Source organism: Microtus pennsylvanicus, chromosome 11 (genome assembly GCF_037038515.1).
Source record: "Microtus pennsylvanicus isolate mMicPen1 chromosome 11, mMicPen1.hap1, whole genome shotgun sequence".
Taxonomy (NCBI): Eukaryota; Metazoa; Chordata; class Mammalia; order Rodentia; family Cricetidae; genus Microtus; species Microtus pennsylvanicus.
In genome coordinates this window covers 15278241-15512795 of record NC_134589.1, presented here as the reverse complement: position 1 = coordinate 15512795, position 234555 = coordinate 15278241, and the positions used below count along the sequence as shown (strand labels likewise).

Below are 234555 nucleotides of genomic sequence, written 5' to 3'. Positions count from 1 at the left end.
AAGGCTGCAGACTGTAACTCTGTAATATCATACACACATGTTTATCACTCACCTGCCCACAGCTGGACACTGTGTTCCTTCCATGTTCTTGCAGTTTTAAATAATGTTGTTATGAACGTGTGTGAACATTTCTATTGTGTTTATTTATTTGTTTGTTTTGTTTTGTTTGTTTTGTTTTGTGACAGGATTTCTCTGTGTAGTCCTGGCTGTCCTGGACCAGGCTGGTTTTAAGAGATTTGCTTGCCTCTGCCTCCTGAGTGCTGGGATTAAAGGTGTGTGCCACTACCACCACCTGGCCTCATTGTCTTTTTAAAAAGCATTACTACATTTATTTATTTAGTGTGTGCAAGTTCATGAATGCAGATGTGCGTGCCACACAGTGGAGGTCAGAGAACAATTTGTGGGAATCAGCTCTTTCCTACCACATGGGTCTTGGGGACCGGACTCAGGTATTAGGTAGGGCATACACCTTCACCTGCTGAGCCACCTCGTCGGCTCAAATTCATACTTTTATTTTCTCTTTTTCCCCTGCTCCCTGGCCACCATAAAGTGAGCATATCAAATGAGTTGGCCTGAACTCAGAGATCTACCTGTCTCTGTCTCTTGGGTGCTGGGTTTAGAGGTGTGCACCATAAAACCTGACTTCAAATTATTTTTTTTTCTAAGAGCAAGGACCTTGTGGGACATCCTTAGATCACTTGGAGACCATCCTTGAATGACATTGGGGGACTATGTTCCTTCCTCTAAGCTTCTCAGCCAGAAATGTGGCTGCCCCATAAATATGCCAGCGGTTGCAGAAAGGTGCGGGTATCTAAGACTGCAGAACTATACCCTTGAAAATGGAAGGGGCTGGGCAGTCTCGGCTTTCAGTTCTTTGGGAACATACCCAAAGTGGGACTTGCAGATGGCCACTCTGTGCAAGTTACAGAAGAACTGCAATCTTATTTACTCCCCTTGATGTGCAGGTTCTTGAGGCCTTTGATGGAATGAGTCCCTCACTTGTGCCTGTCCAGTCAGTAGCACAGAACGCCATCTTCTCTGGCATCTCTCTGGCTGCTCTCCATAAAAACCTGCTCATGACTAAGAGCCATCATCCCAGATCGCCTCGTGTCTGTAGCCTCAACCAGCAAGTATTACTCTAGCAGGTGGCTTTGTTTTAACGAGCAGGAAGTTTGAAATTTGGGCATGGGGGTGGGCACCAGACACATCAAGGATCTTCTTCCCATGGGCCAGTTTCACAATCCATAGTGGTTAGAGCTCTAGTTCAGCAATCAGGACTCCACAGAATCTTCCAGACCACGGACGAATGCCGACCGTGAATGCTGATTGATGGTCTGCTGGCTGTACAGTTTTTCTCAGTGCATTTGTGCCTCAGTTTCTTCAAAGCATTCCTCTCCTTACCCGCTGGAGACAGGGTTTCTCTGTGTAGTCCTGGCTGCCCTGGAACTTATTCTGTAGACCAGGTTGGCCTGAACTCAGAGATCTACCTGTCTCTGTCTCTTGGGTACTGGGTTTAGAGGCATGCACCATAAAACCTGGCTTCAAAGTATTTTTTTTTCTAAGACAGCATTTCTCTGTAGCTTTAGAGACTGTCTTGAAACTAGCTCTTATAGACCAGGCTGGCCTTGAACTCACAGAGGTCCGCCTGCCTCTGCCTCCTGAGTGCTGAGAGTAAAGGCATGTGCTACCACTGCCTGGCTCAAAGTAACTTTAAAATGTCCTGCCACACTGCCGGCAAGCCAAGGACTGTTGTGACCAGTATCTGTTGTAGACATAAATTGTGGTAGAAATCTGTACCAGTCAGCATCATATTGTCAACAACAAAACCTCTGAGGTTAACAATTTATTTCTGTATTATTTTATGCGTATAGATCTGTGTAGAGTATGCGTGCCTGGTACCCATGGAGACCAGAAGGCAGCATCAGATCCCCTAGAACCAGAGTTACAGGTTCTACCACGTGGTGAGCCCTGGTCCTCTGGAAGAGCAGGCAAATGCTCTTAACCAGTGAGGTATGTCTTCAGCCCTGGTAATCAAACTTAGGAAAAAAAAATATTCAGCTTTAGAGGTCTAAAGTCCCGGATGGGGGCTACTGGTTTGGTGGTGTATAGCAATGGTGGCATACTGGGGGAGGCAAGGGGACAGAAGGACAGAGGGACACTTTCATATATGCTATACCGTAAAACACACTTGGAGTCCACATTGTAAAGAGCAATTGGGACATGCATGTCACTGTTGGCTTAGCAAAGGCACATTGTTAATGGTCTGGTTATTCTGAGTTGACCCCTTTTCTCCCTTGGGTGTAGAAAGGGTGTACACATTGTTTCAGCAGAATGAGGAAGGGCTGTCAATTTCAGTAACCGCCAACTAACCACCAGCAGAAAGAAGAGCAAAGTGTTGGCCAGGGCAGAGAAGGCCGGAGTCTCATGGTGGGCTGAGAGCTCAAATAAGAGGCTGTGGATCAGTCTGGAATCATGGGTTTGCACAGGTAATTTGTAAACATCGATCAAGGGCCTGTAAACAATAACCACACAAGAAGTTTGTTACAGTTGGTATTGGGATACGTGCTTATCTGTGTCTCTGTAGATTGTTTCCAAGGACACTGTGGTACCTGGACTATTGCAGGGGTCCAGAGAGAATGTTCAGCTCCATGATCACCCTCACTCTACAAGGGACAGGGCAACATATATTCTGGTCCATGTTAACTCACAATGAGAAGAGGGTGTGGCTGTGGGCTACTTACACAACTACCAGCTAATGAAGGGGTTGGCTTTAGAAAGCCAGGTCCTTGGGAGACATGGCTCAGCAGCTAAGATCACTGGCTATTCTTCCAAAGGACCCTGGTTCAATGCAGCACTCACTGGCTTCCAACTGTTAAAGCTAGTCCCAGTGGATGTGATGCCCTCTTCTGGTCTCCATGGCCACTGCATGTGTGTGGTATACAAACATACATGCAGGCAAAACTCCCATGCACATATTATGGTCTTTGGGCTGGACCCTAGCCTCATCTCAGGGGAGTCCCACACACAGAGTGTGGAGTCAGACCAGCACGCAGGCTGGTGATCCTAGTGGTCGTACTGGACAGTCCACCACAGCAGGAATTAGGCTAGACAGTACACGAGCGCCTTCTAGTGGTGGAGAGAGTAAGCTTCCTGCCACCTACTCTTAGAAGGCAAGAGAATTAACATCTCTGGGCAGGGTGGCTGCACCAAATATTTCATGTTTGAAGGTAGATTTGGACGCAAATGGGTCCCTGAGAAACTATGTGTTTTGAAACAGAATTTCACTCTGTAGCCAAGGCTGGCCTGAAATTCACTGAATAGCCTAGGTTGGTCTAGACCTTGTGACAATCCTGCCTCAGCCCCCCAAGGGCTGGGGTTACAGGCGTGGGTCACCAGGCAGTTGGATGAACTATTTTGTTTTTAATTGTACATGTACGTGTTTTGTCTGCATGCAGGCATGTGCATATGAGTCCGGGTGCTCACAGAGGTCAGAAGAGAGCATTAGGTCCTCTGGAGCTGGAGTTATAAGTGATTGTGAGACAGCCCACGAGGATGCTGGGAACCGAACTGAGATCCTCTGCAAGAGCATCGAACACTCTTAACCAGTATGCTATCTCTCCAGCTCCCCGAGGGACTCTTTTTAAGACACCCAGGACTGAAGGGCAGAGGGAAGGACATGCAGGAGGTGCCTAGGAGGATCAAGCTAGATCTGAACTCCTTGTAATCCTTCTGGGTTGTAGACCAGGCTGGCCTTAAACTCACAGAGATCCACCTGCCTCTGCCTCCTGAGTGCTGGGATTAAAGGAGAGTCCGACTACACCCGGTCCCTCTCCCTCTTAACTTCTATTTCATGGGTTAATAAAACCAGTGTGCTCAACTGGGGACCAGAAGGGGGAACGTACTGTTTCTTAGGAAGAGGCCGGGGGTGGCTGTTCAAAAATGGAGAAATCCAACAAGCACTGGGTTTACAGGGTTTGTTTGCTTTTTTTTTTTTTTTAATTAGTGAGTAGAACCTGACGAAATAACTGCAGATAACACAGCCATTAGCATGTGGTTGTGCCTGGCAGTGACCCTCTTCTTGTGGTGGGAGAATCTCCCAACTGTGATCACCGTGGTGGACAGTGCTGGACACTGGCTTTCCCAGCCTCCTTTGCTCTTTCCAGAGAATGCATGCCCGATTCTTAGTCTGGGATGCAGTGGAGACCAGGATGGTGTTTTCTGCAGGTAGGAGCAGAGTTACTATAATGAGATCATAGAGTTGTGGGGGACAGACCTGTGTCTCTCCCATCACACCTGTCAGCTGCCTCTCTACCCACCCTGAGCCAACAGAGAGAATGACTCACTTAGAGCCCAGATCCCTTAAGGGCACACTCCCAATGACCTAATTGTAGCCCCCACGTACTTCCCAAGGCCTCTCAGTAGTGTCACTGTGGGGACTAAACTTCAGTAGGTTTTTTTTTTTAAAATATTTATTTATTATGTATACAATATTCTTTCTGCGTGTATGCCTGAAGACCAGAAGAGGGCACCAGACCTCATTACAGATGGTTGTCAGCCACCATGTGGTTGCTGGGAATTGAACTCAGGACCTTTGGAAGAGCAGGCAATGCTCTTAACCGCTGAGCCATCTCTCCAGCCCCCTTCAGTAGGATTTTATGGACCATGGAAGAAGCTGGTCTCAGTCTCCTAAAGCACAAATAATAAAAACCCAGAGACAGATATTGGGGTTCAAGCTGAAAGATCAGGGAAGCAAAGCAGACAGCCACTAGGGAGCCCTTACCTTTACAAAATCTTCAGACTAAAGAGAAAGCAAGTTCCTGTCTCATCCCGCCTTATATTCCTTCCCAGTGCTAGGGTTAAAGGCGTGCACCACCACCACCACCTGGCCTCTATGGCTAACTAGTGTGGGTGCTGGGGTTAAAGGTGTGCACCACCACTGCCTGGCCTCTATGGCTAACTAGTGTGGGTGCTGGGGTTAAAGGTGTGCACCACCACCACCTGGCCTCTATGGCTAACTAGTGTGGGTGCTGGGGTTAAAGGTGTGCACCACCACTGCCTGGCATGCATGGGTGACTAGTGTGGCTGGCTTTGCACTCTAATTTTCAGGCAAGCTTTATTTATTAAAATGCAAATAAAGTATCACTATAATCTTCTGGAGATATGGCTGGGTCCTTCTGAAGTACTAAATGATCACAAGTCTCAGGACCCTCCTAGGCTCTTAAGGCATGAAGTGGGAGGGGACGGTTGGTTAGCATCCACACAGTACCTGTGGGATCCTGGGGTCAGTACTGTGTGAACAGTCCTGCCTTGGGGAGACTAAACTGACCTTAGGCTGCAGGAGCACATCCCTGGGGCACAGCTGTCTGGTGAGGAGCTGCTAACATGTGCCTGGTCAGACTGTCCCAGTTCCCCAGTGCTTTGTTAGTGGAGTCAATCACAAGCTCTCTCTTCCCAGGTATCTTGGTCCAGAATCCTACTCACCACACACATACCCCAGACTGACTGGGAGTCTAATTCCCAATACGTGGCAGGTCATTTCCAATGGGCCACCCTCCTGAAATTCAGGTAAATGATACTCCAGGAAATCTCCCACAACATTCCGAGACAGTCTTTTCCTCAACAGCCCCCAAGGAGGATGGATGTTCGAGCTCCGGAACCAAGTCGTAGATACCAGGGATCCTTTTTCTCACAGCTTAACTAGCTGCTCAGGCCACTTAGATGCTGCACCCCTGGAAGAAGATGGTGGGCCCGGCTCCCTGCTTCATGCAGGACTCTAGTCTTTAAGAAGCAAAGCAACTCCCAAATCTAAAACTACCTTTATTTGTGGTTGGCTCAGCATAAGTCACCTTCATCAATGAGCAGAATTATAAAACTGTACAGGAGGTACAAAAATAACCGTTCAACTTAGATAACGGCCCTCATAATACAAGCTTTAAAAATACACAATATAGATGTACAATCTGGCAGTTTATAAAATATAAAGCTAAAAAGAATATTTTAGTTTCCATAAAGAGGAGTGAATCACACAATCAGCACACATCAATTAAACAATTAACTGTCTACAGAAGACACATGGCACAAGATTTTTTTAAAAATCATCTAAAAATTAACATTTTACCCAGACCAAATTATTCACCCTTTAAAGACAAGGTTATCAAAAGGTGGCAGGATACAGTGTAACTTTTCTTTTCCAGTTTTAAAATGGTCAGGGGTATTGTCCACACAGATCGTATGTGCTTTAAGCAAGTGCAATTGTAACCGGATATACTTCAGAGTAAAAATTAAATAAATATAAATAGATTCAATAAATAGGTCATCACAAAATGAACTACACAAGGTCTTTGTGTGGGGAAGCCACATAGCTGGCTGGTAATGCTTAGTGAGTGGGGACTCCACCGTCACAGTGTTAGGGACAACTGGGAAGGAATACTATACCCACCAAACACATGGGGAACAGAGAGCTGAGGCGACAGGACTGGCAAACAGTGTGGCTAAGGTTGCTCCAGAGGGAAGCTCAACATAGATGTACCTCTGCGGCTTCCTAATAAGTACAGAAGAGACCTAAGTGCCCAAAGCAACCCAAATTACACGTGGAAAATCACTAGTCCATAACGAAAACCAAGAATAGGGAGAAAGCAGGCACTTTGGCTCAGCTGGAAGTCTGATAGCCTTCAGGAGGAGAAGCCGATGAAAGGCCCCTGGCGGCCAACACCGTGGCTTCTAGATGTGAGTGATGGGCAAGGACAGCACTGTGGGAAAACCAATCACAGAGAAGGGCAAGCGGGGAATTTCAAGAGGCTCTTTCCAGGGCAGCTGCGGCTGCTCTTCCAGCTCTTCCTGCACCTCTGGACTGTGGCAATGAAGACAATGAACCAAGAGCAGACCCAGGGGCAGACGGAGAGTGGGACCTACAGGAAGCCATGCAGGTGGCCAGCACAGGAGAGTCTGCAGCCAGGGGTGGCTCTGTAGGTCACAGCAGCAGCTAATCAATTAGCCTTTCGTTTTGGGAAAAGGAGCTTCGGCAGCTAACTAAATCACATGTACACAAAACCTCCAGAAAGTAAAGGCTCTGAGGAGAGTCTCATGCCTATCTTCAAAGTCGGTGGAAAGCACTTGGCTTTATCTGCTGATCTCAGACCTCCACCTTCTCTGTAGTGCATCATGCGAAGAGCCTACAGCTACTGCTGTATTGAGAGCAGGAGACACCTCTGCCGGGGTTCACCTTCAGTCTCTAGACGGCTTAGTGATTTACCAAGTGACACCTATGTTCCCAAAAGTGCAAGTGCTTTGGTACTAATGACACAGCATACTTTCTGAACTTAAAGTTCAACACAAGACAAAGTTTAAACAAAGGTAACATCCCAGACATAACTCAATTCCATCCTAAAGCTGAAGATGCTGTACCTGGAGACATGCTCCTAGCGCCTCTGAAGATGTGACAATAATACAGAGCTGGCCTGGACTGAAGGCAGGCAGTGTCTCTTGCTGAGCATCCCAGATGCCCACAGTGTTTTCACGACACACCTGGAGAGCTAACAACTGCCTGGTTTCTAGAGGACACACAGAGGTGAGCTGACCACAGCTGATTGATTTTTGAGATGGGACAGTTTTAAGGCACAAGTGGGGCAAACCCCAAATATACACCCTTCCTACCCACTTGAGTTTTCTTTCTGCCCTGACACTGTGTGCTAATGACTCTCACGAGGCTTTAAAAGGCACAAGTCTTTCTGTACTCTCTGTGTCCCAGTGTCTCATATCCTATCTAGCTCTACGGAAAGTTTCTACAAATAAGTACGATGAATAGAGGACTTTTGGAAATTTGATTGGTTAGAAACTGATCCGATAAGTGGCAAGAACATTTGAAAAGCTGACCCAAGGCAGACTGGGAGGTAACACCACGCTGGGCCTTTATAAAAGACTTCAGCACTTCCCAAAGGGAATCTCAGCCAGGAGGAACAAGGTAGGCAGCAGTCTCAGAGGCAAGCCTGTTAGACCACACTGGTTGCACCTCCTGCCATTGGTCTTAGGCTGTCCCCTCTTGGGCCCACTGGCAAAGTGCTATGGTAAGAGATGAGCAGGAAGTCAGCCACGGGGGCTGAAATTCCAAGGTCTAAACAGAGTTACCCATGAGGTTCAAAGATGCAGGAGGTTAAGAAAGAGTTCACTTTGGCCACCATGAAAGTAAGGAAATCAAATTCCACAGCAGCAGAGAAGCTTTGGGTAAGTGGCCCTGTACCAGCACACCAGAAGACCTCTCAGGGGATGCAGCAGCCATGACTACAGTCAGTGCAGTGCATAGAGTTGCCGAGGCTACTCTTAGCACAGAACAGAACAAGCCTCAGCTCACCAGGACTACATGTCAGAGGCCACACTGGCTCAAGGAGTCTACACAGAAGCCAACCCCCTGGACCCTGACTATATACTAACATCAAAGGCTCTTGGGAGGGAGAAGACAGTAAATTCTGACTAGACCTAAAGTTAAAAATTAATTTTAGAGAAAAACGGTACTGATAGAATCACTTTGATATCAATACATTTGCACAGTGTTGCAAGATGTCTTACTCTTCAGCATTAGAGAATGTTATACATTCTTGAGGGAATGGTGATTTTTGGTACTACACAAAACAGAAGATATTATATCTTACATTTCTTCTTCACAAGCATCAAGCTACATTTAACTTACTTATGCAAATGCAGCATTCTGCAATATGACCAAAACACACTCATTAATATCTGCCAGAAATGTAAAAGCTGGCCTAAAAAGCCTATGGTGGCTCTGGCCTTGGCTCTCTATCCCAGGCTTTGGCTTACAATCTGTGTGCTAATCTGCTGGGCTCTGGGGCAGACGGTCCATATCACTCACCTCCTGGTTCTGAGCCTCTCCATGTGCTCAGAGGTTCCCTCTCGTTGCTCCCCTCTGGCCCTGACGACCTGTCTCTGTCCCTGTCTGGTCTTAGCTGCCTTCTTGATGGCCAGGGAATTCTTCATCTCTGGCTCACATGGCCAGGATTCAATCTATCAGGAGCTACTGTTTAGTACACTTGTGCTGGGCCAGCACTGCAATTAGAACTGAATGTCCTCTTCATCTTCCATTCCCAGACACAGCTCAGCTGTCCACACGCACTGCTAACCAGTCTCTAACTCCACGCCCCACACTTACAACTTGGTGCACGAGGCAACACAGGCTACCAGTAACCTGGAGGTGCCTCCTATATCAAGAACACCACCTCTGAACGTTCTCTTCCTTAGCACCCTGAATCTCTCAGACCATTTCCAGCAGAGGGTACAATTGCTGCACCCCAACCAGGCTGCTCCTGGCATGTAGGCAAAACAGGATTCCTCTACTCCCTCACTGAAAGGCCCCAAACTGCCATCCCACAGGAATTCTAGAAAGAAATAAACGTGGAAGAGAGTTCATCCAGTAAAAGGTTGACACTGCTCCTCTTGCAGCCTCTGGGACAGGCCCACCTTTGTAGATAGCCCTGACTACCAGACTTCAGGGCCACGTCGTTTCAGCTTTCTGTAGTCATGAGGGCCCCTCTCCCGTTCCTAGAATCAGCATTATCTTCTTCTGGCTGCAGGGCAGCAGCTCAAGGCACTTGGTTTGAGGAGCTTAGTCTTCCTGCTAATCCCAGAGGCGGCAAGCTATGGACTGCAGAGATCAGACCCACAGTCACTGTGGGAGCCACCACACTAGAGGGGCTGCCCTAGCTCAGAGGGCATCTGGAGTCACTGGAGACTGGGGTTCTGTGGGCTCGTGCAAGTAGTAGGTCTGGAAGAGTCTCTCATGACTGCACAGCTCCATGGCTCGGTAGGTGTGAGAGAGGAGGTAGGGGAAGCGTGATGTGAAATAGCGCACAAAGTCATCAGGGATGGAGCCCAGCGTCTCCTGAACCTCCACAGGGAGCTCTCGGTAGTGGTGTTTCTGTAAATGAGCAGAGAGACACAGCTTTAGCAGCAGGTTGACAGTGCTAAGGGCTTCTCTGTAAGGAAAGATTCATGTACCAACAACACATCTCTGCTGTCTTGTAGGCTTGTAGAGCTCAAAGTGGGTGAGGCTCAGCCTAAGGAGAGCAGCTGTAGCTTCACTATGAGGCTGACCACTTGGAAGGGAACACAGGCCTCCCATGAAGGTCATGGAATTGTAGTGTTTGTCCTAACAGGACTGAAGGCTGCTTCTGCGCCTGGGGTCAGCCCTAAGTGAAGGTTGTTCGGTGGCTCACAGGTCAAGAGCATCCCCAGGACTCCAAGAAGACACAAAGAAATCCTTCCCCCAAATCTCTGAAGACTTGACCTTGTATAGGGAAGTGACCAGAAGGTCCCTGTTAGACAGTGCTTATAAGGTGTCTGTCAAGCAGCGTGAGGGTACAATAAATCAGCAGAGATCATGAAACACCTATGTCCCAAGACACTGGTCCCTAGAACTTAGCCCTGCATCCTAAAGTCTCTGGAAATTCGAGCAGAGACATGGCATTGACTTGTTGTGGTTACTAGAATGAGAACGGTCCCTATAGGCTCATATATTTGAAAGTGTGGCTCCCAATTGGTGGACTTTTTAGGATTAGGAGGTGTGGCTTTGTTGGAGGAGGTGTGTCACTGGGGTCTGAGGTTTCAAAAGCCCATGCCAGGTCCAGTCTTTCTCTACCTCCAACTTGTGGATCAGTATGCAGCTCTCAGCCCCTGCTCCAGCACTCTGCCTGCCTGCCTGCTGCCATGCTCCCTGCCATGACGGTCAGGGATTCACCCTCTCGAGCTGTAAGCAAGGCCCCAGTTAAAGTTTCCTTTTATCAGCTGCCTTGGTCGTGGTGTCTCTTCACAGTGACAGAAAAGTAACTAAGACACTTGTCAAATCCAGCTGAAGCTGCCCAGCCCCTACAAGGTGAAATCCATTATGGAAAAAAAAATACCTAGACATGAACAGAGGAGGAGATATCTGCTGTGGCCACCTCCCCCAAAGCACTCATAAGCCCTTTACCTTATTTCTCATGGCTCGGAGGAGATCTCTGACAGAGCCACCTTTGTAGGTTCTGAATTTTCGCAGATCTAGAAAAAATATTAAGGGATATAGTGTAAATTTTAAAAGAAAATTCCTGTCGTCCTGAAATTGGATTAGAGTGAATCTCAGTCACTGCAAAAGATGCTACCTTAGACCTAAAATAAAGGTGGTGTTCATCTGAAGTTCATCCAGATCAGAAATGGCGCCTTAGAGCATGACACTATCATTAATCTGTCACTCCAAGGGATAAACATAAATGTGTATCCATGTAGACAAGTCCACAAGGACATGCTCAAATAAGTCTCAGACCTGAGAAGTGGGATATGGAACTTCAACAGCTGGACTGCCTTGTCTATATAAAGTTCTCAGAAATGGAACAGAAATAACATGGTCACCTGTCTGCAGGGGGACAGTGATGTTTTCCCGCCAGTCCATCTTCACCACCGCTCTCCCGCCTCTCTCCAACTGCCTTACTATCGGGCCATCCAAGGACTCCTTTTCTATTCGGTCACTCACATCCTGTGAGGGAGAACAGGAACTGGGTCAGAGTCAGGAACACTAGCACTGGGGTTGGTCCACACTAAGTAGAGGTCAGCCACTGGCATGTGGACTGTAAGCAAACTGGCATCCTCTTAGGCTCAGGCCACAGCATCCTCAAAGCGAGGGTGCAGACCCACTGACTTTCCCTGTGAGCAGATACATCTGTCACTCATTGGGACAAACTTGCAGAGATCCCCCCATAACAAAAGAGAGGTGAAAAAAACTCAGAATGTGATGGTTAATTTTAGTTATCAACTTGATCATATTTAGAATCAGCTAAAACATATGCCTGGGGGTGTCTGTGAGGGAAGCTCCAGAAAGGTCTTCTCCCAGCATGGACAGCACCCTAGGACAGGTGGCGAGATATAGAGGTCTGAGGGAAAGCAGTCTGGCCTGCTGGCCTTTGCTTCTTGCTAGAACAACACCTACCCCGTTCTGTTGCTGCTGCCATCCTTCACTGACATCGGCACCCTTTTCTTCAGCTTTCCACTGTGGACTAACACCAGCTCTCTAGGAAATCTTTCAGGTCTTCAGCACAGAATATAACTACTGAGCAGCCACTGACTTCTCCGTCTCTCCAGCACTCAGATGGCCACTGCTGGACTACCCATTCTGTATCGTGTGATTCTCACACATCCCCGTAATGACAGGCACACTGAACTTACTAACACAAATGCCAATCACGTTTGTCTTGGTTGCACTCTATATGTCATTTGTTTTGCTCTTTGTTCTTTCTACCTTTTCAGAATCTGGAAGGAATTAAGAATTTGATGGAAGGCTGGGCAGTGGTAATGTACACCTTTAATCCCAGCACTTGGAGGCAGAGGCAAGTGGATCTTAGTGAATTCGAGGCCAGCCTGACCTACAGAGTAGGTTCCAGGATAGTCATAACTGTTATACAGAGAAACCCTGTCTTGGGAATAAAAAAAAAAAAATTGATGGAGAAACAGACACAGGTACCTGAAAGAACTGGAGCTGCTTTTCCAGGCTCCAGAAGAATGGGTGTTTTAGCACATGCTTTGCAGAAGGTCGCTGCTGGGGATCCATTGCAATCATTTTCTCTATCAATTCACGAGCAATGACATCCTCTGAAGAAGAAGAAGAAAACAAACAACCCATTATTTCCAACCTATAGCTAAATGAAGTATCAGAAACCTTGAAAATCTGCATGTCCCCCACATTTGTATGTATCTGTACATATGTGTATATATGTGTACATGTTTGCATGTGTGTGCATGCTGGAGGTCAGAGGTTTATGTCAAATCTCTTCTTCAGTTGCTCTCCACCTAATGTTTTCTAAGAGTCTCTCACTGAACTTGGGGCTTACCAATTCAGCTAAACTGGCTGCCCAAGAATCCTCCTGTTTCTGCCTCTCCAGTACTGGGGTTATAGATGCATGACATACATGAGGATCCAAATGCAAGTTAAGTCCTCATGTTTTTGTGGTAAGCATTTTACCAACTACCCTTGTATGCCTTTTGATACAAGATTCTGCTACAGGAATGAATTCTAATAAAATAATGAATTCACACCAAACATCAGTTGATAAGAGATTTTTCACTATGTGGTTTGTAAAAAGTAGTGACTAAAAATATCCCAAACCAGAGGTTTACATACTAGATGATGAGCCAGGGCTGAATACAGATGGGTTTAGAATGACATTCAAGGTAAGGCATGATGGGCTTGTAATCCCAGTACTCAGGAAGCTGAGGCAGGAAGATGATGATTTTTAGACCAGTATGAGTTATGTAAGAAGACTGAAGCTAGCCTGGCCTATACAAAGAGACCTGGACTCATTAAACAAACAACGAACGAAAAAGATGAATTTGAAAAATGAGCTGGTTGCAAGTGAATGATTTAACCCCATCCATTCCCTCCAGGAGCCTATCAGCTCAGGCTCACCTGAACTCCCTGTGTATCCTAGGCTGGTCTCAAGTTTAGGGTTGTCCTAACTCAGTGTCCTAAGTGCTAGGACTATAAGTATGTTCCATAACCTCTAGTCTTGAACCCCACATTTTTTACATTTTTTGTGTGTATAGAGGAAGGGCATGTATGTGTGACACACGTATAGAGGTCAGAGGACAACTTGTAAGAAGTTGGTTCTCTCCTTTTACTATGGAGGTGGGTTCCCAGGGTCATCAGGCTTATAGGTGAGGGCCTTTCCCTGCTGAGCCATCTTGCCAACCCATTAGCACCATCTTTAGGTTGTTGTTTTGAGGCAGGGTCTTACTATGTAACCTTGGCTGTCCTGGAACTCACTCTGTAGACCAGGCTGGCCTGAATTTATAGAAATCCTCCTGCCTCTGCCTCCCATGTACTGGGATTAAAGGTGTATGCCACCACTCCTGGACCCATTTTTTTAAAAGTAAGTATACATATCTAGATAATCAGTTATAATAATATATCAACAAAGGCACTGATAGCAGATATCCATCCCTGTATAATGAAAATGTGGGGTTTTTAAGATCTCCTGAGTAAATTGGGAATGTGGAAGTCATGGGAATAGGTAGAAGGGGAGAAGGGAGAGGACAAAATGTATAGTTCAATAAAAACAATAAAAAAGTTAAAAAAATGGATTTTTATGCTAATGTGTTTTTTTCTACACTGAATAAGGGGAAAAAAAGCCTCATAAGTAAAACCAGTATTACTTTTTTGTTTGTTTGTTTGTTTATTTTTTGAGACAGGATTTTTCTGTTTAACAGTCCTGGCTGTCCTAGAACTTACTTTGTAGACAAGGTTGGCCTCAAACTCACAAAGATCTGCCTACCTATGGCTCCTGAGTACTGGGATTAAAGGCATGTGTCACCATCGCCTGGTGCAAAAAATTACTTTGTTTTAATCTTTTCACATAGCAGTGCTGGGGTGCGATGGTCTAATATAATCTAGTAAACTTCCCAGTCAGGAAGAAGCACGTGTTGTGTGTCCAGGTCAGATCAAGAACAGAACCTGTTTATCCTTACAGGACATGGACTGTGTCTTGCAACCGTGGCCCTCACACATCGGAGTCCACTTTACAGAGCACAGACCCTCCCACATGCCAGTAAGGCTCCCTGTCACGAGTTAAGAAAGAGCAGCCTCCAAAGGGCGCCTTTCCCAGGTCAGCGTCTCAGTACTCCAAGGATGATCTTAGCCAGCCTCCAGCAACTCTGTCTGTTTCAGCATTTCCTAAGGCCCAACGGGCAGTACAGCCAGCGGAAGGTGTAACCACCCAGTCCACCTGCTCACCATGCTTGTCTGAGTGGAAGCAGTCAAGGCTACAGGCGCCCAAGAGGATGTTGGCCTGCCGCTGTAAGGACTTGCCGAAAGGATGGTTGCCCTCAGAGATGACATAGTAAAAGACACATCCTGCAGAGAAGATGTCCACTGTGTAGGTCTGAAAGAAAGGCAGAGTGGGAGGCCTCAGACAGCTATCACTTTGCTCACAGCCCTGATTTCATTCCAGCCCCTCCTGAAAGGAATCTGGTAAGCAGATGATGAACATGAACTGCTCAGAACAGCATGGGACACTGTAGTGCTGCCTCAGGGTCCTGACTGATGTCAAGGTCATGGGCTTGGGGCTAATAGCCTGGGACGCTGGCTCTGCCAGGTGCCCGGAGTTAGCATCACCAATCAGAGCACAATCCAACATCACGTTCCTCCTCGACCTGTGATCTATTCACCTGAAACATTTCTCTTGAATCTAATCAAGCCTCTAGACTTAACTTCTAGCTTACAGGAAATATAAAGAACAGAGAGAGTTGTGAAACACAGTCATGATGAAACAAGCAAAGTAGCCTAGAATGGGGCATTCAAGAACTTCTTAAGAATAAGCATCAATGGGCTGGAGAGATGGCTCAGAGGTTAAGAGCACTGGCTACTCTTCCAGAGGACCTTGGTTCAATTCCCAGCACCCACATGGCAGCTCACAACTGTCTGTAGTTCCAGACACCTTCACACCTTCACACCAATGCACATAAGTTAAGAAAATTCTAAAAAATGTTTTGTTTGTTTGTTTGTTTGTTTTTAAAAAGAATAAGCATCAAAGAACAAAACAGGTAGGGAGGCTGCTGGGAATTTATAGATACAGTCAAATTCAACAGAGTCCTAGAATACAAAACGAGCTGTGAAGGACTTGAGTGCTAGCTGGGGGAGTGAGCGTGGACTGTGTGTAAGGAGACAGGATGGGAAGAATGATGACTGTACAGCTGTAACAAGACGGTGGGAGAAGGCACTGCTCTTAGAAACAAGTGCTGCAACATTTAGGGGCGAAGGCTCCCTGTATCTAAATGGCCCAGCCACAGGTAAATACAGGGAGAGAGAGCAAATCCACATTGTGTAGTAACAAGGACTCTGGCTGAAAGCACATAGGTCCTAACATTCCTTCAATTTTCTGCAGGACTACAAATTCTTAAAACAAAACTAACTTAAATGAAGACTGTAGGTCTGCTCATCTGAGGCAAGTTCCAGGTTCCCAACTGAAAAGGGGTTAGAAAGTGATTGAAGATCTGGGTAAGAGACAGCTGCTCACATCTGTCTTCTCATGCCTCTATCAGGACCTGGGACAGTCCTTTGTTAGAGGGATGTCATTCTGTAGCCATGTGTGCCTGGGCCGTCACAGCTTGAGAACTAACAGGACAACACTGTGATTTTCTTAAAAATATTCCCATTTACTTACAGGGTTCTCCTTGCAGTCTTCACTCAACATCTCTGGGGCAATCCAGCCTTCAGTGCCAGGTACCCCTGAACGGCGGCTGAAACTGTGCCTGCCCACTGCCAGCTTCTTGCAGAGGCCAAAGTCAGAGATCATGGCCTTGATCCTGCCATGTGCATTGGGCATGGAGAGGAGAATGTTGTGGGGTTTCAGGTCTCTGTGAACTAGAAGAGAACTTCAGATTCATACAGAGCTTACCACGAGTAACCCCAGCTTCCTACAGGGGGTTGTGGGTCCTTGTCAGACTTCTAAGTATCTGCTGCAATCTTCAAAACATTCGGTTTTCAGTTACCTAAGGTTCTCCCTCAAACTCCTATACAACCTGTCAAGAGACTTACATGCTCCTTTCTCCTATGAAGGCCAGATAGCTGCCCCCACCTGGGACAGCAAAGAGAATTCTCTTACCTATGTTGAGAGAGTGCAGGTGTGCCAGGCCTGAGGCGGTCTGCTGAAGCAAGGTGATGGGCTCTAGGCCAAGGTGGGCAAAGTCCTTCTGCTCCACATACTGCAAGAGGCACAATGGCAAGGTCACAGCACAGCACCTTCAGGACTTCTATGTCTATATCATTTCTTTTGATTTCATTTTACTGACAACATTCTCAATTCAACTCATATTGTTCAACAGACCCCCTAAAGTCATAGGCTGACTTAAACTCATAAACAAAGCTCCAGTTTATTAATTTACAATGAAGATAATAAGGCAGGTTCATTTCCTGGCATTGGCAAGCCTACAGGAGAACCCAAATGATACTGGAATGTTCTGGGTGAGTCTGAATATGGAGCAAAAGGATTTTGTGGGATGCTCTGACAGCTTGAAGTTATCAACCAGCAACCTCTAAGCCTGTACCAGCAAATGACCAGAGATGGGAAGAACCTACTAGGTTCCCTAGAAGAGAGGGAGCAAGAGACTTGCCAGCTGCAACCAAACTGGCCAGGAATGCTGAGTGGGCTACTTCACAAAGACTGTGGTGATAAAAATTTCTCTGTATTTGTGTTGGTGGTTAGTGGACATAGATATACACCAACTATGCATTTAAAATGAGCAGAAGTTGCTGTACAGTAACTTCAATAAAGTTAATAAAGCAAAGTTTAAAAATAGTAAGTAGATACTTCCTGAACACATCCCAGTTGGTGGGAGAGAGGCTGCAGTGGCTGTGGCAAAGCTGTCACTGACCCCAGGCACCAGAAGGCCACCCAGACCCACCTCTTGCAGGGTGGCTGCACACAATTCAATGGCAATGTACTGGAACTGCCGGTCCTTCTCTGTGCAAAAGTAGCGGATCACATTCGGATGCTCATCTGATTCTCGAAGCAGCTGGACCTCACGGTCTGCAAAACTAAAACACTCAGGGAGGATCCTCTTCACAGCCACATCGCGGTTGTCAAACATGCCTCTGTAGGACAAGAAGTAACTGAGTTTGGTTAGTGCACGTTGGGCTGTAGACATGAGATCAGCCCTGTAAGTCACCAATGCTTCTTCTTCTAGTATCAGGCACCCCACCGTCAAAACCCAGAGGCCCTGGCAACCACTAGCAACCTACAGTGACTATGTACATCTCTTTCACCATCCTGAATAGCTTTAAGTCAACTTGACACAAACTAGAGTCATTAGGATGAGGGATTCTCAACTGAGAAAATGATTCCATAAGATCTGCCTATAAGCAATTCTGAAGTACATTTTCGGAGCTGGTGACTGATGTGGGAAGGCCAAGCCCACTGTCAATGGTATCACCCCTGGGCAGGTGGTCCTGGGGTATATAAGAGGCAGGCTAAGCAAGCCGTGAGGAGCAAGCCAGTAAGCAGTACTCCTCATGGCTTCTACTTCAAATCCTGCCTTGAGTTCCTATCCTGACTTTCTTCAATGAACTGTGATATGGAAGTGGAAGTAAAACAAACCCCTTCCTCCCGAGGTGCTTTTGGTCATGGTGTTTACCACAGCAACAGAAACTCTAAGACTATGTAGGAGCTCACTGAAGACAAGGCTCACTTGCCTTGGTCACCACTTTGACCCTGATATGTCCCAGGAGCCTAGCACTTAAAACTTCAATCCTACAAGCACTCACAAAGTTGGGGGACTAGATGACACCACTTACTTGTATACAATTGTGCCCTCAGCTCCATGGCCCAGGACATCCTTGGGGCAGAATGAAATTTTCCCAACAACCACCATTCTAGTTTCCTCATCTGGAACAAAACAGGGAAAAGAAGCAGTCATTTTAAACAGACATCAACTAAAGAATTTTGAAGCTTCCTGATTTCTGAGTAAGACTTGGGATTTAAGAGGGCCTAAATATCCAGATTCCTGGTGGGCAAGAGCTAGTTAGACCCACTGTTCAATTATGCCCAGGGTCACTGCCTCCTCCCCAGCATTTTGCCCCCTATTCCTATATTCTGTTTCTGCCCTTATATTAACTCAGGAGTCTTAAGCTTTCCCAAAGAAAAGGATTCTCTGTAGAGTCTCATATTTAGTTAATGGTGAGCAAAAATGATGAAAGGTCTACCTCAAAGATCCATATCTAAAATGTCTCAGTATGGTGAAACAGGTAAAAGAAAGAGACTGCTTAGAACTAGGGGCTCTGAGGCCCCTTCACAATCTCTGTGGCAATCCTCCCAGAATATGGGCCCTAACCATTGGCTAAGCCCATTCCCCAAGAAGAAAGTAGGTCACTGCTTCACTTCTGAACTTGGCCAGTGGCTGGTCTCAGGAATTCACTTAAGCCAGATGGGAAACTTCCCTCTGGTTAACAGCCCTCTAGAGGAAAGATGGAGGAAGAAGGCCCTCAAACAGAAGATACCATGAATGGGACAGAAGCCCCCTATCACAGAGATCCATAGGTGGGAGGACGCCAGGGAAGAACATGGAGAACCCTCAGGAATGGCCTGGTGTTCTATGTTCCAAGTGATGTTCAAAGATACTATGGGAACTGTCTTTACCCTCTTCATCCTGCTCCAGGGAGGGGTTGGTGCTGGAGTGGAGTGAGTGGTTGGAGGCTCTGGGGGATGGGCTGGAGCTGTTGGTGCCTGAGCTCTCTGAGAAGAGGCCAGATGAGTCCAGGAACTCGGGGTCCTGAATAAGGTCTCCATGTGGGTGGAAGGGCAGCTGCTGCTGCTGAAGGAGCTGGATTTTTTCCAGCTCCTTCTGGATCTGCTGGTGCTGGAGTCGGCGCTGCTGATGCATGCTCTGTGAAGAGAAAAACACAGCCAGGCTAGTGTAGCTGGGAAACAAGTCACGGGGAGAGGTATTCCCTGTTGCCAAGGAGGCAGGCAGACTTTACTTGAACCCTAAGGCACAAGGCCAGATGATGTGGGATTCCCCCCTCTATGCTGTGAATATGTTTTATTACCAATAAAAAATAAGCTGCTTTGGCCTATGGCAGGGCAGAATATAGCAAGGCAGGAAGTCCAAGCAGAGATAGAGGAGAAAAGACGGTGGAATCAGGCAGGCGCTATGTAACTGCCAAAGGAGAAACATGCCAGAACCTTACTGGTAAGTCGCAGTTTCATGGCAATACATAGATTAATAAAAATGGGTTAATTTAAGATGTAAGAGCTAGCTACCAATATGTCTGAACCACTGGCCAAACAGTATTGTAATTAATATAGTTTTTGTGTGATTATTTGGGTTTGGGTGGCCGGAAAATAAAATAACAGTCTCCGCTTACAGTCAGAGAGAAGCCATAGTAAGACAGAATTGCTTCAGTAATTTTACTCTTCTGTAGTGCCCACAGTCTACCTCTGGAGGGTGATGGTGAGATTAAGTGGCCACTAGGAGGAGCACCTGAAGGGATCCTGTGCTAGAAAGAGGACTAGTGGAGAAATTTCTACTTAATCTTAGAATTAGTGACTTTTAAGAAAACCTGGAAGTAGAAGTGAAGCCAAATGGGAAGAATGGCTACAGGTGCACGGAGTATGGTGGGCAGGGGGCAAGTCCTGGTCCACAATCCTGTGCCTAAATAGAGGTTAGAGCAGGATGGCCTCAAGTCTAGAAGGCAGGCTGGAAGTTGGGTCCAGAATGAGGTAGTGTGGGGCTCAATGATGGTGCCTGGCTAAGGTCCTACTCCAAGGACTTGGTTTCGTCATGCTGCCACACAGAACCCTCTTCTCCAATACTCTGGAAGCTTTGCTTCATCATGAGAAGCATCAGTGGCCGGCAATTATTTTTGCTTGTGTATGGGAAGTGGACTAGAGGGGAATTTTGTAGCTCTTTTTGAACCCAGGGTCCAAGTTCTGGGTGTGCTGCCTCCTAGCTTAGTACCCCAGGAAGGCACATAGGCTCCCTGAGCTTAGTTTCTTCTGTGGACAGAGAATAAATAATAATGACCTCATAGAACTGTATGAGGGTTTTTTTTTTTTTAAAAAAAAAATAGGTAACTGTACTTTGCCACAGGAAACAAACCTCACAAAGTCTCTGTCTTCCCTACTCGATAGAGATGTGAGCGGCCTGTGCACTGGTGTTTTCAGGAGACAGTACTGTAGGCTTGAACAACTTGTTGCAGGGACTATGGTCTTAACTACTCAAACACACCCTCATTTTTGCTGACTTATCTGCAGCTAGGGAGGAAAGGACTCAACACACCACCCTTTACACTTTAGCTGATCTCATGGTGTAATCTGCTATCCTTCCTTTTAAAAAACAAGATACAATTAACTGTTTAAAATGATCTTAGGCAGGATTATACATTAGCTTTTATAGACCTTTCTTGAAAAACACTAAGATTTAGTTATAAAACTGTCCTTTTATGAGAAGCTAGTATGGCTAATGTTTTTGAAGATAAGCAAATATTTCTTTTTTTCCCCTTTTCCTTTTTTTTTTTTAAAGCAGGGTTTCACTATATAGCCTTGGTTGGTTTTGAACTTGCTATGTAGTTCCTCAAACTTCCAAGTGCTATAATTAAAGGAGTGCAACATGATTCTTAGCTCAAATATTGACTTTTAGTTATGACTGCTTTTGTGTGGCCCCACTGACACCTAGTGACTAACAGAGAGGTACCAGAACACAGAGGCATCGAGAAGGGTCAAGCCTTACCAGGGGGTAAGTGATGATGAAGGCCACCCATCCAATCAGCAGAAAGGTGCTCAGGATAATAGTAGCCATGTCCTTGAGCATGGAGTCCACAGAGGCCTCAGGCTTGGCGGGTGCATGGGCCAGCTTCTCTTCCACATCCTGAGACACGGTAGTTGGTGTATTTTCTGAAGTCTGGTCAACCAGGTTGATAACCTTGCATGGAAGAGATTTGCTAAATGTCTAGCTTTATAGATGAAGTCAGCACTCAAGAGAAACCATGTCTACTTAAAATGTAGGACTATACTCAATGTTCTTTTCTGGTTCATCAAAAGTCTGATGGCCCAGATAACTGTTGCTTCTTTCTAAGCAGTTGCTCTGAGAAACCATACAATTCTGCAGTGATGCTGTCATTGTTCACACAGAGATTTCATAAAAATATATTTGAAAATACATTTAGACCTTGACATTCTTTTAAAATTTTCAATGACAAATATCTTATTCCTTTGATAGTAGATTTGCTATTTAAGGAAAACTGTAAAATCACTTAAATCAACTATAAAAAAAATCCTAGTGAAAAGCTGGTCATCAATTTGATACTTTTTCACATTGAAAAATGAAGCTAACTGGGGCATCCAGAAAATCTTGGGTTTAATCCCAACACTACAAACAAACAAACCACAAAAATAAAGCAAGACTATACAAGTATGAAGATCTAAGTTCAAATCCCAAGAACACACACCAGAAGTCAAATACAGTGGTATGTGCACCTGTAACCCCATCAGTGGGTGAGGTGGAGACAGGAAGATCACCAGGGCCTGTTGGTCACTGTTTAGCTCCAGATTTAGTAAGAGACTGCCTCAAGGGAACACGGTGCTGAGTGACAGAGCAGGGCACCCGATGTCTTCTGGTCTCCTTATACATAACGTACAACCCTATACTGAAGCGCGCGCGCATGCGCGCGCGCACACACACACACACACACACACACACACACACACACACACACACACGGCATGCAGCTAGTATAGCTAAAAAAGCAATAAAGCCACTTCCTTAGGTTGCTTTTAAATTTTAAGGAACTCCCAAAAAACTAAAATAATTTATTCAAGAATTTATTATTTTTCCAAAGTTAGGGAAAAGAATCAGATGCCTTTATTAAAGAAATGCTAGCTGGGCAGTGGTGGCACATGCCTTTGATCCCAACACTTGGAAGGCAGGAGGATCTCTGTGAGTTCAAGGCCAACCTGGTCTTCAGAGCTAGTTTCAGGATAGCCAGGGCTACACAAAGAAACTCTGTCTCAAAACAACAACAACAAAAATAAATAAATAAATGGCAAAAAAGAGAGAAATGCTTGTTTAGAAGTTCTAACTCAAATCAGATAAGCATGTAGCTTGTAGCTTCCCTCCAAGTTCCTCAGAACCTTAGAGATTTCCTGGAACAGTTAAGAAAAACCATTGATTTGTATTCAAAAAGCTAACACACAGCTTCCTAGCCTTGCACACTGGTTCTCCACACGCTTATGTCACTACACTCTTTCCTGCAAGACATCAGCCTTTGATGCCCGTCTCTTCCCTTCCAGTTGCTCCCTGAGTCCATTCAGATACATACCTCTTTTGTTCATGCCTCCCTTATGGTGTGTCCCACAGTGCATGGGGAGTATGGCTTGTTTAGTATGTAGCAAGTGACTGAGAAATGTGTGCTGAGCATGACAGAGGACATTTATTTTGATAGTAACTGCTCAAGAGTGTTTAAAAAGACAGTTGTGGGGCTGGAGAGATGGTCAATGGTTAAATTCATGTACTGCTGCTGCAGAGGATCTGGGTTTGGTTCCCAGCACCCACATCAGGCAGCTCACAACCACCTGTAACTCCAGGAGTACTATATAATGAGACCTTGTCTTGAAAAACACAAACAAATAAATAATAAATTAAGTCTCTCAAGTGATTTGTTAAGACTACAGACAGCCCATGTCAATAGCTCTTGTTCTTCAAAGCCTCCCCTAATCTGGGTCATTTCTCTATCACCCCTCTCCACTTAGTGGAGCTGCAAGAGGTCCAGGAATGAATAGTTAGCTCACCAAAGCCTTCACAAACTTCCAAATCCCCTTTGCTGGCCATACAAGCCAGAAAAAAAGTCTTCCCAACCCTCTAATATCTGAGCAGGAACAGCCAATAGAGAGTACCAGCAGAGGGATGGAGGAGAATTAACAGAGTTGAGTCCTTAGGGACTTTCAACTGAAGCTCCCAGCTTCTGCTCAGAGGCCTTTTCCACCCTGCCCTCTCAGGCTGCAGGACAAGGTATGCTGTGAGAACATCTGTGTGGATAGTTCTACTATAGCTCCTTCATGCTGGGATTTTTCCAACTGGGATGGACCAGCTGAGGCCCTAAGCTAGGCCCCTTCCACCTGAGAGGAAAGCTAAAGCCATCAGTCCCCTTCCTCACTCACTTCCTCAAAGCTCCTTTTTTCCGAATCAGCAGGAATCACATTTTCCCGATGTTTGGGCAGGTTGTTGGGGAATCTCTCCAGCATCTTGGTAGATGCAGACAGAGGAGTTTCATGGTGTCCTACAAGAGGAAAGAAATCTTTAATGAGAATAGTTCCCAGGCAGTGGTAGTTCTCAACACAAGATTTCTGTAGTTGTCTCTATGTGCTGAGGGGGCATTTCCTACAATGCAATCTCATATCTACACAGTGATGGAGAATTAGCACAGAAACAGAAATTGTACAGGGTGTGGTAGCACACACCTTTAATCCTAGCACTTGGGAGGCAGAGGTGGTGGATCTCTGTGCGTTTAAGATCAGCTTGGATCACACAGTGAATTCCAGGCTAGCCCGAACTTCACAATGAAATCCAAACAAACAAAAACCAAAACCACCCCCCCCCAATAGAAATTTTATGACTGGAAGGTCAGTTTGGTCAGTAAAGTTGCTTACGAAAGCATGAGGACCCAAGTTTGATCTCCAGAACTCATGTAAGTAAAGTTGGTGACATGCTTGTAATTCAGTGGAAATGGAGACAGGTTGATTAGCCTAGCCTAGTCAGTGAATTTCAGGCCATTGGGAGACTCTGTCTCAAAGTTTTATCAGTTGATGGCAGAATATGGAAAACAGTCTTCAGCTTTTTTGTTTGTCTGTTTTGTATTTTCGAGACTAGGTTTCTCTGTAGCCCTGGCTGTCCAGGAACTCACTCTGTAGACCAGGCTGGTCTCAAACAGAGATCGGCCTGCCTCTGCCTCCCAAGTGTTGGGATTAAAGATATGCATCACTACATCTTCCTCAGTTGCTTCTATACCTTGCTATTATTTATTTATTTTTTTAAGACAGGGTATCTCACTGAAATGGAGCTTTATGTTTCAACTAGATTGGCCGGCCAGTGAATCCCAGAATTCACCTGTCTCTATATTTTATGTGTGTTTTTATATATACCTGGACTTTTATATGAGTTCCTATCCTCATATTCACATAGTAAGCACTTTACCCACTGACTCATTTCCTCAGCCCCCACTCTGTGATCTCTCCAACACAGTCTGAAACCTATTAGAGACTGTCTGCCATGTGTACAAGGTAAAACTTGACAGGAACTAGACAGAGCTTGCATTTCTTGATATGGGAAGTCCCTCTTTAATCTCTTATCTGGCCTCAATCTTTTCAGGTCTCTCTAGCTACAGTATGACATGTTTTTTTTAAGGGAAACCTACTTTGGCTCTAAACCACCACAAAGTTTCTCTTGAATATTGTCACATGCTGAGGCACACTCTGCTCTACAGAAGGTCTCCCCACATGTGACTGACTGCCTGTGTCACAACTCTGAGTCAGAGTTAGTGGTGGACACAGGAATCTGAATGTGCGTAATCACAGGTCACCAAGGTCAACCAACAAGAGATCACTGACCAAGAGAAATGAGGTTGTCCTTCCATAGGCCATCCTGTATTTCAATAACCTATCTACGCATCCCCTGTTGGTAGGCCCAATCCTACTGTTCAGAGCCCTGTGTATCTACAAAGCCCCCTACCAATAGACAGCTAGAAAAGTCACTGAAACCCTTATAACAGGCTCCTTCTGAAGAAGGGTGGTTAGTAATAACCTGGTGTGCACTCAGAACCAACCATTTTGCAAACTTATCACAAGGTTCTTAAACATTTTTATATAAATAGTACCCAGTCTTTGTGAACTATCTGTCTTTGAGCAAACAGGTTCAGACTCTGAAGCAAAAGGCACAAGACCAGCTTCTGTCTAGAACTCCTGCATTGGTCTCCAATGGCAGTTCATGCCTATTTCACAAAGCACTAGGTGATGCTGAAAACCAGGTCATAGTCACTGCTGCGGTGGGAAACAAAGCAACAACAGACCACACCTTTCGGTTTAATGAGGTCCATTTTATCTTCAAGATGAATGTGCAGGTGGGCTATCTTAGAACCAAAGGCCATATCTTGACATTAACAGGTACAACTTGCAGCCCTGATCTATGAGAAGATTGATACATATCCCTGTTGTCTTATTTTAAGCTGATCAGCTATAGAGTCTCTCAAAGGGGCCCTCAGAATTGTGAGAGCTTTACTTAGCAAACTCTTGGAATTTTATCAGGCTTCCCAGTCAGCCTATTCTGATAATGTAAAGGGTTTCAAAGGGATCTCACTTTGTAACTCTGCCATGGAGAATTCTCTTGCAGTGTTTAGTGCTTTCATACACATTTCCTTTGTGTCACTTCTTAACCACTGCCAGGTGGTTTATGGACCCTTAATTGGTACATAAAAATCAGTAGCCTTGTAATTTTAATGACCTCAGCTCAATTAGCTTCCCCCTTCCTTCAACATGGGTCCATTCATGCATGCTTTCCCAAACTACTTTTGTAAAGAAAGAAAAGAATTCTTTTGCCATTTTCTTTTCCCTATTTGGTTACTAAAATAAATAAATTAACTAATTAATAATAATAACAATATAAAATCAGCTATAAAGAATCAAAAGGAAAAAGAACAGGTCTTCCAAAAGACCTGCAAGCACAACCAGCTTTTTCTCTGCAGCTCCTGACTCCTCATATTCTGGCCCTGACATCTTCAGTCTTCCAACTTATCCTGTCCAGCCTCTTACCCACAATCATTCATATTCCATATGATCAATCTTGGCCTTCTTACTTATAAAGTGGAAATAATAAGAGCAAATACCTCACATGGTCACTGTGAGGAACAGGCAGCAGACATTCTGAGCCTGAAAATTACACCAAGTATTTGAATCTCGGAACATTAGAGAAACTGCTTTTGGGACATAACAAGGTAACCTGGAACTCTGATTCCTTGGAAGTAAAAATATTCCCAGATCTAAGCCATCTTGAAATGGACAGGGTGTACATAGCATTTAGAATGAAGGGTAGAATGAAGGGTAGCAGTAAGCCAGCAGGGTTGACTTTTGCCCACCAGGAGGCAGCATGTTACTCAGCTAAGAGCAACTCTTACCTATAAGAAGCCAGTAATTCCTCAAGTAGTTTAGCTTGTTCTTCCCTTTGATTCCAGGGTCAAACTTGAGGTCTGTGCTGGGGGTGATCACACACTCTCCTTTGTCTCCAATGGTGACACCATCTGTCTGGGGACCTTCCAGCAAAGGAAGAGTGCTGCCTCGAGGCTGAGGAGATGGGATACGATGAGTTGGAAGGCTTGCAGGAGAGTTTCATTAGGTGCTGCAGCACATCCCCTCAGCCACTGTTCCCCTAAAGGGACTATTGTGGTTCTGGCTCAATAAGCAAAGCATGACTCAAAGGTCCTGGGACAAGGGAAGTTCCTCCCTCAGGTTACAACAGTGCTCCATTGACACCTTTTCAGACTTTGTTTGAGATAGCACTCAAGCAGCCCAGGCTGGACTAGAACTCTAGATCCTCCTTTCTCCATCTCACAAGAGTTGGGATTACAGGCATGTACTCTAATGTTTGGCCCTTTTCAGATTCTTTTTTTTTTAAAGATTTATTTATTATGCATACAATGTTCTGTTAACATATATACACCAGAAGAGGCACCAGATCTCATTATAGATGGTTGTAAGCCACCATGTGGTTGCTGGGAATTGAACTCAGGACCTCTGGAAGAGCAGCTAGTGCTCTTAACCTCTGAGCCATCTCTCCAGCCCCCCCTTTTCAGATTCTTTATTTTGGGGGGAGGGGAGTTTGAGATAGGATTTTACTGTAGTTTTGAAGCCTGTCCTGGAACTCACTCTGTAGACCATGCTGGCCTCAGACTGACAGAGATCTGCCTACATCTGCCTCCCGAGTGTTGGATTAAAGGCATGCACCACCACTTCCTGGCTGTTTTCAAATTCTTATGCTTGAGTACTAAGAACAAGGAAGAATATGCATACAGAATTCCAAGAAGTTATTAATAGAAATTATATAAAACTATATGAGAATCTATATGGAAGAAAATGGGGGATATGTACCAGTCACAAATGATGTAACTGACAATGTGGAATAAACCAGCCACTGATGAGCTTATAGAGGTAGGAGTGACCCCAGCAGCCAACCAACTTCTGGGTAGACAATGTACAAACAACCAGCCCAGACACTTGTCCAGATCAGGACAAGTGGCCAGGAGTGTAATGTCCCAGACACACAGTGAATGCTCAAAGTAGGCAGGTAGCCTGAAGAGGCATGGAGAGGACACAAAGGATGGAAGAAGGAACTGAGTAGGGAAAAGGAAGTGAGAAACCAGCAACACGTTCAGAAGAAAGAACAGGGAAGTTTAGGGATTGTGGAGAAGATGTGTTTGTCTGGACCATGTAACTCCCTAGAACCAACAGAGAGGTAGAAAGATATGGTAGGACTAGCTTGAATAAAGTCTAAGGAGTTTAGATCTGAACACAAAAGCCATGGGGGGTATAACAGCATTTCCTGGCTTTAGGAATCTGTTTCTGTCAACTACTTTGCTTTCAAAGTAGAATGTGGATATACAGTTGTTCATGAGTCTTTCAGCTCTGTGTTTCCTCTTCTCTCTCTCTGGTTTGTGTTTTGAGACAGTGTTTCTTTGTGTAGCTCTGGTTGTCTTGGAACTCGATCTGTAGACCAGGCTGGCCTCAAACTCAGATCTGCCTGCCTCCTGAGTGCTGGCACTAAAGGCATGCGCCCCTACCACCCAGCTCATTTCTTCTTCTTCTTTTTTTTTTTTAAATATTTATTTATTTAGTATACAATGTTCTGTCTGTATGCCTACAGACCAGAAGAGGGCGCCAGATCTCATTACAGATGGTTGTGAGCCACCATGTGGTTGCTGGGAATTGAACTCAGGACCTTTGGAAGAGCAGGCAATGCTCTTAACCACTGAGCCATCTCTCCAGCCCTCATTTCTTCTTCTTAATCAGGTGTTCACAGAAAACTCAAGCCACTTTTTGCTCAAAGGAATAAAAGCAGCTGAGAGACAGCATCTTTGGGTCCCACAGCTGACTCACCACTACAGCAACCCCCTCGTGCACCATTGAGGGAGAGGCATAGAGGCTGGTGGAGTACTTCCCGACATACAGGGTAGGCCTGGGAAAAAAAGAGAGACATACATTTTGAAATCATTTCACATCCAAATCCCACAAAATGTGGCTTCTAAGAGATCAGAATTATAGTCTCAAGTATTACCCCACCTCCCACATAGCCCATGTGACTCCCACAAAAACTAGCAAGGTGGCAGGGGTACTGTAGGGTGACAGGACAGCAGAACTTCAGGTCCCAGCTTCACCAGTCACCTTACAATGGTAAGTCTCACTTTCCTTAGCTGCAAAACGCCAGGGCTGGACTACAATGAGCCCAGTACAGCCTGAAGAAAGGGCAGTATCATGACCAGCAGAAGACTGAAGACTCAGCACCCACTGCCAGATTCTCAGGTGACCCTGAGCCAGCAGCCTTTCAGAACCACCACCTTCAGCATCACCGTGCTGCCGAGGGCTTCCTGAGGATACCCAGGGTGAATAGAGGGACGGGCAACTGCTCCATTCCAGATGCTGAGAGCAAAAGGAATGCAGAGATGCATAAAGTAGGAGGGTGGTGCACACCTGTAATCCTAGTATACATAGTACGTTTGGGGCCAGCTTAGGCTCATGAGACCCTGTCTCAAAGAAAACAAAACAAAACAAAAAGAAAACTCCAATCCAAACTGAGGGATATTTCCTGGTAATCTGCTCAGGTAACCTACCTCAGACATCACATGGGTCTGTCTAGTAGCAGCATGAAAACAGTGGGAGCCGTACCTAAGATCCTTATGATTGCTACTGTCAGGAGCCTTGGTGGATCTGTCATCTAAGAAATTATCCAAACTTCTTTTAACAAATACCTTCCACCTAAATGGTGCTTCACTATAGCCAACACTTTCACATACATGATCCTATTTTAACTTCCCTACAAATCTATAAAGTATGAAGGTGAAGCCTAGTCTGCTAAGTGACTACCAGGCTTTTCCCACGTGGGGACGTAGAATACAAGCCTGCTGAGTCTCGGTCACTTACATCCTAACACTTTTTTCTCCCTGATTTTTAAAATAAGTATGATGTACAATAAAAAATTTAATGTTAAAAAATTCCAGGTAGGTATATGCCTGTAATCCCATCATTTTGGAGGTTAAGGTAGAAAGATGGATAAGTTTGAGGCCAGCCTGGGTTACATAATGGGACTTTCAAAATCCATAAGCATAATGCAGACTCAGAGAAAGAGATAAAGAGACAGTAAGAGACAGACAAAGTTTGAAGCATAAAGGAGTACCCCATGATTCGCATTCTGAGGTTCCCAAATGAGTCAGTGTTTCTTGTTTGTTTGTTTTTCAAGACAGGATTTCTTTTTGTAGCCTTGAATGCCCTGGAACTCCCTTTGTAAACCTGGTTGGCATCAAACTCAGAGATCCACCTGCCTCTGCCTCCCTGCTGGGGTTAAAGGTGTGCACCACTGAGCCAGGATCAAAAGCAAACCAGATCAACTCTTGATCTATGTAACCTCAGAGATGTCTGCCCACCCCTTGACCTCCTCCAGTATAGGGTACACTATACTGCAGCAGTCCCAGAAGGTTATGGCTGTCCTTTGCTGCCTGATCCGTCCCAACTCCTCCAACTCACGTCAGCTTGCTCTTGGCCTCTGTCTCCTTGGGGAACGGATACTTCCATTTAGTGATGCGTCCCACTTCCCCAGACATGAAGGTCAAGTAGCGTAGAGTCTCCACAGCGACGTTGATGTGCATCACCTTTCTCAGCCCCTCCCGCTGCCAGACGTAGAAGGCCACCACAGGAGAGGCATAGTTTTGGATCCACAAGACATCCCCAGATTCACTGTCCACAGTTACCACCAGCCCATCGCCATTGGACACAAAGTGGGACATCTCTGTAAAGATCAAACAAAGCATGTCAACCACATCCTCAACCGTATCTTCTACTCTTTTAGCAAGTTGCAGTCATTTCGTTGAAGAGAAGAGTTCTGGAATATTCCCAGGTCATAAGAGTCCACTGGTTTTCCAATGAGCTCTTCAGTATCAAGACACTGAGAGATGCCTGGCTTTTAAAGTAAAACAGGCTTATTTTCCCACCTCCCTGCTATTTTCTTTTAAACTATTCTATCTAATAAGCAAGGGTAAATCTTGAGGGGAAAGGAGTTGATGCGGGTACCCACAAAGCTGACATTTTATAGCAATCATTTAAAACCTGTGACTCAAACTGAAATTCAGATCTGTGTACATCTGACCCCACAGAGCCACACAGAGACAAAGTGTGTGAGGTCCTGAGCCAGAAAGAATAGTCAAACTTTCAGATACCAATGTTAAGATAAAAACTTAGGTTGCACAGTTATCATCTGAGTTGCAGAATGCTAAAACTAGAGAAGTAATTAAGAGTATGAACCATATTTAAAAATGGTCTTCTTTTTCTTACTGTGGTTACTAGGGATTGAATACAGGTACTTATGATTGCTAGGCAAGACTGTTTTTTTTTTGTTTGTTTGTTTGTTTTGTTTTGGTTTCGTTTTTTTGAGACAAGGTTTCTCTGTATAGCCCTAGCTGTCCTGGAACTAGCTCTGTAGACCAGGCTGGCCTCAAACTCACAGAGATGCGCCTGCCTCTGTCTCTCAAGTGCTGGGATTAAAAGTGTGTGCTACTACTGCCTGGCTTGTTTTGCTCCAAGCTTGTTTTGTTTTTGAGACAATCTCTCTATACACCTTTGGCTTCCCTGGAATTCATTACGCAGACAAGGGTGGCCTTGAACTCAGAGATCTGCCTTCCTCTGCTTCCCTGGTACTGAGACTAAGGGTGTGTACCATCATGCCCAGTCTGGCAAGATTTATAAGATTTATTTGTTTTATGAGTACAAGTGAATACCTGCATGAATGTATCTATGTGTAATACACACACACACACACACACACACACACACACACAAACTTGTATGTCTGGTGTCTGTGGAAGCTAGAAGAAGGCATTTGATCTCTTGGAACTGGAGTTTCAGGCAGTTATGAATCACCATATACTGGGAACTGAATTCAGGTCCTCTGGAAGAGCAACAAGTGCTCTGAGCCATCTCTTCAGTCTCCTAGAGTGGCCTTCTTGATGGGGTTATGGATAACACATGCTAATGTTTAATTCTATTATCCATGGGCTGGTAGTAAATTCCTTCTGTGATACATAGGGACTCAAAATATGTGCCTTCCCTTTTCTTTAGCTAAAGCTATCACCACTTCAAGCCTATAAAAAAATCCAGAACTTGGTGATGAAGAGTTAAAAAAAAATTCTGCTTTCTGGAGACCATTCTATATGTGGAAGGTGCCAGCCCAACCTTGAGAGTGTCCTTTCATTGGGCACACTTACTGTAGTCCACGTCATCCTCAGGCAGTGAGGCTGCATAGTCAAAATAGGTGGCATTCCAACGGAGCTCTCGGGTCTTGGTGTCATACATGGTGATGGTGTATTCTGGAAAATACAGATCAATCGGTACCATGAGGGGGCTGTACAACTTACTAAGATGTTATACAGTTACAACAAGAAAGTTTTCACTAAATTGCATCAAGATTATTCGTGTGGAAGGGTAAGACCATGTGGAGGACTGAAGTACCAAACACAAGAGTGAACCTGGCTATGCTCTGAAACCCACAGTTCACAGACTCCTTAGCCGTGCTATGGCTGTTTTATCCACTAAGTTTCAGGGTTCTTTATTATAGAGTAATACATAGGTGAAATTAGAAATGGGTACCTAGAAGTGGGATGGCACCATAACAGAAACCTAAGACACCTGGCACCGACTTTGGGACCAGGTGATGGGAGGTGGAAGGGTGACAAGAGAAGTGTTACACAACTCCAGAGAACAGTGAGGAAACCACTGCGGGAAGGTAAAAAGCGGTAGCCTAGTCATGAGCTTATAGAGTAGACAAATTATAAGGCTACTGCTTGCAGTAACTTAGAAGATAGAGAAGAACATGGGATGTACTCACTTATATTTGGTTTCTAGCCATAAATAAAGGACATTGAGCTTATAATTCGCTATCCTAGAGAAGCTAAATAAGAAGGTGAATCCAAAGACAAACATATAGGCATCCTCCTGAATATTAACCTTCATCAGGCGATGAAAGGAGACAGAGACAGAGACCCACATTGGAGCACCGGACATAAATCTCAAGGTCCAAATCAGGAGCAGAAGGAGAGAGAGCACGAGCAAGGAACTCAGGACCGCAAGGGGTGCACCCACACACTGAGACAATGGGGATGTTCTATTGGGAACTCACCAAGGCCAGCTGGCCTGGGGCTGAAAAAGCCTGGGATAAAACCGGACTCTCTGAATATAGCGGACAATGAGGACTACTGAGAACTCAAGAACAATGGTAATGGGTTTTTGATCCTACTGCACGTACTGGCTTTGTGGGAGCCTAGGCAGTTTGGATGCTCAACTTACTAGACCTGGATGGAGGTGGGGGTTCCTTGGACTTCCCACAGGGCAGGGAACCCTGATTGCTCTTCGGGCTGATGAGGGGGGGGACCTAATTGGGGGAGGGGGAGGGAAATGGGAGGCGGGGGGGGGGAGACAGAAATCTTTAATAAATAAATAAATTAAAAAAAAAAAGAAGATAGAGAAAGTCACCACCACCCAGAAGGGAAAAGACTCGTATTTAAAAAAAATAAAAGGTGGTGGTGGTGCATGCCTTTAATTCCAGCACTCAGGAGGCAGAGGCAGGTGGATCTCTGTGAGTTTGAGGCCAGCCTGGTCTATAGAGCTAGTTTCAGGACAGGCTCCAAAGCTACAGAGAAACCCTGTCTCAAAAAACCAAAGGCTGAAAAGGAAGTTCAGAGCCCCCAGCACTTAGGAAGCAGAGGCAGGTGAATCTCTGTGAGTTCAAGGCCAGGCTGGTCTACAAAATTAGTTCTAGGACAGCCAGGGTTACACAGAGAAACCCTGTCTTGAAAAAACAAACACCAAAAGAAACAAATAAGTAAAATAAAAAAGAAGTTCAGAGTTACCAGCAAGGAGAAAGGTCCCAGGTCAAGGTTAAAATCAAACTCAGGTGAGCCTATAAAACCCTTCTTAGAGACCTAAGAAAGATTTAAGATGATACCTTGGAAACCCCTCTACTAGCTAGTCATAAGAATGCTGGCCAGGGTACTCCCACAATCTCAAGCAGACAGTTGTGATAGGGCCTTTATCTAAGGGACTAACTACAATTTGACACATGGGAAACCTACCAAGTTTTTAAAGGAGTAATATTAGTACAATAATCAGATAATAGAAGGGGGTGGACTCCAGACTCCCTACTTCCAATAAAAAGCAGAATGAGAAAACTGTAAAAGGCATTTCTTTTAAAATTAAAAATATATATGCTTATTCATTTTTCTTCTAGGTGCATGTGTGCTTGACATCTGTACATTATATGTGTGCAGTTCCGAGGAAGACAAAAAAGACATTTGGTCTGCTAAGATTAATGCTACAGTTGTAAGCCACCATATGGATGCTGGGAATTGAAGCAAGGTCCTCTGGAGGAACATCCAGTGTTCCTGACTGCTGAGCCATCTCTCCAGCCCCTAAACTAGCCACTTCTGATGAAAAAGGAAACACTTCTTTCAAAGGATAGAATCAAGAGCCACTGAGAACAAAACAGTAAGGAACCAATGTCTGGGAGTAAAAGTTGGTTCCACAAGTAGTTTTCTGCACCTCAGGGTAGGAGAACCTGAAAACAAATGCCTGGTTGGATTTCAGAATTACTAAGGACCAGCACCTTTTTTTTTTTTTTGGCTAGTTTTCCTCTCAGAGTTCAGGCTTAAACCCAGAACTCTACACATGCTAGGCAATCTCTCTATCACTGAGTCACATCCTCTACCCTTTGCTCACATCTCTTTGAATGGGAATGTTTATTACAGCCACCTTATCTCATCACTGTGCATCACGCAGATGGGGGGAAAGGCACAAGAGCGAGAACTCTTCCTCCCTATGCCCCTCATTTGTTTGTTAAGATAGGGTTTCATATAGCTCAGGCTGGCCTTACACTCACATGCAGCCAAGGCTAGCACTGCATTCCTGACCCTCCTGCCTTTACCTCCCACATGTTAGGATTACAGGTGTGGGTCACCATGCTCAGTCTCTAGATCAGAGATCCTCATCTGCCATCATGCCTGATGCAGATCCCCAGACACTGGATTTTGAGACCAATGCTATGATAGGATTTGGGGGATCTTGCTAGGGGGTGAATGTATTTTGTATGCGGAAGAGTTCACACTACTGCAGCCAGAGGGAAGGCTATGTAAGAATGCTGAACAGAGGATCATCATCACATCTTTCCTGTAATATGCAAGCCACTTTTTCTATCAAGAGGGTGAGTCTTTGTCTTCACCCTGGGCTCTGGACCTGCCTAATAACCTACTTCGATTGATGACTGAAGTAGAAGTAAGGCTGTGGGAATTCCAAGTTCAGACCTTATGAGGCAATCTAACATTCACATTTGCCCAAGAAGCAACCATGTCAGGAAGTCCAGGCTTTCCATATGGATGTGTGGGGGAAGTTTACATGGAGCTGAACCAAGATTCCAGACATGAGTCATCCCAGTATGAAGAACAGAGATGGATTTCTGTGTGGAGCCCTTCCTAATTCCTTAGTCAAAAAATTAGGAACAATAAAATGGTCATACTTTAAGATACTAGGTTAGGCGGCTTATTACATGGCAATAGATAATGGAAACAGTGGCTTTACGGACTAAGAACACACATTCCATTTAAAGCCAAAGCATGTCCAAACTCCTCCATTACCCCAATTCTACTGGAGACCCATAGTGTTTACACCTGTGTGAAGCTAGGCTTTACTTGATAAAAAGTAGTCCCGACAGCTGGAAATGAGGACACTTGATTTTTACAGGGGAGGATGGCTGCTGTAACAGACCTGTCGGCTGAGAATAGAAGAGTAAAATGGAACATTCCTGAACAAGGTGGGAGTTTGAAGGCTGGGAAAATAGCTTTGCAAAGGAGGGAACTTTTGAGCAGTACTGTGGAAAAAGGGACATTTATGTGCCAGAAGAGCAAAACCAGGCACACCTGGTAGAGAAAGCCATTCCATTGTGAGTCCTTAAAAACAGCACTGCTATTCTGAGAGCAGTAGGTAGGGTACCCAGTTGAAAACATTTCAAGTAGGGAAGTGCAGCAGCTGCATGATGGGGCTCAGGGTAGTCTAGACTACATTCCCTGGGGTCTCAAGAGTCTGAGAAATCTGGCTGCTTGGAGAGGGAAACTCTGGCCACTTTTTGGAGAACAAATCCAGTACCAGAGGTCAGTGTAGTTTTGTCCCACTGACTCTAGAAACAGGCAGGTTGTTTAACAAAGACTCATTTCTTACCTGTCCGTCCAAGATACAGCAGGGAGGTGGACGGGCAGAGACTATCTGCAAAGGCCGATGACAAGGTCTGCTGCTTTTCTCCAGTCAGAAGGTCGATGACATACCAAATATCCTGCTTTTTACCTGGAATGTTAGTGAACACACTGTTAATACCCTTCCTAAGCGGAAATAAACAGCATCAACAAAGTAGCACTTTTAACTATTCAAGATCCTCTCTGTGCTGGGAAATAGGCCTGAAATCCCTAGGAAGTTGGAGATCTTTCTATAGTGCTTTGGAAGTGACAAAATAAATGGCAATGTGAACTTTTTTTTAAAATTTACTTAATTTAAGTACATTGGTGTGAAGGTATTAGATCCTCTGGAACTGGAGTTACAAACAGTTGTTAGCTGTCATGTGGGTGCTAGGAATTGAACCTGGAACCTTCCTCTGGAAGAGCAGTTAGTGCTCTTAACCACTGAGCCATCTCTCCAGCCTGGCAATGTGAACTTAATAACTCTTTGGGCCGCTGAGTTCTATACTAATTTAATAACCTAAACCCAACATAAACATTTCTCTAAGATTTATAATCTAATTATAATATGAAAAAGTTCTCTTAACTTTCAAGTTGGGTTTTATTGCTTTGGATAACTGTCTTAAATATAAAAAATCTTAGTCGGGTGGTGGTGGCGCACGCCTTTAGTCCAAGCACTAGGGAGGCAGAGGCAGGCGGATCTCTATGTGTTTGAGGCCAGCCTGGTTCTACAAGAACTAGTTTCAGGACAGGTCCCAAAGCTACAGAGAAACCCTGTTTTAAAAAACCCAAGATAAATAGATAGATAGATAGATAGATAGATAGATAGATAGATAGATAGATAGATAGATAAGCTTTTAAAAAAATTGATAAATCTTGCTTATCCTTTCCCCACAAATGAAGATCTATATAAATATAAGCACACCTAAGGGTTCTTCTCCTGGTAACTATGATACATATTCCTCAACATCCCTACCAATTACCAATTAGCACACATGTGAAGCAGCACATAACTATAATTAGCTAGTACCTGTGACTAGTCAGCAGAGTTGCTGTAACCTGATGCTAAAGAGGCTAAAGTTATTTCAACCTTTGTTTCTAGCCAGTAAACTATTGCCAGGTCACAAGTTATACCTCTTGCCTTGGTCAGCTGATTATGAACACGCAGACAGCACAGCCACATAAACGCTTTTTAGAAACATTTAGTATATGTATCTAAAGTACAGGTGGTGTGGTGTATCTGAAGGCCAACACCGTTAACTATAATGTGTGCATTTCTATTCTGTAAGCCATGCCTCTGGACATTTACGTTTTCCTATTTTAACAGATGTTTCCTACATTCATGTTCCCATGGAAGCAGAACACAGAGATGCCAGAGAAGGGCACAGGGTACCAGAATTTGATAAGGCTATACTTAGCTGTAACAGATGTAACACACTAGATTCCACACAGGTACAACTTGTTTGTGGATTCTAACCGTTCTCAACTACAAGGTCTTAAAATGAAAAAGATTTGAATATAGAGAATAAATTATATACAGATAACCATGACCATTAATACCTTCCATCTATGTGATGCACATCTGGTTACTTCAAGGGCCACTGCAGTCTGTATAATCTACCTATAGCTATGAGGGAAGGATTGAGTAACTATCATGCTCATAAATATACTCAGTGAACTCACTTAAGACATGGAACAAACATGGTGGAAACACAATACCCTAAGTTTACCACATATGATGAATTGCTGGAAGACAAATAGAGAACAATGACACAATCAAAAGATGGTCATATGGGCCCAGGGCACGGCCCAGCAGAAGGAAGGTTTGTTGGTCATTTCCTATGAATCTATTCCTCATTCTGAAAGGTTCCTACAAGGATGCAGGAGTGTCCCTAGCAAAACTTAAAAAACTGGCCTGCATTTGAGACTTGAAAATGTACATAGATCTCCTGAGGCATGAATAGGCAATAAGCACTTTCAGTTCCTCAAAAAGAAAGCCACTATATAAACACAGGCTATTATTGCTACTAGAATTTCAAGATAAATACAGTTCTCCTTTGTGCTACAAATGCATCTTTATTGACAGTTTGGCAGCAATGTGCTAAAGAAAAGCAAGTGAGCTGATGATTCGGAAGCTGTGACCCCACAGGTATGAAGACAGCTTATCTAGTAAAGCTGCTAAGTGCTGCTTCTACCAAATATTCTGATAGCAGGAAATACTAGGAAAGCCCTATAATTAATAGGCAGGACCTGGCTTCCCTTCCTTAGCTCAGACTATTGTACTCAATTTAATTTTATTCATTTGCAGCTAGGTATGTTGCAATCATGAAATAACAGCAGTAGGCCAACCCGGCAGCTAAAAGCTTGTTAAATGAATAACCATATTAATGACGTCAATTCTTCCTCAGAAGGGGAGAGCTCTTTTTTAAAAAGAAAATAGAAAATGGAAACTCTTACCCATGTAGAGGATTCCATCTGAACTTCGGCATGGGGATGCCTGAACCAATTCTGGGATGGTAAAGGGAAGTTTCTTTAAAAAAAAAAAAAGTAAAAAAATAAGTTAACCAAGTCTTGTGAAATTGCTGTAATTCTACCAAGCATGTTGTTTGTTACCCAGTTCTTCTAAAAACAGAGAAGCACACTGCAGATGGAGGCTTCTAATTGGAACCTAAGGAGGAGGTCCTGGGCTTCTACATCTACTTCCAACAGCCTCTAGGCTCTCTGGTCTCTGAACTCTGTACACCAACTCATTTGACACAGGATGCACAGGTCCCTCAGGTTTCCTGTCCAGGTATTCCCTGAGGGTTCCATAAATCTTTTCTAGAAGATTACAAAAATGTGGAGAGTAGCTGGGCAGTGGTGGCGCACGCCTTTAATCCCAGCACTCGGGAGGCAGAGGCAGGCAGACCTCTGTGAGTTCGAGGCTAGCCTGGTCTACAAGAGCTAGTTCCAGGACAGGCTCCAAAGCTACAGAGAAACCCTGTCTCAAAAAAACCAAAAATAAAAATAAAAAAATCTGTCTTCAAAAACTGACCCAAAGATATCCAAGCTAGGTAGAATGACAATGACTTTTACCATGGGAGGATCATGACATTAATGCTGAAAAGAAGCAACTTAGAAGACAGTCAAGGCTCAAGGAAAGGAGAATGGTTACATGGACAACACAAAGGTCTGGGTTTTAGTGTTTCATTTAGTAAGTAATTCTCTACTGAAAACAGAGCCTTTGGGTTATAAAAAGGAAGTTATGGTAGGTGCCAGGAAAAGAAACTCCAAGAACTCCCAACGTTTCAACACATTTCATCATAAAACTGCCTCTTCTGGGCCCACAGCTGACCTCTGAACAGCCCTTTTGGCCACTGCTTGTTTCGGTGAACTTTATTTTTAGAACAGGCCCTGAAACTGCAGGTACCTGCTGTTAGGCTTCTACTACACTGTCACCTTTTCTCCAAGGAATAAAAGATTTTTTAGTAGTATTGATAAACAGAGCTGGCCCAGCATGGTGGCACAAGCCTTTAATTCCAGCACTCAGGAGGCAGAGGCATGTAGATCTTGAGTTCAAAGCCAGCCTGGTCTACAAAGCAAGCTCTAGGACACACAAGGCTACACAGAGAAACTCATTCTTTTTTTTTTTTTTTTTTTTTTTTTTTAAATATTTATTTATTTATTTATTATGTATACAATATTCTGTCTGTATGCCTGAAGGCCAGAAGAGGGCGCCAGACCTCATTTCAGATGGTTGTGAACCACCATGTGGTTGCTGGGAATTGAACTCAGGACCTTTGGAAGAGCAGGCAATGCTCTTAACCACTGAGCCATCTCTCCAGCCCCCCGAGAAACTCATTCTTGAAAAACAAAAAATAAACAGAGACATAGATACTAATTAACTATTTGGATTTTTTCATCATTCCAAAATTCAAACTAAATCTTAGAAAAAGGAAAATGACGGCAAGATGAAGTAATATCTACTAGAGTTTTGCCAGATGCTTTTGGAATCACTCTGGAATCTTGTGCTCCAAGACAGATACTATCACAGTTGAGAGCGCATCCTTGAAAAAGCACAGCTCTTTAAGTACAAACACCAATCCTGGAGCTTTGGCCTTTGTACATTCTTTGTCTTGTCCAGGTTCAGTTTCTATACCTCTAACGTGGGGACAACAGTCATAGATAGGTTAACAAGATGTTCAAATGAAGTGATTTATCCCGATCACTCCACAATACATCTAGCAAACAAAATGCTTAAAACACAGGTATGTTTTACGTGATGTGGAGAGAAACCAATGCAGAGACATGTGGAGGGTGAAGTGCATGCAGCTCCACTCCTAGTCTTGCCTTTCTCTTTCTGTATCTGCCCCAGGTGCTCGAAATCTAATTTTAAAATATATGTTTGAGAGCCCATGAGAGTCCACTCAAGGGTCAAGACCAGGGGTTTTCATCCTTGGCTGCACCTTAGAATCACATGAAGTCTTTCAAAACTTCCTTGTAAAGTATAACATGCAACCAGAATGGCACACATAAGCATAGCTCAGTAATGTGCATCAAGTCAACATATCTGCTACTAACATCCATATCATTCTAGCTCTCTAGAAGTCCCTCTGGGCCTTCTGTCATTATTAACTCTCTTGGGTAACTATTATGTTTACTCCAAAATCAACAGAATGTAGTTTTTCTTGGTTTTGAGATTTATATAAATGAATCCTTCAGTACATGGCCTGTTTTGTCATATTTTACTTAGTGTTATATTTGAGAGATAGATCCATGTTGAATGCACTTGTAGACTGTTGGCTCTTGCAGCTGAACATTCAACTGAATAACTATCTCATAATTTATCCATTCTACTATTGATGTATTTAGCTAGATTCTATATTTTGCATACAATAAGCAGTATGATTGAACAAATAATTGTCCTGGTTGTTGTATTGTCAACCTGACATGGGCTGGAGTCATTTCAGAAGGGAAACTCAACTGAGAAAACTCCCCCACCAGATTGCTCTATAGGCAAAGTCTGTGGGACATTTTCTTGGTTGATGATTAATATGGAAGGGTCCTGCCCACTGTAGGTGGTGCCATCCCTGAACATGTGGTCCTGAAGTGTACAGGAAAGCAAACAACAAGCCAGGAGGTACAAACCAGTAAGTTGCATTCCTGCATGATTTCTGCTTCAGTTCCCACACCTGGAGTTCCTGCTGTGACTTTCCTTAGTTACAGGGTGTGACCTGAGAGTTGCTGAGATGAAACAAACACTGTCCTTCCCAAGTTGTTTTTGGTCCTGGTCTTTGCACAGAAGTAGAGACATGCATGCTACACAAGGTCTTTTGGCTTTCGGGAGAACATACTCACGCACTTCCCTGGCGCCCATGCCTGGGAGGGGTTACTGGGTTGTAGGTTCTGCTACATATGCTGATGAGCCAGTTGTACTGCCTACATCTCCCAGTGGACAGAGCTCTGGCTACTGGCATCTCCACAAACACAAGGTCTCTCTTTCTTTGGCTAGATATTCCAGTCATTATATGCACACTGGGTAGGAGTGGTATTGTGATTTCAATTGTATTTCCCTAATGACACCTTTCATGCATTTATTCACCATTTGAACACATTCTTCTATCTTTCTATTGGCTCATCATTTCTTCTTTTATTTATTTTTTTAAAACAATATTTTCTCATTTTACATACGAATCCCAGTTCCCTTTCTCTGGTCTTTTTCTTTTCTGGTGTTTTGAGAGTTTGGCTGGTCTGCAACCCACTATGTAGACCATATTGGCATCAAATTTACAGAGACCTGCCTGCCTCTGCCTCTGTGCTGGGATGAAAGGTGTGCACCACTATGCCTGTCTTTTTCTAATTACACACAGGAATTCTTCTGGTTGGTTATTTGAGATTGTCTCATGTAATTCAGACTGTTCTCAAACTCCCTATGTACCTGAGGATGACCTTCAACTTCTGATCCTCCAGTCTTCACCTCTTGAGTGCTGGGATTAGAGACATGTGTCCCCCATACCCAGTTTTTGCAGTGCTGGGGATTGAACTTGGCCCCTATAGGAGTTGTTTTTCTTTTCTAAATATGGATTTTTTTTTCTGTTTTCCAAATGTTGGGTGTGTAGACTACAATATTTTGTGGCCTCCTTTCTTCAGGAAAAAAAAACGCTCTCAATTTTATCCTAACCAATGTATCAACCTTTACCTAAATATATGGCTGGTATATTTAAAAGTATCCTATTTAAGAAATCATTATGGGCTGGTGAAATGGTATCCTCCTCTGATCTTTACTTATACACTCACTGTGGAATGAGTGGGTGTACACACACACACACACACAAATAAGTGTAATAAAAATGTTTTAAAATTATGATATATTCTAAGACCATGAAGTTCTTCTACTACTTACTCCTAAAGCTTTATTGTCTTGCATCTCACATTTATTAATATGTGATTTGTCTGAAACTGATTTTTATGTGGATGGATTTAATCAAGATCTCTTATTTCTACATGGATACCCCACTGATCTATTTGTATTTTCACTACCTTGTGCTGGAGAGCAAACCCAGAGGCCTGTATCAGGCAAGTGTTTTACTACTGAACCACATTCCCACCCCAAGACTTACACTATTTATTAAAAGAGGCTCAGAATGTCTTTTAAAACATTTTAAAAAATATATTTCATTTATTTTTATGTGTATAAGGATTTGCCTAAATTGTGTCTGTGTATCACATGTGTGCAGAACCCAAGGTGGACAGAAAAAGGTGTCAGATGCCCTGGAACCGTTATAACAGATGGTTGTGAGCTGCTGTGTAGGTGCTGGGAACTGAACCTAGATCTCCTGGAAGAGACCTTATAGCTGAGTCATCTCTTTAGCCCCATAGGCTCAATATTTTTTTTCAGCATGCCTCAGGTTATTACAATGTGTAGAAAAAGTTGAGAGTTACTGATCTAGAATCCCAAGTGGAGATGGCAGTAGACTATCACATGCTTCTGCTAAAAAGAAAGCTTATCTCTCTGAAATGAGAGGGGTGGAGAAATCTTTTAATATATTTATGAATTTATTCATCTATGTGTTCTGTAAGGGGGACTGAATGCATGCCACAACACATATGTGGAGGCCAGAGAACAACTTATAGGAGTCAGTTCTCTCCTTCTACCATGTGAGCCCTGGAGATCCACCCTGGAAGTGCCTTTACCCAGAGTCAACTCACTGGCCCAGTAAACAGTATTTCAAAGTACATTCCTTTTGTTGTTGTTGTCTTTGAGACAAGCTTTCTCTGTGCAACAGTCCTGGCTGTCCCGAAACTCAATGAGATCTGCCTGCTTCTGCCTCCCAAGTACTGGAATTAGAGACATGCACCAACACCATCTGGCTCAATTTTGTTTTGTTTTGTTTTTTTGAGACAGGGTTTCTCTGTGTAACAGTCCTAACTGTCCTGGAACTAACTTTGTAGATGAGGTTGACCTCGAACTCACTGAGATCCTCCTGCCTCGGCCTCCCAAAGTGTTGGGATTAAAGGCGTGTGCCACCACTGCCTGGCCTCAAAAAAAAATTTTTTTTTAAAGCTCATTTAGAAAGCTCTAAACAGGCACTGATGCCCATGCCCCATACCAGATGATCTGAATCAGAATCCCCAGCAATTTGTATGAAGCTCCTAGGTGGTCTCACTTGCAGGTGCACATAAGGACTTAGTTAAGAATCCAGAGTATACAAAGAAGCTAAATATTCTCACCGTAAGGCCTTCGTTGTTCTTGCCTCCAAGTGTGTACAGACTGCCATCATTGGGATCTGGGAGGAAAGCAGGCCTAGAAATTAAATAATAACCATCAATGATAAACTATAGCTCAGGACACAGAACAAAAGACCATAATGATCAAATTCATGTAAAATCATGACATGGAGGATGAGAGAGAGAGAGACAGACAGACAGAGAGAGAGAGACAGACAGAGACAGAGAGACAGACAGAGAGGAGAAAAATAACCTGAGAAAGAAAAGTCATATGAAGGGCTGGAGAGATGGCTCAGAGGTTAAGAGCATTGCCTGCTCTTCCAAAGGTCCTGAGTTCAATTCCCAGCAACCACATGGTGGCTCACAACCATCCGTAATGGGGTCTGGTGCCCTCTTCTGGCCTGCAGGCATACACACAGAATATTGTACACATAATAAATAAATAAATAAATAAATAAATATTTAAAAAAAAAGAAAAAGAAAAGTCATATGAAGCCACAGAAGTAAATTGTCTTTTGGTCAGGGCACTGTGGATGACAATGAAATAAAAAGAGCTTAGCAAGTCTGTTTTCAACTTCTATGTCTACTGTATGTGAACATCAACAATTAATATTTAGCAGCAACAGTTTCATGTATAAACAGGCCAAATCTGTAGTTTTATCTATTCTTCAAATTTCATAAATACATATGTAATGTTTTGATCGTATCCATTTTCCACACTCCCTTCTAACTATCCCTACACCTCCCCTGCTATGTATATGTACCACATATATGCCTTTTGGCTCTCCTGGAACCAGGGTTAGGGATGGTTGTGAGCTACCATGTGAGTGCTGAAACTGAACCAAATCCTCTGTAGAAGCAACAAGAGCTCTTAACTGCTGAACTATCTCTCCAGCCCCTCTTTTTAATTTTTAAAAAACAATCTACAAAATCTAATTAGTGTTGCTCATATTCACTTGTCATTTTCAACATACTTTTATTTCTTAAAGTATAGCAATAAAAACAAACTCTGAAAGCCTAACATAAGAGAATCTGTCAGGGATACAGAGCAAGGTCTGTTAGTAACATCCCACAAGAAGACTCAAGTTGATCCTCTGCAGGTGAATGTGCTAAAGATGGAACTATAATTAGTGCCATGAAGAATTCTTTATCAAATCTCTTTTCAATTTGGGTTGTTCCATCATTTCAGGCTCTTACAGGCAACAGTGTTCCCTTGAACACCACACACTCTAAGAGCAGGTTACATTCCCCTTTCCTCTCTGTGATGTGATACAGTGAATAGAAAGAGAGCCAGGGGGAAAATGGTTCAGCAGTTAAGAGCTGTCTACTCTTCTAGAGGACCCAGGCTCAATTCTCAGCACCCACATAGTGTCTCACAACTATCTGTAACTCAAGTCCTAGGAGATCTGAGGCCCTTTTCTGGCCTCCATGGGCATCAGGCAACACACGTGATACCCAGACATGCATGCAAGCAAAACACACACACACACACATTTAAGAGAATGAATAAATAAATAAATTTTAAAAAGAGAAATTCTGACTTTGGAATTTAGTTCAAAACTCAATTTAAGTTCCATCTCAAGTTGCCTGGCATAGTGGTGCATGCTTTTAAACACAGCATTCATGAGGCAGAGGCAGACAGATCTCAGTGAGTTTGAGGACAGCTTGGTCTACACAGCAAGCTCTAGGAAATCAGAACTACATAGTGAGACCTTGTCTCAGAAAAAAATTCCACTTCAAACAACTCGTTTTAATATTACTTGCCCTCCTCACCCAAGGACCAGAGGTTTCTAACAATCACCCACCTAGAAAATTTTTATATCTCAAAAATTCTTGCTACACTTTAAATTTGTGCATGTATTGTGCCTGGCAACTAAATAAGGTGATAAATTAAAAGGAAATACTAAAGAGATGAGGAAACTTACTCTTCCACGTGTGTTGGGACCTGCAGGACTGGATCTGTGCAAAAGAACAAGAAGCATCATCAGCTGGGCTCTGAAATGTCAGGCCCTGGAGGCATCCCAGGACCAACTTTCAAGCTGTACCAACAACAAAGGCTAGCCTGCACTAGCTAAGTATGAGAGGGCACTTCAGGAAACACACAGAGGCACAAAGGTTAAGTGCTTACAATTCTTACTAAGACTAGGTAGAGGGGGTTGGAGAGATGGCACAGAGGTTAAAAGCATTTGTTGTTCTTGTAGAGGAGTCAAGTTGGACTCCTAGCACCCACATGGTGGTTCACAGCCATCCATAATTCCAATTCCAGGGGATCTGATGCTCTCTTCTGGCCTCTGAGGACACCAAGCATGCATGGTACATATACATACACAGGCAAAACATTCACATACAAAATAAAATAATAAATAAGTCTAATAAAATGTTTATTTTTTTATATGTATGAGTGGTTTGCCTTCATGTATGTCTCTGTGCCACATGCATAAAAAGTACCTGCAGAGGCCAGAAGAGGGCATTGGAGCCCTGGCAGTGGAGTTACAGATAGTTGTGGATCGCCATATGTATGTTGGGTATTGAAGCCAGGTCCTCGGGAAGAGTAGTCAATGCTCTTAACTCCTGAGCCATCTCTCCAGTCCACCTACCAGAAGAACTTTTAAAATCTGAAATTAATAGTCTATTGTCAGATACCTAGATATTTCCAATAGGAAATGCCATATTTTGGATTCATAACTGATGCTAACTGGATAGTAAACACCCCATAGCAGCTTGTGGCAATCCTATAGACTTCAAGTGTTGATTCCCTTTGATCCACTAATTGTATCTCCGTAAAATCTAGCTTAAAATAGTATAAAATACAGGAAGAGCTATTTATACAAAGATGTTCACAGTAGCATTATAAATGAAGAAACTATTCTTTGATAAGGTTAAATTATCTGTTTTGCAGAAAATTAAGGCCTCTTAAAAAGTCCTAATAAAAAACTTTGTTGCTAATTTTGTTTTGAGACAGGGTTTGACTGTGCAGCTCTGGCTGGCCTTGAACACACAGAGATGCTGCTCAATGAGGCAGTACTGCCAGCAAATCCCCACAACTACAATCAAGTTGTACACTCTAGGGCAAAAAGGAGGGAAATGGTCAAACAAGATTTTGTATGCAGAGTTCTAGATTCTAGAGGCACACGATGACAGACAGCTGTCTGATCTTTTTGTCTTTTTGTCACCTGGGATTCTCCTGTGAAGTAAAGTCTTTCAAGCCTTATCATATGTTGACTCTGCTTTAAGAGCAGCCGATGCTCACAACAGAGACATACACCAGATGTGGTCTGCAGGCAGCAAACAAACAATTCACTAAACCAAAGACACCGCAGGAAACAGGGTGAACTTTCAGCCCATAAGCACGTGTTTATCTTTCCCATTAATCACCTCTCAGTACACTCTCACAAACAGACTGATGCAAGAGACAGGAAATAAAGGCACACAACACTCACTGAACTGAAACAAACCAGGCAAGGTGCAATTAGGGTCCAGAAACTCCAACTCAGCCCCAAAGCTATGCAGCCAGCAAAAGCAAGAATGCCATATTCCAAAGAGAACACAGCAGTATAAGAATCATTTGTCTTTTTTGCTTACTTCAGTCATTTAATGGTGTCATATATAAAACAGAAGGAGACACTGCTAAAAAATCTAGCAATTATAAAAATAAGACATGGATGTTAAAGCATTTGAATTCCTGTTCACAGCCTGATCTTTGCTGTATAGTTCACTCAGGCTCATGGACTCATCTCCAGAGGAAGATTTCTCTAGCTTATTATGGCTTATCTACTGGCCCTCTGACTTTTTGAGGCCTCAAGTCTGAAGGTACACCCTGCATCATAAGATCCAGGGGGTCAAGGGCTAGAGAGATGGGTCAGCAGGTAAGAACGCTGGCGGCTCTTCCAGAGGACCCGGGTTCGATTCTTAGCACCCACATAGCAACTCAAAACTGTTTGTAACTCCAGTTCCAGGGGATCTGACACCTTCACACCAATGCACATTAAAAAAGTTAAATAAAATAAAATAAAACACAGGATGTCAGCCGGGCGGTGGTGGCGCACGCCTTTAATCCCAGCACTCGGGAGGCAGAGGCAGGCAGATCTCTGTGAGTTCGAGACCAGCCTGGTCTACAAGAGCTAGTTCCAGGACAGGCTCCAAAACCACAGAGAAACCCTGTCTCGAAAAAACCAAGAAAAAAAAAAAAGACACAGGATGTCAGTGGGAAACAAAGTACCTGGGCCAACAATATCAGTATTAAAGAATCATCCTTACTTTCTAGTCTTAGGAAGAGAAACTCTAGGGCTGTGGCCATATGGTTGCCTTAACACTCCTCATCCACTCTATTGTGTGATGTTTTACTCTTTTGTTTTTTGGGAGGCCTGCTCCCAAATAAATCACACACAGAGGCTTATTCTTAGTTGTGAATGCCCGGCCTTACCTTAGCTTATTTCTTGTCTGCTTTTCTTAGCTTAAATTATCCCAACTACCTTTTGCCTCTGGGTTTTTTTTATCTTTCTCTATTTCTGTATACCTTCCTTTCCTTCTTACTCCGTGACTGGCTGGATGGCTGGCCTCTGATGTCCTTCTCTCCTTGTTCTCTTGCTCCTCTTTCTCTTTTTAATATTCTCTGTCTGCTAGACCCACCTATCCTTGCTTTTGCCTCACTATTGGCAGTTCGCCTCTTTATTGGGACCTTCGGGTGTTTTAAACAGGCAAAGAATCAGGGCTTTACAGTTAATCAAAGGCAGCATAAATCAAAGTAACACACCTGAAAATAATATTCCCTAACACCACTCAATATAACAGGGTGCCCGGACAAGCTTCTGCTAAGGTACAGGCCAGGTTAACAACTCAGAATGAGGTTTAACAATGGCCTTTTCCACAATACTTTTCTTCTTGAAGAATCATTGGTGGTCAGGCTTGGCAGTACACTTGTGTTATTCTAACACTTGGGAGCCTAAGGCAGGAGGATTCCAAGTTCAAGGTCAGCCTGGGCTAGTGAGTCTTTGTTTGGTATGGGAAAAATCCAAGATTTGCTTGAAAATAGTACAGAGGGGCTGGAGAGAGGGCTCGGCAATTAAGAACACTGCTCTTCCAGAGGTTCTGAGTTCAATTCCCAGCACCCATGGTATTTCACAACCACCTGTAATAAGATCTGGTGCCAACTTCTGGCCTGCAGGGACGCATTGAAGGCAGAACATTGTATACATAATAAATAAATAAATACATCTTTAAAAAAAGAAAATAGTACAGAAAAGAGTTGAGTAAAGGGCAAATTAAGCAAAAAGTGGCAGACTGCTGACAACTTGCTAGAAATGGAATCAGGAACATGGAGTCTTTTCACTATTTTCTGTAGATATTTTTGGAATTTTCTACACCAATAACGATTAAAGATAAACAACAAAAATAAAATTAAACATCACTTGAAAATGTGTGATGAAAGATCAACAGGGAAAACATTTTTTGACTTACTAATGAGAACTGTATCAGGCAAGACTCTAGCTTACAAGTTTTCAGGCAATGAAAAAAAACCCTGAGCAATCCACAGGGCTCTAAGCAAATACTTCTGCAAAATAGGCCAGCCTATCCATATGGAGCCAGATAAGGGTAAATGTCAACCTCACTGAGCTGTTTTACTTACAGAAAGGAAAAGGGGGGGGTATAAAATGGGTGTAATTCAAGGTAAAAGTGAAGTTAGCAGGTAAAGCCATGGGAAATACCACTGAAAACAATATTTGGTCTCTCCCAGGAGTACCTTGGGAAGAAACCAAACTGCTAACTGTTGCCCTTCCAGGAACAGCCGCTGGACTCAATTCCACCAGCTGGTGTCCAGCATCCCAGGCCAGATCAGGTGACATTTACTACTACCATACTGTGCTAATCTGATCTTTGTTAACCAGAGACAAAACTGGCAAAGCAGATGACCACACTTTCCTTTGTCCAAGCTTGTCAGGGTGGAAGTGCTCCTATCTCCAACAAGAGTGCTGCCTTGCTCCATCTGGAAGGGCATTTCCAGGTTCCTGCTCAAGCCTCCCCTCTCTCAATATAACCAGCCCTAATCACAAGGCAGGGGAGAGTCTAGGTCCCTACCTGGAGCTATTCTCTCAGAATCAACTGGACATTTCCTCTATGTGCTACAAGCACCTCAGCCTCCACTGTCCAAATTATTCCCTCCATCTTTCACCCAAGACTAGCATCTTGAGTATCCTATATGACTTTTTGTTTGTTTTGAAAATAGATTTTTTTCATACAATATATTCTGATTACAGTCCCCCCCCATCTCCTCCCAGATTCTCTCTACCTTCCCACCCATCTAAATCCATGCCTTCTCTCTCTCTCTTTAAAAAACATTAAAAAAAAAAAAAAGAACAGAACAAAGCAAACAGAGAAAAAGCACAAGAAGCACATACACGAAGAGAAACACACACACAAATGAAAATTCCAGTGCTAGGATTGAGTACCCTCTATTGTTAACAAAGTCCAACTTCTTCTTCTTCTTCTTTTTTTTTTTTTGTTTTGTTTTGTTTTTTTGGTTTTTTGAGACAGGGTTTCTCTGTGGTTTTGGAGCCTGTCCTGGAACTAGCTCTTGTAGACCAGGCTGGTCTTGAACTCACAGAGATCCGCCTGCCTCTGCCTCCCGAGTGCTGGGATTAAAGGTATGCACCACCACCCACATGGGACTGCATAATTGAATATGGGGGTCAGAAAGAATTTGGCGAGAGTAGAAGTTTTTTGAACGCCAAGGTATTTCTGGCAGCCCTCATCCATGCTATATTGTGCAACCTCACTGCAGTCTTGGCTCTGAATACAAAGCATCCTTTGCACCTTGAATGCCATCATGACATACTATGTCATTACCACTACCTAAAACATTGTGACTCAAAGTAGAGATGCCTAGGCTTATGTTATGAACGACATTATTTTTATTGTACATACAAAGTTTTCTGCTCTTATAGGAAGACAATAATTTAAAGTCAATTATGGTGGTGCATACCTACAATTTCCAAACTTGGTAGGTGTACAGTGCAGAGAATTAGGATGTCAAAGGTCATCCCCAGCTGCACAGTAAGTTCTAAGGCAGCCTGGGTTAACTTGAGACTGTCTCAAACGAACAAACAAATCAACAAAAACCAAAACAAAACCCCACTAACAACAACAAAAAGAAACATAATTGTTCAATTATTAATTACAGCAACAAAAACTTTTAACAAAACTTTTAATATTTTCCTACTCTTACTCCTCAGCATGTATCAAATTACTATTATCTTTAGATTGTATTGTGTTAAAATGTTTGACTTTAAAAACTGATGTTTGAATTAGGTTTGGTGGCCCATACCTTTATTCCTAGCACTCAGGAGAGGCAGGCAGCTAGCTTTCTTGGGTGTGTTAAAATGTTTGACTTTAAAAACTGATGTTTGAATTAGGTTTGGTGGCCCATACCTTTATTCCTAGCACTCAGGAGAGGCAGGCAGCTAGCTTTCTTGGGTTTGAGGCCAATGTGGTCTACACAGCAAGTTCCAGGCCAGTCAGGGCTACATAGTCTGATCTTATCTCAAAGTAAATATATATATATTTTTAAAGGCCCCGCTGTTTGAGTCACTGACATCAGTTTTATTTTTTAAAAGATCATTAACTTTGCTCTGTAATTAGGAGAAAATTTCCAACAATTTCTGAAATGGTCCTAAATATACTTCTGTCATTTTATACTATAGATCTGTGTGAAGTAGGTTTTCAATGATGATAGTTACCAAAGCAAAATATTGATCAACTCTGAAAAACTGAAGTTGAAGATGCTCTATATCCTCCAGTGTCAAATGTTCAGCCAGGATTTAAGCCTTTTTTTTCCTTTTCTAGAAAGATATTTTCAGTTTTCAATTTTTTGTATTTTCATTGTATATCTTCATTGTATGTGGTACTGTACAACATAAGGACATAATGTTGAGAACACTGTAATCAGTTGGCTGTGGTGCTGTACCCAGCACTCAAGGGCAGAGGCAGAGGCAGAGGCAGAGGCAGAGGCAGAGGCAGAGGCAGAGGCAGAGGCAGAGGCAGAGGCAGAGGCAGAGGCAGAGGCAGAGGCAGAGGCAGAGGCAGAGGCAGAGGCAGAGGCAGAGGCAGAGGCAGAGGCAGAGGCAGAGGCAGAGGCAGAGGCAGAGGCAGGTGGATCTCTGAGTTTGAGGCCAGCCTGATCTACAAAATGAGTTCCAGGACAGTCAGGATTAAACAGAGAAATCATGTCTCAAAAAAACAAAAAGAAAAAAAGAAAACACTGCAATCGTTTGGGAAAACATTATGCACATATATGACCTGCTGGGTCCCATGTCATTAGAATATTTATTTATATACTTCCTGGTTGGCCTCTGTCCCCACTTATCCCTGGTATGTCAAATCTCCACTCCTTGCCTCCAGTATCACAGGTAAAATGCAGGAGACCATAGGAGATCCCTGAGACTTCTTACCTTTCACCCATGACTGAGTTTGTCAGCTCCATCCTTTATATGCTGATATTGCACACTCCTGTTTGGAGCCCTAGGCAGCATTCTACCTATCTCGAAGGATCTCCAGCTCCTTCTCTATCTCTAAAGTCTCTGACTCCTCCCCCTCTCTTCTCATATGATCTCCTTTCTTTCCTAAATGCAGTAAAGTACATAGTTTGAATAATCTTGAAAGCCATATAACCTATGTCACCACCTTCACATATAGACTATTTCTGTTATCCCAAACACTTTCTTACACTCTTCCAGAATTAATATTCCCAAAACATCCCCACTCCCCAGACAACCACTGATAAATTCCTTTGTTTAAGTTTGACAAATGGAGATTATTTGTGAAGGGATTCTTTCTCATTGTACAATGTTTTTGAAATTCATCCCTGTTTTGTATCATCAACTAAAATGAATGAGTAGCATCTGCCTTAAGGATGTGCCTCTGTTTCCCTACCTATCTGTTGGACATTTGGGATGCTTCCTGGTTTTGGTTATTGTGAATAAAACCACTAACACTAGAATCTGGATCTCTATTTGAACTATTTTTTCTTTCCGCTGGGAAGCTGTTTAAGCAGTGGAATGGCTGAGTCATATTATTTACATATGACAAGAAACTTCCAAACAACTTTTCCAAAGTAGATGCATTTTACAACTGCAGACATCCAATAGTATGGTTTTAAAGGCTGATTTCTAGGCCCAAGCCCTAGAAAATAAATATCTGGAGAGGCAGGAATTTGCTCTAGTAACATATGCTAGGTGATTTGATGCTGAGCCCTACAGGAAAGCATTGCTTCAGTTCTCTATCCCCTTCTCGCCTACACTTTCCCAGCCCTTCCCCCTGTCAAGATCACACTGCCACAGAAACATTTCAGTGAGCAAACTTAACAGGCACTCTCAAATCCTTCTTGGTAGGTCCCCACCTGGCACTGACAATGTCCCCATTTCCAGCCTGGCAGGCCCTAGCACCTACTCCCCACTCTATAACCTTAAAGGGACTGGTGCCCTGGCACTACCCAGTCACATAATCTGCAAACATTCTTGTCCTTAGTATTACTTTCTCTTACTATTTCCATTCAATTAGATCCCAAGTTTTATAAATGTTTATTTACTAAATATTGTTTTGGAACTTAGCTCCTCCTCCTTTTCATTTTACCACTTTAAAACTGAGAGAATTGCCAGGCAGTGGTGGCGCACACCTTTACTAAGAGCACGGGGAGGCAGAGGCAGTCAAATTTCTCAGTCCGAGGCCAGCTTGGTCTACAGACTTGAGTTCCAGGAAAAACAGGGCTACACAGAGAAACCCTGTCTGAGAGAGAGAGAGAGAGAGAGAGAGAGAGAGAGAGAGAGAGAGAGAGAGAGAGAGAGAGAGAGAGAATGAATCATCATTTCCCACTGGTCTATACTTCAGCTTCTCATCTCTGCCTCTAAGACCCACATTCCACTTGCTACCTAAGAGGGCTTGAGAAGGCAATCCATGTCTCTTCTTACCTAAAATCCTCCCATGGCTCTTCTCCACATGCTAAATGCCTCCTACTGCCGTGGCTTAAGTTAGTTCCCCATCCTTCAGGTTTATAGCAGTCTTCATGTCAGCAATTTCCCTAAAGAAATTTCTAACAGTTCCACTTTTTGAGCAGATAAGGTCTGAGCAACTTAGTATTTAGGATCTAGTAGCTAAGAGGCCATGGGGTTAAAAAAATACACAAAAGCTGAAAAATGTTTCATTCCTCATCATAATTACTTACTAATAGAATGCGTGTACCTATCAAGTACTACAGAATTCTCAAACCTTATAATGAACTGGAGGTGACCACCCTCGTTACCATTTAACACAGACTTTCACATGGTAAATTTTGTTATAGCAACTACCACAAATTCAGCTTCACAAAAGATATAATACCATCGAAATGAATGTAGTATATTCTGAGATTAAAACTATCAACTCCTTCCTTCATGCATGATGTTTGACACTTGTCAACCACGGGCCTACTTCTCCGTGATTTCTTGCACTGGTAACTCTTCCCAGACTCATCCTGGACTTTGATGCTGGTGTCTGTGCTTGCCCTTATTTGCTCACCTCCACTATCTAAATTCGTTTGCCCTTCAGCCTCCATTCAAACAGCTCTTTCTCCAGGAAATAAACACACTTGGTCCATGCGATATTTCTCCTGTGTTTCTCATGGAACAAGTACTTTGTTTCATACAGCTTCCTTGGTATCAACTACTTAAGGATGGTACTGAATTCCAAGTACTTTGGGCCAGGGTCTACCTATTTGCTTGCTGTGAAATATACACAGTAAATAGAAAAAGTTCACATATATTTAGTGACTAACCAGAGAGCAAACCTCTGAGTGACTGCTGCATGGGCCTTTGCCCTCTTAATGCACAGTGAGCAGTATAGTCTGCAGAACGAACAGCTATCAGTAATTTAGGACAGTCAACACTGCAGGTAGAATGCAGCCAAATTTTCCTAATAAAAAAGACAATCCCACACAAACACCTACATAGTACAAGTTAAAAGCAGCTGTCCAGGCACAGTACTGTTTATTCAACCATGTTAAAAAATTACTTAAATTTATGGATAAGATGATGTGGCTTTTGCTTTGAAATAGAAGTAGAAAAGGGACAGATTATCATGTGTTGATCATTATTGTAGCTGGCACTGGCTACATAAGGCTTCCTTGCTGTTGTTCTCTTTATTTCTGTATATGTATATAACTTCTAAAATGAAGAGTCTAAAAACAAAACAAAATGGGAAAAAAAAGGCTAAATAAGAAGCTACTTCAGAAAACTCTTTCCAACAAGCTGGAAACAAAGGCCTTCTATTCCCACTCTCACCGGTAAGACACCTCTGGAGGTCTGATCCTCTGGCTCACCAGGGCAACTGCATGCCAGAAACACCCCCACCCCAGACTTCCCTAGCACCGGCTGGTCAGACTGGTATGTTATAGGAGAGGATGGGGCAGAGGGGCACACAAGTTCACTAAATAGAGAAGGGCTTTGATGAAGCCAACCAATGTAATTAACTGTTTCAAACTCTAACTGAGGATGGACAACTTTCTCTGGAGGTGAATCTAGGCAGACTTCTTCCATGTAGGAAGAACCCTTTGATTACAGAACCTTTGAGAACACATTGCTCACCTAACTACTGCTCAAAGAGCCTTGAGAGATCATTCTCTTCCTTACCCAAGATGAGCACCAGTATTTCTGGAACACTCCACTCCTCCAGGGTATCTAGATACACACAGGGAAAGCATAGATTGTACTGTCCTCCTACACCTTTTAACCTCTATGAGGCTCCACACAGAACCACTAGAACCAGCTTCCTCTCTTGAGTAGAGACTTCTCCAGGACAATCTAGATGCTATAAAATTTGGTCAGATACTTCCAAGTGCATCTTTCTAAGTGATCTGAAATGTTCTTGACTGATCCTTTCAAAAGGCATTTAAGAAGAACAGTGACCAGATATGAAGTTCCAAATGTGTGTGTACCCACCAAGAACACTTTTCCCTCCCTTCCTCCTTTCTTTTGTCCCTCTTTCTTTTTCTTTCTCTCTGAGAAGAACAGAAATCCAGCTACTAGTAATTATCTGTTGAGATTTATCACATGCATCTCAAAAACAAATATTGGGAATCTACTATCAGCTTAGCTCTGCTAACTGCTTTAGGGAAAGGACAGACACATACAGTGAGTATCTATTTATAGTATATACAAAAATTTCTAGAACATGTATTACTACATGTTATAGGATCTCCTAGGTATGGGTGGAAATATTCAACACACACGCATACACCATACCTTCATAGAGAAAGCAAGCTCAGAGCATGGAGGTGACAAGTAAACATGAGTAAGAAACCACTACTTACACAGGCCTGGTCAGGGTGGTGTGAAATAACACAAGGTGGACCGCTAGCAAGGCCACCATAAACAAAGGACAGAAAACTTCGAAACGGGGTAATGTAAGCACCAGGACCAAAATGGGAAGTTGAGATGAAGAGAAGTGTGATGCAGTCCTATGACAATGAGATGCATGGGCAGGCAGGCATCAGAGAACAAATGAAGGAGAAAGGAGAAGGAATCACAAAAGTAGGGAGAAGGATGCAACAGCTCAATTAAGACAGGCCCAGGCTATTGTGAGATGGATGAGAGACCAGCAAAATAGAGTCCTGACCAAATAAGGTATGAGAAAGAAATGAATGAAAGGTGACATGGAGATCTTAATCCTACAGACAAGACAGCAATGATACAAGGTGTGCTCTGAATGCAATAAACAACAGCCATTTCCTCAAGAATGAACTTAATGTTCTAATACTGTTTTCTGATATAAAATGTTGGAAGAAATAAAGTCATTGATGATTCCAAGTCAAAACTAAATGTCTGACATTCAAGCAACCTCGTTAGGGAAATATTTCTCCCCAGAGGAAAGGTATATGGTTACTCTAAGCTTTATGCTCCTTAAAGTTGTCAGGTTACATTGTAAAATAGAAAGTCTTAGATGCCCCACAAAGTCTAGCTTTCATGGGGAAAGAATTTTAAAATAAACATCTAATCAAAAGGTCCTTGTGTTCTAACTCTTACTACCATAGCTGGGAAAGGACAGGACAAGCTGTCTTCATGGGAAACGAGTGCATATCGCAGTGTCATGTTGGACAGGGACGACAATCATGAGGAAATATCCAAGCAATCAAGAAAATGGCCCAATCCTGTAGCGGTCAAATTCTGTACTCTTATTCAGCTTCTCCTCAGCAGAAGTTATTCAGGATAGGTGTCACCACCAATGATGGAACTGAAAGACCACATACCTAAATGCCTTTTGGGATGCCACAGCTTAACAGATGCAATGGGGGTGGGAGAGAGATGACCTCAAACCACAGACACCCAAAGACAACTAAGGACAAGTTAAACAGTGACAGTCAAAAAGAAGCATTTTATCCATATGCTTTCACAATTGTTAACTATGTTTTCATAGATACCAACCAAATGGCTAAGAATATGCATTAGAGCCCAGATCTCTGTTATTATGGGTAGGGACTTACTGGCAAGTGGTATGTCCAATTATGAGACACTGCATTTTGAAGTGTGTCCCACCAGGGAGGAAAGTCAGTTGCATACAAAATGAAAACAGTTGTACATGAGTTGGCATTTATTGACGCTGAAGGGTGAGTGTTGAGATTTTGTTTGTGATCTAACAAATAAAGCTTGCCTGAGGATCAGAGTGTGGAGCTAGCCACTAGTTAGCCATAGAGGCCAGGCAACGGTGGTACACACCTTTAATCCCAGCACTTGGAAGACAGAGGCAGGAGGATCTCTGTGAATTCACGGCCACCCTGGGCTACACAGATTGATCCAGTCTAAAAGAGAAACAGAGCCAGTTGGTGGTGGCTTGCACCTTTAATCCCAGTACTTGGGAGTCATATGCCTTTAATCCTAGCACTAGGGAAGTGAAGACAAGAAGGGATATGGCTGGGCAGAGAGAGGATTGTGAAGTGGGAGGAGACAGGAACTCACTACATTCATCTGAAGAATTCAGTCTCAGGACTTGTAGAGAGACAGGATACCCTATTTAGTCTGAGGATTTTGTAGATGTAGAGGTAAGAACTAGTAGCTGGCTGCTCTGCTTCTCTGATCTTTCAGTTTTCATCCACTCCCCATATTTGACTTCAGGTTTTTATTATTAATACTGATTAGAAATCACACTACAGGTGTGCACATGGGTTATACTGCAAAGTATCTTTGGGTTGGGAATGTTTAAAAACATTTCACATGGGGTTAGGGATTTAGCACAGTGGCAGGATACTTATCTAATATGCACAAGGTCCAGGATTTTGTACCCAGTATGTCTCTCTTCTCCCCAAATCCTTCATATTAAAAAGTAAAATCCAGGGAGATGATTGACTGGATAAAGCACTTGCCATGTGCCGGGCGGTGGTGGCGCACGCCTTTAATCCCAGCACTCGGGAGGCAGAGACAGGCGGATCTCTGTGAGTTCGAGACCAGCCTGGTCTACAAGAGCTAGTTCCAGGACAGGCTCCAAAACCACAAGAGAAACCCTGTCTCGAAAAACCAAAAAAAAAAAAAAAAAAAAAAAGCACTTGCCATGTAAGTGTGAGGACTAGACTTTAGATCATTAGTACCCATATAAAAATTCTCCTTCGTAGAGTCTCAGTGCTTGTGAGGCAGAAACGAAGTTCACAGAGCAAGCTGGGTAGCTAAACTTGCAAGTACCGGGTTCATCAAGAGTTCTTGCCTGAGTAAATAAGGTGAAGACCCACTGAGGAAGACAACCAGTATCAATCTCTGGCCTCCACACACATCCATACACACATACACATGCACCTTCCCACACCCCAAACATACCACACACACTTAAAAAAATTAAAATACAGGGTTGGGAAATGACTCTGAAGATAAGGTATTTGTTAAGTAAGCATGAGGACCTGAGTTGGATCTCTAGTATCCATGAAAAAACTGGGCCTAGCATTAATTGCCTATAACCTCAGCACTGGAGTAGAGTGGGGAGGGGTGCCTGCAGAAACAGATGGATTTCAGGGGCTTGTGGGCCAGTTACCCAGTCCTGCCTAATCAGTAAAATTTAGGTTCAGACAGTGGAGAAATGACTGAGGAAGATATCTTTTTTAAAAAAAATATTTATTCATTATGTATACAATATTCTGTCTGTGTGTATGCCTGCAGGCCAGAAGAGGGCACCAGACCTCATTACAGATGGTTGTGAGCCACCATGTGGTTGCTGGGAATTGAACTCAGGACCTTTGGAAGAGCAGGCAATGTTCTTAACCTCTGAGCCATCTCTCCAGCCCTTAGGAAGATATCTTGATGTCGATATCTGGTCCACACATATGGGTGAGAGCACATTCACACACACCAACAGACACACACACACACACACACACACACACACACACAGAGAGAGAGAGAGAGAGAGAGAGAGAGAGAGAGAGAGAGAGAGAGAGAGAGAGAGAGAGAGAGAGAGATACACAAAAAGAGCAGCTTAGCCGGGCGGTGGTGGCGCACGCCTTTAATCCCAGCACTGGGGAAGCAGGGACAGGAGGATCTCTGTGAGTTTGAGGCCAGCCTAAATTACAAGAGCTAGTTCTAGGACAGGCTCCAAAGCTACAGAGAAACCCTGTCTCGAAAAAAAAAAAGGGGGAGGCTTGGCCTGATTTTACCTCTGATTCTAACTAATCAGGAGGTTGAGACAACAAAATGAAAAGTTCAAGGCCTGCAGGACTACAGAATAAGATCAAGGCCAGTCTGCACAATTACTGAGATACTATCTCAAAATAAAGCTAGAAAGCTAGAGATACAGCTCAGTAGTAGAGTACTTGCCAAATATGCACAAGGACCTAGAATCAATCCCTGGTACAACCAAAAAGATAGAGACCCAAAGTATGGTCAAAATAAAATCTTTGTCGAAATTCCCCTTGTCAGACTTAATTTCAGTCCTCCACAGACGGAGAAGAAATAAACACCTTTCTCATGCTTGAGCAGTGAGGGGGAAAGGAAGATGATGTGTATCATGCCCAAAGTCTGGGAATTCCTTGAGAAATGGAACTACTAAGAAAGTGTCATCTTTACATTCCACAATTTCCCTATCTCATGTTTCCGTTGTTCTTTTGCAAATAGATCTCGGACTGTTCCTAAGAACACACTCAATTTATCAGGTACTACAAAAGCCACAAAAAGCTGTGAGAAATTTTACATAAGAATCCAGAACTGCCTGCCACCACAGTGACATATTTTATTTATGTTTTAATAAAATTTGCCTGGATATCAGAAGGGCAAAGCTAAGCTACTAGAGAGCAGGCAGTGGTGACACACACCTTCAATCCCAGGATTTGGGAGACAGAGGCAAATGGAATCTCTGTGCATTCAAGACTACCCTGGGCTACACAAGATCAATGCAGAAACAAACCCAGGTGGTGGTGGCTCACCTTTAATCCCAGCACTACAGGAAATATAAAATGGGAAGAGCTCGAGCTGCTCAATCTGTTTAGTCTGCGGTTGCCTAGCCTTGGTAGAGGTAAGACTTCTCTAGTGGCTTGGCTGCATTGTTTTGTTTTTGTTTTTTTTTGATATTGAGGTTGAACCCCAATATCTGACTCGGGTTTTTATTATTCGTGCTACAGTGGTACAAGTGACAGGGAGTAGATGCATCCAAGGAGGCAAAATAAGTTCCACATGCTTCCAAGGACTCTCAAAAGACACTTGGTCAGAAGGAACCTGGGAACTAAACTATTAAGAGCCCCTCGGTGGTCCAGAAGCCCCATCAAGGAAGGAGAAATCTGGCAGGAAGACAAAACCCCAGCACAAGATGGAGGTCCTTCAGAAGTTGCTGTGAAGGATCGCAGAACCCAGATGAAGAAGGAGCTCACTTTGCCTGAGGACTAAGGAGGTGACCTGGACATGGATTCTTTGTCCAACACTACAAGCCAGGGCCAAGACTTTTTTTTTTAAATGTGTCTGGACATTTTTACCTGTATGTATACCTGTACCACTTGCATTCCTGGTACCCTCAGAAGCCAGAAGAAGATGTCAGATCCTCTGAAACTGGAGTTACAGGTGATTGTGAACCACTAAGTGGGTGTTAGGTATTGAAGCTGGGTTCCCTGCAAGAGTAGTCATTGCTCTTAACCATGAAGTCACCTCGCTAGCCCCGAAGGCCAAGGTTTCTGAGACCTGGTAAGGAGCTCTGTGCCAGAAGTGAGGCTAGAGGCACGGGTAAACCAGACTGATGGGTCTCGTAGGCAATACTATGAGTTCAGACCTGACAGCATGAGCCAGTGCTTCTCAGACTGGCTGTGGTAGGGTATCCGTAGCTGAAATGTCCATCAAGGATGCGCATGCTCCCTTCCTTTACTTCTTTCTATGCACACTCCCTACATGGACACAGGTGGTGAGCACTGGGGGCAGCATAACAGGGACAGTGAAGAGTGACTGCCACATAATCTAGGAGATGGACGTCACAAGCCTGGTTATGACCTAGAACTGGGGACTTAGAGGAGTAACAGTCAGACTCAGAAGGTACTTCCTGTACCTGCACAACCGGACTGTGGCCAACTGAACTCTAAGGGGATAGCAGAAGAGCATCACTCTAGCTTCTAGACTCATGGATCATGACTGTCAGCACAGAAAGGACCAAGGTAAGAAAAGGAAATTCATGTAGTTGTTTAAGACTGCCTTCAAATTTCAATTAAGTGATTTTGTTCCAATATTAACCACTCACAGGACACCAGGGGAGTCTAGCTGGGAGAGCAGCCATGTTGCATACTTAGTAAGAATATATGATTAGTAAGAATGATTCTAAACTGGACCCAGTCCTTTGTATCCACCATTATTGAAAAAGAGATGGAAGGAAATATAGCTGGGCTACTAAAGTGAAATGGGTAATCTGATGAAGATCTGAATGTCAAAAAGCAGCAGCAGTGAGTGTTTTACGGAGCGAACAAGGAGCCCTAAGCCAGTCCTGGGAATATTAAAGAGTCTGTTCAACTGCGTAGAACACAAGCTTTGTAAAGCTGATGTAGAGCAGAGCTGCAAACAGTTGGTGTCTGGTTTAAAGCTGCAGAAATGGAACCTACACGAACCTAATCACTGGGGAGATTTCAAAGGCAGACAGGGGTTGCTGCAGCACAAAACCAGGTGTGGGAAGACTACACCTAAAAGCAAAATGTCACAATTCACCTTAGTGCCCCAAACCCATACACTTCATTTTTTTCCCTACTAGGTATAATTCTCCACTTTGGCACAAGACACCTCTATTTCTGGGAACAGCAACATGTGTTTGGTTGAGGAACAACTGTACCTGCCAAAAACCAGTGTGGAAATGGGGGAGGGGGGATATGTGTAAGTTTCAGATCCTGAAAAAAGTAAACAGTTAAGAAACCATGAAATGGAGTCCCAAATACGTATTCTGAAGAACACCAGTTTGATGGGCTGAAGGCCTATGCTTGCACTCAGGTTTCTCCTACCAGCTCCACTGTCTTAGACCTAGGGCAGGTCTAAGACCTCCTCCCTTGTGTGGACACGTGTAATACACTGCTGCCTGATGTCTCAACTTCTTCCTAGCCCCATCAGTTCAGTCTCATTCCATATTGGCACCTGCTGATCCTCAAACTGGAGGCCAGGTGCCCTAGTCTGCTCTATTGTCAAAACATCACAGACTGAGGGACTTAAGCAACTGACATTTATTTTTCTTTGTTCTAGAGGCTAGAATTCTGAGATCAGGGTTCAGCATGGCTCTTGTGGGGGACTCTCTTCATGACTAGAGACATTTTCTCACTATGTTCTCAAATAACAAACAGACTCATACACAGGTCTCTCCTTCTCTTCTCATAAGAACACTAATGCAGGTGTGGAGTCTTATCTTTATGCTATTCATAAAGTCCCCACTGTCACATACCATTACACTGGAGCTTAAGAATCTATGTTGAGTTTCTATTGCTGTGAAAAGACACCATGACAATAGCTACTCTTATGAAGGAAAACACTTAACTGGGCTGGCTTACAGTTTGAAGTTTAATTTATATCATCATGGAAGAACCACGATGGAGTGCAGGCAGACATGGTGCTGGAGAAGGAACTGAAAGTTCTATATCTTGGTCTGCAGGCAGCAGAAGGAGACTGTGTACCACACTGGGGGTAGCTTGAGCAAAGTCCACCCCCACAGTAACATATTTCCTTCAACAAGGCTATACTACCTAATAGTGCCACTCCCACACTATGAGTTCGAGGACAGCCTCCCCCCCCCCTTTGTTTTTTCGAGGCAGTATTTCTCTACATAGCCCTGGCTGTCCTGGAACTCTCTTTGTAGCTCAGGCTGGCCTCGAACCCACAGAGACCCACCTGCCTCTGCCTCCTACTAAGGTGTCTGCCATCTCCCGGCAGAGAGAAATTTTTAAATAACACTTAAGAATGGGTTAGTGTGCTTTGCGGTGGTGGCAGATGCCAGGACAGCCAGAGCTCTGTTACACAGAGAAACCTTGTTTTGGGTGTGGGGTTGGGGTTGAGGGACAGTTAGTAATATTTATTTAAGATCTAATCATTTAAAGTAATATCTACTATGTTGTAACTCTTATTGTTAAAAAATGAACTGTGAGGGGCTGGAGAGATCGCTCAGTGGTTAAGAGCACTGACTATTCTTCCAGAGGACCCAGGTTCAATTCCCATTACCCACATAACAGCTAACAACTGTCTGTAACTCCAAAATCTGACGCCCTCACACAGACAAACATGCAGGCAAAACACCAATGCACATAAAATAAAAATAAAAATAAAAAAATTATATATATAAAAGAATGAGCTGTGGAGGGGTAATATGTGTTTTTTATTGTTGTTGTTTGTTTGTTTGTTTGAAACAGGGCCTTCTGTAGTCTAGAATGGCCTCAAACTCCACTTTTAGCTAGGCATGACCTTGAACTCTTGATTTCCTGCCTAGACCTTTTTTTTTTTTCTTTTTTCAGCCTAGACCTTCTAAGTGACAGGATTATAGATATAGACCACCAAGCCCAGCAGAACTACATTTTAAAATTAAAATAAGTCCTGGATAGCAGTAGCTTCCGTTTATATTTCTGTACAAAGATATTAATATAACACATTGATACTATGAGTTGACAATAAAATTTTAATCTATGGTTATAACTAAATATTTCAAAATTAGCATATCTAAACTATTAATATAAAACTATATCATGAAGTAGCTAGACCCTGTTATAGACCCTAAAGACACAGCAAGGAAATAAAACAGGAGAAAAGGGCAGGGTGGTGGCCAGGCACTTGAGAGGCAGAGGCAGGTGGATTTCTGTGAGTTCAAGACCAGCCTAATTTATAGAGGGAGCTCTAGGACATCCAGGACTACAGAAAAAAACTCTGTCTCAAAAAAAAAAATCAAAAAAAAATTCACACACACATATAAAATTAAAAGCAAAAACAATTCCTCTCTGAGCTTCTTAGCTAATTAGTAGCTGGGTTCTATTGACTCTATCTATCCATGGCTCTTCCCCACTCTGTTTTCAGGTTGCTTTTCTATCTCAAGTCTTCCCACACAGGCTACTGCTGATTAACCTGAAAGCTGAACGTTTGATGAGTCACTCATATTCAAACATGCTAATAGCTCCCGATTTCCTGTTGAATCAGTCAGGCTCAACACACTCTGTGGCTCTGGACCTCTCCACCTCCAGTATCTCCAGACTCTGCTGAATGCGCCAGCCCTTTCCCCCAAATCCTACAACCCTCCTTTGCTCTGTCAGGCCTCCATCCCAAATGAAATCCCACCCTGCTCCCCCAAATCATGCCTACCTCTGAAACCATCAGTGACCAGCCTATCCTGTGCCCAGAACCTCCCTTGAGCAGTCACAGAACCTTGCTCTACACTGAAACTGTCTTTGCTCGCTATCAAACTATGGCACCTTGAGGACAAGGTCTCCCTTTTCCTTTATGTTCCATACAGTATCTTTTCCAGGCTAAGATATTCTCTCTCTCTTTTTTTTTTTAATTTATTTTTATTTCATGTGCACTGGTAGTTTGCCTGCATATATATCTCTGTGAGGGTGTCCCTGGAACTGGAGTTACAGACAGTTGTAAGCTGTCATGTGGGTGCAGGGAATTAAACCGGGATATTCTCTTAACACACATTAAATGGGATGAAAAAAAAAATAGGAAAAAATTCTTTCCTCTCTCAGCTACAGGAGAGACTGTACACATGAGTTCTCAGAGCCTACAAAACCAGACAGCACACAGAATCATCTTTTGGCAACTCTTATTGTGCTGGTGGCTCTTCGGGTGCCTTGAAGTTCTTGCTGCTACATTCAGAGCCCAAACAGGTGGGGCAGGATGACTCGAGCATTCAAGCAGGTTTGCACAGTACTGACAAAATGACGTGGGACTTTCTGACATACGACAATATTTTTCCATCTGGAAGACTGCTTTATCAGAGAAACTGAAGCTGTGCTCATGAAGATAATAAGCCGTGGAGAAGTGATGAAAGGAAACACGCCGGTCAGACCTGAATTAGACCAAATAAGGCTTACTAATGGACAGACTAACAGAACATCCCTGAATCCGAGATGGGCACAGTTTGTCTGGGAAGACTGCTTTAGAAATCAAGTAGGATGAATTCTCCAGCTGTGGAGCTCCCCACCACTGATTACTGACTACCGTCAGAAGGCAATGATAGTAAGATGAGGTTAAATGAGAAACAAGCCTCATTTCAACAACTCAGTAATGTGGTTAAGCTGAGTGAATGTCAAATCTTACAGGCCATGGTTATTTCAGGCTCTATAAGAAACAAGTGAGTAGTTTAAAAGGTTGTGAAGATATCTTATAATTATGATTACAAGATTCCGATCATTAGAACTTAACACATTTAATGCAAAAGGTCTTCAGAAAACAGCCAGAGCTATTAATAGAAAAGCCTAGACTTTTCAGCATCTGGACAAAAGCAATGAAGCATAAAAGAGAAGATATTTCTTCATCTGCTGCATTCAGTAGAGAATCATAAAAGTTTAGGCTGTAAAGTTACTCTCTAAGTAGAAAACCTTTTCCTCTTTTTAGCTCATGCTCCTTTCTTATTAAACAACATGTAACCATTTTCCTTTGGAATATTTACCTGGCAGCAGCTAAGCAAGTTTCTATGTTACTCAAGGATAATCTGAATTACCTTCTTTTAAAGTCCACTTGATCGAGCCTGTCCTTTTGCTGACAGCATGCAAACTTCCATCCAGGGTTGAAACAAACAACAGGGTTTCAGGCAGTGTTACTGTGCTGGCACTTCCAAAACTCTGCAACGAGACAGACAGTAGCTTCATGTCAATCCACTCCTTCACCCTGGGCATGGATAATCACAATAATCACAAACACCCCAAAATCATCCTTCATGCCAGGTGGTGGTGGTGCATGCCTTTAATCCCAGCACTCAGGAGCGGGATTAAACTCTGTGAGTTCAAGGCCACCCTGGTCTACAAGACAGCTAAGACTGTTATACATTGAAACCCTAGCTCGAAAAAAACAAAATTCATCCTTTATATGATCATTTATCTTCCAGATACAGAAACTGAGATTGGAGGGCCTAAAATCTCATCCAAGGGCACATGTCCAGACAAGAGCTGAGTTACTTTATCCAAGTGCTGATCCTTCCCACAAACCAACAGGTCTATAATCTAACATGACAAAAAAGTCTGAAACAACCTATGGACAACGTCCCCTGAAATGGGGGGCAGGGGGAGAGGATAGTTTGACCAGCTTTCTGGCTTCCTCCCCTTGGGTCTATTTCACACTAGAAAACCTTGGCATGTTATAAGAGTCCTTAGTAGAAAAGAATAACTTTCTCATCTGCCAGAAGATTTTTTAAGCAAAAAACTAGAGGAATACATTTAAAGTAAAATAGGAAATCAACCTTTGTTATATAGATATTATATGTGCTAAAATATCAATATTCTTGGGCTGGAGATATGGCTCAGCAGTTAAAAGCACTCCCTGTTCTTCCAGAGGACCCTAGTTCAACTCCCAGCACCTATATTGGGCATTCATAACTGCTTGTGCTCCAGGTCTAGAGGATCTGATGTCTTCTTCTGGAATCCATGGGCATTCACATCCATGTGGCACATACATACATACACACGTATATGTAAATAAAAATATTTTCAGCCGGGCAGTGGTGGCGTACGCCTTTAATCCCAGCAATCGGGAGGCAGAGGCAGGCGGATCTCTGTGAGTTCGAGGCCAGCCTGGTCTACAAGAGCTAGTTCCAGGACCAAAAGCTACGGAGAAACCCTGTCTCGAAAATCAAAATAAACAAACAAACAAATAAATAAAAATATTTTCAAGCCGGGCGATGGTGGTGCACGCCTTTAATCCCAGCACTCGGGAGGCAGAGGCAGGAGGATCTCTGTGAGTTCGAGACCAGCCTGGTCTACAAAGCTAGTTCCAGGACAGGCTCCAAAGCCACAGAAAAACCCTGTCTCGAAAAACCAAAAAAAAAAAATTTTCAAATCTTTAAAAAGCAGTGCACTCTGTCTGGTGGTAGTGGCATGTGCCTGCAATTCCAGAACTGGGGTGGGGGTAGGGGGGCAGAGGCAGGCAGATCTCAGAGTTTGAGGCCAGCCTGATCTACAGAGTGAGTTCCAGGACAGACAACATATATATAGAGAGAAATCCTATCTTGAAAAAAAAAAAAGTATCAAGATTCAGTGTAATTTATAATCATATTAAATTGAAGCTGTTTGGGCTGGAGAGATGGCTCAGAGGGTAAGAGCATTGCCTGCTCTTCCAAAGGTCCTAAGTTCAATTCCCAGCAACCACATGGTGGCTCACAACCATCTGTAATGAGGTCTGGTGCCCTCTTCTGGCCTGCAGGCACACACACAGACAGACTATTGTATACATAATAAATAAATATTTAAAAAAAAAATTGAAGCTGTTTTTGAAGAAATTGACAAAAAGCCTAACTCCAAACTTTTCCTCATAATCAAAATATAATTTAAAATCCATCTTTTTCGTTCAATAAATTGTGACAACAGAGAGCCAGACATGGTGATTCATACCTGTGGTCCCAGCACTTTAGAGGAGAAGGCAACAAGATTATGAGTAAAAGATTAGCTTGGGCAACATAACAAGGCTCTGCCTAAATAAATAAATGGATGAATAAATTAATAAATAAAAATTATTTAATTTTAGATTTTTTAAAATTGTGTTTTTTAATGTAGGAATGTTTTGCCTACATGTGTAGATAAGTGTAACACATGGGTACCTGTTGTCTGTAGAGGCAGGAAAAAGGCAATGAATCCTGAATCCTGGAACTGGAGTTACAGAGGGTTTTGAGTTGTCATTTGGGTGCTAAGATCCCAATTTGGATCTTCTGCAAGGGCAGGCTGATGAGCCATTTCTCTAACCCCCAAGATAAAAATATTAAAACAGACCATTTTAAAGCAAGGAATATAGCTCAATACACAGCAGTTACCTAGCATGTATGAAGCCCTGAGTTCAATTCCCTATAGTGAAAACTGAGATTAAAAAAAAAAAAATCTAAAAAAATCTAAAGAGGGCCTCAGCAGTTAAGACTGCCTACTACTCTCACAAAGGATCCGAGTTTGGTTCTCAGTACCCACATTGGGCAGCTTACAACTGCCATAACTCCAGCTACAAAGGAGTTGTACCTCTGCACTCCACAGGCACCTGTGTTCACATACCCACACACGTACACACAATTTCACATCTAAAGACTGTGAAAATTATCTTTATTATCCATTGCTAGTAGCAAAGAGAAACGTTAATATAACTTTTCTTAAAAATAATTTTTAAAGAGTACAAAATAACAGGGTTCTTCGATATTTTTACATGTGTGTCACTGTACTTATATTCATTAGTCTCATTCCCCCTTGTTCCACATACGCTCACACACACATACACATGTTCCCTTCCTCCCCTCAAATGGTCCTATGGGAAAGCATAGTTCAGATCCTATATTTCAATTCAACTTCTATACCCTAAAGAAAACATTTCTGATATGAAAAAAATCTCTGGGCACAATGACATACTTTTTTTGGGGGGGGGGGTTTCAAGACACAGTTTTTCTGTGTAGCTTTGGGGACTGTCCTGGAACTCTGTAGGCCAGGCTGACCTTGAACTCACAGAGATCTTCCTGCCTCTGCCTCAGAGTGGTGGGATTATTGGCTTGCGCCACTGCCACCTGGCTACTTTCTTAATAGACTCAAATTTCTAATATTTAAAAAAGCCGAGTGTTGGGATTAACACCCAACACTCGAGAGGCAGAGGCAAGTGGATCTCTGTAAATTCAAGGCCAGACTGGTCTAGAGAGCAAGTTCCAGGACAGGCTCTAAAGCTACACCGAGAAACAAAACAAAACAAACAAAAAAAGCTGCAACAAACTGAGACATGGCTCAACAACAAATTTTTCATGTGTATTAACACAGACTTTAACTCTATGATACAGAAAGTTGCTCATATATTATCCAGTGAAAAATACAGAACCCAAAACTTGGTGTGCACTATGGTTCTGATGGTACAGGATAGAGTCCTGTCTGTGTCCTCTGGCTTTGCTAAGCCCTGTACCCTCGCCACGGGATTCATAGGATCTGTCACATGCACCCACATATGTGTACGACAATTGGTAATTTCCTAGATAAATCTTCCCTGTTGAGACGGGGCCCATTTTGTGCCACACTTTTGTAATGAGTTTTTTTGGGGTTTTTTGGTCACTATCCCACACATTACCTAGTTCTACAATGTGTGTTGGAGGGGAGCATGTTGAATTTAAACAGACCAACAATGCTTGCTTAAACTGTAACATATGAATTTGGGCATAAATACTCTTTTAGAATATGAGTATAGTTGTCTTTTCGTATTTTTTTTTTTTTAAAAAAAGGATTGTGCAGCTACTTGTGAACGGGGCCTGATTCAGAATGCCTCCTCACTCTCTTAAGAACCTTAAAAGACAGGGCCTGATGGTTCTCTTTGGGGCAGCCTGAGGTAACAGGACAAGTATTCCAGGCCCTGCATTCCTTTTTCTAGGGGGGACCCACTGGAGGTACCTAGTGGGGGTGATGTTGGAGCAGCTGCCAGAACATGGCTCATCCCCTGGAGTGTTGGCCTGGAGGGCAGAAGGTGCAGCCTTTGCTTGATGTGGAGTGGCCTTCTTTCTGGAAGGGGTGAAAGAGCCAACTTTCCTGCTACCTAAAGGATCTGTTATCTGTGCAGGGCCTGGAGTTTGAGGAAGAATTAAAGCCTGCTTTTAATTCTACCAGAACCCGGAAAATGGACTAAGGAGGAAACAACAGAAGCCTCAAGGGTGGTGGTACCTGTACTATCTGAGGACACAGAAAAACCCTGCCTTGAAAAACCAAAGTAAATAAATTAAATAAACAAAGGGACAAAGAAAAGATAAAGAAAATAGGGCTGGAGAGATAGCTTAGTGATTAAGAGCACTGCCTGCTCTTCCAGAGGTCCTGAGTTCAATTCCCAGCAACCACATGGTGGCTCACAACCATCTGTCTGGCCTTCAGGTATACACTCAAGCCAACAGAACACTGTGCACATAATAAATAAATCTAAAAAAAAAAAGAAGAAAAGAAAAAAAGATAAAGAAAATATTATAAAATTATAGCACTAACATTTTCTCCTCCATTTTCTTAAAACACACAAGTTTGCAGATCAGAGAGAAGCTGACCTTTAACAGCACTTATGTGAGCACCTGAGTTCAGGGAGCACAGTTTCAATTTCAGGATATTAGGCAACTCTGCCACCTTTGATTATTAGTAGTTACCAAAAGGAACAAAGGTTTAGAGAGGCAGAAGTCTCCCAGATTTTGAGCATCTAGAAGAATAAAAGAGTTGGTACTATTACTGAAGCCTTCATTGCAGCATAGAAAATGTCCCAAATATCTCATCACAGTAGTAGAATTGAAAACACTTGAACATTAGTGCTACTTTACTACTAGCAGGGAGACAAAGCCATCTACCTTGTTTGAATAGCTTGGAAACACAGAAAAGGCAATTGTCTGTGGTTGACTGGCACTCATCATACAACTAGCATAGTCTTCTAAAGATCTCAACAACATGAGGTTTGCTTCTTCTTGGGGTAGGGGGTGTGAACCAAATGGTAGATGATGCTGGTGCAGTGGGAGGGTCTGCAGGACCAGGGGCCAGGATTAGAAGGCCCAGGAGGCTTCCCCAGAGGCAGTAGTCTTAGGAGCCAGGGCCAGTCATAGTCGAGGCTGTGGGGCTCATGGAGATAAAGCTCAAGGAGTGAATCCCCATCCCCAAGCTGGGCGCCTGGTTAAGGACATGAAGATCAATCCCTGGAGATCTACCTGGTCCCTTCCCCATTAAGGAACCTGAGATATTGAGATTTCCTGGGCACATCACTAAAGGATGAGGGTCTAAAGATCATGCCAGTGTAGAAGCAGACTCGGGCTGACCAGCGGACCAGGTTCAAGGCTTTTGTCACTACTGGGGACTACAATGGTCATGTTGGTCTTGGTGTTAAGTGCTCCAAGGAGGTAGCCACTGCCTTCAGAGGGGTCCTCATCTTGGTAAAGGTTTGCATTGCAGAGATGCAGAGAGGCTACTGAGGGAACAAGATTGGCAAGTCTCACATTGTTCCACGCAAAGTGACAAAGTATGTTGGTGTGTCTCAACCCTGCCTCCAGAGGCCCTGGCATACTCTGCTCCTATATCGGTAACTTCTACACATCAGTCAGGGGCTGCAATGCCATCCTGGGCAACTTTGCCAAGGCCACCTTTGATGCCACCTCTAAGACCTACAGCTACCTGACCCTGACCTCTGGAAAGAGACTGTGTTCACCAAGTCTCCTTATCAGGAATTCACCGACCATCTTGTGAAAACCTGCACCAGAGTCTCCGTTCAGAGGACCCAGGCTTCAGCTGTGGCCACCACATAATGGTTTTAGACAAGAAAAATAAAGTGAATTAAGTCTGTTAAAACAAACAAGCAAGCAAAAAAACATGAGGTTTGGAGAGAAGCTGGATTAGTCATTGAGCTCTAGCTGTCGGTTACATGTCCACAGTAACCTCATGACCCTCATCCAAGCTTGGCAGGTTTTGCTCTTAAATGATTCAAATTGGGTATCCCTGGGGAGCCATTAAAATCCTCTCTTTCTCTCTCCTCCCCGCTTCCCTCCCCTTGAGATGGGGTTTCACTATGTAGCCTATCATATTCTCATAAGATAAATACGCATTATAAATTTCCTGATGTTTCAAAACCTCAAACATAATTTATCCCTCCCTTTGAAATAGGTCCTTACAAAGCCCAGGCTGGCCTTTGATTCTCTATATAGCCAGTGATAATCTTGCCTGGTTTAGGTAGTGCTGAAGATCATAAGGCTTCATTTGTACTCGGGAAACAATCTACCAATTGAGCTACCTTCCCAGACCTTCAGCATTTTTTTAAACATAAAAATACCTACCTCTAAATATAGTTGCTATAACTAATATGAATAAATATGCTCCTAGATGCCTTCTGTGATATTGATCACAGCCGAGAACTATTTGTACCAGAACACTGAAAAATACTGCTTCATGATAATGAACATGTCCATTACCTTTGCCTAGCCATTCCAGCCTTTAGTACTTAATATTTTTTTCTGCAACAGATGAAAAGCAGAAACAGACCCTACAGCTATACATGAGAGTTTCCAGAGGACTTGAAAATGGTAAAAGGGGCCGGGCGGTGGTGGCGCACGCCTTTAATCCCAGCACTCGGGAGGCAGAGGCAGGCGGATCTCTGTGAGTTCGAGGCCAGCCTGGTCTACAAGAGCTAGTTCCAGGACAAGAACCAAAAACTACAGAGAAACCCTGTCTCGAAAAATCAAAAAAAAAAAAAAAGAAAATGGTAAAAGGTCAAACCTACCTCCGCTTTATGCTATCTGGAAACTAACTGATATTTAAAACTATACATATATACTCTTAGTTTGAAGATGGTTTCTAGAAAGTAAACAATCAGGAAATCCTTAATGGTTGAAAATAACAGGGGCAGGTATTTTAGTCTACCCTCAAACTGAACATCCCAAAGACACTAGGCTCTGTCCTCATAGCCCCTCTCATTCAAGATGACCAGAAACCACTTTGGAAATACGCAGCCTTTGAAGCACCTCAAATCAGATGACCTTTTCCAAAGTGATCTATGCTTGATGCAAATTGTACTACCTTGTTTATAAGACTGGAGCATAAAAGAGGACTGTGATTTCTGTCTGTTTATAAACTACCTCAAAGCCGGGCGATGGTGGCGCACGCCTTTAATCCCAGCACTCGGGAGGCAGAGGCAGGCGGATCTCTGTGAGTTTGAGACCAGCCAGGTCTACAGAGCTAGTTCCAGGACAGGCTCCAAAGCCACAGAGAAACCCTGTCTCGAAAAACCAAAAAAAATAAAAAATAAACTACCTCAAAACACACACACAACACAACACACACACATACACGTGCACTCTCACTCATCAAGACCCACTTTTCTTAGACAGGGGTTGTAGTCCTGGCTGTCCTGGAATTCACTCTATAGACTAAGCTGGCCTTGAACTAAGAGACTTCCCCAGTGCTGAGATTAAAAGCGCGTGTCACCACTGCCTGGGAAAACCCACTATTTTGTAATTACTTAAGTGCATGTAAATTAATTAAATCCAAATTGTACATCTTTGTTTTGTTTTCTGAGGGTTTTTGTTGTTGTTGTTGTTTGGTTTGGTTTGGTTTGGTTTCTCAAGACAAAGTTTCTCTGTGCAGCTTTGGAGCCTATCCTGGAACTCTCTCTGTAGACCAGGCTGGCCTCAAACTCAAGAGATTCATCTGCCTCTGCCTCCCGAGTGCTGTGATTAAAGGTGTGCACCACACTGCCTGGCTCAAACTATACATCTTTTAAACCAGCATATTTTTATCCCTGGCCTTCAACAGCAGAAGGAGCCTCACTGTAACCCTGTTCAGCATGCACTTCAACAAGCCACCTTATGATGTGAGGTGTCCTTCTGTACACTGCAAATACATGTTGCTTTTATTGGTTGATGAATAAAGCTATTTTGGCCTATGGCAGGGCAGAATACAGCTAGTTGGGAAATCTAAGCAGAGAGACAGGGAGAAAGAAGACAGGATCAGGGGAGCTGCCAGCAGGCACCAGAAAATCAAGATGTGAGGTAACAAGCCACCAGCTGAGTGGTAAAATATAAACTAAGAGAAATAGGTTAATTCAAATGTAAGAGCTAGCCAGAAAAAGTCTGAGCCATTGGCCAAACAATTATAATTAATATTAAACCTCCAAATGATTATTTCATAAGCATCTGTGAGAACTGGCGGGCAGGAGAGAAACCTCCAGTTACAACCTTATCCTATGCAGAATTCAATTATTTTGTCATTTGATCACATAGCAAGAGACTGTGCCCAACAAAGACCAAAAAGCCATCAAGAATTCATAACAGCTGGACCAGTCAATGGCTCAGCAGATAAAGGCACCTGACACCTACCCTGACAACCTGAGTTTGATCTCCAGGACCCAAGGGGTAGAAGAGAACCAAATCCTACAAGTTGTCCTCTGACCGCCACACATGTGCCCCCCACACACAAATAATGATAAACAAAATATTTTTTATGCTTTCCTTTTTTTAAAAAAAAATATTTTTTAGAAAAGAATTCAGAGTCAGGCATGGTGGCTCAATGCCTTTAATCCCAGCACTCAGCTGAGTATGAGGCCAGTCTGGTCTACAAAGTAAATTCCAGGACAGCCAGCACTATTACACAGAGAAACTGTCTCAAAAAACAAACAACAACAAAAAATTCATGCCGGGCAGTGGTGGCGCACGCCTTTAATCCTAGCACTTAGGAGGCAGAGGCAGGCGGATCTCTCTGAGTTTGAGGCTAGTCTGGTCTACAAGCGCTAGTTCCAGAGCAAGCTCCAAAGCTACAGAGAAACCCTGTCTCGAAAAAACAAAAACAAACAACAACAACAAAAAAAAGAATTCACAACAGCAGCGTAAAACAGAAATCAGTGTCTGGTAAGAGCACAAATTCATTACATAAATCCCTCTATACCAAAGAAAGCCCACAGGACCCTCAGAGAATCAAGCCTCTTGCACAGCCTAGAGAAATGGCTAACTTCTCTAGTAAAAGATCTGCCTTTATAAAGGCCTGCTGACATCAGAACACTGATATGAGACTTTTCTAGCTTCCTCATGTCTAGTTTTAAGGATTTCAGAATAATCTTAAATCATTCAAAATTCTATCATGCAGAGTTTCCCTGTGGTGTCAGCAATAATCCATCAACCATTCAGTTCCTTCTAGCCAGCCCCTTGACTGTTATATTTCCTGATAGTGTGTCAGTAAAGGTAACAATGACATTTGCTTTGGATGAGAGTCAGGTGTCTTAGCTGGGATGTAGTAAAGAGCAAGGCCTAACTGAACACACCGTGTGGCTTCCAGTGACACATGTAAGAGAGTTAAACTAGCACTTGTGGCAACTTTAGGGTGTGGTGTAATTAACCACCACCCGAGACAGTTACAACTCTTCAGTTCAGGCTACTCCTCTGCTTTACCAGATCTGATAAAAGGTACTTCCTAAGTCCACTTTATTCCTGAGCACAAAGGTGGCTGCTTTCACAATAGGGGACTGTATTTCCATAACTACTTGTAGGGCTTGAGGTTCAGTCCAAGTTCAATCATTTGCAGTTCTACTTGTCTTCAGGGTCGTTCCACCACACTCTGCCAGAAAAATGCTTCAGGAAACCCTTTACCACACTATAGACGAGAAAACAAAGCCTTGTTCTTAGGGTGGTATCAAATCCCAGGAGTAGTATGAAATGTCTGAGGAGTACTGGGTCGCTAGACCAAATCACTCATTTTATAGATACCAAAACCCAAGGTGGCATGATCATTTAGCACCTGAGCCTTAGCACGCAGGTTTTACCACTGTATTTTGTTGTCTTCACTAAAGAGAAGTAACTGCAGTTTAGATCTTGTAAAACCTGCCAGGTTTACTTATCCTGAAAGAGAACCACCTCAAACTAGACTAACAAAGAGCTGGTCAGACTACAGATTTGTAAGATGCACCAGCCTTACTTCTAAAGAGTCAAACTCCTCTTGAATATGGATACTCATGTACAGCTTAACCTATTATTAAGACGTTCTCAGTGGAAACCCCAAAGGGAAAATAAGTCTCAATTACACAGCAAAATTTTCAGTCCTGATAATAATCTGAAACTGTCAATTTCGTTCTTTATACTTCCTTAGAGATTCCTTGGGGCAGAGGGAGTGGAAAGGGAAGAGGTCAAAGAGAAAGTGGGTAAGTGCTCTAGTTAAATTTAAATTATCTACAAACAACTGTATTTATGACATAATTGCCACCTACACTTGCCAGATGTTGCCAAGCATTATGATAAAAGTTAAACAGCATGAAATACTCTGGCTCTGATACCTGGCCAGACCCCAGAAGAATCCCCAGGTCTGAAATACATTGGCAAATTATCTACCTCTACCAACTAGGTCTACAGCACCATTTTCCTTTTTCCAGTTAGCTGGATTAATTTAATCATGTGGCTCCACATAACACAGACCAAACAGCAGAGCTGCTTATGCTACTGAGATATATAATTTTTGAGATGAAAGGACTAACAGATCACCTCCCAACCCTCTCATTGCACAGGAAAAGAAATCAAGGCCCACAGAGGTGAAGTGACTTGCCCAAGGCACCACAGACAGTTAACCATAGACACAGGGCCGGCTCAAGGCTCCACCTCCCAATCTGGTCTTTCACTCACTGCCCCTAAACTATAATTTTACTACTTTAAATCATAGTTCCCTGAGAGCCATAAGCCTAAATTATTTCAGGTCTGAAATTCCCCTTAGAATCCTACAGGGATAGATGGGATCAGCATTCTGCTTTGATATAAGGTTAGATCTTTCTAAGAAGACTAAAATAGAATTTATAGAATCTCTTAAAGATATGTACTATACCAAACAGCATAGCAAATTAGACAGGGTAGTTGTTTTTTTTAATGTGTATGTGAGTTTGCCTGCATGTATGCCTATACTTAGTACTTAAGGAGGCCAGAAGATGGCGCTGAATTTCCTGAAACTGTAGTAACAAGTGATTGTCAGCCATCATGTAGGTGCTGGGAATCGAACCTGGCTGGAAGAGTAGTCAAGTGCTCTTACCCACTAAGCCATCTCTACAGCCCCCAGAGTGAGGTATTTTTTTTTAAATTCTAGATGAAAATTCCTGAGATCCTGCTATCCATGTAAGTGTGAGGGAATAATATTACAAAAAGTCATAGCCTTCCTTAACCGTCATAAAAAAAATTCTTACAGGGGCTGGAAAGATAGCTCAGTGGTTAAGAACACTGCCTGCTGTTTCAGAGGTCCTGAGTTCAATTTCCAGCAACCACATGGTGGCTCACAACCATCTGTAGTAAGATCTGGTGTCCTCTTCTGACCTGCAGAACACTGCATACATAATGAATAAATAAATTAAAAAAAATTCTTACAGTACACACCAATCCAGACCTTTTCATAATTTAAAAAAATTATGTTTTAAATGACATTAAAACTTACAGACTTAAAGGGTACATGTTTTGATAAACACTATAGAATGGATAGTCAAACTAAATGTAATTAACAAATCCATTACTTTACATTTCATCTTGTGTGTATATGGTAAGAATATTTTTTTTTTTTTTTGGTTTTTCGAGACAGGGTTTCTCTGTGGCTTTGGAGCCTATCCTGGAACTAGCTCTGTAGACCAGGCTGGTCTCGAACTCCCAGAGATCCACCTGCCTCTGCCTCCCAAGTGCTGGGATTAAAGGCGTGCGCCACCATCGCCCGGCGGTAAGAATATTTAATATCTAGTCTCTTAACAATTTTCAAGGACAGGCAAGATTGCTCAGCAGGTAAAGGCACTTGCTGCCAAGCCTGAAAACCTGAGATCAATCCTAGGAACCCACATGCCGGTAGGAGAGAATCCACAATTGTCCTCTGGCCTCTACATGCATGCATAAATAGGTATGCACACACACATAACTAATTAATAAATAAATGTAATAAAGAACAGAAGGAGTTAAAAACAATCATAAACACAAAATATTGCTACTAGCTGTAGCCACCACATTGTAGAATAGGCCTCCTGACCAGCCCAGTTTTGGTTGTTTTCTTGTTTGTTTTTTGTTTTGTTTTGTTTTTTGAGACAGGGTTTCCCAGTAGGTATGGAGCAAGTCCTAACTCACAGAGATCCACTTGTCTCTGCCTCTCAAGTACTGGGGTTAAAGGTGTGCATCACCACCACCCAGCTGACCAGCCCAGTTCTAATTATCTAAAAAAAAAAAAAGTCTCATAAAATGATTAGGATACAGCCATGCTCACTGCAGTTACTCTTTCAGCGTACATAAGGAAACACACATTACTGGCTTACTTCAACAGCAGAAATCATTTTAACCAGCCATAAATTGAAGGGCCTCTCAAAGTAAGTTATGACTGTTTCACTAGAAGGAATAAGATGCTCACGCAAACGGAAGATATCAAACACTGATGTTTCTTGTGGTAAAATGTCTTTTACCAGCTGGCTGTGATGGCACATGCCTGTAATCTCAGCACTTGGAAGCTAAAGAAGGGAGGACAAATTCAAATCCAGCTTTTGTAACATAGTGAGTTTGAGCCACCCTGGCTCAAACTTGTCTCTGGGTAGGGAGCACAGTGGAGGTGGTTCAGTGAGTAAAGTGCTTTCTGCACAAGCATTAGAATCTGAGTTCAGATCCCTAGCACCTATGTAAAAATAAAAGCCAGGTATAGCAATCCATGTCTGCAACACCAGTACTAGGGGGCATACAACCAATCTAGCCAAAACAGTGAGTTCCAGGTTTTTGTTTGTTTGTTTGTTTTTTGTTTTTTTCAAGACAGGGTTTCTCTGTGTAACAGACCTAGCTGCCCTGGAACTAGCTCTTGTAGACCAGGCTGGCCTCGAACTCACAAAGATCCGCCTGCCTCTGCCTCCCGGGTGCTGGGATTAAAGATGTGCGCCACCACCGTCCGGCCTAAGAGACCCTGTTTCAAACAATATGCTGGAGAACAATAAAAGACACTCAATGTTGACATCTAGCTTCCACACATACATGCACATGCAAATATGCATACACAAATGAGCACACACACCCCCACACACAATAACATCAGATTCCCTAATTTCAATATAGCTTTCTCACATATTCAGACAAAGACAGATAAGCATAAAAACTGCTTGGAAGACTATGTTGGAACTAACAAAACTATAGACCTGTGACTTTTAAATGAAGAAATGAAAGAACAAAGCCAGAGGAGCCAGTTGGCGTGGAGCACCACTGCCTTCTCTAGCTTATCAAGTGGTGGGCAGGAAACAGAAGCAGGAAGGAGTACCCACAGGGAGACAGCAGTCTCTAGGTTCAAAAAGAAGTCTTTCCAGCAACCAAGTAACAGAATCTGCCCCTGAAAAAAAAATGGCTGTTCAGGGCAGGGATGGAGGAGGTGGAGGAAGAACATACTTTTCACACTCTCTGTGCACAGGCCCAATCCTCACCCCCACCCCCTGGCATTTCTCTTCCTAAGGTCACCATCCCAGCCAGGCTCTGTGTACTCTGGAGGCCATCCAACCTTACTGCTAACTTCTTTGGGTCCTTGGGTATCTGCACAGTGAGGCAAGGACACTAAGTTTCTACATTTTGTTTTGCTTTTCTCCCTCTTGAAAACTGAGAAATATTAATATCTCTCTAAATGCTAAGAAGCAAAACAAATGTTAAGAATTTCAAGGTAGATGAGGATGTGGCTCAGTTGGTACAGTGCTTACCTAGCATGCATGAGGCTCCAGGCTGGAGCTCCAGTACCACTTTTTTATAATCCTAGCACTTGGGAAGTGGAGGTGGAAAGTTCAAGAGTTCAAAGGAGTTTAAAACCAGTCTGGGATACACCTGATTTCTGTCTCAAAATTAATTAATTAAATAGTAAAAAAATAAAGAATTTCAAAACAAGAATTACATAAATATAATGAAGAACACTTAACAAAGAATATTGGTGGTAGCCAAGGATATCAGTAGAAAGTAGATAAAACTCAAAAACCTGATTATCCACTCTGTCTTAAACATGTTTACTCCCATCTCTCATGGACAGACAGCAACAGTACAATAGATGGTGCTGCCAGAGAGAAGCTGGAAAGAGGACGGGAAGAAGAAAATGTGTTTACTTTGTGATGTCTGAGGAAGAGTTTAAGCAGTGAAAAGATTCTCACCAGATGTCACTCCCATTTTACATCCTGGGACTGTACTTCAACCATCTAGATACAGTATATCATTTACTTTTGCTTCTTCTCTCTCTCTTTTCTCCTTGTAGCCCTGGCCCTGGCTGTCCTTAAATTCACAAAGATCTGCCTGTTTCTGCCTCTTCTGCCTGCTTCTGAGTGCTGAAATTAAAGGTGTGCACCACCATGCCCAGTCATACCATTTTCTGACGATGCTGAATAACTCAACAAATATCTATTAGTACAATGTAGTGCCTGGATATGGAATGTCCTTCTGTATATGTATTGCTTTTATTGGTTAATGAATAAAGCTGCTTTTTCCTATAGCAGGGCAGAATATAGCCAGAATATAGACTTAATCTACATGAGACTCTGTCTCAAAAAAAATAAAAAAAGAAGGGTCGGGGCTGGAGAGATGGCTCAGCGGTTAAGAGCATTGCCTGCTCTCCCAAAGGTCCTGAGTTCAATTCCCAGCAACCACATGGTGGCTCACAACCATCTGTAGAGGGGTCTGGTGCCCTCTTCTGGCGTGCAGGCATATACACAGACACAATACTTAATAAATAAATAAATATAAATATAAATATATATATATATATATATATATATATATATATATATATATATATATATATGTAAAAGAAGGGTCTAGCAAAGTGGTTCAGAGGGTAGAGAAGCTTACTACTAAGTCTGGTGACCTGAGTTCCATCCTGGAACCTATATATAGTGTTAGCAGACAAACAACTCACAAGTCATCCTCTGACACACACACAAAATTAAAAAAACACAATAATAATCATTACAAAAGAGATTCTGGGAGCTGAAGAGATAGCTCAGTGGTTAAGAGCATTGGCTGCTCTTCCAAAGGACTTGGGTTCAATTCCCAGCACCCACATGGCAGCTCACAACTGTCTGTAGTCCCCATTTCAGGGGATCTGACATTTCTCATACAGAGTATATATAGGCAAAACGCAAGTGCACATTAAATAAATAAATCTTGAAAAAAAAGGAGATTCTGACTCCTGCCCTCACAGCATCTACTATCCATTAAAGAGTCAGAGCAGTCAATATCACAAACAGAAAGCGACAAGCTGCTATAAGCACTATGAAAGAGACAGAAAGCCGCAGAAGAGTAACAGAAATCTGGTCTTTTGATGGGATGGGTTGCGCTTGAAGGGTAGAGATTTTGGTTCAAAAGTGTTTTGAGTTAATAGCCATAGCAAGAAAGGAAGAACCCAGGCAGTGGACAAAGCCTGTGCAGAGGCTACGAGATTGAAAATAATTTGCCACGTTTAAGGACCTCTAGGATCAGTGTGGCTAGAGAGAGAAACCGGACAGGGAACAGGAATAGATAGGGCTAGAGAAGATAGCAGAAACTGGAACATGCACTTACAGAGTGAGCCACAAAGGCCAGAATCAACTTAACATGTCCCGTTCGCTGTTTAACTATGGACACCCCCACAGAAGCAGCAGGACCATAGGCTGTTTGTTATACAACAAAAGAGACCTAGAAGGAAAACCCCACTCCTGAACAGTGAAGCAGTCTACACATCAAACACAGATAATCTGTGGGCATATAGTGGGGGTCCTTCCTCATGTTTTAACTGATACTATATTACATTACACTACATTAATGTTGCATAGATGGTTTATAGCTGACTATTGGGGTTACACAGCAAAACCTCATGGGAAAGCTTAAAGAGGGCTTCCAGTGAACCCAAACTCAAGGTTTACGTTCTACGACCCCAAGTCTAAGAGTATTCTCTAACCAGCCCCATCACATGTGATCAGAATGACCATTAAGCCTCTCTTTCGAGTCACCCCATCTGTCTCCACAGTACCTGTACCCATTCTAGGGTGACTTTTACTACAATAGAGAGAAATCTAGAACCCTAGAGACCAAGATAAGTCACTGAATCATGACCTTCATTACTCAAGGAGGCTGGCAAGGACTTGCAGGATTTATCAATCTCTTCCAGGCACTCCCTGCCTCACTCAACTTCCTGTTGGCTGACTCTTCGGTTTCTTTTACTTGCTAATTCGTTTATTTCAACTCCACTCTCAGACTGGGCCCTTGTTTTTATCCTCCACAAGTACAGAAAGAGGCTTGTTATGTAGAACCCCCAAAGCTTACTCCTTCAAAAGCTCCTGCCTTCAAGGAGCTGACCACCTAGCAGAGGAATTATGTAAGACAATGCAAAAGCATGTTCCATAATGGTGCCTCCTGACAGTTGACTTGGCAACATCACCAATCCCTGCCCAGAGCAATTCCTATCTTCAAAGTTCCCTACCTTTCTAGGTCAGGCCCTCACATTCCTGTGCCTAGCTTGTGTCCATTTGACTCCAAAACTTGTGAATAACCTTCTCAAAATCAAAATTCAAAAAAAATCCAAAGTTGCTAGGTGTAGTGGTGTACATATTTAATCCCAGCACTCATTAGACCGAGGCAGGAGGATCTCTGTGAGTTTGAGGACAGCTTGGTCTACACAGTAGTTCTAGGCCAGCCGATGGTACAGAGTCAGACCAGCCTTATAAACAAAAAACAAAACAAAACACCAAGGTCTGGAGATAGCCCTACAAGTCTGGCATATGCTTAATGATTTTGGGGGGTAGAGGGGGGTGATGATTCTGGGCAGGGCTCTTCCAATTATCCAGGAATCAGTTTTTGGTTCTTTTTTTGTTTTGTTTTGTTTTGTTTTTGGAGACAGGGTTTCTCTATGTTACAGCTCTGGCTGTCCTGGAACTTGCTCTGGAGATCAAACTGGCCTGGAACTCAGAGATCCATCTGCCTCTGCCTCATGAGTGCTAGGATTAAAGGCCTGTGCCACCACCACTGGCTTCAGCGTTCAGGTCTATTGGAAAAGAGTGGGCTGGATGGAGCCTTTTAGTTCTGCGTGTGAGCACCCACAACTTACTAGGACTTCGCCTCTCCTCAGGCTTTGCTGTCATGCTTCTAACCCCAGCCCATCAAAATCCACATAGAGGCTATAGAAATCTTGATGCCTTCAAACATAGTCATTCCTAATCCTTCCCTGCCACGCCCTGGTGTCTCCACTTACCTCAAAATATTACAACACTGGATATTAGTAATTATCTGATTCACTTTAGGATTTAGGGTAGGGAAAGAAATACCAAAGAATTAAAAAAAAAACTAAAACAAATAATAAAACTAAAATGTTGTAGGGACCAGAGGCTGATTTCTAGCTGTAAGCACAAGGTATATACTCTTAAAGCATCCACATCTAAACCTAAGGGGAGAACCCTCCTTCTCTCCAACCACAGATCAGATAAGGGACTGAGTTTTACCACACACTAAGAACTCTAGAGATTTCCAAGTACTCAGCCCTCAGAGCAGGAATAGGGCTGGTCTTAGAAGAAACCATGGTTTGATTCTCTGTTAGTTAAGCAGCAAAACTATAGATAAATGTCTTAATCAGTCTGTGCAAGGAAACTGTTTTCTTCTTTGTATAACCAGACCAGACCATGACAATTAGAAAATGACCCCAACAGAATTATGGGGAAATACTGCTGGATTAAGCAGAGCAAACAGTACCTTTGAAGTGAGAGACTCTTCAAATCTGGTTTTACAACAAAGAAGTATTTTAACTTCTTTGGTGATGTTACAGATGCTACTACAGTAGGAAAAAATTTTAATTTTAGTTAATGTAAAACACACACGCACACATCATGTACATTTAGAAACAGAGTCATCAGAAAAAAAAATCAAGAAACTGTTGGGGAATTTCTCTAATTTTAATTTTTTCTTGTTACCATTAAAAAATCAACAATGGGAGGGAGCTCTTGGATTTGCTTAGGATTTTCAAATCTGAAAACTGTTGCCACCACTTCTCCAGAAGATGAGACAGACAAGAAACAAACTGGAGTACAGACCTGCATGTTGACTCCTACACTACGTGATGTGATGTTTAACAGAGTGTTGTGCTAGGAGCAGTGCTCAGGAAAAATCCTGTGTTTTCGGGAGTCTTCCAAATAAGCTGAGCCTTATTTGATGGAAACACACCCACTGACTCACCAGGCTCCCTACTCTCCTGCTCTACATGTTCCTCTTATTTAAAAACTAAACAAAACCCATTTTCAACATTTACTTAGTATGTATAAGTGTATGTCTGTGCATGCATACGTAGAAGTCGGTTTTTGAGGAAAGGTCAGCTTTCAGGAGCCAGTTTTCTCCGTCTACCATGTTGGTTCCAGGGAGTCAACTCAGGTAGTCAGGATTGGTAGCAAGCTAATTTATTCACCGAGACATCTCCTATCCCTACACAATGTTTTAAATAAATAGAATAGGTTAGGCAGTGTAGTGCATGCCTTTAGTCCCAACACTCAGGAGGCAGGGTAGATGGATCTCTGTAAGTTCGAGGCCAGCCTGGTCTGGAAAGTGAATTACAGAATAGTCAGGGCTACACTGAGAAACCCTGTCTCCAAAAACGAAAAACAAAACAAATGTATGTACTGATGTATACACAGTATGTTAAGACCTATACAATATGCCACAATCAAGTCAGAGTAATTGGCATATCCATCATCTCATGTATCATTCTGAATGTTAGGAACATTCAAAATCTGGGGCTGGAGAGATGGCTAAGCAGTTAAGAGCACTGGCTGCTCTTGCAGAGGACCCAGGTTGGATTCCCTGTACCATGGCTCACAGCTGCCTGTAACTCCTGTTTCAGGGACCTGATGCTCTCTTCTGACCTCCACAGGGACCAGGTATACACAAGGCAAACATACATACATGCTGGCAAAATATTCATACAATAAAAATAAAGATATTAAATTTTAAAAAGAAACATTCAAAATCCTTTCCAACTATTTCAAAATCTTTAATAGATTATCACTAACTACATTCTATTGTGCTACCAAACACCTTCTAATTCCCTAACTACATATTTTTAAAATATTTGTTTGTTTGGGAGGAGGGGCATGTGCCAGGGCACATGTGTGGAAGTCAGAGGATAATGTGGAGTAGTCAGATCTCTGCTTCCATCATGTGGGTTCTGGGGATAGAATTCGGGTCATTAAGTTTGGTAGTCAGTGCCTTTACCTAATGAATCATCTCACCAGTAACTAACTATATTTTAATTACCTGCCCTCTCCATCTTCTTCACCCTCTCCCCTGTCAGCCTCTGGTACGTTTACTTTTTTCCCCTGAGATGGGGTCTTAACCTATGTAGCTCAGGTTGTCTTGAACAGGCTTCCTGTTTTGGCCTCCCAAGTTCTGGGATTACAGGCATGTGTTTGATAATCACTATTCTACTACCTGTTTCTACGAGATCAATGTCTTCAGCTTGAATATGTGAATAAGAACACATGGCATCTGTCAATGTCTGGCTTATTTCACTTAATATATGTCCTCCATCCACATTATCACAAGTGACAGGATTTCATTTTTTTTCATGACTGGATAATATTCATACTTATATTTTTTATACATACATAAATATATATGTATGAATGTCTTGCCTGCATGCGTATTGGTTTGCCACAAGTGTGTCTGTGGAGGTCAGAAGAGGGCATCAGAGTTCTTAACCACTGAACAATATCTCCAGCCCTGACTGGATAGCATTCTATTGTGTATACATGACACATTTTTTTATCTGTTCATCTACAAATGAACACCTAGGTTGATTGCCTACCATGGCTATTGTGAGTAGTGGCACACTAAACACAGGACATAGCTATGTCCTTGGCACATGGACTTCTAGGAAAGTACATGCTTCACTCTTGTACTTTAAGGACCCAACTTACTCCCTCCATAAATGCCTTTCACCCACTTTCCTTAGCTACTTCATTATTGCTATGAAGTTCCTGCTTGCAAACTTTAATATCACAAGGATGTTTTACTTGTCAGGGTTTGGTGAGAGAACCTGGAAATCTGGGTTGTTTTAATTTTCAAGTCTCTTAATAAACAAAGAAAGCAAAAATAAGTGTTAGGTACCTTCTAATGAACATCTATAGGAGGCTGCAGAAATAGTTCAGTGGTTAGGAGCACTGGCTGTACTTCCAGAGGACCTGGGTTCAATTCCCAGCATCCACATGGCAGTTCACAACTGTCTATAACTCCAGTTCCAGAGGACCTGACACCCTCATACAGACATACATGAAGGCAAAACACCTTCATGTTCAATGCACATGAAATAAAAATAAATTATTAAAAAAAACTATTACTAAAAAATCTGTATAGACTTCTTGCAGTTCAGTTATTTATTAAGTGTATTTGAATAGAAGGTCAGCTATCAGATAATGCTAATAATAGCAATTTTCAACAGTTTGTGCTCAAAAAATAAGCATCTATGGCTCTTAAGTTAACCTGTTTTTGAAAAGTAACAAAAGAAAATGTTGACTAGCTGTGGAGCTAGCTCTGTCAGTAATGTGCTTGCCATGCAAAGGCAAGGACCTGAGTTTGATCCTTAGCACCATGTAAAAGACCCGGTACTGTGGCATGCACTTATAATCCCAATTCTGGGGCATCAGAGCAGGCAGATCCCTGGGACTTACTGGACAGTCAGCCTAGCTTAATTAATAAGCCTCAAGTTTGAGTGAAAGACCATGTCTCAAAAAATTAAATTAGGGGCTGGAGAAATGGCTCAGTGAATAAGATACCTTATTGCTCTTGAAGAAGACCCTAGTTTGGTTCTCAGCACCCATATGATAGCTCACAACCATCTGGAACTCCAGTCCCAAGAGATCAAATGCCTCTTCTGTTCTTTGTTGTTTTTTTTTTTGTTTTTTTTTTTGGGGGACGGGTTTCTCTGTGTAGCTATGGCTGTCCTGGAACTTGCTCTGTAGACCAGGCTGGCCTTGAACTCACTGAGATCCACCTGCCTCTGCCTCCCAAGTGCTGGGATTAAAGGCGTGTGCCACCACTGCCCAGTCTCTAGTCTGTAATCTTTAAGAGGAGTTCAACGATAATGTGTATTTTTATTCGGTTAGAGGGGCTTTCAGAACATTTGCTTGGGTAGATAGACACAACCTATCTATCTATGCAGAGTATGCTGCATCTACATAAGCTCCTCATGTCAGCAGTGAGATCTAGTTTTTCCACTGCCAAACTCCATCATGTTAATAATGGTGGTGATCAGTCCATTTCATCCTTCACTTAGTGTGAGGTTTCACTATTTAAAAAAAAAAAATGACCCTTGACCCAGGATCATCTTCTTGTATTAAACATGATTTCCTTAGTTAGTGGGCTAATTAATAATTATAATTCAAAACCACATTGTTCTTCAGTGGAACATCTCTCCTCCCCCATCTCAGATGAGAGGACAATTGTTTGACTATGTCTCAGGAGTGTTTGTCATGGAAACTGAATTTCATCCTACATTTCTGAACAAACAGTGCTGTCAGATCCCCAGAACTTGATGTTGCCATTGATCTCTGGCTGAGCCAGAGGAGCTTGTTGACTAAGGTAAACCATTTTTCTTAATATTAATGGCCTGTGACTCCTGAGGGGCCTTGCAGGTGTGAGAGGAACATCTGCACAGAAGGCCACAGCTGTACCAAGGATGTGTTACTTGCCGCAGTACTTCCTAGTCTGAACTCAAATTAGTCATCTGGACTCACCTAGGAAACTTTTAAAGCTCCATGCCCAGCTACTATCCCAGATGAAGGAAATCAAAATCTCTGGGCATATTTTAAAAAGATGTCTTAAACCCCAGATAGAGGCCTTTTAGGTAATCCCTGTGCAGAACTGCGAGCTTGATGCCAGTCTGGTCTACAAAGAGAGTTCCAGAACAGCCAGAGCTATTACAGAGAAATCCTGTGTCAAAAAACCAAAAAGCAAAACTAAAAACAAACAAACAAAAAACACACCAAAAAAAAAAGATTATAGAATAGAGACAGCCAAAGTGGCATCTTTCTCTATCATTACCCTTGAAATCCACCAGCCATTTGCTTGAAGTTGAAATTGTCCCTTGTGCTCGGAAATGGGAAATGGTGGCACAGCCTGCAATGAGGGCACACACCTTTAATCCCATCACTCAGGAAGTGGAGGCAGACAGATCTCTGAGTTTGAGGACAGCTTGGTCTACAGAGAGAGTTCTAGGATAGCTAGGACTACACAGAGAACCCTGTCTCAAATAAAAGAAGAGAGGATGGAAGGAAGGGAGGGAGGGAGGGAGGGAGGGAGGGAGGGAGGGAGGGAGGATGAATGAATAAATTTTTTTTAAAAATTAGCCTGTTTTATTGTTCTTAATGAACCTGAAAGGGAAATTCAATGAGTATTTGCTGAGTGCCTACACTACAGTGGGTTTGGCTAACACCACATGCTAAACTCCATAAAGGAGAAAAAAAAAAGAAAAGCAGGGTTGCCTATGGCTCTAGCACAAATCAATCAGCACACACACAACAGGATACCTTCCTGTTCCCCAACCCCCTGTTATACTCTTCACCTACGCTAATTTGAGTCTCTCTATGGTACAAGGGCCCAAGGGTCACTGCCATGGTCAGGTCCTCACTCTTTCCTGTCATTGCAGGCCCACTTCCCGGGTGTTAGAACTGCTTGGGAGGTGGGGCTTCTGCAGAGACAGTTCTGTCTCTTCAAGGTTTCCTGGTGAAGGCTTTGGCAGAGTTGGTAATAAGAAGTTAGTTAAGGACTTCTAAGACAAGTTTTCAGTTTTGCTATTTCAGACATATTACCAGGCGAGAAGTTACTGAAAAACATGCACCTGCTCGGATATTATTAGCCCTCAAAGAAATGAGCTTAAACTGCAAATCTGGTTTAGTTGGCCTCTTGATCTTAACCCTCTGGAGCTGGATCAGGCCACTAAAAACTCTTGACAAGAGTTTCTCAGATGAAGGCAGTATGCCTAGCTTAAGCTGAAGCTCCACACAACACAGGGTAGCAGGTCACAGCTCATGTGGGAAGAATATACACCATTTAAGTAAGCATTTTCCACCTTACCAACAAGCCTACCAGATGGTCCTTCTCCAAACCCTCCTCAGTCCACTCCTCAGGTTAACATGGATAGCTGTACTGATGAGTTCTAACATAAGTCCCAGGACAAAGAACTGCAAAGGGTCAGGAGACAGCTTCCAGTGAAAAGCAAGAGGATCCGGTTCAAAATTTTTTCTGCCACTCACATACAACTTAAGACAGATTCCTAGACCTCTCTGGCCCTGGCTTCCTAATCTGTTTTTCTGGAGGGTAAGGGTTTCAACCTGAGAGGTAAGGGTTGTACCTAGGAGGGAGTTGGGAGGTGGCAGTTGCCTAAACTTCACTCTCCAAACCTTCAATGTTTCCCCGCTGTCACGGAAAGGACCAGCACTGTACTCTTGATGGACTGGATGAGATGGCTGAGACTGATCCTAGTGCCCCCAGGAGCCTACACATTTATTCATATATGCTACTACAGTTCAAAATATTTCTAGAACTTTAAAGAAACTCACTTCAAAAACTATACTCGTGAATCCCCGAAGTGATAGAAAGTGCTAATGATCTGAGGGTGGGTTTCATTTCAATAAACCAGTAAAGATCTAATCCAAGTGTTTGCAATAAACTGCAATCAAACTAAGTAATAGTTGCGGTCAAAGCTGCAGTGTGACTCACATAGACATTATATTCAGTGAAGACTAGAACGAAATGGGAACTGTTTTAAGTTATGTAAGGATAACTGGCTTAAGAATAAATACATGTAATTTTTAAAAGATTCCTTTTTGTTTTAGGGTTATTGAAAAGTTATTTGGGCAGAACATGGTGGCTAGAAAGGCAGAGGCAAAGGATCACACAAATTAGATTAGGCCAGCCTAATCTACACTTTGAGTCCCAGGCCAGCCAGGGCTACATAGGGAAATCAAGGCTCAAAAACAAAACAAAACAAAATTTTTTTTTTTTTTTTTTGGTTTTTCGAGACAGGGTTTCTCTGTGGCTTTGGAGCCTGTCCTGGAACTAGCTCTTGTAGACCAGGCTGGTCTCGAACTCACAGAGATCCGCCTGCCTCTGCCTCCCGAGTGCTGGGATTAAAGGCGTGCGCCACCACCGCCCGGCAAAACAAAATTTTTTTACAAGTTATTTTGGTGCTGGGCATGGTAGCACGTGTATTTAACCCCAGCACCCAGAAGGCAGAGGCAGGGGAATCTCTGTGAGTTTAAGGGCAGCCTGGTCTACTTAGTGAGTTCTAGGGTAGCCAGGGTTATACAAATGCCCTTCCTCAATTAAAAAAAAAGGTGATGGGCGGGAGCAGCACATGCCTTTAATCCCAGAACTCTGGAGGCAGAGGTAGGTAGATCTCTGGGTTTGAGGTCAACCTGATCTACAAGAGCTAGTTCCAGGATAGCTAGGGCTATTTACAGAGAAACCCTGTCCCAGAAAAAAAAAAAATGTTATTTTGTTTAAAGTTACTACATGATTACAAAGTTATAAATAACAAAAATGTTAAAAAAAAAAAAAAGAAAAGCAGGGGTGGGGGGAGCATATTTGTATAACATATAAATTGACCCTGATGAAGTAATTATTCTGAAAGTAATACATTCTTACGGATAAATAGATTCAGGTATTTTTGTAGGGAAAGAAAATAAAGCAAAATAAAAAACAACAACAACAAAAACTCAAAGTAATAACTTTAATATCAATTGGCACTTTAATCTTCCTAAGAAAAATAGCTGCACCAACAAGCCATAAAAAGAACAAAAGTCTTCAAAAGGACAACTAATACATTACCTCTTGATTCATGAACAATCTTCAGGCAACACTGTAAATGGTCTCATAACCAAATAAAAAGAATCTTATCTGCAGGAGACAGGCTACCATCAAAACTAAAGTCACAGGATTACCCTGAGGAGTTGTAGAGTGCTCGTGGGGACTGCATCTGCTAGAAAGCTGATCTGAAACCACTGCAGAGCAAAGAAAGCTGAGATGAGCTATTTAAAAGCCAGCATAAGGCACCACCGTTCTCCGCAATGCTTAATTACATAGGAGTCAGGGAGACCGCCAACGTTATTTTCATCCTGAAAACATAAGCCAAACATTTTTCACTCAACTTAAAGAAATCAGCTTACTCTAAAATGGCTGTCTTATCAATTTAATGTTGATTCTGTGCTTTAAAATACCTCCAACTGTTGGAGAGATTGCTCAGTGGTTAAGACCTGGGTTTGATTCCCAGCACTCAAAGGGCAGCTCACAACTGTCTGTAAAGCTAGTTCCAGGAAGATCTGATATAGCCTCTGCAGGCACAAGGTACATATGTGGTACAAAGACATACAAGCAGGTAAAAATACCTGTACATATAAAAATAATAAAATTAAAACAAATATCCAACAGTACTTGAGGTTCAGAAAAGAACTATAAATCTATACATACAATCACAAATTTCAGTGCTAGAAACTATTTCCAGCAAATAATTGAGCAATTAAGATACATACAAGAGTTTAGCAATGAGGTGTTTCATCATATATTATTATCAATATCAAAATTTAAAACATCCTTATTAGGCCAAGTGGTGGTAGAGCACGCCTTTAATTCCAGCACTCAGGAGGCAGAGGCAGGTGGATCTCTGTGAGTTTGAGGACATAGAGTTCTAGGACTGGTTTCATTGGCTCCATAGGTATTGAGAAACCCTGTCTCAAAAAATAAATAAATAAATAAATCCTCATTATCTAAATGATCAAACTTTGGTACATCTATTCAGAAGTACTATGAAGACAGTAAGATATTACAGAATTAAATTTACTGAGAGAGAGATATCTGGGTTTCAGTCTGGGAAAGAAAAACATTATCTATGTAAATTTGTACACAGAAAAAAAATGTCTGAAAGAATATCAAGATAATGCATATCAGAACCACAATGAATTACCACTCATACCCACTAGAGAACTATAAGAAAAGACGGTGAGTGCCCCCATGTACACTGCAGGTGAGAATGTAAGCTAGTGATGAGGCTGGCCATTCATCAAAAGGTTAAATATGCAGTTATCACATGCTCCAGCAGTTCTACACCAAGAAAAACTAGCACTTAAGTGTTCTTAGCAACCTCCATAGAAGCCCAAATGTAGAAATAAGCCACATGGCCATCAACTGCTAGGTGTGGTGTGTCCACAGACAGAAATATTATTCTGCAACTAAAAGGAAAGAAATACTGTTCTATATAAACGGGGGGAAAAAACAGAATATGGATCAAAAAAGCTAATTTTAAGACACAAGTATTACATGATTCCATTCATATGAAATATGCAAAACGAGCAAACGTACTAAGATAGAAAGCAGGTTAGTACTGTAGAGGCCAGGAGGTTGAGGTGGGAAAAGGGAGTAACAACTAATGAATAAAATTATTTGTGGAAAACATACAATTCTATCAATACACTAAAAACTATAGGATTAAACTTTTAATGAGTGAACTATCATTCCACAAAGCTATTGAAAATGTTAATGGGGTGATGTTTGATTTGTAGTGATTATACAGGGGGTTTAATTTCATCTTGAGTTTTTTAAAATTTGCCATGTTAACATACACGGCTGAATAAAAGGCAATACGCCTGTCCTGTAAATCTGGGAAAATGAAAACAACCCCACAACTCCAGCAAGGCAACTGCTAGGCAAACCATGGCTCAGTGCTCTTCCAACCCAATCAATCAGGACTCCATCCCCCAACCTGTAGGTGGATACAAACGCTCAAATCTTTACATGGATGATGGTTAAAATTTTAAGAAGAAATGTAAGTAACAGCCTTATGATTATTTGCTTTTAATTTCTACTTTTCCCCAGAGGGTAGGGTGTACTCATCCACATATCTCTGCAGTATGTCACTCTAAGGCAGGCGAGCCTGTGGAATATGGTAAAGCTAAAGCCACAACACAATCTTTAGCATCCGGGAGACACAGTCAACCAACACCCTTATTCACAGAGTATGAGTCACCATCCCTATTTTTTAAGTCAGCACCACTCTCTGATCATTTTGGCTAGGTGACAGGCTCAAATTATCTGAAAATAATATGAACTAAATCCATTAAAATGACATTAAATGTTTCTCCTCTATATCATTTCTGTGGGGAAAATATTTGATCATTATAACACACAAAATAGAGCTGGGCGGTGGTGGCGCATGCCTTTAATCCCAGCACTTGGGAGGCAGAGGCAGGCAGATCTCGGTGAGTTGGAGGCCAGCCTGGTCTACAAGAGCTAGTTCCAGTACAGGCTCCAAAGCTGCAGAGAAACCCTGTCTCGAAAAAACTAAATACACACACAAAATACTAAAATTACAGATGACTTTATATCTCAAACGCAAGGAGAATTTCAACGAAAATTAAATAGACATTCAATGATTCTTCACCTGAAAATGGCATGGAAAACCTGAAGCAACCACCTCCCCTAGATCCATGAAGGTGAAAGTGTGCCACCAGACAGTGTGAAGACACCTTTACGTGGCTCACTGGATTCCTATTCAGGATCATACTCTATCTTTAAATTTAAAAATTTTATTTTTATTATTGATATATATACATATACATATATGCCAACATGTATGTATATGTGTACCACATACATGCCTGTTGCCTCAGAGGTTAGAAAAGGATGTTGAATCCCATGAAACTGGAATTACAGCTGTCCTTAGTCTCCATATGGGTGCTGGGGAATCAAACCCAGGTCCTCTATAAGACCAGTAAATACTCTTTTTTTAAAAAAAAAAATTACTTTTATTTTATGTGCATTGGTGTTTTTCCTACATGTATGTCTGTGTGAGGGTGTTGAATCCTCCGGAACTAGAGTTGCAGATGGTTGTAAGCCACCATGTTGGTGCTGGAAATTGAACCTGGGTGCTCTTAACTGCTGAGCCATATCTCCAGACCATAAATGCTCTTTCTTTAGAGAAAGTCTCATATACAGTTTCTTGCTGTTCTGAAACACTATCTTGCTGAAGAAAGCTGTGGGCAGCTAGCTGAATTAATAAAACATGCAGGTGTGCACAACTACAGTTTAAATTCATATCAACAATCCTGATATCATCAGCAATGAAGCAACTACTCCTAGCCACAGAATAAATAACTCCATGTCTCCTACTAGAATAATTCATGCAAGTAATGACTATCAAAAAAAATGATAAACAAGGCCATTTTTGGCTGAGATTTATCTCTCAGAGGCACATCATGTTTCTTACACATATGGCCCTTGGTTCTCAGTGTCTTTTTCTTGACCCCCATCAAGCCAAATACTGACTAAATAAAAAATTAGCTGAGCTAATTTTTTTGTTTTGTTTTTCGAGATAAGGTTACTCTGTAGCTTTGGAGCCTACCCTGGAACTCCCTCTGTAGATCAGGCTAGTCTCAAACTCACAGAGATCCACCTGCCTCTGCCTCCCAAGTGCTGGGATTAAAGGTGTATACTACCACGTCCACACGCTAATTTTTTTAAACAAAAGCATTTGGTCTCACATGCCTTTGAGTATAACTGAGTGAAGTAGCAACCATGTAAAATTAACTAATATCAGATATAAGGTAGGAAAAAAGGGGAAACATTCTGGATTGGCAAAAGCAGCCTTCAGGACTTACTAATAAGGACATTACTGCATTTTGGATCTTGTAGCCTAGTGTCTCAACCAATAATGAGTCAGTGTCTGGCTCAGTGAAAAACACTCTGAAAGAAAATCACAGCATTGCTTCCAATGTACTAGCTACTTCATCAATCAAAACAAAGTACCAAAAAAAAAAAAAGTCCCTGCGAAGGCATAGCACAGCACTTAGATGGTGTAGAGTAAAAGGCACTTTGCAGGGAGATAGAGAACACACATTCATTATCTATTATGAGCAAGGTATCTGCCTTCTCAAGCACTAGCTGTCCCCGTTTCACACATCAGGAAACGGAGTCCCTAAAAAGAAAAATAGCTTGCCGGAGAACACAGTTAGCTAGCAAGTTATCAGTTAAAACTCAGGTCTGTCTAACAGCTGTTGCATTCTGCCCAAAATCATTGCTGCCTACTCTAAGTACGAGTTCTGCTCTAACTTCAAATTTTAAAATACTAATTCTTACCATGTTTGGAGTTGAAATCTTTTATTAGAAGAAAAAGTGAAATTCTGACCTTTCATCTAAAAAAGTTACAGTAAAACCTCCTTTGATAAGGGTCTGGAATCTTTCCCATGAACTCTGACAAGTTTGGGTTCCCGAGCACACTCGAAAATACTGACATAAACTAAAACTAAAATAAAGTTATTTTTTGGCTCCTTACCCTATGTTGCTGAATGACAAAAACACTAGAATCTAGTGAAAGAAGAGTAAACACAAAGTTGTGGGGAAGAAAACCATATATATCCGCTATGAAAATATGAAATGATCAATTTCCACATCGAACATTCAGCCATTCTATTTATATTCTTATTTGTGAGCAAATACCAGGCAGCAATCAAATAGCCCAAGGTGAAGTGTTCAAGTTCAAAACCTGGTGATCCTAGTAATGAAAAGTAGATTTTTTTTTCTTTTTAATTAGGAAAGAAAAAACAAAACAACCCTCCCAAAACACCTACGGTCTGCCATTATGAAAATGCATATATATAAATTTTTCTTTGAGGAAAAAAAAACACCTTGAATTTGAAAAAGCAGACCTTCTTTAATACTTCAATAGTTTCTAAATTCTAATTTCTTGCTACTCCGTGAGCACAATTATTTACCTACAAGGCATAAGAGTTCAAAGAGTTCGCCAGAGTTAACAACGCGGCTGGCCCGCGGGTCACCACACATGCCAACCCTCCACCAGGACACCTGGTACACGATATGCCGTATTAAAGGGAACACGGTACCTTCAAAGAGGTCATTAAATAGAACCAGTACAAATGCGCCATGCCTACATCCTGAACAGTGTGTTTTTCTTAAAAAAAAAAAAAGCCCTTAGTTCTTCCAACTATAAGATGAAAATGGCCATGTCCGCCCACAAAATGTCCTCTTTAGCCAAAGTGTCCAAACCCTAAGTGGATAAAGAATCAAATAAATATAAACCGGGCCCAAAAAGATGAGACGTTTCTGACGGCCCCACACGTGACACTGCTTTAAGTTTTGAAGTGACTTCAACTCTGGCCCACACATCGGGTCTTTAAAAGGGTCCAATGCCCACAGCTTACTAGCAAACCAAAATACTGGCAGGAAGCCCCCTGCCTCCGAATACAAAGAAACCTTCGGGGCAGGTAAGCAGAGCCCAGCAGCTGGGAAAAAAAACAAAACAAACCAACCAACCAAAAACCAGCCGTACCCAATTCCCAGCTGCATTCGCTTCGTAAAGTCGCATTTTTAAAAACTTTCGAGCAAAGATTCAAAACTCCAGCCACCAGCCGCTTCTCCCGGCTTCGGGTGTCCTTCGAGGCCCCGGCGGCAGAGCAGGCGCCCACCTGTGGAGACGGCGGGGCAGGTGGGCAGCGTGCCCGGGGCTCGGGCCTTCGGGAGACAGTCCCGAGCCGTCGCGCGCGCGCGTCCGAGCCCCGGAGCCGCTGGCCGCCTCAGCCGCGCTGGCCCCGGAGGCGCCTGGGGAGGAGGACGCCTGTGTACTGCCGGCCGCCTCACCCCGCCGCCAAGCCTCCCGCTGTCGCCTCAACCGAGGCGCCCGGCCTCCCGGCGCTGCCGCCGCCGCCGCGGCCCGGCTAAGACGCCAGCCACTACGACCGCGCGACTCGCCTCCGGCCACAAGCCCGCCCGTCCCCGAGCCGCACTCCCCCGGTCACTCACCCTGGGGCTGGGCGGCGGTAGCAGCAGCGCCAGCAGGAGTAATAGCCACTGGGCCGGCATGGCGGGGATGCGGCCCTGGCTCCGGGCTCCGCCGGCCGGTTCTGGGGACGTAGTGGACAGAGGGCTGGGCGGGGGTGCCGCGACGACAGCGCAGCACAAGCGGAGGAACGGAGGACACGGAGCTGACTGGGCGACGGCGACACCCCCATTCCCGGCCCTATAAGTGCCTTGTGCTGCGGCTTCTTCCGGTCGGGGCGGGCTAAAGGGCGGTTCGGGGGGCGGAGCCTTTAGAAGGCGGAGTCACTGTCTGGATTGGGAGGAGCCTTCGATGGTTTGGGGGCGTGGTGGTCGTGAGAGGGTGAGGTTAGAACGAAACCGAGGCGGGGCTAGCTTCGGGCTGCCTTGCGTCCTTGGGCATCAGAGGCCAGAGAACCTTGGCTTTCGGTTTTTGTGGTCGCTGTGCTTTCGAATAGATAAACCTGTCCGCAGGAAAACTGACATCTGTCACCCCACCGGAGGCCCCACTCTCCCGACGAAGGACCCGCGTGGCACCAGGCTTGGTCTGGGAGAAGGGGCTGCCCAACAGCTCTCCATTTCCCTGCTACCAGCAACCACTTGCTAGGGTTGCCTAGGCGACCTTTGAAGCAAGGGTTTCAGCCGCTGCCCCGAGCCGAGCCGTTGCCTCACTGCAGAGGGTCCTCCAGCTGTGGCTAATCCAGCCCGAAGGTCTCATCCTTCTCTTGCCTTGCCCTCAGGAATTCCCCCCCAATTCATGTCCCGCAGCCATCCGTTCCCCTCGGTATGAACTACAGCCAAGTCATTCACCAAAAATTGTAAGAAGGAAATCATGTGGCTCCTTGTGCATATGTGTTTACGTGACCTTTGTAGATGTGGCCTGGTGAAGCTTGAGATGACATGTGTCACAATTCTTTAGAGAGGGTGTGGGTGGGCTGAGGACTCCAAGGTCTATTTAAGGGTTGTGGGTTATTAATCAGAATTAACGAGTCCTACAAGTTGTTTGGTCACTGGGTCCCAAGCTGCCCTCCACTGAGCTGGAAGAGGGAGGGCAGAACTTGTTTATAATAGGAAACACTAACATTCAGAGCACAAGGAAAAAGTAGCTTCGGTTTTATTCCAGTAGAAAAAGGGAGTCGCTGAGAGTGTACCTCAGTTGATAATGCTGGGCTACCTCTCCAGCACTGGAAAAACTGGGTGTGCTGGCCACGCCTGTGATCCCAGCACTCTGGAGGTGAACTGGAAAGTCAAAGTAATCCCTTGGCTAGATAGTGAGTTTGAGACTAGCCTGGGCTACATGGGACCACTGAGGGAGGGAAGCAGGGACAAATTCTCTAATTTTTCCCCATCTTGGTCCTTTGACAGCCTGTGGTAATTTTCAAGTTTTTGAGGAAAAATGTAATCCTAGAAAAAAACGGCAAAGAATTAGTGTATATGATTGTGTAGAAGGGGACACACTAAGTGTCCAGTCTGTGTGTACTTTGGGTCAACTCTGTCCAACTATAATACACATAACTGTCCCTAGGAAAACCAAATCCTGGAGTGAAAGTTACTATTCCCAACACACACACACACACACACCCGGGGCAATTCCCATCACACTGCAGAATAAAGCTTGGAGGGGGGAATCTTGGCAGTTTTGAAAGCAGCAGACACAATTTGAAGTGTTATCCACATGTCTCAATGCAAATAAGTCTGGGATTGGCGGGGGAGCACACTAGAGGCTCCAACCCTTCTGGGCATGGTGGTCCAGGCAGCGTGGAACACTGGAGCCCTGAACTGGGGAGGAACTCTTCAATGACTGATTACATGTCCAGACTGCAAGCTGACAGCAGGACATTTAAGACCCATATGCTCGGGTTTCCAAATAAAAAAGCTTGGAGCCAGTGAGATGGCTCGCACTCAGCAGATAAAAATGCTTGATGTACAAGTCTGATGACCTGACTTTGATCCCCACAACTGCTGGTGAAATGAGAGATGAACCTCTCGGAAGTTGCCGCCTGACCCCTACCTGTGCATTGTAGCACATTCGAACCCACACTCATACTCACATCACACAGTACACACTCATACTCACATCACACAGTACACACTCATACTCACATTACACAGTACACACTCATACTCACATCACACAGTACACACTCACACATCACAGTACACACACATCACAGTACACACTCATACTCACACAGTACACACTCATACTCACATCACACAGTACACACTCATACATCACACAGTACACACTCATACTCACATCACACAGTACACACTCATACTCACATCACACAGTACACACTCATACTCACATCACACAGTACACACTCACACATCACAGTACACACTCACACATCACAGTACACACTCACACATCACAGTACACACTCATACATCACACAGTACACACTCATACATCACACAGTACACACTCATACTCACATCACACAGTACACACTCACACATCACAGTACACACTCACACATCACAGTACACACTCACACATCACAGTACACACTCATACATCACACAGTACACACTCATACATCACACAGTACACACTCACACATCACACAGTACACACTCATACTCACATCACACAGTACACACTCATACATCACACAGTACACACTCACACATCACACAGTACACACTCATACTCACATCACACAGTACACACTCACACATCACACAGTACACACTCATACATCACACAGTACACACTCACACATCACACAGTACACACTCATACATCACACAGTACACACTCACACATCACACAGTACACACTCATACATCACACAGTACACACTCATACTCACATCACACAGTACACACTCATACTCACATCACACAGTACACACTCATACTCACATCACACAGTACACACTCATACATCACACAGTACACACTCATACTCACATCACACAGTACACACTCATACTCACATCACACAGTACACACTCATACTCACATCACACAGTACACACTCATACTCACATCACACAGTACACACTCATACATCACACAGTACACACTCACACATCACACAGTACACACTCATACTCACATCACACAGTACACACTCACACATCACACAGTACACACTCATACTCACATCACACAGTACACACTCATACATCACACAGTACACACTCATACTCACATCACACAGTACACACTCATACATCACACTACACACTCATACTCACATCACACAGTACACACTCATACTCACATCACACAGTACACACTCATACATCACACTACACACTCATACTCACATCACACAGTACACACTCATACTCACATCACACAGTACACACTCATACATCACACTACACACTCATACTCACATCACACAGTACACACTCATACTCACATCACACAGTACACACTCATACATCACACAGTACACACTCATACTCACATCACACAGTACACACTCATACTCACATCACACAGTACACACTCACACATCACAGTACACACTCACACATCACAGTACACACTCACACATCACAGTACACACTCATACATCACACAGTACACACTCATACATCACACAGTACACACTCACACATCACACAGTACACACTCATACTCACATCACACAGTACACACTCATACATCACACAGTACACACTCACACATCACACAGTACACACTCATACTCATATCACACAGTACACACTCATACTCACATCACACAGTACACACTCATACTCACATCACACAGTACACACTCATACATCACACTACACACTCATACTCACATCACACAGTACACACTCATACTCACATCACACAGTACACACTCACACATCACACAGTACACACTCATACTCACATCACACAGTACACACTCATACTCACATCACACAGTACACACTCATACTCACATCACACAGTACACACTCACACATCACAGTACACACTCATACTCACATCACACAGTACACACTCATACTCACATCACACAGTACACACTCATACATCACACAGTACACACTCATACTCACATCACACAGTACACACTCATACTCACATCACACAGTACACACTCACACATCACAGTACACACACATCACAGTACACACTCATACTCACACAGTACACACTCATACTCACATCACACAGTACACACTCATACTCACATCACACAGTACACACTCATACTCACATCACACAGTACACACTCATACTCACATCACACAGTACACACTCATACTCACACATCACACAGTACACACTCATACATCACACAGTACACACTCATACATCACACAGTACACACTCATACTCACATCACACAGTACACACTCATACTCACATCACACAGTACACACTCATACATCACACAGTACACACTCATACTCACATCACACAGTACACACTCATACTCACATCACACAGTACACACTCATACTCACACAGTACACACTCACACATCACAGTACACACACATCACAGTACACACTCATACTCACATCACACAGTACACACTCATACTCACATCACACAGTACACACTCATACTCACATCACACAGTAAGAAACTTCTTTAAGTTTTGTTTTTTAAGCTCGATTGAAAGAACTGCTTTGGGGCTGGAAATGGTTTAGCACTTCAACCTCTGCTCTCCCAGAGGATTCGAGGCCAATTCCCATCACCCCTATCAGGGCATCTGACACCCCCGGCTTCTGTGGGCATCTGTACTTGTGTACACACAGACACATATAAAAACTGCTTTCATATTCCTTCTCCTGTACATTTCCTCCAACATAATAAATCTAGGGGCTGGAGCTGGGGTGATGGAACAGAACTGTTACGCTAGCATTCAGGAGGGAGGCTAGAGGGCTAGAAGTTCAAGGCCAACTTCGACTGCATAGTCAGTGTGATGCCAGTCTGGTCTACATGAACCACTACCTTAAAACAGAAAGTGTGTGTGAGGGGGGAGGTCTGTACTGGAACGCTTTGACAATTCAAAAATGTCACAGTGACCCTATAAAGGTAGCAGATGGAGCACAAAAAGAAAGGGTGACCTCAATCTGACTCATAAATCAGTTTTAAAGATTCCGAAACAAACAGGAACTGTCCACGGAACATGAGCCAGGTAGGAATATTTATCTTGTCCTGAGGCTTTGATTGCCCTGCCACACGTTCTCTCGAAATCTCCGCGCCACCGAACTGTCCTTAGGCTTAAGCAGCCGACACGCCTGTGCACTTCTCCACTGACTGCCAAGCGCTGGTGTTTGATTTATGGCCGAGTTGCCAGAATCTTGCTCCACAGTCACATGCAGCCTGAAAAAACCTTTTTATTTATGTTCAATCAAAAGCTGGCATCACTGAAATATGAAAACTGAAATATATTAGGGCTTCTCTGAAATAGACCTGTCCATGTAAAGTCCAGAAAATAGACAGTAAACAATCCTTCTGGGGTCTTATTAAATGATTCCCATTTAAAAGGTCAAGATGAGCCGGGCGGTGGTGGCGCACGCCTTTAATCCCAGCACTCGGGAGGCAGAGGCAGGCGGATCTCTGTGAGTTCGAGACCAGCCTGGTCTACAAGAGCTAGTTCCAGGGCAGGCTCCAAAACCATAGAGAAACCCTGTCTCGAAAAACCAAAAAAAAAAAAAAAAAAGGTCAAGATGAGATGGATCAAGAGGTATAGGCACTTGGCTGTCAAGCCTGACCTCCAGAGTTCAATCCTCAGAATCCACATGGTGAGAAGAAAAATCTGACTCCCAAAAGTTGTCCTCTTGCCTCCAGATGCACACTGTGGCATGCATGCCCACACAAGTACACACACACAAATTAATACAATTTTAGAATATTTAAAGGTCAAGGTTAGAGTCTTAATTCAAAAATAGGCCACCATGGACAAGTGTACAATACACACATACACACACACACACACACACACACTCATATATGCACACAGTAGATTCTACAAGGTTGGCAGAAGACTTAGGTATATCTGGGGAAGTGAGAAGAAGTGAATTAATCAAATATTATTTTTATTGGAGGGCTTCTAAAAAATACCTATTTCCAACACCTTTCGTGCTTCCTTCCTTACTGAGTCAGCATATGTAGGGCGGAGTCTAGAAATCTGTGTATTTCACGCTTTCCACAGTGACTGGAGCAGCAGAGAGATCTGGCCAGCTCACTACAGATAGCCAGGGCTAAAGCTCACGGACAGAGAATCCTTGCTGCTTATTTTAGCAAATGCCGCCCTCTAGAGGAAGAAGCTTTGACGCAGATTTGGGGGAGTGTTTTGGGTTTGTTTTTTTTTTTAATGTGTGTGGGGTTCTGATTTGCTTTTTTTTTTTTTTTTTTTTTTTTTTGAGACATGGCTACTCGCTCTTTAGACCAGGCTGGCCTCAAACTCACAGAGATCCACTTGCCTCTGCCTCCTGAGTGCTGGGATTAAAGGTGTGCGCTACCTCTGCTCTACCCAAATCAATTTTTTTAAATCGACATCCAAGCTCTAGTCTGGACAGACTTAAATTGACAGTGCTTGTAGGGTAGCAACGGGTTAAATAAAATGATGTAGCAAGCAAAAGATGTGTCTCCTTCCTCTTGTAAGGTTTAAAGAAAATTAAAAGCTGCTGTTGTTGGGTGTGGCTTGCTCTGGTGGCTCCTCTTGCAGGGTAACAGAACTGAAAAGGGTGATGCCTCTCGTTCTAAGCACTGCTGTTTACCACAAGATGATATCCAGTGTCTTTGTACTTTCTCAGACTGCAAAAGCTGGCGCACTCTCCTGGTCATTCTGCCCACTCTCTCGGCCTGCTGCCTCTTTCTTCTGTGTTGGGGGGGTCAGTCCTTAAGGGTATACCAGGCAAATACTCCACCACCAAGCTACCTCCGCATCTCATCGATGCTGCCACTGCTTACTATTTGCTATTATTCGGAAATGTGCAAACACCTGCCTTTAGGGTCACCTTGCGCAATAGTTCTACCAGTTAGGTATTAATTAGACATATTTTATTGAGGGTACATTAAGCCTGGGCACGGAGGCACAGGCGTGTAATCCCATCATTTGCGTGGCCAAGGCAGGAGGACAGCTGAGAGTTCGAGGCCAACCTAGATAAATTCAAGGTCAGCCTGGGCCACGGAGCAAATACAGAAGATACACTAAAATCTGGAAAGGCCAACAGCCCAGTAAGCAACACAGCTAAAAAAGGGTGTGGTGGCTCATCCCTATACCCCAATACTCGGGGAGGGTGAGACAGGAAGATCAGGAGTCCAGTTCGGGCCATATGAAACTCTACTTCAAAAACAACCAAACAAACTGGGAAATAGTGATCCAGGTCTTTAATACCAACACTCAAGAGACAGAGGCAAGAGGACCTACCTCTGTGTGGCTAGTGTGGTTTACAGAGTGTGTTCCAGAACAGTCAGAACTACATCATGAGACCTGCCTCAAAAAAAAAAAAAAACCAACAAAACAGAAAACAAAGCAAAAATTAAACAAACCCTAAAATCAAACAAGAACCCAGATATTTACTTAATTTCAGAGCTTAGTTATGATGGAAGCTATACCTAGTTCTATTTCTTCTATTTCAGCTGGGGTTTTTTTGGTTTTGTTTTGTTTTTGAGACAAGGTTTCTGTGGTGTAACAGCCCTAGCTGTCCTGGAACTGGAACTAACTCTGTAGAGCAGGCTGGCCTCAAACTCACAGAGATCCTCCTGCCTCTACCTCCCAAGTGCTGGGATTAAAGGCATGTACCACCACTGCATCGTTTTTTTAAAATTGTATTTAGTTATAGGGATGTTTGCATGCCTCTTTTGGATGGCAGAGGATAACTGGCAGAAGTCAGTTTCCCCCTTCTACCTTGTGAGCTCTGGGGATTGAACCCAGGTCATCAATCTTGGCAGAAAGCACCTTTGCCTGATGACCCATCTCACTACTTGCTGTTCTTGTCCCATGCCCATAGTATTATGACAATGTCCTGTTATATGTGCTGTAACTGTAGCTACAAGCCAGTGGCCCAAGCTGGCAATTCCTGGAATATCAACCATATTCCCTCTATATTTGGGAGGTTTGACTTCAGGAGACCCTACATCTACAGACACTAAAATCCCATTCAAATCCCTTCTATATTCATAAAAGGGGACCACGTTTGCATGTGTCTGTGCATAGCCTCCTGATAGCCTCCTATATACTTCTTAAAATGTATTATGCATACAGTTTTCTACCTCCAGGCGTGCCTACAATTCAGGCTAGAAGAAGGCATTATAGATGGTTATGAGGGAATTGAACTCATGACCTCTGAAAGAACAGCCAGTGCTCTTAACCTCTGAGCTATCTCTCCAGCCCTCCCCCAATGTACTCTAAGACCTAAATTATTCCTATGTAACCTGTGATACCTAATGGACAGCATGGAGCGTTGCCTGGGAAACCATGAAAAAATAGCTTGTATATTCAACACAGCTGCATTTTTAAAAACCTCAAATAATTCTGACCTGTGGTTGGCTGAGTCCACAGATGTGGAACCCACTGAGACTGAAAGCAACCCACACTAAGAGCAGATACAGGTTTGCACAAACGTGGTGACGATGAGCTTTGTCTGAAACTGTAGTCGAAGTCTGCCCATCTCCTCTTGGGGTTATGCAAAAGAATGTAAAAAGATAGCAGCCAGCTGGCTGAGGATGCCGGCTGGGCCCGGCTTCCTGGAGGGGTAGCTTAGACTAATCCTAACTGGCTGTTTGCTCACTTGCTTCTGAGTAGTTGTGTTCCACACCCGTCTGTGCCAAGGCTATGATGCCACGGCGGGGTATTATAACATATAGCCACCTCAGGTCCAATGCAGCGCCAGTACGGAAATGGCCGCGCTCTCGCTCTCAAAACACCTCCATTTCCTCACTGCCCAGTCCTCCCAGCCCCTGGATAGCTGGCCTAATTCCACAGAACTCTTTGGAAACTTCTCTTGGATGGCTCATAAACATCCTTCTTCTAGTAAAGTCTCTGCTGAGGTCTGTTTTCGTACCGTTTTCCTGTGGGCCGCTGTTTCATTCCAGACTGCTCGAGTTTGTGAACATTTCCTTCTCAGATATGGTCATTTCCTGGCTTTCCTCCAGGCTCCCTGCTGTCTTCCTTTCTTTGAGACTGCGGGCACCCACACATATGGCACCCCCCCATACATCACATAGAAAAAAATAATAAATCTTATCAAAAAAATTTAAGACCTTAGCTGATTGTTATTATTTTAGACAGTTTCTAGCTGGGGCTGGCCCAGATTCCATTTGGAGCAAAGGATGCTCTTGAACTTCTGTTTCTCCTGTTCCCGCCTCCTGGCTTGCACTACCTCAGCAGGTTTCTTCAGTGTTGGGGATGGGACCCAGGACTTTGTGTCATTCATAATTTCCCCAGAATGGAAGCGGTCCAAATGTTCACCACCTATGGTAAACAAAAGCTGGCTGGCACAGGGCTGAGGAGAGCGCTCAGTGGGTAAGCACCTGATGCTTACATTTGAGGACGCAAGTTCCGATTCCCAGAGGCCGCGTAAAGCTGGCCATATGTTACATGTCTGTGATCGCTGCGCCTGTGTTGAGATGGGAGGCTGAGGAAAGACAGTCCTCACAAGCCGTCAGCCAGCTCGCCCGTCGCACAAAGCAGCAGATGAGAGACCGTGTCTCAGACGGGATGGAAGACGAGGAATGGCAGCTGAAGTTGCTCTCTCATCTGTGTGCCGTGGCATGAGCTTTTACATACGTGGTCTCTCTCTTTCCTGTACCACCCCCTCACACACAGAAATAAAAACAAACCAAAAAGTGATATATCTACTTAGTGAAATACTATTTGCCAATCAAAGCGGATGGAATGCCGATATGTAGAACAAGATCATAATCTTGAAAATGTTAAGTAAAAGAAGCCAGTCTTAAAGGTCCGTATTGTTACCATCGCGTTCACATAAAAGGCTCAAGTGGATTGAGACTGTAAGTGGTTGCTTAGGGCTGGTGAAGAGGGTGAGGAAATTGGGACATAATGACCAGGGCTGCTCTGGGCTAATGAAGATATTCACAAGTTAATAGTGGTAATGACGCCCAACTTTGCTAATATAGCAAAGCCACTGGATTACTCTAAGTGGAGAGGCTATATGTGGTATGCAAGTTATTTTTCAGTCAAGTTATTAAAATATGTAAATGGTCTGCATATACCAGCTAAAAAGCAGACCTGGGGGCTGGAGAAATGGCTCAATGGTTGAGAGAAGCTACTGGGTTCAATGGCTAATTGAGAACCTGGGTTCAATTCCCAGTGACTACATAGAAACTAACAACAGTCTGTAACTCCAGTCAGGGGATCCAACACCTTCTTCTGGCTTCTGTGCACAGCTTCTGGGCACAGCACACAGGTGGTCCACAGATATACATGTAGACAAAACAACCACACACAAAAATAAATCTTTTTTTAAAGGTAGACATGTCAAACTAAAACAAACAAAAAAACTCTCAAAACTTCAAGACTCAATTATAAGATGTTTACGGATATTAAATTCAAATGTAAATATGAAGGGCTGAAAGCTAAAAATGAGAGAAAGACAGGACCTTACAAAATTACCCTACGGGGGGGCTGGAGAGATGGCTCAGAGGTTAAGAGCACTGGCTGTTCTTCCAGAGGTCCCGAGTTCAATTCCCAGCAACCACATGGTGGCTGACAACCATCTGTACTGAGATCTGGCGCACTCCTCTGGCGTGTGGGCATACATCGAGGCAGAATGTTGTATACATAATAAATAAATAAATCTTTAAAAAAAAAGAAAAGAAAAAAATTACCCTAAGGACAGCAGTTCAGGTAATGGCAGCACACACCTGCAACCCCAGCGCTAGAGAGGCTGATGTAGGAGGTCACCATGGGCTACACAGAGAACTCGAGACTGGCCTGGGCTATAAAACAAGGGCGTATCTTTGTGTGTGTGTGTGTGTGTGTGTGTGTGTGTGTGTGTGTGTGTGTGTGTGTGTGGCTAGGAAGGTTATGCTGATAACAGACAAGTTAGCTTTGAAGTAACAGGGACATTTCACAATGATGAAAGAACTTACTTAGGAATAAAATCTAACAATCCTAAATGTGTAAATACCTTAAAGTTGAACTTGAAAACAAAGCCAGGCCCAACACTACTGATCATTAACAACAAAACAAAACACATATTAGATTTCAATATCCTCTAGTTTGCTGACAGAAGAGAAACCAGAGTTATAAAACAGGATTGTTCAGTCTCTACACTATTGACATTTGGGGGCCAGGCTTAATTTTTTTTAAAACATTTATTTATTTATTATGTATACAATATTCTGTCTGCATGTCTGAAGGCCAGAAGAGGGCACCAGACCTCATTACAGATGGTTGTGAGCCACCATGTGGTTGCCGGGAATTGAACTCAGAACCTTGGGAAGAGCAGGCAATGCTCTTAACCACTGAGCCATCTCTCCAGTCCCCGGCCAGGCTTATTTTAAAATAATATTTTCTCTTCAATTGGTCAGATAATCCTGGGTCGCAGAGGCAGTCCGGTGCATTGTGGATGTTCAGTGGCCACTCTGGTCTCTACTTGAATTCATTCCCTAGGGATGCTACAAGAAGTGCTCAAGACCAGATGCTTTACAACAGTCTCAAATGCTTCAGTGAGTAGAGCTGCGTGTCACACAAGCCTGGTGACTTCAGCATGACCCACGGAACCATAGGTTTTAGCTTCTGCTCTGCTGCTGTGAAGAGACACCAGGACCAAAGCAATTCTTATAAAATAAAACACTTAATTGGGGCTTGCTGGCAGTTGGAGAGGGCTATTAGTCCATGCCCATCACGGCAGGAAGCAGACAGGAGTGGCCCTGGAGCAGAGAGCTTTATAGCCTCATCCATGGGCAGCAGGGAGAGTGAGAGGGGGAAGAGGGAGAGGTAGAGAGAGAGAGGGGCCAAACTGCCCCACTGCTGGAGATTCACCCCTGTTGGAGATGTGGCTAACACCACCAATGCCTTGGTCTACAAGCTAGTTGTGGGCCCCTTCTACCCTGTACCAGGGTTGGTCCAAATGATCAGTGAACTGTGGAAAGAGACGGCATGCCCCTTCCAAGACTGGACATTTTACAGTTCTATTCTTCCTTCCCTCTGTCGGTCCCTCTACCCTCTTACTCTAAGGGAAGCAGCAGGCCAGCTTCAAGCTATGAGCAGTGCTAGAGAGACCCATGCAGTAAGGAACTGAGGCTATCTGCCCACCGCAGAGTGAGGCTGGAGTAGATCATCCAATCCCAACAAGCCTGTAGGCAAGGCTGGCCATCTGATGGAAACCAGGACTACCTAACCAAGGCTCCCCAGGTTTCTTACCCTACTCACCAGTGTGGAGGCTAGGAGAGGGCATCAGATCCTCTGGAAGTGGAGTTACAGGCAGTTGCCAGCTGCTTGACATGGGTGCTGAGAACTCAACAGAACCCATGTGTAACCACTGGGCTATCTCTCCAGCCCCTATGTTTTTACGAGGTAGGTTCTCAGGTAGCCCAGCCTGGCCTTGAACTCTATAACTGAAGCTGATCTTAGATTTCTGATCCTCCCACCCCCATAGTTCAAGGGTTGGTTTTGTGAATGTGTACCACTGCACCCAGATAATATCACTCTTCTCAATAGCCCACGAGTGAAAGAGAAAAATCACAAGGAAACTTGGAAAACATTTTGAGTCAAATATTAATGAAAACAAAATATAATCTGTGGGATGCCTCTAGAGCAATCCTCAGTGTGAAAGTGTAGTTTAAGGTGTTGTTAGAAAAAGAACAAAGGTCTCCATTAATAATCTAAGACTCTATTTTAAGAAACAAGTCAGGCTGGGCTGGAGAAATGGCTCAGAGGTTAATAGCACTGGCTGCTCTTCCAGAGATCCCAAGTTTGAGTCCCAGTAACGACCTGGTGACTGACAACCATTTATAATGGAATCTGGGGGCTGGAGAGATGGCTCAGCGGTTAAGAGCATCGCCTGCTCTTCCAAAGGTCCCGAGTTCAATTTCCAGCAACCACATGGTAGCTCACAACCATCTGTAATTAGGTCTGGTGCCCTCTTCTGGCCTGCAGGCAGAACACTGTATGCTTAATAAATAAATAAAAAATAAATCTAAAAAAGGAAGAAAGAAAAGAAACTAGGCACCTTTAATCTCAGCACTTGGGAGGCAGAGGCAGGTGGTGGATCCTTTAAGTTTGAGGCCATCCTGGACTACAGAGTGAGTTCCGGAACAGCCAGGACTACATAGAGAAACCCTACCTTGAAAAACCAAAAGAAAAGAAAAAGAAACTAGAAGAGCCAGGGGGTTGGTACATAGCTGTAATTATAACTAACTCCTCAGAGTTCAAAAGACAACGACAATAAGAAGCAGAGAATATCAATACAGCCCAAAATGATAAATCTCCTAGATGGGGTGGCACACACTCCTGATTCCCAGCTATTGAGAGGCTGAGGCAAGATTATGAGTTCAGGACCAGTTTGTCCACTCAAGATCCTTTCTGAAGAAGAAAGGGTCAGGAGAGAAGACTCAGCCAGCAAAGATCTTTAGAAACTTCCAAACATCACGTCTGTCAGAGGACTACTGTGCTTTGTTAAGTATCTTTTGATTGTATAGACAACATAATTAGCTTATGTTTACCCATTAAAGAACCTTTGCGTAAGGGAATAATGCTGTTATTTACAATTATGTATGAGTTCTTATGTACGCGCAAGTTTTAATTTGTCTTGAGTACATTTCCCGGGGATTAACGGATCACATGGCAAGTGGAAATTTATAAGAAATTATCCAATTCCTTTTCCAAAATGGCTATCCCATTCTGTACTGTCAAATATAAGCAAAGGCAGCCGAGCTCCGTCGCTCTGTATCCTCACCAGCTTTGGTGTCAACGACAATACACACGTTTCCAACCAAACACACAGTATACAACATTTTAAACTGGGGTTTAAACCTCTCAAATGCTGGGATTACGGGTGAGTCATCACGCCGGGCTGTCGGAGGACAGTCAGGAACTGAAGACCCAATTCATCACAAAATTAGGATTCGTTCACAGATACAGTCTAAGTTCCTTCTACCGTCCGGGTCCTTTGAACCCAGGGGCATTTGGCTCATTCTCCCACCGTCAGCCTGGCTGTTGAGACAGAATACCTTAAACACATTACGTTTTTACTTGTCTCGATCTGCTTATTGCTAAAGTATGCACTAATTCCAGACCCCGAACTGAACAGCAGAATAAAAATCCGGAAGCGACAAACTGGCTTGCAAACTGCCAGTTTCTTCCCAGCTCTATGGTTGGAGTGTGACCTTTCTACACTCTGGCGGACTCAGAAGGCGTGACCAATGAGCCGATCGCTCTTGCGAACGTGACAAGAGAACGGGCTTCCTTGGCTTCCTATTGGTCGGTATCGAAAAAGCCCGCCTAACAGCTTCCGGAAGCTGTCTTTAAGTTAAGGTCTCGCGACCATTTCTGCCTTTTAGCGACGGCAGACCTGCGAGGTAAGGTGTTTTTATCGTGGTCTTCGAGGCAGCACCGTTCGTGGGTGGGCGGCCGGCGATGATTACACTCCATATAAATCACGCGTTAGACTGCTGATTCCGGTGATGCGAATCCTAGTCTGAGCCGACTGCGGCGGCAGCGAGACATGGGCGGGCCCGGCCAACTTCCACTTTCTGATCCTTCGCTTCTCTTTCAGCTCTGCCCAGTGGAGGACAGCAGACAGCCTGGAACTCTCCAGCCTTTCCTCCCCAAGCCTCTGAATAAAGTGCTTTGACTCCGACCGCTGGTGTCCGTGTGTCACTGCTCCCCTTCCCCCACGCGCTGCCTTTGAGCCCCCGGCGCTCCTCCACGTGGCGCCAGGGTTACGCTGCAGCGCCATATCATTGCTAGCGCATAACTGGGGCTGCCTGCCCATCGCGGGCGGTCCTTTTAACTGCTAGCTACAGATCGAGTCCAGCCTACCACAGGCCTTTTTGGAGTTGTGATAAGGCAGTTCGCGGGCGGTGTACACAGCGTGGCCTAATCTTTGGCCCAAGTAAGGGCTCAGTGACAATTGAGATAGACCAGCCTATGGTAAAGTGGAATGGCAAGAGGGAAAATTAGGTTAGACCTGGAGGTGTACAGTCATTTGTTGTATATAGGTCTTGAGGTGCCTGAAATCTGGCGGAGGATGGGGGGGGTAACCGCAAAGTAATTGAGGCCATTAGAGATCAGTGTTTGACTAGCAAATATACCAGAGACTGCGAGTACTACCGGGCTGGTAAAACCAACATGTATGCACTAATCGGAGAAAACGCGTTTGAATAACTGAAGTCACTCAACTTGGGGTGGTACCGAGAACTTATGGTCCCATCATTAATAAGGATATAACGTTCTATCTAAACTGATTAGTTTGGTATTTTGACAGGCAAAGCCCTGAACCTTTAGGTAAATTGTCATTGTAGTTTATTAGTGTGCAATTATAGTCATGGGGTTGTGTTGGCGTCGATGACTAAATGAAAAGCACGTGTCAGCCGAAGAACCTTTACAACTAAAAAGCGGCTGAGAACGGAATAACAGTAAGCCCCAGTTAGGGGTCACCAAAGTCCCCGGGGTCAGTCAGCCAGCAAGGTGCTAATGGGAACTGGGAGAGTAAGGCAGATAGCATCTTGCTAGATGAGACCAGTTGTAGAAAGCCTGTCCCAAGGTCAGTTTTCCTAGAAAACAAGATTGTTTTCCTAAAAAACAAATTAGTCGCTCGCCTATACCCCCTTAATCCTCCCACAAGTATAAGCTGATAATTGAGTTGCATTCCCACTTCAACAGCTGGGGGAAGTGTGGATAAGACTAGCCCAAGGGTCCACGTGCTCTGCATTCCCTTTATGGGCTTCTCCAGAAATAACCAATACTTATCTGGTGTTTGACATGAGATATTTATTTTGTGAAACAGATTGTAAGTCCCCATATAGTAGTAAGTGCGACAGGGTACAGTCGTGTAGTGCTTCTATCTAGTCTCACCTTCAGTAACTACTGCACAGGAAAAAAGACATTTGGACTCTGCAGGTGAATTGGCCTACACAATAATTAGGGCAGTACAGACTGGAATGGTCAAATTTGTCATGTTTTAATGGGATGATTAAAATAATCAAAGGTTCAAATATATTCTTTAATATATTAATTTCTTTTTAAAGTCATCTTCAGGCAAGGTGCTGTTTAAAAAAAAAACACTATTTAGCTTTGTCCACAGACATTAAATTATCAAAAGTTACCCAAGGTAATTTTGACATTGGATGCAGCTTTAAACAAACAAAATTGTATTAGGTTTTCTCAAAGCAAATTAGAGCTTCCAGATTTGTAAACTAAACATTCTGACACAAATGCACAAACTTAAGTTGGCAACATTAAAAAAAGTCACAGTGCACGTGGAGATGTAGTGCTTGACGCTGACCAGAAAGGAAAGAACAGTCCTCCTTTGGCCTTCAGAGAAGGGGACTGCCCGCAAACCTCCCAAACCAGTTAGATGAATAAGGCCCTCCGTCCTACATGAGGCTTCTAGGAGCACACAGAAAAACCAGAAAAGGACAGCTTGGCTCTGGCTTTCTGGCCCATCCTATCAGTACCAGGGAGGAACAATCAGTCACTGTGCAGTGTTTGACATTGTCACATATGCTCATGTCTCTAGAAAATAATCAGGATTGGTTAGAAGCAAGGTGATTGTACCTCATTTGGGATGGTTTGATGTCATGGCTTTGCCTGATGGAACCCACTGTCCCCACCCCAGCTGAAAGTGTTTGTTTGTGGGTGTGTGTGTCCTATGGCTACTTGCTTCCAAAATGTACAATTTAATATTGAAAAAAAGTTGCTATGCCAAACTTTACCACCGATGAAATGGCTCACAAAACCACACCCCACACAGGTTACCACAATGACATTCTCCAAGTGTGGAGGGCTGCAATCATGCGTACAAAGTGTAGAGTGGAAAAATGTTCCATTGTGCACCAGCTGCCTGAGGAAAAGCTCTGGAGGAGACAAGAGGCGAGGGGAAGCCTTCCAGTTGTCAGCTTTGCTCCAAATGTGCTCATTTGCTGCCACAAAACCTGCTAGGTTTAAAAAAAAAAAAGCAAGCCACGGTGTTAGTCAACTATAACTTCTGGCTCCACCACGATGGTTCTTCCAGTCTCCTCTGCCAGTTACAGCTTTACAACAGACAAACCAGACACTGGTCACTGGATGCAGGGAGCGGCACCTCAGTGGAATGGGCACCGCAGGCAGAGGGCAGAAGCAGTCCTTAAGAGACTGGCTGTGGACCAGCAAAGGCCAGCCCCACAGCACAGATGGCAGCCACAAATCTCATCCCTCGAGCTAGGTCTCATAATACTGGGAATGTCCCATTTTCATTCAATCACAGCTGGTCGGAAGCCTCCACAGGGGGGTCTTTCATGAAGCAGGAAGTGGAGCGAGGGTCCATGGCCGAGTGCATTATAGGGATATAAACATCATCCATGTTTGGCATGACAAAAACTTTCTGTAGGGAAATATTAAAGAACAGTCATATGTCAGGAGATCGCCTCCTTTCATATAGGAAATGCTTTCCTATACATTCCAAACAAGTTCTACCATGATACCTACTATGTATGTATGTGTCTTCAATTTCATCCAACCTTATTTTTTGAGACAAAAGTCTTTCACTGAACTTAGAGCTCATCAATGTGACCAGACTGGCTGGTTGGAGAGTCTACCAGCCCTGGGATTTATATGGATGCTGGAGATTTTAACTCAGACCCTCAGGCTTGAGCAGCAAGTTTACTCAATGGTCGGCTCTTCCATACATGAACTCAAGAGTCAAAGAGCAACACTAGAGCACAAATACAGGAAGAACTTGGTGTGTCCACTTTGATGCACAAGCCCTCAGTTTCATATGTATACATTAACTACGCAAGAAACATTCAACAATGTTAATGCAGTTGTTTCAAAATCATTGTGTCGAGGACATATTCCAAGTGAATTCATTCTTTTAAACCTCTGCACAAATACAAGCTGAGTTTTCCACATCAAAACCATGTAGAGCTACATATGAAAAGAAATCCTAATATGATTGTTCTTTGCACATTGTTTATAACTGTGTGTGTGGATTCTGATGATGTATTTGATCTTCAGCAATACTCTTAGAGAAACAAGAAAGCACATGGTACCACAGCAGGGTCCAGGGATGTCAGAAAAATGAAAAACCTAGCCGGGCTATGGTGGCACACGCCTTTAATCCCAGCATTCAGGAGGCAGAGGCAGGCGGATCTCTGGGAGTTCGAGACCAGCCTGGTGTACAGAGCTAGTTCCAGGACAGGCTCCAAAGCTACTAGACCAGGCTGACCTCAAACTCACAGAGATCCGCCTGTTCCTGCCTCCCAAGTGCTGGGATTAAAGGCGTGTGCCACCACCGCCCGGCCAGCAGTAATAGTTTTTAAAAGGAAAGAATTTAAGGGCGAGTAGGATGGTTAAGGAGGTACAGGGGCTTGCTGTCCAAGTCTGATGACCTGAATTTAACCACTGACACCATGTGGTGGAAAGAGAGCTGACTGCAGGCTGAGCTCTGACCTCCACACAGAAAACTTTGAGTGGGACTTGTGGAGATACCTCCCTCACTCAGTGAAGTACTTTCCCTGCAGCATGAGGACCTGAGTCTGGTCACCAGAACCTAAGCAGAAGCTGGGCAATCCCAGCGCTGGGAAACAGAGAGAGATCCCTAGGTCTCCTTAGCCAGCTAGTCCACCTGTCCAGTTCCAGGCCAGTGCAAGACCCTGTTTCAAAATACAAGGTGGGCAGTGTTTGAGGAATGACAGCTAAGGCTGACCTCTGGCCTCCACAGGCACAAACATCCACCTGCACACATGCAGTCACACACACACACACACACACACACACACACACACACACACACACCAAACTTAAAATATACCAATGGAAAATCATAAACGTATTCTTCAAAGGGGGAAATCATGACTTGGTAAATAAACCATTTGCTAACCCATAAACTTTTGGGGTACTTTGTTTTTCTTAAATATTTGAGATGGTCTCTTGAGGCTGTCCTGGAACTTACTCTGTAGACCAATCTAGCCTCGAGCTCACAGACATCCACCTGCCTTTGCCTCCGAGTGTTGAACTAAAATAAAAGCATGTCCCAACATGCCTGGTTTCTGTAAAACTTTATGACAGTCATGCTTCAAATATTTGATCAAGTGGCTGGGATAGGGTGGGATGAGGCGGGGTGGTTCAGTGGTAGACTGCTGGCTTAGCATGTGCAAGGCCCTAGGTTTGATCCCCAGCATCACAACAAAGTGAAACAAAACAAAAATCTAATCAAAATCAGATATAAATAGCTCATTCTCAGGGCCTCAGCTATGCTGTTCCTTCCTTTGGAATTAAGGAAGCAGGTTTGGAGGGTGAGCTCTGGTTTAGGAGTTACTTAGGGGAGACATTGATTTTGGACTCCCAAGACAATTGTCTCTGGCATACAAGTTTTCTTGAAAGCTACCTGAACAAAGTAAGGCAAATACAACAGAGAGGCAGGGAGCATCTTTCCTGCCCCCCAGATGGATGTCTGCTAACCAGCCTGCTCCTGACTTCACATGGGGCAAAGCCAAAGTCTGGAGAGTCTGCGCAGGCTCACTGGTACAGGACCCTACCATCTTGCCTCTGACTACATCTGCTGGGTTTCTTCTGAGTCTATTTTGTGGAAAAGTTTCAGGGCCTTTGAAACCATAGCTAAAACTACAAACCCAAGTTTGAACATAGGTGTTTTCAACATAAGGATGATGGTCATGGTTTCCATCCAATTCTCGAAGAAGACCTAGATCCAGATGAAGTCCAGACCCTCCATTCCACCCATTTTTTTTTTTTCGAGGCAGGGTTTCTCTGTGTAGCCTACCTGTTCTGGAACTAGCTTTGTAGACCAGGCTGGCCTCGAACTGCCTCTGCCTCTCAAGTGCTGGGATTAAAGGCATGCACCACCACTGCCTGGTCACCCAGTGTTCTTTTTTTTTAAATTTATTTATTTATTATGTATACAGTATTCTATCTGTGTGTATGCCTGAGGGCACCAGACCTTATTACAGATGGTTGTGAGCCACCATGTGGTTGCTGGGAATTGAACTCAGGACCTTTGGAAGAGCAGGCAATGCTCTTAACCGCTGAGCCATGTTTTTATACTTGGTGGGAAACGTGAGAAAAGAGCAGATTTTTACCTGAAACTCTTGCTCCAGTTTCTTCTCTATCCACTCCGTCACATGAACTAAAGTCACTTCTCTCTCTCCAAGTTTTGGCCGAGCTTTCAGCTCCACATATGGTGGCTTCCGGAAACCATACCTTTTTGAAGAAGACAGTAACCACATTTGAGAAGCAGAGAAAGGAAGTGGCAAGCTCTGGCACCACAGACTCCTCACTGGCATAGGGTTCATCACTGAACGCTCTCCAGTTCTGAACCGCACCATACCTAATTTAGCACAGCAAGTATGAGCTGTGAACGTTGTTTGCTGAACAGTATCGGGCTCTGATGGATTCTGACCAGTGTTGACAATGGAGGAAAGTCTTGAGATACAGTGGAAGCCCAGGAACTGGACATTGTCTTTCAGGGCTTTTTTTTGTTTTATTTTTTAATTTTAATTTTATTTTATTTGCCTTTTGGATTTTGATTTCCCTAAAATGGAGATAGCTTTTTTTTTTTTTTTTTTTTTTTAAGACAGGATTTCTCTGTGTAACAGTTCTAGCTGTCCTGGAACACATAAAGAACTGCTTGCCTCTGGCCCCCAAGTGTTGGGATTAAAGGTATGCGCCACCACGGCCTGGCTCTTTCTTTGTATTTTTAATAGATATGTTCATTTAAAAAAACAATATATACACCAAACCTTTGAAAGAACAGTCTCCTGACTGCCATCCCGTATGGCACTCTCCTAAGTATACTCAGACATAAAATGTTTTAAAGACTGCTTTTTCAAGCTGGGCTGTGGTGGTGCCAGACAGAGGCAGGTGGATCTCTGTGATGTCGAGACCAGCTTAGTCTACAAGAGCTAGTTCCTGGACAGGTTCCAAAGCTACAGAGAAACCCTATCTCGAAAAGAAAAAAAGAGAGAGAGAGAGAGAGAGAGAGAGAGAGAGAGAGAGAGAGAGAGAGAGAGAGAAGACTGTTTTTTTTTATTACAGAGTCTTGTTATGAAGGTCAGGCTGGCTTAAAACTGAAAATCCTCTTGCCCTTGCCTCTTGAGTGCTATAATTACAGGTGTGCTACCTCACGCTGTCACGCTGTCTCACCAGAGCAGACAGACACTAAGAGATGTTGGTAAAGTGTCCAGACGAGCAGAGTGCGGCAGCACACACTGTAATCCCAACACTTACGAGGCTGAGGCAGGAGGATCACAGACCCTGACTACAAACGGGACAGAAGTCTAGTCCCTGACACGACTCTATCCTGTGTGTCCGTAAGTACGAAGCAATAAAAGCAGTTTCTCTGTCCAGCTTCCCTCACACCGGAGTACGTGCCTCCACTTTAGGAAGCTCAATGGATGTGGACATGTGCCAGAGCTATCCCTTCAGCTGTGAAAGTGAGCATCAGTCATCATTACAACCATCCACTTAGGGGCTAGGTGCACCTCACAGAAGCAATGATTTAAGGCAGCCCACTCAAAGGCACACTGGCAACTGGAAAAATGTCTGTACAACCAAGTACCCCTTGGGGGCTTTGAAATGATACCAGCTGTGGTCTTAAGGTTGAACTGTGATTCAGGGCCTGTGCATATCAGTGGACAGCACCTAGTAGCTGTAGAGGAAGATGAAGAATCAGAGGAGGAGGAGGATTTAAAGTTCTTAAGGATGTCGACAAAGTCATCTGCCCCTGGGAGTGGGAACAAGGCTCCAGAGAAGAAAGTAAAACTCGATGAAGATGACGACAATGACGGAGATGAGGAGGAGAAAGAGGTAACTGAAGAAAAAGCTCCAGGGGAGAATCTGTATGAGATACTCCAGTCAAAACTGCACAAAAATCAAACCAGAATGGAAAAAGACAAAACCGTCAATCAATACCAAGATCAAAAGGCGATGAATCCTTCAAAAAACAGGAAAAAAAAATGCCCTAAAACGCCAAAGAGACCTAGTTCTGTAGAAGACACTAAGGCAAAAATGCAAGTAAGTACAGAAAAAGGTGATTCTCTTCCTAAAGTGGAAGGTACATCCATCGATCCTGTGAAGAATGGCTTCCAGATGACTGGCCAGGAGCCTGTTTGAGACCTCTGGCAGTGAAGAGTCACTTTAAGAAAATGGTGTGAGGGGGGCTGGAGAGATGGCTCAGTGGTTAAGAGCACTGACTGCTCTTACAGAGGATCTGAGTTCAATTCCCAGCAACCACATGGTGCTCCCTGCTGGCATGCAGGCATACATGGAAGGAATGCTGTATACATAATAAATAAATCTTTAAAAAAAAACAGAAAGAAAGAAAATGGTGTAAAGGGCTGGAGAGATAGTTTAGCAATTAAGAGTTCTTCCAGAGGACCTGGGTTCAATTCTCAGCACCCACAATCAACTCATAATTGTCTATGACTTCAGTTGCAGAGGTTCTGAAACCCTCACACAGACATACATATAGGTAAAACACTAATGCACTCAGGAGGCAGAGACAGGTGGATCTCTGTGAGTTCAAGGCCAGCCTGGTCTACAGAGTGAGCTCCAGGACAGGTAGGGATATATGGTGAAACCTTGTCTCGAAGAACCAAAAAAAAAAAAAAAAAAGATTTAAACAGCTTGAAATAGTCCATCTTACTTCATTTCTGTAGCAGTTGATATCTTTTATAATGTCCTTTTATAATGCAGAGAGATTTCCCTACTGTATATGGCATATGCTGCCCAGGTCCCATTGCCAAGAATGTGTTATTTAAAATTCCTGTTCACTTTTCAAGGATGGAGATCCTGTCTTTTTTTTCAGTAGTTATGTATGGAGTCAGTCTGGAACTCATTCTGTAGACCAGGCTGGCCTCAACATCACAGAGATCCACCTGCCTTTGCCTGGCAGAGGTTGGGATTAAAGACGTGTGCCACCACTGCCTGGTTCTTTTTTTCTTTTCTTTTTGACTTTTCGAGACGGGGTTTCTCTGTAGCTTTGGAGCCTGTCCTGGAACTAGCTCTTGTAGACCAGGCTGGCCTCAAACTCACAGAGATCTGCCTGCCCCTGCCTCCTGAGGGCTGGGGTTAAAGGCGTGCGCCACCATTGCCCGGCATCTTTTTTTCTTATTTAGAAAAGCTAACACTGTGTGTGTGTCTGTGCGTGTGTGTGTGTGTGTGTTCGCACAACTCTGTGTGAGTGCTATGACACCTGTGGAGATAGTCAGTTCTCTCCACCTCTGGGTCCCAGTTCAACTTGTCATCTTGTCGTCCCTCCTCTTACTGCCATTCACTTAAAACAAGCAACAATAACAACAAGAAACAGGATAGGAACTGGAAAGCACTGACTGTTCTTCCAGAGGACTTGGGTTTAATTCCCAAAACCCACATGGTGGCTCACAACTGTCTGCAACTTCAATTCCAGGGGATCCAACACCCTCTTCTGGCCTCCTTGAGCAACATACACACATTCAGGTACTTGCATATACACATAAAACAAAACAAACAAGTCTTTGAAAAAAAAGTAATGCTAGGTGGTGGTGGCGCACGCTGTGAGTTTGAGGCCAGCCTGGTGTACCGTGTTAGTACCAGGATAGCCAGGGCTACACAGAGAAACCCTGTCTCATATACCAAAATAAACAAATAACAACACAAAACCACCTACAAAGTTATTTTTGAGTTTTGCTGGGAAACACTAACATTGCCATTGAATAATCAGCCGACTAGGAAAAACACCTTCCAAACATTTCTGCAACGCCTGCTGCACACCAAGGAGATACGTAGTGCACTGGTCCATGCTATGATGGACCACAGGGCTGTGTTTTCATCAGGAGTGCTATTTACAATGTGATAAGAGCCCTGAGCTCTTATTCCTCACCACATGCACTACGACTATTTTACAGGACTCAGCACACTAATTTTAAAGGGCTATGAATAATTAATCCATCAGTTCTAAACTGTGGCTTAGGCACTGTATGTAATCCTCACCCCAAAGCCAACTGCTGAAACCCTGGGGAGTGCACCAGTCGTGTCTGTATCTTCAGCTTCCCAGGTGACAGGGCACTCAACCTCCTCCTCAGACAGCCTCCTGTCACAGACGCCCAGTGCACACACCAGCCTCCCAACCCTACACTATGGCCTCACTCGCTCAGGGACCATCTCCTAACTGCCCAGATGATCTGTCAAGAATAGGCTGCGAGAGGACTAAGCCAGTGGTGTGGGTCCAGCCCAAGCTAGGCAGAGATGAGGGCTGGATACAAAGTGCAGCAGTTAGGATGAGTCTGCTTTAGAGAAAGGAGGACCAAGGATAGAAACAGCCCCTTTTATGCACCTCACATTCACCTCGACTTTCCTGACATATGAAGATCATCCTTACCCAAGGATTAACGACTGACACTTGAGTCTAATGAAAGCAGTGTGGAAGTGCTCTTGTCCCAAGGTTAAGTAGGCTGGGACTTTTAGAGTCCTACGTACCATATCCGGTCCGTCGGGGGTGGTGGAATGTTGACCGCCAAGGTCCCTCGACATTCTTGCACTTCCACAGTTAGCAGCAGGGGTGTATTAGAGACCTCCTCAATCTTCTTTTTAATGAATTCTGTCTCTGTTGCTTTTTGGAAATATTTTGACTTTGTAATTTTATCAACAAACCTCATAATCTTACTTGTTCGATGACCTCCAACATACCTTCAAACAAAGAATACAAAGGTATGTTAGCATGTGTGTGTGTGTTTGTGCGCGTGCATGTGCGCATGCATGCCAAGGCACATGTGGACAAATCAGAGAACAGCCCGTGGAGTAGGGTGCCAAGGGATCAAATTCAGGCTGTCAGGTTTGGCGGCAAATGTCTATATATGAGCATCATTGACTAACACAGCCTCGTGACTGCATTCACTCTCCAATGGCTTTTCCACCGCAACACAGGCACACTTTCAACAGGTCACTCTGAAATCTGCCCTGTGTGCACAGGATGTTTAGTAGCCTTTTTGGCCTCTGAGGATCACGTGGCAAGAACATTCTCTGACAACATAATCATACATTAGCCCCCGTGGGGGTTAAATTACCCTTGGTTGCCGGGCGGTGGTGGCGCACGCCTTTAATCCCAGCACTTGGAGGCAGAGACAGGTGGATCTCTATGAGTTCGAGGCCAGCCTGGTCTACAGAGCTAGTTCCAAGACAGGCTCCAAAGCTACAGAGAAACCCTGTCTCGAAAAACCAAAAAAAAAAAAAAATTACCCTTGGTTGACAACTACTACTTTAGAAAAGGTATAAAGGTCAGACAGAACATCCTGGCTGCACTGCACAGTGGACATCCGGACAGAGTCCCTCAGAGACTCAGCAGGAGTCCTTGTCCTACAATCTCTACACAGCACACAGAGAGCCGAGCCATGCGGCGCCGACAGACAATACTGCAGCGACTAACAGACTATCTTTATTAGCTTTAGGTAGTGTCACACCCACTGAGGGCCAGGTGCTTATCAAAGGGCTTGGAACTAGAACATAAGGAAAAAGCTGCATCGAATAGCTATGCCGGCAAGCTGAGAAAAGCAGTATTTGCCTAGGGTCCTGCCTGATTGGCTTCTTCCTATCCTGTGCAGTTTCAGACATCAGGGACAGTGTGTGTATGGAGATACGTGTGTCTTTTGGGGGTGGAGGGGTGCTGAATCCAGGGCCTTGCACATGCTAGACAAGCACTCAACAACCAAGTTCCACCTCTAGCCATAAACAATAGTTCTAGGCGGAACCAACAATGCTGTGCAAGCATGGTGTGCTCTTCTCACCTTCTGAACAGTTTCAAAGCGAGCAGGCTGCTATTTGCTTACAAGTTTCTGACTCACCTGGTGCTGTGTCCACTGTTTCTTTATCTCCTTTTAAATAATTTAAAGGTCCTTACAGAAAGGCACTTGACACACTCTGATCATTACACTGCCCAAGGGACAGGCACAGAGCACCCAGATGAAGTTCACGATCCAGAAGAGCAGCTTCTGGATCATCCAGTGTCAAAATTCACCCAGGAAATAACCCAACCATCTCAGCTCTGCAGAACTGCAGCAGCAAGTAGATCTGGCTGTGCTGTGCCCAGGTCCCTTCTCTCTGCGGCCACCAGGGGGAGGTGGTGTGCAGCCTGTGCCCTCTGAAGACTCAGGGTGCAATTCTAGCAACAAGCCTGTCCTTCAAAGTCTAATTTTTACTCACACTGCAAGACAAAGCCCAAGCCTCTCCTCTTAAAATGCTGATGCTGAAACCTTTCACTCTGTGTGCTGGAAGAAGCTTGGAGGGGAAAGAAAAGACCGGCAGCCTCCTGGTGGCTCCTTTAACCTCCTGAACCTCCGGAAGCCCCATCCACTCACCCTTCAGCCCCGGGGAGCAGCTGTTTGTCCCCAGTACTGGGCTCTGGAGCATCATCTTCCTCAGAGGAGCCGGCACTGGAGGATTCTTCATCACTGTCGGCCAGACAGTATACCCTGGGCCTGCAACTGAACAGGGAGAAAGTCACCAGCAGTGCATACACACACTCACACATACACACACAGCTCAAGGAAAAACTCCTGCCATATGCTGCCAATGTCACTAAGAAAGAATCTAAGAGTTCTTGGATTGGCGGCTTAGTCAGGAAACTCCAGCACCAAGTCCCCCGACAGGACTGCAGAGGACTTGAGCCCACAGTTACTTTTGAGCATGCACCAAATAGACAGGTGGAGAGTGTGATGAAGTCACATAAAATGTGGGAGCCAAGGAGGAGGTGTGTGAATGAAAAAATAGACAGTTAGCAGGGGTTACGATGGCAGTTTAATGCTGGTGACATGACTCCCTCGGCGCGAATGAGGTGTACAGGCAAGTCCCTTATCTCTGGATTAATTACCCCTCAAATTAGTTTTGGCTGGACTCCTCCCTAGTGAGAGTAGATATATTATCCCACACCTGCTCCATATCCTGGAGGCGGGATCACAGAGAAAGTCCAAAGTCACAAAGTACCAAGTCTCACGGGGCTCAAGAAAGCAACTGAGAACTCAGGGACTTTTCTAGAACAACACAAATTTAAAGGACAGGCTTTGCAGCCCCCTTATACAGTAATGCCTTTCACTACATTCTTTTGGGTTCCAGAGGGGTGGGGCTTGTGGAATCACCAGCAGAGGTGTGGGATCAAGGTTTCCTTCTGAAGTGCAGTGGAGACTTCCTGACCTACCAAAAGTTGCTGCTTCCTCATGAGACTACTAGTGGGCCCCATCTCTAGAGCTCGGGGCCTTAGCTAGGCATGAAATGAACATAGGACAGTCTCTCTTTTTTTCCTTTTTCTTTTTATTTATTTATTTTTTTTTTGGTTTTTCGGGACAGGGTTTCTCTGTGGTTTTGGAGCCTGTCCTGGAACTAGCTCTTGCAGACCAGGCTGGTCTCGAACTCACAGAGATCCGCCTGCCTCTGCCTCCCGAGTGCTGGGATTAAAGGCGTGCGCCACCACCGCCCGGCTCTTTTTAATTTTTTGAGACAGGGTTTCTCTGTAGCTTTGGAGCCTGTCATGGAACTAGATCTTGTAGACCAGGCTGGCCTTGAACTCACAGACAGTCTCTAAACACTATTAAGCCACCAAATGTTCACTAAACACAGCCTTATATTGCCAGGCAGAGAAAGGCAATGCTGTTCATGTAGATCCAATCTCCCTGTTGCTGCTGTCCTCTTTGACACCTCCTTGAGCCGCTGAAAGTCCACCAGGGTAACTGTCTCCTGATTAATGGGGGTCAAGGGTAGAGCACACAGCTGCATGCATGCGAGGGCCAGGCTAAACCTCTCACCCTGAAACAGGAGCTGCCTGTAAGAGGATCTCACCAGCGTCCTCCCAGGCAGGACACACGGATCCTGCTCATCCTGGCTCTGAAATGGAGCCAGAGTTGTGCAAACACACTGAACTTCCATATCAAAGGGGATGACCCTCTGAGAAGCCACTCCTCAGCTGAAGCACCTGCTCCCTGTTTCCCGTAACAGAAGTGACACTAAGTCCTCACTGCTCACAGAACTGTTTCCTCAAAGAGCATGCTCTTGGGTTTCAAATCTACATAGCAAATGCAATTCTCAAACAACCCTGAACTGAGTTTTTGGGTAAGGAGAGTCAGAAACATAAACTGCCAGAAATTACACAACTCCTATTTCTCCACCAAACAGCTGTGCTCTCAGTTCTTGAGCCTTGTGCTGTCAGGTATGGAAACTGGCCCAACGGCACAGGGCAGGTCCTCATCCACACAGCACAAAGGGCTGCCTGCAGCATCTAGGACTGTAGTGAAAACTGCTGAGCCATGGCCCCTTGTGTCCCCACCAATGTGTACCACCTGGCACCTCCATTCCTTGGCAAAGGCTGAGCTCTTGGGTTCCAGAACAAATCCTCTGTGGCTTCATGTGAATAGTTCAGATAATGTTGTATGGGCTCCAGTGTATCAGAGGCCGTGGATTCTGATTTTGACCAAGTGGTACCCCTATTATCCAAAATGGAAGCTGTAGCATGTAGAACCCAGGGCCAATTAAGCCTATGACTGGCTCATATGCAGCTTTTACATCTAAATGTGTATTTTATGCTTTCAACCTTATGATGTAAGCAAGCATTTCAGAGAAAGACACTAAACATCTCATAAAAGACGAGTAAGATGTGGGAAACTACTGGCTTTAAACACACCTCAGAATTCCGCAAGTGTTCCACCCTCTCAGAGAGTCACTGAACAAGCTGATTCTGTTATGATGTCTTTTGCTTGGAGTCAGGCACGAGAGAAAGTAAACTATTTTATCACAGATTCTATCTCGGACCAAATTTTTTCTTTCTTTTGAAATGGGGTCTCACTTTATGGAACGCATTATGTAGCCCAGGTTGGCTTCAAACTCAGGGTAAGTCTCCTGCCTCAGTCTCTCAAGTGTTGGGATTGCTAGCATGAACCACCGCAACTGGCTCAACTGTTTTATTTCTTGTCTAAGAAGCTCTATCACTTCTGGCAACTTCCGGTCATCTCTGTAGTCTGTGGACTATGCACAGGCAGTGCTTGCAGAGGCCAGAAGAGGGCAACAGATGGCCTTGAAATTGGAGCTACACTCCAAAACCACAGAGAAACCCTGTCTCGAAAAACCAAAAAAAAAAAAAAAAAAAAAAAACAAGAAATTGGAGCTATAGGCCAGGTGGTGGTGGCAGGTGCCTTTAATTCCAGGGAGGCAGAGGCAGGAGAATTTCTGTGAGTTCAAGGCCAGCCTGGTCTACAAGAGCTAGTTCCAGGGCAGGCTTCAAAGCTACAGAGAAACCCTGTTTCGAAAACATAACAAAACAAGAAAGAAAGAAAGAAAGAAAGAAAGAAAGAAAGAGAGAGAGAGAGAGAGAGAGAGAGAGAGAGAGAGAGAGAGGGAAGGAAGGAAGGAAGGAAGGAAGGAAGGAAGGAAGGAAGGAAGGAAGGAAGGAAGGAAGGAAAAAGAAAAAAAAGAAAAGAAATCAGTTCCACCACATCTGGTGGCGCAAGCCTTAATCCGGACACTCAGGAAGAAGAGACAGGCAAATCTCTATGAGTTTGAGGTCAGCCTGGTCTACAGAGTGAGTTCCAGGACAGCCAAGGATACACAGAGAAACCCTGTTTCAAAAAACAACAGTGGAAGGAAGGAAGGAGGGAGGAGGGAGGGAGGGAGGGAGGGAGGGAGGGAGGGAGGGAGGGGGGAAGGGAGGAGGGGAGGGAGGGAGTTACCCACTTAAAGGATCTGTCATGTAGGATGCATCTCTTTCCAACCCACTTAAAGGCTCCTTTTAGGCTCTTTCCTACAGCTTAGACTGCTCAGGCCCTACCACCTCTTCCACCTCCATAGTGCTGAGGATTGTGTCTAGGATTTCACACATGCTAAGCAAGAGCTCTTCCACTGAGCTACACTCCCAGGCCTTGAAGACCATTTTGGCTGCCTACTGCTCCAAAGTGACTACAGTATGTGACAAGAAGACAGCCTGCTTGTGGAAGTAAAAGTTTAAAGGATAAATGCCCACAAATAAGCAGTGGACATGCTTTTCAAAGAATAGGAACAACTTTAGACTATTGCAGATTTCAACTTCTCCATCTTGCCCTCTGGGTACCACTATAAACAAACTTCCCATAAGAAGAGAAGAGGGAACTTCTCACAGGTTAACCAGTATCTCACTTGAGTGGAGACTGAACAAAGCAGTGAGATGCAGCCAAGGCCCTGCCAAAGCTAGGCAGTCGGAGCAAACCCATGCATGGCATGAGGCCTGGACTGGTGGAGGTGGCTAAAGGGAAGGGCTAGAGGAAGAGGCTGCAGGGGACACTACACAGTCTACCCTAGGGTGTTCAGTATTAAGGAAGACATGGGCTGACTTCTGTCTCTCCTCTCCTCAGCCACACCTGGCTGCACATGTTCACAGCTGAGGAACCAAGGAAGCAGAACTGAGAACTGCTTCTCGAGCTAGGCTCTGGAATTATGCCTGGGCTTCTAGGAGCTTTCCATGCTTTTAGAAACTCTGAGCCAACCAATGCCTGTGGAAACATTTTCTGAAATAAAGATGGGGGTCTAGAGTCCTCAGCTTCCCCAAGGGCCCATTTCTCAGGCCTTTTTCCTCTAGAAGCATGGTTTTGAGATTGTATTTTTCTTTGCATTGAAAAGTAAATATAGTTATAGTTTTTGATTTGAAAAGCCAATTACATATTAATACATAATTTAATATCTTCACAAGAAGAAGACAGACATTCCATACAGGATTCTTCTATGAAAAGATGGTTTTAGAAATACATTCCACCATGGAAGTCACGCTCCCAAAGAAAGGGAGTCTTTTCCGTCAGTCTAAAGAAGCACAGCATCCTAAGACCAGCCAGATGGATGGCAGTCACTGTGGAATGTCTGAATGACAAGACTGACCAAAAGTGACCTGCTGCCACCTGTTGCATACGACTCACCTCCCGACAGAGCCCCGTTGCCCTTCCTGGAGTACAGCTGTACAGAAGGGCTCCTTACTCAAATGCTTATGACCAGACTGCTCTGTCCCAGTCCTATTTAGTAGATACAATTAAAAACAAGTAGTGCCGAGGATCAAACCCATGGCCTGGCATGTGCTAGGCAACTGCTCTCCCGCTGAGCTACAATCCTAGCCCAGGAGACCTCGTTTTCAGACTGCTTCTGCCTATGGGGTCTTTGCAACTCTACTGTCCCAAGGTCAGATTGGCACTGCCCAGCTAGAGGTCAGAGTGGGGTGAGACAGCAGGACAAGAAGCTGGGTCTGACTAAGGCTAGATGAGAGAGACTCTCTCAGCACAGCCTTGCCCCTCCTCTGCTCTCAGCCTTCTCAAGCCCTTGGACTGTGCCTTCATGTCTGGGAACATGATGAAAAGACATTTTCTTGTGGTTTCAAATGGGACCACAGCAGGTTCAGCACTCACAGGGTATGGAATGCCACACAAGGAGTTGATGAATGCCACTCACCAGAAAATACAAATCCACAGATTGCCGAATCCAAATACATTTTAACAAATAGCAGAAAAATAAAAGGAAAATAGCAGAATCAAGTTAGATTGCAATACAGCAAGTGCAGTTTTCCAACCATTAAAACAGGTACATTACAACGCATAACCTGGATAAGTCAAGATAATCTAAGCAGAAGAATGTTCTTGAAGACACAACTGAACTTCGATCTACCAGTACTACAGACCTAGAGGGCCAATCAGCTGTAACCAAGCAAAAAATCCAAGAGCCAGTGCCTTGCATACAGTCTGCAGAGTAGTTCACTGTGGCAGCCCCTGGCCATTGTAGTTTAGTCCCTGAAGAGAGATTAGGAACTTCAGATGGAAAAGGCCACACCTTTTAACTCAGCTAAAACAATATTATCATTTAGATGTGTTGCCAGAACAGTGACCTTTAAGGTGTTTGAAAATCTGGCATCAAAGGGGGTAAAAAAAAAAAATCAGGCTCCATTAATTACCTCACGATCCTGGAATATTTCTAAATCAGATTAACTCTGGGTAACAGACATACTGTCTACAAAGAGCAGAATTTACTAAGCAAATCAATATTGTATTATTTCAGGAAAATGCTTCTCACAACTCTCAGAGTATCCTCTTAGCTGCAAAATCAACCATCTCATTATAAATAATTCTGACCTGGTGATTAAAGTGGTAGATCCCCAGGGGACCTTAATCTGTTCCATATACTGCTGTCTGTGGCTGGAAGCTGAAGCAGGTTTCAGCGTAAGGATTCGATTCACAGAATAGTTTACGCTTAGAGGCATCTGTCCTGCTTGTCCGCAGCAGGGATACTTTCTGGGTAACTGAGACAGTGTTACCCCTGCCAGTGCTGACACCATCAGGTTGGGTGGAAAGCTACTCTGATCACAAGTGCTGACACTGAGCCTGCTGTCCACACCAGGGCTCTCACACCCCGATCTGCTTCTCACAGGTTGCAGGGAGAAGTCGGTCCCCCAAGGTTGGTTAGTAAATTCATATACGGCCCCTTACCCTTCTTTGCCAATTTCTCCAACCTTCAGGGCTTCAACAAGAGGCTCTTTACCTAGTTTGGTCAAGTTCATTTTGGTCTCGAGAGTCATCAGAAAGGACCCGTTGTAAGACATTTCCAAATCAATCCAGAGTCCTAGAGAGAGAGAGTTAAAAAAACAAACAAACAAAAACAAACTTCACTTCACTTTGTTTCATTTGGTTTTGTTGCCTCCCAAGAAATATGAGTCTAAACTACAGATCAAAACTTGTACTTTTGGGGCTGAAGAGGTGGTTCAACAGTTAAGAGCGATGACTGCTCTCCCAGAGGTCCTGAGTTAAATTCCCAGCAACCACTTGGTGGCTCACAACCATCTGTAATGGGATCTGATGCCCTCTTCTGTCATGCAGGCATAGCACTCATACACATAAAATTAATAAATATTTTTAAAAGCGTGTATTTTCAGGACTAGAAAGACAGTTCAATGACAAAGAGCATTTCCCAGCACCCAAATTATGGCTTACAGTCATTATGTAACTCCAATTTCAGGGAATCTGACACCTTCTTCTGATGTCTGAGGACACCAGGCATGTATATGGCGCGCGCGCGCGCACACACACACACACACACACACACACACACACACACACACAGGCAAAACACTCCTGTCATTAAACTAAATCTACATGTGACTTGTGTGACAACAGACGTGTGAAAGGATGAGGATGCTCTGCTCTCAGTACATATGAGAAAAAGACTGCGACGGTCTGCTTGCTGGGCAGTGGTGAGCATGGCAGAACACTCTGGGGGTCACAGTGAATTCAGTGTCCGTGCAACTCACTGAAAGGACCCCCCCCCATTTCTCTTCCTCACAGTAAGAAAACAGGTCCACAAGGAAATGGCTTGACCACAGCACTGCCAGGATGGGTGGCCAACGTGCAGCTCTTTGCGCTGTGCGGAGCTTCACTGTGAGCTGAATGACTCCATAAGGCAGCTTCCACGATTTGGTCATCAGTGGGTTGGGGCTTTACAGCAATGGAGCTGTTTGGGGGCCACTCAGACTCCTGTAAGCTCCCTATGCCAACAAGCTGAGATGGCTCAGCAGGTAAGTCCCCTGCCACCAAGACCAATGTCTTGAGTTTGATTCCCTGGACTGACATGGTAAAGGGAGAGAACTGACTTCTACAAGTGTCCTCCAGCTCCTATGCACAAGCTCCACCCCATCTTACCCTCCTCTCTGCAAACAGAAAATGTTTTAAAAAATCATTTTTTTTTTTCGAGACAGGGTTTCTCTGTGGCTTTGGAGCCAGCCTGTCCTGGAACTAGCTCTGTAGACCAGGCTGGTCTCGAACTCACAGAGATCCGCCTGCCTCTGCCTCCCGAGTGCTGGGATTAAAGGCGTGTGCCATCACTGCCCTTAAAAAATCATTTAAAAACAGCAAAAAGAAAGTCCAATAAACTAGCTGCTCTCTCTCTCTCTCTCTCTCTCTCTCTCTCTCTCTCTCTCTCTCTCACACACACACACACACACACACACACACACAAAACTTTTAGGTATTTTCTTGTAAGATTTATATCATTAGTGTAAGTGTTTTGCATACATATATGTATGTGTACCATGTGCATGCCTGGTGCCAGAGGTCAGAAGAGGACGTTGGAGTCCCTGGAACTGGCATTATGAATGGTTGTGAGCTACTATATAAATGCTGGGAATTGAATCCAGGTCCTCTGTAAGAGCAACAAGTGCTCTTGACCACTGAATCATGCCTCTAGCCCCTAAATTCTTATGTTTTTAGCATTCTTTTGTTTCTGAAAATTACCTAGTAATAGAAACAAAAGGATTTCAGGAGTAGCTAGGTAAATCTGGGGAACTACTTGGCATGAGTTTAAGAACTTGCCATCAGAAGGATATGACTGCCAATGAGTTCATATCGATTTCACCAGGATGGCCCCTGGACCATCTACAGTATGTCACCACAGGAGGGGATGGCCAGGCAGCTAAAGCTACAAGAGATGTTTTTCACTCTTAGAGCTCCATAAGACCTCATGAATTTTTAATCAAAATGTGATCCTTCAAGTGGCTATTTAAATGTTAATACACTTTTATAGATCCTCCTAAGACAAGTGACAATATGTAAACGGAAGCAGGAAATTAATTTCAAACCGTTCTTTACACTGGCAGCATTTTCAGTCGGTTGCTGTAAATAGCCCCTCCCCCGTGAGGCCAGCCCCCAGATAAAAGCATTGTCTGATCCTACAAAGTACTAATGGTGCAATTTTTCATGAAAGGCGGAATAATTCCCACTTCACTTTCAACAATTTCTTCCTGTTACTGAACACAACTGTTTTCCACGGATGACTTGATTTAATTAAGCGGCACACAGGTCAAGTGTGATTAGCTTCTTTGCGGGGGTGGGGGGAAACTGCTTCTTTCTAGCTTATATTGAGCAGTTAAAAATCATTAGTTAGCTTACTCTTCAAAATACTGTAACTGTGGGAAGTAAGTGCACATCTGCTTCAGCAAAGACGCTAGTCCTTAAATCACTACCAGGAGGTGGGGGTTAGTGCAAAGGGAATCTTAACTCAATATAAAAAGGTCACAATAATTTCTTTTGGAAATTCTAACCAGGTTTCCAAACAATACTAATGGCACGCATTGCCTTTGACAACTGTCATATTAAGGCACCAAAACTTTACTTTTTCCAAAATGGGAGTTTTGTTGTCTCCTCCCCCAAATTTATTGCCTTTATTTATTTATTATATATACAGTATTCTGCCTGTATGTATGCTGAGCCATCTCTCTAGCCCTCAAATTTATTGATTTGTGTGTGTGTGTGTAGGGGTGGATTCCCTGTGCATCTGGATCCCCCTAGAGCTGAGTTTTAAGTCATTGTGAGTCACCTAACATGGGTACTGGAATTCAAACTCAAGTCCTCCTGAACGGACCAGTAGTACATACGGCATCAGATTTCCAGGGACTGCAGTGGGTACTGGAAACTGAAGTGCTCTTAGCCAAAAGTCTTGTCTTGAGTCCGCTTGCTATCTCGTTGGTTTTTGTTTTGTTTAAAAACAAAACACACAAACAAACAATAAACAAGCTAGGTGGTGGTAGCATACGCCTTTAATCCCAGCACTTGGGAGGCAAAAGCAGATGGATCTCTGTGAGTTTGAGGGTAGCCTGGTCTACAGAGAGAGTTCCAGGATAGGCTCCAAAGCTATAAAGAAACCCTGTCTCAAATAAATGAATGAATGAATGAATAAATAAATAAATAAATATAAAAAGAAACAAAACAAAACAAAAATAAAACCCCAACCAAGTACTGTGGGCACAGGCTGGTTCAGGCCCCAGTCACACATGGGATCTGGCTTGCCCCCCACTGCTAGGAAGGCCAAGGGAAAAGCTTGGATGCCAATCGCATGGACTAGGGCTTGAGTTTCACTATAAATTTCTTGATCTACGCAAAAGAGAATATACTATCTTTTTAGAGAGGACTGTATGCAGCTGCTATAGGAAAAGGCTGAACAGATAGATACCCAGAAAACTACTTCAGGATGAGATATTCCTGGTGGCTTTGTTGTGTTTTATTTCTGTTTTGTTGTTATTGTTGTTTGAGACAGAATGCCATGTATTACAGGATGGACTCAAACTTGCTTTGTAGTTAAGGATGAACTCGAACTTCTGATTCCCCTGCCTCCATTCCCAAGTGTTGGAATTGTAAGCACACACCTTCACTCTCGGGTCATAGAGTGCTGGGGATGGAATCCAGGGCTTCTGGCACACGAGGGAAACATTCTCCCTCCTGAGTTATATCCCTGGTCCAGTCTGGTTTTATACCACTTACTATGTTCCACGAAGCCCACCTACAACTTAAGATGGAATTAAGAATGGATTGAGAACTTAAAAACTTATATGAACTAATCAAATATTTCAAATTGGATTATTCGCCTTTATATTAAACAGAAAGTTTCTATGACAATGACTAGGCAGGCAAGGGGCACCCTGAAAAGCTGAGCGCATGTGTAGTCCAGAGCTGAGACCTAACCCATTGTTATGCACCAAGACCTAGCCTGGAAGACCAACAGATGAAGAACAACTAGAAGCCTGACTCTGCCTTGGGAGAATGTATGGATAAGGTGACAAGTCCCAGATGGAGACAGATGTTCCACAAGTGGCACCTTAGCCTGAACACAGACAGCTACATGCTGTTAAACCCTAGCAGTACTCAAGGACAAAACAACAAAATGACAACGAACATGACAAACTTTAGAGGGTCTCTGTACAAGACCCTGCCAGGAGTTCAGGGGGGCTGATTTCCCAATCTCCAGCTTTGTTTGGGAAAGGCATCTACCATCATCACTATTGCTGAGGGGTGTCAAAAGAAAAGACAACTCACTTTCCAAAAGTTCCACTGAAGAAGGGGAGAGGAGGAGAGGAGGAGGAAAAGGAGGAAGAAGCAGAGGAAGAGTAAGAGGAGGAGAAAGAGGAAGAAGAGGAGGAGGAAGAAGAGGAGGAGGAGGAAGAGGAAGAAGAGGAGGAGGAAGAAGAGGAGGGGAAGGAAGAGGAGGAGGAAGAGGAAGAGGAAAAGGAAGAGAAGGAAGAGGAGGAGGAGGAAAAAGAAGATGAAGAAGAAGGGCTATGAGTGTGTTTCTGTCAGTCATTTCTCCTTAATAAACCCCAGGGCCTTGGTAACTGCCCCATCACAGCCACAGAGAGCATGTGGTTTCACACAGCGGCTCCGTCTTCTTACTATTTGAGGTACTGGTCTTGACTCAGGGGCTGTGTGAACAGGGCACCTGATGCTTGGAAGGTATTCTAACTTCATTTCTGTTGCTGTGACAATCCCCTGACATAAAGCAGGGAAGGGAAGGTTTATTTGGCTTATAATTTCAGGCTGCAGTTCATCACGGCAAGGAAGCCAGGGTGGGAACACGGCAGCATAGTCAGGGACAGAGAGTCCATGCATGGTCCTTGCTTGTTCAGTTACTACTGAGCTAGTTTTCTCTATTCTGTTTGTTTTTTTTTTGTTTGTTTTTCAAGACAGGGTTTCTCTGTAGCTTTGGGTTCTGTCATGGAACTAGCTCTTGTAGACCAGGCTGACTTCAAACTTACAGAGATCCACCTGCCTCTGCTTCCCAAGTGCTGGGATTAAAGACGTGCGCCACCATGGCCCAGCCTAGTTTTCTCTATTTTTACACAGCCCAGGGCCCAGCCTAGAAGACAGTGCTTCCCACATTCAGGATGGGTTTTCCTACCTCAATCAACAATTAAGACAACCTCCACAGATATACCACAGGCAAACCTGATCAAGATAATTCCTCATTAAGACTCTTCCTAGTTGAGTGTCACAACAGCCTAGAAGGTATTAGAGTCCTAAGACCCTAGCTCAAGGAGTTGGCCTCAAGGTCCCTGCTCTAAAATTTTCCTGTCCTTTAACCATGGCAAGGCTGGCTCTCCCTCTGAAAGTGCGCATCGACATCCAGGAACAAAACTTGAAAACTGCCAGGTGGTGGCGGCGCACGCCTTTAATCCCAGCACTCGGGAGGCAGAGGCAGGAGGATCTCTGTGAGTTCGAGACCAGCCTGGTCTACAAGAGCTAGTTCCAGGACAGGCTCCAAAATCATAGAGACACCCTGTCTCGAAAAACCAAAAAAAAAAAAAAAAAAAAACTTGAAAACTATGCTTCACTACCGCCTGACCTCTTTATTTTCTTAAGGTTTTCTTTTTTAAGTTATTTTTATTTTATGTGTATGGGTATCTTGCCTGCACATACGTCTGTGTACCCACATGCATGCAGGGCCTCCTGAGGTCAGAAGAGGGCACTGGTCCCCAGAACTGGAGGTAGAGAGCAGCAAGTGTCCTCAGGAGCCATCTCTCCAGCCCTCAAGAGGGATTTTTCAAAAGGGCACAGCAGTCCCACAGGAGGAGCTTCTATTAAAGCTTCGGCTTGGTTGTATTTCCCAGGTAAGCAAGCTCTTATTTTCACCTGTAGCCAGCTTTAGCAAGTCACCCCAGCTTTTAATTTCCCTAAAAGGGAGGGTTCTCTTGAGCGCAATGGAATCCAAAACCCCAAACTCACAGTCACATGCTGTATAATGACCTCTGGTCAAGAGTGGACCACATATAGGATAGCAGTCCCATGGGGTTCTATCACTTAGTAACAGGACTGCCACCTAAGGTTTGGGTGAAACGTACTCTATTGTTTGCAGTGTGGAAAGTTGCACGAACATGCCACTGTTTTTGAAAAACACTTAATGCATTCCTTTATGTTTATTTCTGTTTTACCATCATACAGGCATCTTTCAAAAGTTTGGAAAAGCCTAATTTGATCAAATTCAAATAACCCCATAGGCTTTATATTTGGCTTTTTGTTTTTTGTTCCTTTCGTTGGTAATGTTTTCTCCCTGTTACACAAGCAGGCAGAGCTCTACACTTTGCCCTGGAAGGAGTTAAGTAAGCTTCAAGTGGATTAAAACCAGCAAGGCTTTATTTAATCTGCAGAGCTGAAATGTCTCACCCCCCAGCTCCAAAAAAAACAGGAAAGAAGCCCAAGACTTAGGTCTCCAATTAACCCACAGGCTAACCAAACAGTCCTGTGTATGCTGTGCGGTTCAAAGTCACAGGGACACTCTAGGGTGCTGCAGCCTGCTGTGCCCTGTCCAGTGCCCTTTCCTTAGACATTTCTATTAACCCAGGTCAGGGCAGTGCTGAAATTTGAGAAGCTGCGAGCACGTGAGAAACCTCAACAGATACAGATCTACAGTATTTACCTTTAAAAGCCCAGCTCTCAGAAAGTTTGTGCTAGCGGATAATTTAGAGCTTGGTACTAATCAGTTCCTGAAGAGACAGAGAACAAAGGGCAGCAGAGTTCATGGGTCAGAGTGCATTTGTACACTGACGGACTGAAGATCTCTCAGCTACACAGCTAACACAGCAGTGGCACGTCTTTTAATGTGTATACCATACTGTATCAGATGGGGGCAGGGACAGAATAAACAACCTTGTACCAGGTTAGAACGAATACACTACTTTCAGAGTCTAAATCTCTTTAGCTTGTTCTGTGTACCTCACCAATCCTAGCGGGACTCAGACAAAACTCAGGGGTTACAAGTAATCTCCTCATGCAGCGACCAGGTGGATTTGTGTCTTTCTCGAAGATCAGTATGTGTGCCCTGTCAGCTCAACCCTGCTAGTGGGATGCCCAGAGCTGCTGGGTGTAATCACAGAACACTCTCTTCATAGTAACCGCTATGAGTCACTGAAGATTCAAAAATAATGACTTCATTAATGTGGTGAAAGTGGTCGACAGCCATAAAGAGAGCTGTTCTATATCTTATAAATTCTACAAAATATTGACTTCAGACACATGCCATTCTCTCAGAAAACTGTGTTTACTCCCCACTACCCTGCTCCTGGGCCACCTTGGGAATAATATTAAACATGGTTTAAGGGAAGGGGTTCCTTGAGAGAGAGAGACACTAAAACTGTGAGCTGAGTGGGCACAGTGGCACAAGCCTGTGAACTCAGCATTTGGAAGGCTGAGGCAGGAGGACAGAGGAAAGAAGGAAGAGGAAACTGGTGAGGTTTTCTCTGTGTGCCAACAGCTCTTCCTGTCCACCTGGTTCTCTCATCTTTTGTGTTCTACTAAATTCTTGCACACTAACTCTTCATCCTTTGAAGCCATGTGTTATAAAAGACATAGGAAGTTATGATCATTCTCATTATTCTATTTATATTCCTTCTACATTATGATCAATCTTCTCTCTATCACAAGAGTAGGCACAAATATTGTGTCCATGGCATGCCTAAACCCTCAGACCCTAGAGCTGTGCTTCAGTAGACGGACTTGCTCCTGAATACTGCTTTCAAATGTGTGTCCTCATCTTTCAAATCCTCAAGACCCACAACAGTGTAAGGAAGTTAAAGATGCAAGACATGTAGGTCAAAGATCTTACAACTTAGAAGGTGCAGCAGGTGAGGCTGGGGTATAAGTGAAGACAGCAGCTTCTCTTGGAGTCAGAGCAAGGACAGATGGACACGTGGGGCCCATGAGAGCAGAGTGCAGCTAAAACCTAGCTCACTGTTTCATACCCAGGCAAGGGCTATAATTCACACAGGCCCTTTCAACTGGCTTGAGGGTGTCTTGGGGCTGGAAAAGACCCTGTAACAATCTGGTAGACTAGAGTTAGGAGAAGGAACCTATATCTATTGTCAATCAGTTTCCTACTGTGTCTGTAAAAACACAAGTCACTTGGCACATATGTTTGTGTCTGTGTTAGGGAGCCTGAGGCACGAAAATCATGGGTCTACAGACAAACTAGACTACAGAGAGGCCTGAGAGCTGCCTGAGCTACACAGCAAGATTATCTCAACAATAATGAAACAGCAACAAAATTAAAACAAGAGAAAAATGGTTGGTGAGATGGCTCAGTGGACAAATGCTCTTGTCATGCAAGATTAAAGATCTAAGTTCAAGCCCTAGAACTCATATAAAGGTAACGGAGAGAACCAATCCCATAGAGCTGCCCACTGACCTCACTCAGCATGACCATCCCTCGCCTGCCCTCCAATTTCTCCCTCTGTGCCCCACCCCCACAGAGGCACACACATAAGTTTTTAAAAACTAGACAAATAATAAGAACGAAACCCACACTTCACATGAAATAGGGTGGTTAGGACTCAGCTTCTTCGAGGCAAAAGACTTGGTGTCAAAACTACAGCGAGAGAACACCCTCACATAAACGGCCAGTTCCTCTCTAGTCAACTAAGAGTTACCTTGGTGATCAACATAAGGCTTGAAGGCCTGAAGGATTTTTGGCACAGCCACACCCATGTCAAGTTCTGTCAGCGTTAGCTCATTCATAAAGTAGGGGAGCTAGAGAAAAAAAAAAAAAACAGTAAATGAGACAATTAGTAAGCTGGTAACCACGCTAAGGTCAACCAGAGTTCCACATATTGTCTGAGGGGAGAGAAGATAAGGGGTGGGGTCACATCTTCATGTACAGACCACAGAGGCAGAAACAAGTGAGCAGACAAACGTTATACTCTTGTAAAGCAGGAGGGGACAGAAGAGTGTGGAACTGGTGAGGAATGGCCATCTTGGTTAAAGAGGTGAGGAGGCACCAATAAGGAGCCACATTTGACCTGAGACTTTCCAGGTAGAAGACACACGTTACACGGGAGGAATGGAGAGGAAGAAATTGTTACATTTCTGGAAGGCAAATTTACCACAAGATTAAAAATAAATGGGAAAACCAAAACTAAAGCCTAAACCCCAACTCTACATCCCTTGACACTGGTCTGCCTATTTCCATCATCCTCCAATGCACCCATGGCTCCACCTGCTCTGCAAGTGCAGGACCGTGCAGACTGCCCGTGAGTCTGTGTCCAGGGTCTCTCTAGCTTCAGGTTATATATGGTCATCAGAGCACACCAGTGGCCAGGGGAGGGGCAGCGCAGGAAATATTAGCATCTGTCCTTAACCTCCAGTGAAGTCTGACCTCCTTCAAGACAGGCAGCTCTCCTGCCAGAGGACTGGTAAACTGTTCTCCACCTTTGCCCCTACAGGGAGGGCCACAGCCCCCACCTCTGTTGGCCCAGGCAATCTTCAGTCTCCCTTTGGGTATCTGTGTCTCCTCTGGCTGATCATCTGTTTCCTGGGCCTGACTAATTCCCCCAACTCTATCAGCAGGAATTCATCAAGAGGCAATGACGTAAGAGCACTGCTGTCCTCAGAAATCCCTAAGCCACCCCAAGATCACACTATGAACTTATCTATACTTCCCCTGGCTGGGTTCTTTCTTTCTCTTTCTTTCCTTCTTTCTTTCTTTCTTTCTTTCTTTCTTTCTTTCTTTCTTTCTTTCTTTCTTTCTTTTCTCTCTCCCCGCCCCCCCTTCTTTCTTTCTTGACAAGGTTTCTCTGTAGCTTTGGTGCCTGTCCTGGAACTAGCTCTTGTAGACCAGGCTGGCCTCGAACTCACAGAGATACGCCTGCCTCTGCCTCCCAAGTGCTGGGATTAAAGGTGTGCTGGTGGATTTGTATTTTCTTAATCTTCAATTATTTTAGTGTAAGGGCTCTCTCTCTCTCTGGATCTCAATGTAACCCTGGTTGGCCTGAACTCATAGAGGTCTGCCTGTCTCTGCCATCCAGTGCTAGATCCAAAGGCATGTGCTACCTTGGCCAGCTTAGCCGAAGATTTAAATTGATGGCTAGTTATCAATCTCTACCTATTCATTGAGTAACCAATACTTAATCTGTACTACCACCTTTAAATATGAGATTCCCATCACACTGGAATCTACACTGTAATGTTTTCTGCCAGCATTAAACTTTTTAATATTCTTTTTTCTTTCTCTGTTTTTTATGGGCTTTGTTTTGTTGTTTTTGAGGCAGGGTCTCATCATGTAGGCCAGGCTGGCTTTGAATTTGCCTCGTGCTTCAGCCTTCTGGGAGCTGAGGCTGTCAGTCATGCACCACCACGCTTGGCTATGACACGGCTTTATAGTTCACAAGTCCTTCCTTGTTTTCTTCCAGCACAAGCCTATTTATTTATTTATTTATTTATTTATTTACTATGTATACAACATTCTGCCTCGATGTATGCCTGCACGCCAGAGGAGGGCGCCAGATCTCAGTACAGATGGTTGTGAGCCACCATGTGGTTGCTGGGAATTGAACTCAGGACTTCTGGAAGAGCAGCCAGTGCTCTTAACCTCCTCTGAGCCATCTCTCCAGCCCAAGCCTTTTTTTTTTTTTAAAGAATTTTCAAGACAGGGCTACTCTGTGTAGCTCTGGCTGTCCTGGAACTCATTCTCTAGACCAAGCTAGCCTTGAAACGGGAGATCCATCTGCTTCTCCCCCAAGTGCTGGGATTAAAAGTATGAACTACCACCATCAGGCTTCCCAGCACAAGTTTAATTATGAGTATATTTTTCTAGTTGCATGTTAGACGATATTTATAAAAAATTAAGATTTTTTTTGATGAAACACAAATCAAGATTTCCCACACAGAGGTTGCAGCTGGCCAGATGTGGATTTGCTGCTTCCATGGTGATCTCTACAGCAGGCTCTCTGCAGAAAATGTGTCTTTCAGAACTCAACTCAGCTGCAGAACTTCACTCTGGGTTTTTGGGGTTTTTTGTTTGGTTTTTTGTTTTAAATGGGTAAGGGTCACAGACAGGAGGTCATTTTTTGGTGATGAATACAGTACCTAATCAACATTTGAGACAGGGTTTCATGTAGTCCAGCTGGCCTCAAACTCACACTATAGCTGAGGATGACCTTGAGTTTCTGAGTTTCCTGCCTCCACCTCTCAAACGCCTGGACGCCACCATGACAGAACCTAGAGTTTCTTGAGTGGTAGGCAAACACTGTATCACCTGAGCTATAAACATGTCCGGCCCTCGGTCACACTTTTCTGAATTGGTCTTAGACAGCCCTCCCCTGGCCCAAAACCATCAATGTAAATGTGGTTCTCTTCTCTCCTCCTCCCCTCCCCCACATGGTTTCTCTGGGTAACAGCCCTAGCTATCCTGGAACTAGCTCTTGTAGACTAGGTTGGCCTTGAACTCACAGAGATCCACCTGCCTCTGCCTCTGCTAGGATTAAAGGCTTGCACCATCACCACTCAACCAGCCTCTTTTTCTTTACTAGAAAGCTGGGGAAGGGCAAAGACTTGTCTGTAGAAAACAACCAAGCAACCAGAGGAAGAGTCAAAACCAAACTGAAGCTGCTTTGTGTCCACATCCTTCTTTAAATCTAAGTTTACCTTATTCTGAAGTTTTCTTGACCGGGAGGTCTTGAACTCCCTGAGAACACATCATGTCAGTGTATGCTCTTCTATGATGATCCATAGGTTTCTGCTTCTCAAAGGAATTTATAGCCCAAAATGCTGCCAGAGCTGCTGATGTAGGCTCCTGATCATGGGACTCTCGGTGAAGACTCAGGGACCAAAGTGCTCTCCCTGGGCCTTCAGCAGGCCAAAGACTTGCTTTTTGGGACCACCCCACGTCTCTGATTGGCAAACATGTCCTTTAATGGCAGTCATGAGGAATCCTTCAGTAAAGCTTAAACTCAATTTCAAGAAGACCTGGCCCAACACTAGGAGTGTTCCTTCAGCAAAGAGAGAGTCCAGTACAAAGAGACATCTGGCCGGAAGCAACAGTCAGTGGCAAACTCATTTAGAGTGAGCACTCACTGTCCTAACTGAGAGAAGGAGGGCAGCTGAGAAAGGGTCCTACAGAGTTCAGAATTTCCATGTGGCTTGGCCCACTGCAAAACTGGGCGGACAGTTTAAGTTGTCTCTAACTCAGATCTGCTACAGGAGTTCCTATTTTCCTAAACAAGCTCGGGAGGACCACCTAGGGAGGATAATGACATAGCAACCCTAGAAAAAGCAATCAGGACAGCTGACTCAGTCCCCAGATACTTAGTCACAGATCAAGGTCAGTTTGTGATCCAGGTCAAATGTGCTGTGCGTGTGCAGTATGCTTAAACCAAGGTGTGTTTGCATGTAGGACCTAAGGGGGCAGAACAACCAAAAATGAAGTGGGGAATCAGAGGCCTCTCGTATGAAAAGCGATACCTTAATTTTGCTAAGTTTCATCTGGATTTTCTTCGACACTAGATCAGACCAGTATTTCTCGCCTAAGAAGTCCCAAAATATTCTTCCAAGCAAGGCATTCACCCAGGCTTCTTGTTCTTCCTCCTCAGAGGGTGGGGCTTCTGGCAACTGGCAAAAGAAAAGACCAAAATTAGCTGTCAGACAACTGGAGACCCAGACAGGTGCTTATTTTCATAAAGCCTCTGAAGGCCCCGCCTGTAGAAAGGGAACACGTGACCTGTGCATCTTCCCTATAAATTACAAGTCCCACACCGTGCTGGTGAGCGAGTAAAGGAGAAACAAAATTGGCTGTTGCAGCTGCAACCTTCTTTGTCTACTTTCTGCTTTTCCAGCCTCCTATGATTGAGCTAACACTCCACAGCTTAGACAACTTGTCCTGCCTGTGCTTCCCCTCCCCGCGAACCTGATGTAACGAGCTATCAATCAAAGCCCGACTATCCTTCTCCCAGCTAGGCTGGGGCCTGCAACTAATTGTCAAGCACATCCTTGACCGGGAGGAAATGAGTTTCCAATGACCAGGACGCAAGCTCAGCCAGATCTGGGCAAGGTCAAGACATTCTTACGGTGCTTAAAAATGCTGACATTCACATGGCTGTACCTCTGAGATAGAAACTTAGAAGAAAGAGTCTGGTGACCCTGAAATCTCTCAGGATGTGACAAAGAGAGTAAAGACCACAAGGATGGATGAGAGCACGGCACTCGGGACAGATGTTCACCCCAGCCCAGCAAACACCCTCATGTCCACCCCCTACCCACATACAATCTGTCAGAAACATCTGCTGTGACCAGTGGGTAAGCAGTTCTGTCTCCAACTTCCCGGGCTAGTCGCTAGACTATGGAATCCAGCCTAGGGTGGGTCAGTGGTGGGGGTGGAGGAGAAAGGCAAGCAGCAGCAGCTATGAGGGGACCCTGAGGTTTGCTGGCGAGCATGTGCTGGTGGGCTCAGCACTTACAAGGGGCAGCACTGGTGCTGTTAACCATGGTCACACACAGGCCAATAGCAGGCACCTTAGACCACCACACTCGTGCATCACAATACCCCAGAAAGACAGGAACCCTGCTTCCATTTGAGGAATGGTCCCTAGTCCACGACTGCAGCCTGACTCTGTCACGAGGAGAGAGGGGTCAATGTCCCGCCAAGGAGACAGACATTTGCAGAGGTATCTGAATTAGACCACAGCCTTACGCAGAAAAGCAAACACCTGAAAGGAAAGATCAAAAGATCTCCAAGTACAGCATCCTGAGCACTGCTCGCGTTTTCCCTTTGTGGTTTATATAGACACATCGGGCTCCACACGCTATGCTCTTCTCTTTCATGCTTTGTGCCTATGTGCATGTGCCACCATGACCTGTTCTGTGCAATGACTGTCCCACCTGGCTATGTGCCTAGGCCAGTGGCATGGCACACAGGTCATTAGGTGCCAAGGATCTGACCTTGCAGGTCTGACTGGTTGGGAGAACCCCCACGGTCTTTGTCAGGGGACAATTCTGAAGCCGGGACTTAGGGTCTGACCCACATGCCATATCCCAGCTGTGCCAGTTCTCTTTGGGCATACGGGAGTGGAGAGCTCACTTCCATTTCCCAGTAACACATCAGCATCTAGGACATGTTCTAAATGCCTCAAATCTGGGTGTTCAAGGGCTTTCTTATGGATGTCAGTGACTCATTAAAAACAAGTGGGCTGGAGGGGCAGCTCAGCTAAGAGAATTTGCTGCTCTCCAGAGGATGCACTCTAGGCCTCCACACCCACTGGAGGCTCACAACAACCTTCACCATCTGACACCCTCTTCTGACCTCCACGGGCACCCTACACACATGGCATTCACACATACACATGCTAATAAAAATGTTTAAAAACACCCTTGTTCAAAATTGATACGTGTTAGCTGAGAGGTAGTAGCGCACGCCTTTAAATCCCAGCACTCAGGAGGCAGAGGCAGGTGGATAGAGGAGGCAGAGCAAGTTCTAGAACAGCCTGTTACACAGAGAAAGCCTGTCTTGAAAAAATGAAAGATACACTGACCCTTACATTTTAGAGATGACTCTATCTCACTCTAGAGAATTCTATGTGTACTTCCCTAGCGTGACATGACCTTAGATATTAACCAAGACATTTTCCACCACCAAGATCTGGATGGAAGGATAGAAGCTGGCTTAGGCAACTTCTATTTTTTTTGTTTTTTGAGACAGGCTTTCTCTGGGTTGCCATGGAACTCGCTCTATAGACCAGGCTGTTTGTAGTAATATGGAGCGGCGGGGCTGTGTCCCCAAACACCCCAGCCGCCTGCCCTGCCCGGCTAGCTTATGCCCCAAATAATTACACGGACACTGTATTCTTTTAAACACTGCTCTGGCCCATTTCTAATAATCTATGTAGCGCCCCTAGGTGCGCTTACCGGGAAGATTCTAGCCTAAGTCCATCCTGGGTCGGAGCTGGGGCATGGTGTGCGTCTTCCCTGGAGCAGGTAGCATGGCGTCTCTCCTGCGTCTGCTCAGGAGAGGAGAGCTGTTGAGTCTGACCTCACTTCCTCTTCCTCCTGGCATTCTGTTCTGTTTACTCCACCCACCTAAGGGTGGGCCTATCCAATGGGCCTGGCAGTTTCTTTATTGCTTAACCAATGAAATCAACAGATTGATATATGACACTCCCACATCAGAGATCTGCCTGCCTCTGCCTCCTAAGTGCTGGGATTAAAGACGTGTATCACCACCGTCTGGTGGCACCAGCAACTTCTTAACTATACCACAAGTGTGCGTGCATGTGTGTGCACATGTGTGTGTGCTCACTCCCCATACACACACACACACACACACACACACACACACACACACACCTTGAGCTACCATCTTCAGGCCAAGAGTAACAGGTGCAACACATCTGAGGTTTACCCTATCAGATTATCTGTGCAAGCTCTTGAAGAAACATCACATGCCTGTGGAAAATGGCCCCCAGGCTACTCAGGCAGAGTAAAACTACTACCCACGTCAGACCCACATCACTTTTAGTCTTGTGGGCTACATAGAAGAGGAGGTTACCTTGTCCATTCTCAGGAGGGAGCACGTGCCCTCTTTCAGCCTTTCTTTATAATGCTCCTCTTCACAGGAAACAAATTCCACCAAAAAAGCAGCAAAAAACAAAGACTATTTCACAATGACATCCAAGCCAGTGGCATATGATGTGGCAAAACGTCTGAAGGGAATTGACAAGCAAGTCGTTTTTCCTTTCTCAGCTCTTGTAGCTAAGGCAGGCCTCCACAGGAGCTGCAGAGTACTGACAACACATCAAAAGGCGTCACCAATCTGGACTCCACAGCCTGAGAACGCATTCCCAACGACTGTCATAAAATCTGAAAGCTGAATGAATAAATGTGCATACACTTCCTAATACTGCTGTGGCTGCAGGGAGAAACGTGAGGAGAACGCCCATTGTGCTGCCTGCCTCCTCCCTCCACACGGTTAGGAAGGGTACTCTCCCAAGCACAGTTTCCAAAGATAATGTCTGGGGACGCCGACATTGCGATGATGAAGCAAGGACACCGAGACTGTCTGTGTAGTTCGTATGGAGTCCTGTATTTAAAACGAACTTCTATGCTCAGTGTGGAACAGATGGACTCCATTTTAAGGGAGGCTAGGGGTACCTTTCTGCTCAGAGAGAAAGCACGCAGGGCTGCTGTCTCAAGGTGGTACATGTGACATGTGGCAGCCTGGCCCAGACACAGCAGGGCACTTTCTTCATGCTTGTGTACTTGTTTCTCCTGATCTTAAAACAATGCATATTCATTATAGACCACACACATGATCTCTCTTCCCAGACAGAACAAAAACATTTTCACTATATTGTATTTAATCACACACCCCAAAGCCCCGCCACTGCCCTCATACACCTTAAAGGCCCAGGATGACTTCAAACTGGCAAACCTCCCTTCAGCCTCCTGAGTACTAAGATTACAGACACACATTACTGAGCCCAGTTTTAGTCTTTTTCCAGGGTATCAGTAATGTAAAAAAGGTAAGTAGCAAGCATGCCCCTGTAATCTCAGCACTTGGAGGCAGAGGCAGGCACATCTCTGAGAGTCAAAGACCAGCCTGATCTATATTGTAAGTCCCAGGCCAGTCTGGGCTACACAGTGAAACCATGCAGTCTGGCTCCCCTCTACCTACCTCCCAAAAATGTTTGATAAGACAAAGTCTCGTGTAGCCCAGGCTGGCCTGGAACTCATCCTGTAGCTAAGGCTGGACTTTGACTTCTGATTCTCTTGCCTCCATCTTCCGAGTGCTAGAATTACAGGGCTGTGATACCAGGCCTGACCAATGTATCAATACCACACTTTCATTTAAGGACACTCCCTCCCTGGAGACAGGGTTTCTTTGTGTAACAGTCTTGGCTGTCCTGAAACACGATTTTCATTATTTTTAAAATTTTGTGTGTTTAGGTATGGATACTCAGGTGCCCAAATAGGCCAGAGCCCTGAAAGGCCAAAGGCGTTGGATCCCTCTGGAGCTGAAGTTACAAGCAGTTGTCAGGGACTGAATTTGGGTCCTCTGCAGGAGCAGTGTGCACTCTGAACTGCTGAGCCATCTCCCCAGACCCCATATGCTTTTCTTTAAAATTTCTATCCAGATCCTTGGCCTATTTTAAAAATTAATTTTGTGTATATGAGTGTTTTGCCTACATGCATGTCTGTGTACCATGTTCATGTCTGGTACCTGTAGAGGCCAGAGGAGGCTTAAGATCCTCTGGAATTGGAGTTACAGACAGCTCTGAGCTGCCATGTGGATGCTGTGACTTGAATCTGGGTCCTCTGGAAGAGTAGCCATTGCTCATAACTCTAGAGCCATCTCTCCAGCCACCTGATTCATTTGGTTTGTGTGTTCATGTTCATGTGTATACAAACACGTTTGTGAAAGCCAGAGGTGTTCTCTGGATGCTGTCCCTTAGGCTTCCCATCTTATTTTTTGAGACAAGATCTCTCCTTGGGCCCTGAGACACACTGGGTAGGCCAGAATGGCTGGTCAGCGAGCTGAGAATCCACCTGTCTCTGTCTCCTCAGGGCTGGGATTACAAGCACATGCCACCATATCTGGCTTTTTTATGTGGGTTCTGGGATTCAAATTCATGTCATCATGATAGCAAGCAAGCACTTACCATCCAAGCTTTCATTCTAATCCTCTTTACACATGTATGTGTGTGTATGTGTGTATACAAACATGCATGTGTGTATTTAGAGCCCTGAGGTCAACAATGGGAATCTTGGCCTCTTCTCTACCTTATTAGTTTATAAAGATTTATTTCTTAATGGGCTGTATGTGTGTGCGTGCGTGTATACGCGGGGAGCACTGAGCACGAATGAGCTGCCAACTGAGGCCAAAGGGCCTTTAGCCAGCTAGAGCATGGCAAATATGGCTCTGGCAGGCCGTGCCCTTCCCCCCCATTCCCTCTGCCTTGCTAACAGCCATTAGATTCCTAAAGCTAGCCGCCAAGGTCCATTCCCTTATTTGACCACTTTCTCCTCCTGAGGCTGACCACCAAGGTCCAACTATCAAAGTATTGAAGTCCAGCAATCAAAAGCCCCCTTTGGCTCACCTAATTAGCATGTCTAATTAAAATTAAACACCTCATCCTAACACAGGTTTTCCCCTTGTACCTTTATAAACTGTCATTTGCCTATGGGCTACATCTGTCCCATCAACCCAGAGGCAGTCCTTTGTCCTCCTCCCCACTGCTGGACAAATACCCCTTCTCCGTCTCCCTCAGCCTCTATCTCCTGTCTTTGTCTCCTATTCCCTGCCCTCTGCCCTTCTCCTTTGTGCTGAGAACTTGGTCTTGGGGGTCCTGGGCCGATTCCTACAGCCTAATTTACTTTTCTTTGGTTGTTTGCTTAAGAACCTTCATTTTTCTCTTTTTGCTTCGTTAAGTTCTTTGAAGCAGGCTTGAACCCATGTTCTTCTCTCAGTCCCCGTGTGCACCCGCATGCCCTGCTAAGGAGGTGTCATCTAACTCAAAAATTTACTTCTGCAGAGTTTATTATTTACCTTCAGGTCGTGACCATCGTGAGGCAAATCTGCAGGAGTATGAGGCAGGATTGACTCTTCTGCCTGAGGACATTTAATTGTTCCCACATCATTTACTAACTCCTGTAACTCCCTGGCATCAAATCTGGGGCATGTGTGCAGCCAACCTGCAGGGTGTCACCCCCACCCCACCTCCTGAGACACCCATAAACCAGAAGTAGTAATACCCCACCTGGAGACATTTGAAAAGAATTTTTTTTGAATTTTGACTTATGTCACCTAAAACCAGACATTAAACATCTAGAAACCAGTGATGTTTTATAACTCAAATGCACTTTAATAGCTTTCCAGTTGTTTCTATGCCAAATTTTCTGATCTTATTTTTATTTTGGGTAAGAGTTAACTGGCAGTAATGTTTTTTTTTTGTTTGTTTGTTTTTTTTTGGGTTTTTCGAGACAGGGTTTCTCTGTGGCTTTGGAGCCTGTCCTGGAACTAGCTCTGTAGACCAGGCCGGTCTCGAACTCACAGAGATCCGCCTGCCTCTGCCTCCTGAGTGCTGGGATTAAAGGCGTGCGCCATCATCGTAAAATATTTCTTTACACTGTGTGAAGACGTGTCACTGTGATTGGTTTAATAAAGAGCTGAATGGCCATTAATTAGGGAGGCAGAGATTAGGCAGGACTTCTGGGAACAGAGAGTGTAGGACTTTAAGACAATCCTGAAGCCATTTTTGACAATTCTGAATCCTCTCAGCCTCTGTGCCATAGTGCTTCCCCTCCTCCCCTGGGAACGAAGGACCTAACAGCTACACTCGCACGTACTCAGTTCCTGAACAATTACCCATATACATATGTTTTGGTTCGGTCCCCTGGGAAATGGGGTCAAAATGACCTCTTACCTCATCTGATTTGGCAACGGCTCTCCAGTCAATTATTGGTAATAGCCCTTTCGAATAAGCCAATCAGAATAGTCAAAGAACAACCCCCCTTGCTTCTGTGGCCCCTTTAAAAGTAGACTGTACCCGCTATTTGAGGTCTCTCGGCTTCCCGAATGCTGAGGGACCCTGTCATGACAGAATTAATAAAATCCTCATGCTTTTGCATCGGCTGTGGTGTGTGAGATGGTCTCTAAGGGCGACTCCTTCTCGGTGTTTGGACGCTAGAGTCCAACAAGAGGACTCAGAGAGGAAGAAAGGTAGAGACGCCAGTGAATCTCCAGCCAGAGATGGAGGAAGCAGCATGAGCAGTAAGAAGAGATGAGGTAAAGAACCACATGCCAGAATGTAGATTTTTAAATATGGGTAAATTTAAATTATAAGAACTAGTTAGGAACAAGTCTAAGCTAAGGCCAAGCACTCATAATTAATAATAAGTCTCCATGTCATTATCTGTGAGCTGGCGGTCCTGATGATAAAGTTCTACAGTGATCACTAATTAAAGATTTTTGGGTATTGTTACCTCAGGTTCAGCTCCTGAGCTCCAGAGACCTAACACTGATCAGCGAGCCAAGTCATTAAGCATTAGGCAACACAATTTAAAGGGAGATGAATGTATGGCTGTGCTGACGATACTCTGGAGCCCTACCCTCAGGGACAGAAATGTTTTGACCTTGGTCTATAAGAGGGAGCAGGACAGGGAGATAGCAGGAAGTGGAGGTAAATAGAACAAAGTGTTTCAAGTTCCCTTCTATGAAAGAGGGGACATGTGAACCTGGGTGAACATCTGGGTGGTAGCCAAGTCTGAAAACATAATGGAGCAACTTGAGGAAATGTCAAAGGTTCTTTGTGTCTCTGACCCTGTTAAGGCCCTCCTTTCAGACTTATGATGGTGGAGGTAATATGGACTTTAGGAAATGCCCTATCTTCGGCAGGAAGAACAACATTGACAATACCTAAAAGATCCACCTTTGGTGAGGTCAGAGAAATGGGCACTGCCATACCTTCTTGGTAGGAATTTAAAACCAGTGTAACCAATGGGATGGAATTTGGCAATCTTTAACCGAAGCACATGTGCATTCACCTCTGACCTGGTAATACTGCCTTCAAGGTTTCACCACTGAGGTCACTCCCGACAACATGAAAACACACTCACATGCTACTCATCCTGGCACTGCCAGAAACTACAAAACATTGGGGAAAATCTTAAACTATGGAACACCCACCCATTGCAGTCTCTGGATCTGCTTAAAAAGAGGAGAGTGAATTCTATGAATGGATACAGAACAATTTCAGAAAGTATTTGTGAATGGACCAGCAATGCTCAAAGAATATCCACAGTACACTAAACTTTGGGTAAAACAGAAGAGAAAATGATACACAAACAGCAAATCAGATGCTCAGGGCACTTGCCTGTCTGGGAGTGAATGGGGGCAGCAGAGAAATGGGGGAAAACAAATGGCTTCAGATTTTTGGAACCATGTTAGTATTTCATAGGATGGGAATCATTTGCTCAAATCACAAAATTAATATGAAATTGGTAAAGCATTAGCTCTGCTGACTCATACAGTAGTATAGGAGCACCGTGTAGGACAGGAGCACCGTGTAGGACAGGAGCACCGCGTAGGACAGGAGCACAGTATAGGACAGGAGCACCGTGTAGGACAGGAGCACCGCGTAGAACAGGAGCACAGTATAGGACAGGAGCACCGTGTAGGACAGGAGCACAGTGTAGGACAGGAGCACCGTGTAGGACAGGAGCACAGTATAGGACAGGAGCACCGTGTAGGACAGGAGCACCGTGTAGTACACAGGAGCACTGTGTAGTACACAGGAGCACAGTGTAGGACAGGAGCACCGTGTAGTACACAGGAGCACAGTGTAGGACAGGAGCACCGTGTAGGACAGGAGCACCGTGTAGTACACAGGAGCACCGTGTAGGACAGGAGCACCGTGTAGGACAGGAGCACCGTGTAGGACAGGAGCACCTTGTAGGACAGGAGCACAGTATAGGACAGGAGCACCTTGTAGGACAGGAGCACTGTGTAGGACAGGAGCACCGTGTAGGACAGGAGCACAATATAGGACAGGAGCATTGTGTAGTACATAGGAGCACTGTGGCCAAGCGCCACTCAACAGCCAGCATCTACCTGAGTTCCATGAGAGGGCACTTTCCTTGACAGTGGCTCATCCTCCAGTCTCCCCAGGTGACCTGGCACAGAGCAGCCAGAAGTTCTCACCTGCCTCTCCTGATGAAATTACAAATTTGTAAGGAAAATAAACAGTAACTATTGTTTGAAGCAACCACCTCAGGGGTTGTTTGTTTCACAGTGATGGTCTACTTGACTAACACCTGACACCCACACCAGACCCTGCAAGAGCCATGATATAGCTCCTACATGCTTCAAGAAGGCCAAGCAGATCTGGGGAGTCCTGCAGTAAAGCTCACGACTTTTCTCAGATGCCTGTCGAAGACAGTGCACTCCCCCCACATTCCTCTGCAATTCCAGCTCCTGGTTTCCTGGAGCACGGCAGTTATGATTAAACTAACAAGGGGGCAGGAGTTCCGCTCTTGAGCTGGAGCTTTGGAAACGGGCTCAGGTCATCAGGATCGTACAGCAACTGTTGTATCCACTGAGCCATCTCCAGGCACTATGTTGTTTTAAGACAGGATCTTGAATGGGCAGTGGTGGCACACGCCTTTAATCTCGGGTCTCTGTAAGTTCGAGGCCAGCCTGGTTGACAGAGCGAGTTCCCCAGGACAGCTAGGGCAACACACAGAGAAACCCTGTCTCAAAAAACAAAACAAACAAACAACAACAAAAAAGGATAGGACCTCACTGTATTACCAGGATGGCAATCCTCCTGCCTCAGCCTCTCAAATATTAGGATTAAAATAGTGTGGCACCATGCTCATCTGTTGTTTTATTTAATTTTTAATTTTTTTTTTGTTTTTTTTTTTTGAGACAGAGTTTCATTGTATAGCCCTTGGCTGTCCTAGAACTAGCTCTGTAGATCAGGCTGGCCTTGAACTCACAGAGATGAGCCACCTGCCTCTGCCTCTGGAATGCTGAGATTAAAGGTGTGTGCTGCCAGTACCTGGCTTTGTTTTGATTTCTAATGTGAGAAAACCATTCAGAAAGATTTTATCAACCTTGTCATAGAGTGCACAGTTCTCTTGTTCTTTTTGGGTTTGATGAGATCAAAATAACTGATGTCCTGGGATAAAGAGAATGTGGGGAGGAGGGAGCAGTCACAGGCAAATAGGGCACTGCTAAAAGAGATGACATCACCTGCTCTAGCTTAGAGGGAAGTCTTCCACCAGAGCTGCTAATTCAGAGCGTGTGTGGAGGCAGTGAGCTTGAGGCCAGCAGAGGCACATGGTCTTTGAGTTGACAAGTTCACATGGGTCAGGTCTACGGTCACCTCCACACAGAACAGAAGTAAACCAAGGAGCAGCCAAAGACCCAGGAGGAAGGCACCACAAGTTCCTCAGTAAAGACAGAAGTCTGGCCATGACAGGGGGTCAAGCGTGACAGACTACCCACGAGAAGAGGCTGGGTGTGCAGGCAGGGCTATGCCTCCAAACAGTGAAGCACAGCAGAGGTGGGAGGCCTCCAGCACAGGCTGACTTCAGAGCGATCCATCAACACGACAGTCCCAGCCGTCACAGGACATCAGGCTCACAGGCCAAAGTATGCTAAGTACACTCCCAAGCAACCTAACTTCTCTCAGCTCAGTTTCCCCATCAACATAAGGAGAGATCTAGTTTGTGGGATTTTCTTGGGACTAGAGTAATCTACTGATGTGCCCAGACCGGTCTGTGTATGGCAGGGTGTATTAACCATCGTGTCCTGAGTGACTGTCAAGCCATTGTCCAGCTTGTTATACTCTGAAGTTGTTCTCACGATAAATCTTCAAAAGCAGTGACAGCAGAGGACCGCCCACGGCATCGGACTTTGTTACTACTGACTGTGGCCTTCCTACCTAGAGCCTGTGCTCTGGTGTAAACACCAGGCATCACTCTGGTCTCCTTTTCTCTCACATCCTACATCTGTCCATCAGCAAACCAGTTAGTCCCTCCCCCAACCACCCGCTGGCACCCTCAGTCCACCCTCCACAGCTTCCCACCTACTCCTTCCCTCCAGCAACCTTTCTCCATGGAGTCACTTAAGCTTAGAACAATGGCACTCCCTGTTCAAACCCTCGCAGCACATCCTATGTCCCTCAGAACAGACCTAAAGAGGCCTACCCATCCTTGACATCTGCTACCCCTCTCTCTCGTCTTCGCTGCTGCCCAGTCACACTGACCTCAATGCTGTCTATCCCCTTGAGTATCCCAACTGCATTTCTGCTGTGGACAGTGGGGCCCGTTCTGGAATGTCCCTCTAGCATGTACCACCACGGCTCACTAATCACCTCCTCAAGACCCAGATAACACAAATAGTCCATTGCCTGTAACCCAGCTTCAATTCTTCCTGCCACTCACTGTTCACTTGGTGCCATCTCCCTGAACCTGAGCTCCGAAAGAATACGTGCCTTTCCATGTCTTGGATCCTGGAACAGGGAGGGCTTGGCATGAAACCCTCGCATGTAAAGGTGAGTTTGAGGAGAGCAGAAAGGACCTGGCCTGGTATCTTTACCTTCTTCCCAGCTGTGGGGCTGCTCTCCGCACTCTGCACAGGGCTCCTGTGGGGGCTTCGGTCGTCCTGGGGCACACACCTGCCCATGTACACACTGTAGTCCAGAAGCACCTTCTGCCGCACGCTGCCCACCAGCTCCTTCTGTTTTGGCTGGGACATCATCTCCTCCACGCTGCCTTTGCTGCTGCTTCGGCTATGGGTCAGGTGCCCCGAGGGACTGCTGTGTCTGCTGTGGGTGGGCAAAAGCCCTGGAGTAAGAAGTGATAGCTTTTAATACAGATGAAAAAATGGCCAGGAATAAACTAAATGCTTGTGGGTTAAATGGAAAAGCACCTAAAATGCCAAAGATTTTTTTAAAAATCATTACCCTGAAAAACACTTTCTACTTTAATGACAGATGATTTTTAGAATAGTTTTTATTCTTAAAGTAATTTTGGAATAAGGGCAGCAGCACAGTAGGCCAGGTGGCTACCTTTTTGCTTGCTCCCAGTGATCCTTTATGAAAACAGAAAACACAGCACCAATGTGCTCTCCAGTCAGGGTGCGCCATGAATGCTAACAGAGCACAGATTTGGGGGGGGCGTGTGCGGCGGAGTGGGGGTTAGGCAGGAAGCTAAAGAATTGTTCATCCACAGCTCAGAGCATTTCAAAGATGCCATCTTTCATTCAACAGATCACTTATCACGCATGCTTTCTGGACCTATTCCATGCTAACCAGGAGAACAAGGCAGAATCCTTGCCCTGGAAATAGGACATGTGGGAAGGCAGGTCACAACTGCCTGTAACAGGTATGGCCCAGAGCTGCTGACCCGGCACTGACATCCCACCGGGAACACCTGCACTGTCTTCTGAGGAAAGAGTTGCCACTGTCCTTGGCCTGGCAGATGAATGCTCTAGAAAGAGAACAGTGTGTGAAGAGCAAAATTCAGGGAAGTCCCATGAAGAAGAGAAGGACTTTAGAAGAAAGCACAGTACAATCCAAATAAACTTTAGAGTTTAGTTAACAAATAAAAAAAAAATTGAAAAAGACAGCCCAGAACACCCTTCCCCCATTCAAGGACAGGGAAGAAGAGAACCCAAATATGGCATGGTTATTGTGCCCTGCCATGGGACTCTAGATTTCATGGCTAGCTCTTGGTAACACCACACTGGAACTGTGCAGGGAACTCATGGCTTCCACTGTCTCCGGGTTTTATTCCTCCTGCAACCACTTCTGAGTAAACTCGACCTGAGTGCTAGAAACTTGGGATCTCCATCCTTGCTTGGGTCTCCTGAGCCAGAACCTGCACTGTGAGTAGCCAGTAAAATCTATGTCTCCAAGTGATAGCATCTCTGAGAGAGAGGACAGGCCGGAGTCAGCCAGCAGGAGTTCTTCAGTCATGTGGTATTTACAGAGGTACCTGGCCATGGAGATTCAGCACCAGTGTCACCGTCACAGCTGATAACAAGCCAGCTGGGCAAAGGCTGTGCATACTTTAACTTCCAGCATTTTAGCCAAAGGCTCAGAATGGGTAACCTTTCTGATAAGTGTGATACTCATGCACAAGGCAGACAGTCTGTAAATCGTCCCGCAGGTTGGCAGTGGCTATGAACTGCAGTACAGTCTTCACCCGTTGCCTTAAGTTCCATCTCAACTCACAGTGCTTTATGGTTACTCAGGATAATCGAGGTACTGACAGTAAGAGAGTGGAGGCTTGCTTGATTTCAGTGTGAGGCGGTACCAAGGCCTTCCACACTCCTGGCTCTTACCGCTGACTTTGTTGTTCTGTAAGTGTGAGTCATTTTTTTTTTTTTTTTGGTTTTTCGAGACAGGGTTTCTCTGTAGCTTTTGGTTCCTGTCCTGGAACTAGCTCTTGTAGACCAGGCTGGCCTCGAACTCCCAGACCGCCTGCCTCTGCCTCCCGAGTGCTGGGATTAAAGGCATGCGCCACCACCGCCCGGCTCGAGTGCGAGTCACTTAAAATAACCAAATGCAGCTGGGTGTGGTGGCACATGCCTAAAGGTGGCAGAGGCGGGACTCTCATTATGTAGCTCTGGCTGGCCCGGGACTCACTATGTAGACTAGGCTAGCTTCAAACTCACAGAGATCCACCTGCCGACTCCCTAGTCCTGAGATTAAAGGTGTGTACCACCATGCTCTGCTCTTACCACTTTCTTCAGACAAGGGTCTCTTGTAGCTGCTTTTATGAGAGTACCAAGAAAAGACACTCCCAGGGTGCAGCCACGGGCTAACCACATTTGCCCACAAATGGACATCGGGAAAGATGACTTAGTACAAAGGGCGGCAGTGGCTACTGTAAAAGGTACACATGTCATGACGACACACTTGAGGTGGCAGAGAGTAATGAACTGAGTTACTGAAGTGCCTTCCTGCCTGGTGCTTCCTCTTACACTTCCCACAAGACCTTTAAACACATACACACTTTGCACAAACACTATTACCTGATTTACTTCCAGAAACACCAGGCTGCTTCTTGAGGTCTGACTTCAGCTTAGATGCCAGGATGAACCTCCTAAACCACTCTTCTTTTTCCCGGCCAGTTCTCCCAAAGAGATACAGTATCGGGTCTCTCTGGCTAGACTTTGTCCCCTCTTGAGGCTGGGGTGGCTTCTTAAGGTCTTCACTTGCCAGATCTTTCTCAGCAGGTGGCTTCTCCTCATAAGTGTCCCTGTCCGTCTGAGCCTTGGACATAAAGTCATCTTGCCGACCAAGTTCAATGCAAATGGGGTACTTTTTATTCCAGATTCGTTTGCGAGCCAGACTTTTAGGTACAAGATAAATCTATGGAGAAAGACAAATGACGATTTACATATGAAAGACTGTCTGCCTTGTGCATCAATATCACATGTATCAGAAATGTTAGCCTTTCTGAGCCTTTGACTAAAATGATAGAAGTTAAATTTCTCTTACCACTGTAACCCAACTGTTGAACGCAGAATAAATTTTTAGAAATGACTTGTTATTCCTCAAAATTCTGAAGTGTACATATTTAAGAACTACACATGAGCTATAAGTATCTTTCATTGTTAGGCAGCAGTAACGGAGTGTGACATTTAAATGATTATTATCATATGGTCTTGGATACCAACTCAGTTAATGGCCCTAGATGAATATTAAGGTGAGGGAAAAAGTATCTCTCAGCCTAGACAGGAAGTGTAGGTCAATGCTGGGAATCAACTCAAGGATGAATCTACATAGCAACTACTTTACATACTTCCATTACTGTGGAGGAACTTAAAGACCACTCACACTCGCTGTCTGTGTGTAATAGTAATAAATGTATATTTTCCACAAGCATAGAGACAATACCTTTTTTTTTTTTTTGGTTTTTCGAGACAGGGTTTCTTTGTGGTTTTGGAGCCTGTCCTGGAACTAGCTCTTTAGAGACAATACCTTATCCAAATGCACTGGTGTGTACACTATGCTGATATTTCACAGAGCCTTTTATCAACACTTGGCACCACAACACATTGCTTTTAGACTACAAAATCCACTGGTGTTGGTGTTTCTTTCTCTCTCTCTCTCTCTCTCTCTCTCTCTCTCTCTCTCTCTCTATCTCTCTCTCTCTCTTTTACTGTATATGTAAAGGTGGCAGGTTGAGATAGGATTCCAAACATGTATTCCAGCTCAGTCTGATCTCAAACTATATGGCCCAGGCTACATCATAGGGATCCTCCCACTTTGGCCTTCTGAGATTACAGGTTTGGGTCAGCATCCCTGGCCCCATAACCAGAATTTAAGGTAAAAATTCTGAGTGTGGTGAGTTCTTGCTCCTGGAGGTGTGGTCCATGGAGTTGCAGCAGCAGAAGCTCATAGAAATCAGTGCTGCTGGCCCACACAGAGTGGCCCACACAGTTGCTGTCTGGGATGCTGTCCTATAATATACTGTTCCTTAAATAAGATCACAGGGTGGGTACAGATGAAAAGATTACAAATGTTTTCATTCATTCAAGCTCTGCTTCGAGAATTACCCAGACTTACCTTGCTGTCTGTGAGGTCGTAGATTTTCTGGCTGATGTAGGTGACCTCTGGCTTTGTCTCATTGTAGCTCGCCCTCCTGGATATGTTTTTGTTGGGTTTTGAAAGCCTTAAGGTGCCACCCTCAAGCCGGACATAGACTGAGTGCGTCAACGTGGCGTGGTACGTTTCTGGATCATAGTTGTAAATCTCATTCATCCACCCCTGATGGAAAAACACCCTTATGAGTAAGAGTGAACAGTGTGAATGAAGACAGTGAGTGTTCTGGATACCAGGACTGAAACTCACAGTGCACAGTGCTAACTTCCCAATGCTGAGGGCTAAGAAATAATCTGGTATGGTTTTGATGACAAAAAATTGGGGGAGGTAGAATGGTACTATCCACTATCCTAAATATAAGATTCTTTTCTCAAAGTTGCCAAGCAAGGAGACATTCAAGTCTTAATGTTATGGAGCAAGGCTCTTTGCCTAATCTCCCTTGGGAATGAGCACTGGTCTAGCCTGGCTTTTTTCTATTTGTGACAATGTAGCCCAGGCTAGCCTAGAACTTGATCCTGTCTGAGTGCTATGATTACCGGTATGGGCTACTATGCCTGGCTCCCAGATGGGCACTGTCTTTAGATTACATTTATTCATTTGCTTATCATATGTGTCAAAGACAACCTGCAGGCAGAGACAGGTCTTTCCTTCCACCACGTGGGACATCAAATGAACTCTATCAAGCTTGGCAACAAGTACCCTTACCCACTAAGCCATTTTACCAGCACCTAGCATAGTTTTCTAAATGAGCCAAGCTTCTGCTGTGCTCCGCCCACTTGCCAACAATCTTTGACATTCTGTAGACCGCATTAACTCCTGAACCATTCCAAGACTCAGAAACTTATTAGCCTATTTGAGTGACATTTTACAGGTACCTCATGGAAGGCATACAGTGAAGCAGATGAGTGAGGATCAGACAGCAAAGAAACAACCGGGTACAACCAGCGTGTCAGTTACCACAGTAAATTTTTTTTTTTGTTTGTTTTTTCGAGACAGGGTTTCTCTGTGGCTTTGGAGCCTGTCCTGGAACTAGCTCTGTAGACCAGGCTGGTCTCGAACTCACAGAGATCTGCATGCCTCTGCCTCCGAGTGCTGGGATTAAAGGCGTGCGCCACCACTGCCCAGTTTACCACAGTAATTTAATGAATGCAGCAGTGCTCCAGAGCCAGACCCAGTCTCGGACTGTTACAAATATAGTCATATGGTAGCTTGCTTTTGTTTTTTCTAAGTTTTAAAGACTTATTTTTAAGAATGTGTGGTTTGCCTGCATGTATCTATCTATGTGCATGCTTGGTGCCTGAGGAGGTTGGAAAAAAGGGTCAAAGTCCCTGGAACTGGAGTCATGGGTGGTTGTGCACCACCATGTAGGTGCTGAGAACCAACCCTGAGTCCTCTGCAAGAACAACAAAAGCTCTTAGCTGCTGAGCCATCACTCCAGCCTAGACTTGTTTGGCTTTTATGTATGTACATGTGTATGTCTGCACACACAGGTATGTGGGTATTCACAGAGGCCAGAAAAGGACAGCTGATCCTTCAGCTGGAGTTACTGCTCCTCCCCACCTCTCCAGGCCTCCACTCCCTTTCTTTGAGACAGGGTCTCAATTAGGTTGCTCAGAGAACCTTGAACTTTTGATCCTCTAGCCTTGGCCTGAGTAGTGGGGGTTACAGACCTGTGCCACCAGACCCAGTTTTACACATGGATCTCAAAACTTAGCTTTACACATATTGCAGTGCACAGAACACAAAAAGCATAAAATATAAGCAAAGAGTATCATATATACACATGAAAACAAGGAAATCCATCACTTTGTAATGTGCAGGTGAATACTTAAAACACCTAGAACTGGGAATGCCATTTCCACAGTAAATATGTGAGTCTCTCAGCAGTGTTGACCCTAAAGCCTCAGAGAATGAGGACTCCTCAGAACCCCCTTCATATGTCCATCCATTATCACAACGTGTACCAATCTGTACATCAAGTAAAATGTTAGGTTGATTGTAGTAATAAGAACGGCGGCGGGGCTGCGTCCCCAACACCCCAGCCGCCTGCTCAGCTAGCTTTTGCCCCGAAATAACAACACACAAACTGTATTCATTTAAACACTGCTTGACCCATTTCTATCTAGCCTCTTCTAGGCTAACTCTCGCACCTGGACTAGCCCATTTCTTATCATCTGTATAGCACCGGTCTTACCGGGAAGATTCTAGCCTAAGTCCATCCTGGGTCGGAGCTTCATAGCGTGCATCTTCCCTGGAGCGGGGAGCATGGCATCTCTCTGAGGCGTCTGCTCCGGAGAGGAGAGCTGTGGAGTCTGAGCTCACTTCCTCTTCCTCCCAGCATTCTGTTCTGTTTACTCCTCCCACCTATCTCCTAACCAATGAGGACCAAGCAGTTTCTTTTTATTTAACCAATGACCTTCCTCCATCAGTTGATTACAAATATTTTTTAAAGTTTTTAATTTTTTTAAAAAATTTATTTATTATGTGTACAACATTCTGCTTCCCACACACCAGAAGAGGGAGCCAGATCTCATTACAGATGGTTGTAAGCCATCATGTGGTTGCTGGGAATTGAACTCAGGACCTCTGGAAGAGCAGTCAGTGCTCTTAACCTCTGAGCCATCTCTCCAGCCCTTTAAAGTTTATTTTTAAGATTTATTTTTTTTATGTGTATGAGCATTTTGATTACATGTAAGCATGTGCACCACTTGCATGTCTGGTGACCAAAGGGGACACAAAATAGTTGTGAATTTCCATATGGGTACTAAGAACCAAACCAGGTCCTTCTGTTGGTGATATTTTGTTTGTGCTTAAACAAATAAAGCTTGCATGAAGATCAGAGTGTAGAGAAAGCCACTAGCTAGCCCTAGAGGCCAGGCAGTGGTGGTTTACACCTTTAATCCCAGCACTCAGGAGACAGAGGCAGGTAGATCTCTGTGAGTTCAAGGACTCCCTGGGCTAAAAGGCAAACAGAGCCAAGTAGCAGTGGCTCACACCTTTATTCTCAGCACTAGGGAGGTGGAGATGGGAAGTGATATGGTTGGGCTGAGAGAGAAATATAAGGCAGGAGACAGATCTCAGGGCATTCAGTCTGAGGATTCATAGAGACAGGATCTTACCCATTTGGTCTGAGCATTTGGAAAGTTAAGAACTCCAGTGGCTGGTTGCTCTGCTTCTCTGATCTTTCAGCTCTTAGCCCCTAATATCTAACTCTAGGTTTTTATTTATTAAGACTAACTAGAATTGTGTTACATCCTTTACATAATGCTCTTAATCACTGATCTGGGCCATCTGTCCAGCCCCAGCAGTTGATACAAAGATTTTTAAAGGCGTCCAGTGGCTGGGACATATCTATCTCAGTGGTAGAACACCAAAGAGTGAAGAATTGGGCCCTTATCATATTAGCCTATTAGAATGTAAGAGGTATCACCATGAAAGGGCAGCCCCAGTACAAGGCAACAATCACCCTTATCTGCGTGAGAGGTGAAGCTTATGAACCAGTCACACAGATTTACACAACTCAAGAGACTTGTTCTGCATGAGCTGGAGGATTTCATTCTCCTCTCTCTGGGTTACTGACCACGAGCAGCACTTACTCCCAAGCACAGTATGAGCAAGCAGTGCTTACAGGAAGCAGTGCTTATGGGAACGGGATAGTCTAACATCTGAAAATGAACCAGCAATGATCCAAGAGGCACAAGCAATCCCCAACACAGAAGTACCGAGCAGATTGACTGCCAGAGCATCAGCTGGGGTAGAAGTAACTGTGTGCAAAGTGTAAAGTGTTCTTAAATTACATTGTTTGGAAAGTATGATGAAAATATGGCTCAGCAACTTAATCTCTGATGAACAAAGATTAGAAGTCGTTCACTCCTATCTGATGTATCTGGCTGCAATGGTTTACCATAAACCCCTGAAAAGAACGGTCTTCCACTAATATCAGTATTAGGGGTCCTAGATGAAATCTGGGTGCTTGTGACTGAGGCCAAGGTTTAATGTCAAGTTTCATGTGCTCTGCCACTGATTTACTCCTCCCAGAAGAACAAATTTTACTGTTTTCAACATTCAGGAGTATAGTTTCCTAGGAATGGTGGCTGCAACTATCTAAATCTCCGCAGTCAGGCTTCTTTGTTTGAGTTGAAGGTCCACCTAGACTGTAGTGTTTAGAAGTATCAACCGAAAGTATAAAACATACTCAACTGGTAAGAGAAATGACAAAGAATTTCTAGGTGGGAGTCCTCTCTGTATGCTGTGAATACCACTAGTTAATAAAGAAACTATCTTGGGCCTGCACAGGGAATAGAGGTAGGCAGGGAAAACTTAAACTGAATGCTGGGCAAAAGGAGGCAGAGTCAGGAGAAGCCACCGGAGACAGACATGCTAAAACTTTGCTGGTAGGCCACAATCTTGTGGTGATGCAGATTAATGGAATTAATGGAGATGGGTTAAATTAATATGTAAGCCAATAAGAAGCTAGAGCTAATGGGCCAAACAGTTGTTTAATTAATACAGTTTCTGTGTGATTATTTCGGGGCTGAGCAGCCAGGAACTAACAAGTGGCCTCCTTCAACATAAAATTCTTTTGTATCTTTAAACAGATTCTGAATTTCAAGGGCTCCTGTGGCAGCAGTGAACAGGGAAGGCACCTTACTGCCTCAAAGGTGGCCGAATGGTGATTCTGGGATAGAAGATTACACATCAGATTATTTTACTAACATAAAAATAAACTTATAATTAAAATAAATTCCCAAACAGCCAAAAAAACAAAAATTACAAGGTTTTTGTCTTTTTCTTTCTTGGTTGTGTGTGTGTGTGTGGGCACGCGCACACACGTATAATATTAGGAAGTATTCCTTAGCTTTTCTTCACCTTAGGTTTTGAGACAGGGTCTCTCACTAAACCTGGAATCTGTTGTTCAGCTAGAATAGCTGTCCCGAAAGACCTAAGATCTGTCTGTTTCTGGCCCCCAGCACTAAGTTACAGACACACACTTCCGTGTCTAGCATTGTTTTACATGGGTAGTAGAGACATGTGTCCCCATGCCTGTTCTACAGTATTCCACTAACTAAGCCACCTCCCCCACTTCCACCCCTCCTTTTGTAACATGGGGTCTCATCAGGCTGGTGCCAAACTTGCAGAGATCCTCCTACTTCTGCCTCTAGAGTACTGGCATTAGTGGCATGCACCACTGTGACAAAAGTCTTTTTCTTAAGTTTGTTATTACGCTGAATTACATCCATTGTTGCAATGAATGCTGACTAAATGTTGGCTCCATCTTGCATTGTAGGGATCAGTAACAACATTGTCATCATGTGTTGAAAGTGAATCATCCCAGTTCCTGAGAGCCAGTGTCTATACATTTCCAACTTCATGTTCAGTGACTTCACCCCAGGAGCCTGCTTGGTCATGGCGGAGATTTTTACATGAGAGAAACCAGGGGACAATACAAATCAAGGATCTGTACCCCCTCCTACCAGCCAATTTTCTCCATCTGTGTGTGTGTGTGTTGCCGAGGACAGGACTCTTTGAGTCTGAACAGGCACTCTACCACTAGAAGTTTACCTTGAACCCTTTACTTCCCCCCCCCCCCGCCTTTTTTTTTTTTTTTGAGACAGGGTTTCTCTGTAGCTTTACAGCCTTTCCTGGTCCTGGAACTAGCTCTTGTAGACCAGGCTGGCCTCAAACTCACAGAGATTCGCCTGCCTCTGCCTTCTGAGTACTGGAATTAAAGGCGTGCGCCACCCTTTACCCTTTATTTATGTTCTTCAATTTGATTTGTTAATGTTTCTCTAAATTTATGAGGGTAAATAATCTAGTTTCATGCAAGGCCTTTAGTATTAGTAAGCATCCTAAGTTCGGCTGGGCTGGAAAGATGGCGAAGTGGTTAGACAGCAGGCTGTCCATCCGTGGACTCAAGTTCGGGTACCAGCACCCACATACGGTGGCTCATAATCACCTGCAACTTCAGTTCCAGCGAACACAGCAATGTCTTCCAAAGGCAGCTGTATGCGAGCACACCTACTCACACACAGCCACAGACACACAATGAGAAGTAAAGCTTTGGACTGCAGAGATGGCCCGTGATTGAGAGCATCGGTTCCTCTTGGAGAGGACCTGAGTTCAGCTGCCAGCACTGACATCAGGTGTCTCACAACGACCTATAAACTCCAGCTCCAGAGATCCAGTGCCCTCTTCTGACCTCCAAGGGCAACTAAACTCATGTGAAACTCTTCATTTCTCTTTTCCAGACATTTGTGTAGAATTTACATTATTAATTCTATTTGAGAGACTTTGCAAATGAACTTAGAGCTTCCTTTGTAATAAAGTTTAAACCATGAATTTAATTTCTTTTTTTAAAAAATATTTATTTATTTGTTTGTTTGTTTATTATGTATACAATATTCTGTCTGTATGCCTGAAGGCCAGTGAATTTAATTTCTTTTTTTTAAAAAATATTTATTTAATTATTATGTATACAATATTCTGTCTGTGTGTGTGTCTGCAGGCCAGAAGAGGGCACCAGACCTCATTACAGATGGTTGTGAGCCACCATGTGGTTGCTGGGAATTGAACTCAGAACCTTTGGAAGAGCAGGCAATGCTCTTAACCACTGAGCCATCTCTCCAGCCCTGAATTTAATTTCTTTAACTTTTTTTTTTTGGTGCCGTGACTCGGATTAATTTCTTTAACTTCTAATGGACTAGTCAAGTTATGTATATGTGTTGTTTGTTTTTTTAAATAAAGACTCATCTTGCACTTGTGATTCTCCTGCCTCTGTCGGCCTTCTGAATATAGGGATTACAGGAATGTGCCACCAGGCCTACCTTATTTGTTGTTATTAACTTTTTTCTTTTAAAGTTTTTCAAGACAGGGTTTCTCTGTAGCTTTGGAGCCTATACTGGAACTCGCTCTGTAGACCAGGCTGACCTAGAACTAAGATGCACCTGTCTCGGACTCCTGAGTGCTGGGATTAAAGGCATGTGCCACCACTGTATGGCTTCTAATGAAGTATTAAACAAAGGCGTGTTTCAAAGAATTTATTTCTACTAAGTTCTGAACATCTGGCCATGTGATATTTTACTGCAATCTTTGGGTCTGTGTATGTGTGGGTTTGCCAGAGTGGAGGCCAGGTTAGGTTATATAGTCGTATAAACATCACAAAATGCTAGGTGTCCTGCTTTGTCACTTGCGGCCTTATTCTCCTGAGACAGGGTCCCTCACCCCCTGGGGCCAGGCTGGCACCCACACCTTGCTTTTTTTAAAATGGAGGCTGGAGAATCAAAGCCAGGTCTCATGCTTGCACTACAAGAGACATGTCCCTCTCTGATCTTCCCATGTTTAGAGAGTCTGCGGTGACATCCTCTTTCAGTCCTGGGAATCTGCACTTATCACAGCGGCATAGCATTAAACTCTGACTACTGCTACAGCACCTTCTAAATCCGACACTCGCTGAAATACATTACATGCTGCATTTTTTTTTAAATATTTATTTATTATGTATACAATATTCTTTCTGTGTGTATGTCTGAAGGCCAGAAGAGAGCACCAGACCCTATTACAGATGGTTGTGAGCCACCATGTGGTTGCTGGGAATTGAACTCAGGACCTTTGGAAGAGCAGGCAATGCTCTTAACCGCTGAGCCATCTCTCCAGCCCCCCATGCTGCATTTTTTAAATCTCATTCAATTGGAAATATTTTCTAACTTCCGTTCCACACACTCTTTAGAAGTATGTTGCTTAATTTTCAAACGTTTGGGAATTTTTATGACCCTTTTCTGTTGCTGACTTCCAGTATAATTACACTATGGTCAGAGAGCATTCTCTCTATAATTTCTCCTTTGTTAATGAGTCAAAATATTGTTCACTTCTTTCATTTGAAGTACTTTTTGATGACATCATTGACCTGAGATTGTTTGCCATAGTCCTTAGACACTGCACAGCTGCGACCAACCACTTTATGGGGTCTCCCTTCTCCATCCCCCCAGTTTCTTGTTGCCACCAACCCTAATTTGGTTGACTATGGTACTAAGTGCAAAGCCTTCCTCCAACTTAACACATCTAGGCTTATCACATTGGATGTAAACACAAAGATGGACTTGGCACTAGCTTCATGAATTCCATGTGCTCAGGCATCATGGATGAAAGTGGTCTTCAAGACCTCTTCTAAAGCAGAATTGACGCCCATTACAGCTCCACTAGAACAGTGGGTTATAGGTGAGGCTGAATCCTGAAACCCAGGGCAGGGAGAAGGTAATTTCTTTTTTCTTTTTCTCTGGGGCTTGGGGATTTGGGACAAGGTTTTGTGTAGCTCTGGCTGCCCTAGAACTTGCTCTGTAGACCAAGCTGCCCTCAAACTCAGAGATCTGCCTGCCTCTGCCTCTCAAGGTCTGGGATCAAAGGCGTGTGTCACCATGACCAGAGACAGTGTAAATTTTTTTTAAAAAACACTTGTTAGGTTTTATGTGCCAGGATATTTCTAGCTTTAGCTTCTTGAGACCAGGTTCTTATTGCGTGCACCAGACTGGCCTCAAGCTCAAGATTTGTCAGTCTTAACTTCTCTACTGCTGGGAATAACCTAGCATTTAGACCTGCACAGTTAAATTCCAAGGTTAGAGCCACGTACTGCTTTGCTTAGATTATTGACAACAGTTCTATGTACTGACACTGAGTAGAGTTTTCTCCAAATGTATTCTCCCTTCAAACACATATCTACGGAGAAACCTCTATCAAGTTTTTACCTTATTTCTTTGCTTTCCAGGTTGGGAAAATCAGATAACTGACCAGAGGTGTGAGAGTTGGGCTCACATTGCCTGTGTCTCACAGGTCGGGCATGCTGCCTGCACTCTCTAACAAGCTGCAGATCAATTCTATTCTTGTAACAGGTTAACAAAGGCAACCTTCCTCACCACACTTCTGGGAGCTGGTTTGTCACGGAGCACCAGGCCCAGGAGCCTGAAGGGTAGGCCCCTCCCGAGCTCTGGCTCCACTCAGTAGAACATAGTCCAGTCATCAGAAAGCAATTAGCCTCTGCTGACAGCTCTGACAGATACAGGTCAGCCTCTTCGCTGGCCAAATACCAGGACAACCTGATTCAGAGGAACGAGAAGGAAGGGTGTTTGGACCCTAACTACACAGAGCAGAACCACGGAAACCTTACCTGCCAAGCACTCTGCTGTGGTGAGGTAAGGAGGCCAGCAGAGAGCCCAAGCGATGCCTCGCCCCTCAGTGCCCCCTACTTCAATGTCCCTTCAGTATGACCCAGGCCAGTGCTCCTCCCACCCTCAGATGCCCAGCTGTGGTGGTTTCTTCTTTTTTCCTTCCCTTCCATCTCCAGATTTCCTCCATCCTGAAATGACATGTTCCTTTAATTCTGCTCACCGGATCTAGTTGAGGCTAAAGTCCATGGCTGCCAACACAAACACACATCACCCATGACCAGGATTCGGATTGGGCACGCACTGTAGATAATCATTTGTTAGCTGCAGGAGACCCTATCACGCTATTGGATTCTGTGAAAGGTTGCTGATAAAATGCCCCGAGACTTCCGCAGTGCCAGAGGAACAGCTCAGGTTCCAACCCTGCCTCCAACACCTGCCAGCTACAAGGTGGGTGCTGCTCAGTCCTCAGACCTTTCCATCCTGTAAGAGGGCTCAGCCTTCCTCTCTGTCTTCCTCACCCCAACTCATATTCTATGTGCAAACCACAACATTTCTCCATGCTGACAGTACTTTTGGGAGCAGAATTCACACAATAAAAATGAACCAATTTTAAGCATATTACTAATAAATATTCACAATAGTGCCTGGTACCTAGGCTCATATCGTGTCCCAGGAACTTCATGGCATTATCTTTTGCGCATGTGTTTACCTTTGTCAACTCCCTAGGACCACACATGCAACAAGGCTCACAACAGTAATGATCTGCCTCTTGATCAAGATTGGGACAGCTGGGACATGCCTCAGGTCTATCTGACCGAGATGTAGCCTCCCATCATGGCCCCATGACATGGTCCGATAGTCTGGGCAGTGCCTTGTCACCCTTCAGGTCATAGCTAAGATGACATCTCTCCCAGGAAGTTACCTTCATTCCTCACTGGACCTGTTAACTGGCTGCTTTAATTAACTGAGCTGCAAACTCCATAGAGCAGGCAGAACAAGGTGCACCTCAGTACTAGCTAACGCCTCTTGACTGACAGTATGAATGAAGTCTGATTCAGAAAGTAGCTATGAGGATTAAATGAAGTCCTTAGAACTCACAAGCAGAAGGGCTGGAGTTCCCCCTCTCCACACCAGCCCTTAAGTACAGTGTCCACTGCACTTCTGGGGACATCAAAGGAACAGCTGAGCAACTACTTGGTCACTGTCCTCAGGGGAGGAATAGAAGTGGAGGTACATAACGTTTCATGGAGTAAGAAAATAAGGAGCCCAGAGCAAAAGGAACTGCTGCCGGATCACAGTAGATGGGCAACCCGGGCATGCACTGGCCTTGCTCAGGTCAAGATGCTGTCCAGACTCAACTCTGATCTGCTGCCCCCAGAGTCTACCCCGAGATACCCCAACACTTCAAACAAGATCTCCCTTGCAAAATGCAATTTCCCAACACAAATCGAATCACCTTTTCCTACAATAAGTTTGTCAACATTCCCCTGGGACTTGACTTACTCCCTCGATAAGCTGCATGTGAAATTTCCAGACTTGAACAGTCAGATATGCAACCTTGAGAGCAGCACAGAGCCCCACTCTGTCCCCCTTGCAAACTGCTGACCCCTACTCACCTGTCCTCACATTCTTCACCCTAAACTTACCAAGTAAGGCATTTCTCCAACTCCATTTTGTTATGCAGCATGGCGTGGGCATAAAGATGTGTGACACACAGCTAGTGCCTCACTCCAAGAGCTGCCATCTCTCCACTCACACTACCGAGATGTCAGACAAGCCTCGTTTCTTTCTGAACCTGGAACCGTTCTAATGGAGACAGCGCACGCCTCTGGGACAATGACCTAGTCAGCAGGCTGCAGCTATCTGGCCCGCAGTCTGGTCCTGTGAGGGCATTTAGAAAAGGTTAGAGGTTTCTTCAATTCTCTGCTAGACTCAGAAGCCACGTTTGGCTGGCCGTGCAAACCATAACCTAGAGAGGGGTCCATTTAATTCTGGGAAAGATTAAAAGCTACAATTAACCTTTTGCAAAATAATGAAGTCTAGAGAAACTGTTGTGCTCACTCTCAATCACAGTGCCAGGGAGGTGTTCAAGGCCAGTGCTCCCCCTGCTCAGCTTGATGTTGAGCTAAGCAGAGGAAAGCGTTGATCCTCTGGCCCCAGGAAGCAATGAGAGTCCTCTGCGTGGTGCCTGGGCTGACACCAGAAACACGGCAGCATGTTATTACCCTGCGGCTGCACTGGCACAAGGACTTGCTTGTCACTTGGATGCCTGCTCATCTCTTCATCTATCAAAAGAGAGGCCTTAAAGAGAAAAGGCTGATGCCACGACCTGAGGCCACCACTGCTGACATCCACCTCTGAAATGAACTTCCTTTGCCCACAAATGAAACAAACAGAACTCTGAACTAACTGGGGTTAGCCCCCTTTTGATACATTGAAGCTTAAGAACCAGAGTCACCTATTAAAACAGCATCAAAGATCCTAGGGTTGGAGTCTAGGGAAGAAAGAGTCTAATACACACTTTTGAACTTTGGTACAATTTTAATTTTACCCAACAAAGATAAAGCAAACCTACAGACACACAAAATTCATATGATGAGTGATAGCCTCAAGCAGGCAGCCAATATTTAAAATACATAATACTGAATGAAAGACACGATAGAGAAAGAGGAGGGGGACTCCATTAGCAGAGCATCAATACTGTCCACATCCTCCAACCGACTGCTTCAAGGTCACCTTCACAGCCCACCACTGGAATCACTGGCGTCATGGCTAAGCCACAAACTGTGCAACACAGACTTTATCCGAGCCTTTCTATCCTCCACAGGAACATCTCCCAAGCTCAGGTGAGTTTTTAATTGTAATGCATTTTATTATAGAGCACTGGCGGGATGTAACAGAGCAGGAGATAAGAAGCACTCAGATTAGGAGACAAATTAAATGATCTTAGATGAACCACTGAGATAACCAAGGTCCTATTTATGTTCATACATAATAAACATCAGATATGGCTTGTTAATAATAGATCAGCAAACAAATAAGATGGTAGCCTCCAGCTTTCCAGATCGCCTGTCCTATCAGTCAAGCAATTTCTGAATATGTGCCAACAATATTTACCTTCACTTATAATTCATACACAATAAATAAGAGAAGCAGAGAAAAAGAGGACAAAATTCACCTTTTTGCCAATTTTTACTATAGTCATGCTACTGTCATGCTACCTTTTTAAACCTTTAGTTTTATTTCTCTCTCGCGCTCCCTCCCTCCCCCCTCTTGTGTGTGTGTGTGTGTGTGTGTATGTGTGTGTGTGTGTGTGTGTGTGTGTGTGTGTGTGTGTGTGGTGTGTTTCAGAGGACCACTCTGGAACAGATTCTCTCCTTGTACCTTTTCTATCCTTTGGATCTGAGGTCATCAGGCTTGTGTGGCAAGGGCTTTATGGATTGAGCTATTTCCCCAGCCTCTCCTCACACCATCTTTAGCTGACAACCTAAGGCACCACATATATTCTTAGACTGAAGCTTAGTATTAGTAATAATGGATATAAACCTGTATTTCATGATCAAATAGATAATTTCTGATGTTGATAGCCAAAGGTCATATGATCATCTATGTGTCAACTATCACAAAGCTTTGTCACTTTTTTTTTAACCTAGAAAGAGGCAAAAATACAGATAAAAACAAAAAAAACTAACATTTTCTTTTTAATAACTGTATGCCACTGAGAGAAGGGGAGGAACAAAGCAGTGAGTTAAGAAGACTGGCCTGGGCTCCAACACCACACACACACCTGCACCTGTGCATACACACATGCATATGCACTCAACACCTAACACTCACACACTGAACACACAACACTCACACACATACACACACTAAACGCACAACACATATACTTGATACACACAGCACTCACACACTGAACACACATGCAACACTCATTTACACACATACACTAACACAACATACACATATCCTCAATACATACAACACACGCACATACACAACACTCATACACAACATACACACATACGCAACACACATATAACACACACTCAACACACGACACACATACATTCAACACAAACACCACTCACACACACATGCCCTGGAACCACTTTGGGTAACGGCAAACTTTTCCTGGAAGGCTAACGACTGTACAGTAAGAACAATCTTCTGAGGATTTTGCACTTTTCTTCTGAAGGGAAGAGGACAGGATTCACTTTAGACAGGGTCACTCTTAGCCCAGGCTGGCCTGCAACTATGTATTATTGGTGCTGTGGAATAATGCTCTTGTGCATAAAGATTTGTCACCCACATTGATTCAATAAAACCAGTAGCCAGGCAGGAAGTAGAGGGGGGACAAACAAACAAGGAGAATTCTGGGACGAGGGAAGACAGAGATGAAGTTGCAAACTATCTCAGAGGAAGAAAGTTGAGAATGGGGGCTGGAGAGATGGCTCAGTGGTTAAGAGCATTGCCTGCTCTTCCAAAGGTCCTGAGTTCAATTCCCGGCAACCACATGGTGGCTCACAACCATCTGTAATGGGGTCTGGTGCCCTCTTCTGGCCTGCAGGGATACGCACAGACTATTGTATATATAATAAATAAATAAATATTTTTTTTAAAAAAAAAAAGAAAGTTGAGAATGCCTTACTGAGAAAAGGTACCAAGTCATTTGACTAAACATAGATAAGAATTACAGGTTAATTTAAATATAAGAGCTAGTTAATAATAAGCCTGAGCTAATAGGCCCAACAGTTTATAATTAATATAAGCCTCTGTGAGTTTCTTTGGGACTGAACAGCTGCAGGACCAGGCAGGACAGAAACTTCTGTCAACATCTTGGCTTGGTTTGAACTTGTGGTTCTCCTACCTCAGCTTCCCACATGCTAAAATTTCAAGCTATAATGCCCAACTTGTACTTTTCTAAATATAAATATCAAATATAAACTTGGAGGTGAAAACATAGGTGGCATTTTTCAGTTAATGCCTTACTATTCTAAAAAAAACCACACAATTTGAGAAGTCTTTAGCCCATCGCACTCACAATATTTCTTTACTCCATGGCTGATACCCAGAACGGAAGTAAAGACGATGCTCCTAGGATAACTATCTAGAACCCAATCATTTCTAGGATCTATGTGTTTATGCACAGTTGGACCAGAATATTAGCCAGTCATATAGTAAATTAGTGAGCTGAAAATTGGCAAAAGACTGGGTGTGGTGGTATACACCTCTAATCCAACACTCTAGAGGCAGAAGTAGTTAGATCTATGTGAGTTCAAGGTTAGGCCAGCCTGGTCTACACAGTGAGTTCAAGAACAATCATGATGGACTCTGTTGGAAGGAAGAAAGGGAGGGAGGGAGAGAGGGAGGGAGGGAGGGAGGGAGGGAGAAAGGGAAGAACTTGGCTAAGTGTAGTGTTATTTTAAGTGGTACTGGGTATGTGTGAAGAACCATTATATTAATGTCTCCTTACTTATCTATATGCTTAAAATTTTTTTATAATAAAAGTTAGCACTTGGGAGGCAGAGGCAGGCGGATCTCTTTGGGTTTGAGGCCAGCCTGGTCTACAAGAGCTAGTGCCAGGACAGGCTCCAAAGCTACAGAGAAACCCTGTCTCAATAAATAAATAAATAAATAAAAAATAGAAGTTAAAAAGTAAAAGTCCAAAAAACAAGTTCTGGGGTCACCTATCATCATTAACACTGTGCCTGTGGAATTCAGGAATACCCCATACAGTTATCTTTAACCAACCTTAAAACACAAGGTACAGTTAGGTGGTGGTGGCACACGTCTTTAATCCCAGCACTTGAGAGGCAAAGGCAGGTGAATCTTTGAGTTGGAGGCTAGCCTGAGTGAATTCCAGGATAGCCAGGGCTACACAGAGAAACCCTGTCTCAAAAAACAAACAAACATAAAAACACAAGTTGCATGCCTGCATGTGAGGCATTTGCACAGAAGCACCTCACCTGAATTCTTTTCAAACCATGTGTGTGTTGGAGGGTGTCTGCACTGGAGGGAGGTGCTTGTGGGGGTCAGAAGAAGGCATCAGATTCCCTAGAGCTGGAGTTACAGCCTGCTGTGAGTCAACCAATACAAATGCTAGGAGTGGAACTCAGGTCCTCCACAAGAGGGGGTAGGGCTTTATAACCCCTCAGCCATCTCTCCAGAGCCTGAACAAGGTGCACTAGGAATTAGCCATGTTTATAAAAGCCACACATAAAAAGTCAAGCGATCTATTACAGAAGCAGAGGAGAAAATGCTTCTATAGTTCTTACACCTACTTACCACCAGAAAGCAAAACTAATTTGGGAGGGGAGGCAGGTTAGGAACTGAACGATGCTAGACAAGTGTTCTACCAACCAGCTATACTCCAGTTCCTTCCCACCCCCACCCCTGGAGCTGAGAATTGACTCTACAGCCAGCAAGCATTCTACCTGCCACTGAGCTAAGTCCCAACCCCTTGTTGATTTGTTAAGATTTCTTTTCTTCCCTCAGGAAGCAGAGGCAAGCAGATCTCTACAAGTTTAAGCTAGTCTATACAGCAGGTTCCAGGCCTGCCAGGGTTACATAGTAGGACCCTGCCTAAAATAAACAAAAAGGTGTGTGTGTGTATGTATACACGTTAATCTATGCTATGTGTATGTCCAGGTGCAACAGAGGTCAGAATAGGATTATCAGATCTCTTGGCACTGGAGTTACAGGTGCTGGGAACTGAACTCAGGTACTCTGGAAGAACATAAAGAGCTCTTAACCACTGAGCTATCTCTCCAGCCCAGCTTTCGTTTTTTTTAAATATTTATTTATTTATTTATTTATTTATTTATTATGTATACAATATTCTTTCTGCGTGTATGCCTGAAGACCAGAAGAGGGCACCAGACCTCATTACAGATGGTTGTGAGCCACCATGTGGTTGCTGGGAATTGAACTCAGTACCACCTTTGGAAGAGCAGGCAATGCTCTTAACCTCTGATCCATCTCTCCAGCCCAGCTTTCGGTATTTTGAGACCACCTTGGCTTCTGACTCAAGATCTTCTTCCCTCAGTCTCCCATGTGCCAAAATCACTGTTCTGGCTCCAAAATCATTCCTGATGTTCCTTCCTGTTGTGGGTTTTGCCTGAGACAGGATCTAATGCCGCCCAAGCTGTCTTTGAACTTGCTATGTATCTAAAGTTGGCCCTGAACTCCTGATCTTCCTGCCTCTCACCGTGTTGGGATTATAGGCAAGTTGCATGGCTCAAAATTACTCCTTTACATATCAAAACCAAATCCTGTATTTTATTAAAAACAACCCATCCCTCTTATTATATCTAATGCTGCCAAACAAAGGCTTCCCAAGATTCATTTTTATTAGTCTCTGCAAAGGCAAAAATAATTTTAGTCAACCCTCTAGGCAGTCCTTACTCTGGGAACCGACATCCTACTGCTCTGGAGTGGGGAACTTGCTCATGAATATAATTCAAAACTGCATCTGAGTCACACTCCAGCATAAATCCAAGAACCTTATGGAATCTTGGGAAGTTTTTCATTATAAACAAGTGGGAAAGTTGACATGTATGATAGGCAATGGATGAAATACATCCCTGGCCAAGGGACAATACATGCTCAGGAGGCCCCCCCAATTTGGTTGGGAATGATCAATAGCAATCCTAAGGGCAACGGCTAACACCCAGCCTTCCAGGTCCTGACACACTCCTTTCAGGGATTCCAGCCCAGGACATCTAGCTGAGCACCCAAAATATCAACTACAGAAGCATATGATAAAGAGGGATTTGCACTGTGACATTCTTGGAGCCCATGGCACACAAGAGCTGCCTTGAGTTACCTTACCCAGCCCATCAGGTTTCATGTCTGGTATCTGCTGTCTTCATGCTTCTGTGTCCTTGGGCTAGGTGCCCAAGGCAGTCCTTCTCCTACCGGCTGTTTCTCATTTGCCTCAACTCCCACACCTTAAAATAAGCATGCTCTGGTCCAGGAGTTCTGTAGCCTTTGTGACAGTCCATGGGTTCCACAGAGGCCCTTTTTCTCTGTGCTTCAGTCAGTATGACTGACGATCAGTTGGGCTGGGAGTAAACGGTGTACTGTGCCCCCAGTCAGGCACAGCTGTCTTTGAAAATAGCTACTACTTGGCTGCAGGATGACCTTTTGGATTAGTGACCCCATACTGACCATCGGTAAAGCACCATGTTTTGTATGTGCTTAAATGTTTGTTTATTGTGTGCACATGTGTTTGTGTATGTGGGGAACTACGTGTACACATAGAAGCTGGAAGACAACTTCTTGCAGGGGCTGGTTCTCCCCCTCCACCATGTGGATTCTAGGTTGTCAGGCTTGGTAGCACTTGCTAAGCCACCTCGCTTAAATACATGTCTACAGTATGGATGCAATTATACTGGAACATCTGTCCTTTTCTGTCTCATCATCTGAACTCACAAAGAAGAGAAACTATTGTGCTCCTAACATTGTTCACAGGGCCAATAATGGAGCCAGACTGCCCCACGAAGGCTGGAAGTATTTCCTACCAATGAAAACCGATATGACCCAGAAGCTTAAAAACTCCTCCAATAGTCTCTTAAGTTTGATTTTGTTGAGAAAGGGTATCCCTAGGTGGCCCACGATAGCTTTACACTTGTGATCCTCAAGCCTCAGGCTCTCAAGTGCTAAAATAGCCCACGAACAATCCAGTTCCAATTCAACTGGTTCACAGACGAAGGTGGCTTATAGGTGTGTGCAAGCTATGGCCCAAAGGCCATTGCACCCAGGATAGCTATGAGTATGGCTCAACACATTTGCAGATGACAAAGTCATTGCAATATCAAAAAGTTGGACACTCCTGGAATCTTACGGCATGGAATATGCAGGATAGGCCTTACGGCCTACTGTAAAGTTTCGGGAGTGTTTTAAGTTTCCATACTTGCCCTCAAGATTGCATCACTTTATTCGTTACAAAACCTAACAGTAACAGATCCATGGGAAATGACTCAAACCAGATAACTAATAGCTCAAACTAAACTATTCAACAAGGAGATATTTCTACTCACCAGACACAGGCCCACAGATCGGAATATTCGATCTGCATTATGTATTCATTTTATTGTTTGAATTCCTTTGGTGGTATTGGGGTTGAACCTAGAACCTGCAGGTGTGTGGGTACCATTGAGCTACATCCCCAGGTCTTTTTTTCACTAAGTTATCCAGGGTGACCTCAAACTTACTTTGCAGCCCAGGTAAGCCTTGAACTTGGATCCTCTAACCTCAGCCTCCTATGCAGCTGGGATCACAGGGCTGTGCCACGAGGCCCAGTTCCATCAATGCACTTTTTAAAGTGTACTTTTCATTTAGAGCAGAGGCAAAGTCCAAGATAGTGTCACGTCTATTCAGCTTCTGGGGTGGGGAAGGGTAGGCTGCTCCACCCAGGAGTAAGGTAGTAAGAGAAGATGGGCTCATGAAGAAGAAAGATACCTGTTAGAGAGACAAAAAGGGAAAGTATCTGGCTGGCTGCAGAGCAACTTGCTCTGGTGATAACTAACCCACTCTTATAGAAGCTACATTCATCCTGTCATGAGGATGGAACTCTCATGATCCAATTACTTTTTTTCTCCTTTTGAGACAAGGTCCTGCTATTTGCATAGGCTAGTCTAGAACTTATGTAGTCCAAGTTGGCTTTGAGCTTGTGATGCTCCTACCTCTCTGCCTCCCAAGTGATGGAGTTACCAGTACGGACCACAACAAGGTCTCCTGAAATCTAAACTGGTTTCAACTTCTACATATCTCGGGTTGATGGAGGAAGGCCATTGGTTAAATAAGAAACTGCTTGGCCCTCATTGGTTAGAAGATAGGTGGGCGGAGTAAACAGAGCAGAACGCTGGGAGGAAGAGGAAGTGAGCTCAGACTCAACAGTTCTCCTCTCGGGTCCCAGCTCCTGGGCAGACGCACGCGATGAAGCTCCGACCCAGGATGGACATAGGCTAGAATCTTCCCGGTAAGCGCACCTAGGGGCGCTACACAGATGATTAGAAATGGGCTAAATTAATATGTGAGAATTAGCCTAGAAGAGGCTAGATAGAAATGGGCCAAGCAGTGATTAAAAGAATACAGTGTCCATGTAATTATTTCGGGGCATAAGCTAGCCGAGCAGGCGGCCGGGGTGCTGGGAACGCAGCCCCGCCGCTCCTATTACTACATCGGGTGATCTTGAACTTGCAAGTGTCCAGCCTACACCTCCATAGTGCTGCTGGGTGGTGGTGGCACACATCTTTAATCCCAGCACTTGGGAAGCAGAAGCAGGCAGATCTCTGTGAGTTCAAAGCCAGCTGGTTTACAAGATCTAGTTCCAGGACAGGCTCTAAAACTACAGAGAAACCCTGTCTCACAAAATAAAATAAAACCAAAATAAAACATAGTGTTACAAGTGCTGGGATTATAGGCATGTACCACCATGCCCAACTTCTAATTATCTCTCAACACAGTTACAATGGGAATTAAATTTCAACCTGCATTTCACTGGGAGTAAACCACAACCAAACCACGGCTCCTGTATTACTTCACAGGCACAGACAGACCTGGAAGTAGAAGAGGAGTTGGGCTTGGCTGGCTGATGTAGGCCTTCAGGGTCAGCGTTGGCAGTTCTAACCTGGCCCCACTTCCACTGGCTAAATTCTTACTCATTCACAGACCCAAGACTCACCTAACACACAGCGGGTGCTGAGGACACACATGGCTGATGAACATACCCTACGCCATTGTGAAGCACACAGCTCCATGGAAGCCAGACAGTAAGCATGTGACATGTGACTACAGCTAGACGTAAGTGAGCCAGAAGCTGCCTGCCCAGGGTATTTCCATTGTAGAGGCCTGGGTAACTAAGTTCACCCAGTGCAGTATGAACAGATGAGAGATGTCACTTCTAGGTCTAGACATATAAGTAGGTATGTTTTTCCTTTATGCCAAAACACCGCATGAAATAACTCTTAACCCCTATGACGGGGCTTGGTCAACTGTAAAGACAGCCACACGAATCTATTGCTCTGCTATCTACGGCTACTTCTCTGCTGCAGTGAGACTATACTGTTCACACTCAAAGATACTTACTACCTTTGAAGAAAAAGGTGGAAGAACAGGACAGCAAAAGTCCAGGGCCCCTGAATGGACAAGTATAGGGGCCACCGACCCGCCTACAACACCCATATTCTGCTGTGTGCTCAAGAGACAAACTGCCCGTGTTTGACTCAAGCTGGCATTTGGAGAGTAGAGCACACAAGTCCAGTGAGAAACACAAGATGGAAGGCCAAAGCTGGACTCAGGACACTTCCTTTTTCTCATCACATTAGGTCCAAATCTCCAAGGGGAAAAAAATGGCCTCACTCAAAAAAAAAAAAAAAAAAAAACAAGCTCCTGAATCACTTGCATTGACAATTCGCAGCCCAAATAACACCCTTCTAACACACAGCAATGTTCCTTCTCTACACTTAATTTTTAATTATTTAATTTTTATTTTATGTGCATTGGTGTTTTGCCTGCATGTATGTCTGTGTGAGGGTCTTAGAAGCCCTAGAATTGGAGTTACAGTTGTAAGCTGCCAAGTGGGTGCTGGGAATTGAACCCAGGTCCTCTGGAAGAATAGTCAGTGCTCTTAATCACTGAGCCATCTCTCCAGTCCCTCTACACTAGATTTTTAAGGGATTTAATTATTGTGTTTGTGTATACAGGCATTTTGCCTAGACGTATGTCTGTGCACCACATACATGTCTAGTGCCCTCAGAGTTCAGAATGGGGCACTGGATCCCCTGGGGCTGGAGTTACAGATGACTGTGAGTTACCTTTCAGGTTGGGGAACTGAACCTGGGTCCTCTGCAAGTGAGTCACCACTCCAGCCCAGTGTCCCCTTTTCTTTTCTTTTCTTTTCTTTTCTTTTCTTCTTCTTTTTTTTTTCTTGGTTTTTCAAGACAGAGTTTCTTTGTGTAGCATTGGAGCCTGTCCTGGAACTCACTCTGTAGCCCAGGCTGGCCTCGAACTCATAGAGATCCACCTGCCTATGACTGGGATTAAAGGTGTGTGACACTACCACACGGCTAGACTAGTGTCCCATTTTCTAAACAGCATATTTAGCCAGTCTCTAAAAGCAGCAGTATACACCAAGTAAGAGTCCAGGCTAAAATACAGTTATACATATTAGTAATGAAACCATTTCAAGCAAGTTATGGGCCAATGTAAAGAAGAATTAACACAATCCATTGTGAGGTATTGGCAGGGTGGGAACTGGGTCTGACCTTGAGTTTGGGTGGTAGGGCCTTTGAAAAGTGACAGATTAGATAAAGCCACCAGTGGAAGCCCAGGATTGAAATCTGGTGGCTCTGAAAGACAGGGAAGAATACATGTTCAGTGTCCCCTGTCACCCAGCAAGGATGGTCCATGTGCACTCTGTCAGGAAGAAGGCCTTTCCCAGATAAGTCCTTCAACCCTGGGCTACAACCATAAGCCAAAATAACAACCTTTCTTCCCTCAAATTTAAAAGCATCCTGCCTTTGCTTCCCAAATGCTGAAATTACAGGTGTGTACCACCAAATATGGCACCCTTTTCTGACTTACCTAGCCTGGGTGTTTTGTAATTAGCAACAGAAAACAGATGGAAACACACACCTAGACTGCATAGCAGTGCACAGCAACCCTTTCTGTGCCTCTGCTCACACCCATGCCTAGCATTCTACCTTTACCTTCTCACTCACTGGATTAAAGCAAGCTGACCACAGGAACACTTAAATACCACCACAGTGTCCCCCCGGGCAGCTGGTAAACTGTCCACCCACAACAGTGACTGACTGGATCAATACTAGAGACTGACTGTATTAAAATTATAAATTTCCTAGGACAAATGAATGTTCAAAGGTTTGAAATCAAATGTTCCACTTAGTAGCTCTGGGACTAACATAGACACCATTTTTCTTTGCTAAAATTAGTACTAAGTCACTTAGAGTGCGTGTACATCAGGCAGTCACAGCAGCACCCTTCTAAAAGAGTGGAGCCACCTTGCATGAGTCATTTTGCTCTACTCCACATATTCATGCCAAGCTAAGGGTGTCACTTCCTCAGAGCCAACACCAGCTTCCCATAAAAAAAGAAACTGTCTCATAACAAACTGCCATGTGGAAGAAAGAAAAGAGGTCAGGCTGTAAGATATATGATCACATGAAATCAAACAGAAGAGAGGGGCAGTCTGCACATGTGTGGTACAGACACAGCTTCAGAACTTATAAAAAGCTAGGGTAAATACAGCAAATCAACACAGCTTTGATGAAGAATAATCTTTTTTCTTTGAGTTCCCTGTGTCTTCCTTTGGGTAAGAAAGAAAGGTAAAGAAGTCAGAAAACAACAAATAGAATCTTGGAAGAGCCCCCCCATCCTACCCCAGGTGTTCTGTTTTGGTTTTTGTTTTACAATAAAGAGAGATCATGTTGTCATTTCTAGAGTATTATTTAGAAAAGGAAAAAATATAGAAATTTAACACAGATCAAAAAATCTTATAACTTGAAGAGCTAAAGGTTATGATCAATAAGGTTCAAAACTGCTCCAAGACAATAGATTCGTCTTGAATACTTGTAAGGACATGAAGGGATTCTCAGGAAAAAGTTTGGGAATGAACTTTCTGCAGAGCCATGCCATGGGAAGGGGGGAATCACATTGGGCTCAAAAAACTTGGGACGAAAGTCCCTGTCTCCTCGTGTGTAAAACTGGAAAAAAATAATGGCAACAGGGAACCGGTGTGGTTGATCTTGACAACTTTTATACAGCAGTGACCTTTAAACGTTCCTGATTCCACACCTTATGTAACTCAAACTATATAAATGACAACTATATTTTGTTTTAGATTTTAATTTTTACATATTATATGTATGTGGATAGCTATGTGCACATGCCTTTGTGTGCACAGGTGCTTTCCAAGCCCAGATGCCTTGGATCCCCTGGAGCTGAAGTTAACGGCAGCTGTGAGCTGGTCTGACATTGGTGCTGGGACCCAAACACGACTCTGAAGAAGCAGTGCCTGCTCTCAACCACATCTCCAGTCCCAACTGCTTTTTTTTGTTCTGTTGTTTTGTTTTGAGACAGGGTCTCACTATATAGTCATAGCCTGGAACTCCCTATGTAGACCAGTCTGGCCTCACACTCACAGAAATCCTCCTGCTTCTGCCCTTCAAATGCTGAAATAATAGATGTGTGCCACCACCATGCCAGGTGACAACCATAGTTATATGCTACAAATCTTATGATGTATACATAACAACTAGAAAAATGCAAATATGCAGAAATAAAAATCTTGAACCCCAAAAGATCATCCCATAAAACCCATACCCTGGAGGCCCCGGCCTGACAGAGCATGCACAGGAATTGACATCTTTCCTCAGCCCATACCTCACTGTGTGTAGAGACAAGCTGGCAGCAAGTGTCACCAACCGACATTAACTAGTCTCTTTCCTCTTGACCCTCTCCTACAATTCTATGAGCATTGAATCTGAAGCCAGAATCTTAAAAACATAATCCTACCAGGCATGGTGGTGCTGCACGCCTCTAATTCCAGCACCCAGGAGGCAGAGACAGACAGATCTCTGCAAGTTCGAGGCCAGACTGGTCTACAGAGTAAATTCCAGAACAACCAGAACTACAGAGTGAGACTGTCTGAAAAATATGAATATAGAATCCTAACATTCAGTCAGTACAGATCTTCAAAATGTAGACCTGGCTAACTGAAGGACAGACCTAAGTAGGAACTAGATAACAGTGTAGCTTTCTGGGGCCATGGAGAACTTCAAAAAGCTATGGGTACACAGATAAACATGATCTATAAGGTTTCCAGGGGAGTAGTGTGGCTTCCTGGAGAAGAGAGAGACACCCCTGATGCGAACACCTTGAGCTATTAGCTTAAACACGTAAGTTCACTCATCACTCACTGTGCTTGCCAGAGGCTGGAGGGAGGCTTACCTTTAGTATTTCAGGCTCTTTGATGTCCAAGGATCTTGTGTTCCAGTGTTGCAGAGTTTTATGTGATTTGTGATATTTATGAGCACTTGGTGGTGTAAAAAACCAGATCACGCAAACAGCAGTCATGAACCCAAGGCCAATGCCCAGGAAGAGCCCGCTCATGTAGTAGGGGAGGGGAAGGATGAGGTACGCATAGACACACATTATAAAGAAGCCCAATGTCTTCACTGGTAACTCCTGGTGCTGAGTGGCTGAGTCAGCTTCGTCCTCGCTGTCCAGAACCAAGCCATCATCGGCAAGCACCTCTGGCTTGAGGGGGACATCTCGGGGCTTATCAAGTCTCCCCTCGCCCTCAGGCTCCAGCTCAAAGTCCTCAGCGTACAGTTCACAGAACTCTTCGTCCTCTTTGCTCACTAAGGCAGACAGAGAACATTTCTCAAGCACAAGAGAACTTGTCTTCAGTCCTAAATCCTTCAGACTGCTCCCCTGGGATCCCTTAGGCTCTTCTTCTTTCCCAGGTTCCTCGGTGGGCTTCGAGTGTTCACTCCTGGGAGTGTTCGAGTCACTGCCGTAGCCGTCCCCCTCGGAGTCACACTCTTCCTCCTTGATGCTGTAGTTGTTATTGCTTTCCAAGTGGCCATTCAAACTGGACAGGTTGGAGAGTTCTGAAGCACTTGAAGATAAGGCTTTGGGCCTGTGGCTGCCACTTTCCTCCCCGATGATTTTGCTGAGGAGCTGGAAGGGCTCATAGATGACTTCGGAAAGGCGTCGTTTAGTGTCTTCGATTTTCGCCTCCATTTCGGGCACTTTAAAAAAGGAGCGGGTGTCAGAGGGCGAAGTCAGTGGGGAAGAAGGCGCAGTCTTGGAGTCTCCACCTGTGTTCCGTGGCTGCGTGAACTGTTTGAACAGGTGCAGATTGAGTTTGGAGTCAGGGGGCTTATAGGACACGGTATCCGACTCCTGACGGGAGGTGTCTGTGGACAGGGACTTGACCAGGGTCTTCATCAGGTGCCTGTGCCGTGGGGGGTGGGGGGACTCTTTTGGCTCCACCTCAGTTGACAGGGACTTCACCAGGCTCATGAAGGGCTTAGCACTGGAAAGCGCGGAGGACGAGGCACTGGATGAAAGGACAGGGGACTTGGAAGGAGAAGACAATGGGGACGAAGAACTGGTTTTCTGCTCAGAGAGGGATGACACACTGGGAGAGCTAGCTAAGGGCCCAGATGAAGACGACCCTGGGGACAGAGCCAGTGGCACTGTACTTAATACTTGCACTGCCGGAGCAGGGGGCTCCAGCAGCTTTACAGTGTTCTCAGAGACGGGCAAAATGGCAGGGCCCTCAGATACAAACAGTCCATCTGCCGGGATGGTGGCGGCAACAGGGCCCACAGGGTCATGGCCACCGTGGGGTTCAAGATACAGGTCCTCCTTGGCTTCAAGCCCTGTTACAATGCTTTGGTCATCTAGCCCCTCCTCCAGGTACCCCCTGAACTCCTCCTCCTCTTCCTCCTCTTCCTCCCCGGATGCCGAGAAATGAATGGCGATGGTATCTCGGGACACGGACCTCTGTACGTGCACTTTGGGGGTTGATGGTTTTGGCATGTCAATGGTTTTCTCGGCATGGCGACCATTCAGACTTGTCATTGCCAGCTTCACAAGGGCTCAGGCTCTGAAAACAGCAAGAAAAGCAGAAGTCAGAGGGTGGCTTCTCCACAGGCGACAGGGCCGCATGCAGATCCACGCCGGATGAAGCTCGGCTTAGAGATGATTATGCTTTTACATGGCAGATGGCCATAGTTTCTCGTTTCGGAAGGTTTAATGGTTTAATTTTCACTAGATAAATTCCGGCTAGGCATTCTCTCTTATGAGCAAACCACACACCAGCATTATAAATGCCAAACAATCTGTCTCACTCACAACTGCCGAATAACCACTCCCTCCCTCTTAACCGGCTCCTTTCTATCACTGGGTCTCTCCTGCCAAGCTAAAACGAAGCATCCTGCTGGGTTGAAGGCTCTTGGAATAAGAATCTCCCCAGTGGTGTTCCACCTGTGAAAAGCCAACCCAGAGAGTTACTGCTTCCACTGTATTTCACAGCAGCCTTACTAATGGGCCTCGATCTCCCACAGCACCCACACTGCCTTGTGTTGCACTAAGTGGCAAAACATCCAAGTGGAGAAATTAGAAACTAATTGCTGTGACCTCCGTTCTCACATGCCAAGTGGCACACCGTCAGGGCATTTAGGCAGCTATGATGAGGCCTCGGGTAAAGCAAGCATCTACTCAAATGGAAGAAAGCTGAGTGTCACTGTGGTAGCCTACCAGCAAGCACGAATGCCACTGGGGACGATAGGCAGACACGGGAGTCAGGCTCTTTGCCATTCTGGAGCTTAATAGCTAGGTGGAAAGGAGATGGCCCCTGAAGAGCTGCTCAGACAAATAGATAATGCCAAGTGCCCCTGTGACATCTAGTTCATGACATCTTACATCACTGGGCTTTTAAGGGGCAGCTGACTATGTGGCTCAGGCTGGCCCCAAACGTATGGTCCTCCTGTTCAGCACCTTAAGTCTTAAAAGCGGGAGACAGTAGTGAGGCCTCACACCTGGTTAATTACAGGCCACTTGCTGGGCACAAGGCACCATGACAGACCTCTACAGATGGACACAGATACCCCCACAGGAGCTAGGATATGGGACAGACATCAGGAGTTCTGAGGACACAAGGCCAGGGTGAAACATTAGATACCTGTTCTGTCCTCTGTGAGCAGCAGTGACAGGATGACCAGTGTGAACATGGTATGACCCTACGTCTGTTCTCTGTCTGCAGGACAAGAGGAGGTAGTGGGGGGGAGGTGACTCCAGGTACAAGAGAAGCATCATGGCCAAGTGGAAAGGGCACCTATCTGCCTTGCACAGGGCATCAGGCTGCTCATACTTATGCCTTTCCTAGGGGACGCCGAAGTTCCATCAAGCTACAGCCTCTCAGTCTCAGTATTATCTGTAAATGGGGACCTAGGGCATTTTCTAAATGTGAAATCCTATTTGTCTATGCTCACAGGTGACCACATATACAAATAAACAGCCTAGCACAGGCCATCAATACTGAATTGCTTGCTTATGCCTACATTCAAGTTTCTGCCAAACCCTGCTGTTCAAAGTGCCTGGAGCTGATACTACCAACAGAAGAACAGATGGAACCTGGTGTGGAAATGCTACTCCGAGATCATCAGAGGGAGGGGATTTGCTAACGATGGCAAGAGTACCAGACACAGGGTACAGATACCACATGAACACAGTTTTTCACCATCAATTCCCTGGGAGAAATGACTTCCATAAAGTCTTCTGTGACCTGCAGGCTTTCCTATGGGGCTGACTACAGAGAGAGAATGCACTCCATCAACCAAACACAGCAATTTACATCCAGCAACAGGCAACAACTTGGAAATTCAGCTTCCAGGACAATTCTTCTCTGGTTTGTTTTGTTTTGTTTGTAGACAGGGTCTTGCTATTGTAGCCTTGGCTAGCCTGGAACTCACAATGTAGACCACACTGGCCTTGAGTTCATAGAAATACATCTACATCTGCCTCCTGAGCACTAGGATTCAAGGCCTAGCTCTTCCCTGCTCTCTTTATGTCAATAGGTCTGTCGGATTATAAAGAGAACAAGACAAAGAAACAGAAACAATGAGAGGGGCTAAGGATTTAGCTCAGTGTTAGAGTGCTTGTTTAGCAAGTGCAAGGCCCCGGGTTTGGTCCTCAGCTCTACCTAGCTTTCTAAGAATAATTCTTTCTAGATTTCTTTTTATTACACATATGTTTATGGTTATGTGCATACATGGTATGTATATGCTCATGTGGGTGCCCAAGAAAGCCAGAGGCCTCAGAACCACTGAAGTTACAGACACTTGTGAGTTACCTGATGATGTGCCGGGCTCCTCTGCAAGAGCAGTCTGTGCTCTAAACCACTGAGCCATCTCTCCTGCCCCTCGGGGGTAATTTTAAAGAAAAATTGTAGTGGTGATCTTAAAGGAAAGTCTGGTCCTGGCTAATTCTCAGTAAGTTGTTTTGATAACACCAACATAAACAAGGTTATGCTGTTCTGAGGTGGTTTCATAAGGAACAGTGACATAAGGAGACTTCACACAAGTTGAGGACAAAGCATGCAATTTTGAGGCTGAATAGTGTAAGTTTGTCTCCTAGGATGCAGAACAGAGGTGAAGAGGTCTGGCTGAAGCAGAAGGCCAGACTAGTCAAAGTCCAAGGTTAAAACATCAGTGGAATCTGCTACCTCGGCAACTAGGCCTCTAGGCCAGACCTTAGGAATAAGGCAGGCACCTGCTCCATTCTGTACAGAGGCTACCAAGAGACAACTTCCAGACAGTCAGGGGCCCATGACCTGCCAATTGAAAAAGATTTCTGATAAGATTATCTCTGATCAACCTGTCCCCAAGTTCCTATCAGTCAAAGCCTGGGTTAAGCCCCACATAGAACTAGATGCCAGACCACCAGATGGAGCAGGCCAGTCTGGCCAAGCCTCAGACCTTTAGAGGCTCATTGTAAACAATGTCCAGTCCACACTGACTAAACCTGGCTCCAATTCTTAGTCTCACTAATGCAAGCCAGTGGAGGCTGGGACACACTGACACTCTCCAAGCCCAAATTGTTGTGATGAGTAGATGAACTTGTGCTTCTGTTCAGGGGCAAGTAGAATCAAAGCGCCAGTTTGCCAGGATCAGCCTATGTTTCACTAGAGCCCAGGTCTAGGGTTCCCACTTCCTTAGGCTCACTATGAGACTAGACGAGCAAAGGTGGCTTCTAAGGAGCCAAATCATTGGTAAATCCATGGTTTGGGTTCCAGACATTTAATCAGGTCTCTTCCAAGCCACCTCCGCCTGTCCTCCTTAGAGTGCCTCTAGGGCTAACACAGCTGGCTTCCTACAGCCAGTCTTGCAGGACAGCAAGTTTAAGAGGAAAGTGCACCCAACTGACAACTGGGAATATAGTGTGGTCGCCCAAGCACCCATCAATCATGAGAGGGTTAGGTGTGGCCTTCCCAACACTTGGGTCTGGACACCCTTCACACAGCATCACACAGCAGCAAACAGCTCTTTTGTATTGCTTTGTTCTGGCCACAGTAGCTATCCTCTGTGCTCCATCACGATGTTTCCCCATGAGCCAAGAGCTCAGTTCTGAATCAGCAACATGTGACCAGTTGTACTGAGAAATGAAAGGCTTCCTTATCCATCCCACAATCTAGCATCATAAAAAATGCCAAGCCTCGTGCCCTCTACTGCTAAAACTCAATTATATCCAGGCTGGAGGTAAAAAAAAAAAAAAAAAATCAGAAAATCTTCAGCCTCGGGAGCTGAAATGCCAATTTGGATTGCCTTCTCTTCTCGTCTCCTTCCAGAGCCACCAGCAGAATTTAAAGTGTTGGAATCTTGCACTGACCTTTGCATGTAGTGTAAGTGGGTCTTTAGATTTGGAAACTAGCCTTGTCACCAGGCTCCATTAGGAGCAATATCCCGCCAGTGATGTGTTTAACTAGGTCTGCTGTGATCACAGTGTGCTGGAGACTGTGTCCAGCCAGACCCCACCCACATGACAGCTCACAACTGTCTGTAATTCCAGTTCCGGGGGCTCAACACCCATGGCAAAACACCAATGCATAAAATAAAAATAAATTTTAAAAAAGGAAGGCCCTAGAAGTACTCCCCCTTGCCCTCCAAGACATGAGCAACCCTGGCAAATTGGCACTTTCTTCTCTTTTTACATTTTATTTATCTGTGTGTGTGTGCACATGTGCCACTGTGCACACATGGAGGTCAGAGACAACTTGTCCTCTCTCCTTCTGTCACATTTGTCCTGGGGCAGGAACTCAGGTTGTCTGTCAGGCCCAGCAGTTGTAAAGTAAGGTGTGTGCTACCATTTGAAGCCTTCAAGCTGGTGGTGATTGGCTGCAGGGAGGTATGCAAGGCTGTTGAAATTAGGAGTTCATCGTTCTTCCTTAAGAAATGAAGACACATTATTAAGGAGGGAACTCAGTACTGGGGCAGACTCCAAAGGCCTGCACGGAGGATCTGAAAACACGTTAGCCTTCTCCATTACTCAGGTGCTTTAGCACTCCATTTGGCATCATCAGAAGATCTACTCAAGAAGATGAAATACAGGGAAAGCACAGGTCAGAAGGAAAAGTCCAAGGAAGAGAGAGAAACAAGCAGAGAAAACATCCAGGTTATTTTGCAGAACCAAAGTTTTCTTCTCAAGGGCAAGCAGGTGGCTCAGAGAGCAAAGGCATTTGCCACCAAGCCTGATGACCTGAGTTCAATCCCAGAAGTCCACAGGGTGAGAAGAAAGAACTGATCCCCAAAACCTTCCTCTGGTCTCCATCTGTGCATCACTACATGGGTACTGAGAAAACTCACAGAGCCCGGCGGGTTGGCTGTGCCTGTGACCCTAGCACAGTGGGGGCTGAAGCAGGAGGAGCATGGGCACCAGGCCAACAGGAGCAGCACAGTGAGACAGAGACTCAGCAAGCAAACGAGAAACGCACAGCTACACTGGTTCTCTAGCACTTAATCGCTGTGGCTGCCTTCTAAGATAAGGGATGCAGACGTGTTTAAGCTCCCAAACATTTAAGGGAAAACAAAAAACTTGCTGCAGCCAAATGCTCTCTGTGAGCCTGGGCTTGGCAGCCACATTCCTGGAAAGCAGGATGTTGTCTGCTCTGCTGATGCCTTTCCCAGGTCCTGGCCATGCTTCTCCATTAGAGTGACTATCACTGAAAAGAAGTTCATCTCTCTTAGTAAGACAGATAAGCTCATCTGGATGTAGTGGCCCATGCTTTTAAACCCAGCACTCAGGAGGCAGAGACAGGCAGATCTCTAAGTTCAAGGTCAGCCTGCTCTACGTAGTGAGTTCCAGGACAGCCAGGTATACATAGACAGACCCTGTCTCCAGAAAGGAAAAGAAAAAGAAAGAGAAAAAGAAAAGATAGAGGAAGCTTCAAATATGGATTTGTGACTCCAGAATTTAAAAAGCCTTCTTTATCCATGTCACCTACAGATAAGAACAAATCAATGGCTTTGATCGAACCTGAACAATGCAATCACCAAAGGCTCCACAAGCTGTCCAGTGGACTGAGAGTAGGATACCAGATATCAATGAAACTTAGCTTGTTTCTAGACACCCCAAAAGGGTTAGCCTCATTAATTAAGCCATGAAAAACCAATTGGCAGTAAATCAGACTGGACAATGAAGAGCTATTTCAAGACTCAGCGCAGCGTTTATTAGCATATAATAACATATAATAACCTCTGTGTAATTGGGTTTTGTTTTTGCATCTTTATAATCTAATAGTAACATTCCTTCCTACCTTGAGCTGTATTTTAACCAATCCTGGCTTCCAGCAACCAAAGCTATACAGAATGCATTCCTGGGTGCTGCCTTCCCAGGATCATCTGCCTGGTCCTCTCTCACTAGGACAGACAGACAGTCAAACAGACAGTAGTGGAGCTGTTAGTACTGTTCCCTCCTACTCCAATGCCAGATTACAGCAGAAGGGAAGAAAGACATTTAGATGAGAAGAACTGGCCTCCAGACACAGCGTAGTCAGGTTTGGAACAGTCTCCTTTCTCAAGGGCAATCCTAATTTGTCAAGGACATTGTTAAATTACCCACACCCTACCTGGTAGCCTGGCTCTATTAGTCAACAGTTTTAATTCAAAAACTTCTTTTGGCAGAGGAAAAAAGCAAGCTGAATCCTACTGCAGAGGGCATTTTTCTTCTTTTGGTTTATTTGAGACAGGCTCTTACTATGTAGTCTCAGCTGGCCTCTGCCACTGTTGGGACTAAAGGCATGCGTCACCACACCCACCCTGAAAGGACATCTTCATCTGCACTTCTATAAACGAGTGCTGCTTTCATAAATAGTGGGGAAGGGGGAAAGGAGGGTAAGGCTGTTTTCTGCCTGATGCAACATGTTGTACAATGTATCTGGTCCACACCAGCCAACTAAAAAGGACTGATTACCTCGGTGGTGGTGGCACAAACCTTAATCCCAGCACTTGGGAGACAGAGGCAGGTAGATCTTTGTGAGTTTGAGGCTAGCCTGGTCTACAAGAGCTAGTTCCAGGACAGTTAAGGGTATATAGAGGAGCCCTGTCTTTGAAAAGGAAGGAAAGAAGAAAAAAGTAAGGAAGGGAGGGAGGGAGGGAGGGAAAGAAAAGCAAAGTAAGGCCCAATTTAGCCTAAAAATCTCAAGTGCATATTAACAGCCATCCCTAAATTCATTTAAGTCAGTGAAGCAGCTGATAACTGGCAGCAGCCATCCTAATTTGGTAATACTCCACCTTGTGAACAATAATCAAAACCGACACAGTAGGTAATGAACTAGCCTAGTCTCAGTTCCACTTCAAGATGGACTCTGCGTGCTGGCAATCGTCTGAGACAATAAGACTGTGACTGTTACACTGGACTCTTTCCCATGAGCTATCAGGTTCCCAGACTCACAGCCAACACTTCCTGGAATCCAACAGGATCCTACACCACCACCATCACCCCGAGTTTATACCTTGAGTAAACCAGCAAGCCCATGTCTCACACCACTTCTGGGCCTACAGTGCCACATCCCAGAGGAAGTATGTTCAAAACACTAATGTGATTAGATGGTCTCCTTATAAGTCACTAGATGGCTCTAACAATGAACCAAACCCAACTCATAGCAGTCCACTCAAAGCCAGGTCCTTCCTCCAGCACCACCATGCAAGACCCATAGAGGTTTATAAGACAAGCCCAGGGCTGGGGGGATGGCTTCAACCTATAATAAAGTGCCTGCTGCATAAATGTGAGGACCTAAATTCAATCCCCTTAACCCTAATAAACAAAACAGCTAGTCTAGACAAACCATTCTTCGGGGAGCTCAAAGAGACAAAGAGATGTGGTCATCATCACAGATGGCATCTACATGAGGGTAAGAATTCAAGTAAGGTGTGGGTGAGGGCAGTAACCCAGCAGTGGGGAGGAGAAGCAGGAGGATCACCAGCCTGGACTATACAACAAGTTCAGGCTGGCCTGAGTTACATGGTGAGAACAACAGCAACAAGCGTGGCAACACTGCTGGTCACCGTTCCCGTCCCTGATGGCTCTCCCAGACCAGATGACCAGGCAGGGTTGTTTCTTACAAACTTTACTTAGAAATAATTACACTCTTAGAAACCTAAGCCACATCTTATTGCTCCTCTTGGAAGTCATAATCATCTTTCAAATTTTAAAGGTAAGAAATTTAATGCCAAATTCCAAGAGGGGGGCCTAGAGAGATGGCTCAGTGGTTAAGAGTGCTTACTGCTCTTGTAGAGAACCCAGGTTCAGTTTCCAGCATCCACATTAGGTGACTCACAACTACATCTAATTCCAGCTCTAGGGGATCCAACACCCTCTTCTGACCTCTGGGGACACTTTCACTGAAGTCTACATGCCCACATTACTCATACATATATTCAAAAATGAATCAAAAGAAAATCTAAGTAGTTAAAAGGAAATCAAATTTTAGACACAAACCATTATTAGTTCACCTCTTAGGAAAAATGCATGTGAACAAGGCACGTGAAACTTCCTTCCCTTCTGAAGACCTTCTTAAGGTCTGTAGTTTCAAATCTAGAAGGACATACTCAATATTTCCCAGTCCATGAGCAAGCACATGGGTCAGTCCCACCCAAGTTTCTCAAGTCAATCTTGAGGAAATGCTTACCAAGATAGGTAAGCAGGAGTGTGTGCATGTGTGCGCACGTGTGTGTGCGTGTGCGTGTGTGCATGTGCGTGTGTGTGTGTGCATGTGCGTATGTGTACGTGCGTGCCTGTGTGTGTGTGTGCGTTCATGTGCATGTGTGTGCGTGCGTGCCTGTGTGTGTGTGTGTATGGCATCTCTCACTAAAGGGGAGGTTCCCCCTTTTGGCTAGGTTGGCTGGTCTCAGGATCCACCTGATTCTGGGGCTGGGGCATGCACAGTCATTCTGGGCTGTTTTACATGGGTGCTGGGGGTTTGAACCCTGGTCCTCATGCTTACACAGCTTTGCTCTTACTCACTGAGCCACCACCTTACCCAAGAGCAGTTAATATCTTAGAAGGACTTGCTCTGTACCAGGGACCATGCAAATTCTTCTTTTGTTTTGTTCTTGTGTGTGATGCTGAGCACTGAACCCAGAGCCTTTAGTGTGTGAGGCAGGTACCCTTCCAAAAGGTATAACCAGCTTCTTGAAAACCCATCTATATAGGTCCAGTGGGATGAGGGAAAACCATCTCAATTCTCCCATTGTCGCCTTATATTTCAATGTTCCCTACCTAGTTTTCTGTCTGTGAACTGGCCACTCAGTTTTCTGTCTTAAGGTACCTGAGACTCTCACTGTTGCTCTGTAGCTTGTTTTTATAGCTTCCCGAAAAAGCCTTTCTCGGCTCACCTGCATAAAGCACAGAGAGCACTGATAGTAATTTAGCATACATTTTCAGTTTTCTATGCAAAAATCAGAGTTTTAAATTTGTGGACTGTCCTGACAGCTCAGCTCAGCAGTCAAGAGCACATGCAGAGGACCCAGATTCGGCAGTCAGCACCCACATTGCGAGCTCATAGCTTCCTGTGGTTCCAGTTCCAGGGGATGGAAACCCTATTCTAGCCTCCTCGGGTATCTGTATATGTGGCAAACACTTACACAAATACACAACATGTATCTATCTTTTAAAAAACTCCTTTAGATTTATATAGACTGCTGTAGACAATTACATCTCTGTATGCTCTAGCTACTGTAGTGTATTTGGTATTAGTTAACTAGGAAGTTTAGTTTACATATCTAAATTCCATTAGTATCTACTAGTCATTCACCTCCTCCTATAACAAAAGTTCAGATTAATTCTTCCAAAATTGAGAAAACTTTTTGAGAGCTCAAAGGGGAAGAAATATTAGCCTCTTTTTTTCCCAGTGAAAAACACTTTTTTATACAGACATCAGCAGACTTAACTTTGATATAGGGCAGTAAAATCTGCTAAGTATAATCTTACATCAGGATTCTATTTATAGTAGGAATCTCAGACCCAAGAAAGACAAGGGTTTTTTGTTTTGTTTTTGTTTTTGTTTGTTTTTGGTTCGTTCTTGTTTTTAAAACTAGGTTTGAAGAAGGCATGGTGGCACGTGCATGCTTCCTTCCTATTCAAGGCCAGACTGGTTAGTGAGCGAGCCACGTCTGTAATCAGTAAGTAAAAGCCAGGTTTGAGCTTCGGTGTGTATGAATAAGGAAGCGAGTAGAAGAAAATGGTGGTGAGCTGCTGAGAGACAGCATGGTGGAAGATTTCCCTACAGCCACTTTGGGGGAGGCCTTCATGGCCATAACAAGCTGACTGGCACAGTGGAGAACAAGGGACAGAGGCAATAAACCCGTGTTCAGGGTCTGTAGAGTCAGAAGCTGCTGTGCTCCGGACAGAGCCACAATCCGACCCTATCACATAGCCTCCCTATGGTTTCCTCTGAGGATCACTTGCCTATAAAACCAGAGTGGGGACATTCCTCAGCCATCACCTTCCTCTACTGCTGTAGTTGTCCCAAGAAGGACTTGAGCTAAGGGCAGCCTAGATAGGAACTGATGGGGCCAGGAGCACCACAAGAGTAAGATCCCAACAACTAGTCAGTTAGCATCAGTCACTGACAGACATACCAAACGCAGCCATGAGGCAGGTGCTTCAAGGAGGGCCAAGACCCTGAATGGGCAGTGCTGGGCTCTTCACTCATTCACTTTCCTGAGCTGTAAGATGAGGGACTCGTGTCCATTGTCTTCAGGGAACTTTCTAGAAGGTTCTAAATTCTACTAGAATAGAACATACTTAGGAGTTCCACTTTTCCACTTTGCACCAGACACATTCTTGGCAAATATCAAAAGTGAGGCAAAGGAAACCAGGGTGCAGTTCAGATGACCAATGCATGGAAGACAATCCAGTCAACAGTTTCCAGTTTGAGCTGGCTTAACTCACACCAGCAAATACTGGGAAACCTTCCAGACTTATCTTGACCCAGCTATAGAAACATTTCTTACATCTGGTCCCAGGCAGAGAGGTGCTGAGGAGGCAGTGGAGGACAGGCATCTGGCCTGGCCAGGCATCCCACAACCTTCCTCCCCTGGTGCCCAACTGGACACAGACGATGGCCACAACTGCCCTTGCTCTGGCTATGAGAGAGACAGAGCGCACTGGGCTCCCAAGCTCAGTGTTTCAGTCACCTTATTCTATAAGCACCTCTTCAAGACAAATTCCAGCTCTACCCTCCTGTGGGTGGATCTCTACATTCCTCACCCTCAAAATTCTGCTGAGCCCTTCATGAGGCCCCTGGCCTTCCAGAGACAAAACTCAGTGAGAAATAAACCTCCTTCTCTCTATGGCCCTTTGTGGGGTGGGGTGCGGGAAGACCAACAAGATGACACTCAGCAGGTTAAAATGTTTGTCCTCAACCCTGGCAACCTGAGTCCCACACACTAGACCTACCTACCCCCCCCCCCACCTCTCTCTCTCTCTCTCTCTCACACACACACAAAATCAATCAATTAATATTTTAAAAAGCCCATGCTGGGGGGGGCTGGAGAGATGGCTCAGTGGGAGGCAGAGGCAGGCGGATCTCTGTGAGTTCGAGGCCAGCCTGGTCTACAAAGGGAGTTCCAGGACAGGCTCCAAAGCTACAGAGAAACCCTGTCTCGAAAATCCAAAAAAAAAAAAAAAAAAAAACCAAAAAAAACAAAAAAGTTTAAAAACAGAAGAGTTGGGCTCTTTTTCAAGAGTTACTTACAGACCAGCCACTTGTGTCATTAATGCAAATATCTACTCCCAGGCCCTAAGTCACTCAGCGTTAGCACTCAGCAGAAGGCTAAGGAGAGGTGGCTGGTGACAGTTGCCACAACCCCAGCCGGGAATCTGGTCCTGGAAAACAGCCACACCCTTGCTGTTTTCAGGAATTTCCTAGCTCACCTTACTGATTACCCAATTAGACTCCACTGCTGTGATTCTGGACTGTTCCTCTCCTTGAGGCCTCCAATTCTTCCTCTCCACATGATCAGACGCCCTTGATCCTAACTGGTCAGGTAGGCAGTGCTATCGGGTCACATACCCAACTACATACACCTACTACTTCCCATCTCTCTAGGAAACTCTTTCATCCACTCCTCTCTGCTCCTCACCCACATAGACCATGCCCAGTCTCCAAATTCTAAAATCAACAGATATGTCAACTCCAATTCTGCCCATCCATCCCAACACCACACCAAACTTATTTACTCTTGTTCATCGGGGGATTACCCATAATGTTCCTTCCTTAATTCATGTGATATCAGAAAAAGAAAATTCTAGTTAAGAAGCCAAAGGCCCTGTGAGTTAAGCCCAGATACTGTTCCCTCTCCACCTGGTTAATAGACTGCTGGAGTCCAAACTCCACTTCCAGGCCAGTCCAAGGATGTAAGCAAGTCAGCTCTGAGTCCTTTTGTTTGTTTGTTTGTTTGTTTTTCGAGACAGGGTTTCCCTGTAGCTTAGGAGCCTGTCCTGGAACTAGCTCTAGTAGACCAGGCTGGCCTTGAACTCAGAGTTCACATGCCTCTGCCTCCCAAGAGCTAGGCTTAAAGGTGTGTGCCACCACCTCCCAGCCAGCAGTCAGCTGTGATTCCTGTGCAACCTTTTTTTTTTTCATTCAACAGAATCAAGATTTTAGAAAACTAGGGAGGAGCCAGCCCTCCACAGGAGCCCACACCAACCATGCAGTAACATGCTCATAAGACACATACTGGAAGCCGCTAAAGATCTAAACTATATCCTGAAAGACGTGACAGTGAGCTCTGAGCACCACGGTAGAAGACACTACTTCAGGTCTGAGCAGGACCTGGGCACACAGATCGCTTCAAATCAGCACAGATAGCACCTGGGGGCTGCTCCTCAGTAGGGAAGAAGCAAGCTATCTATAGTCAACATCAGCCCTGAGACTCTCTGACAGACAGCCATCCTGGTGATTGTGTGAAGTCATTATTTGTCCCATTCACGTTGGAGCACCTTAGGGGCTACAGATAAAAGCCAAGCAAGGAAAGACTAAGCACAGGCTGGCTGTTTGCACCACTCTGCCCTGAGGAAAACTGACCAATCTCTCCATAGATGGGAACATCCTCTGGTCACCTGCTTGCCTTAGCATGTACTAGTTTCAGTCATCAGTTTTTGTGACTTTAAGACACGTGACTGTTGTGAGCTCTAACGATAGATTTCTGAAATGAGGGAAGAGTTGAGTGGGCAAACCTACACAAAAATAAGTGATTAAGCTGGGTGTTGGTGGCGCACACCTTTAATCCCAGCACCTGGGAGGCAGAGACAGGCAGATCGAGTTCTAGGCCAGCCTGATCTACAGAGTGAGTTCCAGGGCAGTCAGGACTACAGAGAGAAACTCTGTTTCAACCCTGTCCCCCCTACACACAGTCAAATTCTGGGGCTGGAGAGATGGCTCAGAGGTTAAAATGCTTGATGCTCTTCTAGAGGACACAAGTTCGGTTCCCAGTACCCGCATTAGGCAGCTCACTACTGCCTACAACTGTGTCTCCAGGGACTATGATGACATCTTCTAGTCTCCGTGCACATCCACATTCATGCACACAGGCACTCGTGACCTCACACACTAAATCTAAAACAGAAGTGCATGCCTTAATCCCAGTACTTAGGCAGAGACAGATGGTTCTCTTTTGAGCTTAAGACTCACCTGCCCCCCCCCCCCAAAAAAAACTCACCTGCTTTACATCCTGAGTTTCTGAACAACAAGGGCAACATAGTGAGATGCTGTCTCAAAAAACAAAGAAGTCAAACTGAAATAAAACAGGCCTAGCTTCAGACCCTAGCTCTATCATTTGTTAGCATATGACCTTGACAAGTTCCAGCCTAAAACATTTGTGCTCCTATACAAAGTGAAGACAATAGTGCCTACCTCCTAGAAGCTGCTGGGAGATTTAAGAAATAACACTTTAATGGACATGAGCCAGTGTTGCTACTGGCACCAGCAGCATGCCTGAGCACATCTTTCCTATGCAGGACAACTGGTACATGGACTCAGGATGTTATCAAGAACCAAGAAGACACCTGGTCTTCAGCCTTCCCTTATCACCAGAGCAAGATGGTCATGGCTGGGACCATTAAGAATGATAACACAAGGACAGTGTAGAAACATGGGAAGTCCCACATGTTAAATACACAATGAAAAAGTAGAATCTGGGAAGATGTGTGCACACTGAACACAACTAGTTAAAAAACAGTCTCTAGGTGTGACAATACACACCTTTAACTCCAGCATTCTGGAGGCAGAGGAAGGTGGATCTCTGAGTCTAGAGGCCAGCCAGGTCTATATAAGTGAGTTCCAGGCTAGTGAGGACTACCTATGAGACCTTGTCTAAGTACAAGATCCCAGGAAGCTAAAAATGAATATTGGCAATCATCCTCGCACTCTGAAAAAGACCTTTATGTGTGCTTTCTGGTGCAACATTGGTTAAAACGGCAATTTTCTCTTTTTAAGACTTATGCAACAGCATTTTAAAATCGTGTCTCTACTGGGGTGAGGTACATGCACATGAGTGCAGCTGCCCTTGGTGTACAGAGAGGGTGTAAGATCATCCCAGAGCAGAAGTGACAGTCAGTTGTGAGCTGCCCAACTTAGGTGCTAGGAATTAAAACTCTAGTCCTCTGCAAGAGCAGTACATGTTCTTACCAGTTAAATCAGTTCTCCAGCCCTCAAAGCAGTGCTTCCCGCCCCCCCCCCCCCCGAGACAGGGTTTCTCTGTGTAGCCCTGGCTGTCCTGGAACTTGCTTTGTAAACCAGGCTGTCAGAGATCAGCCTGCCTCTGCCTCCCAAGTGCTAAGATTAAAGGTGTGTGCCACCAGTACCTGACAAAACATCATTTCTCAAGTGAGGGTACTGGATGAGGTCTATAGTTATACTAGCCTCTTGTTACTGTTTTTTTTTAAGATCTCACTCTGTAGTCCAGGCTAGGCTAGAACTCACTATGAAGCCCAGGCTGGCCTTGACCTGTGAGAGGCCTCAGCCTCTTAAATGCTGGAGTGAAACTTCTCTGGCCCGGAACTCACTTATATAGACCAGACTGGTTTCAGACTCACAAAAATCCACCTGCCTCTATGTAGTACAAATTCAAATTGTTCTTTTACTCTTTTAAGATTTATTTGTTTGTTTATTTATTTATTGTGTATACAATAATCCTCCTGCATGTATTCCTCCATGCCAGAAGAGGGCACCAGACCTCATTATAGATAGTTGTGAGCCACCATGTGGTTGCTGGGAATTGAACTCAGGACCTCTGGAAGAGCAGTCCCTTAGCCTCTGAGTCATCTCTCCAACCCCCTCTAATTGTTCTTAATAATAAAAACCCAGAGTCAGATATAGGAGTTAATATTAAAAGATCAGAGAAGCAGAACAGCGAACCACTAGAAAGTTCTTACCTCTACTAATGCTCAGACCAAACGGGTGATCCTATCTCTATGGATCCTTAGACTGCTGTTGTCTCTACAAAACCTCAGACTGTATCTGTTTCTAAGAATCTGCCCCAAGCTCCTGTCTCCTCCCAGCCTCGTAATCCTCTATCCACCCAGCCATATCACTCCTGTCTCCACCTCCCTAGTTCTGGAATTAAAGGCATGTGATCCTAAGTGTTGGGATCACCTTTTGTGTGAACTCTGTTTCTCTTTTAGACAGATTCAATATTGTGTAGCCGTGGTGGCCTTGAACTCTGTCTCAGGCGCGCTGGGATTAAAAGTGTGTGCCATCACTGCCTGGCCTCTATGGCTAACCAGTGGCTTAACTCTGCACTCTGATCTTCAGGCAAGCTGTGTTAGATCATAAGCAAAATGTCACTATACCTCTGCCTGAAGAATACGAGGATTGTGCACCAACACAATCATCAACTGTTTTTTACTAGTTGTTTTCAATATATGCACATCTTCCCAAATTCTGCTTTTTCATTGTATATTTCAACACATAGGACCAGGTACGGTGGAACATGGCTTACATCAACCTCTTTCTCTATCCTCTCCCTCTGTTGACCTAAAATTTTGCAAGATTCTAACAATGTTTAACAGTAGTTGACTAAGTCACTTTATTACTTTTCCATTTCAATGCAGATCCAAATTTTAATCAGCAATACAATTTATAAAGGGGTTGGAGTTATGAAATTAAGTCACTGTTACAGGTGTGGTGATTAAGCACAGCTAAATAAGCAAGAATCAGTTACTTGATTTTGCCCATTCAAGGTCAACCTCATTCTAAAGGCAGTGAGTGAGCTCGCATATTCAGTGGAGGGAGGCCTGCTACAGTTAAACTGGACCAGTCCTGCCTCAGAAGTTCCCATTATGTCATCCACAGCCAATAAGAACTTGGAGCCAGCATGAAACCACATGTAGCTGTACTTACAAACAAAAGCAAGGAAAGCTAAGGCTATGGCTCACTTGACGGAGTGCTTGCCTAGCAAGCCCTGACTCAATCTCCAGCCCTGCTAGGACTATTTGAAAGATAGAAAGAGGCAGAAGAATTAGAAATTCAAGGCCTGCCTGAGATTGTCTCCAAAAAACAAACAAACAAACAAACAAACAAACAAGAAAAATTAACAGGCAAGGATCTTAATTTGGGTAACTTTTTTTTTTTTTTTTTGGTTTTTCGAGACAGGGTTTCTCTGTGGCTTTGGAGCCTGTCCTGGAGCTAGCTCGGTAGACCAGGCTGGTCTCGAACTCACAGAGATCCGCCTGAACTTTTTTTTTTTTGATTTGGGTAACTTTTGTGCATTTATTCTGATAAATGTATAGTTTATGTATAGTTTCCACTAAGTCCTTAAATTTTTCAAGTATATTTTATGTGTATGGGTGTTTTGCCTGCATGTATGTATATGCACCATGTATGTGCCTGATGCCCAAGAAAATCAGAAGAGGCAATCAGATCTCCTGGAGCAGGAGTTACACATAATCATAAGCTATCATGTGGGTGCTGGGAACCAAACCCTGGTCCTCTGCAAGAGCAATGTATGTTCTTAACTATCAAGCCACTTCTCCAGTCTCTCTAGGAAGCCTCTTCGAGTCTGAAAATTAATTTCCTGGCTCTCATGGGTTCCTGTAGATGGGAGTTAGAGGCACAATCCCAGGTTATCTCCACATAGTAGATAACTGATCATTTCTTTTGAAAAATTTCTATTACATTCATTTATTCAAAGTTGGAAAGGTACACCTGCCATGGCACACCATTATGTGGCCTCAGAGGACAACTTGCAGGAGTTGGTTCTTTCTGGTGGGTTCTGGAGAGTGAAGGCACAATGGCAAGCACCCTGACATGATGAGCCGTCTTGTCAACCCTCTGTCCATTACTTTTTGACATTCTATTGTATGTGTATGGTGGGTGTTTTGCTGTATGTATGCCAGTGCACCGTGTGTGGTGCCTGTGGAGGCATCACATAAGAGAGCATCGGATCTCTCGGAACTGGAGTTACATGTGGATGCTGGGAATTGAACCTGGATCTCTGGAAAAGCATCTAGTGTTCTTAGTGCTGAGCCAGCTCTCTGTCCCTATTACTTTATTAACCATAGTTTTCAAAGGAAAACTGGGCAAATGATTTACCAAAAATCTCAGAAAGCATTTCTAACACATGGATGGCCTAGCCATTCTTTTCCATCTCAGGGATTATTATGATTGATTAGTGGAGACTAACACATGATGTGAAAACACAGTTTCCAGTAATCACAAGTCTCTGGACCAGGAACTCAGCAAGAGGTATAGTACCAGCTGCTCTTGGGCAGCAATAACTGGTTAATCCAGTCCACAGCTTCCACTTCAAAAGCAATTACTCCGTGTCAGGTTCTTCTTTGGTGGGCCGCATCCCCTCAAGGTCAGTCAATCAACTCCTTTAGATACTTCAAATGAGGAATCAGAAGTGAGCTGTTGCAGCCATGGCCACATGGCATAAAGCTTCAGTGCCTTAATCCTAATCTCTACTGTATTGGTCTCACACTGTCTGCCTTTTAGGTTGTGGCCTGAGCCAGCCCCACAAACTCTGGGTGCAGAGTGGGTCTCTACATGGTTCTGTCTTATCCACTCCTGAAGGTCTATCCCAGTGCTGTCTCAAAGGCTGGACACAAGACAGAAGACAGGAGTGAGGGACAGTGAAGAAAAAGCAGGTGAACTGAAAAAGAAACCTGGATGCGTACAGGGAGAAGAGCTGGTTCTTAGCAGATCAGAGGAAATTAAGCACAAGGAGCATTTCATAACCAGAAATATGAGTACACAGCATGGAACCAGACGGTCTGATCTAATTCTGGAAGTGCTGGAAGCCTTATGCCTGCACTGGGCTCCACTGAATGTTTCAAAGAAATGGGTGCTGTGAAACTGTAATCTTGAGGTCTCTCTGGTCACAGTTCTGAGTGCTAACAGTAATAGCCTGTCTTCCCAGACAACTGGTGCTGAGTGTGTTGTTGGGTTACTCCTGGCTTCTGGGAGTCCTCGGAGAGGGCTGTCTGACAAAGCACAACGCCAAACAGACTCAGAGCTTCCTGCACATCCACATTCAATCAGGACCATTAAACAGCACTCAGAGAACTCAATACACCAAATCATCCTCCAAGCTACGGCTGACAGCCAAGGCTAACAGTAAAGAGCATGTACTCAGAAGCAGCCTGGCTGGATTTACACTGAGGACTCACACACACACACACACACACACACACACACGTACATATCTACATACACACATACATGTACATATCAACACACACACAAAATAATGATAATGATAATAATAAATCCTTAAAAAAACACCTTGGGGTGGAGAGATGACTCAGAAGACTTGAGGTTGGTTCCCTCCCAGCACCCGTGCTGGACAATTTACAATGTCACATAACTCTAGCTCCAGGGATCTGATGTATCTAGTCTGTTCAGGCACCTGAAATCAAAAGCACGCACACACACACATGGAGACACACAATTAAAAACGTATCTTGCCAGGCGATGGTGGCGCACGCCTTTAATCCCAGCACTTGGGAGGCAGAGGCAGGCAGATCTCTGTGAGTTCAAGACCAGCCTGGTCTACAGAGCGAGTTCCAGGTCAGTCAGGGCCACACAGAGAAACCCTGTCTCAAAAAACAAAAATAAACAAACAAAAACCTTTCAAAAAATTAGCTGAGCAGTGATGGCACAGGTCTTTAATCCCACGGAAGACAATGCTAACAGAGAACTAGAAAGTGTTTGTTACTCATTTAATGGGAACCAATGTGACTGAATACTATGTTGTTATTGAAAAGGAGATATACGGCCATGCAGTAGTGGCAAACCCCTTTAATCCCAGCACTCGGCAGGCAAAGGCAGGCGAATCTTTGAGTTCAAGACCAGCCTGGTCTATAGAACAAGTTCCAGGACAGCCAGGGCTACACACAGAAAGAAAGAAGGGAGGGAGGGGGGAGGAAGGGAGGGAGGGAGGGAGGGAGGGAGGGAGGGAGGGAGGGAGGGAGGGAGGGAGGGGGGGAAGGGGAGGGGAGGGGAGGGGAGGGGAGGGGAGGGGAGGGGAGGGGAGGGGAGGGGAGAGGAGAGGAGAGGAGAGAAGAGAAGAGAAGAGAAGAGAAGAGAAGAGAAGAGAAGAGAAGAGAAGAGAAGAGAAGAGAAGAGAATCACAAGTTGGAGATAATTCTGACTGCACAATAAATTCAGCGCTGGTCTGGGGTACTCTAGCAAGACCCTGACTCGAAAACACAAAAAGGACACAAAAGGGTGAGACAAGAGCTACTTCAATGTGTCCAAGTCACAGTCATGACATGTGAAGATGCACCAGAGAGCTCTAAACCATAACAACCTCTTAGGAGGGCCAGCCCCAAGTTCTGCAGTCAGCACCATCTCACGTAAGCCCTGTAGCTATACTATCTACCTGGGTGGAGCATCCGTTCCAAAACATCTTGAGTCTAAAAAGATCTTCAAGAGACTGGAGGGATGGTTCAGTGATTAAGAGTACTTATTGCTCTTGCAGAGGACCCGAGTTTCATTTGCCATTATTTCCACAGTTTAGATAACAGACATTTAGATAAAGACAAATTGGCTCTGGCAACTAAGCAAGGTAGCAAAGCTATTAACTAGAAGAGCCAGGACTCATACTGCAAGATCACACTCTTAACAACTGTAGATGCTGCCTCGTTCAGCTGATCCATCCACAAAGCAATCTGGAGCCAGTAGGAGCTTTATACGGTACTCTGCATTTTAAGAGATTCAACTACTCAAAAACTAGCAAGCACACTGCTGGGGAAACAGAGACTTCATCCTATCTACCTGGGTGGGAGCATCGATTCTAAGAGAATGTGACTCTAAAAAACACCTCAGGAGATTGGAGAGATGACTCAGTGGTTAAGAGTTTTGTTGTTCTTGCAGAGAACCTGAGTTTGGTTCCTAACACCTACACGGTGGCTCACAACCATCTGTTACTCCAGCTCCAGGGGAAATCTGATGCCCTCCCTCTTCAGACTTCTGTGAGCATCAAACACAAAACATGGTGCACATACATACATACATTCATGATAATACATATATATATATATATATATATATAAATCTTTAAAAAGGAAACCCAAAAGGAGGGAAGAAAAGACAGAAGGGAGGAGAGAAGAGGAGGTGGAAGAGGGCAGAAGCTGCAGTGAGTCAGAGAGCAGGCTTTCAGGACCACTGTCTCTATTACCACAGCTCCAGAAAAGCTGTCTGGGGTAAAGAGCAGCCTGCTAAGGATATATGCACCACATCATGAATGTTTTCTTATCATTTAATAAACCAGGTCACAGCATGAAGAAACTCAGTTCTTCTCCCGAGCACTATTCATCTATCCTGCCCTCTCTACTCATCGCTCTCTAAGTAACTAAATGTTTGTGTATGTTTCTTCCTTTGTGACAGTCCTACCAGGTAGCCTAAGCCGACCTCAATTCAGAATCCTCCTGCCTCAGCCTCCCTTAAATAACTGGTCTGTTGCATGTACTAACCATATAGTGACCACAACATCGCACACCCTCTTCATATGCATGAGGATACATTCCATCCTGGGAGAGTGGGTGACCATAATAATTAGCTGAGTGCAGTAGTATGAATGTACTTAGCCCACATAACCTCATAGGGAGTGGCACTAGTAGGCAGTGTGGCTTTGCTGGAGTAACTGTGTCACTGGGGGGAGGGGGGGCTTTGAAATTTCCTATGCTCGGGATACTGCTGAGGTCTCAGTTGACTTCCTGTGGCCTGCATATCAAGATGTAGCTAGCACCACATCTGCCTGCACGCCACCATGCTCCCCAGCATGATGATAATGGACTGAACTTCTGAAACTGTAAGTGAACCACCCCAATTAAATGTTTTCCTTGTAAGCACTGCTGTGGTCATGTTGTCTCTTCACAGCAATAGAAACCTAACACACTGAGGTTTCTGAGGAGGTCCATGTTACCTGGTGGCTTTGTTCATGACTCAGTCTTTCTTTTCACACTGTCCAAAGCTATATAAGATTTACCCCTATGAATCAGTCTAAATGGCTCAAGGCACTACCAAACAGGAACTGAGTTTAAAAATAACACCTAGCTAAAACCAAACTCTTACTTCTTCCTCTCAAATATTCCATAAACAAGCATTTGGAATCAATTGTGGATCTAAGGCTTTCTTGGTTTTATAATTTACTTATTGCTACAAGTCTGCTTGCAAAAACATTTTGATGTCAGTCAGCTCCTTTTAGCCCTGAGAACAGAGGCAAGATATTAAGTACCGGGCTGTACCCTTCCTCACAGTCCACAAAGCATAGCAGTGCCAAGCCAGGCCTGGAGAGGATAGAAGGGAATGATCCAACAACCAGTGACAAAGCCAGCAAGGGCCCTGGCAGGCTAAGGGAACACAGACAGCAGGGAGTCAAATCAGTCTGTAGATTAATCATAAAAGGGTCTCCTAAGCAACAGAGCACTGGGCTGACATCCCTAGTTGAGGAATGGCTCACCGATGGTAGGATGGTGGTGTGGGAGAAGGAAAATGAGCAAAAACCTAGGGCGGGACCACAGCCACGGAGAATCCAAAGAAGCCCCTGGGGCCAAGTACAATGACACAGCAGGAGCTGAGAGGAGACAAGAGGCAGGGCCACAAAGAAGGAACCAAAGAGTGGCTGGCTGAAGGACTGTGTGAACTGCTTGCGCACGTGGAGGTGACCAAATACGAACACCAAACTCCTTATTCAGGCTCAGACAAGCCAGTTTCTTACACACTTCAGACCAGGCATATAAATGGGGACAATAGAAGGGGATTTGAGTCAAGAGACACTGGTTGCTACTCTGGAGGACTGGGTGCAAAAGAACAAAGAAACTGTTCTTCCAGATGGAGCAAGGGCACTGGGATCAAAAGCTGGAAGGATGGGGACCCAGAAAAAGAGGTCCATGAGGTTTAAGAAGAATGTGCAGGTTCAGTTCGAGACTGTTGGTGACATCATGTGGGTATCAGAAGATGAAGGTTTTGATTCAGTAACTGATATTACCAGGGGAGGAAGTGGCTACTGGAGCCTGAACGAATAGCAAGAGCTCAGACCATGCTGAACGATGAAGTGTTTCTTGAAGACATGAACCTGAATGACATAGTGAAAGCAGCGCGCGCGCGCGCGCACACACACACACACACACACACATCAGTTGAGATGTCTGCCAGAGTGACTTCATAAAATTTATCTCTCCAGAGAAAGATAATTCTGCCTACTTCTGATAATAAAATTCTTTAAATTCTGGCACCCTAATTGAATCTCACCAAGCAAGAAACTTGGAAATGGAGGAGGGAAAAGAATTGTTCTCTGAAATGAGCAGCACGAGATCTCTTGCATCACCAAACAACACTAACTCATTCAAACCTTTCAGTTAAGGCTAAAGTAGGGAGTTTCCAGTGAAGATTTGTATCCCCAACAATCACTCATTCATTTTCATGGTTCAATAAGAAAAACTCTGCCTTTCAATTCCCAAATAAGGAAAACAAGGCAAAAAAAAAAAAACCTGCATGACTTGTGTAAGGCTTCACAACCAGTACGAGAGAACAGGGAAGTCACCCAGGTCTGAGCATCCTTCTCCCAGTGTCAGGGACCAGGAAAGGTGAGCACCTGTGTTTGACATGCCCTGCCAGAAAGGCCAAATGCTGGCCTGCTTATTTGAAAAGTCTTTCTTACTCCTGGCATTAAGCAGTTAACTCTCTTAGCCTCAAAATAACTTTTGAGAGTTGTTGGGTTTTTGTTTTTTCCTCCTTTGGAAACAGGGTCTCACTCTATAGCCCAGGCTGGCCTCAAACTCGAAGCAATGCTCTTACCTTCAGCTTCCCCAACGGCTGAGATTACAGATGTGTGTCACTATGACCAGATAACTATGATCTTTAAAAGAACACTATTTTTGTTAACTCAATCCTTTCTGCTATAGTTTCTCTTTCTCTTGAGATTTTATTTTTAATTGTGCATATATACATGAGTGCAGTGTCCAGAGGCCAGGAGACATTGTATTCCCTGGAGTTGGAGGTACAGACCAATGTGTGTCATCCGATGTGGGTGCTGGGACCCAAACTCAGGTGCTTACCAAGAGCAGTTTGTGCTCTTCTTTTTTGGGGGGGGGGGTGTTTGTTTTTGTTTGTTTTTGAGACAGGGCTTCTCTGTGTAGCTTTGGAGCCTGTCCTAGAACTCGCTCTGTTGACCAGGCTGGCTTCAAACTCCAAACTCACAGAGATCTGCCTGCCTCTGCCTCCCAGGTGCTGGGGTTAAAGGCGTGTACCACCATCATCCAGCATGCTTGTAACTTTTTTTTTTTTAATATATATATTTATTTATACAATGTTCTGTCTGCATGCCTGCAGGCCAGAAGAGGGCGCCAGACCTCGTTACAGATGGTTGTGAGCCACCATGTGGTTGCTGGGAATTGAACTCAGGACCTTTGGAAGAGCAGGCAATGCTCTTAACCACTGAGCCATCTCTCCAGCCCCCATGCTTGTAACTTTTAAGCCACCTCACCAGCCTACACTCTAGCCTCTGAAGAGATTCACCTATTCAGTTCACGGTATGATCATTACCCCAAAGCTTTGTAAGTTTTACTTATAACTACTTATAGAATTTGAATCAAAATGTAAACTCAAGTTGAGCAATAAACCAAATGTTTGTTTTCTATCAAACGCCTACGGCCTGTTTCCAACTCAAACCCATTAAAACAATGGCAAACAAGCTCCCTTTAATTTGCAAAACAATTTTCCAAACTCAGCTTATCTCTAAAGTCAGACTCACAATGTATTCTCCTCAAGAAATAATGCTGCAAGGTGAAGTCCTTACCAGGCTGGAGAATGTTAACAGCTCAAATGGTCAACGAAGGATTCTATATGAGCTTGTAGGAAACATTATGCAGTTCTTACAGATGGCACATTTTCGTGCCCTACACAGAAACAGAGGACGCGATGAGATCACAACCAAGGAGGGAGGAACAGTAACGAGTCAGTACATGGAAGACACAGTGTTTAAAGCCTGATACGCCACAGCAATAGAGGCACACCAATCTTCTATGGTTGTGTTTTGAGACAGTCTTAGTGAATTCAATACTCATTATTATAGCCTAGGAAGGCTTTAAACTGGTGGCAATCCTCTTGCCTCAGCCTCTTGAGTGCTAGATTAAGACATGCACCTTCACCAGGTAGTGGTAGCACATGCCTTTAATCCCAGCACTTGGGAGACAGAGGCAAGCAGATCTCTGTGAATTCAAGGCCATCCTGGTCTATAGAGTGAATTCCAGGACAGGGTCCAAAGCTACAGAGAAATCCTGTCTTGAAAAACAAAAAAACAAAACCAACAACAGCAAAAAGACATGCACCATCATACCCAACTCCAACTAGTCCTCAGTCATCTTTTCTAAGGACATATGTATATGTATAAATGTGAGCTCTGTGTCAATAAAAGCTTCAAAGCCTTTTCATTATTAGCTTTATGGGTACCTGAAATAATTAATGGCACTTGCCCACCCATAACCAAGCATCCTTTTCCAGCTCAAAATTGGCAAAGATGACAGAGGTGTTGCTAAAGTGCAAGAGGGTGAGCTGGGAGTCACAGAGGCAAGGGTCATGTGGCTTGAGGCTGGTGAAATGAGTGTCTGACGCAGTGGGAAGATGCATGCTCCACTTCAACACTGGGCCAACCCCAGCTCTGCCCCTCACCAGCTGTGTCCTTGGGCAAGTTACAAAACCTTCCTGAGCTCCCGTGTTTCATCTGCAAAGTGGACGTCAGCCTCCAAGCGTGTGTGGGCCCTGGTGTGGGCTTCTCCAAGCATGGCTAGTCCCTGTTTTGGTTTAGTCTCGGGTTCCTCATCTGTGAAGGACTGGTGTGGGAGCAGAGCAAGCAGAGAGACAGCAATGAGAGGATGCTGTGGGGGTTACAGGAAGACAGACGCCCACCAACCTACCAGTTCCAGCTCTAAACAGATTCTGTCTATCAACGGGCCCCAGGACCTGTGGGGGTGATCAAAAGGTCACACACATGGGAAAATGCTCCAGACACTGTTAGCACTACCGGTAGGGGGAACTGCTTCATGAAAGGCAGGCTGTCATGTCTGTGGTTCATGGCGTAAAGCAATATTCAGAAGATGTTAGGCCAGCAGCCACATCCTGGTCCTGTGCCGTCCCTGTGGCTCAGGTCACCTGGTCTCTGGACACCAGGCTCACTCAGGGAAAGCATTCTTTGTGGAGTTACAGAGGGGCTAGTGTGCTAACATCAACTGGGATCATAGAATATCAGACCGTGTGGCTTAGCAGCCTAGCTCAAAAGTTAACCAAAGAGCAAAAGGCTGCTTGCTTCTGCCTAGAACCATGGCCAGGCAGCCAGCAAAGTGGCCAGCAACTCCATCAATCCTCCATTGTTGCCACAAGAAACTAACAATGAGGGAGAAAAAAAAGATATGATTTTTTCAAATGAATCTGCCACAAGCTCCAGGAGCCCCGTGGAATTCTAAGACCCAGAGAAGGTTAATGCCAAGTCTGCTGTAGTAAACAGCTGGTCCCTGCTCAGGTGTTGTCTCCTTACAAAGACCTCCCAGACTGCCTTTCTCTGAAAGAGTAGCCTCCCTTTCGTTGCGCTATTTTCTGAGAAAACTGTACTATCTGGCATCATGTCATATGCCTATCACCTGTTGTTACCTGTTATCCCACAAGAATATATCACTGAGAAAGCAGGAGGAGGCCACTGAGATGGGTCAGCAAGTCAAGGTGTTGCTGCCAAGCAGGTAGCCAGAGTTCGATCCCTGGGATCCATATGGTGGTAGCAGAGAACCAACTTCTACAAGTTGCTCTCACCATCACACAGTGGCATGCCCCCTACGCCAACACACATACTATAAATAAAAAAACAAAAATGTAATTTCAAAACTTTTCAGGACTATATCCTCTGTGGGCAGAAACCTATTTACTCGCTGCTGTGTCCCAATGCCAACACACAGCAGGTGCTTTAAGTACTGGATAAAAGACTAAATGAACACTGCACACAAAACCTAAATAAGTTATTTATGACCTCTTTAGAAAATTCCAAAATCAGGCCTGGGGGCACACACCTGTAATCCCAGCACCTGAGAGACACGGACAGGAGGAACCTCAACTACATAGCAAGTATGAACCCACTCTGAGCTACATGAGAATGTTCCAGTGCAAAACAAGAAAGGGAGGGAGGGAGGGGAAGATAAGGGAGGGAAGGAAAAGGAGGGAGGAAAAGAAGACCCTAAATAAACATTTCATCACATCTCAGAAAATGAATACTGTTCAGAAGGTGACACCAAGGCCTCTACGGGAAAGGATAGGGGAACTTAAGCCCATCCAACTCTGAAAAACAAGGAGAGGCAGAGAAACACCTTGAAACCGTTCCAGTGAAAATGCACCCCTTTAGCCGGGCGGTGGTGGCGCACGCCTTTAATCCCAGCACTTGGGAGGCAGAGGCAGGTGGATTCCTGATGAGTTTTAGGCCAGCCTGGTCTACAGAGCTAGTTTCAGGACAGGCTCCAAAGCCACACAGAGAAACCCTGTCTCAAAAAACCAAAAAAAAAGAAGAAGAAGGAGAAGAAAGAGAAGAAGGAGGAGGAGAGGAGGAGGAGGAGGAGGAGGAGGAGGAGGAGGAGGAGGAGGAGGAGGAGAAGGAGGAGAAGAAAAGAAGAAGAAGAAGAAGAAGAAGAAGAAGAAGAAGAAGAAGAAGAAGAAGAAGAAGAAGAAGAAGAAGAAGAAGAAGAAGAAGAGAAGGAGGAGGGGGGGGAGGAGAAGAGAAGGAGGAGGAGGGGGGAGGAGAAGGAGGAGGGGGGAGGAGGAGGAGGGAGGAGGAGGGGGGAGGAGGACAAGGAGGAGGAGGACGAGGAGGACAAGGAGGACAAGGAGGACGAGGAGGAGGAGGAGGAGGAGGACGAGGAGGAGGAGGAGGAGGACGAGGAGGACGAGGACGAGGAGGAGGAGGACGAGGAGGAGGAAAGAAAATGCACTCCCCGCCCTTTCAGGACACAGCACTTCCCGTACAGTGGCAAAGCAAAGGCCAAAAGACTAAAACATCACACTACAGCAGACAGCTACCTACCGGGGTCCACAAGGAATCTGTGGCTCCAAGGCTTTGTGTGCCAAAGTCACACACTCCTAAAAGGGGAGAGCCATGGCAAAGTGAACAGAGGACGAGAACGCAGGATGCAAAGCTAACACTTTGCAGTCTTCATAAGACACTGTTTTTTGAGACAGTCTCATATAGCCCAGGCTGCCCTCGAACTTGCTATTTAGAGGAAAATGACCTTGACCCCCTGACCCTCCTATCTATCTATCAAATGCTCTGATTATAGGCCTGTGCTACGACACCCAGTTTATACTCAAGCACTCTATGGACAGAGCTACATCCCCAAGTCCTACCCTGTTCCCCTTCCCCCACACTTTTTGAAATGAAGCCTGGTTGTGTAGCTCAGGCTAGCCTGGTACTATGGAGCTCTCATGTGCCCTCATGCCTAGCTACAACACATTTTATTCTCAAACAGATTTCTGAAATTGTGTCATGCACAGTAAAAGCATGCAATGCCTCCTCCATGACTAACAGAAAAGGCGATTTATCTGACAACTTAGTTTTGGGGTTAGCACTCACAGCTCAAAGGCTGTAACACCTTCAACTCTGAAAGACATCAGCACAGAAGTAACCGGAGATGTGAGTGTAAAGGATTACTGCTTCAAATGCACAACCTAAAACCACCCTCAGACAAAACATCTTCTTCACAATGACCCTTACAGGGGACAGTGAGCCCTGACCCTGGGGAACGTGGAGAGGTCGACTGTCTAGAAGTCCTTCTGTAGACTGCACAGCTCTCCCAAAATGAAGCCTGGCTGCAGGTCCAGTGGGCCGTCCCATGACCCATGAGTACAATGCCAAATCAATGTTCTGCCCTGCCATGAAAACTGCAATCTGCCAACAGAAAACTGCTTTTCCAACCTTCTCTTCAAATTTCTTGTCTATTTTTAAATCAGTTGCCTTGAACATCTAAATTAACACAAAACTTGGTCTGTACACACATGGGGTACACATGTCCCATATGGTCAGTGTCCCCAAAGAAGCTAGCTTTTTAAAGAAACAAAAGAAGATATTATGTTGTGTGTGCCAAGGCACACATGTATGATGTAAGCTTCAGGCCAATTCCCCTGTCCCTGCTTTTCCCATGTAGCCATAGGGTGCTAGGGCTGGGACTACAGATGTGAGCCACCATATCCACCTTTTGATCTGGCTTCCAGTAATTGAATTCGGGTTGTCAGAGGTATGTGACAAGTGCTTTTACCTGCTAAGCCATTTTGCCCACTTAAAAGCTAACATTCTTTAAAGGGGGTACCTGCTATACTTTGTAGTCCTCCAAAAGGCTCAAGTGTTGAAGGTTTGGTTCCAAATACAGCAGTGTTCAGGTGTGGCCTTGAGAGGTAACTGGATCCTGAGGGCTCTAATGTCATCAACAGAGTAATCCCTTGATGTACTCATAGTTCAACAGGCCAGATATGGGTTATTTCAGGAAACAGAAGTTTCTCAGAGCTGCCTCTGGTGAGTAACGTTCTGAGCAAGTTTGGAATCCAAAGTGTTTGCTTCTCAGGAGAACCAGGTCAGCAGCACACACCATCTTTTTGTGGGTGCAGCTCTCTCATGTTTTGAAGTGCCCAACACAAGGACCTTCCCGCTTCAGCCCCTGAAGCAAGACAGCAGGCATGTGGGCGAGGTCTCGCTGCGGTTTCTGATCTTGGGTTTGCTCTGTATTCATGAGGTGGCATGAATACAGCCTTTCATAGTTCATATAGATATTGCCCCCCGCCCCCAGATAGATCATTTTATCCAGTTTCCCACCAAAGGTCAAATGGATATTGAGTCTTCCACACTTCTGCATATCACTCAAAATGCAAGGTACATCTCCACGGCAGCTTTTCCCAGTCACTTAGCAGTTCTACATCAAAAGGTAACCATTTCCTCACTGTTCTCCAAACCCTAGACACAGGTCTTAGTTTAACATGTCTTTAGTTTAATGTAAAAAGTTTAACATCAAAGAATATGAAAACTTTTATTTTCCCTCCAAGTTTTTAATTTTACTTTTTATTTCTGTCTTGACAAGCAATTTACTCTCTGCTTTTTCAAACATGACAATTTAAACATCCCAGCACTCAGGAGGCAGAGGCAGGAGGATCACTGCAAGTTCAAGGCCAGCCAGGACTATACAACAAGCTCCTGTCTTAAAAGAAAAAAGTAATTATCATATAAATTACAAGACTTTTCTACTTCCCCCAACCCTGGCTGGAGCCTGCTGTCATCACCCCATTCTACAAACCCCAGAGGAAGACGGCTGGCGGCTCTAAGGCTTTCACTTTCGCCAGTCTGCGCGGTTACAATCCTTCACACAGGTGGCAATTTGGAGACTTCTTCCCAAAGTGGCTAAAGATACAATAACTGGGAGCTGAAAATTGAGGGCTTGCTGGCTTCCCCTGGCGGATGACCTTCTGCCAGTTTTTCTAACCCAAAAAGTACCATTCTCTTTGGAAAACAGTCCCATTTAGAAAAAGATACTTTTTCACTATTATTTCCAAGAAGACTAGATGTACAAAAGAAGAGTTACAATCTGCTGAGAAAATTGCAAAATAATTTCTAACTCTATTTGCTGTAATTTGACAATTCCCTTAAAAGTCTAGAAAATGAATGATTGTGAACTGTCTCAAACTCAATATCCTAATTGGAATCCCTTTCCAGTCACACCAAAGCACATATAGGTCAGACACCCTTCCAAGTAAAGCAGGGAACCATATGCCTATAAAGTCTAAGTCACCAAGTAAATAAACAGTTTAGTCTCAAAATGCCTTTGCTATCTACTCCAGCACGCATGCTAAGAGCTGAAGATTTGCATGTGCTGACACACCTACAAAATGACTATTTTGTGATAGGTTACACATCCCCAACAGAGCCAAAGTCACAAAAAGCAGAGATACTAGTCATCTAGTTGGTTTTCATTGCCTTGGTTTTTTTGTTTGTTTGTTTGTTTTCCACGTTACTGGAATTGTTTTCTTGCAAATCCCCTGGGCAGGATGGCCTGGGCCAACTCTCAGTGTCTCGGAAGGCTGAGGTGGGAGAATCTCTTGGTTCCAGAAGTTCAAGGCTGCTCTAGGAGCAACTTGCTGAGGCAGTGACAGGAGAGAGAAGGCTGGAGAGATGACTCAGTTATTAGGAGCACTGGCTGCTCTTCCAGGGGACCCAGGTTCAATTCTAGGCACCCACTTGGCAGCTTACAACGGTCCAAAACTTTCATTCTAGGGGAACTAGTACCCTCTTCTGGCCTCTGTGGGCCAGACGGGGATGTAGTACATATACATACAGGCAAAACATTTATACAGATAAAATATAAAATGAGGGAAAGAGAGGGAAGGGAGTGGGAGAGGAGACCCTGCCAAAGGAGGGAGGGAGGGAGGGAGGGAGGGAGGGAGGGAGGGAGGGGAAAAAGAAAAACAACACAAACAGAAAACACTAGACCATTCACTACTCTGTAGCCACAGGATACAACCTAAACATTTGACCTGCATATTTTGGTAGCCTCTCATCAAAAGAAGTTTGCGTAGTAGGGATGCAAGCCAACTGGATGAGAGGGAAGGCGTCAAACCAAGGAAAGCCAGCTGAAGGCTTACCGAACACAGCAGGAAGTCACCTGCACCTGGACAATTAAGGGCCAAGCCCCGACTCCCTCTGTATTTAAAATCCACAGCGCTGACTCTTCATTAATTTTAGATGAGTCTCACGGCAGGTTTTCTGTAATTACCAACAGCTTGCATTACCAGCCCATGAGCTGGCTCTATCAGTGAAGAGATCCAGTGTCTTAAATGGTGCCTCCCAGATATTATGCCCACCCTTGTGTGTGCCACCAACAGGCTAAGGACTCCTCAGAAGCAGTTAAAAAAAAGAGGGGGGGAGCACTTTCTCCTTTAAGAGACAGGTTTCTGACTCCCAGACCTCTGGGGAAAAAACGTAAACTACAAAAGCAGCCAATGTGCCTTAAATTTCTGCTGCTGGAGATGTAACTCAGTGGTAGAGCTCTTGCCTCGCGTGCAGAGCACAAGCCCTGCCCTGGATTTACTCCTCAGCATTGCAATGGTTAAGGGGATGAAGAAGGTCAGCTCTGGTGACAGTTCTGCTGCAATGATGTCACCTACTTTCGGCTTTATCACATGTATCGTGATATATCTAGAAGAATGTCTTTTTTTTTGGTTTTTTTTTTGGTTTTTTTTTTTTTTTTGGTTTTTTGAGACAGGGTTTCTCTGTAGCTTTGGAGCCTGTCCTGGAACTCCCTTTGTAGACCAGGCTGGGCTCGAACTCACAGAGATCCGCCTGCCTCTGCCTCCCAAGTGCTGGGATTAAAGGCATGCGCCACCACCGCCCGGCAGAATGTCTTTTTGTAAGCAACAATTTCTGTCTTTTTTTGGCGGGGGGGGGGGGTGTTGAGACAGGGTTTCTCTGTAGCTTTGGTGCCTGTCCTGGAACTAGCTCTTGTAGACCAGGCTGGTCTCGAACTCCCAGAGATCCGCCTGCCTCTGCCTCCCGAGTACTGGGATTAAAGGCGTGTGCCACCACCGCCCGGCTAACAATTTCTGTCTTTACTGCCTCTGGGAAAGGGGAGAATAAGATCCAAGCATACACTCATGAGTTCTAGGCCAGCTGGAGGCTGCCACAGCAGAGGATGGACTCAGACGCAGAAATGGGCAAGCTGAAGTCCCAGGGAGGGGGAGTTGCCACTGAGCAGAGCCACACTACTGGGAGCATCAGGCTTCCTGGTGCTCTCTGACCCAGGAGACCTGTCTGACTCATGTAAGAATTACTACACCCAACAGAAAAGCCAAGAGCTGAGTGATTTAGAAGGAAGAAAAAAGATAAATAGTAAGACAGAGGTAGAGGAAAAGGAATAAGAGAACCCAAGAAACATGAAGAGAAGCCTCACAAGAAGTCAGAGGGACAATCTTCTCTAAAGAAACAAACCAGGAAGAGAACCCTGGGGTTCTGAGGACCTGGCCAGGGGCCAAGTTCACATGACACTTTATCCACAAGGCTCTAAGGAAGAGAAATTTTGGTATGTAAAGACAGCCCGGGACGCAGCTCCAGTGACAGATGCACCTAGCCTTGCCCCTGCTGGGACCTGGTCACTCCATTCTCACTTCAGAGCTGAGAACATGAGATCTCACAGCTGCTGTTGCTCAGTGAGAGCTACATGAAAACTTGATAAACATTAAAGACAACCCCCCCCCCCACACACACACACATCTACTCTGGAAAGACAGACGTCCCTTCTCCTCTGAGAATTAAAACATCTGGTGTGCCTGGCACAGTTGTGTATGCCTTTAATCTCAGCACTCGGGAGGCAGAAGCAGGGGAATCTCTGCTAGTTCAAGGTCAGACTGGTCTACAGAGAGAATTCCAGGACAGTCAAGAGCTACATAGCTACCATCCCACCTCTACTCTACTCCGACAAAAAAAAAACAAAAAAACAAAAAAAAACACACACACATGTTTTGTGTTGCTGTTGATTGTTTGAGACAGGGTCTCACTGTGTAGTCCTGGTTGGCCTGGAACTCAATATGTAGAAGCCAACCATTATGGCTGACCTTGAAAAGTGCTTCTGCCTCCCAAGTCATTAAATGTTTTGACTAAAATAGGTAAGTAGAGTTTTGATGGCATCCCTTTAGGTAATGGATATGTGGTCCCAGGAGTTTGGTCAAGACACAAGGACACTGGGTGAAGCCTCCCTAGGAAGAGAACATCTTTTCCGGCCTCTGACTGTTTCACCAGTGTTTCTACTCCTGGAACCAAGCCCAGAAGGGAAAACAGCTGATTATTTACTAGACATAAAAGTAACAAAAATATTGAAAAACAAATTGAAAATCTGAAACATACATAAGTATCTTCTTAAATTTAAAAAGGGGAAGAAGCCAGCGATGGTGGCGCACGCCTTTAATCCCAGCACTCGGGAGGCAGAGGCAGGAGGATCTCTGTGAGTTCGAGACCAGCCTGGTCTACAGAGCTAGTTCCAGGGCAGGCTCCAAAGCCACAGAGAAACCCTGTCTCGAAAAACCAAAAAAAAAAAGGAGGGGGGGGTAAGGAGAAAATGGAGAAAAGAACTGATATAATAGTTTATAAGTTATTAGTTTGGGAGAAAAAAATCTAATTAACCATTTTGTAATCAAGAACTTATCATGCTGGGGCTGGAGAGATGGCTCAGCGGTTAAGAGCACTGACTGCTCTTCCAGAGGACCCGGGTTCGATTCCCAGCACCCACATGGCAGCTCACAACTGTCTGAAAATGCAGTTCCATGAGATCTGACACCTTCATACCAACGAACATAATAAAGTTAAATAAAAAGTTTAAAAAAAAAAAAAAAAGAACTTATCATGCTTAATGCTATCCTAGGTATTCAAACACTTGTTCTAAGATCCTTCAGAGGCACCTGTACCTCAGCACTTGGAAGGTGGAGGCAGGAGATCTGGAGTTCAAGGTCACCCTTAGTTAGAGGAATTCAAGGTCTTTATTCCCAGAAGACCAGAGCTGCCGGGGTGGTGGTCTAGTGGTCAAGGTGCTGCATTCAGGCAGCTGGAGGTTGAATCCTACGAGAATCTGGGCCTGCACAGTCATCCCCTCAGCACTACCTCATGTGAGGTGTCATCTGACAGTCCTTGTAGGACTGCTGGATGACCGGCCCACCTAACCCAAGGCAGGAATAATCTGTGATAGCCCTTTAACAAGCCTCAAAGAACCGGCTAGAAATCATCAAGAGTTAGATATTAAATGATATTTCTTTTCTTTTTTTTTGGATACAGGGACTCACTGTGTAGTCTTGACTGGTCTCAAACTCATAGCGATCCTTCTGCCTCAATCTCTCTAGTGCTAAGATTACAGTTGGAAACCATCATGTCTAAAGATAGTTACCGGTTCTTTGCGTCTATCAGGGCACTTCTGGCCTCAGCACAGCCTTCCATTTTGGAAGAAGCTGACACTGCCCTGAGAGATGAGAGTAAAACCTAAAGGCCTGAACTCAGGTACCTGGCCCTCGGTACACTGCAAACAACATTAAGACTAGGAAATGGGTTGGGGGGGGGGCGCACCTTTAATCCCAGCACTCAGGAGGCAGAGGCAAGCAGATCTCTGTGAGTTCGAATCCAGCCTGGTCTACAGAGTGAGTTCCAGGCCAGCCACAACTGTTATACACAGAGAAACCCTTTCTCAAAAAAAAAAAAAAAAAAAAAAACCTAGGAAATGGAACCTTCTGGTTCCTACTTTAAATATCAACTTAAGCATTTGTATAAATGAGCTCCTAAAACAGAAATACAAACTAAAAATACACCGGCTCTCCTTGGCTTGCCACAAAACTCCCATCACAGCCAGCACTAACCGATCTATAGCATGTCTGCTGTGTATGCACTGGGGGGGGGGTCATCTCAGGGTGAGCAGGCCGGCCATCCCAGAGGAGGAAAACACGTCCCAGCCAGTGTCAACTGCCGATACCACATGCTTCCAGGCCACAGCAGTTAGGTTAAATAGTCAAAGCTGCAGATTCTCCAGTATTCCTTCAAAGCTGTGAATCAAAACAGGAAAAGCTCAAAAAACGTCCATTCCATTTTATTTGTCAAGTTCACTCTAGCATCCTAAACTCGGGCAATCCTTTAGAGGGGCCTCTTGACCATTGCCCCAGGAAATGCTCAGCCCTGAGCTTACTGTGCTGGCTGCCAACACACCTCAGCTGCCTGACACAGAAGCTATGTGATGGGTCTTTTTCTTTTTCTAAGATCTTTGGGATCACAAATCAGATCTCTCGAAATAAAATTCACTCCAGGCTATTAAGCCTCCTAGGAACACACTCTCAATCACAGTCAAACCTTAAGACAAAGCCAAGTCGAACAAATGAGTTTGGTCTCTGGCTCAGAGCATGATCAATAGTCATTTCTGCTGGGAGTTTCAGCCTTAAAAAAAAATTAATGTTCCTGCTTTACTATTAACCTCCCTGCCAGGATCGAACGGCACTCACCCTATTCCTGCAGGCTTTGGTCTACCCTGGGAAATTAAAACAAAAGCAGCTCCCTTCCCCTGGGCTTCCTACTACCCTGACTTATTTTCCACTTCAAGCTCACGTCTGAACTTCACTGGGACAGCAGCTCGCACTCCCTGAGGACAGCTCCTCCAGGCTCCAAAGGGCAGGTGCTGGAGTTTCTGAACTCTAAAGAGGGTGTGAGGTAGATGGAAGCCCAGAGGGTACACCAAATTAGTGACTGGGTGGGTTCCTACCAATGTTTCTCCTGTCTGCCTAACCCATGATGCTCTCCAGTTGACCTGGAAGTAGATACAAGGCACAGGAATGTTCAGCATGTGATAGGTCAGGTTCACTCTTTTGTGTACTCCCCCACCCCCAGTGAGTCGCTCTTGTAAATGACATCCACAAAGTCATTTTTCTGGAGGAGGTTTCGAGACGGTTTCTGTGTAACAGCCTTGCTGTCCTGGAACTCGCTCTGTAGGCCAGGGTCTCTGCCTCCCCTGTGCTGGGACTGGGATTAAGGGCGTGCATGGAGGACACTAACGTGGCTCCTGGGTCCAGGTGGGCAGCATTCCCACCATTTTAACTCTAAGGAACAGTAACTCAGGATTGAAGGAAATACTCAGCTGATGACTTTAGAGGAAGAGCCAGCCTGTGGTAAACGGTTGCTCCTTCCTGCTTTTACCTCAGCGACATTGACAAGCGGCCTTTTCCTATTTAGTACCATTAAGTGCAATACAAACACACGCAGGAGGATACACCTCTGGCTTTTACCTACTTGGTACCACCAAGCACAGGCATCTCTCCTCTCCTCTCTCATTACCGCTCCTCCCCCTTCTCTCCTTCTCCTCACCCTTCCTCCCCCTCCTCTTTCTCCTCTCCCCTCCTCCCCCTTCTCTCCTCCTCTCTTCTCTCTTCACCCCTCTCTCCTCATCTCCTCCACCCCTCTTCCCCGCACCTGCTCTCCACAAGGCATTCCTACAAGGTCTACATTATACAAAAGTCTGCAAGCTTGACAAATCCTGCCAGAGGGTCTGTTTTTTTTTGTTGTTTTTTTTTTTTTTTTTTTTTTTTTGGTTTTTTGAGACAGGGTTTCTCTGTGGCTTTGGAGCCTGTCCTGGAACTAGCTCTGTAGACCAGGCTGGTCTCGAACTCACAGAGATCCGCCTGTCTCTGCCTCCCGAGTGCTGGGATTAAAGGCGTGCGCCACCATCGCCCGGCCAGAGGGTCTGTTTTAAACCTGCCTATTGCTGCCTAGGTCTAGCAGACTGAGTCTCACTAGCACATCACTTGCTCTCCTATTGAGCTTTTCATCACAATTAAAATGTTTTTATAGGTTTCCATGATTAGGCCCCATACAGAGTAAAGCCCAGAAGGGTTTCCCTTGGGGGCCATTAGGACCCTCCTTCTTGGTTCTGCCTCCAATGCTAACTACCCACCCCATTACCTATGCTGCAAGTTTCCAGAGCAAGGCAGCCCAAGCTGCTCAACCTCACATATAAGTTTGTAGGCACTCAAACTCTTCTCTCAGTGCCAGTTTCCCTTACAAGTTCCTTCCTGGTCACCACCGTCATGCCAAAGCCCCCTTGTTATCTGTGACTACACTTTTCCTCTATGATCTCTTCTGTGTCACTGAAATACACACCTTGAGGCCTTTTTGTTGTTTTTTCTTGTTTCTGTTTTCTTCCTTTTTTGTTTTTTGAGACAGGGTTTCTCTGTGTAACAGCCCTGGCTGTCCTGCAACTATTTTGTAGACCAGAAAGGGCTCACCTGCCTCTGCCTCCCAAGTGCTGGGATGAAAGGCCTTTAGGGTTTTCTTAACAAGTCTTGCAAGTCTTCCATTAAACAAAGATCCTGATCTTCACGAGATCCCTCCTCTCCTCTCGGGCTAGGTACTGTACTGCTGCTCAGCATCCACAAGAGCCCTGGGTCAATCCCACTGCCCTAGTCTCATTTCTGTTGCTATGACAAAATACCCTGCCCAAAAGCAGCATAGCAGAAGGGTTTCCTTGGCCTGCAATTCCACATCATGGGCTGTCATTAAGGTCAAGGCCTGCCTCCTATTCCACACATCATTTCCTCCAGCTAACCCACGTCACAATCAAAGAAGCACAGCAGAAAGCATGGAGGATGCGGCTTGCTGGCTAGCAGCCGTACACTCAGCTGCGTTTCCTAGACGGCCAAGATCACCTTCCTGGGTAATGCAGCCATCCACAGTGGGCTGGGCTCTCCCATCAGTTAGCAATCAAGATAGCACTCCACAAGCGTGCCAGAGGAGCAGTCTGAACTAGACAATTCAACTGAGACTCTCTTCCAAAACATTTCTACCTTATCTCAAGTTGACAAAGTTAACTAAAACACTCAGTTGCCCTCCCAGCCCCAAGGGGGAGACCTCTTCTCTGGCATCTGAGGCCCTGGCCGAGTCTCTTTCTTCCATACAGATAGTATATATCACACCGATTTTCTCTTGTAAACCATAAGGCTGTGGATGAAATTTACCCACCATCTTGACCCCAAAACCTTTAATCTCCTACTCAAAACTTCAAAGTCCGGGGAAGATCCAAGTGTCTCCTGTTTTCCTGGGGCACAGATGCAGAGCTGCGGGGGCTGGCAGCGGGCACTCCCCAGTTCATCTGAAGTGGGTCTGAGGAAGGCAAGTGGGCCTAGGTGCACTGCCAGTCTGCATACAGCTGCAGTCTCAACAGGGAGGCTCCCAAGAGCAGAAAGCCTCTCCCCTCCAGGAAGCAACCACAGTTCCTTCCCACAACTTCCTGGAGCCCTCTTTAGCGCCCACCTGGCACAATGATTTAGCAGTACCAGCAAATAAGTGCCAAAGAGATTATCCCCGCCCCCACTGGCAAAGCACTGGCCCGTGAGTGAGAGGGAAGAGAGATAACATGCGCAGCCAATCCTCTGTGAAGGACCACAGGCCACACACACAAGTCACCAACCCAGAGGTCAACTGCAGTCCCTGCTGACTACACGCACAGCACAAAGCAAGAGAAAGATACTGCTGGAGGCTCAGTGCAGGGGCCCTGTTCAGACCAGGGCCCACCCTTAACCCAGTCCTTGTAACAAGGCAGGCCAATGTCTCTTAAATCTGGAACAAAGGAATAGAAAGTGTGTCCTCAGAACCAGCTGCTTCCTCCAAACCTACCCGGTAGCTGCCAGGACGGACTGCTGCACTCTTCCCCTGCCTCTTTCCTCCTCTTCAGTTATTCTGCCTTAAAAATTACTCAACCTCTTCAATAAGCCCAAACTTTTATTTTTATTTCTTTTATTTTTATGTATTTATTTATTTTTGGCTTTTCAAGACAAGATTTCTCTGTAGCTTTGGAGCCTGTCCTGAAACTAGTTCTTGTAGATCAGGCTGACCTCAAATTCACAGAGATCCACCTGCCTCTGCCTCCTGAGTGCTGGGATTAAAGGTGTGCGCCACCACAGCCTGGCTTAAACCCAAACTTTGAAGAACATTACTCACGCTCAGTTTTCCCATCCTTCTTGGTATACTTGGACTCAGTCATTCACTCACTCAGCAATTGCTTCAGAAGCCCGTTAATGACAGATGCCGGGTTATCCTCAGCACATAAGAAAGCACATCAGCAAGTGTTGTGGAATATTATTTTAACTATGTAAACACGTTACATTTGTTTATGCTGCAGAGTATTACGGTAACTGTGTACAGGTGTGTGGCCCTTGATTTGCTGCGTCTGTTTAATTATGTACAGAAGTGTAGCATTTGTTTCACCCTGCCTGCCTAAGGCACCTGACTGCTCTGGTAAAGCGCTGAATCCAATCTAGGCAGGAGAGGGATAGGCGGGGCTGGCAGGTAGAGAGTGCAAGGAGGAGGAGAAATCTAGAAAAAGAAGAGAAGAGAGTCGGAGGAGACGCTTGGGGCCGGCTAGGCAGCCACCAGTCAGCAGACAGAGTAAGACTTACAGAAAGAAAAGCTAAAAAGCTCTGAGACAAAACAAAGATGAAGAGAAATAGGTTAACAAGAGCTAGCAAGAAACAAGCATGAGAGAAGGCGAGCATTCATAACTAATAAGTCTCCATGACATTTAGGAACTGGCTGGTGCCCCCCACCCTCGCCAAAAAAAAAAAAAAACCTGGTACACACAAGGTCTCTGCCCTCCTGAGAAGAAGGGAAAAGCAGCTGTTTATTAAAGAATATGGAATAACAACCTGTGATGATCACTATAAAAAGGGTAAGAAAAAAGGCAAGTGAGAGGTGTGTTAAGCCCTGAAGATAATTCAGTTCCAAATGTCCAGCTCCTTTCTAGCCAGGGCTGGAAAAGTGGCCAGCACACCTAAGTAATATACCAGGAGACAGAGGCCTGGGCTGAAGGCAGCAAGAGGATTAAATCACATGTTCAGGATGTAATCTTAGCTCGTCTTTCACGTTTACACAGAGATATCACTTGGTTGGGCCAGGATTTTTTAAATTTATTACATTTTTATCTCTTCATTGTGTGGAGGTCAGACGACAACTGATGAGAACTGGCTCTTTCCTTCCACCACATCAGGCCTAGGGATCGAACTCAGGTCACAGACCTGACCTGCTTAGCTATCCCAGCAGCCAATGTGGGTTTTTAAAAAGACTACTCTGCTGTGTGCAGCGAACAGACTGGAAAGGAGGATTAGGAGCCGTGGCAGTCAGTGCAGAATCATTGCAGTCTTTCCAGCAAAAGGAGCCATCTGACAGTGACGGCAGAAAAGATAGAGAAGAGGAGCGCCAAGAGCTGCAAACGTCAACAGCACACAGCAAGGGAGTGGCCAAGAGCAGAGAGCAAAGAGCCCAGCCACGGGGAGAAACGCCAACGGCCCTCAGCAGAATGCCCGTTGTGCAAGCCCCGCAGCTCACTAATACACCTCCTTGTTACATGTTTTTCAGAATGTCTACATAAATTTGAGGCCAGTCTCTGAGTAACTGAGACTGCCATCCATGTTAAATGTTTATCAACCAACCATCTTACTGTGCCCTGAGGATAAAGAAGTGCCCAGACACCCTGTGCCCTCTGCAGCTGTCATTTTCCAGCCCCGGGTGTCGCCTTGGAATAATAGCCTCTAAATCTCACAACAGTGAACAGAACTCCCATGGTGGGTTGGGGTCACCCTGTTTTCTGAAGCCTTCAGATAGCCTTTCCCGGTCTCTCCACCTCTCAGTGCACAGTGAACCAGCAGCCAGGGATTCAGGGCTCATTTCCTAAGACCCTAGGTTCAGGAGACACCACAGTATCAAATCCAACTTTTCTGAGTCTCTGAGACCACCCACCCGGTAGTTCTCCCTTCCACCACAGACACAGTCACTGCACTGAGCTCGGGAATAACATGTAATGTACATGCTACATTTGTTGTTCCCATCAGTTATGCTGGGGGCTGGGGAGACGGCTCAGCCATTACAGGCTAGACTCCCTACCAAAAATAATTAGTCGTGCGGGGCTCTAGCTTAACACCATGGCTGGTGTTCCTGGTTTTTTTTTTTTTTTTTTTTTTTTTTTTTTGGTTTTTCGAGACAGAGTTTCTCTGTAGCTTTTGGGACCTGTCCTGGAACTAGCTCTTGTAGACCAGGCTGGTCTCGAACTCACAGAGATCCGCCTGCCTCTGCCTCCCAAGTGCTGGGATTAAAGGCCTGCGCCACCATCGCCCGGCAGTGTTCCTGGTTTTGACGTTTCTGTGGAGTTGAGGACTAAACTCTGCTCCTTACATGTGGTAAACACAGTCCCAGCCAAGACTGGGGCTTGCACTGTCTAATATGACCATATACAACTATTTAAACTAAAAGTACTTAAAATTTACTAAACCAAAGCTTCAGTTTCTCCGTGGCCAATTACCACCTTCCAAATGGTCATCACATATGATAAGTGGACCACTAGAGTTCCCAGACCTAGAGGTCTAACTTTACAGACAGATGGTGGCCCATGAGGACACTGCTACAGAGTTATCTGCATGATAAATTTGAAATGCTCCTTTAAAAATAAAAAACAAAAACAGAAGTTTATCATTTATAACTCAATATGTGGACCAGGCGGGCCTCAAATTCAGAGATCCTCCTCTGTCTCTGCCTCCTGAGTGCTCATACTATAGGAATACACCACCACATCCATCTATTCTCTTTTTCTTTTAAAATTTTTATTTATTTATATTTTGTGTGTATAAGTGTTTTGTTTGCATGTATATGCACCATTTGCATGCCTAGTACTGGCAGAAGCTAGAAGAGGGTTTTGGATCCTCTAGAACTGGAGTTACAGACAGTTGTAAGCCACCTGCTAGTACTGGGCTCCGAATCCAGGACCTCTGCAACAGCACCTGCTCTTAACCACAGAGCTATCAGCCCTTTCTCCAAAGATTTCCAAGACGCTTTCATTCTGGGTGGTGAATTTCAACACCAGGCACACAGGGCATTTCTTCTCTTCGATCACACCTATCACATGAGTTTTCGGCTCAAAGATGCACACATAAAGTGACAGGACAGTCACCAAGACACTACAGTGTGAAACCATCCGAGAGAGGGAGGACAATGTTGTCCTCGAGTCCCAACACCGGGGACACAGTGGCAGGAGCAGCCCAAGTCCAGGCCTTGTTTAGCTATCTACAGAATTCAAGGGTCGCCTACTAGACTTAATTAAGCTTGGTGGTGGTAGTGGTGGTGCACCACCTTTAATTCCAACACTTCCTTCCAGAGGCAGGAAGCAGGTGGGTCTCTGTGAAAACAAGGCCAATCTGGTCAGCAGAGTGAACTTCAAGCTATCCAGGGCTATATAGCAAACCCTAACTCAAAACAAACAAACAAACAAAATCCTATTTTAAAGGGGAAAAGATTATCAAAATGTTGCTAATTACTGAAGCTGAGCGATGAGTGCACAGGTTCTAGTATGTTATCTTTTACACAGCGTATTTAATTTTTTTCAAGCTAAAAGACTTTAAAAGTGAATTCAATGATATACAAATTTGGTAATAATTAACTTTCTAGGAAAACAAACTATTATGTATCGTTGGGTTTACAGCATTTTATTACTGACCATACCAAATCAAAGAACCAAAGCAGTGGGCCCTCATGACCCTATGGTACAGCTGTCCTTATGAATGCCAAAACATGACACCAAATCTTACTAGAGATGGGGCTCAGACAGGTACCACAAATAGCAACATCTGATCACCTAATAATAAAGCCACTGGTTTCTGATGCCTCTTAAGGGGGGGGAAAAAGACAGCAAAACAAAACTACTTCCCACATCCAAATACTAAAGCAGACACTAGGCCAGAAGACTCAGAGACAATAGTCTGATGCCTGGGTTCAACATCCAAGATCCACATGATGAGAAGGGAAAACCAACTCCCAAAAGTTGTCTTCTGACCTCCACACGTCGGCTCTGGCACACACACAAGGCATGCTGCACACACACACAAATTAGTAAATGTAATTTTTTTTAAAATCAGACACTAGCACCATCCAGTTCAGCTGGCTCCATACCAAGCAGCCAGCTGAAGCAGGGCCTCCTGCAGGCAGGGCAGGCTCTCCCCAGAAGCAGGCACACTGCAGAAATCCACCCGAGCTGCCTGAGCAAACCTCAGAAGACCTGCACAGCAGCCTTCCTGCACTTTTTACCTGTACCTCGTCTGGGTCAAGTTTCCCACTGCTGAGTCAGCAAATTCACTGCTCTTAGTGCTCAAGCCAGAAATGGCCCTCAGGGCTCACTCAATGCTCCCAAGCACAGGAGGCTCAAAAGGTTAAGAAATGTCCCGAGGCCTCTCAAGAGCTGCCTGACTCCTGAGGGCCCTCTGCTCTGTCCCAAGCTAGGCACACTCAGGCTACGCTGGCCACCATATGTCTCTGCCCCTGGTCAGCACGGTCACACTGCCCACCCACCACTTCCTCTCCTGCAATACTCCTCCTCTCTTTCCCAGCGCCCCGCTCGTCCCCTTCGGAGAGATCTTATGCTCCCTACTGTTTTGTGTGTCTGATACGCCCAGGGCATCTGTCGGCTGTCTATAGTCTAGACCACAGAAGGTGCCACGGGCAGGTGGGGACCACATCTGTTTTGCTCCTCGTCAGATTCCCAAGGCCAAGCACAGAGCTTGGAACCAGGAAAAACTCAAATGCTTGGTGACTGACAACCACTGCTCAATCAGTCTTTTCAGTAGGACATTTTTTAAATTCTCTACTTTAAACCCAAATAATAAATATTAACAATTTTAGGAATACTGCTTAAAAGACAGCATTGGGTGTTAAGAAAGGTGTAAGAACGGAGCAAAAGTCAGACGGTGATGGCACACACCTTTATTCCCAGGACTCAGGAGGCAGAGGAAGGTGAGTTCAAGGCCATATTGGTGTGCAGAGCAAGTTCCAGAACAGAAAGGGCCACACACAGAAAGGGTCTGTCTCAAAAAAAAAAAGAAAAGAAAAAGAAAGAAAAGAAAAGAATTGGCTAAGAGAGTAAACCAGCTTATGCAAGCTTTGAATAGCAAAGGAGAAACAACACTCTTTTAAAATGGATATTGTGACTCTAACAGCCCACTTGAAGATACCAAGTGGTGTTCGGCCCTGTTTATAAGCTTGGGACTGAAGCCAGCTCCTCACCCTATGCCATCCTCAACTGTAAGAGTAAGCTAGGGAGGTGCCCGGTGTCTCAGTGTAATAATTTCCTAGGGAAAAGCTCTCAGAACCAACATTTAGGCATATCCAGCAGACAGAGGTTAATTCGTTGCTTCCAAGCCCACCTGGGTCTCCCATCCTGTGAGATTCCACAGGAGAGGTCGGTGTTCTTCTCTGAGCAGTCCCATCTGTGCTCACAGTGACCTGCCACCAGCTTTGTTCCCCAAAGAAAACCCTTCAAGGACTTAACTCTCCTCTAACTCCGTAGGAGTGAGTTATCATTAGGCTTAACCAAGTCTCTCAGATTTGAACAGATATAGACCAGAAAGCTCTGACCTCAAAGGGGAGGAGCTCCCAGGGTGCATGGCTTGAAAGGGTTTCAGAACAGGTGAGCCATACATGACCATAACCACAGAACTCACGCTAGGAACAACACAAGCCTGAGCTCTGATCTCTGCTATAAGCTTTTGACCTTGTCCTGTGATCCTGGCATCATTATTTAACCTCTTTGAACCTCAGTTTTCTCATTGCCAGGCTTGGTGACCCACATCTTTAATCCCAGTATTCAGAAAGCAGAGGCAGGAGGATCTCTCTGAGTTCAAAGACAGCCTGATCTATGTAACTAAATCCAGGACAGCCAGGACTACATTGAGAGGCCCTGTCTCACAACCCCTCCCAAACAACAAAAAACAAAAATAAACAAACAAACCCAGAATGTTCTGAAGTTTGAACCAGGTACAAGATTAGACCTCGGCCACTGCAATTCTCCATAAATAATAACCAGTCCCATTATTATTGACTGTTCATTGCTTCCTACTTTTCTTTCTGAGACCAGGGCTTATATGTAGCCTTGGCTATACTAGAACTGGCTATGTAGACCAGGCTGGCCTCAAACTCATCTGACTGCTTTCGCCTCCCAACTGCTGTTTTCTACTTTTCAAAAGACTATCACAAATATCCAAGTAAGACTCTGAAAGTCTTGACTGAGACTCTCAAATGACAGGACAGGCCCGTCATCCCAGCTACTCTAGAAACAAAAGCAAAATCAAGGCCAGCCTGGGCTTTGACGCAAACACTTATCTTCAAAACAAAAAGTTCTGAATGAAGTAATTCCTATCAACCACTGAATACCTCAGCTCCTTGGGTTTATAAGCTCATGTACTCTGAGACTGTATTGGGGCTGCAGGCGAAGGGACAAGTAATTAAGAAAGGAAGTCCTCAATTTGTGAGAGACTTTGCCACTTAGTGAGTTGGTAAAGATGTCCCTAGGAATGCAGGAATAACAGGGGATATTGCCAGGCCTCTAGGTGCCAAGTGCAGGGTTCTGTTCACGTCATCTAGTGCCACTCAAGATCTTCTCCACACCCATGCCTTCTAGCATCCCCCTCAGGAGCAGTCTCATTTCATGGTACACCATCAGCACCTTAAGGAGTCTGGAAAGGAACAACACACAATCTCGAATATAACCTTGAGTCCTTGGGAAGAATACATACATCAGTATGGGGTTCCAGTCTTTTTACATAGATCTTTATTTTTAACTGGGGGATTTAAAGTGACAAAGAACTTAATGAATAGACAGGACAAAGGGAGCTGACTGACCATGGCTCATTAATTCCTGAAATTAATGTTTCTCATGGGGACAACAGTTAGCTAAAGGACAGCACACCAGACAAACTGGAAGCCATCCCCAAGCCCATGAGCCCAGGGCTCCAAGTGGATGCTCCAAAGCTTTACCCCAGAGCCACCTACCTTAACTGTCCACCCTGCCATTTGAGAGCATCAACTTTTATGAGGGCTTACTATGTATGCCACGCACATGAGTGACCTCATTTAACCCTCCTCATAAGTTCCTATAAATACTATAATACTCCATCATCCATTGACTGCAAGACACACCAGTACTTCATACAGCAAAACACATTTCATGTGCCACTGTAAGACTCCACAAGTCTTTAGACAGATGCTATTAGGAATGAGAAGACAATACAGATTGCACTGTCTTGGTATTGCTACACGGTGAATACTGTGTCTATGCAGAAGAGACTGGGTACACAAAGACAGCAATTCCCAAGGTCACAGAGCTGGCGGAGCGATGCGCTGAGATGGATTCCCACAAAGCGTAACCACCTTTCCCCAGAGTCCTTAGGGTCCCCCCAAAACTGCACCCAGCAGAGGGGCAAGACCAGCTGCTGACTGCTCATGACCACAGCACAGAGTTCATTAGCTGGAGCCGAGCCTGACCTGCCACACGGACGCCACTCCAGATCAAGTCCCAGGAAAAGAACTGTGGTACAATGGGAAAAGCACATTTTGGGATCAGTCTATGTAGAAGGTCTGGCTCTGTGTCCAGTTGAGCTTGTCATCCTGGCTAAGTCATGGAACAATCAATCCTGAGTCCCTTTCCTCCTCCATAAAAACAGGTGATCGATCGATCATCTTGCCCCCAGAGGCTGCTACAGGCCAAGACTGGGCTGCCCTAGGTGGCACAGCCAGGACTGGGAAAACCATCTTTTCAGTGACAGTCAGCTTCTGCTCTGGGATAGAATCAAAGACCCCAACATCCCCTGAGCCATCTCTCCAGTCCAAGAAAGAATTTCTTGAGGAGAAAAACAAGAAAGGAAAAAAAAAACTAGAGACACTTAGAAGATAAGGAGTATTCTTTAATGATCTTCCTAACTTATGAATAAATGAACTAACAGGAGAAAGGGAAAGAGACTCCTGACATCATATTTAAAGTTCTTGCAATGCAGGTATTTCACCTGTTTCATTAGAGTTACTCCAGGATAAAAATGTCCTGATATTTTTATGTTATGTTATTTGTGGCTATTGTTAAGAGTGATGTTTTTCTGATTTCTTTATCAATTAATTTATCACCTGAGGGCTACTGATTTACTTTGAGATAATCTTGTATCCTGCCACATTTATGAAGGTGTTTATGATTTGTAGGAGTTCCCATGTAAAATTTTTGGGGTCAATTATGTATACTGTCATATCATCAGCAAATAAGGAAAGTTTGACTTCTCTTCTGATTTGTATCACTTTGATCTTTTGTTGTCTTAAATAAAACACAAACTGAGTAAAAAAAAAAAAAAAAAAAGACACTAGTCAACAAACACAAGGGTGAGTATAATTTTATACTGCACCTGACACAGAAACTGGTCTTTGGCCAGGCAGTGGTGGTGCACGCCTTTAATCCCAGCACTTGGGAGGCAGGCGGATCTCTGTGAGTTCGAGGCCAACCTGGTCTACAAGAGCTAGTTCTGGGACAGGCCCCAAAGCTACAGAGAAACCCTGTCTCGAAAAACAACAACAACAACAAAAAACAACAACAAAAAGTTATCAAGTAGATACGTTTTAGACTCTAGACAATGTCTCTGTTCATAACATTCTACAGTTATTCTATCTGAAAGTGTAATCAAGCTGGGATGTGGCTCAGTCGATAGCAGGCTTCATGCACGAAGCTCTGGCTTTGATTCCCAGCACCATATATATATATAAGCCTGGTGTGGTAGTGCAGGCTTGTGACGGCAGAGGGATCAGAAGTTCAATGTCATCCTCAGCTAGGTAACAAGTTTGAGACCAGCCAGCCTAGGATACAGGAGCTTGTCTCTCAAAACACACACATACAAACACACATACACACACACACACCTCACAGCCTAACCTTTGCTGCTTTTCCTGGAAGCATCCTAAGAACATAATCTCTATATAACATACAAAAGTATGTCTAGCATATGCTATATCTCTCAGCTCTCAAAACTCAGCCCAAACCACTCTTTTGTTTTGTTTTGTTTTGTTTGTTTGTAGTTTTTCAAGACAGGGCTTCTCTAAGTAGCTCTGGTTGTCCTGGAACTCACTCTGTAGACCAGGCTGGCCTCAAACTCACTGAAACTGCCTGTCTCTGCCTACTGCCTACCCAGTGGGATTAAAGGGGTGTGTGTGTGTGTGTGTGTGTGTGTGTGTGTGTGTGTGTGTGTGTGCGCGCGCGCCACCACAACCTGGCTCCAAACCATACTTTTTTGTTTGTTGTTTGTTTTTTGAGACAAGGTTTCTCTGTAGCTTTGTTGCCTGTCCTGGAACTAGCTCTTGTAGACCAAACTGGCTTCGAACTCACAGAGATCCACCTGCCTCTGCCTCTCAAGTGCTGGGATTAAAGGCACGCACCACCACCGCCTGGCCTCCAAACCATTTTTTTTAACTTGTCCTTCCCCCTCATCTGTCCTTGGACTACCTGTCAGTGAACTTCAGTACCGCCAGTACTCTGGTCTGAATCGCCCGGCTCATCCCCTCTCCCGAAGACATACAAATGTGTGGAAGCACAGTACTCCAGAGCCCTCCACTACCCCTCTCCAAGTCTTCCTGTCCACTCCCGGAGGAGCTCAGGGAGCAAAAACACCAACAAAACTCTGCCTCCATCCTCTCTCTCAGGTTCAAGAGGGTTACCTGCTTTGAAGACTCTGAAAAGGTACTGAAATCCTTTAAAGGTTGGGAAAAGCTAACAAAAACGGCAGTTTCACCAGACCAGTACAAGATAAGCTTTCCCTGCATGTCACCCCAATACGGAAACTCAGAAACTCAAACCCAGACCCTTCTAACACCCTTCCCCAAGGGTCAAAGATCACCTGTCCCTCCATTCTTCCTTATTATTCGCCACATATAAGTCACTGTTTCTCTTCGAGTTTAGTCTGGCTCCTGAGACGTCTGCTCTACAGCCTTTGGGGAGAATAATCAAAACATGAGAAAGACTATTCCTCTCAATTGAGCTTTGGGCAATGCGGTCAAGCCATTTAGACCTCACACGTGAACAAGGCACCTGTGTCCTCAAGGATCCCACACTTTTCCTTCAACTCAAAAAGTACGTCCTCCCTGCAAAGTATCTGTGAAATCTAATGACAAAGTGCTCCTTAGTTCTAGGGAGGAAAAAAAAGAGCGAGGGTGTTTAACAGACTTTGCCCTTAAATTTGATGCCGTGTAACCATAACAACTGATGGTTTAGGTAACCATCAACCCACTGAGGGGCTAAGTTTTCCAAAAAATCGTTCTCAGTGGGGGGAAAAACTCCCCTGCACTAACTCCCGCGCGGAGTCGGCGCTCCGGAGAGGCGTGTGGTGCAATGGAGCCGGCGGTTCCCGTCCCCGCTAGGGTCCCTGTCCCCGCTACGGTCCCCCCGGTCTCCGCCATCACCATCCCCGCGCTCCCAGCGGGGCAGTTGGCGTTAGGCCTCAGCCCAATGTCACTTGTTAACCTTCCGATCTCGCCGGGTTTCAGTGCGCCGCCGCCTCCCTTCTAAAGCACACAAATCACCCCTCGGTCCCCAGCGTCCACCAGGAGTTGCAGAAAAACAAGCGAGGCGCCGACACAGCCGCTGACAGATTCGCGCAAAAGTAACCGCGCTTCTCCACTCCCAAGCTTCTCCCACCGTGGCCGAGGGGGCGGTGAGAAGCCGAGGCCCCACGCACAGAAGTGACAAGTGTTTTCCTTCAACGAGCGTGTGGACGCTGCTTCCCGGGACCTACACTGAGCCGGGGGACGCCGGACTGGAACCAGCAGGCTGCACCTCCGGCCCCGGGGCTACCCCGCCCCGCCCCGCCCGGCCACCAAGCAGGGAAGGGATCTCCCAGGGCCACCCGTGCCGGCGCCCCGAGCCCCGGCAGCGTGGAGAGGGGCTGAGCCGAGCCCCGCTGCGCCAACGGCTGCGGGAGCCCGCGGGTGCCCCGACGCCGGGCCACCTCAGCCCAGGGCCTGCTCCGCCCGACCGACGCTCCCTGCGCCGCCCCACCTGGCCCCGGGCGCGCTCACCCTGGATCCGCTGGCTGCCTCATCCTACTGCGCCGGCGCCCGTGCTATGCGGCCGCCTCGGCTCCGGCTCCCGCTCGGGCTCTGGCAGGGGCCGCGGTGCTGCCGCCCGCCCGCCCCCGGGCACCGGCCGCCCCGCCCCGCCGGCGGACCCGCCCCGCGGCCGCGGCCCCTACCGCCAACCACAGGGAGCAGGGGGCGGAGCCAGCCGCGCGCCAGACACGACCAATCCAGCCGGTGCCTTGCGCCTGCGAGAGGCCGCGGGGATCGTCCGGCGATTGGTCAGGGCTGTTAAAGGAGCTGCGGTACGGCAGACTGGAAGAGAAGGGGCAGCCCCCAGGTACAGCGAATTACCTGGCTGAGTCCCCGTGGGAGGAGCAAGAGTTTCTCTCTCCCAATGAGGCTGAGGCGCTTACCCCAGTTTTTTACATTTCTTAATTTCCTCTTCCTGCAATTTAGCAACAAGTGCCTCCATCCAACAAGGAGGGAAACCGAGGTTACAAAAATCTGGGGATTTCTGGCTTGTCAGATTCTTACGAATTGGGGTTTTAGGAGGTAATCGGACACAAATCCCCCAACCAGTTCCAGAAACTTAATTAAAAAGGCAATTTCCGCGCTCCTCCTCCTCCACACCTGACCGGAACAACCAATACCAAACTGAGTAGTAGAATTAGCGCCTAGAACGCGTGTGACATAAATGTATCATGTCATATTATGATCTTGGGTTTTTTGATACAGGGTCGCCTGTAGACTAGGCTGGTTTCAGACTTGATGTAGCCGAAGAAAGCTTTGAACTCTTAGTCTTCTGCCTCTGTCTCCCAGTGCTAGGACTATAAGCATACACCACCACACCTGGATAACGTAAATTTACCTTAAAGAGACGATGTCTGGGGGCGGGAGACGGAACGTGACTTTTAAAGATATGTTGTTAGTTAAAATGGCTTTCTTGAGATGGTGAAGGCTATTTTACACGCATCAAGTACTTACAAGGTAGAGGGAAAAGGTAGAGGACCGGCAGAACCCTTGTAGCGTACTGGTAGGTTGTGACAGTACTCTCTGCTCCTCCACTTTGCCTTCTGAATGAGTGGCTCCCAAATTTCAGCGTCAGAAGATTTTAGCAGATTCCTAAATCCCACCCAAAGTTTCTAATTCGCTAGGACTGAATGGGTCTGTGACATTTAATTTTCAACACTGTTTCCCCTGGAGATTCCCATAGGGCAGATTCCGAGGGCCACACTCTTTTGAGTCTGTCATGGCTGTGAAATTGAAACTCAACAGCCAAAAGTAAAGCTAGACTCTTCTTTATAATCCAAATCCATAATATGTTTGGAAGACGTGCTAGTTGGTAAATCTAGAGATCACAAACTCAAACCAGTTGGTTCTCTGCGTGGGACAGCACCAGAGCTGAATTTAGAACAGATGACAGCTTGAACTCCTCTGGAGGAAAGAGCAAGGTTATGGCCCAGCACTTTAGGAAGTCAGTCTTGTTCTGTGACCAGTGAGACAATGCATAAACATTTTAATGGCAAGCACACTTTAGCCTATGCTCATCACTAGGACCAATCATAACTCCAGAAGGAAACCCTGCCCCCCTTGGTGTTACATTCCATTGTCATTATCTTTTTTTTTTTTTTTTTTTTTTTTTTTTTTTTTTGGTTTTTCGAGACAGGGTTTCTCTGTGGCTTTGGAGACTGTCCTGGAACTAGCTCTGTAGACCAGGCTGGTCTCGAACTCACAGAGATCCGCCTGCCTCTGCCTCCCGAGTGCTCCATTGTCATTATCAAGCCCTGCTGCCTGCCATCCTGGCCAAATTCCTTTCCGGGCCCTACTGTCCTATACACCTGTGTGACCCAGAAGTCACTGCCCTGGTTTTGGAGGTCAGCGCTTGTGTTATGTAGGTGGAGACTGCTCGTTCGTAGTCAAGTTTCACTGGCGGAATAGAATGGATATAGCACGGTTCCATGAAACAAAGGGGATTTATTTGATTGACTTACATGATA

General features: G+C 44.7%; 2 protein-coding genes, 1 long non-coding RNA gene, 2 other non-coding genes and 1 pseudogene across 6 annotated transcripts; 4 read left to right on the top strand and 2 right to left on the bottom strand.

Moving 5' to 3' along the window:
* Positions 1-5799: 5799 nt before the first annotated feature.
* Ern1 (endoplasmic reticulum to nucleus signaling 1) lies at positions 5800-96866 on the bottom strand. The gene is made up of 22 exons (XM_075990343.1): positions 96647-96866; positions 65891-66011; positions 45673-45706; positions 43751-43823; positions 38498-38570; positions 36030-36152; positions 32033-32134; positions 30300-30561; positions 28659-28737; positions 26684-26849; positions 23679-23797; positions 21253-21444; positions 19161-19407; positions 18320-18410; positions 17431-17620; positions 16632-16731; positions 16191-16390; positions 14762-14909; positions 12497-12624; positions 11392-11515; positions 10976-11043; positions 5800-9925 (listed from the first exon to the last, which is right to left on the bottom strand). The coding sequence occupies exons 1-22, from the start codon at positions 96704-96706 to the stop codon at positions 9713-9715; spliced, it is 2913 nt and encodes a 970-aa protein (XP_075846458.1). The 5' UTR covers positions 96707-96866; the 3' UTR covers positions 5800-9712.
* Positions 96867-111077: 14211 nt separating this feature from the next.
* LOC142859862 (uncharacterized) lies at positions 111078-111414 on the top strand. Its single transcript, XR_012912266.1, has 2 exons — positions 111078-111133; positions 111331-111414. It is a non-coding gene; the product is annotated as an uncharacterized LOC142859862 (long non-coding RNA).
* LOC142832049 (small nucleolar RNA SNORD104) lies at positions 111189-111258 on the top strand. Its single transcript, XR_012907142.1, has one exon. It is a non-coding gene; the product is annotated as a small nucleolar RNA SNORD104 (small nucleolar RNA).
* Positions 111415-111452: 38 nt separating the features above from the next.
* Positions 111453-111582, top strand: LOC142832070 (small nucleolar RNA SNORA76). The gene has a single exon (XR_012907161.1). It is a non-coding gene; the product is annotated as a small nucleolar RNA SNORA76 (small nucleolar RNA).
* Positions 111583-112713: 1131 nt separating this feature from the next.
* Positions 112714-232698, bottom strand: Tex2 (testis expressed 2). Of its 2 annotated transcripts, none has more exons than XM_075990341.1 (12): positions 232559-232698; positions 181560-183228; positions 157387-157587; positions 155847-156186; positions 153405-153652; positions 141776-141922; positions 137968-138067; positions 129218-129350; positions 123101-123226; positions 121227-121436; positions 116852-116972; positions 112714-114138 (listed from the first exon to the last, which is right to left on the bottom strand). In XM_075990341.1, the coding sequence occupies exons 2-12, from the start codon at positions 183201-183203 to the stop codon at positions 114016-114018; spliced, it is 3393 nt and encodes a 1130-aa protein (XP_075846456.1). In that variant the 5' UTR covers positions 183204-183228; positions 232559-232698; the 3' UTR covers positions 112714-114015. The 2 variants fall into 2 exon arrangements, with proteins under 2 accessions (XP_075846456.1, XP_075846457.1); XM_075990342.1 differs by having other exon boundaries at positions 123101-123220.
* Positions 118162-118898, top strand: LOC142859531 (nucleophosmin pseudogene; annotated as a pseudogene).
* Positions 232699-234555: the final 1857 nt, after the last annotated feature.

Bases quoted from the DNA above. Each gene is read 5' to 3' on its own strand.
- Ern1 (XM_075990343.1), bottom strand. From the start codon at position 96,706: ATGCCGGCCCAGTGGCTATTACTCCTGCTGGCGCTGCTGCTACCGCCG. The intron at 30,562-32,032 runs GTAAGTGTGCCC...TGATCTTTACAG, and splicing joins TGAGGATGACGTGGACTACA to AGATGTCCCACTTTGTGTCC. The intron at 26,850-28,658 runs GTGAGTCAGCTG...CCATCTCCTCAG, and splicing joins ACGAGGGGGTTGCTGTAGTG to CCTCGAGGCAGCACTCTTCC.
- Tex2 (XM_075990341.1), bottom strand. From the start codon at position 183,203: ATGACAAGTCTGAATGGTCGCCATGCCGAGAAAACCATTGACATGCCA. The intron at 138,068-141,775 runs GTATCGCTTTTC...TTTTTTCTCTAG, and splicing joins TGAAACTTAGCAAAATTAAG to CTCCCCTACTTTATGAATGA. The intron at 116,973-121,226 runs GTACGTAGGACT...TTCTTCAAAAAG, and splicing joins CCCCCGACGGACCGGATATG to GTATGGTTTCCGGAAGCCAC.